At 43.3% G+C, this 288,358-nt stretch overlaps 6 protein-coding genes, 1 long non-coding RNA gene and 1 other non-coding gene across 8 annotated transcripts; 2 read left to right on the forward strand and 6 right to left on the reverse strand.

Moving 5' to 3' along the window:
• Positions 1 to 970: 970 nt before the first annotated feature.
• On the reverse strand, positions 971 to 145,991 carry GUCY1A2 (guanylate cyclase 1 soluble subunit alpha 2). The gene is made up of 8 exons (XM_053385738.1): positions 145,379 to 145,991; positions 126,497 to 126,558; positions 121,415 to 121,536; positions 114,797 to 115,515; positions 69,256 to 69,741; positions 48,778 to 48,921; positions 16,747 to 16,901; positions 971 to 1,519 (listed from the first exon to the last, which is right to left on the reverse strand). The coding sequence occupies exons 1-8, from the start codon at positions 145,688 to 145,690 to the stop codon at positions 1,312 to 1,314; spliced, it is 2,208 nt and encodes a 735-aa protein (XP_053241713.1). The 5' UTR covers positions 145,691 to 145,991; the 3' UTR covers positions 971 to 1,311.
• TRNAI-GAU (transfer RNA isoleucine (anticodon GAU)) lies at positions 123,371 to 123,444 on the forward strand. Its single transcript has one exon. It is a non-coding gene; the product is annotated as a tRNA-Ile (tRNA).
• A 29,363-nt stretch (positions 145,992 to 175,354) lies between the features above and the next one.
• LOC128412343 (uncharacterized) lies at positions 175,355 to 187,817 on the forward strand. The gene is made up of 2 exons (XR_008330050.1): positions 175,355 to 175,442; positions 187,533 to 187,817. It is a non-coding gene; the product is annotated as an uncharacterized LOC128412343 (long non-coding RNA).
• A 36,300-nt stretch (positions 187,818 to 224,117) lies between these two features.
• Positions 224,118 to 228,250, reverse strand: LOC128412344 (vitelline membrane outer layer protein 1-like). The gene is made up of 3 exons (XM_053385251.1): positions 228,067 to 228,250; positions 226,261 to 226,364; positions 224,118 to 224,489 (listed from the first exon to the last, which is right to left on the reverse strand). The coding sequence occupies exons 1-3, from the start codon at positions 228,232 to 228,234 to the stop codon at positions 224,168 to 224,170; spliced, it is 594 nt and encodes a 197-aa protein (XP_053241226.1). The 5' UTR covers positions 228,235 to 228,250; the 3' UTR covers positions 224,118 to 224,167.
• Positions 228,251 to 232,367: 4,117 nt separating this feature from the next.
• On the reverse strand, positions 232,368 to 235,490 carry LOC128412346 (vitelline membrane outer layer protein 1-like). Its single transcript, XM_053385254.1, has 4 exons — positions 235,359 to 235,490; positions 234,519 to 234,710; positions 233,369 to 233,472; positions 232,368 to 232,706 (listed from the first exon to the last, which is right to left on the reverse strand). The coding sequence occupies exons 2-4, from the start codon at positions 234,687 to 234,689 to the stop codon at positions 232,409 to 232,411; spliced, it is 573 nt and encodes a 190-aa protein (XP_053241229.1). The 5' UTR covers positions 234,690 to 234,710; positions 235,359 to 235,490; the 3' UTR covers positions 232,368 to 232,408.
• A 10,291-nt stretch (positions 235,491 to 245,781) lies between these two features.
• LOC128412345 (vitelline membrane outer layer protein 1-like) lies at positions 245,782 to 252,855 on the reverse strand. The gene is made up of 4 exons (XM_053385252.1): positions 252,679 to 252,855; positions 251,901 to 252,092; positions 248,234 to 248,337; positions 245,782 to 246,140 (listed from the first exon to the last, which is right to left on the reverse strand). Exons 2-4 carry the CDS (start codon positions 252,069 to 252,071, stop codon positions 245,852 to 245,854), a joined length of 564 nt encoding a protein of 187 aa, XP_053241227.1. The 5' UTR covers positions 252,072 to 252,092; positions 252,679 to 252,855; the 3' UTR covers positions 245,782 to 245,851.
• Positions 252,856 to 266,276: 13,421 nt separating this feature from the next.
• LOC128412347 (vitelline membrane outer layer protein 1-like) lies at positions 266,277 to 269,480 on the reverse strand. Its single transcript, XM_053385255.1, has 4 exons — positions 269,318 to 269,480; positions 268,534 to 268,725; positions 267,381 to 267,472; positions 266,277 to 266,574 (listed from the first exon to the last, which is right to left on the reverse strand). The coding sequence occupies exons 2-4, from the start codon at positions 268,702 to 268,704 to the stop codon at positions 266,277 to 266,279; spliced, it is 561 nt and encodes a 186-aa protein (XP_053241230.1). The 5' UTR covers positions 268,705 to 268,725; positions 269,318 to 269,480.
• A 12,997-nt stretch (positions 269,481 to 282,477) lies between these two features.
• On the reverse strand, positions 282,478 to 284,768 carry LOC128412325 (vitelline membrane outer layer protein 1-like). The gene is made up of 3 exons (XM_053385232.1): positions 284,571 to 284,768; positions 283,435 to 283,532; positions 282,478 to 282,769 (listed from the first exon to the last, which is right to left on the reverse strand). Exons 1-3 carry the CDS (start codon positions 284,739 to 284,741, stop codon positions 282,478 to 282,480), a joined length of 561 nt encoding a protein of 186 aa, XP_053241207.1. The 5' UTR covers positions 284,742 to 284,768.
• Positions 284,769 to 288,358: the final 3,590 nt, after the last annotated feature.

Genomic DNA, 288,358 nt, shown 5'->3' on the forward strand with positions numbered 1-288,358 from the left:
CCAACATTAATAACTGGATATTCTACCCATGTTAGTAACTGGAAATGCAAAGCCAGTGGCAACAGGTATCTTATGCCCCCCAATGATAGCTGGAAGCTTGGGAGAAGTTCAGAGCACAATGAGGTCATGATGTTGGACCACCCACTTTTAGGCACGTTTTATTACAAAGGACAATTATTTTACTCTGGGGCTTTAGGATTTCCAATAATATACCAATCAATGAGTATGAAAATAACTACTTTGCTTGCATTGTTCTGATGCCAGGACATAACACTACTAGCGGGACAAATATTGAACATCAGTTTAAATATGCAAGACATAAACATCTACTAAACAAAAAATGAAAAGTATAGCTCTTGCAAACCCCCAGCAAAATGGCATTTCTTATAATCTGAAGAAGAAGAAGAAGAAGAAGAAGAAGAAGAAGAAGAAGAAGAAGAAGAAGAAGAAGCAGCAGCAGCAGCAGCAGCAGCAGCTTTGACAGATAGATGGCAGAAAATATACAGGAGTAGCCTAGCCTCACATCTGATACAGCATGTGAAATATAGTCCAGATAATGAAATGTATAAAAAGTAGCCCAAATCCCTATGATATTATATGCAGAATTACAATACTTCCTGCTAAGATGATTATAAATGATCTCTACAGTATTTGTATGAAGTGTTGTTTTTTTAAAAATAAAAAAATACCAAGAAGCATATTTAGGTAACCTTCCTTTCAACGCAGGAATGAATCATAATCAGTTTAGCTGGTGCAACTTCTGAGAGCAATTCAGCAAGGACCGCTACCGTGACTCTTACATGCATTTCACAGATGCATGTGAAGGGGGCCTACCCCAATTCTGTTGGCGTGAATGCTGGATGTTTAAAGAAGTAGCAGGGGTACTACATCTTCAGATAAAAGGAAATGCCCACCTGTTTCGGAACAGAACAAAACAATATACCAAATGCTCCATTTATTGAGAAAGAGGCCCAATGCTTTGTGGAATGCCTCCCCCATTAATAGCAACTCAATCTGGATTCTTCTTTTTACCACATTGATATTTATGGCCAACAGTAGCTCTGGCAACAGGAAGGTATTTTGTTTTAATTTGATTAAAAAATAAAAACCCCTGCTCCCTCCCTTGACCCTTTCCAGTTTGTTTATGGACTGCAGTCACCCACCTTTAAAAAGAATTATTGCCTGACATTTCACGGAGCTTTTACTGCTTGCTTGGAACAATGCAGTGAAACAGAAAGAATCTCCTCTCTCCTGTCATGACCCAGTTCTGGGTTTGTGCTTTTTTGATGAGTCTTTGATCTGCAGCAGGCCTCATAGGCTCGTTTCCCGGAGGAACATGGTGCCAATGTTGTAGGAAATCTTTCTCACTCTGGCAGATGTGACAGAGGACTTTGGCTGCTTCTGACCAGTTCTGACCTCCAGGAAATAACAAATCCCAGGGATTTCCTTTGGAAAGTTGTCTGGAAGCTCTTCACGGGATCGAGGAATGAAGATAAAATTTTCTTCCTTTTTCAGAAGCCTGGAGATGGATGGGGAGGGAGGGAGGAGAGATTAAACAAAAAATCAGTGTTGAATTGCAGTTTTCAAACTACAATGCAGACCAACTTTACAAGGCTCAGAAGATTAAAGATTTTCATAATTTCTGCACAAAATGTAGCATCAGTTGGCCACTTGGTAACAATTGGCAACGCGAGATTGAGCAATCCATGTTCATATATTTATTCATTCATTGAATACTGCTCTTCAGATCTCCTAATGACTATCTCCAATGGCTTCATATAGATGTCAAGTAGCACTGGGGGCAGAATACTGCCCTGCAGAACCCCACAGCTCAGTTAGAAGGGGACCCAAAGGCAATGTTATTCACTGAAATTGACTATGAAGGTAGGAGCAGAAACACAGTGCCTCCAACTCCTAACATGGAGGTGATCCAAGAGTATACCATGGCCTAGCCAATGGTATCCAAATCCTCTATTAGATCAAGGAGAAACAATGATGTCGCACACTCTGTTTCTCTCCTAATAAAGGTCATCCAGCAGGGCCAATTTGATCCTCCAACCAGTTTGGGGGACCCAGACTGAAATGGGTCTACATAATCAGTCTCACCCAAGAGTGTGAGTAGCTGCACCATTATACCCTTAGTTATAAGAGAACATAGCTAAATCTGGAAATCTCAGCATCCAGCACCTCCCCTTTCCCTGCCAAAGTATGGAACTACCGTAAATTAGAAAAGATTGCCTAAAAGCTAACACATTAAATAACGTGGAATTGTGCTATGTGTGCTTTGGATTCAGAATAGTTCCATTTGCCACCTGTTCTTTACAAATAGAAATTTAGGAGCCATGCCTGAGCCAATGGCCCAACTCTGTTTTGGTGAGAGATGACCAATATGGCTAATTGAACTGAAGAGACACACCTCCCCAATCTTTCTGACTCACAACTTGTCTGTATTTGCCAATACAATATTGGTAAAGTATTCTTTTTGTTCAAAGGTTTTGAGCAGGGTTTATTCCTATGGCAAGAAATATAGGAGCTTACGGCACAGTTTCCACTGCTGGTAGAGGATTCTGTGCTACCGTAAAGCACAGTCAATACGTTATCCATACAGAGGCCAGACAGATCCTTTAAGGGTATGAGAGGCAATGCAAAGACTGTGCCAAAAGTAGAAATGCACACACACTCTATCTCAAGAGGAGCTGTGTGGGATGAATAAGTATCTGCTTGGGGATTAAGTGTTTTGGAAACAGCCGTCCCTGCCAGGGACCTTGCAAGTCTCAGACCATTATACTGAGCCCAAGCAGGTCCCTTGAGCTTGATAGCAAAATCCATTCTTTCAGCTGTAAAAATTATATGGAAGCTTACATTTCTGCAAAAAGCCAGTATAATCCCCGAATGTTTTCTGTAGGAGTCATACGGCTTCAGCTGATGATATATACCCTCAGCAAACAAGAACTGCATTCACAAAATATTCAGATACTAGCCAAATCCATTTCTTGCTGCTTTCCCCCATTTTCAGAAAAAAATAGACCTAATAACTGTTTATACAAAATGGACCTAAAAGCTGTTAGCATTCATATATATAGGTGATATATTCTAACTGAAAGATTACAGCAAGTAGAACATGTTTCTATGGGAAAGAAAATTCAGTTAATATACAATTTAGCCTTAGATTCAGATATTGGGGTATCAAGCTTATGAGATATCTACCATAACAGGTGAACATCAGTAAATACAGAAATACATTTGACAGTAGATGTGTTTGCATTTGGCCTGTTTTGAACAATTAATTTACCTGCTAGTCCAACACTCTTTTATTCATGACACTACCATTCTTAGTGGCATAATACAACTATTACATTACTCAAGTCCATCAAGAATAGAATAGATCAGTGGTCACCAACTTTTCTGGGCTCAGGGGCCCATTTAGAATTTTGAGAGGATGTTGTGAGCACCAGCCACAAAATGGCTGCTGCAAGGATTGACCCATAATGGTTGCCATGAGGTTGTGGGTTGAAGCAAAAATAGGAATATTGCTATTCTTATATTTAAAAAGCATGAACTGATTGGTTGACCTGAGAGACCAGGGTTCAAAACCCCAGTTGCTCACTTTGTCTTCTGCTGATAAGTGTAGATCAGAGGTTTCCAAACTTTTCATGTTGGTGACACACTTTTGAGACATGCATCACTTCGCAACACACCAATTCAGTTTTACTAGCAAACCACAGGTTAAATTAACCCCTTTCCAGCCCCGGGAGGAGCACAGGGAGCATTCGCACGACACACCTACACACTGCAGCTGACTCACTAATGTGTGGCGACACACAGTTTGGAAAGCTCTGGTGTACATTTTTGGGGCAGATGGTTTACTGTTTATAAAGCTGGATAAATCAACCACACTAGAGAGAGTACCAAATATGCCATTGGTTAATGCAACCTCCTTGAATTCCCAAGTCCTGTTTATCAAGAACAATAGAAACAGCTTTAATTTTAGTGCTAGCAATACGGACTAAATATGCCCCCTTAAAGCTTTCTACAGAAAATCTGCTGTATACGCTACTGTTAGATATGTTGAATTAAACACGGCTTCTGTAGTTTTGCTTTATTTTCAGGCCAAGTAGCAAATTTCTTTCTGCTTCAGGCCTTGGCTACTACCAGTTAACACTGGTCTGACTCAATATATGATAGGACTATTGACCAAGAAGTTATTTAATAGTCCTCATTAACCAGTTCTCTTCCACCAAGGCTCCTTTTCTCAGTCTTGCTAGCGCAGGCTATAAATTCTGCTATGAAGTTTTTATTTCTTCATTTGATGGGCTTCCACAGCCACAACTGTGTTACCCATGACCCTTTCAACAACTTAAGTAGTTTAAAGTGAATCTTCCACTTGTAACAAATACTTCCTTCCCTAATCCTATTACTGGTAAGAAACTCTGGATGCCCTTTGTATAGAAAGGGGATGGTGTCCCAAGTGCTTCTTTTAAGTCCTCCCAAGGGATTAGCACAGTCAGTTGGGTTTCCTCCCCCTTGAGCAGCATACCACTATGTCCTATATCCTTTCGATACTCTCCTCAGTTTCCAGAGCAACATGATATGGAAAGCTAGTATTTGAGACATGGAAGGTAAAAAAAAACACCCCTCTGTAAATCGGGCCCAATGGGACCTACTTCAAAGTAGACCAACAAAGGATTGCTCTGCATATCCCATTCACAACTCTTTCACAGGCTGCAAGCTGCAAAAGAGGGCTGGGATCCTGCATTTTAGTTATTCAGCAGGAATTGGTCTTTTTCACAGGTGCTGCACTCTGGGCCAACATCTTCCTCAAGCGGTCATCCATTACGACCCCAAGTTTTCATTCCCAGCCACTTACTGCCAGTTCAAATCCCACGACCATATATGTGAAATCAAGGTTCTTGGGCCCTGAATTGCATCACTTTACCCTTTTTAAATATTGAATTGCATATGCAATTTAATTGCCCATTCACTTAGTCTGGAGAGGTCCTCCTGGAGCTCTAGTCATGCCAAGCCCTGGCTTGGTGCCAGGCAATGAGTCCTTAAAGGCCACACTGGACATCCCAAAAGACAAAGTCCTTGAGGAGCACAGGGACCCATGAGTCCAATGTGAGGATCCCCTGATGAGGAACTCCTCGGACTATTGGATGAGGTGAATCAGCCCCCTGGTCCTTGAGAATGGAGCCACCAAAAAGCTTTGGATCCAGGTCAAAGAGTGATAACATAACACTAGTGTCAAAACCTGACTGTCAGGGAACTGCCATCGGAACTAGAGGAGGAGGCGAGGCTCCACAGCGATGCTGGAGAGGAGCCAAGCAGGGAGAGAGGCAGGTCTCCTGTTGGGGAAGAAAATCAGCGCAACACCAGGGATAGAGGGGGGCCAATGGGGGAAGCAGAGAGCAGGCTCCGGGACTCTTCACTGGACACCAGCGGGGAGAGCACAGGTCCTCCGCTACCCACGCCCTCCCTGTGCAGTAGACTTCCGCGCAGGGAGAGTAGGAGGAGACTGGGCATCAAACAACTTTTATGTTGGAAAAGGTTTAAGAAACGCCCACTGACGGATTCTGCCAGCGACTGAACAGCCACGGAGTGGATGGCTGTCCAGCGAGAAATGGTTTAACCAGCCAACCTAGCTCAGAGCGGCGGCTATTTACGCACAAGCAACCCCTAAAGCCATTACACTGACATATCAGAGAGAAGATGATTCCACACATTAAAAAGACCCTTGTGTGGGTTTTTTGTGTTTTTTTGCAGGGGGAGCACAGCCCCCATATACTCAAACTGAAAAATCACATTTGCTCTTTAGATTTTACGTAGATTTCCCCATTGCCTACATGCCACACTAAGCCGCAGAACAGTTTTAAGAAGCCCAACGTAATTGGAAGGGTGAGAGAACTTCTAGCTTTCTATCATGCTTAATCACTTTTGTTGCCTATGGCCAACAAAGGTTATTAAGAGATCTTCAGTATATACCCCTAGCAAATGGAATTGGGGAGGGAGGAGTCCATTCTGTTGCCAGACATGAGCACTGTCCCACCTTGATTTTGCCTTGTGCAGCATTTAGAATGGGAAGAAGATTGTAATCCACTGTGAAAATCATGCACACACTGTATATCTCTGTGTATTATTAATTGGCCAAAACATCGCATTTTGTTACAAGCAAAGGTTGTTATACTCATTATTGTTATGCTGATAATTTGAGATCAAAAGTTAGTTCCCAAATTGCAAGTAAAAGCAAGCTAAGCCAGCCAAAGTTATTTGTATGATAATAAAGTACCCATTATGATTGCTCATGTATTTTTAAAATGTTTTATATCTCATTAGATTTCTCATGCAACTGAACAATTCATGCACTATTGCCCCTGAATAATACATAAATGTGGATTATAAAATGCAATACGATAGAGTAATTACTGGCTGGTCGGTTATACAATACAGATATCATAGCTAGCCACTAATTGCCAGGACAAGGGGCAGAGGAAGCTGTCTTGATTTCTCTGCAAGGTTTTTTCTGCAGTGAATTCCTGGAGCTTTTGTTTTTCCATTACGGTATATCTATCTGTCTATGCATGCAAGTGTGCAAGTATGTATATAGATGTAAACAGTGCTTTTTTCTGGGGGTACGCATACCCCTAAACATTTTGTGAATCTAAGTTTGGTCTCATTGAGGGGCAGTATTTCAATATTGGGAAAATGAGAGTACCCCTAAACATTTTTTTTTAGAAAAAAGCACTGCATATACAGTGGTGCCTCGCAAGACGAAAAGAATCCGTTCCGCGATTCTCTTCGTCTAGCGGTTTTTTTGTCTTGCGAAGCAAGCCCATTGACAGCTTAGCGGATTAGCGCTACAGCGGTCTAGCGGCTTTCAGCAATCAGCTGTTAAGCGGCTTATCAGCGGAACAGCTGATAAGCGGCTTAGCGGCTTAGGAAAAGGGGGGGGGAAAGCGGAAAAAAACCGCGGGGACTCGCAAGATTTTTTCGTCTTGCGAAGCAACCCCATAGGGAAATTCGTTTTGCGAAGCGCCTCCAAAACGGAAAACCCTTTCGTCTAGCGGGTTTTCCGTCTTGCGAGGCATTCGTCTTGCGGGGCACCACTGTATATAGATAGAAATATAATAATGTTTATATAGATGCAGCTGTCTATATACACTCAAGACCATATTTATGGTTTATATAATAAATAAATAATAGATAAAATTCATTCTGACACTGTTTTTCTCTCTCCTTTTTATATATTAGATATATTTGTGTTATAACTTGTGGGGGGGATCAGAACGTAACCTCAGTGTATGCCTATGGTATAGGGTAGTACACAAATCTAATAAATTGTTGTCGTCATCATCACCATCACAAAGTGTATTCTGAATCTGAGTTGTTCACATTGGGTTTCACTCAAGTGCACGATTTCCCCCAAGGGGTCTAGACTGAGTAGAACTTAGTTGGCTACAATCTAATAATGATGATGTGCGTAGATCTTGGCACGCTGAAGTTCTTCTTTGTTTGTCTCAAACAAATACATGAACACTTGGGTGACAACATTGGGGAGGGGCCAGCAGGCATGGACTAAGCTCCCCACTCTCCATGTAAACTAAATGTGTGGAGGCAACTATATGAAGCATCTTAATGAGGTCTAAGATGAATGAAGTCTAACGAAGTGTGACTGCCATTCCTCATGGGTTTTTAAAATATATATATATATATATAATATTTTACTGATTTTTTCCAATATATCTTAACAAATAAAACAGAAGCAATACTGAACACAAAAGATAACTTGCAATGTGCAATGACTAAGATGTGAAGTTTTACCAGTGGGAGACATTAAAGACAAAATAGCATACGAGAGGCAGCCCAATCCGGCACTTCTCTATGAGACAGGCAGACAGACTCCTGCCAAAATGAAAAGCAAGTGCTAGGACGTGCATCTCCCGTTTCTGCCTGTATATTGCAGGATTCAATAATAATAACCATAGCCATAACCACCACCACCACCACCACAATAATATTTATACCCCATCCATCTGGCTGGGTTTCCCCAGCCACTCTGGGCGGCTCCCAACAGAATACTAAAAACACGATAAAACATCAAACATTAAAAACTTCCCTAAACAGGGCTGCCTTCAGATGTCTTCTAAATGTCAGGTAGTTGTTTATCTCTTTGTCATCTGATGGGAGGGCGTTCCACAGGGTGGGTGCCACTACTGAGAAGGCCCTCTGCCTGGTTTCCTGTAGCTTTGCTTCTCACAGTGAGGGAACCACCAGAAAGCCCTCTGAGCTGGACATCAGTGTCTGGGCAGAACAATGGGAGCAGAGATGCTCCTTCAGGTATACTGGGCTGAGGCCGTTTAGGGCTTTAAAGGTCAGCACCAACACTTTGAATTGTGCTCAGAAATGTACTGGGAGCCAATGTAGGTCTTTTAGGACCAGTGTTATATGGTCTTGGTGGCCGCCCCCAGACACCAGTCTAGCTGCTGCATTCTGGTTTAGTTGTAGTTTCCGAGTCACCTTCAAAGGTAGTCCCACGTAGAGTACATTGCAGTAGTCCAAGCAGGAGATAACTAGAGCATATACCACTCTGGTGAGACAGTCTGTGGGCAGGTAGGGCCTGCATACCAGATGGAGCTGGGAGACAGCTGCCCTGTACACAGAATTGACCTGTGCCTCCATGGACACAGTTACCCCATTCAGGACCAGGGAGTCATCCACACCTGCCCGCGCCCTGTCCCCCCAAAACAGTACTTCTGTCTTGTCAGGATTCAACCTCAACCTGTTAGCCACCATTCTATGGACAGAGATGTATCTTTTTTAATGTTGCTGCTGTAAAGCAGCCTTCCCCAACCCTACAGATGAGCTCCCATCTGCCATCAGAACCAGCCACCATAGCTAATGGCCAAAGGATGATGGGAGTTGTGGTCCAGCAACTTCTGGGGGGGGCATAAGATATGGAGAACCCATCTAGTTCAAGATCCTGTTCTCCCAGTGGCCAACCAGCTGCCTGTGGGAAAACTGCAAGCACAAGAGCACTCTCTTCTCTTGCTTGAGGGACTGCTATGAAGTGCAATGTACACTGAGGGTGCTATATAAATAACAATGTGCTGTGTGGGGAAAATCCATGGCAAAGGCAGCATTGATTGCAGCCAACGCACACAACTGCATGAACTTTTAATCCCTCAAGGAGCCACAATTATGGCCCCAAAGTGGTAGTGGTATGAATTAGCCCGTAGGAAATCAAGCTCTTTTTTAACCTTGGCAGTCTGCAAAAATTATACTTTGTGTTGTTCTCCTAGGTTTGTCTTTTTTACCAGAAGCTCACATAAAAAAACCTGTTTTCTTCCTGTACAAAGCTCTATAATTCCACAAGATAAAAAGAGAAACGTAGGTATATTGTGGATATGCTTGCAGTGCTCCTAGGTAAGTAAACACAATATGTTTGTACTTGGTACAATTAACAAAAAGCTGGTAAATATTTAGAAGAATTGCTGGCATTGGCCTATAGCTCCACACACGCCCACACCCTTTGTTCTTTCTTGGAATTTAACCTCAGCAGAGATAAAGAAAATGGAGGTCAATACCCATTTTTCTACCCACTTCATTCTGCTCATTCAGCCTGGTTTTTTTTCCTGCACAATGTACAAAAGAGCCAAGAAGGAGCATTATCTGTCAAGAAGTAAAGTGCATTCTGAAACATGCAAAGCACCCAAGGGAGCCTCATTTGAATGTCTGCTACCTCCTCCCACGTTCCATCTTTACGACTGTGATCAGATGCAGTCTCCGTGAGTTCACCATCAGCCAACGTTTTCTTCCTCCCCCTGCTTGCTCTATTTCCCATCTAGCCCAAGGGTAGCTGACATGGTGCCTTCCAAAAGATGCTGGACTCCAACTCCCATCAGCCCTAGCCACCAGGGCCCTTCATCAAGCAGGATGAGAGTTATAGTCCAACCCCATCGGGAGGGCATCATGTTGGTGACTCCTAACAATGAGATGTTGGTCACTTTTTTGTTGCATTTTCTTGACCGAATACAGATCGTTTTCTTAAGGGTCAGTGTGGCTACTCTTACTTTTTGTGTGTTGAGTTGTCCTCTATTAAAAGCAAGGAAAATCTTGCTGAGGTGTTAAAGTCAACATGAAAAAAAAGGGTGCAATGTTCTACTTGCTATAAGAAACAAGGACTGCTACAAAAAAACACAGTCAATCCATATCAAATTCCCTTCCCTTCCTCCGTAATGTGCAGTGCAAAGTACCCCGAGTCCTGATTTTGTGAGGCAACAAGTGATCAGCGCAACAGCACCTGAAGTCCTTCTTTGTGTGCCTCCTCCAGGAGAGGTCTGGAGGGTGGCAATTTGAGAACAGGCCTTTTCTGCTGTGGTTCCCCATTTGTGGTGTAGTGGTTAAGAGCGGTGGACTCGTAATCTGGGGAACCGGGTTCGCTTCCCCGCTCCTCCACATGCAGCTGCTGGGTGACCTTGGGCTAGTCACACTTCTCTGAAGTCTCTCAGCCCCACTCACCCCACAGAGTGTTTGCTGTGGGGGAGGAAGGGAAAGGAGAATGTTAGCCACTTTGAGACTCCTGAAAGGGAGTGAAAGGCAGGATATCAAATCCAAACTCTTCTTTTTCTCCTTAAGGAGCTTTGGCTGGCACCTCCATTATACACCTTTAAGTGCCAGGTGAAAATGTTCCTCTTCAACCAGGCCTTTGGCCGATTGACACCCGATGCCCTTTTAAAATGTGTTGTAGGTCTGTTTTTGTTCTCATTTTTACTATGCATGTTTTTTATATTGTAATTTTATGTTGCGAACCGCCCCAAGATCTACGGATGAAGGACGGTATGCAAATTTAATTAAATGAAGATGCACTCCTCCATGGTCTCAAGACAGACAGATCCAAATAGTAGCAGTAGTTGTAGTAGTAGTAGTAATGAGACAAGGTAAAGTGCATTACATGATTCAGAGAGGGAGGAGGAACGCAACACATGTTTCTTATCACACGTGGTTCCGCCACTCCAGAAGGAATGATCCTGGTGTCGATTTTCTGAATCAACTTAAGTGCAGGTGGGTGGATATCTTAAATTTCTTTTAAACTAGTGCTAGTCTAGTAAATTGGAGGTGGTGCAGAGACAGTATGGGTGAGTGCATGAGCCCTGCCCTGTTCATTGCATTGTCATCTTCCACAAGTTGGAAGGTGTCCAAAATTATGAGTGTGTTGTATCTGCAGCAGCTTCCCACATGTTCTACATACCGTCCATCCCCACCCCCATTTGTTTAAATTTCCATAAAACCTGAAGGGGGCCAGCGTTGTGCATGTATCTGCTGAGCTGGACATAGAGATTGTGCAAACAAGAAAACAGGTGTGAGACACACAGATGTTTCCAGAATAAATAGGACCTTTTTTTATTCTGAAAAGATTACAAAAAAACACAACAACAACTAATGCGAATCCTCCTATCTTTACATCTTGACTTTCTTTCCAGACAGGTGTAGATAGGAGCAGGCCGACCCAAAGTTCAGCACTGTTGCTAGGTGACAGCAAATCTTATATTTAGATTTGTAAACTCTTACTTCTATCACAGGCAGGCTATGGGTGCCGAAAGCTCACAAAGATCATTCCAAAATGCGATTACCATGTGAAAGCTGATGGGATGACTGCTCACAATGCACATTTGTAAGGCAGCTTCTCGTCTGGAAAAAAATAGTATCTCTGGCTTTGTATAATGTAACATTTATAATCCGAATGGTGGTTATGGTTAGAAATAAACATCCATGCTTTTATAGCATCAGCCTGCTTGAGTCATAGGTGGGACTGGAAAAATAACAGATCATCCAGAAATATGATTGTGATTTTTCCAGCCCTGCACACAGGCATAAATTGCAAGAAGATAATAAGATCCCTCCTGCACCAGACCAAAAGTACATTGAAACCAGCATCTTGCTTCCTACAGTGGCCAACTAGGTGCCTCTGGGAAGGCCAACAAATAGGATATGAAGGCAAGAGCTCTCTCCCATTGTTGCTTGCCACAAAAGTCCACAATTAACAACACTTTGGAGGTTCCAAGTCGCAAGCTGGTTAGATTGGTCTCAACTAGGGCCAGGGCCTTTTCAGTACTGGCCCCGGCATGGTGGAACGCTCTGTCACAAGAGACTAGGGCCCTGCGGGACTTGACACCTTTCCTCAGGGCCTGCAAGACAGAGCTGTTCCGCCTGGCCTTTGGTTTGGGCTCAGTCTGATCCTTATGTTTTCCCTCCCCTTATGTTTTTGATCTACGGGCTACTTTTAAAATGAGGCTGCATTTTAAATTGCATTTTAACCTGTATTTTAAATTGGTTTTTTCCCCTATTATGTTTTTACTGTAATTTTACTGGTGTATATGGGCTGTTGATATGGGCTGTTTGCATGAACTCTGCTTTTATAGACTTGTGTATTATATGGGAATGCTAATCTTTTATGTCTGCTTGTTGGAGGGTTATAGGTCATCTGCCCCAGCTGCAACAAAACATGTCTCTCCTGTATTGGTCATAAACTATGCTACTTGGAGAAGCTTCAGGGTGACCCAAGGGAAGCTTTTAGACTGACTGATAAAGGGCAGCCTTGTTGAAATAAAGTTCCCTTTATCTAGTGGCAGAGAGCTCTTACATGGGGAAAGGGTGGACTGAACTACAACTCCCATCATCCATGGTCATAGGCGATGCTTGCTGGGGCTGATGGGAGTTGTAGTTCAGCAACATCTGGGCAGCCAAAGCATCCCCAGCCTTGGAAGTGGGAACCATTTAACAATCTCTGTCTAACCAGCTTCACATGTTCAAATGTCCTTCTGAGCAGAATACAAAACAAATCCTAACTAATCTAACTAACTAATCTAACTAACTAACCATTTGCTCTCCCCTCCCCCCAAAAGTTGGTTATTTAGATTTTGTAAATGTCACAGTAATCATGGATTACACCTGTTTGTTCTCTCCACCGCCTCCCCCAACCACATTATAAGGAGAAAAGTCTTTACTTTCCATTGGACAAATTCATTATTCATGCAGTTTTCAAAAACCAGAGAAATTATCTCTAAAATAAGCAATTACTTCAGTTTCACAGCTCGCTGGCTGGGCATTTAGTAAAGCTGTTCCTTGCATCATGTCTTCCTTTTTCCCCTTTTTAATGTGCACAGGAATGGGTTGTTTACAAAGGTAGCCAGAGTATTGCACAGATATTGTACACATATTAGTGAAGAGGAGGCATTTCAACATCAAGTCTTCCAGTGTATCCGCCTTAATGAGCTCTCCTCCCTTTGCTTTACCGCAAAATGCATTATTTTCTGTGAAACAAACACTTGAAACAGTTGCAGCAACCCAGGCACAGAAGCAAGTCCTTCCTGCTGAATGGTAGCATCAGATTGCACCTCTTAAGAACACAGGATCCTGACTTATGCAGGCCACACTATTTAATCAGCTAGCCCAGAATAATCTAACACAGTGTTCCCCAAATTTGGGTCTCCAGCTCTTTTTGGACTACAACTCCCATCATCCCTAGCTAGCAGGACCAGTGGTCAGGGTTGCGCTCCAAGGCCCCAGGACCCACCCCCGAAAATAACTTCACACGGACACTTATTTTAGCTTTAAGTTTTTGGGCAAATTTTGGCCACAACTTTATTGAAATACAATCACGTGAGCAGTATTGGCTTAGGCATTGACTCCCAACTATAGCTGACTCCACCTCTCTGGGTGATAGCCCAATGGGGTAAACCAAACGAGGAAGCAAGGTCGATGAGGACCAACCGAAGCTCACCCCGGGGTTCCTGTGGTCCTGGCATGGCCCTAGCCCCTCAAGCGGGCTTCGGACGAGATCCAGGACCCCCAGATTCCTTTACCAGAATACCCAGTTCCTGGAGGGGCAGGTGATGGCCGCACCTCCCCTCCCCACAATCCAACTGAGCCAATGCCTAACTGCTACCTTACAAGTTGTGACGATTGCTAGGTAAAGGTAAAGGGACCCCTGACCATTAGGTCCAGTCGTGGCCGACTCTGGGGTTGCGGCGCTCATCTTGCTTTATTGGCCGAGGGAGCCGGCGTACAGCTTCCGGGTCATGTGGCTAGCATGACTAAGCCGCTTCTGGCGAAGCAGAGCAGTGCACGGAAACGCCGTTTACCTTCCTGCTGGAGCGGTACCTATTTATCTACTTGCACTTTGACATGCTTTCGAACTGCTAGGTTGGCAGGAGCAGGGACCGAGCAACGGGAGCTCACCCCGTTGCAGGGATTCAAACCGCCGACCTTCTGATCGGCAAGCCCTAGGCTCTGTGGTTTAAGCCACAGCACCACCCACAACCCATTTTCAACCCTTGGGATACTGTTAAAATGTGTCCTGACAATTGCTAAGGGGTAGGCAAAAACCAAGTGGCTAAAGCCAATCTGCCAAATGGAAAAAAATCCTACCCAGCCCCTGTTCTAAAACAGGCAACCCAAACCAAAGCAAGGCCAAGTGACTCTGCCTAAATCTAGGGAGGGAGGGTGGGTGTTCAGCAGCGCGAAGCAAGTGCCCCTACTTGCATCACGTTGCTGGTTTTAAAGCCCCTGGGATCACGCCACCCTCCGGCGATTGGCTAAAACAGCCTGGCGTGATCCCAGGGCAATGGCCGGGACTTCTGGCTACTCCCCCACCAATTAGCCCTGTAGGGGGAGAGCCCTGGGGCCTGCGTGCAACCAGGACCCTCTGTTAGGAGGATCCCATTTGTAGTCCAAAAACAGCTGGAGACCCAAGTTTGGGAAACCCTGAACTAGATCATTGGTGAGCCTCTGGGATTGTAGGGAGTGATAATTCCCCATCAGCTACTACCAAATCCTTAAAAAAACGAACACGAAAAACCCCTGGAGATGCCAGGTGTTTAACCTGGGGCCCTCTCTGCATCTAAACCATGGGCTCAGGAATGCTAAATAGTACCACGATGAAAAACTAAACTGTTGTACAGACCTTGGAGTCTGTCAGTGCTGACCCTGCTTCATGAGACCACATCTTCTGCCATCGTCACCTTGATGGTGTTTGTCTGTTGGATGAGGTGGTCCAAATGGCTCTTTCCTCTTTTCCAGCTGACTAACATTTCTTCGTTTAAACTATTTCTATACTGTTCAATTTCCACCGAGGTCAGGTTCAGAGTCTCGCCGTTTAAGGGATTAAAGCTGCCGCACAATGTGTCAAAAGTCAAAATCTGCATTTCAGGTTTTGCCAGGGGATTGTTAATGCCAACAGATGGTGAAAGCATGCCAGAATCCGCCAGATGGCTCATGCCACGTGAGTCATGGGTACTGTACAGAAATAACGAAGGCATCCTGGCTGGGTTGTTGGGTCTCGGTTGGCTAATGATCTTGCATGCTGGCAAGAATGTTCTTGCCCTATCGTTGGAGGACAGTGGGGACGGGTGAAGGAAGGGTCATAGCTCAGGAGGAGAACATGCAATCCTGGCACCTCCAGTCAAAGGATCTCAGGTGGCTTCTGATTAACTGACAGTTTCTTCAACCAGGTAACAAGCTACAGTTTAAATAATTGTTTTCACATTGTAAGCCACATTCCAATATCCTAAATCACATTCTGATTTCTAGGGACCAGCTGTCGAATACCAATTTACACAGGGAGTTTTGAGTATCAAAGCAACAATTAAAAAAAACAAAGCAAAAGCAGAACAAAAGCAGCCTGTACAAGAATTGCATTAGGGAAATTAGACCCCGATTATTCTCCTTCAGATATATTGTCAAGTCAGTGCTGCAGTGGATTCTGACAACAGCATTTGCAGAGATGGGCTTCGCTTTCTCCTGACCATGTCCAGAACTACTTTGTATTCCCAAGTCTCTGCTCGGCCGCTCTTCATCCATCACGATCCGTCCCTGCCTATTTTGCCGTGAAAAGTCTGCTCAACATGCCTGCCTTTTGTACAAGCAACCGCGCTTCCTCCCCAGTTGCATGATTTTTATCTGAAGTGAGCTTGCTTCATTTCTTCCGCCTGTTTTTAATGAGTTTTTAAAAACACCAGTCTCTAGCTGCTTTGTATTCTAGCGTGGCGAATGCCTCATGCTCTGAGTGCAGACAATTACATAAAATTTCCTTTACGTAGAGACTAACGGGGAAGTATAAATACAGCGTAAGCCCTGGTGCTGCTTAAAAGGAGAAATCATACGAGCAGCCAAACAATGCTGAAGGCTGAGAAAGCCGCATGCCTCCAAATTGCTGTCAATTTTTTTTAAAAAAATAGAGAAGAAAATGCCAATGTCCTCACCTGAAAGCAAGTGCATAAATCAGAACCGTTGGTGCTCTAGATGTTGCTGAACAACGTTTCCCAGCATTCCTGGCCGTCAGGCATGTTGGCTGGGGCTGATGGGAGCTGTAGTTCAACAACATCTGGAAGGCCTCAGATTTCTACACTCAAAGGTAGAAATCTTTATAATTAAATCAATAAAAATCTAAACAGAAACACCTGGAAGTTACGGATTGCCTGCCAACTCCCTGTCTATACCATCCACCTACAAATCCTCTGTTGGTTAATTTAACATCTTCTTAATTTATCATTCAGCTAACCTTCTATCCTTCAGAAATATGCAATATTTTCTCTCTTTTTTTGCTATTTTGGGACATACTGTTTTATTTCCAGATGTTCATGTATTTCTCTCATAATAATACATTTAGGAATAAAAGCACGAAGGTTCAAAGAAGATCATGGGATGCATAGTTAGAGCAGAGTACGCAAAGAAAGGCTGTTGAGTACTTACTGGTATGTTGTCGGGCTGACGTTGATGCGACGAGGATGACTTCCCGACTCAAATTTGCTTGCTAGGGTGACATTATTGCCAAAGAGACAGTATCTTGGCATTCTCACACCAACAACTCCAGCCAGAACAGATCCTGAGTGAATCCCTATCCTCATCTGTTAAGGGAAAGGGGAAAAACAATAAAAAATGAAACCTCTTACGTCGAATCTTCTGTTATTTCCCTTAGCGAATGAATGGATGCTCAGAATCCAGTATGATGTTAATTTAAACTGGTATCAATAGCCGCAGATCCAGATGGTCAGGAATACTCTGGTTTGCATTTCTGAAGAAGTCAGATAAAAATGTGAAAGAGTGTTGTGTGCGTGCGCATGAGCATAGGCATGAGCCCACATGTTTCACTGTAGTAAAACACATCTCATTTCATTTGGGTTAACCCCAGAATATTTCATGTTGCTAACTTTCATAATCATAAAAAACCACACCAACAGATGAAATGGTATGCAACTTTGTGGCCACTGACAGAGTATACGAAAACATGGCCAATTAATACACGCTCATGCCATTTTTGGGACGCGGGTGGCGCTGTGGGTTAAACCACAGAGCCTAGGACTTGCCAATCAGAAGGTCAGTGGTTCGAATCCCTGTGACTGAGTGAGCTCCCATTGCTCGGTCCCTGCTCCTGCCAACCTAGTAGTTTGAAAGCACACAAGTGCAAGTAGATAAATAGGTACCGCTGTGGCAGGAAGGTAAACAGCGTTTCTGTGCGCTGCTCTGGTTCGCCAGAAGCGGCTTAGTCATGCTGGCCACATGACCCGGAAGCTGTATGCCAGCTCCCTCGGCCAATAAAGCGAGATGAGCACCGTAACCCCAGAGTCGGCCACGACTGGACCTAATGGTCAGGGGTCTCTTTACCTTTACCATGCCATTTTCAAAATCAGTAGTATGAGATAGTTATGTACATATTGACTACATCAATGAGGTTTTTGTCTACCGCAGCAATGGGGAACCTGTGGCCCTCTAAATGGCATTGGACTCTAACTCCCATCAGCCTCAGGCTGCAGGACCAACTGTCAGGGATTATGAGAGCTGTAGTCCAGTAACATCTGGAAGAGCACAAAATTCCCCACTCTTGGTCTACAGTCTCCTCAACCAGTTGTGTGAATTAATGGGGAAAAGCACCATGTATATAAAAAAATCCACTAAGATATACCTTTGGAAATCACCTGCCAACAGATTCAAACCAACCAAGCAATTTACTATCAAACTATGGATATTTTCACAAAAGCTCACCGCAGTCAGAGCTGGAGTGACTACAAAACAGTGTGACCTTGATGAGATGTGATGAGATTTTTTTATCAGGAGTTTCAGCCCAATGGCCTGCTGGTTTTAATGGCTGCATCTTCCCTAGTCTGTTTAATGTGGGAGTGCAAATTAAGTATGGCTGAAAGGGTAAGAAAAATTATATAACCAATGCCTCCTTGCATCTAATCAATTAAATCAGAGATGGGAGAGCCTGAATGATGGCTATGCCTGCTCTAGAGATCCCCCCCCCACATCGGATCGGGTCCTTTTTGGAAATATTCCATAGCACTTGTGGCTTCCTGGATTCACAATGAGATGAGCCTTCATCTCATCTGCGCTGTGATCAGGCTCAGGAACAAGGCTGCGGGACCAGCTTGTTGCTTTCCATGTCACTCCTGTTTAAAAGAGAAACCATTCATCTCCCTGCGATTCTTCCGGCCTGAGTTGAAACAAAAGTCTGGCAACCTTCAGTCTGCATATATTCTCAAAACTGTCAGGCATGAAAGCATATTACATTGGACTGGGAAAGCTGGAACGCCACCAGAAGTCTTTTTTTTTTTTTTTGGCACAAATGCTTATAAAGAGGAATTATACTTTGGTTTTGCTTCGTTTGCCCAGGAAAGAGTGTTCAGGTTTGGGAAATAGATTCCTTACTGGAAGAGCAGCCATCCATGTTTGCCTTCTTGGTTTGGTTCGTCCACTCGTGTCATTTGGAACGATCTGCTTTGTCAACTCCCTGGAGAATATGCTCCAGCTCAGTGGTTTGGATTGCACAGCATCCTGCTTTGGGGCAGGGAACCAGGCCTTTCAGGTCTTTGAACATTAAATCGCAACACCTGGTATTTAAACTGCAGCACTTAGCATTCCCATCGTTCAAAGCCCTGTATACCTGGAGGAGCTTCTCTACCCCCATTGTTCAGCCCAGACACTGAACTCAAGCTCTGAGGGCCTTCTGGTGGTTTCTTCACTGTGAGAAGTGAGGGTACAGGGAACCAGGTAGAGGGCCTTCTTCGTAGTGGCGCCCACCCTGTGGAACGCCCTCCCATCAGATATCAAGGAAATAACTATCTGGCTTTTGAAAGATATCTGAAGGCAGCCCTGTATAGGGAAGCTTTTAATGTTTGATGTTTTACTATGTCTGATGTTTTAATTTTCTGGAAGCTGCCCAGAGTGGCTGGGGCAACCCAGTCAGATGGACATCATCATCAACATCATCATTACATTCAAACACAGTTTCAATTCTCTTCACAACAGACCTGTATTCTCCTTTTCAAAACTTCCCACCAATATTTTTGTGGGAGGTTTGAGCAAAAGAAGGGGGACAATGCATTACTTGGGGCATTCTGGGGAAACCAAGTGAAGGCTGCCAGCAGGGGCTATGGAAATCAGCTCTGCTTTTGCTACTGGCATTAAAGGAACAAAGAAAAAAACAACAATGCAGATGAAAACAAATGTAATTAGATGAACGAGAACTGAACAAATAGAGAATGCAACTAATATGAATCACCAAATGAATAACGAAACAAATCAGGTGTTTAGTCATGGAAACAAATAGAAACATGGAAATCTTGCCCGTCACTACCGAAATGCTCAACTGTGCGTGAACAGAAGGAAGTTGCTCTATATCTGAGAAACTCCCTTTTTAGTTGTGGTTTTATGGGGTGAGATAGGACAGAGGGTCGAAAGCAGTCCTATGACCAAATCTCCTAGTAGGTCAGAGCAGCCACCATGCTTGACCTGGAAGTTTTTACAGGGGTCAAGGAATATGGTCTCTGGAATATTTGAGGCATGGAGGCATCCTTGGCTGGTGTGGGGCCAGGCAGTTCCGTCCTTTGGCCAGAGCTGGACGGTGGTACAACAGCTGCATCCCCACTTGCCCTCCTTCAGGCCACTAGTCTTCCTTCTGCAACACTATTTAAACTTTGCCTCTGTTAAGGAATACAGTAATGTTTAGCGCATCTTGAACCTGGTTTCCTTCAGCAAGACATTTCTTAGCTAATTAACATGAGTAGGATACACGCTCAGCTGAAGGAGACCACATGGCTTAAACCAAATAAGAATCTAAATCAGTCAGGTTAAATTTGGTCGCCAAATCAAATCAGCTCTCCGCAAAAGGTCTGCTCAGTGTCCAACCTGAAGGCAGTGCTCGGCAATAAATTTTTATTATTAGTTTGCTACTGTAAGCGGAATGAAAAGGTTTCTTTCTTTCCTCATAGTTTTTTTTTTTAAGATCATGGTTGGTTGACTCCTGTTTTCCTCTATTTCTTCTCCTTCCTTGGCATATACATGATCCATTCTAGACATGTTCCCTGCGAACAGTCCTTGCTTTACAATTTGGCTACTAATACATTTCAGGTTTAAATCCTTGCGCATTGTCTTGGGCTCCGCATAACTGTAAATGAAGGGAAGTCTGTAATGGACAGTGCTATTTTTCAAAAGAGAGTTAACAAAATGTACTTCAGGTTGTTAGCCAAGCATGAAGGGAAGAAAGCCAAAGCCTATTTTTATAAAAGACAGGATTTGTGAGAGAAAATATGAGAATATTACTTCACTATCTTTTACGTGAATGTTTTCCAGCTCTCTGAAATATCCTTTTCTCTAGTATTATGAGGTCTTTGGGGACAGAGAATTGAATCAATATTATAGAAACAGCAAAAATAAGAAGCTCTCTGTAAGGAGAAAGGAGGGTGAAAAACAAGTACATAGTATAAAGAAGAAATATATAAATTTTTGCATGATTATTCATAGGTCTTTCAAAGAGGAGAAAATATCCCAGGGAACTGGGTCTCTGTGGGTTTGTGACATATCTTCAAGCATTGGGGGACTTTGCTGCAGGTCTTATGGTGTCACTGCACAGAGAGAAATTTGGACACACAGACAACTCCTCTAACAGAGAGTTTCTCATGGGTGAGTTGTTCCGTGAAAACTGGTTTATTCTCAGCAACCTTCAAAATAAAAGCATCCATTTCATTCCAGTGTTTTCAGAAAGAGATTTTTTTAACTGCTGTGTGAAAATAAAATCCAAAGCCATTCGCTTTCAGAGGATTTCATCATGCGTTGAGTCAAGATTCTTCCATATGTTCAGGCAAAACAGGCCTGCTTCATAGAGTCTATGGAATTAAGTTGCACAATTCAGCTCATATATCTCAGCACACCCATGACATACACGTCAACAGCCCCGGACAAACTGGGACATCCCATGAGAGTACGGCAGCCATTTTGGGCACCTTGCTCTCACGTGATTTCAAGCTGAGATCTCGCCCCCCCCCCAAAAAAGTGCTTTTTCAAGGTTTGTGATCTCGCGCAGGATTTCAGATCCAACAGATGGTGTCCCAGATTTGGCCTGCATCATGTTGGAGGGTATGCCACGACGAGATACCCAGTCTTTTTACAGTTCTTTCTGAAGTGCTCACGGAACTTCACATTTCTCTGTAATTGTTACCATAGCGCTGTACAATATGCCAGAATTTATCCATATTAAAGACTGGGGAAATGTATAATATTTTACTTTTCCAGACTTAGCAAAAAGAAACTTAAGTCACATGGTTTACAAACGAGGAAGAAGCCTAGGGCTTGCTGGGCCAGACATAGGTCTACTGATTGCTTCAGTAAGCCAGGTAGGATATAACAGTATTAGATTCAGCAAACATCAACAACCACCAGTGTATCACTTTGAAGGTCAACAAACATATATAGCACAAGCTTTCATGGACTAATCTGTTTGTCTTTCAGGTGTCACAGGACCCTTGTTGGCAATGTATTTTATTGAGCTTTACATATGGAAAGGTGCGCTATACCTTCAACAATCAAACGAAAAGCCGCAATATTGAATGTCTACTTGAATGTCCCATTCATCATATTGTCTCCACAACCTTTTCCTCAGCTAAAGGGAATACAACAAGATGAGAGGTAGAACTGAAGGCCATTCAATGAAGATGAATGATGGAAGATTCGGGACAGTTAAAGAAAGTGTTTATTCACACAACCCATATATGGTTCAGCAGTAAAATTATCTACCAGATTATGTAATGATGGCTACTAGTTTGCATAGAAAAAGAAGAAGAAGAGTTTGGATTTGATATCCCGCTTTATCACTACCCGAAGGAGTCTCAAAGCGGCTAACATTCTCCTTTCCCTTCCTCCCCGACAACAAACACTCTGTGAGGTGAGTGGGGCTGAGAGACTTCAAAGAAGTGTGACTGGCCCAAGGTCACCCAGCAGCTGCATGTGGAGGAGCGGAGACACGAACCCGGTTCCCCAGACTACGAATCTACCGCTCTTAACCACTACACCACACTGGATCTCTGGCAGTGCTGGCATAGGTGCAAAAGAGGATTAGACAAGTGTATGTATTGCAAGGCTACTAGCCGTGATGGTTATGTTCTGACTTCACTAGCAGAGGGAGCGTGTCCCTGAATACCAGCTGTTGAGGAAGACAAGCGGAAGAATGCTACGGCCTTCATGACCTGTAGGGGATTTTGCATTTCAGTTAATAAGAGGACACAGCTAAGCTTTGGATGAGAAAGAGCTGCACAGTCTCTCTCTCTCTTAAGCAGTTATGAAAGAAATTGTCAATACTTGCAAATACTGAGTGCATGCACTTTCATAGCCCAAGCATGACCAATTAGTACTGGCATCTCTTCATTTCAAATTTGAATATTTTTAATCATTTCCTTACTTACAATATGCATATTTAAATGTCAGATAATGTTTTATTCATCGCTTACTCAATGCTTCAAAAATAAATATATGAAGGATTTCCTCTCCCAGTCTAACAGAATTATTTTATTAAATCAGAAATCTGTGTTATGTCCTTTGCAGTCTATTAACATTTCCTGTGTGTTGTTCTTTTTTTCCTTTCTCTCTCTCCTTCTTAGTGTGTCTTTTGTCAAAATAAAGATTATGTCCACTTATTGAAAGGAAAATGCAATGGGAAAAGATTAAATCACAGATCATTACACCCTTTTTTCTTTACTACTACTAGTCATAGCTTTGCTCATGAAAAGAATTGTTAGTACTTTCAAGAAAGCAGTTGATCTAAAATAGGATTTATTTTCCAGCTTGGTTCGTAAGATTTCCAAACCTTTACTAGATTCTAAAGTAATACCAGAATGGACTAGGCTTCAATTTATGTTCCATCTTGCTGTCAATGGTATTCAAAGTGGTTAACAGGACAGTAAAAATACAATAAAAATAATGGTTAAAATGTATACGCATAAAAGAGCAGGGGGGAATCCAAATGTTAAAACATGAAAAAAAATAAGGCATAAACAGCAGGCAGTTAAGAATAAAAACCAGAGCCGAGCTAGATCAGGCCAATGGCCTGTCTAGACCAGCATCCTGTTCTCACAGTGGCCAACCAGATCGGTGGCTATAAATGATAAAATTATGATGATGATGATGATGATCCACCCCTCAGGTGGAATCAAACGGCTGCTCTGAATCACACTGGGCAGTCTACAGAGTCCAGGAGACTTCAGAGGGTAGCCCCCACCATTTTCTCCCAAGGAGTGGGAGGAGACCAGCAGTAGGGCTGGGCGATATTATCAATATATCGTCCAAAACTGGCTTGAAATCCATATCATGATATCGGTTTCATAATTTTTGACCTGACAATACATTGCAAATCATGATGTGTGTTAGGGCTGGGCGGTATATCATCCAAAACCTGCCTGAAGTCCATATCGTGATATCAGTTTTAAACTTTTTGGCCTGGTAATACATTGCAAATCATGATATGTGTTAGGGCTGGGCGGTATATCATCCAAAACCTGCTTGAAGTCCATATCGTGATATCAGTTTTAAACTTTTTGGCCTGGTAATACATTGCAAATCATGATGTGTGTGTGCGCGCTATGCAAAAATCACACTGTGGGGAAAACTGTGAAGCCAGCCAATGCCTCTATACAGCTCTATCCTTATTTCAGACCTTGTGATATATCAGTATATCACGATGTATCGTGATGCTGAAAACCAGATAACACCCAGCCCTAACCAGTAGCATCTCCTAATCGCTAAGAGGGCGCTGTAGAGGCAGCAATGGTGGGGCTGCTGAGGAGTGTGCCCAAGCCGTTTCTGCTACCACAGCAGCAGCAGGAGCACAACCCATGCATTCCTTGGAGGCTGGATCTGCTGTCCTGTGAATCCTGCCCCCTGAGGCAGTCGCCTCACCTTGCCTCATGGGTGGGCCAACAATAACCATACGTCTGTGTTCAAATGAAGAATGTTGCACCCACTTCGGGGGGGGGGACACACCATCTTATGAACATTCCCTTGTAAAATCTTCACCTGTACCATTTTTTAAAGTCACAAATATTTCATTAAAGCACCTGCATACTAAATTAAAGCAGCTGAGGGTGCAATAACTTAAATTCCACCATTACTAATGGATTCCCTAACAGCTAGCTTGCTAATCAATGTTTTTTTCATGCCAGATACCATCCAGTTAATTGCTGAAAATTCAAAGCTCATGAAAACTTGTGTTTCAGACCCCTGCTGGGGAGGGGGGAGTCTCCTGATGCAAACAAGCCACTCTCTGTAGAGTGGGGGAGGGGAGATCCTGCCTATACAAAAATATAAAAGGAAGAGGGAAATAAAACAGATATGATAATTTCTGCAATTCTGATTTCTCAAACTGTGTGGAGTATTGCAGCACGGTAGGTTTATGCTCAAAGTTTTGCATTATTGCTTCCTTTCCTTTTCGTTCTGATTGTAAGCTACTTTGGAGGGATATGAACCCAGAAAAGCAAGCTGAAATATTTCAAATAATTAAATGAACCATTGTGGCCTGAACCAAGTGTTAGAAGTGTGGTAAATAGGCAAGTCAAGCATGGTTCCCAAGATAACAGTGAAAACCAGGAAGGAAAATGCGGGAGAATGGAAGTATCTATTCATATTCCAACTAGCATTTAAACTGGGGGAAACGCCCCAGCTTCAGCGGTGCTCTGTTTAGCACCTTGAAAACAAACTTGAGAGAAATACCTAGCTATGTCTATGGTCCTCCTTATATGCTTTGTTGATGAATGACAAATTAACTAGTAAAAGCTCCATTCATAAGTGAAATATACTCAGAGTCGCAAAGTGATTTCATGCTCTTTATTCAGCTCATAGTGGTGAGGAGGAATGAATGAAAGTCCCCTCAAAGTATCTGCTTTATATACATTATTTACACAATGGGCTGCACATGATTGGCTAATTCCGGAATTCTACTGTAAGCCAATCAGGTTGTGGATTCACTTCTATCTGGAGCATGATTGGGTAGTTCCTGCCAACCAATCATACTGCTGCATTGTTCTAGGACCAATCAGACTGCTGCATTCTGAATCCTATTGTTCTAGGACCAATCAGACTGCTGCCTTTTGGATCCTATTGTTCTAGGACCAATCAGACTGCTGCAGTTTGGATCCTATTCAACTCAGTACATAACAATAAGTCTTTCATGGGTTCGGCCAGCCAGTAGGCACACAGTGATCTGCGTAGAACAAAAAGCCCAGAAGTAGGGCCTGCCCACCCATGAAGCAAGGGGAGGGGAGCAAGCTCAGGGGAGTTGGGAGGGGCGGCAGATCTGTGCCCACAGCCACCCACTGCTCATTGCTGCCTCCCCCTCCCCTCTGGGAAGTGGGAGATGCAGCAGTGAGAGAGGTGGCTGATGGGGAAAGCACTCAAACCAGTCCCTCTCTCTCTTTGTTGCATCTCCCTCCTCCCTGAGAGAAACGCGGCTGCTGTGAACCAACCCGCGCCCCTCTCTTCTACTCAAGGGAGTTAGTAATAAATAATAATAATAATAATAATAATAATAATAATAATAATTTATTTATACCCCGCCCATCTGGCTGAGTTTCCCCAGCCACTCTGGGCGGCTTCCAGCAGAATATTTAAATACAATAACCTATTAAACATTAAAAGCTTCCCTAAACAGGGCTGCGTATCTTCACTTTCCCCCTTTATTTCTGATGCTGATACCCACTCCTCCCCCACCCCCACCCCCCATGGGCAGCTAGACTGGTGCCTGGGAGTGGCTGCCTCGATCATATAACACCGGCCCTGAAAGACCTACATTGGCTGCCAGTACGTCTCCGAGCACAATTCAAAGTGTTGGCGCTGACCTTTAAAGCCCTAAACGGCCTCAGCCCAGTATACCTGAAGGAGCGTCTCCACCCCCCATTGTTCAGCCTGGACACTGAGGTCCAGCTCCGAGGGTCTTCTGCTGGTTCCCTCACTGCGAGAAGGGAACCAGGCGGAGGGTCTTCTTGGTAGTGGTGCCTGCCCTGTGGAACGCCCTCCCATCAGATGTCAAGGAAATAAGTTAAGGTAAAGGGACCCCTGGACGGTTAAGTCCAGTCAAAGGTGACAATGGGGTTGTGGCACTCATCTCGCTTTCAGACCGAGGGAGCTGGCATTTGTCCACAGACAGCTTTCTGGGTCATGTGGCCAGCATGACTAAACTGCTACTGGCGCAACGGAACACCGTGACGGAAACCAGAGCACACGGAAACGCCGTTTACCTTCCTGCCACAGTGATACCTATTTATCTACTTGCACTGGCATGCTTTTGAACTGATAGGTTGGCAGGAGCTGGGACAGAGCAACGGGAGCTCACCCTGTTGCTGGGATTTGAACTGCCGACCTTCTGATAGGCAGGCTCGGTGGTTTAGACCACAGCGCCACTTGCGTCCCCTGTCAAGGAAATAAAAAAACTATCTGACTTTTAGAAGACATCTGAAGGCAGCCTTGCTTTGGGAAGTTTTTAATGGTTGATGTTTCATCGCTTTTGAAGAATTATTATTAATAATTTCTTGGGAGCCGCTCAGAGTGGCTGGGGAAACCCAGCCAGATTCCAAAGCTGATTTTTCACCTCCCCTCCCCCCATTTCCAATATTCCCCAAGTGAAAACCAGTATGGGGAAGAAGCTGGGAGCAAAGATCAGCATTGGGAGCGAGGCAGGGGCATGAGGAGCCAACTGGAAGCGAGTCCCGGTTTGAAGATGATCTTAGCAAGTGTGTGGTCCACGAAGAACCACAAGAGGGGAGTTGCTAATGACAATGCCTTATGCAAAGCATGAATAGTTTAAATTAATTAAATAAGTAAATGCTTGCTTGGATACTTCTGTGGTTATATAGCCACTCCACAAAAGTAACTGGGTTGAAATCGAGGAAACACTGTGAGCCAAACAAAGACAGGTGCGGTTTGGAAAATTATTAAGGCTTGCACATGCGTTGGCAGAAGGGTCCCCTGCAGTCCTATTATAGGTACATTCTACAGAAGTTCTCGTAACATCTTTGGATTTAGTTTCATTTTTCTCACGCACAGCACTACTACGTCACACAAAACGGCCTTTCCGGGAGCCGAAGGGTACTTTAGGCTCTGTCCGACTGTGTACAAACAATCCAGCCTTTTCCAACTGGTTTCCTAAGAGGGTACAGAAAAATTGGGCCTGAGGAACCATTCTAAGATCCATCCTCACTCCAGGCCCAATCTAACAACTTTAATAAACTGAAAGACTCCCACCGGCTTCAGTGAGCCCTGTATCAAGTGAAAATAGGAAGCTCACACCAGGCTTGGTTGCAATTCACACCTAAGCTGGTTTCGTTCCAGATGACAGAGGAAAGAAATATGAGCCCCTGTCGGGAAATTCGTATTATCTTGTTATATGAATTTTAAGGTCTTATATATATATATAAAGTAAATGTTCATAAATGTACCAAGCAAGCACATACATAAATGTATAGACCACATGTCTGAGACCCACAGAAAAAGTCCTGAAACCATTTGTCTCTCCCAAATGATCTCAAATGTTTCTCTACAAGGTCGAAGGAAATGGGGAGCCTCCCCATTGTCTCTTTGCTCACAAATCCTGTCTTAAGGGCATATTTAAGATATGAATAGGGTGAGCCTGTGACCTGGATTCAGGAACGGAATAATTATCATAACAAAAGAGTGGCCAGGATGCCCAGGTAATCCAATCAGGTAACCTGGCAGACAGGATAAAAACAACACTCAGATAAAAACACACTCAAATTTCTGTTGTAGTCCACCCCTTCTCTGATGTATGTATGATGTATTGGGGGTGGTCTTAGGCCACACCCCTTCTGTGATGTATGTATGATGTACGGAGGGGTGGTCTTGGGCTACAGGGTGGGCAAATTTCAAGGTCTATAGAAGGACTTGCACACCTTTGTCCTGGGTCCTCCTCCTCTCTCCTGCGTGTGGGGGAAGCACCCTGTTGCAACAGCTTTAATAAAGATCAGGCTTATAGCTACTTTGCTTTCGTATATCCTGGTCTGGTCTCTGTTCATTTCCCGACCGGTTTGAGCTTTAAAAGGTATGCTTTCTCCAAAGGTCCAGTCTTCCTTAAGAAGCTGAACCCCTTGAAGGGACCTCTCAATATTCTTGTTTCAATCTTCATGATGGTACTTAAGACACCTTTCCATCAACAGAAGTGCTTTCAACTTTCCATTAACATAAAAGTAAATAATTTTAAAACACTTTATTTTATGCTGAAGTTGAATCCTTCATAGTTAAGGTATGTAAGTCAAGCTGTATAAAACAATTCAAATAAGCAGAAAGAAGTTGTGGGCCAGGCCACGGCATCCCCAATCCCTGCGCGAAGGCAATAGCCATGGTGTAAGGGAACAGTGGCGCTGTGGGTAAAAGCCTCAGCGCCTAGGGCTTGCCGATCGAAAGGTCGGCGGTTCGAATCCCCGCGGCGGGGTGCGCTCCCGCTGCTCGGTCCCAGCGCCTGCCAACCTAGCAGTTCGAAAGCACCCCCGGGTGCAAGTAGATAAATAGGGACCGCTTACTAGCGGGAAGGTAAACGGCGTTCTGTGTGCTGCGCTGGCTCGCCAGATGTGACTTTGTCACGCTGGCCACGTGACCCGGAAGTGTCTGCGGACAGCGCTGGCCCCCCGGCCTCTTGAGTGAGATGGGCGCACAACCCTAGAGTCTGTCAAGACTGGCCCGTACGGACAGGGGTACCTTTACCTTTACCTTAAGGGAACAAATATGACAAGACAACAATCTGGGATAAAAATTGCCCACAACTTTATCAGTTACGGATGTAGGTGGACTGTGGCTCAGGCATTGAGCATATATCCATTTCAGCCTGAAGCTGGATGGCTGAAATTTGAAGTGGGTCGTGCCAAGGATTGTGGCCTTCTCAAAATGCTAATCTGCCAAGGCAGTCGGCCCCAGAAAGCCACTGGAAGCTGCCCCACACTTGGGCTTCTGGACAGAGACTTCCACTTTGACCCCTTCAAACATTTGCTTCCAGTGTTTGGTTTTGAGATGGGGTACTTCTTTTTAATGTTGAGGATTGCATCATCAGGAAGAGGAGAGTTTAATCTGCATGCCAGCAGTGAGCAGGGCCAGAGCCAAATAAGTGCAAGTCATCCCTTCTCTCTTTACTAGGACAAAGCTGAAAAGATGGTGTGAACTATGTGTTTTTAGAAATGCGTATCTTTGTAATGTGTTTCAGTTTGTATTGCACATTTGAGCTGATGTCATATGCTCCTACACTTTGAAGTCAAAATCTGGGGAGCCATCTTCCCGGACACCATCTTCCTGTTTTTTTACCACAAGAGCATGGCGCGCACTTTGGTCGCTGTCATCTTGCGCAATTTTGCACCACAGTTTCTCCTCAAAAAAGCGCCTTGGAAGGGGGGCCATGGTGCCCAAAAATGAACATTTTGGGGCACCACATGAGGTCAAGCACTGCAAAAAAGCACTTATTGCAGGGAGGAATCATGCTGTGAAATTGTGCGAGATCATGGCAATAAAAATGGCCATAGCTCTCTTGCGATAAAAAAAAGGGATGTCCCAGTTTTTCCAGGACAGTTGCAGGGTATGTGATATAAGTGCTCTTGAAGCAGAAAAGGAGGGCATAACTATTGAAAAAGAAAAAGAAACACTGATTGTTTGTTTGTTTGTTTGCTTGCTTAAAAAATTAAAACAATAATCAGGAAACCTAAGCCTTTGAATAGGAGAGCTGGACTGGGGGGACGAAGTAGGAGCTTTATCCACCCAGCTTTTTAAAAGAAAATTGTTCAAAATTTGTACCAAGTTCCTCTCCCACATCCAGAATACCCCCCCCCAAATATGCATTTTTATTTTATTTTTTACTTTTTGGAACCATGCAAAAGGGGATAGCAAATTTAAACAGAAAAGTGGTCTGCTATGAAAGGGCTAAGCACCATCACCAGAAACGATTTTCTTGCTTTAATTTCTAGCCACCAAATTCTTTTTTTTTTTTAACCACCTTTGGGGTTTCCTTACATGCAATCGCATATATTAAAAAATGTAATTTGCCCCACAAATAACCCTTCCCCCTCCCAAAAGGCACAAAGGGAAGACGCACAAAGTTAATATACTTGGGCTTCGCCCAAAACTATCTTGACCTGATTTCCCAGGCCTTTGATCAGCTACCTTGTTCATCTGTACTCCAGAAGCAGAAAATAAATATAGAGATTAGACTGAAGTTAACACAGCATGCTCTCTGGGGGGATGGGGGGTGGGAAAAGCAAGATGAATGAAAACGCCGATTTGGCAGCGGATACACTGACAGATGATGGTGTGGCATGTCTCTAACTTACTTGTTTGTTATTGCTCTGCAGCCACCCTTTAATGCCACTAATTGGGCACAATTGGTAGCTTAAAGGACCCAGATGCCTCTCTCTCCAGTGTGCTGCACTGCCATGATCATTATTAACGTTTATTGCCTGCCTGGGCTCTTGTCTGGGCTTTGCTTTATTTGGAACACTGCCTGGCGATTTCTGCTCCTAGAAGTCATTTCCTTCTCATTCTGGGTTGGTTTCAAGAAGATACGCGTTTATTTTTAGGAGGAACAAATTGAGGTTTGCCAAGGCAATAACAGGCCCGCTTTCCATGAGCAGCGTAGGACGCTTCTCAGGGAGCTTCCAGACCAGCTGTGCACGGAGCATCCAAGCAGATGTGTTTGCACAAAGCTTGCACCAAAGTTATACAGTGTGCCTGATCATCCTAATAGGCTTGCATGGAGGCTATAACCAATGTGTCCAGCATTTGCAGACCCTCCAAGTGTCCCTATTTTCCAGGGACAGTCCTGGATTTGCAGAAGCTGTCCCAGTTTCTGATATAATAAATAATAATAATATTTTTTTATTTATACCCTGCCCTTCCCGGTTCAGAAAACCAGGCTCAGGGCGGCTAAAAACAAATTTAAAACACTTAATTGATGCAACAAAAAACAGCTTAAAAAACAGTATAAAACATGAATAACAATAAATTCAGAATTCAAAAATCAATTTAGGGAGAAAATTCATCCAATAAACATTACATGATCACCAGGGCTTGCTGGCTAAATTAGTCCTATTTGGGTCAGCGAAGAGACCAGGGGAGAATTAGCTGTGGGATCCCAGAGTGGGTAATCTTCATAAAAAGGGGAGGGGGATGGAAGGAAGGGGAATAAAAGATCAGGCTAAGTTCAAATTGAAAGCCAGGCGGAATAGCTCTGTCTTACAGGCCCTGCAGAAGGAAGTTAAATCCTGCAGGGCCCTGGTCTCATGGGACAGAGCATTCCACAAGGTTGGAGCCATCACTGAGAAGGCCCTGGCCCTGGTGGAGGATAATCTGACTTCCTTAGGGCCCTGGACCTCTAAACTATGATTATTCATGGACCTTAAGGTCCTCTGTGGGGCATACCAGGGGAGCCGGTCCCATAAATATGATATGATCCCAGAATATCCTGTTTTTCCTTAGGACATCCCTGTTTTCATTAAAGAAAAGTTGGAGGGTATGGTCGGACATCCCTATTTTCTTCAGAGATATGTTGGAAGGTTATGGAGTTATGCGCCCTCCGAGCCAAGAGATAAGTAACTATACAACCTTTAGAAGCCATCTAAAGGCAGCCCTCTATAGGGAAGTTTTCAATGTTTAATGTTTTATTATGTTTTTATATATGTTGGAAGCTGCCCAGAGTGGCTGTGGCAACCCAGTCAGATAGGCAGGGTAATAATAATAATAATGGAATTGGATGCCCCTATTTTCATTGGATAAATGTTGGGGCATTTTACTAATTGGAGTTAGCTCCCAAAATAAAAATCCTAAGGCCTGCATTTTAAAAGGATTCAAATAAAGGTGTGCTACAATACATAGCTAGATGATGGCCAGCAATGAGAAGCGTCTTAGTTGGTTATCAATCATAAGAAACGAGCATATATTAACAACTGGCAAACAGATACAAAGGTGTTAATTTGCTGATTAAAAGGTCCAGCGACAGAGTGCGATTCAGCTCCATTAAAGCCAGTGGGAGCTTTGCTGTTGAGCTCAGCAGAACGCAGCTCGTACACTCAAACTGATACTTCTTTTCACAATTCAACTAAAAGTGTGCAAATATCATTCTTAGCAGAGGAAACATTTATGACTAATGATGAGTGAACTCCACTCAATTTTATTCAAAATCTGAGAAGTGTTGCTGGAAAACTCTGGGGAAGAATACTTTTGTTCTTAGACCTCTCTCTCTCTCAAAAAAAAAAAATGTTTTGCAATTCATGGCACTACATGAAATTGGATTAAAATCTTATCGGTACTGCAATTTGCATTGAGCATCAAGGCAAGGAAGTAATTTTTTATTTTATTTTTTGCTCTAAAGCTTCTAAAGAGGTCATAAAAACATATGCTGGAGAGAGCTAGCTAAGTCAGTAATAACAAGCTTACTGGCTGACTGGGTATAGAAGCTTATCTGAGCTAGTTAAACAAGCTTTGAGGACTCCAGCTTCGTTATTATTTTTCTGAAGACTTCAGTATGCCCCCTGATCTCTAGAGAATAGTTAGCCAATATGAAACCATTCAGAACTACTGAATGTGAACCATTCAGAACTACCATAGCCTGCATGGACGATGGGTGTTGCAGTCCAACAACTTCCAGAGGGCCTCGTATTGGCATCCCCTGCTCTAGAGCCTTTAAACACTGCCCCTTTTGGCGGAGAGGATTTGTTCTCTTGCTTAGCTCTGTGTGAGCAGAGCAGAACACAACAACCTCAGAACTCCAGCTGTGCTATGGAAATGGCAGACATGGGAAGGGTTTTAAAGTACCGTATTTTTTGCTCTATAAGACTCACTTTTTCCCTCCTAAAAAGTAAGGGGAAATGTGTGTGCGTCTTATGGAGCAAATTCAGGCTGCGCAGCTATCCCAGAAGCCAGAACAGCAAGAGGGATTAATGCTTTCACTGCACAGCGATCCCTCTTGCTGTTCTGGCTTTTGAGATTCAGAATATTTTTTTTCTTGTTTTCCTCCTCCAAAAACTAGGTGCGTCATGTGGTCTGGTGCGTCTTATAGAGTGAAAAATACGGTACTTCTCCCTACCCTTCACCCACTTCAGACTGCTTCCTCCTTTCCTTGATATTTTAGAAATTAAAAGCAGCTGTTTAATGAGGCTCCAAAATGGTATGCAACAGGTATCAATTCAACAGAGGCCCACTTTGTTCAGGAAGGTGAGCGCAGAAGCGGCAGAGAAAATGATTCAACCCCAGGACGGAAAAGTTTCTACCCCAACGTTACAAGTCCTCTCGTTTTCTTAACAGCTTTAAATTATGGAAACAGGCAGATGAATCCTAACTTGGGGCCATGGAAGAGCAGAGGAACTTATCTACTGCTGTATTCAAATTCTTATTTATATTTGTCACTATGAAAAATGGGTCTCAAAGCGACGTATGGTTTTGTTTTTTAAAAAACGTACAATAACAAATTAAAATATATCCAAAGATTTAAAGAAAACATTAGCTGAAAGTGCCCGTCCTGAAAGAGCACCCTACCCTACCATACTAAAATATCAACACCAATCAAGAACAAAATGGCTGGGTGAATATGGACATCTTCACCTGGCACCCAAAGGTTGATAGTGATGGCATTAGGCACATATTCTGGGGAGATGCTGTCCAAAGCCCAGCCTGGCTGCACTCTCTCTCTCTCTCTTGTATAATCATACACAAAATCAGTTCCAGGTCGCTGAGCCTGAGTACTGGGCCCCGTGGGGATCTATTGGGGTTTGGATCCTGCCAAGCCAAAGCTACTGTCCTCTGGTCCTGTTTGGGGGCCTTCTTAACAGTGGAGTACCCCCCAACCCCCGCCCTGCACTCTCCCATCTGCCAACAAATGCTAACTGAGAGGCCAGTCTGCACAATCCTATCGCCCCCTCCTCAGCCATCAACATGCGAGAGAGTAGGACTGCACTCTTAGAACTTCTTGAAGCATGTAACTTTACTCCTTTTTTGATTAAGAGGAAAGGCTTGAGAACTGCGATATCTCTAGCTGTGCTCCCAGTGGTTGAGATCATCTCTCTCCTCCCTATCCCCAATCTCTCAAGAAGAGAAGCTGAGGCATTTCAATATTCTGCCCGTGTCTTTATTTATAGCAGGGAACGCATTCAACCCTCAGGTTACTAAATCATTCTGAAACAGATGGATGTTTTTCATCTTGTCAGCTTCAAACCCAAGGCCGAGTGGCACCCACCGCTCTCCCAAGCCCCCGCTGAACTCCCAGCTAATTCTCAGAACTTGTAAAATTAATGAATGCTAGAATGATGTCGGATAGAAATTAAGGGGTTTCCAGCTGTAATGTTTTGAGTGATATGGAAAAAAAGGTGCAGAAATAGGCTAAAAATTACTGATAAGGATTTGCTGAATTAACAATTTGAACTGGAATACAAAAAAGGGAGGTATGAGGAGGTCGGGGAAATATGTTAATGAAAAATAACTATTGTGAACTTTATGTGTTTTTAAACTTTTTTGTATTTTTCTATTTTTTTGTTATTTTTTCTTTTTTCTTTTTGATTCTTTTTTTATTGTATTAACTTTGAAAACTTTAATAAATATCTTTATAAAAAAAAAAATTCTCAGAACTTGTGCCGACCTGCGTTCTTAAAGCGGCGAATTTATTTATGGCGCTGTATTAGAAAGGCATATTCCTTCTAGCATGAGAGATGATAGCTTGGAAGGCAGAGGATCCTAAAACCCTCCTGTGAAAACAAACTGCACCTCAAGAAAGATGAGAATGGACAAACTTCCTTTGGTGCACTGGGGACCCTGGTTTGGAACATCTAATACACTTGACAGGGTATTATTACCAGGATTTATTGCTGCTCAGACCTGGAACCTGGCTGCACTCACTTCCACCGAGAAGTTATCTGCACCACCAGCAACCCTGAGGAGTTGTTGTATCTGTACATTCCTGCCCCAGGAATGGTAGCCTCAACAAGTTGCCTGGGCTCTTGTCAGCTTGACACACACACACACACCCAACATTGCTGTTGTCACCTTTAGGGCCGCAACACCAGAGAAGATCACAAGCAACCTATAAGCTTTGAGGCACCAGAGAAGTTCCTAGAGGCTACTTGAGAGGAGGTGGAAGCATGTACAAGTGTGGATTAACCTGACGGAGAGCCAGAAACGAGTGGCACCTCCAGCTCCTAGAAATGTAGGAAGCTGCCTTATACCAAGTCAGACAATTGGCCAATCTAGCTGAGCACTCAGCTACACTGATTGGCAGAAGCTCTCCAGGATTTCAGACAGGAGTCTCTCCCTGAAGTAGCTGGAGATGCTGAGGATTGAACCTTTCGGATGAATCATGCCTACTTGCCCTACACCTAATGTCAGCGGATTTGCTGCACTAGAAAAGTACCACGCATACTTCCCCTCCTCCATGACAGTGTCATGATTTCACACTGTGCAGCCACCTGATGTCATTGTAATTGTCAGGTGGGCAGCCTTGACCGCTTGTCACAATGGGCGGAAGGTGTGTGTGTGGAGATAGCCACTTCCGCCCTGCAGAGGAGGTGGGATTGCGAGCGTCACGGCCCAGCCCCCACGCGATTGGGGGAATCCCCAGCCATGTCACCCCCTGGCCAGCCAAACGGCTGGCTTTGGGGGCATGGCCCGCCCGATTTAAACACAGGCATGCCAGGAATCTCCCTCTTTTCCCACATACCAGCTGTTCATATTGAAGGGTAGTCCGATAAAGGATTCCAGGGGGCGTGGCCCTGTCCGAAGCCTATGAAGGTGAGGGCCTAAGGCACGCCCCCGAGAGGTGACCTCGGGGGAGTTCCTAGTTGATGTGCATCAGCAGGACTCCCCCTACTGGTGGTTAACCCTTCCCAGACTTCAAGCAAGCAGGCTGAAGCCGGATAGTCGGTTAGGACCAATGCCTAAGCCAATACCACTCATCACCTGTAACCTATAAAGTTGTGGCCATATTTAGCCCATTAACCTTAAATAATTGTGTCATGTGTTTTTATTTCCACTGGAGGGGGACACGAACTCGCCACGCAACAGGATCTGCCCCGCTGTTTTAAAAAGTATTCTTATCTCGTCATTTCTAACTAGCCTCCTTCGAATCAAAACGTCACGGACAGGTTGGAGGAACCAGCTGGGCAACACCTGAGAGAAGAAGGCTCCGAGCCCGGGGATTGGTGGTGCGATGCCGATAAGTGGCCAGAGGGAGGAGAGAGAGACTAGGAAGAGGAGGAGGTGTTGGAAGCTGAAGAGGTATCAGGGCTTAGTGAGCTGGGAGAGGCTGTGGCAGAGAGAAGTCCAGAATCAGAGGCAGAAGCAGAAGCAGGAGAGTGGGAAGAGGCCAAGAGGCAGAGATGAGCCAGGCTGGTGAAGAGCCACGGGTGTCTCCCCTTCTTGCTGTGACAAGCTCCCGTCCCCTCTCCCAGAACCAGAAGAGGCATAAAAAGGGCAGGGGAGAGGTTGGGTTCATGCAGGCACAGTCTCTGACTGCTTGGGAAAAGATGAGAGAACTGAAGACGGCTGTGGAGAGGCAGGGACTTTCAGTCTCGACAACTGACCCATGGGGCGAGACCTACTGGGTCTGTGCAGAGTGTGTTCTTGCTAATAAAGAATTAGCTCCAACTTGAACGATGTGATTTACTGCTGGCTCGCTCCCTGCCACGAAAGTGCTTCGTAGGAAGGTGCCACAAGCCGCGAAAAGTAGGCATTAATGGGGGCTGAACTCTGATTTGTGCATTTCGGCAAAGTGTGAAGATGCTTTGCAACATCAGCAGAGCACTGCGGTGTGAACCCATGGGAATTCCACTCCGGCAATGCTGGATCAATAGGTGAAGGTCATCTCCCTCTAGCTGCATCAGTTACAGGAGTATGCGCACACTGTATAACTGCAAAAGGATGAAGTAGGTGTGCTCTCTCTTGGCCCTAAAGCCAAGACATCATCTTCTGCTTCCATAGGGATTGTACATTTCAGCACCTTCTCCCACACAGTGCTATGATTTAATAGCATCTCTGGCCTTGAGTAAATAAATGCCTTTGCTCCTGAATGCAGACAGGACTGTTATTTGTTTTCCCCCATGTTCTCTCCCCCCCCCCGGCTCTTACTCATGAAATGTCAAAGATGAATAGGGAACTCCTCCTTCCAATACTAACATTGCTGGAGAGAGGACTCTGCAAAGCTCTTTCAAAATAGAAAGCAAATCAAAAGACAGTTGCAAACAGTGCGCCCCTGGAACAGTAATATGATTCTTCTGGGCCCTTTGGGAAGGACCATGATTCAGGGGTAGAACATGGGACAGCTGCATATTCCTGCCTTGCAAGGGGTTGGACTAGATCAGGCATCCCCAACCTTCACCCCTCCAGATGTTTTGGACTACCATTCCCATCATCCCTGACCACTGGTCCTGTTAGCTAGGGATCATGGGAGTTGTAGGCCAAAACATCTGGAAGGCCGAAGGTTGGGGATGCCTGGACTAGATGATCCTCAGCGTCCCTTCCAACTCTACAATAATATGATTCTATGTGCTTTGCATGCAGAAGTGAGAATTCTGAAAGATGGCTGTGTTTTGGTTCTCATACTGTTTTGGGAATAATAATAATAATAATAATAATTTATTATTTATACCCCGCCCATCTGGCTGAGTTTCCCCAGCCACTCTGGGCGGCTCCCAATCAGTGTTAAAAACAGTACAGCGTTACATATTAAAAACTTCCCTGAACAGGGCTGCCTTAAGATGTCTTCTGAATGTCAGGTAATTATTTATCTCTTTGACATCTGATGGGAGGGCGTTCCACAGGGCGGGCGCCACTACCGAGAAGGCCCTCTCCCTGGTTCCCTGTAGCCTCACTTCTCGCAATGAGGGAACCGCCAGAAGGCCCTCGGCGCTGGATCTCAGTGTCCGGGCTGAACGATGGGGGTGGAGACGCTCCTTCAGGTATACAGGACCGAGGCCGTTTAGGGCTTTAAAGGTCAGCACCAACACTTTGAATCGTGCTCGGAAACGTACTGGGAGCCAATGCAGATCTCTCAGAACCGGTGTTATGTGGTCCCGGCGGCCACTCCCAGTCACCAGTCTAGCTGCCGCATTCTGGATTAATTGCAGTTTCCGGGTCACCTTCAAAGGTAGCCCCACGTAGAGCGCGTTGCAGTAGTCCAAGCGTGAGATAACTAGAGCATGCACCACTCTGGCGAGACAGTTCGCGGGCAGGTAGGGTCTTAGCCTGCGTACCAGGTGGAGCTGGTAGACAGCTGCCCTGGACACAGAGTTAACCTGCGCCTCCATGGACAGCTGTGAGTCCAAAATGACTCCCAGGCTGCGCACCTGGTCCTTCAGGGGCACAGTTACCCCATTCAAGACCAGGGAATCCCCCACACCAACCCGCTCCCTGTCCCCCAAAAACAGTACTTCTGTCTTGTCAGGATTCAACCTCAATCTGTTAGCCGCCATCCATCCTCCAACCGCGTCCAGGCACTCACACAGGACCTTCACCGCCTTCACTGGTTCTGATTTAAAGGAGAGGTAGAGCTGGGTGTCATCTGCATACTGATGAACACCCAGTCCAAACCCCCTGATGATCTCTCCCAGCGGCTTCATATAGATATTAAAAAGCATGGGGGAGAGGACAGAACCCTGAGGCACCCCACAAGTGAGAGCCCAGGGGTCTGAACACTCATCCCCCACCACCACTTTCTGGACACGGCCCAGGAGGAAGGAGCGGAACCACTGTATGACAGTGCCCCCAGCTCCCAGCCCCTCTAGACGGTCCAGAAGGATGTTATGGTCGATGGTGTCAAAGGCCGCTGAGAGATCCAGCAGAACTAGGAAACAGCTCTCACCTTTGTCCCTAGCCCGCCGGAGATCATCAACCAGCGCGACCAAGGCAGTTTCAGTCCCATGGTGAGGCCTGAATCCTGATTGGAAGGGATCCAAATGGTCCGTTTCCTCCAGGCGTGCTTGGAGTTGTTCAGCAACCACCCGCTCAATCACCTTGCCCAAGAATGGCAGATTTGAGACTGGGCGATAGTTGGCCAAATTGGCCGGGTCTAAAGATGTTTTTTTAAGAAGCGGTTTAATCACCGCCTCTTTCAGCGGGCCTGGGAAGGCTCCCTCACAGAGGGAAGCATTCACCACCCCGCAGAGCCCATCACCCAGCCCTTCCCGGCTTGCTTTTATCAGCCAGGATGGGCAAGGATCAAGGAGACAGGTGGTCGGTTTCACTTGTCCAAGCAGCCTGTCCACATCCTCGGAGGTAACAGATTGGAATTGATCCCATGTAACAGGACCAGACAGAACTCTAGCACTCTCCCGCCCTGGCTCTGCTCCCACGGTGGAGTCTACCTCCTTCTGAATCTGAGCGATTTTATCTGCAAAAAACTTTGCAAAAGCATTGCAGGAGATCTTGGGGTCCCTACCAGGCCCCGGTGGTACAGGTGGTTCCGATAGATTGCGAACCACTTGAAAAAGTCTCCTGCTGCTGTTTTCTGCAGATGCAATGGAGGCGGCGAAGAAGCCCCTCTTCGCCGTCGCCATTGCCACTTGGTAGGCTCGACGTTGAGCTCTAACCCGTGTCCGGTCTGATTCAGAATGAGTTTTCCGCCACCGGCGCTCTAGCCGTCTCAACGATTGTTTCATCACCCTCAGCTCCGGGGAAAACCACGGGGCTCTCCGGGCTCCATGCAATCGGAGAGGGCGCTTCGGAGCCAGACAGACAGTCAATAGCCCTGGTTAACTCCGCATTCCAGCGTGCCACCAGGGAATCAGCTGAAAGGCCATCAGCTTGGGATAAAGCATCCCCTACCACTCTCTGGAAGCCAATTGGATCCATTAAGTGGCGGGGGCGGACCATCCGAATCGGTCCCACCTCCCTGCAGAGGGGAAGGGTTGCGGAGAAGTCCAGTTGCACCAGTTGCAAGTTCGCCTTTAAAGGTGGACGGAATCAAATCTCCCCCCACCCCCGTATCTAGGGCTGGCTTGCCACATTTTGAAGTCCATCAGGTAAAACACACTGCCTTCTAAATAGAGGGGCCTTCTTAAGTCCAGAGTCTAAAATTAGTTTGAAAGGGTCTCAGAATGGCTCAAAATGAGACGCAGAGGAGTATTTGCGAAGCCAGTTTAAGCTTCCCGCCATCAATAAAAAGAGCAGAGACAGTATTTTTGAAAAATAGCTCGCTCATCACAACCAGTCTGTACTGGTTCTCAGTTCACGAGAATCATAGAATTGTAGAGTTGGAATCTCAAAGATCATCTAGTCCAACCCCCTGTGATGAAGGAATCTTTTGCCCAACGTGGGGCTCAAACCCACAACCTTGAGAGTAAGAGTCCCATGCTCTACTGACTGAGCTATCCAGGAGTGAAGCAGCATTCTGTCTGTAGCATTCTAGAGTTCAGTTGATTCCAGGGTGGTTTGTTGTTGTTGGTTTGGTATAGCGTGCCCCAGAATCCCTTGCAACACACACCATTCCCTCGGCAGTCACATGGCAAATGATTCCTGAAAGTTAGACACTTAAAAAACCACTATGAACTATGTTATGTAAGCATTTATGCCAGGGTTTTTTATATAGGGGAGAGAAAGCAATACTCTAGTTTTATCTGAAGAAGAGTTATGTGTGAATGGAAAACTTGCATCTTTGAACGGTGTTACACAGAACTAATTCTGTGAGCTTGTTTCTGTGGAGAGGAAAAATGTTGCCACCAACTCTTGGATCGCTAACACCAAGAAAGGAAGCTCCAGAGCGGGGGGGGGGGGGCACAAATCTGGTTATATAACCACATTGCTGAGGCATTAAAAACATGATTAGTTGTTCCATATGCAAATGTACTCTTTTGCTGTAATGTTATTGCGCAAAATGACAAATAATTTCTCATTTCAGGCGAGCCACCCTGAAATAGGTTATTTTGTAGCTTTTGGGGAATGATTTACACATTAGAAAGGAGAAAAAAGAAAGGAGAAAGAAAAAGAGAAGTTGCTAGGATACTGGAAGGAAGATTTCCACATACTAGTGATGGAATTATCAGCAGAAACGCAGGGCTCTGCTTTTCTGGAGGAGAGTTATGTTTGGCATAACTGTACACAGCTCAAGTGATTTAAGCACCCTCATGTCAAGTCGACCACCTGCAACCCTAGCAGGCGGGAATAAACATTCAAAGAAAGGTACAAGATTATGAAGGATGGTGCTCCGACATAAAAACGTACCTGCGTCTTTTTCTTTTTATATCTTAAAATGTACCTGCAGGCATCTAACCCAGAAGTTCCATCAACCATCTGAGGAAATATGGCTCCACAAGATTAAAGAGAGGAGCCATCAAAATTTGAGTAATGTAAAATTCAAGGCAAATTTGGAAGGGTTCACTGAGACAAGACAGAGGTAAAATTTTTCAGGAAAGCCGAATATATATATATGTATGTATGTATATGGGACGCGGGTGGCACTGTGGGTTAAACCACAGAGCCTAGGACTTGCAGATCAGAAGGTTGGCGGTTCGAATCCCCGCGACGGGGTGAGCTCTCATTGCTTGGTCCCTGCTCCTGCCAACCTAGCAGTTCGAAAGCACGTCAAAGTGCAGGGAGATAAATAGCTACCACTCTGGCGGGAAGGTAAATGGCGTTTCCGTGTGCTGCTCTGATTTGCCAGAAGCGGCTTACATGACCCAGAAGCTGTATACCAGCTCCCTCAGCCAATAAAGCGAGATGAGCGCCGCAACCTCAGAGTCGTCCGTGACTGGACCTAATGGTCAGGGGTCCCTTTACCCTTTACATGTATGTATATATGTATGTATAGTTATGCGCATTGAATTCCACAAGGCAGAGGGTTCTAGGTTGGTGGTTTTCAAACTATTTTCTGATTAACTCTGAGTTCCTTAGGGGCTCCTCAACGAAAGCCCAGATCAGTAATAGCGAACCAGCTTCCCTGTATCTACCATTTCCCTGCACTGTGCATTTACAGAGAACTGGAATGTATGAGGTCACTTCCTTAATTCATATGGAAAACTATTGTTGCACATAACCTGTACACTATTCCTATGAGACCTGAGTGTGCATACCGAAACATGCTATAATCCACAGGTGGGAAACCTTTTTTTGGCTTGAGCATCACACTAGCTCTCAGGACTGGGATGAGCAAAGCCTTTTTCAGCCTTGCTGGATATAGGACCATATTCTCCCCAGTCCATTTGATAAGGGCCCCGTACATTTTCAAGAGCCCTTTACTGAGTGCTCCAGACATCCACAGTGTATCTGGAGGACGATGGTGCAATTCAACATCACTCTACGCCAACACAACACCAGTTTTCTACAGCACAGAAGAACTAATTGCTGAATGGAAAACTCTATATTGTGCCTTGTAAAGTCAGCAGGTCTACAGGTATCTGGGATTAATGACAGTCTCAGAGTAGACCTTCTGAAGTTAATCAGATGCAAGTCAGTCCTTAAGTTTGGATCCAACACATTCTATACTGCAATTATTTCCAGTTTTAGACTAGTCTTTTAAATATTAAACTTCATTTATTTGGTAGATTTCTTTGGTGCAAAAGTACTTTTAAAAGTAAAAGAAGAAGAAGGACTAATAGTTTGACGATTCATACAGAATCTTCATATACATTTCCCTGTTCATTCTGATCGCCGGTCCCCATACTATTCAATGTGAACTTCTCCCACATTAAGCAGCACATTTTAAAGGAGGTTTGGGAGAGGTCTGGTTTCTCTTTCACCCACTCCATGCCCTGCAAGCTTTCAACAAGGAAGACTGCACACAACAAATCTGCATAATTGCAGAGTTAATTTTAGAAGCACATGCAAATTGACGTTTGCTTTTCCTCTGCGCCTGCTTAGTTCTTCGCCTCGCTCCTCAGACCCATTAGTGCCACCTTAACTCACTTAAAAAAAAATGCAAATAATTATTGAGACTTAAAGGGAAAACTCTCTTTAGTCAAGAATCTCACTGACGTAGCCAGCATGACTAGAAACCTCAAGCATAAGCTTCATATGTCAAATGCTCAGTGTCTCCCAGCAAACGGAGGAGGCGACTCGCAAATAGCGTATTTAATATAAAAACTATCACAACAAGTCCTCGTTTTTTTAATTTTTCATAGCACTGTATGCAGCAAGAATATTAAGACAATGACAAAAAAAACTTTACAAAGAGAGTTAAAAAACAAAATCCCCAAGCTGCAGAAAGTCCCGCGAATGTCACATACAGGTAAGTTGTGTAATGATGCTACATTATGCAGAACCCATTAATGAAACATTCCTTTCTTTTGCCTATTCTTCAGAGACCCCTCCACAAATTTCCAGGAGTGGCTGGCAGATTCGCCACTAGTTCACTCGTTTTCGTATAGTGCCCCCACCCCACCCCAGTCCCAACTTGGAACCTGGGGCGGTTCAGGAAAACAACACGGCGCCTGCAGTATATTGATATGTTTTGCTGTGCCGCTGCTACAGGTAGCAGAGAAGAGTTAAAAACAGGTGCCTATGCATTTGATGTTGCGGCTACTTTTGAAAGTAGGCAGCAGCTACTTTTAAAATTAAATAAAGAGCCAGAAGACCACCAAAGAAAGGTGGGCAGACCTCTGTTGCTGGGCAGGGAAAAGTGAAATGATGCCACTAGGGGCACGAGTGGCGCTGTGGTCTAAACCACTGAGCCTTGGGCTTGCCGATCAAAAGGTTGGCGGTTCGAATCTCCGTGACGGGGTGAACTCCCGTTGCTCAGTCTCTGTTCCTGCCAACCTAGCAGTTCGAAAGCACGCCAAAAAGTGCAAGTAGATTAATAGGTACCGCTCCGGCGGGAAGGTAAATGGCGTTTCCGTGTGCTGCTCTGGTGTCAGTGTTCCATTGCTCCAGAAGCAGCTTAGTCATGCTGGCCACATGACTTGGAAAAACTGTCTGCGGAGCAGACAAACACCGGCTCCCTCGGCCTTTAAAGTGAGATGAGCGCCGCAAGCCCAGAGTCTTTCACGACTGGACTTAACTGTCAGGGGTCCCTTTATCTTTACCTTTAGGGTGAGGTCTAAATTTAATCCTCCTCAACAGCCATTGATCCCATTTGTATAGTTCCCACCTGTCAATAACATGTGGTTATTGAAGTTATCCATCTAGCAAGATTGGAAGATTAGAGCTATGCAGAATTAAAGAAACACCTCCCTCCCTCCCTATTTTTTGTTTCACCAGAGCATGAGTTAATTGGGCAATAGTTTAAGCGTGCTTTTAAAAATGTACATCCCAAAATTACCTTTAATTCCAATGGATTAAATATGCTAAATGTGGCAGAGGCAACAATATCTCTCTCTTTCACTCTGAAGGTCAACATTCTAGAGAATTCCTATTAGCTCTGCCTATTAACATTTAGCTTCTGCTAGAGTACAGGGAATAAAATTGGGGAGAAATAGAGGGTATGGTCGTGCCAAAGTTAAGCACTTTAAAAGCCACTGAGTTCAGTTTGATCATCCCTGAACTCTCCTATTGAAATCAATTTAAAACTGCTTTCCTTAGCCTCAGTGGTGTTCCAATTTGCTGTTTGAGGATGTACAGGGAAGCTTAAAATCAATACTTTCAAGAAACTACAGCTACCTTGTATTTTAGCACAAGGTCAATCTAATGAAGGCTTCTCCCCAAAATAATAAACACCAATTTTATAGACAGGGACAAATCTCAGAGTTCTTAACTTGGTTTTTCAGTCAATCCCCAGTCAAAACCAGCCAACGATGTGATAATAATGGAATTACTTTTATTCCAACAAACACAACTCCATTACTAGATGTTACAGGCAGGCATTTTCAGCTTACAGTTATGAAAAACCAGGTCCCTGGATAACCAACAAAGGAGATTGTGGATGTGTATGTCTGTACAGACAATGGAGATGCAAATCTGGGCATGCATCCCTTTCCATATTGCAGTGTTCATCAGGAGCCACTGAACTGGCTGGACACAGAACCACACAGTTGCAGATGGAGATGTCTGTGCACATGTCATTATGCCCACTATTTCATCTGTTTGTCCTGATGTAGGAAGGTACAAAGCTAGGGAAGAGAACTGCATTTACAGTTTTTATCAATATCTCACACTTTTTTCTGAAATTCATTACATACCCTTCAAGTCTCCAGGGACAGTTCTGGGATTACAGAATCCATAACGGTTTCTGATTAGATCCTGAAATGCCCAGGTTTTCCTGTTTCCTCCCCTCCTCATCTCAGAGGGGAGAACAATTAAAAGTGTTGTGTGTGTGTGTAGGTGCGAAAATGGAGTCTTGTTTATACTGAAAATATAATACCGGCACAAAATGAAGGAAATAGTGAAGCTTAATAGTGAATTTCTCCCCCATTCCTAGAGAGTGGTAAACACACACACACATGCAACTCAAGTCCAGAGGGAAAAGGCGAGATATTGGCACTCTTCTGAAGTGTTTCCATACATTTATCGTTCTAGCAGAGGAAGTGGAACAGAGAATGTGAGAAGCTCTTGTCTGCATTCCTTGCACTTATTCAGCAACAGCTTAGCACCATGTTTCTAGTTAAAAAAAGAAGAACTGGAGGCAAAACTAGGAACCACTTCATCTATATGGTATCTCTTTTTCTGAAAGCCAGCACATCGGGTGCACCACTGCATTGTAAGTGGTTGGTTCTTAGCTTTTCAGTCTCCCATCATGACCCCCACAAGAGTCAGTGAAGAGTTACATCTCTGGAGAAGATGACTCCATTAGTGTCAAGATCATGCAATTATGTCTGTTCTACTGAGTGTTGGGGAAATTTAAAAGGGGGGGGGAGCTGGAAAATTATTTTACCATCTGTATTGCAAGCTCCTTAATGAATTCAAACTTTAATGATCTGTAGTTTATTATATCTCATGAAACGTCTTGCTAGCAAGTGCTTGCTGTTAAATTAGGTGCTATCATTACCCAAGAAAGGTGCACAAAACATTGCAGCAATTAGCAACTGGGGATGCCAAAGTACCACAGGAAAAGAAAACTAGCTACACCTACGCAATTGAGTTCTCTCAAGGGGAACTTGACCCTGTAGCTGATCCAGCCATGGCTCTACCTGAACGACATCAGATGACACATACAATGCCTAATGAAAGGCTTTAAATGTATCTCCAAGACAGTTCAGCATCCAGAAACTTCCCCCCCCCCCCGGCTTAGTGAAAGATATTGCAAACAAAGCACATTGTGTATTTATTTTCCCAAGAAACGGATAAGCTAATTTCAGTGCAGATAAGCTCTGTGTTGTCATGCTCCAACATAACTGGGAATGAAGCATCTGCCTGGGGGACGAATGTAACCAGCAATACATCATGTTGGGCTTATCAGAAAATCATGCTCTACTCAGTGGATGCAAAGGGACGCCGCAGCTCAACATTTGGACTGACGCAGTTCAAAGCAAGAAGAGGATATACTATGTCTTTTCCATGCTATCTTTATGGCTTGTACTTCAGGTAGGGAGAATGGAAAATGGATCACTTGCTTGACATGATAGCCAGTCGCTGAGCAGTGGAGATTTCAAAGGGAAAAACTTTGTGCCATATTCCTCTCTCATGTTTTAACCAACAATGCCCCTGGAAATGACACCACATTGTGATGTAATGTTGTTCCCACTGGACCATTCTCTATGAAGAATGCCACATTGATTGACCTAAGAGCAAAGCTTTTCTTTTTTTAAAAAAAAAATGTATGTGAGAAATTTATTCCAAACCCTGAAGAGCATTAACATCTAAGGGAGTGCTTTTGCTTAACCTCCACACCCCAAATGCAAAAAATTAAGAAAAGATGGGGGGAAGAAATGGGGGGGGGGAGAAAAGCCTGTCCCCAATGCTATATAAAAACATTAGGGGGGTGTATATCCTTACCTCAGCACCATAATTCAATTATTATGAATTATTATGAAATATTATTCAATTCAATTATTTGAATTATGGTGCTGGAGGAGACTCTTGAGAGTCCCATGGACTGCAAGAAGATCAAACCTCTCTATTCTTAAGGAAATTAGCCCTGAGTGCTCACTGGAAGGACAGATCGTGAAGCTGAGGCTCCAATACTTTGGCCACCTCATGAGAAGAGAAGACTCCCTGGAAAAGACTCTGGTGTTGGGAAAGATGGAGGGCACAAGGAGAAGGGGACGACAGAGGACGAGATGGTTGGACAGTATTCTCGAAGCAAACATCTCGAAGCAAACATGAGTCTGACCAAACTGCGGGAGGCAGTGGAAGACAGGAGTGCCTGGCGTGCTCTGGTCCCTGGGGTCACGAAGAGTCGGACACGACTAAACGACTAAACAACAACATATCCTTACCCCCTAACAGGAGTGCTCCTGTTCAGGGTTATATAAGCTATAAGCTTTCAGTAACTCAAGTAGGCTTCCTTATCCTTTCTATTTCATGCCTTTCCTTCCCAAATGACACAGCATTACAGCATTCTCTGGCACCTCATGTCCACTGAGCATGCTCAGTCTGCACTGGGCTGTTCAGGCGACAGGCAAATGCTGATACAGTATCATTTCCCATTGGCTCCATGTTTGTCTGCTTTCTTGTTAGTACAGGGACACTGAGTTTGCCATGAGAGGGAATGTGGGGTTGTTACCAGCTGGTCAGATGGAAAGCAGATGGAAAATTGATCTTTCACTCACAGAGTAATAAAGTGAACAGTCATGGATGCTTTAGCTGACATTCCTGCATTGCAGGGGGCTGGTCGAGATCACCCTTGGGGTCCCTTCCAACAATTCTATGATTCTGTGTGGGGCTTGAACCCACAATCTTGAGATTAAGAGTCTCATGCTCTACCGACTGAGCTATATAAAAATATGGAGGGTCCATCCTATTCTCTTGATTGCAATCTGTTTTACCTCCTCTTAATACAGTGGTACCTCGGGTTATATACGCTTCAGGTTACATACGCTCCAGGTTACAGACTCTGCTAACCCAGAAACAGTGCTTCAGGTTAAGAATTTTGCTTCAGGATAAGAAGAGAAATCGTGCTCCGGCGGCGCGGCGGCAGCTGGAGGCCCCATTAGCTAAAGTGGTGCTTCAGGTTAAGAACAGTTTCAGGTTAAGAACAGACCTCTGGAACGAATTAAGTACTTAACCCGAGGTACCACTGTATTGTATTTTTAAATTGTCGTAATTTGCCCTGGCACCTTATGGTAAAGGGTGGGTAATAAATTATTATTCTTATTTATTAAAAGATAAGTTCGCAGGTTCCTAAAACCAGGAACCATTGAATCCTGAATCTCATTTCCCACAGTAGCCAGCCAGATGACTCCAGAAGCAAGGCATGAAAGCAACATCCTGTGGCTTTGCTCCCCAGCAAGTGGTATTTAGTGGTATACTGCTCTTGGGGATGGAGGTTCCAATCAGCTATCATGCTTTGCCTAACACCTTGCTGACCTACACTCTGTAAGGGCTATAAGTTGCACCCAGGGCAATTCAACTGTGCCTGTGCTACAGCTGCTTTCCTTTCGATTGCTCAGGATGCAGAGCAAGTAAGTTTACCTTAATAGGTCTTCCATCTGGTGTAAGCACCTCCTCTGACAGCTCCATCATCTTCAGGGCCATCAGCGCGATGGGTTTTGCGTGATTTAGGTTCTGTCTGTGGAGCCCTGCTGCAACACAGTAGGCATCACCTATTGTTTCCACCTGCAGCAATCAGACAAATCAAATGCAAAAAAAAATATGATAATGAGCCAGGAACTGGTACCATTAAGTCTCTGCAATCACTGAATGTTGCTTAAAAACATGTCAGCACAACATCAATAAGATAAGCTATTAGACAACGGAGTATAATTACCCCCAAGTTTGCAAACAGCCACCATCAAATCCTGACACCTCATTGCACAGTTGTTCATCATTAGTGAGCGCAAAATCATTAGAATTGAGGACAACTTATGCCACCAAGTGGGTTGTAACAACACTGAACCATAAGAAAGTGGGGGGTTTTCTGGATCAGGGAGCCTAATGCAAATGTGCAGGTGGGGGGAGAAGGTGCCACTGTAGTTTGTCCTCTTGTAGGATAAGAATTGTAGATTAATACCTATACAATCTGTACATCTTCTACACTAAAGCAATCTGACACTTACAGACTGAACATAGAATTTCTTCTACCTCTCTCAGAGCACTAAAATTCAGAGTCTCTAGTTAACAAAAACTCACAAATGCAGTTGCCATGAATGCCAGAGCAGCTGCCCCACTGAACTCTGGTGAGTTCATCTCTAGCAACAGCAAATGATCTGGCAAAAATAATGCTCTGGTAGCCTTCAATGTTTCCTATTGTTTGGCTCATTGATACCAATTCTAAACATATGGAGATCCACGAAGCAGGAGACATCACTCTGAAGTAATATTTGGGGTGGGTGAGTGGGACCAATTATCTTATCTTTGATAGTGAAGGATTGCAGACAAGAAAGAAAGAAAGAGAGAGAGAGAGAGAGAGAGAGAGAGAGAGAGAGAGAGAGAGAGAAAGAAAGAAAGAAAGAAAGAGGAGTACCCTGGATTGAACACACATCATATTGATGTTGTGGACTGGCTGGACCAACTGGGGAACCCCCAAGGGATGAAGCCTGGGGAGTGGTAGTGAGATGATGATGAGTTGGTGAGAGGGAGAAGAGGGAGGAGGCGGTGTCGGAAGCTGAAGAGGTAACAGGGTTTAGTGAGCAAGGAGACTCTGTGGCAGAGAGAAATCCAGAATCAGAAGCGGAAGTAGGAGAGGAGGGAAACCAAGAGACAAAGATGAGTCAGGCTGGTGAAGAATCGACAGTGTCTCCCCCTCCTTCTGCTACCAGCTCCCCTCTCCCCTGGTCTCGCAGAACCAGAAGAGGCATGAAGAGGGAGGAGCAAAGACAGTCATCCTGGCAGAGTCTCAAATTGCTTGGGAAGGACCCGGGAGAAGAAGCTGTGGGAAAGCAAGGATCTTCAGTCTCAACTGCCTCATAGGGGCATGGCCTACCAAGAAGAGTTGCTGTGCTCATTCGGCATGGCACTCCTGAGCAGATCTTCTAATAAAAAGTTTACTTCACTTACTCTGTGTGATTTAGTGCTGACCCGCTCCTGACACCCCCTTTTAACATCTGAGGGCTTGCCGATTAGAGAGAAGAGGGAGGAAAAGAACCATGTAGATGGAGACTAGATATTTCTTTTCATATTTTTAAAAATCTATTTTATATTAATGATTTCTTGGTTTACAAAAGTATGTGCAAAGTCTCTTTTTTCAAGTTACATTTTCTACAGATCAGTTTCATTTGTTGGGACATTAGTGTTACATTTATGAGTGCCTAACTCAGGGCAGTCACGAAATTAAAAGACGCCTGCTTCTTGGGAGGAAAGCAATGACAAACCTAGACAGCATCTTAAAAAGCAGAGACATCACCTTGCCAACAAAGGTCCATATAGTAAAGCTATGGTTTTCCCAGTAGTGATGTATGGAAGTGAGAGCTGGACTGATCGCCAAAGAATGGATGCTTTTGAATTCTGGTGCTGGAGGAGACTCTTGAGAGTCCCATGGACTGCAAGAAGATCAAACCTATCCATTCTGAAGGAAATCAGCCCTGAGTGCTCACTGGAAGGACAGATCGTGAAGCTGAGACTCCAATACTTTGGCCACCTCATGAGAAGAGAAGACTCCTTGGAAAAGACCCTGATGTTGGGAAAGATGGAGGGCACAAGGAGAAGGGGACGACAGAGGACGAGATTGTTGGATAGTGTTCTTGAAGCTACCAGCATAAGTTTGACTAAACTGTGGGAGGCAGTGGAAGACAGAAGTGCCTGGCGTGCTCTGGTCCATGGGGTCACGAAGAGGCGGACACGACTAAACGACTAAACGACAACAACAAACTCAGGGCTCTCCAGATTGCTGCTTTTACTGCAGGTGTATTCAGCAACATATCATTGGCACAATATCAGTGCATTGGTGGTAGATATAGTGGAGCATCCTTACATCATTCTCCTTTATTAGTTTTGCCATAATGCACTCCCACTGTTAACATATTATTGCTGTCTTGAGAGGGAACTCTTGCACAGCAGTGGGACAGAACAACAACATCACTAGAACTTTTGATGTACACAAAATTTCAGGATGCCAGCGGGAATCCACGAGACACATGCTGACTAGAAATGAAACAGGGTTCACTTCTGCAGGCACAAACAGTACTGAAAGCAGGTTTGCTTATAAGCACCCTGATACCATCACCAGCGCAAATCCTCATGATGCACAAGGGACGGGTTTTCTGGAAAGGTTTAAAACTGCAGACGAAGAGAGGAAATGTTTTGTGAAATGCTAACAATAACATTTGAAAGATCATCCTGCTTGTTCTCAGAGAAAAGCAAAGCATACATGACAGCTGGCAGAAGAACCACCTTTGTCAAGTTTTACAGCCTGGGTTTTACATGGGTTTTACAGCCTGATCTGCAAGTTTTGTCCCACTGAGTTCAGTGAAGCCGATGCTCAGGTAACAGCCTTAGAGGAAAAGAATGAGGAGTTGACGTTTGTAGGCAGGAACAGAGGATGTTGCTTTAGGGAGTTGTCATGAGACATTCACATAGTTGCCTATGTACCGGTATGCCCTAAGCAGGGTTGCCATATCTTGGAGAGAAAAAAAGAGGACAACCTGAGCCACTCACTGCCAGCCCAAGACAGGGAAAGAGTTGTGCAGGCATCTGGGACCACTGCCACCAAGCCTGCATGACTGTTCCCCCAGCTTGGACTGGCAGCAGCTATGGTGTGCAGAGCAGCCCAAGCCCAAGCCCACCCCCCAAGCCCCTCCAAATAACCCCCCCCAAAAAAAAACCAGACTTCCTTTAAAATATAAAAATCTGCCTGGGTAAGCATGTTGGCCCCGCAAAAGAGGACATGTCCAGGTTTTCCTGGACATATGGCAACGCTAGTCCTAAGTCTATGTCCCACTGACAGCACAACTTACTCAGCACAGACTGCAAACTGGGTAGTTGATCCCCAATGAATTTTAAAGGACCATCAGTTGTCGACCACAGATATATTTGGTGCCCAAGAAAATGAATAAAGGAATTTGTTTCAGAATGAAGGATACAGTGGTACCTCAGGTTACAGACGCTTCAGGTTACAGACTCCGCTAACCCAGAAATAGTACCTCGGGTTAAGAACTTTGCTTCAGGATGAGAACAGAAATCGCACAACAGCGGCGCGGTGGCAGTGGGAGGCCCCATTAGCTAAAGTGGTGCTTCAGGTTAGGAACCGTTTCAGGTTAAGAACGGACCTCCAGAACGAATTAAGTTCTTAACCCGAGGTACCACTGTAAATCGTTATTTTTTTTAATGTTGATGCATAAAACAAAGATAAAAACAGAAACCTCAGGCATGAGCTAGTGTTATATTAGAGGTGGAAGATCGGAAAATATCTTATAACAAGCCATACCAACTGGCTATCTGGCTTAATACTGTCCACACTGATTGGCAGCCGCTCTCCAGGGTTTCAGACAGGAGTCTCTTGCAACCATCCTGGAAATGCTGGGGACTGAACCAGGGACCTTGTGCATCATGAACAGCAAATGCTCCTCCACTCAGCTATGATCCTTCCACTTGTGGAAGAGATGTCTTGTGTCAAATAGCAGCATTTCGAATTGTTGCTCTCTGGACTCTCTCCTCCGCTTCCTCCCCTCCTCTTTTGCTTTAAAATACTGGTTTGAAATAAGCCTCAAAATGTAATCACAGGGGGTCACACTTACGGCTTGTCTGATGCATGCCTTTCGCGGCAAAAATCAGACAAGCCCGGTGCACTGAAAAGAGCAGCTGCAGAGGGAATATGCTGCTATTTCGGCCTGGCTTCTCGCAGCAGGATCCCTGTAAAAGCTTAATAGACAATTTGGATTATAACTGTTGCAGCTGAGGACTCGTCACTACTCTCCACCCCACCCCACCCCCCACAAAATGAACAAGCTTGCAACGTCTCTCTCTTAATCCAAGCTTAAATCCCACCAATGCTATAAAATTCAACAATGTAAAAGAGGAAAAAATGCATTTTACTGGAGGAGGGGTAGAGCAGACACACTGCCCACTTCACAATTCAGTATCTAAGCTTCTTCCGATTACAGGACAAAGATTTGAGGTTGATACTAGAACAGCATGGACGTTTGACTCCAGGTTGCAAATTTAAGAAATGCTGCATTTTACATTTGTCAACTTTCCAGTTCATCTTGAATTATTTTAATTATTGCACCATCATTGTGAAGGGACGCGGGTGGCGCTGTGGGTAAAACCTCAGTGCCTAGGACTTGCCAATCGCATGGTCGGCGGTTCGAATCCCCGCGGTGGGGTGAGCTCCCGTCGTTTGGTCCCAGCTCCTGCCCACCTAGCAGTTCGAAAGCACCCCTAAGTGCAAGTAGATAAATAGGTACCGCTTTATAGCGGGAAGGTAAATGGCGTTTCCGTGTGCGGCGCTGGTGCTGGCTCGCCAGAGCAGCTTCGTCACACTGGCCACGTGACCCGGAAGTGTCCTTGGACAGCGCTGGCCCCCGGCCTCTTAAGTGAGATGGGCGCACAACCCTAGAGTCGGACACGACTGGCCCATACGGGCAGGGGTACCTTTACATTTACCTTTTTTACCATCATTGTACATGCTGCTTTACAAAGTAATGTAACCAAAAAGCTTAGCTGGCTCCATAGGGGAGGAAATGCAAAAAGCCATAGTAGGACAATCCCACTATTAGGATCAACCAAAACGATCTCCCTAGTGTGTGGTGTGATACCTAACCAGGCTGCCCCTTAATACCAGCTGTGCCTGTCAGAGGACCTGGAATGGTGGAAGCAAAGAAAGTGAGGAAGCTTAAGGGACTTCAGGTGAGTCTGCAGTCCAAGGTAGGGAAGGCTAGGTTGAGCTGAATAATTCCTGGCTGTAACTCAAGATGATTCAGTTGCCTAATGGGCTCTTCTAAGCTCAATGCGCACCCAGACAAGTGCTGTACACATATGCAAGAGTTAGGGACTAGAAAGCTAAAGAAAGGTGGGGAAGGCAAAGCTGATTTGATACCAGGGAGCTGTTCACAGTGCTGAAGAAGGTTTGCTGACACTTAGAGCTCTAGTGGCGCTGTGGTCTAAACCACAGAGCCTAGGGCTTGCCAATCAGAAGGTCAGCGGTTCAAATCCCCGCGACAGGGTGAGCTCCCGTTGCTCGGTCCCAGCTCCTGCCAACCTAGCAGTTTGAAAGCACGTCAAAGTGCAAGTAGATAAATAGGTACTACTCCGGCGGGAAGATAAACGGCGTTTCAATGCGCTGTTCTGGTTCGCCAGAAGTGGCTTAGTCATGCTGGCCACATGACCCAAAAGCTGTAAGCCAGCTCCCTTGGCCAGTAAAGCGAGATGAGCGCCGCAAGCGCCGCAACCCCAGAGTCGTCCATGACAGACCTAACAGTCAGGGGTCCCTTTACCTTTACTACTGCATACACCTTGGGTAGCATTTGTTCCATCCTGTGACATCTCCTTGTAGGTAGCTTCTGGGGAGGATGACAAACCACAGGGTTTGCAAACCACATTAAAGACAACCTTTTTCGCCTGCCCTCCCCCCCCCCACTCACCTCCATTTCCCTCCTGACATGCCTACGGTAAAAACCATTCAACCTCTACTCTGGCTCACACCAGATGTTTTGGAAGGCAATGGGATATTTGCAAAACTACTATTTGAGGCTGTTAGCCATGATGACTATGTTCTGTGTCTATGGGCAAAGACACTGCTGCTTCTGAATACCAGTTGCTGGAAACTACAGGAGGGCAGAGGGCTCTTGTGCTTGGGTCCCCGCTTGGGGGTTTCCAACAGGCTGCTGTGAGGACAGGATGCTGAACTAGGTGGGCCATTGGCTTGATCCAGCGGGCCCTTCTTATGTTCTTAATGGAGTGAACATGAGAACTGCACCACTAACAGTTATTTTAGTTGCAAACACAGCCTGTGGTTTATTGGTTAATCACAAGTGCATATATTGATTCCTCCCACCCATCAACCCCAGTTTGTTTCCAAGATGGTTGTTGCTATCTACAGTTGTTGCCTAGTGCTGACTTACAACCCATGGAAGACAATCTCACTCGGCTACGAATGATCACCAAAGGAGAAGAAGAGGAACCCATGAACCCATCGCCCCCGAACACAGCTTCTGAAAGGCCATTTCTTAACATAATGGGAGCTCCTCTCTTTAATAACACAATCACAGAAGTACCCTTATAAGAGTCTTTGGTGTCTTTGTGGGGATGTTAGCAGAATCAACTCAATGAATTAGCCAAACCTACTTACTGTTGCAAAATTCTTGACAAGTGCACATCTTTTTTTATTCCTCTTCAATAACCTTTGATTAAAATGGATTGGGCAGTGGGAGTGGAGAGAAAGCATTTGTTCTAGTTCACTCTGAGCTGATCAACAAGTTCTATAGTTTCATGAATATCTGCTAAAGTAAATTCACTCGCTGCATTTCAGCTTATGTATGCATGTATGTATGCATGTATTATTGTATTATTTATATGTTAACCACTCTGAGCCTGGCTCTGGCCAGGGAGGGCGGGATACAAATAAAAATTATATTATTATTATTATTATTATTATTATTATTATTATTACATACAAACCATATATACAAACCATGTAATTCTACACACACACACACACACACACACACACACACACACGGAAATGAAGTTTGCATTTATAGATCAGTATTTATTGCTGCAACTGAGAGTGCTCTGCTCTCCCAAATAAAAATATTCAAGAAGCAAAGCAAATCCCACACCTCAATAGTCCTCCCTCCAGTTAATGCTGAGAGAAATTGTCCACCCGTGTGCTATGTCATTTGCAAGCTGTAAAAGAGCCCAACTTTTAGCCAGCTTTTCCAGGCAGGGCCTGAATGTGCAGAATTGGTGTGAAACTCAATATACAGTATCCCAGAGTTGCCATTTCCCTTTCCCCACAAGCCCTTTGAAGCAACACTTTCATGCGTTGCATCCATTATTAGTTCTACTCATGGTAGACCCATTGGAACTGATGGATGCAGCTAATTTAGAGCCATTAATTTCCATGGGTCTACTCAGAGTAAGACTTAGTTGGCTACAATCCATTGTTCTTAGGCATTCCCTAAGCCATATCTCAAACCCAGGTAATATACATTTTTTACCCCTCCTCTATCTGTATTTTATTTTTCTATTCTCACATTTATTTTTATTCACCATATCCATTATTTTTATTGTACCTTGTATGTGTTTATGCCAATAAACCTTTGATTAAAAAAAAAAAAGAAAGTCACAAGCAGGACCCTGCATTTAGCCAAAAAACAATCTGGAAGCCAGCGAAACTCACAAAAGACCAGTTTCACATGTTCCTGGCAGCTAGCTAGTGATTGACAGAAGACATGCTGCTGAATTCTGGGCCAACTGTATGTTAGTCTTCTAGACTGTCACTACAAAGCACATTGCAGCAATAGTCAAGCCAAGATGTTACCATAGCATCCATGACAACTGCCACATTAATTTTAAGGCGAAACAGATGGATGGCAACAACAAAGTTAGTATGAAATCTGACAGATCTTCCTTTTCCCTCCTGCACATTCCTTTACGTGGCATACAGAACAGACCGAGTAGGGGGCTTCTTCTCCCTTACATCATTGGTTCAAAACTATGCTTAGCCATACCATGGTTTGGCTTAGCATGAGAGTAGATTGCGGTTTCTTTGCTACCTCCTGGTTGTTTAGTTGCTGTGCCAAACTGAGCTAAGTCATGATTTGGCTTAGCGTGCAGTCTGAACCTGAGCTTGTGATTTTGTTCCCTCCAGACTAAACACAAGCTGTAAAACCAAGAGCAAAATTCTTCCCCCAGAGCCTGCATGCTCACACTAAGCAATGGTTTGTGTTCACATGATGTGTGAACCAGACCTATAGCAATAGTAACATTTAGCACGTGAATGTAGAGGAATACACACATGTTTTCCATTGAAAAAGAAGAGAGAGAATGAACCTCAAAAAGAAAAAGAAAAAGTTCTACATGTTGTGATCTTGTATCTTAGGACAACCTTGCCGCCTGATAGTTTTATAGACAGGACTGCTCTTTGACGCTGCTGTACCTCTGCTTGCCTGCCAATCAAACTGCAGGATGCTCTCTGCCTTGATTTCAGAGATTTCTTTAGCCTTTGCTGGAGACTGCCAATAAAATAACCCCTCCCTGCCTTCCTCCTGTTGTATCCCTTTTATCTATTTTGTCTAAAAGCAAAGTACAGGGGACTGACAGAAAAGCAAAAGTGACTCAGAACATGAGGACTTGTGCTGGCTTTGTGTTGGTGCAGCAATTATTATTTTTTAGCCTGGGGTACTTATCATCCACCTTCCTCCAACCCAGGGGCGGAGGAAGTGGGGGCAGGCCGCCCCGGGTGTCACCACTGAGGGGGGTGACAAAATGTCAGGCAGCACTCAACGCAGGGCCTGCAGCGCACCTGAGCCACACGTCTCTCCTGGGAGTGACGCGGTGGCTTGGGTGCCCGCAGGCTCCGTGCTGCCCCAAATGGTCTGCCCACTGCCTCCCCCTCAGCTGTAGGGCGGCTGAGTGGGAGAAGGCAGGCAGACTCATCAGAGGCCCCACGGAGCGTCCTGCGCTGGCTCACCCCGCCTCTGGCCCCAGGCGCCCGATCAGCTTGCTCCATCGCTGTTCCAACCACAACGAAGAAAAGGCCTCACTAGCCAGAGATTAACTTACCCCAGTGAGTCCTGAAAATGAGATGAATAGGGCTGGTTTGCAGTTCATATCGTGATAACAGTTTCATAGTTTTTGACCTGGCAATATAATGCAAATCATGATGTGTGTGTGTGTGTGTGTGTGGTAAACGCTATGAAAAAAATCACAATGTGGGGAAAACCGTGAAGCCATCCAATGTCTAATAAATAACAACAATTTATTTATACCCCACAGCCACTTTGGGTGCTCCCAACAGAATATTAAAAACAAGATAAAACATCAAACATTAAAAACTTCCCTAAACAGGGGCTGCCTTCATATGTCTTCTAAAAGTCAGGTAGTTATTTATTTCCTTGACATCTGATGGGAGGGTGTTCCACAGGGCGGGTGCCACTACCGAGAAGGCCCTGTGCCTGCTTCCCTGTAACCTTACTTCTCGCAGTGAGGAAACCGCCAGAAGGCCCTCGGAGCTGGACCTCAGTGTCCAGGCTGAACAATGGGGGTGGAGACACTCCTTCGGGTATCCTGTTCCATCCTTATTTCAGACATTGTGATATATCAGTATATATCACGAAGCTAAAAACCAGATATCACCCAGCCTTACTATCCACCTCTACGTATGTAGTTCCATCTTTATTTCAGATATTGGTGTATTGCAAGGTTTAGCTGGTAATATCCTGATGTTGGAAACCAGGTATTGCCCAGCCCTAGAGAAGAGTTCTCAGAAGATGTGCTATGAAAATTCACTCAGCAGGAGAGCCAATGTGGTGTAGTGGTTAAGAGCGGTGGACTCGTAATCTGGTGAACCAGGTTCACTTCCCTGCTCCTCCACATGCAGCTGCTGGGTGACCATGGGCCAGTCACACTTTTTGAAGTCTCTCAGCCCCACTCACCTCACAGAGTGTTTGTTGTGGGGGAGGAAGGGAAAGGAGAATGTTAGCCACGTTGAGACTCCTTCGGGTAGTGATAAAGCGGGATATCAAATCCAAACTCTTCTTCTCAGCAAGGGGAATATGAACCTGAGCTTGCTGGATCAGACCAGTGGCCCTAGCACTCTGTTCGGCCTGCAATTCCTCAACAGCTCCCAGTGTAGCAACCTCTATCCTTGATCGTCTTCCGCTTGTTCACAGCCTAAGTTGCTGTTCTTCCTTTTAAAAAAGAAGAAGCTATCAAGAGACTTTCACACATCTCCCGCATTGCTGCCTACTTTGGCACTAAAAGGATGTAATCTTTAACATACTTAATTGGAAGGAAGTCCCACAAAAATAAATGGGACCTGCCTTCAAGCAAATGTGCTTAAGACTTGCGTTTAAGTGCTCCTCTGTATTCTGCTTTCATTTAAAATGGATGACAACTGTTACATTCCTTTTAATATGTGCCATTTTTATCTTCTCTCCCAAAATGCTTTATGAATTAAATATAGGGAAGAAGATTAAAGGGGGAGAAATAAAGAGGCAGAATTAAAAAAAAATGGTTGCACAAGCAAGGGTGAAAAGAAAGAATTTTCAGGAAGAACTCAGAATAGATTGAGAGTTGATTAGATACAAGAAAGCTGTTCCTGGAGAAGATGAGAAAGATACATTTCTGATTGAGAGTCTGTCTGGGATTACCTAAAACAGATTAGATAAGAGCACAGCCAGGCTAAAGCTCCATCGATCCTCAGAGCTAAATTTAAAATAAAGAATCGCATTTGAAGCACCTTGAAAATATCTCATTCAAGACAGTCCTATGATTTTAACAACAACTTGACAACTTGATTTGGTAAAGATATTTGTGCACGATCCCTTGCCCATTTGCAAGGCAAAGCTCTGCACCATGTGACCCAGGAAGCCAAACCAGGGATACTGGCGTCTTAACAGACCATGAGCTTGAATGTCTTGTGATAGGAAGCCAAAGTTCAATAGCTCCATTTCCATATGTGAAAAATGCTTTTAGGGCTTTCGGAACATTTTAGTGGTTCCACTCGCTGCTTTATCTTTTGTCATTTTTTTGGGGGGGTGTCTTTTTAATTTGATACACTGCTTACCGTGTTCTTTGTTCCCATTTGTTGTGCAATCAGCATTGAGGCACTTCTCAAAAGGCAAATTACAAATCCTGCAGACAGGGAAGAGTGCAGTGCTTCCTCTCCTAACCCCTTGATGTTGATGGCTGGGAAGGGTTTTTTTGTTTTTGTTTTCTTAGCAAACAATAAAACATATATTGGTCTCAACACTAAAGACCCAACCTCCCGTCTATTCCATATTTCAATTTCATATTACTTATTGCCAATACACACTTTTATCATAATTAAACTTATTCTTAATAAATCTAATTTCTTATATCTACCTTGCAATTATTACTGAAGTTCCTTGAATGCTGCAACAGAATTTAAACTACTATATTTATTTTTCAGATATTCTTTGAAAACCTCCCATTCTGAAACAAATTCCTGTTTTGATTTATTCTTTATTTTTTCTGATAGACCATCTAATTCGGCATATTCTGTCAGCTTTTGGATCCAATCTTGTATAGGGGGGATTTCATTATTCTTCCATTTTGCTGCGATCAAAACTCTTGCTGCCGCCGTCGCATATAAAAAGATACCCTTCCTCTTTTGTGGAACATCCAAATCTGTTATTAGGCTGGGAAGGGGTTAAGAGTGTGCTGCAAGTTGAAGGCCAGGGTGGAAGCTCTGAGCTGTACTGCAGCAGAAGCACTGAGCTTTGCCCAAGTGGGCAAGAAGTTATCACTGGTTAGTTCTCTAGTTGGCGGCAGCCAGCAGAAATCAGCCCAAATCAACTGCCATTGGCAGCTTTCCAGTTGACAACAGCCAGGAGAACGCATCAGACCAGGGTGTTTCAGAGTGCCAGAGGATTTGGTATCCACTGTCTCCAAAGCCTCGTGCATCCCTTGGGGGCCCTGATCCTCTAGTCCCTCCACTGTGCTTTCCTGGAGCAGTGAAACCAGAAAGCACTCCACACTTTTCACCACAGGCACTGCAAGTGGCAGCCTAGGCTTCCTACTCCCGCGTCACAGCGCAATCCTAAGCACGTCTCCCCAGAAGCTAGTCCTACTGGGTTCTATAGGGCCTACTTCCAGGAAAACGGGTGCAGAATTGCAGCCTTTATAAGTACGTCAGTAAATGTATAAGCCACATCCACATGTTTTTCTACATGCCAAGAAAATCCAATCGTGGCCACTACTTGCAAGAGTCATCATAGCATGCACACCAGTGGCTAATCGCATCTATTCAACTCTTTGAAAGTTTATAATGGTTTACGTACATTCTCCTTTATTCACACTCAATTATGCCTCATATTCTCATGCTCAGGGAGCTCTAATTATATTCTTTGCCATACTCAGCTTATGCTTCTAATAATACTCAGGCCCAGGAAAGTAGATTAATACTCATATTCAACCATACAAAGAGAAACCTCCATCACTTTTACTTCTGTGTTGCAGCAGGATTTGGCTGCTGATTCAAACCTTAAATCTTCTGCAGACCTTCATTTCCCTGCAGTTTCTTTCTCCGTGCAAAGCTGAGGCTCCTTCTTCCAGCAGCGCAGCAATGCTGCATCCACAAGGGAGCCAGGCTTTTGAAAACCAGCCTACGTGAGCGGCACACAGTCCACTGGTTGGTGGGAAACCATTCCCAAGTGAACGGGAAGAGATTCCAAATGGCAACCCATCCATCTGCTTAAAAGTGTGCTCTTCTGAGGGCTGCCTCCCCTCTGCAAATCCCAGTTCCTTCCCCAAGAGTCTAATTATGAAGCAATTGCTTTCGTGAGCCCTACAGGCATTTAAACACTCCCTCCCTCCCTCTCTCTCTCTTAATGATCTTTCACACTGGCAAGTCCAGGAAAGCACTGGTTCTAACACCTCTGCTTAGCAGTCAGGGCAGGAAGCCTCGAGAACCCAGGATAAAGGGAAATTCTGATGAGAACAATGTGTTGAGCCATAGACAGCTATTTTCAAGGGAATGGAAAGAAGCAATCAATTCTTGACATGTACTCTCTCTACCTGATATTAAATGACATTTTGTCATTTTTTTCCCCTCCGAGTAAAAAAAACCAAACACAAGACTTTACAGCAACTGGCAATCTAAAACCTCAACTATATAAAAAACAAAACACATGGGAGCAATTTTTCAAAAGTGCACAGGAATCACGATTTTATCTTAAGCATTTTTTTTTTCTACTCGGAAGTAAGTCGTACGGAGCTCAATAAAACTCTTCTGAACGAGGGCTTGCATAGCAGCAAGCACCTTTGGATTTGATTGGACTTGCTTCTGAGTAGGCATACATACGATCGGGCTGCTAGGCTCAGTAGGTTCAACTGAAATCAGAGGGATTTAGTTCAGTGCATATGATGAGGCCGTGTAAGCCACAGTTTTGTCAGTCATAAATGGAATATGGATCACCCTGTCATCAGAGAGAGAATCATCAGAGAATCATAGAGTTGGAAGGGACCCTGGAGTCATCTAATCCAAACCCCTGCAATGCAGGAATCTCAACATGTGGGGCCTCATCCAATCTGAAACCACACCGGCCCCTGCTTAGCTTCGCAAACATACTAGCAGTTTTATTGCTGCACCAGTAGGGTTCATCATACATAAACTCCTTTTAAAACCAAGGAGGCTGCAAACCTTCCCCCTGGTGCTTCTGTCAACTTCAGATTCTCAATTTTCCAACAGTAAATTCAGTTCTACACATTTCTGAATCAGTTTATGATAAATGTCCTTCTGGAAATTCATTGGCCTTTTTTGGTGACCAATTCTCCTAGTATACAGCAGACAATGTTGTATGTAATTTCCCGTTATATACATGCTTTTAAAAGCAATCTTCCCCTAGCATATTTTGTATGTTATTTGCACCAACATATGCATTTTTATGCACATTGCTTGGCCAGAGAACCAACTGCGTTGCAAAATTCAGAACTGCCTCTTTTCTTAGTAAAGCTTCTAGGTGAATCCCTTTTTTAATCTTTGCAGCAACATGCCGGCTGCTTTGGTGGCATTTCTGCCGATCAAAGGGCTCGCAAAAGCACATAAGCCTTGATGAATATAAAGTAAAACAACTTAAGTTGTCAAGCCTATTTATTTAATCAGATTTGGTTATCAGATTTATATCGTGCCCATTCGCTAAGCGGTTTAGAGTGGTATACATGGGATCATATTACTGTATTCTCAGAAAAGACTGCTTGGGGAAAGATAACCTGAAAGAAAGGGTGATTTGCTCAAAGTCAATCAGTGAATGTCATTGCTGAGCAGGGGTTTGGACTCTCTCATGGGTAGGCAAACTAAGGCCCGGGGGCCGGATCCGGCCCAATCGCCTTCTAAATCCGGTCCACGGATGGTCCGGAAATCAGCATGTTTTTACATGAGTAGAATGTGTGCTTTTATTTAAAATGCATCTCTGGGTTATTTGTGGGGCATTGGAATGCGTTCATTCCCCCCCCCCCACTGCAATATAGTCCGGCCCCCCACAAGGTCTGAAAGACAGTCGACCAGCCCCCTGCTGAACAAGTTTGCTGACCCCTGCTCTAGCTGAAACCCAGGTCTTTTAATTTCCAAGTACAAAATTTGTAATTTTGGTGGGATATAACCCACCTAAGATTGTGCAAATATTCATCTTTTACAATCCAGCTCAGGTCATTGTCTCCTTGGCTTTGTCTGCTTCTGTACTGACCCACCCCATCAGGTTGTGAAGACGATGCTCAAACTAGCCAGGAATAGAGATATTTTTCTGAGGGCTTATCAACACTTCCTGCTTTCTCCTGGGGAAAACTGCTCTTTAGAGCTCAATTGGAGCAAATAGCAATTCAAATTTTCTCTGGATCGACATTTGCTCCGATTTAGAGCTGAAGTGTGTGTGGGTTTTCCCTGGGAAAGGAACGTGGCAAGGGAAAAACCGCTTGGGTGCCAAGCAGAAAACCTCTCAGACCTGTACTTTCTAGGCATAGGACAAGTGAAAATGTGGACCAGCCCTCAGTCAGCACAAAAGGAGGAATGATTTCTCTCCCCCACCCCATCCAGCCCAGCTGCTTACCTGCCACTTTTGTGGTCTAGGAGAGCTGCCGTCACCTTGCTACCGCAGCAAAGCCATTCGCGGCACTCCTACAGGGCTCTCTGGCAGTGGGTCAGCCACACCCTGGGAGGGTCCTTCTTCAGAGTGGCGCATATTGAGAGGGGCAGCCCCAAGGAGTGCCTCTGCTGCTGCCACTTTGCAAATGAGCAAATATTGCTGTTAAACTTTACAAGATTGATACCTCCTACCTCGCCATGGCATGGGAAGACACTATGTTCCCCTGGGTTCTTCATCAGAGCAAAACATGGTTGTATGTAGTGCTCTTGAGAGCCTCAGCATGACCACAGCTGCTGCATCAACTCTCCCTCAAATAGCATCACTACTTGTGCCAGCACTTTTCTGCTCTATTCCTGCCCATCTAAACATTGTTGCTGCTTCCTCTGCCTTCTTGGCTTAACCATAAAAAGGTAAAGGGACCCCTGACCATTAGGTCCAGTAGTGGCCGGATCTGGGGTTGCGGCGCTCATCTCGCTCTATAGGCCGAGGGAGCCAGCATACAGTTTCTGGGTCTTGTGGCCAGCATGACTAAGCCGCTTCTGGCGAACCAGAGCAGTGGACGGAAATGCCGTTTACCTTCCCGCCTACTTATCTACTTGCACTTTGACGTGCTTTCGAACTGCTAAGTGGGCAGGAGCAGGGACCGAGGAATGGGAGCTCACCCCATTGCGGGGATTCAAACCACTGACCTTCTGATCGGCAAGTCCTAGGCTCTGTTGTTTAACTGACAGCGCCACCCACGTCCCTGGCTTTGCAAAAACATGGCTTAACCATATGGACGATCAAATCAGGTTTCATGTAGTGAATGGGACAGTATTCCTCTCAATCAGCTTTAGCTATGCGATGACCTCACTGAGGACACAGCGGTAAATGAATAAGCAAACAGTTCCGTAAGGGATGCTGAGAAGGAATGACTAAAGGGAATCCTTTCTTTGGCAGAAAACGTGAAGAAGAAAAAAGTTAAGAGGAGCTTCTGCTCAACTCTGGGGCAAGTTAACACAGTAATTCAAAATGTTCTGTGAAAATGTGAAGCTCTCCATTTCAAGTTGCTTCTAGCAACAGTGAATTAAGCAGCAATTCTATGATCATTTACGTAGCAAGTTCCACTGCACTCAACATGGCTGTATCCTGAGTAGACCTGTACAGGACTGCATTGCACACGTAATGTTCTACTTGCCTACATGCATTTTTGTAAAAAGAGAGTGAGAAGAGCGTAGATTATGGCTCATACATGATCTCTCCTCCCCTTTGCTATCACGTAAGCCATCTCCTTTGTGATAATCTAATATCTCTATAGCAACTACACCAATTACTTACATAGGAGAATAACATCAGGGAAGTATATTTTTAGATGTCGTTTAATGTGTAATTTAGCAGCAGGAAACAAAAAGGCGAGCCACCTCCATGCCAGCAAGTGCTTTAAGACCTACAAACCAGAATCTGAAGATGTCTGATTTAACCTTTGTTTCACACTTGCGCCAATCTCTTTTAATCATTATTTTCAACGCCACACATTTTCTTGACGCAATGTTTGATTTGCTTTTTCGATGCAATAACCGCTCTAAATGAGTTCTGATTTCCCTCCCCCATCCTGAGATCAATCTGATATAAGCCAGGTTACAAATATTTCAATTAATAAATAAAATAAATATACGAAACCTGCTCTGCTTCAGCACATTTGAAAAGCTGTACATAATGCTCATCTATGCAACTATACGTCTGGTGGTTTGTAGGGTCGTTTCACGTATTTTAAGCTACTTATGCAAGATGATGATCCTGTTTTATGAAAAAATAAAAAAAATGTGACTTTACTGACATGGGCCCGTTTACAGCCCTGCAGCTACATTGGTGCATGGGAGCTCTATGCATGCAACACAAATTACTATTCGTCTCCTATCCCCTCCAGACCCCCATTCAACTTCAAAATTAGCTCCACAGGGTTGGGGAATCCTCAAGAGCAGATGAGGGCATGGGGGGGGGGACCAGGAGGGCCATTGTGCCAATGGAATCCCCTTGGTACAGCATTGGACCCAACCTCCGGGGACTCTAATGGATAGTCAACATTCATAATTCATTTCATTATAGCTGTGACATAAAAATAGGCAAACTGGGGTAAAGTGTCCCTGGTTCAGTTAGAGAGAGAAAGAGAGAGAGAGAACCATTCCATGTTTTCTAGTAAGGTAAAAAAGGTAAAGGACCCCTGGACAGTTAAGTCCAGTCAAAGGCAACTATGGGGTTGCGGTGCTCATCTCGCTTTCAGGCCGAGGGAGCCGGCGTTTGACCACAGACAGTTTTCTGGGTCATGTGGCCAGCATGACTAAACCGCTATTGGTGCACAGAGGACCATGACAAGTGCCATAGTACAGGGAAACGCCGTTTACCATCTCACCTCAGTGGTACCTATTTATCTACTTGCACTGGTGTGCTTTTGAACTGCTAGGTCGGCAGGAACTGCTAGGTCGGCGGGAAGGTAAACGGTGTTTCCGTGTGCTGCTCTGGTTCGCCAGAAGCGACTTAGTCATGCTGGCCACATGACCTGGAAGCTGTCTGTGGACAAACGCTAGCTCCCTCGGCCTATAAAGCGAGATGACTGGACTTAATGGTCAGGGGTCCCTTTACCTTTTTAAAATGAGGTAAAGTCAAGTAAAAGCTAATTTAAAAATGGCATGCAAGACAGAAATGCTAAAATTATCATCTAGTGATATTGTAAGAATAACAGGTCCTACCACACCCTAGCATTCATCACAGTAGTAGCAGCTGGCACCCCAGTTCATGACTGGGAATGAAATAGCAGAGCCCTCTGGGCCACATCAATGACTGTTTTTGAAAATTCCCTCTGTTTCAGAAGTGGCCTGTCAGGCAGCGCAGAGTTGCTAATTTTTGAGAAATGCAACCCCACCTAATTCTCTACATGCTTTTCTTGGATCCCATCCACTTTCTGCCATAAACCATTGGCCCTTCTGGAAGAAACTTTCCTGCAATCTCTTCATCAGAGACCAAAGAGTTGATCCCACAAGTGAACCCAAGCTGTGAAAAGGATCAAAGAGGCGGTGTGTCAGGCAAATGTCTGTTTCTATGCCATCCCTCTCCCCCCCCCCCCCCCGTTTTGAAGTGAAATGCAGCAATTTCAAGCTCACAGTCCTTTCATTCGTTCACATGACTGGCACCAGGAACTCCCTATGGGAACTCATGAGATTGCTGCTTCGCTGGAACCAGAGCCCTGAGTGATCCTAACACAAGCTTAAGACAAGCCTGCTAGATTTAAGCATTACCTTGCACAGCGCCTTAAACAAAGCACATTGCAAAGCAGAAGACACCAAAACCTGAAGGACAGCACAAGTTTTCAAGGTGAGGCTGCAGAGAGTGATGGATAGCAGCAAATGGATTATTTACAGTGATTTGGGGTCCAGTCGGGCAGCCGCTGATAAATGTGGCCATCCATAGCAGAGAGAGAAATGCCAGTGGCCTTCGCTGTTCACAGTCACTAGAACGATAAAACCTTGGTTTTCTGTTCAAGAAACTCCCCGCATGAATATGGATTAGGGAGGCTCAACTACAGCTGTGGGAAATAAAAAACACCATACGGCAAGGATGTAAACAGAATGCAATTAAGCTTCAGTGCGGTTTGGGGATGAAGGCAGCGGATAGCTTGTGATTTATTTATTTTTATGTAGTCTTCAAAGTGTGGCCCTTTGGAGCCAGAAAAAAAGGTTTACCACCTTAAAACAGCCTCCTCAAATCCCTCCGTACTTGTTTATGTTAGACTCGATACTTAGAAGTCAGCATCCAAATATTTTAAATTATAATATCTTAAAATATGGCAAGGCTCATCCTCATTTGGTTTACAATCATTTCCCCCCCCCCATCATGCAAACCTTGAAGGAATTTCCTTGCCTCTTAAGCATGCTGGAACTACGGACAAAGGAAGCTGATTGATGGATAATTATCTACAGCGAGAAATTCTTTGCATCAAGCTGTCAGGTACTTAGAAATAACAATCACCTGGAAAGTTTGGGGGTGGGGTGAAAAACATTTGCCTGCTATGACTTGGATCTTTTTTTCTTTCTTTTTTTTGAGGGATGAGACAAGCTATTTTTTTCTGTACTGAAAGCTGGCTGGATTTTGAGATGGCTGAACAGATGTAGTTACACGATTGTTAAGTACCCCACTACTACTGGCTCAACATATGTATTAAATGAACAGAAGATGGTACAAGTCTCCAGTCCTCTTTCCTCCAAAGAGGACTGCCTTAAGAAAAGTATCTCTTATCAACTCCCATGAGGGCTCCTGCCACTGAAGAACAATGGACTTGGACACTTCCACCTCACATTATATCATAGCTGTCAACTTACAGATTTGAAAATAAGGGACCAGCAGCCTCGAAAATAAGGGATCAGCAGCCAAAATAAGGGATTTTCCAAGCACAGGTATGTTCAACTTCTGAGCCCCTCCAAGCCAAAGGCAGAAAGCCCAGCCAGCAGCCAAACGAAGCCTCAAGCGGTGGTTCCCACAGCGCAGCAACCCGGCAAAGGGGATGCAGCAAGGAAACCCACCGTCACCTCTCCGCTGGGAAGCGCTGAGCAAAGGCGAGTCCCCAGGAAACGCGGCCGATTTGATCGGCACAAGGCATGCAAGCTCCACCCCCCCCAGTCGTTCTTAGACTCCTTATTGGGTGAGCAACGCAGCCAAGCAACCCTGTTGGAGCCTCCCTCCTCCCTGGCCAGCAGGGAAGGAGGGAGAGGAGCTGCTTCCTTTGAAACCCAGGAAATTTAAGGGACATCATCAATAAGGGACATCAGCGGGACACAGCGCTGAGATAAAGGACTTTCCCACCAAATAAGGGGCGGTTGACAGCTATGCATTATATAACCAGCACCCCAAACACAGCCTCTCTCCACATTTCCTTCTTCCATGCCTCCACAACTGATGGTTTTGTAATTCAGTGCCATACAGCTCCACGAATCTTCCCAGCATTTAGCCTATTAATTTCAAAGTTGTCACAATCTCTGACCCCTCATTCCAACCTCAATCTCCAGCGAGAGTGAGTAACAATCCCGTCAGTAGAAATACGATTGCTTATTCCACCAGTTCATACCATACCAAAATTGTCCCGTCTACCCCAAGTCAACTGCCCAGTGATCACCACCAGTCATCTAGACCAACCTTTATTTTACTGAGAAAACGATATCCTTACTAGGCTATTGTCTAGAGGAGTTGAATAGGGCCAGAGGGAGCTGAAGGGTGTTACCTTATAGATATCCAGGAATCCACACTGATGGTCAAATCGTGTGTAGAGCTCGTTGAGCATGCTGATCACCTGCATGGGAGTGCACTGGGCGCAGACCGCCGTGAAGCCAACTATGTCAGAAAAGAGCATGGTGACATCATCGAACTTCCTGGCCTGAACTTGCTGCCCTTGCCACAGCTGCTGAGCCACTTCTTCCGGGAAGATGGAAATAAGGAGATCCACTGTTTTCTTCTTCTCTTCTTCCAGGGCTTGATGCGTTTGTTCCAGCGTTGCCTTCAGTTTGTCCATCCGTTTCTTCAAGCCGTCCTGGGCTTTGGCCTGCTCCCCAACGAGGATGACGTCACGGGTGGCGTCGTGAATTGGTATGTCTGAAAGGTGGAGGCCTCGGCCCATGAGCTCATCCAGCTTGTCCACACAAGGAGAGCCCAAAAACAAAATGGAGTTTGATTCCGGGACGTGAATCATTTGTCCTTTGATTTCCATCACCTGCAAAGTACACAAATGTAGTAATAATATATATATATCAAAGATTATGGGATAATACACACAGTGACTTGCGATCTCGATCACACACAGTCTGTAGTCTGCTGGCAGTAGGAGTACAATATGGGCATGTCTTTAAGTTAACACCTTACATTAAAAACCTGACAGTACCAAATTATCGAAGGTTATTCACCCAAGCCAGACTAAACGTCTTTCCTTCTGCAGTGTTGGATGGCAGGTTGAGAGGAGTTCCCTACCAGGACAGACTTCGCTCGTGTGCTCAAGACATCGATTCTATAAAACATATTTTGCTGCACTGTGCGAAATATGAGCAAGCCAGGGCTGAACTGATATTACCCTTGCTGGTACCTTTCCCGGGAAAATCAGAGGCTCCCTATATCAGGTTCCTATTGGAGTGGCGAAGCTTTTATTGGTGGTTGCAAGAACCAATGATCCCTATCTTTAAGTCTGAACAAAATGCTTGTTTAACCTGGAGGTAGGCTGTCTGAATTGTGCATTGCTTTGTAACGATTTGTTTGTTCTCTGGACTGTAATAAAGATTGATTGATTGATTGATTGATTATACATATTAGCAATTATGCATAGCTAGACATCTCAAAGCAAGCTTTCAAAGGTCCAAAGGAGAATTTTAAGGTACTTCCTAAGATGCACAGAACCACAGTTACAAAGTACCTTGGGAGGTCATCAAATCCCTGCTCAACACAGGATGGAACTGAAGAATCCCTGACAGATGAACATCCAAGCATCTGCTTAAATACCTCCAGAGAAGAAGAGTCCACCACCCAACCAGCCACTGTTTGGGAGGGCTCTATTTCCAAGGTTCATTTTATAACATTAACGCCAGGTAATACATATAAACATCAGCTTACAGGTTCAACTAATTTGCCTAATATACATTCTCTGTATATCTAAAGTCTGTACAGTCGTACCTTGGTTCTCGAACGGAATCCATTCCAGAAGTGTGTTCGACTTCCAAAACGTTCGGAAACCAAGGCACGGCTTGCAACCAATCGGAAGCCGTGGAAGCCATGTGGGACATTCGGGTTCCAAAGAGTGTTCACAAACTGGAACACTCACTTCCTGGTTTGCGGCGTTCAGGGGCAAAAACGTTCGACTCACAAGGCATTCAGGATCCAAGGTAAGACTGTATATAGATCTTCCTGGTAGCTACCGTATTTTTCGCCCTATAGGACGCACTTTTTCCCCTCCAAAAATTAAGGGGAAATGTGTGTGCGTCCTATGGAGCGAATGCAGGCTCCTTGGCTTCAGCGATAGCAACGCGAAGCCTCCGAAGCGCAGAGGGAGTGCTCCCTCTGCACTCTGGAGGCTTCGCATTGCTTTTGCTAAAGCCTGGAGGGCGAGAGGGGTCGGTGTGCACCAACCCCTCTCGCTCTCCAGGGATAGCCACCTGAAGCCTTCGGAGCGCAGCCGGAACTTGCGCTGCGCTCCGAAGGCTTAGGGTCAGCAAAGGAACCCGAAGCCTTCGGAGTGCAGCGCGAGTTCCCACTGTGCCCCAAAGGCTTCAGGCGGCTATTCCTGAAGCCTTTGGAGTGCAGCGGGAACTCGCACTGCGCTCCAAAGGCTTCGGGATCCTTTTGCTGAAGCCGGGAGAGCAAGACTCTCCTGGCTTCAGCAGAGAGGGAGAGCTGCGCAGCGCCCCTTCAGCGAAGCGGGAGGAGAAATAGAAGGGGCTCCGTTTCTCCTGCCGCTTTGCTGAAGGGGCACTGAGCAGAGAGGGGGAGAATTTTTTTTCTTGTTCTCCCCCTCTAAAACAAGGTTCGTCCTATGGTCAGGTGCGTCCTATAGAGCGTAAAATACTGTAATTCTCAGGACAACTGACAAAGCTCAAGAATGCTGATAAATTACACCAGAAGACAACCCCCCCAAAAAAAAATAAACAAAGAAAACACAGAGAAAGAAAATACACAATGAAAATTGCAGATTAAGTAGGTATTCCATCAAAAGTTGCAAGGGAATTAATAAGTTTTCGTAAGTTGTTTTTTTTTTAATGTAAAGATGTAGTTAGAGAGAGATGTGCTAGGCCACAGGGTCACCCCGAAAGCGCAAATGCCTGCTGACTTAAAGTGGGATTCCCAGATGGAGGGCTGATTCACACACTGTCCTCCTAATCCCATCTGCTGGGAGTAAAGAGCATATCCAGCATAACTGCATGTAGGTGGTCCTGGATGTAGCAGCTGTTGGTGCACCAAGATATTAAAATGCTCACCTCATTTTTATTTTAAAAACCATATCGTACTTGATCTGTAAATAAGCTGAAAAGGGCACATCAGGAGGACGTTTAAACTCTGCAGAACAGAAGAATCTTGCTCAGCAGTTTGCAATCTGGGTTTTGATGTCTCTCCCAGGCTTACTCATGTTTTGTTGCTTCATGCAGAAAAACTGCTGCTACTTTAAAAGATTTTTACATTCATTTGGTTTTGGTAACATACATCTAGGATTCAGTTATTGGCATGCCGCTGCAAAGTCCATGGGAGACACTCACTAATAGGATGTTGGAGGAGTAAACATGGCCAGCCCTGTTCATGTGCCAAAGAGTATTAGTATTATACTAATTAGTATTAGTATTATCAGTATTATTTTACTTAATACAGTATTAACATGATTCATGTATTTATTTTTTTAGCTGCCACTCTTCTGCTTATTAATATTATTATTTTTACACCTTCAGTGTGCAAGGTATGGAACAGCGTAAGAGAAACAAGCTGTAAAAAAAGAAGGTAGTGTTCCCCATACACAAACATATTTTTAATAATAAATTTAGTTGTGTCATAAAAGTTGCACTTGCAACATCTTCTGTCAACCTGGAACTAGAGATCTTATTAACTCTGGTAACTGTGAACATTTGCTCCACAAGTTTGTCCTCACAGGGGTTTTTTCTGTTTCTTGACTATAACACTGCAAAATTGTTCCCAGCATGAAATCAAATCCCAAAGGACTGCGAGGCTCACAAAAAGTAATTTAGGGGAAAGGGAATCAAATAGAAAGAGACAAATTTCAAAGTGTGGTGCGGGAATACAATCATTTATATTCTTGAGATGTTCACGAAGTTAACTTGTTCAATTATATTGGGGAGGAACCTCCATATTTAGAAAATACCTTGTTAGGCAGTGCACTATAAACATGTGTAGGACTGCTCTGTCACAATATTCTGGAATTATTATGATTTAAATGTCTTACATCGACTCCTAAACTGCTGGGTAGATATGGAGCCAGTGAATTACCTCTCCTCCTACTCTGAGACCAATGTAAGGTCAAGGAGGAAATGAGTTCGTTCTCTCTCAATAAAGGCAACTGCTTGAATCTCTTAAGTGATGGTGGAGCAACCATTTAAGGCAGGGATGGATAACTGCAACCCCCATGCACTCAATACAGCCTACAAAACTCTTTTGGGGCCTTGGGACTCTCTCTCTCTCCCTCCTCCTTAGCTACACAACTTTTCTCTAGGCCTCAGACCTCACCATTCCCACTTCACAGCCTGGCTGTAATATGCACTTAAACTCTGATAATACCTCTTGCCCTCCTTGCTGGAGGTTACAGAGCTCTGCATGTATCGGAACTAGCCTACAGTTGAAAAAGTAAAATTCATTGCTCCATCCACTTTGGCTGCACCCGGAAGGTTGTCCAACCCAAATGTGGCCACTAGAAGGTTGCCCTGATGGAAACATGGTCCTCAGGCTGAAAAAGGTCCGCCCTAGCTTAAAGTGATTTCATGTGCCTTGTGAGAACAAGCCTTTCATTTGATGCCAACGTGTTTTATCTTCCAGCCTTCTCTAGCATCAGGTCCTGGTTTTCAAACATTTGCAGTCATCATCCTTGCAACCACGTAATAACCTCACACCTAATTTCAGAGTAAGCAATAGCTGACCTTTGGTGTCTGTTAAGGGCCATCTAAACTTATTACTAATAACAGTTGTTAAGATAGCACTACAGAGTATTTTCATCGTGCCCTTTGCACGCATTATATCTGTAAGCACCTGAAACGGGCATCTCTAGCTTGACACATTGGGTCATTTGTATGGAAAATTGCTCTTTGCTTTTAAATTCGTTTTAAACTGTTCTTAATGTATTCTAAATTGTTGTAAATTGTTGTACCCTGCCCTAGCATCTTAGGGTAAAAGGTGGCTAACCAATCAATCATCAGCTTGGACTCAGATACAGCATTGTAATGGTTCTAGGGGTTGCTCGTGCGTAAATCGACGCCACACCTGGCTAGGTTACCTGGGTGAACCCTTTCTGTCCGGACAGCCTCTCACCCGTGGCTGTCTCAATCGCTGGCAGAATCCGTCAGTGGGCGTTTCTTGAACTTCTTCCAGCAAAGAAGCTCTTTGACGCCTAGTCGCCGCCTACTCTCCCTGCGCGGAAGCCTTCTGCGCAGGGAGGGTGTGGGCAGCGGAGGCCCCGTGCTCTCCCCGCTGGTCTCTGGCAAGGAGTCATGGAGCCACCTCGCCGATTCCCCCATCTGCCCCCCTTCTCCACTGGTGCTACGCTGAATTCCTTCCCCAGAAGATGGGCTGCTTCTCTCCCTCCCGGGACGCTCTCCGGAATCCCTCTGGAGCCCTCCCTCTCCCTTGGGTTCCGATGGCAGTTCCCTGACAAGCATGAAGGAGGAATTCGAAGAAGAAGAAGAGGAAGAGGAGGAGGAGGAGGAGGAAGAGTTTGGATTTGATATCCCGCTTTATCACTACCCGGAGGAGTCTCAAAGCGGCTAACATTCTCCTTTCCCTTTCTCCCCCACAACAAACACTATGTGAGGTGAGAGACTTCAGAGATGTGTGACTTGCCCAAGGTCACCCAGCAGCTGCATGTGGAGGAGCAGGGAAGCGAACCTGGTTCATCAGATTACGAGTCTACCGCTCTTAACCACACCACCACACTGGTTTGACAATCCTAGAGCCTTGGGTCTAAATGTAGTCCAAACTCAGGGGACCAGGAACAGGATTCATGATAGGAGTTCATGATAGGAGACTTTCACTTCTACCTCCAAGGATATTACAGACCTATTTTTCAAATATGATAATCACTTAAGAGCCCCACACTACACCATGCGTGATAGAGCTGAATAGGGACTCCCATGAAACCGTACAGCAGATATTGGGAAGCTAGGGAACCTGTAGACCTCCAGAAGTTGTTGGACCACAATTCCCATCATTCCTGACCACTGGCCATCCCGGCTTTGGCTGATGACTGTTCAACAATATCTGTAGGTAGTGATGAACAAATCTGCTAGTGTGGCAGAACTGTTAGAGTAATGGACTAGGACCTGGGAAGCCAGAGTTCAAATCCCCACTCGTCCATTAAGCTCGCTGGGTGACCTTGGGCCAGTCACTGCATCTCAGCCTAACCTACCTCACAGGGTTGTTGCGAGGATTAAATGAAGACACACAGAACCATGCGCACCACCTTAAGGTCCTTAGAGGGAAAAGGTGGGATATAAATGCAATAAATTATAATTTTGGTTTCTCTCAGTTTCTAATTTTTCTCGTCTAAAGTTCAGTTCTCCACATTCCCATGTCAGTTTGCAAGTATTTTCTTGAATCCTCATGAAAACTCCCCAGCTTTTTAGTGTGATTTTCTCCTAATATACACGTTCATGTGTAATTTTGCCCTATATGCACTTTTTTTTTCAATTTCCCTTAAAACAATGCATTTTATTTTCACCAATCTATGCATTTTTGTGTACAATTAATCATAGCGTATGTATTTTTCTAAGCATCCCTTGCCTGGAGAACTACATTATAAAATAAGGAGAAGAGCAAATTAGGAAGGACGGCTATGTTGCCATTCCCTTGCAAACTAGGTAGGCACCCCTTTAAATACAAACTAAATCACATTTCTTCCCATTGCTACCTGGAAGGCATTATGCTATCTTGGCCCTAGAAGACTGTTTATGTGTTAAAACCCAGTAGCATACCTGAACATTGCAATAAACATGGCAACAGAGCTAAGCAGGAGTTTTGATCCTATGATTAGGACCTTGTGCAGTGAGCTTAACAGGGGGGCATAAATATTTTTGGTGGTCTCTCCCCCACCCCACCGTAAAAAGGTGTCACCTTTTGTCTGATCTTCCCCCATTTGAGCTTCCAGCCGAGTGAATTGTCAAGAGACATTATTCCTCGCCGCAGAAAAGCTACCGTTACAAATTTCAAGTTATTTATAGAAGTCTCCAGGGTGTTATGCAATGTGCAACAGCCTTCCAACCCCCAAGACAGCAAATTTAGCCTTTTTGATTTATCTGCGATGCAAGAGAACAGCGTCAGGAAGGCAAGCAGCTGTTATTAAGGGAGAGGGAGGAGACATACGGGATTGATAAACGTCAGCCAATTTGCTGTGAAAAGAAGATAAACGTGGAAGATAAAAGAACACACCCATTAAAGTACCGCAGAGCCAATTAGCCAACAAAGGTTGCCTTCCTGGTGTTGCAGCACCCACAAAACAGAGCCCTGCTTGGCTTTCTGAAAATGGATTTTCAAGCAGGGGTTCTGAAAAGATGCAGGCCCCTTATCGTGTTTCAGAGCACGGAATACGGCATCTAATAAAGAATGCAGCAGCTTGAGCACATTCATGAGAACCTCGAGGCTGAATAAGACATTAGTCCAAATACAGGAGCTATTTCCCAACTCTTCATGTAATAAGGAAAAAAGAACTGCCTGCCTGGATCATATATACTTGGGGGACAATGAAGAGGTGGCGTATCACTTCAGCTAGAAGAGGGATGCTGAAATAAAATTAAATAAAATGAAAATAATAAAATAACAATCTCTCTCAACAACAAAAATAGCACAATAGGAGGGAGGGGGAAAATCTAACCTGACCCCTTCCTTGCTAAGATAGTTTTCCATTTGGAAACTTGGATTTATGGATTTTTTTAAAAAAAAGATTAACTTTTTATATACACAATAATATTTTATTATAAAAATCTGATGGCTGCCTGACTCTTTGTTGATGCCCTAATCTCAGTATGGTTGCATCCGCACCATTCATTTAAAGCACTTATACCACTTTAACAGCCATGGTTTCTCGCAAAGAATTCTGGGAACTGTAGCTCCAGGAGTGTTGCCCTAACAACTAGAGTTCTGTCTGGTCTAGTTGTTTGGGATCAGTTCCCATGACTGTGCCTCGAGGGAGTTTTGTCAACCACCTGTCTTATTGATCCTTGTCTAGAAAGCTAGGAGGACTGGGCCGATGGGGCGACTCCTGGAAGTGGCAAATGCTTTGTTGAAGGAGGCGATGTTCCCATTTTGCTGGGACATTCACTGTGGTTGCTTTCACATTTTTCTAGGGCGGTAACACCACTTGCTCTCTCATTTACCCCTGAGAACCCAATATCTCCCAACCTCTTGCATTCCTGTCCCACCTGCCTCCCGCTTCAGCTGCGAGTCCAGCTTTTCATAGTGGTTGCTTGTAGCAAATTTTGGAGCTTTCCACTCAAAGCCATCCAAGCACAGATCAACAGCACTGTTGTCTCAACAATTCTGGAACTGTGCTGTGGTAGATGATTAGCTGTTCAACCCTCCCATCATTTTTTTAAAAAAAGGTAAAGGACCCCTGGACAGTTAAGTCCAGTCAAAGACAACTATGGGGTTACGGTGCTCATCTCGCTTTCAGGCCGAGGGAGCCGGCGTTTCTCCACAGACAGCCTTCTCCGGTTCATGTAGCCAGCATGACTAAACCACTACTAGTGCTTGGAGGACCGTGACAAGTGCCAGAGCGCCCAGAAACGCCGTTTACCTTCCCACCACAATGGTACCTATTTATCTACTTGCACTGGTATGCTTTCAAACTGCCAGGTTGGCAGGAGCTGGGACAGAGAAACGGGAGCTCACCCCGTCATGGGGATTCAAACCGCCAACCTTCTGATTGGCAAGCCCAAGCGGCTCAGTGGTTTAGACCACAGTGCCACCCGCGTCATTACCACTACAATGAGCCACTTAAGGCCAGATACATAACTGCTCTTCCAAACTTGCCTGGTTTACATCTTCTGTTCTTTCCCTTTGTATGAAGCACTGTGTGCTGCCTTACTCTAACATTGGGCCACACAAGCTGCTTTTTTAGGTGTGGGGGGAGAGAAGCAACCCCCCCTTTTTCCACAGCAACAGCAGCTATGGCAACAAAAGTTTTTACAGTGAACTGGGGTGGGTGGATGAGTGTGTCTCCAACAGCTTCAACCAGCAGGTCTTCCAGTTAACAGGAGAGGAACTTTTCCTTTTGAGGGGTGGGGGGGATGAAAGTACTGTGTGTGCCAGTGCTGCTGTGCATGTATGTTCCTTTTCCCCCCTCTGGGGTGGAGACAGGGCTTTTTTCCAGCCAGAACTCACAGAACTCAGTTCTGGCACCTCTCAGGCAGACGCCATTGCCATTATAAGAGAACAAGGGAGGTGTTCATGGTGAGTTCTGGCACCTCTTTTTCTAGAAAAATAGCACTGGCCGAGGAGGCAGTAAAAACATTCTCCCCACTCTAGAGCAGTAGCAAAAGCAGAAACCCTTTACAGGAAGGAGGAACCAGGAAAAGTCCCTGAGAAGCAGGTTGTCTACTGCCCTGGTCCTCAGTTGGTTATCAGTATCCAAGGTGGGTCATAACAGGAGCGCGACCCCAAAATATATGGTAAAAGGTTTAAAAAATGGGTCCCCAAATGCATATTCGGGATTAAAGTGGGTCCAGGATATGAAAGACAGCTATCTATTGTGTGGAAAGAAGAGGCCTAGTGCTAGCTGCATGTGCTGTGCTGTTATTTTAGACTAGTCCGTTGTTACTGTTGTCTGGAAGCTATGGCCCTCCAAACTACAACTCCCATAATCCCTGCCCACTGGCCATTCTGACCGAGGAAGATGAGAGATGGGAGTCCGATGACAATTGAAGGACCACAGATCTTCCCAACTCCTGTTGTAGAGCAAATTGCCGCTTGTGAAGCAGCTCTTAGATAACAGCTTCACTCAGATGGCTCTCTTATGACATCAGTATGGCTGCTTTAAATACAGTTAACTTTCCCATCATCATTGATATAATCAGATAAATTTTGCTTTTGGGATTTTGCAGGGTGTTTTTTTTTTTAAAAGGAGAATCAACAGTGGCTTATGCTCCATGTGTTTCTTTAACCCACACGCCACCTGTGTTCCTGGTAGCTCCTGCTGTCCTACTCCCCTGGGCCAATACCAGGCCCTGAGGCAAGATCATGTTCCTAATAACTATCTTCCTGAGCTCCCTCCTTTGCAAAGAGATCCTTATGGCAGATATTGCTTCTTCCTGCAAGAGACCGCAGAAAGTTCTCATATATTCTTGCAGCCAAGCCTGCAATACAAACTGGCACACCATTCATCTTAAGTTGGGGAAACCCTTTTATGATTGATTGAAAATTCTAGAAATTGTGTCACGATTCCTTCAGATAAGGAGGATTTTGTAAATTGTCCTGTACGGTGGATAGAGTTATATCTGAAGGAGCGTCTCCATCCCCATCATTCTACTCGGACACTGAAGTCCAGCACTGAGGACCTTCTGGCGGTTCCCTCACTGTGAGAAGTCAAGTTACAGGGAACCAGGCAGAGGGCCTTCTCGGTAGTGGCACCTGCCCTGTGGAACACCCTCCCACCAGATGTCAAAGAGAACAACTACCAGACTTTTAGAAGACATCTGAAGGCAGCCCTGTTTAGGGAAGCTTTTAATGTTTGATGCATTACTGTGTTTTGATATTTTGTTGGGGGCTGCCCAGAGTGGCTGGGGAGGCCCAGCCAGATGGACGGGGTATAAATAATTATTTATGATGATGATGATGATGATGATGATGATGATGTGTCAGACTAGGTTCATGAAGCTCACTAGGTGACCCTGGAGTCAGTCACTGCCTCTCAACCTAGCCTACCCAACAGGGATGTTGTTGGGATTAAATGAGGTAAAGAACCATGTATGCCACCTTGAACTCCTTTGAGAAAAAGCTGGGATACAAAAGCAGTAAATAAATAAGTCAAATAAATAAATCAGAAATACTGAAAGCACAGCAGGGGATTTTTTTATTTTTTTATTTTATATTTCACTTCATTATAGGTATGAAATCTATCTGCAGTAAAAAGAAAAAACCACAACTTCCAATTGCCTTGACACCCCTTGTTGAATTACTGAAATCCCTTGCTATGTGAAAAGGTCTAGCAGTAAATACTGCAGAAGGTTTTCAGAGATGTAGGTATTCTATGAAAAGTGCCATGAGAACCATAGTGAGATTGATTGAACATTTTGTGTGTGTGTATGTGTGTTAGTAAGGTAATCCTTAATGTACGTTTACAACCACATCCAATTTAGAAATCAGGTCAGGACATTCTACCATAGTGAGTGAATTAATATAGTATGCAGCAGTCAGATAAGAGCTTTTAGCAGGGAAGAAACTTAGGGCAGTGATAGGGACCCAGTGGCCCGCCAGATATTGTTGAACTACAACTACAGATGTTGTTGAACTACAACTCCCACCACCATTGACAATTGCCCATACTGACTGGGATTGATGGGAGTTGGGAGTCCAACAAAATCTGGAGGGCCATGGGTTTCCCTTTCCCTGATTTAAGCTGTGTTTGCTGATGTCAGGACAGAGTACAAGTACACAACTAAGTCACCCATTCTCATCTGCAAAACATTGCAGAATGTGGCTTTCCTAAGACCACCTCTTTGCGGCAAGGGCAAGAAACAAAGTAAGGACTTTGTAAGTTTCAGACTGACCACTATGCTTCAACTGTGCTGTCAAATCACATGTTTTGGTGCCAGGTGGACATATTATCTGATATGGTAAAAAAAGCAGATTTTCTCCAAGGTTTTAGTACTGATATGCCTGTGTAGTCTTGAGTTTTCTAGCATGGCATCTTTCCATTCTCCCTACGACAAATAATCAGTATTCAAGGGAAACAGAATACTGCACACCTATTCCTCCAGATTCAATTTCAGAAATATCGGCATACTTCCTGCAAGAGATTATTTTACAATAAATGCCAGGAATGCACTAGTAGGAATAATTCATGCCCAAATCTCAAAAGCTGAGATTTGTGATTTTGTTCAGGCAAACCATTCTATTTTTACTTGTGATTAAATCAGACCCAGGCGGCATCAAAGCCCTTGCAGCTTCTTATGAATTATTTAATAAGAAATCTTTTTTAAAAAGTCCACCCAAAACTGAAGCTTGAAGACTGCAACAGCTTCTCTTTATGACACATAGTAGTCTTCGTGCAGGTCTTTGTGTAAAATTCTTCTTCCTTTCCTTTCCTTGTCAAAAACGGAGCAACCATTTTTGGTGGTATCCCTGAATTTTTCAAAAGTCCCTGAAAGTGTCATTCCACCTCCAGAAAACCCAGAAAAGGAACTTTTGGCAAACTGAAAAGAGAGTTAACTTTTCTTCCTCAGAGAATCAGTGTAGTGTTTCATACAGCAGTATCACACCACTTTAAAAACCATCATGGCTTCTCACAAAGAACCCTGGGAACTGTAGCTTGTTAAGGGTGCAGAGAGTTGTTAAGAAAGCTCTATTCCCTTCTCAGAGCTGCAATTCCCAGAGTTCTCTGGACAGGGGAATTGTTGTACAACTCCGAGAACTGCAACTCTGTTGGGAGAACAAGGATCTCCTAACAACTATCAACACCTTTTAACAAACTGCAGTTCCCAGGAATTTTCCGGCGAAGCCATGACTATTTGACAGAAGTGATAAGTGTATAGTGCAGATGGGATGTGTAACTTGCTGAGGGGGCTGTGAAATCTAGAGACAAGGCAACGAGCAGCAGAAGAGAGAAGTTTCACAGTGATGCAGTACTGCCTCCTCCCAGATATAATGCTGTATCACCTTGCCAACAAAGGTCCGTATAGGTAAAGCTATGGTTTTCCCAGTAGTGATGTATGGAAGTGAGAGCTGGACCATAAAGAAGGCTGATCGCCGAAGAATTGATGCTTTTGAATTATGGTGCTGGAGGAGACTCTTGAGAGTCCCATGGACTGCAAGAAGATCAAACCTCTCTATTCTTAAGGGAATCAGCCCTGAGTGCTCACTGGAAGGACAGATCCTGAAGCTGAGGCTCCAATACTTTGGCCACCTCATGAGAAGAGAAGACTCCCTGGAAAAGACCCTGATGTTGGGAAAGATGGAGGGCACAAGGAGAAGGGGACAACAGAGGACGAGATGGTTGGACAGTATTCTCATAACTACCAGCATGAGTCTGTCCAAACTGCGGGAGGCAGTGGAAGACAGGAGTGCCTGGCGTGCTCTGGTCCATGGGGTCACGAAGAGTCGGACACGACTAAACGACTAAACAACAACAACAATAACTATGCAGGAAAGGTTAAGCAGAATTATTATTATTATTTTAAATGCACACTTAAACTTATTTATTCATGCACAGAGATTTGTGCATTTCCAGTTTTACAACCAAATTAGCCGCAGGATCTTTCCTGGAGCAATGCAGCCTCGCCGTTTGTGAATTAAATACCACAAAGAGATGTAAAGCTCCAAGTGTTGCTCGGAGGAGCGCTTTTATTAGCGCTGCGAATTGAGGAACCTCGGCATTCATTACATCTCAATAAAGGGTCTTCAGCTCAGGTAACATCACATTACTCAGAGAACAGGGTAAACAAATTGGTTTCAAGGTACGCTGGGCAAATGCAAAACGGCGGATGGTTCTTTCATCTCAGGGTCTAAATCCTAAAAGGAGTTCGTCCCTGCCAATCGGAAGCCAGCCATTGTTGACAATGCGTATTGATAAATGTACTGTGCTTATAAATGAGAGGAAGCTCTTAATGAAAATTTGCCACCACCTCCATGGGCTCTTGTACAGGATGAGGAACCTGTGGCCCTCCAGATGTTGGCAGGTTGGATCCCATCAGATCCAACCACTGTTTTCCTGCCCTTTCTCTAGCATCTTGTCCGCTGTGTAGGAAGAGAAAGGTGATTCAGAAACTGAGTTAGTTCAAAGCAACTGTTTTGCATTCTGCACTGGATATGGGACTCTAACCATGTCTTTGTCAAATAAACGTTACCCATGAAAGCATAATATATTCCATTTCATACTGCTAAGTCACCCTTCTGAATGAAGGGTTGAACAAGGCTCCTGCAATTGAATGGCCAAGAAAATTCAAATGCTTTCTTTGTTATCTTTCTCAATGTAAAATTTGTATGCATTTATTTTCTTGCGTAGAGACTGTCCAGTAACCATTTGAACTGCATGCATCTTAAAGTGACCATCCTAAAAGCCGATTTCAAAGACAGGGCCAAGCAGGAGATCACTGAGATACCAGTATAACCATTGGCCAACACCCACTTTTTCCCAGGTCTAGCTCAGCACTCCCCCACCCGACTAAAAATTGGAACACCTCTGTACCAGCCCCAAATTCCTCTCTCATCACCTTGTTAAACTTGTCTCCAGGGATTATATCCACAAAATCATGAGCCCGTTTCATTCATTATGGCAATGCATACCCATCAACTGTCCCAATTTGAGCGGGACATCCTGGAACTACAGAAGTCATCCCAGCTTCTGACTGGATCACAGAATGTCCTGGTTTTGGGTCTAGCATGAGCCTTCTCTCTTCCACCAGAGCACCAGACCAAAAGACACTCATTTTTGGGTCTTGCGCAAATGAACTTGTTTGTACCAGAGCAATGGAGCAAAAAACAAGCATCCCGATTCTGATCAGTGGGATGTTGGAGGGTATGGCAATGTGGTGTGGTGGTGGTGAGTGCTGGACTGGGGAGACCCAAGTTCAGATCCCCATCCAGGTCACTGGATGACCTAACCCTGTCCATCTAACCTACCTTGCAAGGTTGTTGTGAGAAGGTGGAGAGCAGAACCATGTACAGTATGTTGCCCTGAGATCCTTGGAGGAAGCATAGGACACAAACATGTAATAAATAGTCATATGTAGGTGCATGACCTGCTAACTGGCGGCTGAATGTGCAAATTGATTCTGCTGGAAAGCATTGCATTTGTGGTGCGGCGAGCAAATTGGAAAAGTTCTAGTCACACACAGCAGTCTGCAGTGATCAGCAAGCCAGCTCTCAAGGGGCATTTTTGCAAAGATCGTTGCTTTGGAGGAAACCTCAATTTCTCTTTCAGTGCTGATGACAATCACTCCCCACCTAGGCCTGGTGTTTAAATGAGTCTTGATTGCTAATCATATCATTACTGCAGGACATAGCTAGGTCCTGAGAAGGAGACCTCCTGTGGCTCATTTTCAGTGTCTCCACTGCACATAGTATCTTCTTCTCTGGTTGAGGCCACCTGTTAGCACTCCTGCCACAGAGAACATAGTCTTTTCTCATCAGGGAGTGTGCTGGGATCACAGGTCACAGCATCACTTAAGAGAGAGGTACTCTGCATGTCAGTGACTGGTACCCTCTCCCCCTGGCCCTCGGGCAAGGTAAGTGACTCTGCTGGGGAGCGGCTCTGCCACCAGCTCTTGTAGGAGAAAGTTATGCCCATAAATGTATTCCAGTCGTATGAAGCTGAGACTCTGTATATTCACACTTAAGGTTAGCAGTTAGCCAGAGCAAGAAATACAGCTTGCAGTTGGATTGAAACGAAAACGGGGAAAACAAAACAAGCTGGGGAGAAGGAAGAAGGCACTCTGCATATGGCTATGTGCCTTACATGAAGCAGAAATGGGAAGTAGACACCTTGGACTTTGCTGGGACATTTGAATCATAAGCAGTGCATGTGGAGATCTGGGCTTTGCAGGTGCAAGGGACATGAACAGTAAAGGTCATCACAAGGAGGGAAAGGTAGGAAATGTAGACGGATGCACAACTGTAGAAAAATGGATAAAACAAGGGGACTCGGGGGCGCAAGTCCTTGGGCTTGTATCCCTGATCTTGTGGACTGTGCACTGGGATCTGGGATCCAAGCTGACAGGTAACCATCACTATCACTGCTACCTTGGAATGTAATAAATGTCTTTTTTTGTCTTCTTTATAGGTGTGCAATATTTTGTGGCTAGGGATGATGGGAATGGTCGATACCTCAAGAGCCAGGGGTTACTCATCCCCACACCAAGGCCATAGCCCTCTATGTCCAATGGGATTTGGCAACATCAAAACAGAAGCTTAGAACTCTAGTATCAACTGAGAATCTTTCTTCGACTGTGCTGTGGATGGAGTTTAAATCTGCAAAACAAGAAGCAACCAGGCAGGAGTTCTTTATGGCTGTCGTGAAATTCCCTCCCTCCTTGCATCTTGTAGAAATGGAGCAATGTCTTTTTGGTTAAAACAGATCCCAGTGGCTGAAAGGGAGCTACTGTTTGACTGAATAAGGTTGGGATTTTGATCCAGCATATTGGGTTGAATTTTATTGATTTGTAGAGTATATATTTTAATGATGATTTTTATGTATTCGGCCTTCTTAAAAAAATATTTTAAAAGGCTGCTGCAATACACTGGAAGGGATGGGTGGGAATTACCAGGCTCCTGACAGCAAGCAGGCAGTGGGATCTGGCTCTCAGCCGAACAAAACGAAAGGCAGCTTTTCACAGAAACATTTTTAAAAGGTTTGATCCCTCCTTCACCCCTGCAACAAGTAACTTTGGAGCACTGCAATATTCTTATGGATAACCCCAGTTAAATCACTAATTATTACTCTTCCCAAGATCAAACATTCAAAGCAGGTCAGCAGCAAAAAGCAAACGAACGAACAACAAAAAAAGAATTATAACTATCGCCACCAGGGAACAACTGGCGGAGTCAAGCCTCAGGTTCCTGGTTGATCCCAGAAATGTAATTAGAACAGTATTTTAAAAATCCAAAGTTGGTAAAATGTTCCCCTCCGAAATCCCAGCTGAAAGCCTTTCTAAAGCTAGAAACTCACAGCAAGCAGGAAAGACTGTAGGAGCACAATATGCAGCAGTGGTTCAAGCAAAAAAAGGCAGAGGTCAATACCAGGGCAAGAACCAGGGAACCACATTGTGGTCATTGGAAGAATCATGGGATATAATGCCCCGTTCACACGTCAGAGTAAACCACAGTCCAAAATAAACTATGATTTAATGCAGGAGTATGGAACTAGATCCAGACAGCAGGTCAGATTCTTGTTCTGCCCCCCCCCCCCCCGCAACGTTTGACAGGTGCAAAGTCACAAGGTTTTGCAGGTACCACTAAAAAGCTGGTCGGCAATGCCTCCAAACCATAATCCAGGCTGTACCTTTACCTGCCCTACACCTGAGGTCAAACTTGATGTCAAATGTAGGACAGGCAGATGTAGTTTGACCAAAGCAGCCTCATGGGCTAAATGAGGAAGCCTGGTGGGTTTAATTAGGCCCACGGACCAGAGTTTCCCCACTGCTAGTTAAAGGCAAACATGGTGGTTCATGTGGCTCAATTGTTCCTGTTAATCTGCACTGTGTGAACCAAACTCAGGACAGCAAACAGGTCCATGAGCCAGCATCTGCTGGGTCTCCAAGGGCAAAACCATTGGCGAAAACAGTATGTCGCAGTATTCTATCCAGCACCAAGAACAACGCAATAAATGCAATTAGGTGATTCCTATGCAGCTCTATTAGTATGAATTATTCTCTTAGCATTCTGCAATATTGTTATTGGAGCGGCAGGTTTTTCTTTTAATTCCACGTTGAATTCTCCTTCGTCCGAAACCCATATGGCAATGCCAAGGATATCTGTCACCAGCATAAGGTTATTCAGACTAATGAAAACAAGTCAATTTTTCTGCTAGAAAATTAAATGTCACAAAAGTTAAAAGTTCTTTTTAAAAGGCTATTTGCTTTGGACTAGAGCCAAAACACACAGCTCAATAGGACCGTTTAGTCTTTGTTCAAGCTACAGAAAGAGTGGCAGGAGAAAATATATATGAAGGGTGTTTTTAAAAAGCAAGTAAAAGCGTTAATGGGTTCCTTTCTGTAAGCTGTCTCCTGGCACAATAAAAGTAACATACTGAAAGAAGCCTTTCTATATCTCCCAGGGTGTTCAGTGTGAAAGAATAACCTCAAAAGGTCAAGTTACTTCTTAGCTTTGTTCCTACACTACTTCTTGGAAGAGACTCATGTCTAGAAAGGAGAAGAAGAAAAAACCTACAACTCTATGGCTTTGTTCAGACGTACACGGTTTGGCTGTGACAAGGAGACTGGAAGCACCCACTTCCATTTTCATCTAACCACCGTTTCTCGTTTTGTCCAAACCAGGACAAACTGTGGTTAGTTTAAACCATGTTTTGTCCTCAAAAAGCCAAGACCATACCAGGTTTCTGATCCTGCCTTTTCTTGGACAAACTATAGTAAACAGGGCTTCATTCCCTCTGATCTCATTGGAATTTACATCTGATCAGACATGCGTAAGATTGTACCACTCAAATTATAAAATACAGGCATGCAACAGGTTTTGATTTAAAAATAAATGCTTGCCCACTATATGAGGAAGGGCCGTAGCAGAGTGGAAGAGTTTGTTTTCAATGCAGAAAGTCCCAGGTTTGGGACCTCCAAGAGGGCTGAGAGAGACTTCCTGTCTGAAACTCTAGTATAAGGCAGCACCCTAGGTTCCATTTCTAGTTAAAATGTCTCTAGTGCAACTCTCCGACTACCAAGCTGACTAAGCAACAGTTAGCAGAAAAACAGCAACAAAGAAATACAAATGCATCCACAAAAAGGCTTGGATCTACATATGGGACTCTTGAATCCTGGGCAAAGAATCCTACTTGAGGAAGGCGTTAGATTAGATTATGAATGTTGACTAACTCCTAGATTATGTAATTCATCAATATTCTTAAATGAAATCCAGAACATAGAGAGAGAAAAGGTAATAGAAGAAAAGCCCCTGTGTCAGAAAATCCATATTGTTTTGAGTCAGTTAGCACTTTTCACCTGCAACTGCTACATCCAATACTAAAAGCTTTGTGTTGATTTCAGTCCACCTATCCAACCAGTTCCGTGGCACACAATTCATTGGGAAATTAATGGGAGTGTTGATTTGTACAACTGAATGATGTTTTTCAGATAGACTTAAATAGTTTTTACTTCATTTATTGCATAGAGAGCCAGTGTGGTGTAGTGGTTAAGAGCGATAGTCTCGTAATCTGGTGAACCGGGTTCGCTTCCCCGCTCTTCCACCTGCAGCTGCTGGGTGACCTTGGGCCAGTCACACTTCTCTGAAGTCTCTCAGCCCCACTCACCTCACAGAGTGTTTGTTGTGGGGGAGGAAGGGAAAGGAGAATGTTAGTCACTTTGAGACTCCTTCGGGTAGTGATAAAGCGGGATATCAAATCCAAACTCTTCTTCTTCTTCTTCTAATGTAAAATGTAGCATCCCAACCATGGTCCAGTTATATACATTCTTGCAATGACTATTGTATGCTAAATCAATCAATAAGTAATATGGAATTCCCTACTGCATACTCAAAGTGGTGCTTATTTTCCTCCATAAACTTGGGGGCAGTGGCGTAGCGTGGGGGGTGCAGGGGGGGCCGGCCGCACCGGGCGCAACATCTGGGGGTTAGGGTTAGGGGGCGCAAATCCACGGGTTAGGGGGCGCAAATCCACGGGTTAGGGGGCGCAAATCCACGGGTTAGGGGGCGCAAATTACTTGCCTTGCCCCGGGTGCTGACAACCGACGCTATGCCACTGCTTTGGGGAAAAGAAGATTGCTTGTACAGATTCCAGCTCTACTAAAACCATCAATTACAGGGGCAACCTGCTGTATCCACAGTACCTAGCAAATATTCTTTGATTAAACTGGGGAATTGGGTATTATTTTTAAAAAAGTAATTATCAGAGCATTGTCCTAAACAAATAACTATTAAAAGATTAAAAGCCTTCAAAAGGAAAATTACCAAAATGCGCTTTAGCAATAAACAAAGCAAAGTGTTAATGAATGAACCTTCCTCACTCAATTAATTCTCTCCTCCAAACAACAAAATTCTTCTGCGCACACCTTATGGAGAAATCCACTTCTAGCCCAGGCAGATATTTTGTTCCCGTCAAAACGCTTTCTAAAGTCCCCCGCTCCCCGCACTTTTGTCTGCTGAACAGCAAAGTGTAATTCTATTTTCAACATACACAATAAACTGGAAATGAAAAGTCACATTGCTGTTATCATCATTAACCAAGCATTTCCAATTTCATACCAAGTTTCATCACTATAGCAAATCATTGTCCTATAATAAATTAAAGAAAAGTACTTAGATGAGCACACTCTAAATCACCTGCCTTGCACGCACTGAAAAAGATGAAGTGTGGATTCCCCCCCCCCCATGCAGCTAAAGGGAAGGAATTCATAAACTGCTTGGAGGAAGCAGAATAATGCAATTAAAATACATGACCTCTTATCAACACATCTGGGACATCAAAGTAAGACTCGGATATTTAATCTATATAACGGCACCAGGCTCCCAGAAACCATTGATTTGCATTGTTACCATTTTGGATGAACAATGTGTTTGGTTCATGAAACAAATGTTTTCCTAACAAGTGTTCCCAGCACAAATCTTGCTGATGGAAAGTGTTTTAACCTCTGTAAAGATTATTTGGCAGTGGGCGGAATCCACAAGGAAATTCTCTCCTGTAAGTTATTGTAATTAAGGGGGTTGCGAAAGAGCAGGATTCTAATTTACAACAATTAATTGAAATGCAATTTTATATTAACTTTATTTCATGTTTACATGCACCACAATACTGCACATTAAAATGGCAGACCACAAGGGTTTTGATGCAACAGAACGCACACATAACCGCTTAAAAAGATTATCTGTTATTTTGTGGGGAAGGTAGGCCCCGAATTCACTCCTACTCTGTTATCCTCTTTTAAATGGTTGACTGGTGAGATTTTAAAAAGGGAACACTTAATTGTAAGGCCGGCTGCTGGGCCTGGCTAGGGAATCGGACATTCAGTAACTCTTCGTCATCCCACATCTAGCTAGTAACTATGCATGATCAAATCCCAGTCAAAACACAGAAGATACAATCCTGCTAAATAGACATCACAATCCTGTACAAATCTACTCAGAAGTCAGTCCCATTGAGTTCAGTGGGGAATGCTCTCAGCCTAAAGGTGAAGTTTTATTTCAGAGATGGAGAACATGTGGCCCACAAGATGTTGCCGGATTACGGTTCATGAGGCCCCTCGCCATTGATTGCCATGCTAGCCAAAGCTGATGGGATCTGGAGTACAACATCTAGAGAACCACAAGTTTCCCTACCCTGCTACAGTCAGTTGATGCAGCCTAGCCTAGTTGCTTTTTCTGCTGCGGCATCACGCTGTAGACTCATGTTAAGCTTGTGGTCTACCAAGACCCTTAGATCCTTTTTACATGTACTGCTGGCAAGCCAGGTGTTTCCCACCTTATATTTGTGCAGCTGGTTTTTCCTGCCTAAATGTAGAACCTTACATTTGTCCCTATTGAAATTCATTTTGTTAGTTTGGGCCCAGCTCTCCAATTTGTTGAATCCTTCCCAGTTTGGTGTCATTTGCAAGCTGGATGAGCATCCCCTCAATTCCTTCATTCTAGTCATTTATAAAGACGTTGAACAAAAATGGGCCCAGGACAGAACTCTGTGGCACTTGTCACTTTTTTTTCCAGTGAGCACTCTTTGGGTTCAGTTAGTCAACCAGCTACAGATCCACCTAACTGTTACCTCATCCAATAGTCCACATTTTACCAGTTTCCTCAGAAGGAAAAGCCTTACTGAAATAAAAATACTCTACATCCACAGCGTCCCCCTGATCCAAAATACTTGTAGTACTATCAAAAAAAGAAATGAGATTCGTCTGGCATGACTTGTTTTTGATAAACCCATGTTCGGTCTTAGTAATCACAGCATCCTTTTCTAAGTGCTCACAGAATGACTGTTTAATTAAAGCTCTAGGACCTTTCCTGGTATCAACGTCCAGCTGACCGGTCGGTAGTTATCTGGGTCTTCTTTTTTCACATACTAGAAAATGGGGACAACATTTGCCTGCCTCCAATCTACAGGGACCTCAGATGTTCTCCAAGAATTCTCAAATATTATGGGCAGGCTCTGAGATTACATTCACAAGCTCCTTTAGTACCTTTAGTACGTGGGAGCGTCTCCACCCCCATCGTTCAGACCGGACACTGAGATCCAGCGCCGAGGGCCTTTTGGCGGTTCCCTCATTGCGAGAAGTGAGGTTACAGGGAACCAGACAGAGGGCCTTCTCGGTAGTGGCACTCGCCCTGTGGAACGCCCTCCCACCAGAAGTCCAGGAAATAAACAACTATCTGACTTTTTGACGGCATCTGAAGGCAGCCCTGTTTAGGGAAGCTTTTAATGTTTGATGCATTACTGTGTTTTGATATTTTGTTGGGGGCTGCCCAGAGTGGCTGGGGAAACTCAGCCAGATGGACAGGGTATAAATAATAAATTATTATTATTATATTACCCTTGGATGCAGATCATCAGGCCCTGGAGGTTTGATTTCATTTTGTTCCCTCACCACCTCTTTTTCAATCTAGGGCTGCAGCTCTCTCCTTGTATCATTTATTTTGATATCACCAGGTTGAGCACTGTTTTCCTTTTGGCTCAAGACAGAGGCGAGGTAGGTCAAGCAGTTCCATCTTCTCTCTGTCACCCAATAGCATTCATCACCATGCAAGGGACCTACTACTTGCTGGTTATCCCTCTTACCTCAAACATCAACCTTTTTTTATTTTTAACCTCTCTTGCAAGCCTAAGCTCATTCTGAGCTTTAGCCCTCCTGACCTTCTCTCTGCAAATGTTGGCTACTCATGCATACTCTTCCTTCGTGATTTCCCCTTTATTCCATTTCTTATACATGCCCTTCTTAAATCTCTGCTGATCTGTAAGCACCTTATGCAGCCACACCAGTTTCTTCAGATGCCTCTCGTTTTTCTTTCTTGTTGGAATTGTATGCACTTGTGCTTTCAATATTTCACCTTAAGAAACTCCCATCCATCTTGGGCTCCTTTCTCTTTGAGCTGATATCTGTAAACTCAGAGTTTTCAAGCTCTTTTCTCTCTGCACCTCACCTGGGTAACTTCCAATTAAATTTTAACACTAACTCTCAAGAGCTAATCAGGTCATTTGTCAAACTGAGGTATTGCCAGGGGAGAGGAAAAAAAATCACCTGAGTAATAGTGTGTGTATGTGTAGTTTTACGGTACATTGAACAAATGTTGTACACCAACCTCACTTTGGCAGAAAAGAAATATGGTATCCCGACTAACAGCAGAGAGAATTTATTGTGACGTGGACCAGTGGTATTGAGCATAAATGACACTGCGCAGATGCAACACCAACCTCCCAAACCTGTCAGCATTGGCTGTGTAGGTGGGAGAAGTGAAAGATTTTCACATTCTGTGACTCCCACAAAATAGTCATAAGAGGAAAAATGAACAGCCTATCCATGCTCATCTCAAATCTAGCAGACAGAGTGCAGGACTTCCTTTCTTTAAAAAAACAAACGCAAAAACTTTTATTGGGTATATTTGCTAAGTATTGCAGAAAACACAAATGGTCCTTCGCTGAAGGGCTTCCTAGAGAAAGGATAGAATATTCTATCCAGATCTGGTACCTCTGATCCTTAGCAGCTATTTCCAAACCAGGAACAGTGCTGTTTCTGTACATCCCAGTTGAAAATGCATCCTGCACTTTGAGTTTCGATATTGCACTCTTGAGCAAATCTACATGACTGGACAGGCTTCTTTAAGCAACAAAACAGAAAGTTTTCAGCAGGTGACAAAAACAGTACAGCACAGACACCTGCCGAATGTCCAAGGTGGCTGGAATTCCCAAAGTGCAGGTGCTGCCACACTGAAAGATCAATTCCTTGCAAGGAATCTAGAAGCTGTTGGAGTTGTAGCTGCAACAAGTTGTTCCCTTCCATACTGCTGTAGCACAGCGTGGGCAAGCAGGAGTCGGTTCTCCTGCTTAGATGGTGTCTTCAGTGCTAGGAACTCATCGGCTGCCAGGAGAAGGTTCAATCTCAGCTTCAACAGATAGAGAAGGACATCTACATGTACAGGACAATGTTTTCCATTTGGGACACTCACAACAGTCATTTGGGATTGTCAACACTCACACATGAATGCTTTGACATTCAACCACATTGTAGACTGTAAAGCATAGGAACACAGGAAGCTGTCTTACACTGAGTCAATCTATTAGTCCATTTAACTGACTGGCATGTGGCTCTCCAGGGAGTGTTTCAGGCAGTGTTTTTCCCCCAACCCAGCTGGAGATATTGGGGATCGAATCTGAGATCATCTGTATGCAAGGCAGATACTTTATCAGTGAGTCATGGCCCATGCCTAAAACAGACACTGAAGTTGAAAAAACAGATGGAAAGAATTTCATTGTGCTATAAAGAACACAGAAATGAAACCGTCCACACCCAAAGCCACTCTTCACAGATTGGCAAGCTGGTCTCAGGAAATGAAAGCAGGTTTGCCAATTCGGTTTTAGAACTGGAGTAACCACCTCATGTGCGGGACGTGGATGGCCCTGTGGGTTAAACCACAGAGCCTAGGACTTTTTTTATTTTATCTCAAGAAAATAAAATAATATTGAATCATCAAATTACAGAACAAGAAATTGAAGGTGCCATTCAGAACATGCAACTGGGCAAATCTCCAGGACCGGACGGACTAACCTCCAAATATTATAGGACTTGGAAAGACTTTTTAATTCAACCATTAAAGGAGGTTTGCAACGAGATTATGGAAGGGAAGAAGGCGCCTGAATCGTGGAAAGAAGCATACATCACATTGATACCCAAGACAGAAGCTGAAAAGACACAACTAAAGAACTACCGTCCCATCTCCCTTTTAAATGTGGATTACAAAATCTTTGCAGACATTTTAGCTAATAGACTTTAAAAAGTGTTAGCTGAAGTAATACACAAGGACCAGGCAGGCTTTCTTCCAGGCAGACACTTATCTGACAACACAAGGAATATAATTGACATTTTGGAGTTGTTGCAAACGAATATCAATACGAAAGCAGTGTTAGTTTTTATTGATGCGGAGAAAGCCTTTGATAATATTTCTTGGAGCTTTATGAAGAAAAATCTTAAAGGGATGGGAGTGGGACAGGGGTTCAAAAATGGTATAGGAGCAATCTATTCAGAACAAAAAGCAAAATTGATTGTAAATAATGTGGTGACTGAAGATTTTATGATAGAAAAAGGAACACGTCAGGGCTGCCCTATCTCTCCATTATTATGTATTTCGGTCCTGGAGGTGCTGCTGAACATGATCAGAAGGGACCGGTCCATTAAAGGAATACAGGTCGGAGCCAAACAATATAAATTAAAAGCTTTTGCAGATGATTTGGTTTTGACTGTACAGGAGCCGGAATCTAGTATGAAAAGAGCTTTGGAACTGATTAAAGAATTTGGTCAAGTGGCAGGATTTAGATTAAATAAGACAAAAACTAAAGTATTAGAGAAGAATTTAACACCAATTGAAAAAGACAGGTTTCAGAATGAAACAGGTTTAACTGTGGTTAAAAAAGTGAAATACCTAGGGATTAATATGACTGCGAAAAACTTGAACTTATTTAAAGATAATTATGAGAAATGTTGGTCAGAAGTAAAAAAAGATTTAGAAATTTGGTCTAATTTGAAGCTTTCCTTGTTGGGTCGAATTGCAGCTGTAAAGATGAATGTTTTGCCAAAAATGTTATTTTTGTTTCAATCTTTGCAAATTTTGGACAAGATGGATTGTTTCAAGAAGTGGCAGAGAGATATCTCTAGATTTGTCTGGCAGGGCAAGAAACCTAGAATAAAGTTTAAAATTTTAACTGACGTAAAAGAAAGAGGTGGATTTGCCCTGCCAGACCTTAAATTGTACTATGAATCAGCAGCATTTTGCTGGTTAAAAGACTGGCTGCTTCTTGAGGACACAGATATTTTGGATTTAGAAGGTTTCAATAATGTTTTTGGGTGGCATGCATATTTGTGGTACGACAAGGTTAAAGCACATAAGGCATTTAAAAACCATATTGTCAGGAAAGCTCTGTTTAATGTCTGGACAAGATATAAAGACTTGTTGGAAAGTAAAACCCCGAGGTGGTTGTCACCTATGGAAGCTAAGTCTCAGAAAAAGCTCAATATGGAGGCCAAATGGCCAAAATATTGGGAAATTTTGGAGCAAGAAGGTGACAGACTGAAACTGCAGAGTTTTGAGAAATTAAAAGACAAAGTGCGAGATTGGCTTCATTATTATCAAATAAGAGAGGCCTACAATTTGGACAAAAAAAATGGCTTTCAGGTGGAGAAATCAAAATTGGAAACAGAACTATTAGAACCAAAAACTAAGATTTTGTCAAAGATGTATAACTTGCTGTTAAAATGGAATACACAGGATGAAACGGTCAAATCAGCTATGATTAAATGGGCGCAGGACATAGGTCATAACATTATGTTTGCTGACTGGGAGCAGTTGTGGACCACCGGTATGAAGTTTACGGCATGCATTGCCTTAAAGGAGAATATTATGAAAATGATTTACAGGTGGTACATGACCCCAGTTAAGCTTGCAAAAATTTATCACCTGCCTGACAACAAGTGCTGGAAATGTAAAGAAGCTGAGGGAACATTCTTTCACCTTTGGTGGACATGCCCAAGGGTCAAGGCTTACTGGGAAACGATATATAATGAACTGAAGAAGGTATTTAAATTTACCTTTCCCAAGAAACCAGAGGCCTTCCTTTTGGGCATGGTTGGCCAACGGGTGCCAAAGAAAGACAGAACATTTTTTATGTATGCAACAACAGCAGCAAGAATACTTCTCGCTAAGTACTGGAAGACACAAGATCTACCCACCGTGGAAGAATGGCAGATGCAAGTGATCGACTACATGGAGATGGCTGAAATGACTGGCAGAATCTGTGACCAGGGAGAAGAACTGATGGAACAGGACTGGAAAAAGTTTAAGGACTATTTACAAAAACACTGCAAATTGTTTGAATGTTAATATGATGTGGGAAGTGAAGGTAACAGGGCTTGTGGGATTTGGTTAAATGTGAATGAAAAGTAAATTTTTCAAAAAGGAGAAGGGGGTTATGAACAGAATAAAATTATGTCATAGTATATAAGATGAGGAATGGGTTAAAACAACGGAAAATTGGGACATAATAATGAGAAGAATATAATTTAAGCATGGTTTAAATAAGGGTTTGAACTTGCTGAATTTGATTGGAATAAAGAGGAACACAAAAAAGGGAGATGTGAGGAGGTCAGGACAGAGGGGTATGGAATTTTGTAAATTTAAAAAAGTGGATTTTTCTTTTTTCTCTTTTTCTGTTTTCTTTTTTTTTTTGTTATATATTTCTGTTTTTTATATGAGCTATACTTAATGCAACGATCTATCTGAAATGATGAATTTTTTTATTTGTAAAACTTTAATAAACATTTATTTTTTAAAAAAAAAAAAAAAACAGAAGGTCGGCGGTTCGAATCCCTGCAATGGGGTGAGCTCCCATTGCTCGGTCCCTGCTCCTGCCAACCTAGCAGTTCAAAAGCACATCAAAGTGCAAGTAGATAAATAGGTACCGCTTCAGCGGGAAGGTAAACGCCGTTTCCGTGTGCTGCTCTGGTTCGCCAGAAGCGGCTTAGTCATGCTGGCCACATGACCCGGAAGCTGTACGCCGGCTCCCTCGGCCAATAAAGCAAGATGAGCGCCGCAACCCCAGAGTCGGCCACGACTGGACCTAATGATCAGGGGTCCCTTTACCTTTTTAACCACCTCATGGTTCAAAATGTTTCAAGGGTGGCTGAAGGCCAAACCAAGGAGCTGTACTTGCATGCTACTGTTTAGTGAAAACTGTAACTAGGGCCTGATTGATTGACCTACATATTACATAAACTTGAAAACAGGGGAGAAAGAAACCCCTGCAGACAGAAATACAAAGAAGAAACCAGCAGGGTTTGGGAGAAGCTGCTCTTCAGTTTACAGTATCCTCTGAAAGGCGTTCAATTAAACACAGTGGACAAAAGAAAAGGTGATAAAGACAATTTGGCGTTTCAAAAGCATCCAATCACCTCCCATAAGGGGGGTTCAAAAGACGTTAATTAAAAACACTAGGTTGCTGAGCTAGCCAAACCTTTGATCTGACTGTCTATGACAATTCACAGTCTCTTAATTACGCTTCCCTACAACAGCATGCTGAGATACTTTGGTGTTCCTGTAATCATTTTATAGGTGGTAACAGAAACTCTGAAAATCAGAAGGCTATAAAGATATTACTTCACATTTATGCTGCACATTTCAAGTATTCAGAAAGCCTCGTATTCAGTATCTCAGTAATCATTGCAACAGGCAAGTATTAGGGCCAGCATGCTATAGATAGGAAGGCACAGGATTTCAGGCTCAGATCCACAGATCACACTTTTAGGATCACACTAGGATCTTCAGGTATTTGTCTGAGCAAGTGATACTTAAATGCAGAGAGAGGGGCAGGGGGCACATGCAACGTTGCCCCCAACCTATCTGTGTTTAGTGGGGGCGGTCTGCAGGGGACTTTTACTGAAGTTTACTGTGCAACATAATTTCTGTGAAAAATGAACATTTACTACTAAGCCGAGAAACATGGTAGGAAACGATTACTACCATTAAAAATGCACAAAATATAAGAATACTCCTTTAAAAAAAAAAACAACCAGCACTACATGCACCTCTAACTGCAACTCAAAGCTTTATGGAGTGGCACATTGCTCTTGGAGAGAATGAGATGGCTCTTAGGAAACACAAGAACCTGTCTAATCCTCACAATGGTCCTCACATTTTCCCCTGTTGGATCAGGCTAAGAATTGGTGGCTGGCCCAAAGTTAGCCAGTGAGTTTCATGGCCAAATGAGACTTTGAACATGGGGGTGGTATTCAACTAAGTCCTACTCACAGTAGACATATGGAAGTTAATGAACCCAGGTTAGTGTTAGACTAGTGTTGAAGACCAGTCCTGGACCAACAATCTAACCCAGGAGTGGCCAAAATGGTGTCCACTAGTGTCTGTTTATTTCTGGTATTTCTTGCCCATTCTTTCCCCTAAGTTACCAGGGAAGGTTACATAAACTATCATCAAAAAATTATGCATGACCAACAAACCATAAAACAGCAAAAATAAAAGCATAAAACAGATAAACCGTGGAACTGTGTGAACAAACACATCACTAATTTCCAGAACATGCACACACAAAAGTCTTTGCATTCATACAAGCTATTGGAAAGTGGATTTGCTTTTTTCCCTCTTTTCCCTCTGATCGCTTCTTTCGTAGTTAATGTTAGCCTGTTTCCTCATAATCTATGAGCCACAGCTTGAACAGAGTGATCAGGCAAACAAACCACCCAGAAGGAATCCTTACTTGCCTCTGGCAAGAGGCTAACTGCATGGCTGCTCCCCGTTCTGCCCTTAGAAAGCCTTGCTAAGTCCATGCAGCTGGGGATTTGTTTTCTTAATGGGTGTCGCAAGGAAACATATGTGCCAGCCTCAGACTCAAGGGAAGATAACTCTTTCTTGGTAAGGAACCCTTGATCACTTTTCAACACCATGGCTCCAAAAGTATGTTCATGAACCAACTCTAGAAAATATAATTTGTGGTCGTAAACGCCATGGATATTAGAAGTATCTGAAAAAGAGGCAATTGTTTCAGAAACATAGACCAGTTTTATCAGGCTGAGGTGGCAGAGATGCCACTTATAAATTGCATCATCAAAATGAGGGCCTAGGCAACAGACTGTGGCCAGATGACTTAGAATCATAGATTAATAGATTTGTGGAATCATAGCGTTGGAAGGGACCACAAGGGCCATAGAGTTCAGCCCCCTGCAATGCAGGAATCTTTTGGCCCAAGGTGGGGCTGAAACCCACGCCCCTACGTGTCTCATGCTCTACTGACTGAGCTATCTTGTTGAGTATTAATTAACTAACTAAACAATTAATTAATCAAATCATTTCTATGCCACTTAACTACAATAGCCTTTCTGTTTACAAAGGCACACAGAGACAAATAAAAACCATTTAAATCTATAAAATCAAATTTCAATTAAAATGCCTGCTGGAGGGAAAAAGTCTTCAGTAAGTACCAAAAGTTCGGGGTTGGCAGAGCTGGGGGGGGCTGCTGTCTGACCGCCATACATTTGGGCTCACACCATTCTGAAACCACCTGCAACTTCAAGGTCAAGTGCAATGGAAGTTTTACATAGAGTACACTGCAGTATTCCAACAACCTTGAAGGCATCATAATGGTGATAAGAAAGCAAGTGGGTACAGCAGACCTATTTACTCACATAAATGATCACGTTCACCAAATGTGGTGGTGTTGCGCATACCGTATTGGCCCGAATATAATATAATTATATTAATAATAATTTATTATTTATACCTCGCCCATCTGGCTGAGTTTCCCCAGCCACTCTGGGTGGCTCCCAATCGAATGTTAAAAACAAGGCAGCATTAAATATTAAAAATTTCCCTAAACAGGGCTGCCTTCAGATGTCTTTTAAAGATAAGATAGCTGTTTATTTCCTTCACATCTGATGGGAGGGCGTTCCACAGGGTGGGCGCCACTACCAAGAAGGCCCTCTGTCTGGTTCCCTGTAACCTCACTTCTCACAATGAGGGAACCACCAGAAGGCCCTTGGCGCTGGACCTCAGTGTCCGGGCTGAACGATGGGGGTGGAGATGCTCCTTCTGGTATATTGGGTTGATGCCATTTAGGGCTTTAAAGGTCAGCACCAACAGTTTGAATTGTGCTCGGAAACATACTAGGAGCCAATGCAGATCTCTCAGGACCGGTGTTATGTGGTCCCAGTGGCCACTCCCCCCCCCCACTTTCCCTCCTAATTCTGACTGTGAAAAGTTAAAGTGTGGCTTATATACACGACCTTACGGTATGCAACCAGGAGCACGGGGCAAACAGTGCCAGGAATGCGGCAAAGCATCGCCCACCCCTCGCATTGACCCCTGTGTTCTCCCCTTATATTCGGCTTATATTCTCCCGGTTTATATTCGGGTAATTTTTCTTTTTCCCCCTGCAATTTTAAAGGTGCAGCTTATATTCAGGTGTGGCTTATATTCGGGCCAATAAGGTAACTCAGCAGTGGAGCACCCAATGTGGACATAGAAGATCCCAGGCTCTCTGCAGTGATGTCCCACCAGAAAGAATTCAGCTCATAAGGGAGGATGAAGAAGACCTTTCTCCAAGATCCTGAAAGGCTGCTCCCGTTAGAGTAGACCGCAACTTGTGACCCACCAAGCTGCATGTAGGTCACTAGTCACGAAGAGTGGGCCACTGGGAGCTCAAAAATGCAAGCGAGTGTGTCAAGAAGCTGCCAGAACAGCAATACAAGACTTGTACTATTATTTCTTTGTAAAACACTCCCCTTTTCACTGAATCTGGGTCTCAAAGTAGCTTAGATAAAACCAAGCACTATACAAAATTTAAAACATAAACTAAGCAGCAGAGATTAAGCATCAGAACAACATTTGTGGTGCAAATAAAACCGTTTTGACCATTTGTAGACTGTGTTTGGGAACCAAGCACACATCTCAGCCAATTGCATGAGCTACAAAAGAAACACTTCTTTAAAGCCTAATTTCAGCCTGGGAAAGGTGGCAGGCAAGGACTCCGTGCATACGATGCAAGGCTCTATTTTGGTGAACCCTGGTTTGATGGGTTATGTATCAAGCAGGACTGGACTATCCTGGGTTAAGTGAACCAATAGCACAAAGACGAAGCTTTAAAGAGCTAAACGGACTCAACTCCTGACTTATCTCAAAGAGAATGTTTACGCCAGAAATTAAGTGATACTTCTGAGCGCATTCATGAGGCCAGTGCACCATTTATCATACTTGTTATGGGAAAAGCGCAAGAAGCATAGGGGGGGGATGGGGGAGGTTTATCACCATAGGAACAATTTTGTGAGTCTGTACAGAGGGAAAAAATGCACGAAAGAGAAACATTCGGAAGGGAGCAAAGGTTGAAATGAGTAACTCCTGGAATGCAGCTGAATTTGTATGTGGCAAGCGAAGGACCCAAGATAAGAGCAGAACAGGCTGCTTCGGTTCAAAGCACATGCAGCAGAAAAGTCAAGAACACGCCCACCAAAACCCAGTCAAGAGAAAGAACACATCATGGGGGGAAAGCGAGAGTCTTTGAAACACAAAAGTTGTCAGCAAACTATGCTATGCGAACTATCTTAATATATTAACAGAATACAGCCATGCATAAAGGATAATTAAGTGTTCTGTACCTAAAAGGGACACGGGTGGCACTGTGGGTTAAACCACAGAGCCTAGGACTTGCCGATCATAAGGTCGGCGGTTCGAATCCCTGCGACGGGGTGAGCTCCCGTTGCTCGGTCCCAGCTCCTGCCAACCTAGCAGTTCGAAAGGATGTCAAGGTGCAAGTAGATAAATAGTTAGCGCTCCGGCAGGAAGGTGAACGGCGTTTCCATGTGCTGCTCTGGTTCGCCAGAAGCGGCTTAGTCATGCTGGCCACATGACTTGGAAGCTGTACGCTGGCTCCCTCGGCCAATAAAGCGAGATGAGCGGCGCAACCCCAGAATCGGCCACGACTGGACTTAATGGTCAGTGGTCCCTTTACCTTTACCTAAAAGTACTCTTTGCAAATCCAGAGGCTGATAAAGGTTCTACCAAGATGTTGCTTCAATCATGTTTTTATATCCGGTGCTTCGGATTGCCCACATCAGTTTCTTTTCAAAAAGCAGCCAAAGGAGCCGTGAACCAGTTTAGGATTGCAGCACAAGGAAGAGGAGGGGTTTAATCCCTCAGCTGTGCTTTCCCACTATCTCATTTCCCCCCAATGTTAAGTCCACATTTCCACATCAATTTGCAAGTCCTCGTGAAAATTCACCAGCATTTCTGTATTAATCTTTCGCAATATACAAATTTGTATGCAATTTTGCCCAACACACACATTTTTGCAGAGCAATTCCCCATTATATAGCCTTTTTGTGTACTATTTTCACTAACATAACCATTTTTACACACGCTTTGCCCCAGTACATGAATCTTGTACACATTAGTTGGCTGGAGAACTGCACCAGAGAATTTTGAATTTTAAAAGATGGCTGTGTTTTGGTTCTCTTATTGAACTGATAAACCAGCCTCATATAACCAGCATGTTTGAGCCTAATTAATGCATGAAGGGGTTAATGCCAAAGAGTCAGGTGACCTGCCATGTCATTTCCCCTCACCTTCAGAGGAAATAGGTAACTAAACCTTTGTTCTCTCAGTTCAGGCAACAACGCAGGATGAAACTTATGTTTTCCTATACCAATAGTTCATATACCTTTTTAAATGTGTTTGTTAGAGGGTGTGGGTGTGTTGGTTTGGTTTGTTTTGATTATGTATTTTGTGCTTTCATCTTGTATTTTTATGCTGTGAATCGCCCTGAGATCTATGAACGAAAGGCGGTATACAAATTTTAAAAAATAACAATAAAATAGTTTAGAAACATTTACCACCTTGAAACCAAGCAAAATTTTACGGGCTGTGTGATTTTTCTGTCTGCTGTATGGAAATGCATATGAATCTAACCTTTGGAGAGTTTGTAAGTAAACCATTTTATAACTTACCAAACGTGTGGTCTTTTTATGTCAGTGGAAGTGGAAAACTTCGGAATTCACTGAAAAGGCCACATTTTAAGGTTTTACAAACTATATTGCCACACTTTTACTTTGCTGCAAGTTTTGTCATGTTAAATCTCTGCTAGAATTCTCTCGCCAAAGGGTACTTGTCCCAAACTTGGATGCTGGCATCCAGCATCTAGACAGGGCTTGAAAAGACCATGTTTGAAACTTTGGAGAGCTGTAGCCAGTCAGAATGTAAACAATAGAGGTTGATGGACCAATAACTCAGTATAAATCAGTTTCCCCTGGTTTCTGCTGGCACTCAGACATCAGCCACTGCTCTGGGAATCCCAGTCTCATACCTTCAGTCTACAGAGGCCTGTCCTTCATTGTTCTGAGCCTGTTCAGTCCCTGTTCAGTCTCAAACCAGCTCTCTCCAAACAGCTGTCTCCTTCCCTCCCACTCACCTCTAAAAAGCAGAGTCAGGCTTTTATTTTTAATTCTTGACATACTTTTAGGAGAGCTAAAAATAGTTCCTCCCCCGCATCTGTCTCCTCTTTCCTCACCCCTTTTTTTAATGTTTCTGTGCAATTTTATTGGGTTTTATTTTATTATTCATGGGTTAAAGCTCTCCTATTGCCCAGGAAGTGTGGTCCGATCTCTGAGCCATCGACTGGGCCTATGGAAGGGCAGGATGGCATGAAGCAATATTTTCCGCAGTTGCAAGGAGGATGCCTTCCTAGACAGTCTGAAATCCGAACAAGGAAACATAAATGCACCTCCTTGATGGTAAATTTGCAGTGTGCCCATAGTTTTAATCCAGGAAAGAAATAGTGTCTGAGGTATCAAACTTTCGGAAATGCTGTGTTAAAGGATTCTTCAACCGGTTTATCAAAATCCTAAAGGCTCTTCCAGATGTCCTATTTACGGAGCATTCATCCTTATTTGCTTGCACAAACTTTACATAGAGATTAGATTATATCTAGTACTTTCCTGAGCATTCATTCTTTGCGGTGAAGTTATATGACATTGAGTATTCATCCTGACTTGCTTCCGGAGTGTTTGTAAGCCTTCCCTTTTATATTCATCTCACACTTTTCAATGCATCTCCACATCACTTTCCTAACCACAAGGAAGTCTGATTCTTTTAAAGTGGATTTGATTCACTAGGGAAACAGAGCACTTCAATCCACTTTATAGTTAAGCAAACCTAAATTTCCCGGTATGTGCTGAAATCCCTCCCACAAAATGCTGACAAACTGGAGGTGCCCTAAATCTTTATTGATTGGTTGCTCATCCAGCCACTCTTCTTCAAGTGCAAACTATTGGTGCAATCAAGCATTGATTTAAGAACCTGCAGGACCATCTTACCCCATATGAGTCCATTTGGGGACGTTGGGGTCTACAGACCTGGCATGGTTACAGGTGCCACAAAACACTCATTCTGCAGTTGTAATAAACTGATTTTTACCCAGGCCTATGGCTATTAAATAATCTATGACCTGTAAAAATGTGAGGGAGAGGCCTGATATTATGATTATTATTTTTATTAGGCTGTCTGTCAGTATGTTTTTTTGCTGTTTTTATCAGTGATGTTCTGTAATGTGTTTTTAATGTTGTACACCACCCTGGCATCTTTTGATAAAGGGATGTATATAAATTGAATAAGTAATAATAATAATAATATAATAATAATAGCATTTCATTTAGGCAAGCCTTTCCAAACATGTAGCTGTTAATGTGCTTTAATCTTCTAACTGTTCATCTTACTTTTAAATGTTTCAATTACTTGTGTTTAACTGTTTTTATTGATGGTTTTGATGTTTCTTGTAAACAGCTTGGGAGTTTTATTACAATCAAGCGGTATGTCACTTTTGTTAAATAAATAAATAAATATGAATTATCACCGATGATGCTGTGAATTCCACTGTCTTGTAACCTGACTGGTGGCTGTTCCGGCTTTTGTTGGAAGCCCTCTGCGTGCACTCAGTTTTGTGGGATTTCAAAAAATACAGCTTGCTGAGACATATTTATTTAGATGTTTTTATTTCCCCACCCAAATATGTTCCAACAGAACTTCATCAAGAAAGCATTCCCTGGACTTGAAATTGGTACAAAATCTCTGCTGACCATCATTACTGAGAAACAGCCATTTATGGTTCGGACTGCGAAAATTATATCTTCATAGAAGGCTCGGCTTGTGTTGACCTACAACACATTTGGTCATGTCATGTTTTACTTATCCAACTACTCTGTACAAAAATAAAAGCAATGTTGCTTTTGTCAGAGATTCTGGGTACAGTGGCCAAATCAATGATAGCTTGATTTCTAACAACAACAGTTTATATCATTCTAGTTAGAAATAGTCCACTAGCAAGCCAGCAATTAATCACAAGGTTTAAAATCATAGGAGCTTTCGGACAACTTAACAGAAACTTTGGGCGAAGGAATTGCTACAGAATGTTTTTTTTTTTTTTTTGGGCTTTCTCCTTCTTATTATCTGGAAAGACAGCTTACCTCAACTCAGACGGTGGCAGCAATTGCGGCCTGGTGCAGTTGCCAGGGAACGAAGGAGGAGAGGCAATCTGCCTGCGTGGTTGGCCGACATTAGCATCAGCTGACTGCGGGGCTGCTGGGATCACCCACCAAAAATTTAAATTTGATCAGGCCAGTTAGGGCCCCTGGTGGGTGGGTGAAGATCTGGTGACAGACCTGGAAGGGCCAGTCTTCTGTGGGGTCTGTCAGTCAAACATGGAAACCAGCTGTGCTTCCAGCAAACAGCACAATTGGGAAGCAGTTGTCCCACCTGCTCACCACGTTGTGTGGCTGTACTCATGTATAGCCTTGCTGTATTCAGGGCCAGGGAGGAATTTGCCTGTAGACTTACTGGGCCTGTTTGGGCTTTTGCCTTCCTCATACCAACTGCCACATATTTTTTTTTGGGGGGGGAAGGTATTATTTAAACTTACTGTTGGCTCAATACAGTAAATTGTTTTCTCTAGCACACTTCAATGGCTTCCCCTCAACATGTTTAATAAATCTGATAAATAATAATAATGTTTAAGGGGCAGATCTAACCAAAGTCCCCTGATATTGCCCTTGTAATAATAAAGAAGTGAAGTCAGGGCCACGTGTTTTTAAATGTAGTTTTTATCAGGGGGTTGGGATAGATCCCATTACACAGTCCATCAGCAAAGTCTCTGTTGAGCATTGTATTGGAAGGCTCTTATTTTTAAAATATCCCCAAGCAAGTTGCAAAATATCTAAATATTGCAATTTCTCTTACTTAATCTGAATGTTTTCTGATTCCCCTCCCTCTTTTAATGCTTTTATATGCTTTAAGTTCTGTAACTTTTTGTGGTTGGTAGCCAATAACAGCTGTTCGTCAGTAGACTACCTCAGGAAGTGGTGGCCTTTTAGCAGTGGTGGGATGGCCATCTGTCATGGATGCTTTAGTTGAGATTCCTGCATTGCAGGGGCTTGGACTAGATGACCCTCAGGGTTTCTTCCAACTCTACAATTCTATGATAGTATGATTCTGTGATTCTATTTCCTATATATACTTCCTCATCCATTGGCATTCTCTGTCCAGAAAGTCTTGCCCAACGACATCTTTGCTTACTAGTAAAGGCAAGTAAATGTTTACAGTATTTTCAAACTTTCTCACAAAACTGATCCCTTCCCAACTGCCCCATCCCAACCTGCTTCACTGCAGACAATAGTTTTTATTGAGTTTTAAAATTTGCTTTTGTTGGCTTCTTGCTCCAAGAATTTCAACACCGATAAACAAAACCCCATTGCCTTTAGTTCGTGCCTTGGGAAGTTGGTTTTCTTTCTCCCTGATTGCAGCCTTACAAAATGCACACAGAGGCTTCGGTACCCTTAGAATATTGTTAAAACACTATTTTCCTGTACGAACATGAGGCGGGCACGATCACGGTTTCAAACTGCAGGTCTAGGTCAGAGAACTACTATTGATTGCGATGTACTCTGCGCTGCGTCTTGCTGATTTACAGGAAATTTTATTCAACCCCGGCGCATGCTCTCCATGGCAGAGAAACTCTCATCTCTATTAAATTGCATCTCACCTCAGCTATTTGCAACCTCCGGAATACCAGACAGTAGACAATGATTTTAAATATCCTCATTAAAACTACTCATTATGAGCATCGAGCATTGATGAACAATAAATCACCTCATTAAAAAACAACCTCAGGTACAATTATGTCACTAGAACTGGTCTCCATTGCCGATTCCCTCAATGAGGCATATAGGACTCATTAGAGAATAGCACATTACAAGGCAAACTTGGGAAGACCCAACGTCAAATTTGCCTCAGAATATTAATGCGCGAACTGGGTGGGAATTGGGTGGGCAAGAGATAGTGCATAACACTTTCTCACCTGCTATTTCTTCCCTGCAAAAGGGCATTTTCCAACCATGTCGGCTGCTCTTTTAATCCACAGGTGGGCTCCAGAAGTGGAAATGTGTCCCGCAGGCAAAATGTAGTGAGGGAAGGAAGGATTTGCAGAGGGAGGGTCAGTGAATGTGGAGGGTATTAAGGAGCCTCTCTCACATCTGCCAATCATGTTTCCTGATGCCCCAAGGGTGCCTCCAAACTATCATTGTTTTCAGGTAGGGTTCAGTCCTAACCAGGCAAATAACAGGTGTGCAATTAAAGCTAATTTAGGGCTCTTGTGAAACAAAGCCTAAAAAGGTAAAGGGACCCCTGACCATTATTAGATCCAGTCGTGACCAACTCTGGGGTTGCGGCGCTCATCTCGCTTTACTGGCCGAGGGAGCCGACGTTTGTCCGCAGACAGTTTTTCCGGGTCATGTGGCCAGCATGACTAAGCCGCTTCTGGCGAACCAGAGCAGCGCACAGAAATGCTGTTTATCTTCCTGCCGGAGCAGTACCTATTTATCTACTTGCACTTTGATGTGCTTCCGAACTGCTAGGTTGGCAGGAGCAGGGACCGAGCAATGGGAGCTCACCCCGTCGCGGGGATTCGAACCGCCGACCTTCTGATCGACAAGTCTTAGGCTCTGTGGTTTAACCCACAGCGCCACCCGTGTCCCTAGAAACAAAACCTAATTTCCCCCAAAATATTGGACTCCTTGTGATAAGCAGAGTGAAGTTGCCAATGAATGTGCGGGATAACCCTTGCTTCCTGCTACACCATCTAATTCCCACCACGAACAAAGGAGGCTGGATGCTCATTAAATAGCAGACCTGGTCTAATCTCTCTGCAAACAAAGCAGGCTGAACGCTTCTCAAACAGGTCATGGGGAAGCGCCCCCACCGCCGTTCCATCTTCAGCTATCCTCACACTGAATCTTAATACTTCTAACAAGCTCCATTCCTGGAATCTGTCCTCTCTGCTGGACACGCACCTTGAACCTAAACCCACCAACTGTTTAAAAATGAAGTTTGGTGGAACTAAGCCATTGGGCTTTGAACTGTGGCTGTAGTTCTTACTTCTTATGCAATCAAATGTTTGGAAGGGGGAGGCAGAATTTGGCTTGCTATTGTTTTTAAAAAAGCTTGTCAATCTAAATTTCAATATATATTTTTTGGACTAAATGCTCTCCCGGTTGTTAAGCTACATACCGTATTACTTACAGAATGTTTAATGGGAAACAGTAAGTTGGAGTCACTGCTTACTCTTAATTAGATGGCAATTTTATGGGTATTTCCCTAGCGCTACATTGACTACAGGAAAGAAGCTTAAAAATTATACACACAGGAGAAAGATAAAGCTTATAGGATTTTCCAGGTCATGGCTTCAGCTGAATGGCAAATGAATGCACAAGTAAAGCAACCCTACAGAAGCTAAGGACTTCAGGTGTAGCAGTATTTTATTAAGCTCCAGTAAAAATCAGAAAAGGAATCAAAAGCAATTCTTCCAGGGTTTAATCAACCTTGCTTAGTCAAACTCAGTCTGTGTACACACCATACATTTAAAGCAGAAGATTTTCCCCAAGAGGAGCATGGGAACTGTAGTTTAGCCTTCAAAGAGCTACAATTCCAAGCACCCGTAACAGACCTCAGCCTCAGACTTTAAGGATATGTATTGCTCAAGGCACTGTGAGATCAATCAAAGCCAAGTCCCTACGCTGACAGTGTAGATGAGGTTTTATTTATCTATATATAGAAAGATGAAAAATATTTACACTATAGAATGGGATATGACCTGTCACATTTGCAATAAAAAACATTTAAAACAATCATGCTTCTTCAGAGAGGCAGAGAAAAATAAAAGAAATAAGATAAAACAGAGGGTTGAAAAGGGAAGGGGACAAAAGGAGCAGGAATTTCAATTATCTGTGAATATAACTCTGCATCTTAATTGAGGATTGATTGATTGATTGATTGAGGATGCTAATTTATATCCATGAGAAAAGTATAATGGCAATGTATAGATAATCATAGGAACAAAAAAGACTGATCAGTGGCCAACTTCTCCCGCAACTTGTTGGGTTATTTGAAAGTAAGCACCATTGACATCAATAGGAGAAGATGTAAGATTAGATAGATACTTATTCCAGCTCTACGTTCAAACTTAGTTCTAGTGTGGGCATCCAGATCCATTTTTAGAAACTCGCAGTACAGAGAAAATAAAGGCAGAAAGAGAGCAACAGAGTCAGCAATGGAAAAGGAAGTGAGTAATCTCCATATTTCTGCATAATCATCATAGGATTGGGCTGTGCAGCACAAGATAAGCTTTGCAACAGGCTGGCTGTGCTTCAAATGAATTGCAGTCCAGAACTTACAAACAAGGCAAGTCTGAAAGCCCAGTGTTTTGTGAATTCTAATCTTCAGACTTTAGTTGGTGGTTGTTGTTTTACTTCTGAGTAAACATGCACAGGGACGCGGGTGGCGCTGTGGGTAAAACCTCAGCGCCTAGGACTTGCCGATCGCATGGTCGGCGGTTCGAATCCCCGCGGCGGGGTGCGCTCCCGTCGTTCGGTCCCAGCGCCTGCCAACCTAGCAGTTCGAAAGCACCCCCGGGTGCAAGTAGATAAATAGGGACCGCTTACTAGCGGGAAGGTAAATGGCGTTCTGTGTGCTGCGCTGGCTCGCCAGATGCAGCTTGTCACGCTGGCCACGTGACCCGGAAGTGTCTGCGGACAGCGCTGGCTCCCGGCCTCTAGAGTGAGATGAGCGCACAACCCTAGAGTCTGTCAAGACTGGCCCATATGGGCAGGGGTACCTTTACCTTTTAAACATGCACAAGACAGAGTTGCAAAATCTGGAATAATTTGAGTGGCTGCTATAGTCCTATCCAGACTTATTTAAGTGTAAGTTCATTGCTTTTGAGCCACTGTGTTTTGGAGAGCGGCTCGGGCCCACTACCCACCTTCACTGCTTTCGAAAATAATTAAGTAGACTCTGCAAGTTCTGTTCTACAAAAGAGCAGTTGCTATAATTGGTAGTACCCTGATCTTTGTTGCCTTTCTCATATATAAATGCTTTAGATGCTCAACAATTATTTGACCAATTTCAAATCTCTCCCGCTTCTGTTCCTGGTGGAGAAGGACACGCAACAGAGCATTTTGTTTAATTATTTATTTTAATGGTCTGCTTTAGCCAAAAATATGAAACCCCAAAAGGCTGCCAAGCTTTTCTTATTAGTAACAGCCTGAGCTGGACAGCGTGACATTTCTCCCACCGTTTCATCCAACCCCCTGCCATCACTGGACACATCACACTTAATTATCCATAAGTGAACATTTGACACAGTGTGGAGAACTGGGCTCTGAGCAAAGGCCATGCTTATTTTTGAGAGACTGTTTATGGGTCTGAAAGTGTTCTATTCCCAACATACCCAAGGGCCTCTGTAATTTCAACCCATTTCCCAAATGGCCCACAAAGCCCAGAGCAGGGGCCTTTCTCAACTGCCACTGTCGGATCAAAGCAGAAAGATCTCAGATCTTAAGAGTGCTAGTTGGATGGCTAAAGCATCATGTGCCATTTCGTCCCCCATATTCCCAGAGCTCAGTGCCAGAAACTGTGTGTTCAAGTGAGAGAACAGAATGTTGGCCCAATACCGGAGAACTGAATTCTTCGTGATTCACAAACAGAGACTACAAGGATGAAAGACCTGTCGGGTGAGGGAAATCTGAGGCTCTTTTTAATGTTTAGCATTCCAGCCAAGAGACAAGGACACACATTTGAGCGAACGTTAAATGAAATTGTGAGTCTGCTCAACGTCAGTTTTGATGGCAGTGCTTCCACCCTCAGCCCTCCGGCAGTGTAATATTTCTCCCCATCATGACTGTACAACCTTCTACAAATTTTCATGAAGCTTCTCCTGGAAACACTTAACAGTAGAACAAGCGCTTTCCTTTTGGCATTTTTAAAATGAGTAGCAAGGTGTAAAAGCTCTCTCGAATCCCCTTTATGGGCCTCTAATATAATATGTAAGATTATCGCTCCAATGCAACAGTTATTTAAACTCAAGATTCTGCTACTAGGTATGTCAGTGTGCTGTACCAATTGTTTTTATTCATGTATTGCATTAATATCCCATTGCTCTTCAAGGAGATCAAGGCACTGCATGTAGCTCGCTTTCCCCAAGTTTAACTCCCAACAAGATAAATCAGGCAGAGAGACAGAGACAGAGAGAAAAGGGCCCTCAAGTGTTTTCATGCCTGAGTAGGGATTTGGAAAAGAAAAAAGCCTCAAAATAAAATGTGAGGGGTGTGTGTGTGTGTGTGCATATGTGGAACTTAAATAAAATGCAGAAATGCCCAGCGATTCTAAGAAGCCAAAACAACAACAACAACAAAGCAGCGAAGTTTTGAAATCAGTGGTTAAAATCAGTGCCGTTCTTAAAAGATTCAACCTGCCATCTTGATTCAAAATGGAGTCAAATCGTAGCCAGACACAGACAAAACCTTTAGGCGCTAGGCAATAATGTTCCTTTTTAACCAAGCCTTTGTTTGATTTTATTGACATCCTATGCCTTTTTAAAACATGGTGAGGTTTTATTTGGGGGGAGGGGTGTTATTGGGTTGTTGCTTTTATTTTGATTATGCATTTTGTGGTTTTATATTTCGATTTTATTCTGTGAACCACCTTGAGACCTCCGGTATATAATATAAATTCAACAAATAATAAGAGTATCAACAATTCTGGTTGCAATATTGTGAGAACAGAAAGACAAACAACTTTCCAAAATGTATAGCAGATTTCTAGTGAGGAAACACCTCTCAGCTTGTTTTTCATCCAGACAGTCTCCTCTGAGGGCAGGTTATTTCGGCTGTATCATGACGTTGGCACGATCCAATCATGCCCTCATGAAGTATATGCCATTCGGAGTATACTGCATCTCCCCGAGAATCCACAGGCCTGTCACCTTCCAGTCAGGAAGCTGAGCCTGAGCAGAAACCCACACAGCCCAAGGCACGTAACATAAGGAGGTGGCAGAGTCCCTGAACAAACTATCAGAGATGCTCGTGCCAGGAGCCGGAAGAATCATCCTCCCCCAGAGGAGGCCTCTGTGCCTGAGTCTGCAGTACAAGTGCTTCAGAATACAGTGAAGGAATGGCAGACCGGATTGGACTGGCGGCCCCAGGGGTATTGTTAAGGAATAACCTACAAGGCCCTGCTTCTTCTCCCCAGGCCCTAAGCTCTGCAGGCAACAGAATGGGTGGCATTAGGGATGTGTTTCTTTTTTTTTCCTTCTACTTAAATAAAAGCAAGTTGGCAGCTAAGCTGCATTGCCATCGCTACCAGAGACGGACAAATCAGCCCATTTCAATTTCTGTGTGTCATTTCCCCCCAATCTCAAATTCAATTTTCCACACTTCTGCAGCTTTTTGCCATTCTTCTCCTTTTTACAAATGCTCATGAAAACTCACCGCCATTTTACTGCGTGTTTCTCCTAACAAACACATTTTTATATGTAATTTCAGCCAATACACATATTGTTACAAGCTGATTCCCTAATACAATGCTTTTTATATATATGTAATGTTCAATAAATATATGCATTTATTAATATACACTTTCCCCTAATACAATGCAATATTTGCACATTGGTAGTTGTTGTCATTAATAGTCATAATAATATTTACCCACCCTTCACCCTCACGTCCCAAGACATGTTACATTTGTTTGGAGATCTACATTGCACAATTCAGAGACGCTTGAATTCTTCAAAGAATAATTCTGTTTCTGTGTGCATGTTGCTACGGGAAGTGTGAATTAGGTCTACTCATTGAAATGCAAACAAAATCAAATTTCTCCCACATCCCTAACTGCAAGTTTAGGTTCAGTGCTGCTGTGCATAGGGGCGGACTTTGGGCTCTCAAATTTCAGTGACAACCTGTGCGACACTAAAATTGGGCACCTCCTGCCTCTCAATGCTGCCTCTACAGCTTTGTTTTGGTGCCCCCTGCAACCACAGTGGCTGCACCACCCTAAAATTGTCTGCTGCAGCCAACTGAAACCTCAACTGCTCCTGGGAAGGAAAGCAGTGTCATTTCAGTTTCTTTTTGAATATACAACATCCCAGAAAAAGAAAAGGAAATGACATCATATCCCTTCCCAGAAGCCCTAACGGTTTCAGTTTCATAACAAGCTATGCAGAGAAGAGAAGCAGCTATCCTTCTTTGCTGCAATTTCAAGGCAAAGGAACAGCCACAGCACCCAGTAGTTAATAGGAGGAAATATGGCAATAAGTTTCTTCCTCTCCTGTCTTTGCACCTTATTTCTTAGCTTCAGATGGCAAAAGAAAAGAAAAGGCAAACAAAATAGAAATCTATACAAACGAAGGTCTTGGTTTTTTGCTACTTCAAATTTTCGAACCAGGCCATGAGTGAATATATAACTTTTACCAATTCTAAACCCAGGAAGGTAAAGATGTGTTTTGCTCCAAATATACTTCTTTCTGCGTTTCACTTCATTTTTGGGTCCTCGGGTTCTAAGTTGATCAACAAAGAACAGATCAATCTCGTCGATCTGAGGTTGTTGTTATGCACTATTTAATCACAAAAGACTGCAAATAACAATAATGTTTTTATTGACGTACTTGGGGGGGGGGAATGAAAATGGAGATGGAATTTTTTTTTGTGATTTCTGTATTCAGAAGCCGTAACTGCATCTTTGCAGAAAAGTACTGCAGATAAAAAAGAGTTTCTGAACTCTTATTTGTAGATCCTTTAAATAGTAATTGTAGATCCTTTTAATAGTAATTATAAAGTTGCAAAGAAATAATAACTTTCCACTGGATATTTCACAACAGCTTCCAATTACAGGCAACAGAGAAGGGTGTGCAATAGGCATGTCTTTTGTGAAGCAGCTGACACGTTTCTCAAGAGCAAGACATGCAACACATCAATAGGGAATGACAATAAGCAAAGAAAGCAGTTGACATTACACCAGAACATAAGTGAAAGCAAGTCAGTTCTTACTTTGAATGGGGAAACTGTTAATTGCATTATTCTCCCCCCCCCTTTTTCCTCCAATGGGCACTCATGCTAGGATGCAAAGTAACATGCAAACTAACAATTAAAAAAACTTGTTCCCTTGTGAAAAACATATACCTGCTTTCCCAAGTAAATCCAAACAACAGGCAATGTTCAGCATCATTGGAATTAATAGGGAAAGCTTTGCATATCCCTAATTAAAAATGCTAAGTGGCTATCCAAGATGCTATTAAAGTTCAATGAAGCACAACCATTAGTGTGTTGGGTGATTTTTTTATTTTAAAAAAACCACGTTGCCATCTATTCTTTCACTTTTCTCATTTACAGCCACTGACAGCTGTCAAATTAGCGAACGTAATTCATTTTGGAAACCATCAGAGTCTAAACAAGTTTTGACAACTAAGCGTGAGGAATATTGGGGGAGAGAAGGAAGGGACAAAACATCCAGAATTTGAATCTGGGATTTTTATACAAAGTCTGCAGACAACAGCCAAGTGTCAAGTTTGTTGTTGTTGTTGTTGTCGTCGTCATTCAGTGATTGCGAATGATGGAAGAATTAGAGTCCCGAAATTATACCTGGCAGATGTCCCTCATGGTTCAATAACCTTCAGGCCATTCCATTTGAATTTTAAATGGGACAAAACAACAACAAACAACAATTCAGGGCTATGAGTTATGATGTTAAATGACTTGGCTAGCATCAGACCTGTTGATTTCATAAGGTGAAAAAATACATATGGATTTTAAAAGATCTCTTGAGTGAAGCAATTTATTAAAAGCCTTTCATCAGTGAAAATTAATTTAAACTATTTAGGTGAGGAAAAGCAGCTGAAGGAGGGGACTGGGGGAGAAGCAACACTCCGTAAAACGACTCCAGCCATGTAAAGCAGAGAACAGTGCCTATCACCCCAGCGGATCATTGAGAGATCGCCCAATGTTTTGTCTAATTTGGCCTTTATGAAATGTTGTTTCCCCCTCAGTTTTACGGATAGTGCTTGCTAGAAGACTCCTTGATCTGCCAACAAACCTTTTTTTTAAGCAGGCTAAACGTAACAGTATTACCTTGTCTTTATTTTCAGAGCCAGACGCTTCAAGTTTGGTTCGGATCACGAAGGGTGTCGACAGCCTCAGGAGGACTCGCTCAAACGTGGCGCCAATCTTTGGGGAAACGATCTCAAAACAGTCTTGGAACCTCAGCGTCTTGTGAGCATCGCATCTGAGCTGCTTGCGAAGCCCTTCCCCTAACTGCAGCACTAGCATGCTGGGGTCAAACATCAGGTGGAAGGGGAAAGCGCGGCAGAAGTTGCTGATGCTTATCCTCAGGTCCGAGGGGGACTGGGAAGTGCCTAGAGGAAGTGCTTTTGTGATGTTTGCATTTTCGCGCTCTTTGATGACGAAAGTCAGGCAGCTGCAGTTGCCCGGGTTTGAGTCCTCGGGGCACAACTTGTCGTTTGCAATCGGCTCCACTTCAACTTCCAGTTGGTAGATTTTCCTGGCCGCCGCCTTGACCATACCCACCATGGCAAAACCAACAATCTGATGAGGGTGGAAGTAGTGGAGCATCAGGTTGCCTTCGGGGAGCTCTTTGCATAGGAAAGAAGGGGATTCCGAAGTGGCCTGCCTTCCAAACGAAGTCCTGATGTGCTCCAGCAAAGCGTCAAAGCCATTGAAGAAATCTTGCAAGGTGCCACCCACGGCTCGGAGGACCCGCTCATTCTCGTCAAAGCAGATGTTGAAGAATTCGGCCCCAAATTTCTCCTGCAGTTCTTCAAACTTCAAGCCTGCACAGCAACGGATAGCACATATCAGCAAGAGACCACTGTTGCACAGCAGTGGCTTTGGGGGGAGGGAAGTGGGCCAATTCAGGGGCTACTAAGCCAAGTTTGGCAGGAGTGATCAGACCTATGGCCACCTATTGAAGAATATGGTTTTAATGGTTGGTCAGAGACTATGTTCCTTTTAGGTTCCTCAAATGGAAAGGGGCAGAGGACCAAAGCCTGAATTCCTTATCCCTCCAACTGGGCCAGGCCCAGTACATTTTGCTGCCTGAGGTGAAGGACAAGATGGCGCCCTGCCCACATTCCATGTACAGAAGCTGACTGGACTGGCATTTGAATCTGACTTCAATGCTCCGGAGAGCAAGAGGCTAGTTTAAGAGGTGTATGGCAGGCCTGTGGCACACACAGCTAGAGATTTGTGGTACACAGAAACCTATGAGGGCTACCACTGTTGCCCTCTAATTCCTGTCACACAAGGCGACTGACTCACCCTGCTATTTGTAGGGCTGGACCTGACCAGAAAGTAAACTGATTGCACATTTTGTTATCACAGACACAACGCCCTTCACATATCTCTCTCTTTTTACCAGAGCCACAATCCTAAACCCACTTAACCTGGGAATATGCCCCACTGAATTCAATAGGACTGAGTAGACATGGTTAGGATTGCACTGTAAGTTAGCAATTTGGGAAGACAGGCAGTACTCCATAGGAGGCCAGACTTGATGAGCTGACCTCCAGTCTATTGTCTTTGTCTGTGAGGTGGACCTCAGACTGAGCTATGGTTACATACCAACTGCTAGAGGACCAATGAAGGAAATGAAATCTCCTACCCACCACCCTTCTCCTCCTGTAATGCTCAGAGAACTGAGAACAGCGGCTTCCACACTGTCCTCAAGCACTACCCACCTGAAAGACACACCAGGAAGATAGTGATTAGATAGACGACAGTACCAGCAAGCTATAATTTAAAACAAAAATGTATGCAACCTTTTCAAGCTCTTGTCACAGAAGCTCATGCTTATGATTAAGAAAATGTTCGGAATAGCAAGAACTGACACTGTCAAATAAGAGACCACTGAATGACAACGTGCACCAAATGTTGTCTGGCTTGGGTAGGCTATTACCTTAAAAGGTGACTGCTAAAGGACAGCCTGCTTTAAGATGACTGCTTTGTCATTTGCAGTCTGAGGAGTGGCTCTGTTGAGCATTTGACCCTCCGGTCGCTGTTATCTCTTAAGCTGAACAGAGTCTTCTGTGCTCAGAAGCGGCAAGAAGGGGAAAACTGAAGTTTCCTAGGAACCACCAAATATCTTTCTAGCAATGGCTTTGACATTTGCAAGTGTTCTGCAGGCAGCTTCTTGCCTAACAGGGCAAGGAATGTTGAGAAGGGTTTCCAAAGGTCCAGTCTCCATGGAGACCGTCCCTCCCACTCTCTGCTAATGCCAGCCTTCCTTTCACTTAGCAAGGATATGCAGGGGCAGGAAAAAATAAAACTACCTGCCAAACAGCACTGACCTTCAGTGGCCTTGAGGAAGGAGCATAGTCTCAGTGGTAAAGCCTTTCCTTTGCATGCAGAAGGTCTTGGGTTCAATCCCTGGCAGCTCCAGGTAGACCTTAGAAAGATTCCATGTCTGAAACCCTGGAGAGCTGCTGCCAATCAGTGCAGACAGTAATGAGCTCAATGGACCAACAACGTGAACTGCTTCACTTTGGAGGAAAACGTGGGACATTTACATTAACCAAGCCTTACGTTCCCGAGCACAATTCAAAGTGTTGTTGCTGACCTTTAACGCCCTAAACGGCCTCGGCCCAGTATATATGAAGGAACGTCTCCACCCCCATCGTTCTACCTGGACACTGAGGTCCAGCGCCGAGGGCCTTCTGGCTGTTCCTTCACTGCGAGAAGCCAAGTTACAGGGAACCAGGCAGAGGGCCTTCTTGGCAGTGACGCCCGCCCTGTGGAACGCCCTCCCACCAGATGTCAAAGAGAACAACAACTACCAGACTTTTAGAAGACATCTGAAGGCAGCCCTGTTTAGGGAAGCTTTTAATGTTTGATGTACTAAGATTTTAATATTTTGTTGGAAGCCGCCCAGAGTGGCTGGGGAAGCCCAGCCAGATGGGTGGGGTATAAATAATAAATTATTATTATTATTCATAGTCACACAATTATGCACCCATGCATTCAAAGGTGACTGGCACAGGTCTTTCATTGGTAGACTTATTTGCGTAAGTTAGGAACATCCACCAATCTGCTAAGAATGTCTCTCTCTCTTTCTTGTCCTCTGGAAAGCAGGAGGCATTGCATAGGTTTCCTTGCAAGTGCAAATTCCCACAGTTTATACCTGGGGCCTTCTGTATGCAAGATGGATGATCTACCACTGAGCCATGGCCCTTAAGATGATGGAGAAAACACAATTAGTTGGATCTGCCTATCATTGGCTCTGGTCCCATCTGCTGCTAATATCCCAGACTTCCACACAGTACCTGAGAGCATCACTCACCACCAGTCATAACTCTGCCCTGACTTCATGATGTGGATGGGACTTGAGAGGGGTAACAGGCAGAACTATGTCTGGCAATGCATTGGCTCTGATTTAAGAATCCCCTGTGCCACATGTTTACGTAACAGGTTGCAGTTTTCATACGCAACCTGCTGATATTCTCTCCATGCTGAGAGAACACCATGAAGGAAGCTTGCAGAACCAACCACAACTTCTCCACACACACACACCCCTCCAGAATCTCCCTAAATAAAACGTTAACAAATAATTATCCAAGAATGAAAACAACAGCAAAAGACCACGTCATCCGTTTATACCAGAATATTTATTTCCTAAGGGTATGAATTAGCTACTTGGTATAAATATTCAGCAGCCCCAATGATATCAATGGAATCCCAATGGAGAAGTAAGAACAACAATCTGGATGGCACATTGTCTTCTGAACTTGGGAGAGGAGTGCAATTAAAAAGTTTCGTGCCCGCAGGCAAGAAACAATAGGGTAGGGTTGATGTGGGAGGGTGGGAATTATTTGTCCATATCCGCAGGGAGAAAAAGATTATAATCCCAATGCAGTCCCCTAAATGAAGCTCAACACTTACAGCGTTAATGGCTTCATAAGGCCTTACAGCAAAGCTATCCCCCAGTCGTTAAAAAGTGCACTGCCTTCTCCTCTACCAAGGTTTCCCAAACTTGGGTCTCTAGCTGTTTTTGGACTACAACTCCCATCATCCCTAGGTAGCAGGAACAGTGGTCAGGGATGATGGGAACCGTAGTCCAAAAACAGCTGGAGACCCAAGTTTGGGAAACCCTGCCCTATACAAATCAGCCCGTCAAGTGAGGTTATCATATAGTGGGAAGGCCAAAGTGGTCCCCCCTCCAGAAGTTGCTGGACTACAACCTCCATCATCTGTGACAATTGGCCATGCTGGTTAGGGCTGATGGGAGTTGGAGTCCAATGTTATCTGGAGGCTACTACTGCCATAGACCCTTCTATGATTACTGGGTGACTTTTCTGTGGTGGTCTATGAGTTATAGAACTCCCTCCCCCCACAGGCTCCTGAAAACATCCTTTTTTAACTTTAGATGTCAGGTTAAGTCTACCCTATTGAGTAGAACTTTTCGTAATAATAAATCAACCTGCTTTAAAGGAAGCATCTTGCTGGCTTTGGTTTTTAAGGTTGCTTTGCTTTAATCTGTTGTTGTGGGTATTTTTAATTACGCTTTCATACTGTTAAGCCTCGGAGATCATAATGGTGGAAATGATGGGATATAAGTTTCTTAAATAGATTTAAAAACACATGGAAGAAACAAGGTGTCCAAGCCTGAGCACCCCCACTTCAAACATGGCACAAAGAAAGTGAAACCATGCTTAACACTGGGGAGGGAAAGGGTAGAAGCATGCTTTCACAAAGCTGGTTCCTGATTTAACAAAACACCAGATTGCAGGAAGTCAATATTATGTCTCCCCTGGACCAGGAATGCCAGTTACTGCAATTACAGTATATCTCAGCCTGCAACCTGTACTGGAATTGTTTTTAGAAGTTCTATTGTTTTCTCAACATGAGTCTGACCAAACTGCGGGAGGCAGTGGAAGACAGGAGTGCCTGGCGTGCTCTGGTTCCTGGGGTCATGAAGAGTCGGACACAACTAAACAACAACAACAACATTGTTTTCTCGTTCATGTGCTGCTGCCCTAGGGTACTTTTGGAGGAAGTGCAGGATATATATTTAATAAACAAATAATATTTTTTTGTAATTTAACATAGTAGCTTAATATCCCCGTAGTTAAATATTTCTATCTCATCCCCGCCCCTGTTTCCTAATCCAGGACTTGTCCATGGGATTGACTCCAACTGCAAACTATGGAGAAAGAGATCCATACATGTGGAAATGTTGCTGGAGACTTTCCCCCACACCTGTTCCTTTGCACAAGATTTTTTTCCAATAAATCCCATGACTCAGCCCAGCCACAGTGACAACATTCTACACCTATGGGCAGAGTTGGAAAACATGGGCTGTGAAATAGAGCAGACCAGCTCCTAAGGCACAAACACATGATAGAAATCTTCAAGGGTCTTTGCAAGACACAACTTGGGGTGGGGAGCTATTTGGTGGTTAAATTCGCACTCTTAAAAATACGCATGCAAGAGGCAAAGATATTAGTAAACAGTGAGAATTTCCTTGCATAGCTTTCGACACACTATAATGTTAAAGTGTGAGAATCGCAAAGCACAATTGCGGAGGGGGTGGGGAGAGATGTTTTAGCTGCTTGCAAATTCCTGGAAGGCACTAAATGAGCAACCTGCCAGGAATTTCTCCCTCAGAAGCGTAGGGGTGAGGAACCTGTGGCCCTCTAGAGGTCGCTGTGGCATCTAGAGAGCAGAGACTGTGCAGTTTGGGAGAACAAAAGTGTACGCACTGGAGAGGGCAATAAAAGAGGAAGGAAACGGGCCAAGAGACATCCAGGTGAAGAAGGGGCCACACTCAAAGTGAAGCGCAAAAACAGGGTGCCTGGAAGGCAAAAGCAGGAATGCCTGCTTCCAGAACTAGAGAGGGGTCCACTTAAAAAGGCCTTTAATCATGCAGAATGGAAGACAGACAACAAGGACCGACAGAGCACAGTTAGGATGGAGTGGGAGTGAGCTTTCCACACCCACAGTAGCAAAATCCCATAGCTTCTAACTGTGAACATTTCATCAAGGAGAAGCAAAACTCTTCCAGCCCTAGAACGTTTAGAGCACATGTATAAGAATCTGAAGGAGCTTTTTGAGATAAGCTCACCTATTATCTGACCCACAACTTCTTGACAACGAGCAACACCATTTACAAGCACTAGATTGCATCCAAAAAACTAAATAATCTATCCAAGGCTTTGCAGCTTGTCAGCAGGAAAACAAGAGTGGGCAGCTATGCCCTGATCCAGCAATGCAATATAGAGCCCCAAAGCATAAGCTGAGGCTGTTGCATTCTCTGCAAAGCCATGGCATATACACCGTGTACATAGTAGGGAATGCTCAGATAGCATCCTTTACCAATCAAGGGCTCTTACTCCAATGGGGTGTGTCTATATGCATCAGGACCCAGTAGATATTTGGCCATCAGGCTTGGGATTTTATTAGTGGGGTCAAATATGTTGGTATACTTCAAAAAATGGGGAGATGACAACTGAGGAGGGCAGCTACTTTTCTGCCCCAATTCCGAGAGGCATCTAGCTAACCACTAACAGTTGGGACATAATGTTGACTATAAGGCAATGATTATAGCTGCATGGAAGCAACCTCAGCATTACCAAGCTGAACTCTGTAGAATGGGCCTCCATGGAAGGGAAAGCTCAGAAAACAAGAAGGGAAACTCAGAAAAACGTATTCTGCTAATGACACAAATGTACACGGTACCGAGTATATTTGCTGTACACTGGAGGATTCCTGAGACATCTTCAGTTTCGTCATTGCCAGGGCGGTCTGCATAGGAGCACCGGTTGGAGAGGTTGTGGAAGTTCTTTTCAGCATCCCTGTAACTAGAAAGAAACACAAAACTGGTGCATGAAAACAAAACAAAAATAAACTGGCATCTTGAATGACTGAACATAAAGAAGGACAAGCCTTCTCAGGAAGAATCAGCATGGCTTCTTCAAAGGTTAAGTTCTGCCACGTCCACATTTTGAGTTATTACAGCATGCCAGATGGGAGTAATCCAGGAACTTTGGACTTCCAAAATATCCCTCCTCAAAGGCTATGTGTAAACTTAGCAATCAAGGGATAAGAGGAAATGTGCTCTCATTGATTGGCGACTGGCTAAAGGACTGGGAACAGAAAGCAGCAATAAATGATTAGTTAGAGCCACTGCCCAAGGATCTATACCGGGACTGGGGCTATATAAATCTCATAAATGACTAGCAGGACCTGCAACATAATGTTGTGGCGCATCCAGTCCTCTAAGAAGACTCCAAACAACCTGGAACAGTAATCTCAGAGTGCTGTTCAGACCTTTTGGAGGAGTTTGAGGAGGAGGGAGGGTAAAAGGACCACACCCCATGACCTCCCCTTGCTAGGCAATACAGCACTAGGAGGCTTCCAGCTTCAAACGTGAGCCCTATATAGCGAGGACGACTGGGGGAGACATGCAGTTCTGGAGAGTGGGGGAAATGTGTTTTCACGTCCCTCTTCTTGAAACATAACTGTGGAATGAGTGTGTATGAGGGAGCTTCTTAAAGCTCACGACACACATCCTCCCCCAACCTTACTCTCCCACTTTTTAGACTTCTCCCCCTCCTGCTCTCAACCATAAATTTAATCAATAAGACTCCCACAATTTACCTGACCAGGTTTCTTTATACCTTTGTATTCTCTCCCTCCCTCCCACCAAACACTCAATTGCTACCAGCATTCTGTAAGCAAAAGGTTCATGACAGACAGTTTCGGGGGTTTTCAGAAAAACATATACAGCATCTTTTAATTTTACAAGCTTACAGAATTTTTCATAGGTATGGAACCTTTTTGCTCCAAATTTGACCCCCCCTGAACCCATTATTAGATTGAATCACCTACAGTCAGAAGCAAGCAAGTGAGATGGTCAAATTTGTGGGGGAAAAACATACCAAATGGTTCAGGAAGGGGAGAGAGAAAGGGGTGGAGTTCTGCAGGCAACACAGACACACACTCCCTGTCTCAAGCCTTGAGTCTTAGGAACACAAGCTTTAATAGAAGAGCAGCTCTTTTTGCCAGAAGTTTTCCATGCCCAGGTTTCCACTCCCTTTCTCCCACATCTGTTCTATATTCTGCATCGAGCTATGAGTAAGGATACACAGGCGACTCCCCAAGCAATAGCGCTCTCGCTCTCTCTCCCACTCTACCCCAAGGGGTTCTCCAGACGCGCCAGCCTTATTAACACCAAGGACAGCGCTGCAGCTTAGCTTGACAAAAGAGGCTATGCGGTGCACAAGGGCGAATCCCCAAAGCGTAGAGAGTTTCAGATGCCTGGGATGAATTTTTTTGCACCTATGCATACCTGATCTGACTTGTACAGCATGCCAAAGCTGCCAGGGCACCCGGGTAATTACATGAGAGCCCACAGCAGCAGTTGGCATTTGCCCCTTGTCACTGCTGCTTAACCCATCTTGGCAGAGGCTTCATCCAAACTATATAGGAAAGGTACAGTGGCCAATATAAACAAGGCATAGGCAGTTACTCAGGGTTGTTAAGGGTGAATCTCTGGACCATATATAATCTGATGCTGCTACTTGGGTCCATTTTTAAACTGGGGGGGGGGCGGGCGGCAGAGTACTGTTTCTATATATTGGTGCAAACGATCAGCTTTTATGGGCTTGCCAGTCTTATTGTAAAGGCAGTCAAGCCTGGATAGCTCAGTTGGTTAGAGCATGGTGCTGATAATGCCAAGGTTGCAGGTTCGATCCCCGCATGGGACAGCTGCATATTCCTGCATTGTAGAGGGTTGGACTAGATGACCCTCTGGGTCCCTTCCAACTCTACAATTCTATGATTCTAAGGCGATATATGCTCAGCAATTGCTCTAGCATCCCATGGATTTGGTACAATTGTGTCAGCAATGTGTACTTCAGGCCCCTGGGAATAACATTCAGCTTAGAGGGCCAGACAAAGAAGGCAGGTGTCGTCCTCTGATCTGACCTGCAGCACTTGCAGTTTTCAAGGTGCCACACAATATTCATGCTCCTCATTCGTGAGGAGTCACTCCTTTGGTGTGCTCTGGAACTCCGCATCTAATGGCACGAGGCAGTTGCCTTCGCTGTGCTTCTTTAGAGGCTGGCTGAAAACATTCCTATTTCAGCAAGCGTATCCAGACACATGGGGCCGTTAGTCAACAAAACAGATCCACTAGCAAAATAATTTTCCATTTGCGCAACAGAACTTCCCCCTCTCTTCTCTCCGTGTGCCCCCACGCTCTCCCCAGATCTGCTCTGTGTAAGAAGAACGGCCCCTCTTAGTCCAGCATCCTGTTCTCTCAGCAGCCAACCAGATCTATGAGAAGCATGGAAGAAAGGACATGAGGGAAACAGCATTCTTCCCACTGGACTAGACGGACCCAGCTCCTGATGACTCCAAGGGGGTGCAATGCAAAAGGCACTGTGGAGTAGGGCTGGGCGATATCTGGTTTTCAACATTGCTCTGTACCGAATCACCAGCTAAACATCGCAATATATCAATATACCACAATGTCTGAAATAAGGATAGAGCTATGTAAAGGCATTGGCTGGCTTCACTGTTTTCCCCCTCATCGTGATTTTTGCCAGCGCCTGCTCTTGCGATTCGCTGCCCCCCTTGCATGAGCCAGGGGAGAGCTGATCTGGCAGAGTTAAGAGGGACTGCAGGACTCAAGAGAGAAAAATTTGGGCTTCACGGTTTTCCCCACTTTGTGATTTCTGCATAGCACATATCATGATATATTGCCAGGTCAAAAATTATGAAACCGGTATCGCGATGTGGACTTCAAACTGGTTTGATATACCACCCAGCCGTACTGCGGAGAGGGTCAGAAGAAGGTGGAGGGGCTTGTGGCTCTCACCATAGACAAGGGTGAGGTGGGAAAGCAGGCTGAAGGGCCCCACCCCACTCCCCAGGAGCCTCATTATCAGGCATCCCCAAGTCTGGCAAAAATCTCCCCATCTCACTAGAGACCTTTCCCCGGCAAATCATCCATCTGCATCATGCTGACTCGGCCAGCTCATGGCATCCCAGTATCAGAAGCAGTACTGGGAAACACAAGCAGGAGAGTGCTGTGGTCCTGTTTCTGGACTTCCCAGAAGCATTCGCAATTGGCCACTGTGGAAACAGAATGCTGGACGAGAAAGGTCTTTTCCAAAGAAAAAATATTATCATAAACATAGTTTACTGTATTGCTACAACGCCATTCCGCTTCACTCTTTCGGCTATCAACACAGTTTTCCGTTTTCCTTTCCTTTCTAACATTGCAGTGTTACTCACGTATGTAAAGCATTAACTGGAGTAGCACACTCTCTCTAGCAAGGACTAGGTGATGTATTCTTACATTTAGCACAATAGAAAGGCAGTCTGGCCGAGGTCTGAAATCATTTCCACAAGGCAAATATATCTGAACTGTTTATAAATAAACCATTACATGATTCATTCTACAGAAAGGTCATAGGACTGTATTTATGCTCTGCTAAAACAAAATCAGAATCCTGAACTTGGAGGAGCAGGGGGAAATCCGACTACCTTTTCCTTTTCAAAACAAAAAAACCAAAAAAAGTTAATCCTGTCCCCAGAATTAGTTATGTTATTTGGTGCTGATTTCTTTATTGATCACTTCTGCAAATACTCCAAGAAGTGCGCAACATTAGCATTTAGAACAAAACATTACAATACAATACAATACAATACAATACAATTCACAAGCCACATACAGTTTCTTCATAAAATAGTCCCAAAATAATAAAAACTAAATGTTTTTTTCAAAACATGTTAAGAGGCGAATCCATATCTTTCCCTTCCCATGCTGTTGAGTGTACGCACAGCATTTCTTTGAGCCAGTAGTACAAAGCTTTCCTCGACTTCTGAAATAAGCTGAGCTACTTCTCCCAAAAGCGGAAAGTAGCGCCACAAAGGGCTTTTTATTTTTATTTTTTGGCTGGAACTCACCCGAACTCAGTCCAGGCACCTCTCAAGGTGGGCGCCATCACCATTATAAGAGAACAAGGGAGCTGTTCATGGTGTATTCCAGCACCTCATTTTCTAGAAAAATATCTAGTTCCACATATTCCTGAGGGAATCCAAATTCACCCCTAGCTGAGTCCTAAATCCCATTCTGTTTCTTACAATGCATCCCATACTGAGGGCTAATCCATATGTCTGTTTGTCCCGTGATTTCTAGGAACTGCTTTCCCCAGGAAAACCCACTGTCTACTGAATCTAATAGGGTTTTCTGCCCTATTAATTTAAGTTTTATGTTTGTTACGTTAACGTTTGTAGTGATTCAGTGGTAGACAACAGGTTTCCCCAGGGAAAGGGGTGGGACAAAAAAACACACCTCTCGAACCCATTCCTTAGAAATCATGGGACAAAGAGAAGCATGAACGATCCCTAAGAGAAATTCCTTGGCTGTGGACAAAACTGTATCAGTAGCTTATAACAAATAAACGGATCTTTCTGCGTTGAGAAGAAGAAAAAGCTAGCCTAAGCTGAGCAGTTGTGGGCATCCGAATTATATGAACAGCAGCACCACTGCCATTTGAGAATTGGTGTAACAAGCTAGCAATGAAGAACGCAAAGGGGGAAGGGCCATAGCTCAGTGGCAAAGCGTCAGCTTTGTATGTCAAAGGTCCCAGGTTCAATCCCCGAGGTCTCCAAGTAAGGGCAACTTCCTATGCGCCTATGAGGTGTTCATGTTAGCAAACATCATAGAATCATAATGTCACTTGCTTCTTATTGTCACCACCATCTATCTATCCACTCGCCATTTTTTGAGAAATGAGCTCTACTTACCCAATAACTTGATGCTCGTAATGTTGCAGTGTCCTCTGGAGAGTCTGCCTTATGGTCTGAGGCTACAGAATAAACAAAGAAAGAATGGTTTTGGTTTTTTATTAAAAAAAGTTATTAGCAGTTCGTCAGCCAGCCTAGCACTCAGCACGATGTCTGGAGGTGACTACTGATTTTATCGCTTAATCTAATGTATGGTGTCTTTCTTTCCCAATTACACTTTTTCTCTCTCTCCTCACACATCTGCTGTGCTTCCCCCAGAGAAACGGGAAGAAAGCAGCCCAGAAGTAGCAAGCTGTTTTTGTTCTACAAACACATCAATATTTCAAGGCTCTTCCCTGATATTTTAGTCCTCCGTTAAATCAGCAGTGGTTTCTTTAGCCAGCGCTGCTTAATACAAAAAGCAGCAAACAGAAAACACAATGGGCCCATTCACAAGTCGCAGCGCATCATAAACCATAGCTTATTGTGCACAACTGACTCAGGCACACTTCGCTCCTCTCCACTCGTGCCGAGAGCTATAAACACACAATCCTCTGGCTTAGTGTTACATCTTAACCAGAGATCATGGTTTGTTTCATGTACAACAAACCATAATCTGCAGCCCAAATTTGCTCTTGATTATGGCAGAGACATAGCGTTCAAACATAATACTAAGACGGGAATTATGGTTTGTTTTCTCCTGGTGAGGAGAAAAGTAGGCACGGTTCACTCATGAGCAGTATGCCACATGTTAGCTTCCAGCAGCCAATCGGAAGCCACGTCGGACGTTTGGCTTCAAAAAAACTTTCGCAAACTGGAACACTCACTTCCAGGTTTGCAACGTTCAGGAGCCAATTTGTTCAACAACTAAGGAGTTCGACTACCAAGGTACGACTGTACAGTAGTACCTCGGGTTACACACACTTCAGGTTACACACACTTCAGGTTTCATACTCCGCTAACCCAGAAATAATGCTTCAGGTTAAGAACTTTGCTTCAGGATGAGAACAGAATCGTGCTCCGGCGGCGCAGCGGCAGCGGGAGGCCCCATTAGCTAAAGTGGTGCTCCAGGTTAAGAACAGTTTCAGGTTAAGTACAGACCTCCAGAACGAATTAAGTACTTAACCCGAGGTACCACTGTATTTCTTACCCACCCTTCACTGTGAGAGCCCAGCGCAGGTTAGAAAAATGAAATAAAAAATTCTGAAAACAAACTGCTACAATTACTTTTTTTAAAAAAAAAAAAGATTCATAAGGGACCAAAACAGTACAAATGTGAGGACCACAAAACAAAATACCTCAAAGGCCAACTTAAAAAGGTGTATCATCAGATTATGGTAGAAGGCCTCATTAGGGGAAGTGCGCCTCGGTTTAAGAACAGTTTCAGTTTACAAACGGACTTCCAGAATGGATTAAGTTCGTAAACCGAGGTACCACTGTATTATCAAATAGAACAAGCAATACGAAAGTTGTGCCAGCAGAAAGAATGAGTGTAAAAGCAGCATAAAACTACAAAGAAATGCAAGAGCAATAAAGAAACAGCACTAAAAAACAAGGAAAACATAACTATGAGACAGTGACAGACGCAGGCAGGAGAAAAAGGCTGGAATGGATCTGTAGCTTCTGCCTGCATCTGTCACTGGAAGCAGTCTCCTGCTTTCTGCCATTGCTGGAGCCAATCACCCAAGTGTCACTTGCAGATCCATTCCAGCCTTGTTCTTCCGCCTGCATCTCTCTCTGCTTCATTCCTCCTCCCTTTGGCCTTCATCTCTCCCCATCAATGCTTCCCTGAGTCATGGCAGCCGAGGGAGCCAGGGGTGCCGCCTCGTACTGTCATCTCCTCAATGCAATACCTGTAAGAGTTCTTATATGACAGTGATCATTCATCTGGCATGCATCTTGATTTGCTTGCAGGATGTTTCTATGTCCCCCATTTACAAACCTTTCTTCATCCCATACTTTTCAATGCATTTCCCTGTCACTTTCCAAGTTGCAAAGAAGTCCCATTCTTTTTTCAAGTGGATTTGTCGAGCTGGAGCGACAGACCACTTTAACCTACTTTAATTGTGCAAACCTAAATTTCCAGGCATGTGCTTGAATCCCTCCTGCAAAAAAGTGACAGTCTGAAGGCGCTTTAATTTCGCATGGCACAGTTGATATGTGTGTTTGAGCCTGCAAATGCATGGATAAAATGGTTGCTATTTATTGCAAAAACAAAACTGGGAAGATTGCTCACATATTACTTAATTTTGATAAATGTGGCTTTAAAACACACATTAAGAAAATCAGCTTGGCAATAATGATCCCTGCGTGGACTCCAAATTGCAGAGGTGAATATAAATTGCTTTTAATTACGTGTACTTCCATGAGGGACCTTGAACTTCAGCTGTATTTTAGGTCTTGAACGCTGAATTCAGTCATCTTTCTCCTGTCCTGTCAATATGCAAGAAAAGGAAGGTCATCATGCCAAGTCAATTTAATAAAAACTGTGATAAATCACAGTTCAATTATTCTCGCTGCAACGGCAGCACAAACGAAAGATCCATACAATGCCCAATATCGGCCGTAAGTAGAAGGCACAACTTGTAGGAGCCTTATTCTAACAGCAGGAGCTAGCAATTTACCTGGCCTTTTGCATTTAGATGTGCAGCTCAGCATAGACTTGAAAAACAAAGAAGGGAAATAGGGTTAAGCCTTTGAACAGGTTTGGGATTGTTGGGTTTTTTTAAAAAAAAAATCAAGTTGGCAATTACATCTGCTCTCAGCAGGAGTCAAATTTACTGTCTCAGGAAAGCATTTAAAAATCTGATGTGCTCTAGCAAAATAAAATAAAATAAAATAAATCAACAGAAGCTCTATCTAAATGAGACCACACATAAAGAAGCAGCTTCCTCCCATTTGGAGAAGCAGGTGTTTAAAACCTAAGGACCTGATGGAGCAGAAATTCTCTTCAGATGCTGCTTGGGGGGGGGGTCAATTTAGCAGCTCCACAGCACCAATTTTTGCTGAGAAGAAAGGGATAAAAGAAGAACACAGTGTTCATCTCCCAGGAATTAAACTCTTTCTCCATTGACTTTTATCTTGAAACCTGAGGTCAATTTGACCAGTTGCCAGATTTTGCACAATTAGAATGAAACAAAGAAAAACTGGCAACTCTATAAAGACAATACGCAATTAAATTACGCAAACAGTAACCTGTCTCTTTTTTTAAAAGCATTTGTTTTGCTTTGCATTATTCAACAGCGTCAAGTGCTCTTAACCTACCTACGTCCCTATCTTTTTGTTACTATTATTATTCATTGAATTTATCTTCATTTGCATCACTTTCATCATCCGATTCCTATTCACAGATACCTGCAGTTACAGGAAAACAGAAAGCCAGGACAAAAATGTTTTCTGCAGCTGTGAGGTTTCGTGGAATAAAAAGCTGTCCTGTCTGAAGCGAAGCATTTTAGAAACATGTCCTTTCTCACTTGTGGTAAAGACTACAGGCCCTATTTGCCTTAGGCATTTAAAGCAGTGTCATACCACACTGAACACCATGGCTTTCCTCAAAGAATATTGGGGACTGTAGTCTGTTAAGAGGGCCGAGAGTTTTTAGGAGACCCGTGTTCCTCTCATGGTGTTACAACTGCCAGAGTAGCTTAACAATTGCAGGGGTAATCGTAGCTCTGTGAGGGGAATATGGTCATGTACCACAATACATGACTGGTGACCGTGAGCCAAATCCACCCCGGTTGATCGCAATTAGAGCATCAAAATTAGGAAACTACTTTTGGTATCATATATTTTGGACGCCTCATTACACAGAGCGCCTCCGGCAGTGACTTCACAGTCTAACCTCCAAGTTCATTATCTCGTGAGGATATGTGACATTTACACCAAAGTCACAATTATGTGTTATCACTGTGGTAAATGGACAACAGCTAACTGGTAAAATTTAATCCAGATTCTCAGCCACACACATTTAGGAAAGAAAAACAACAAGAAGAATCCCAGGTCTTATTTAAGAAAAGGCATGGCCCTCCCAGTGTTTCAAACCATGCTGATTCTGCCTCAGGAGAACTTTTCTCATGAGCCACAATTAAACATGGAGGACTTCTTGTTCTAAACACTTGCTAATTTTGTAATGATAACATTGGTATAGTTGTTGTGAGGTTATTGTGTGCATTTGTGTTTATTTCTTTTTTTAAAAAAACACCACAATATTTACTGCTGCTTTGCAACTTAACTTAATCTAGAGTGGGCCCTTCGGATCTCTTTCCTACTCCCTAGTAAAATATCTTCCCTGCCCCAGGAGTTATCAGGGGGCAGGCCCAGTCCTACCATTAGGCACAGAAAGGAAACTGCTTCAGGCAGCAGGTGTCCCTCCCAACAGTCTCCCTAAGCCGTTAAACCTGCTCTGCACCTCTTAAGATAGCCTACTGCACTCAGGTAGAGTGCAGGGTGCTGTTCCAAGGATGGTGCTAAAATAAGATTCAACTACCAATCCAGTTTATTGGGGGGTGAAGGAGGAACACCATATTATCCTTTGCTTCAGGCAGCAAAATGTGTTGGGCCCAATAAAGTGAAAGATAGGGGACTCTTAATGAAGCCTACAAGCCTCACCCTTCAATTCCCCCCCTCCCACATTTGCTAAAGTATGCCTCCATGAAGACTTCTAGAGGCAAGGGGATGACGTGCCCTCTGCCCTTTCGGTAATTTGGGCATTTTGCCTCTCCTTCCATAAAATCTGAAACAGCATATCAAGCAAGTATGTTAGAAGGGCTTGCCAATGGGCTTCACCTCCAGGGTCCCCTGCCTGTGGAAATCAAGCACATGAGCCTTATGCCTGAGCTACTCGCTTTCCATAGGCTGCCCTTTATGAAAATGTAGAATGTGAAGCTACTGTTAGAATTCCTGCTCCATGATTGCAGTCATGGGATTTTTGTCTAGCACATGATGGTGTATGTTTTGACTCCACAGAGTGGGAAGTGATGGAGACACGATGTTTGTGTTACTGTGTTCCATGAAGTGGGACTATTGTTCTTTCTCTTTGCTGTCTGATGCTTGAGAGAGAGGGAGCCATGTTGCAGTGCTCCGTGTGTGTTTATTATATGTAAATAAAGTAGATTAGCCAAAATGCTGAGTTGCTGAGGTCTGTCACGAAAAGCTGCAAAAACTCTGCGGATCCCTAAGTGTGCCAGTGTCGGTTGGCATCAGTTGCTGTGATGTTCGGGCAGAAGAAAGCTCTTGAAGCTCCCAAACGAATGGCCAGGAGGGAGAGAAAATGCCAGTCGGGCATGTGTCGCTACCAGGGTCCTACTCGAGTGTAGGCTGAACTCCTGACAGCTACACCTTCCTCTTGAGATTAAAAGCTGTTTAGACATGCAAGTGTATTACCTCTAAAAGCCGGGGGGGGGTGCAGATGAAGATCACTGAATACAAGCAAATATTTAAAAGCAACCAATGTCACAGGTTACATTTGAGCTAAAAGGAAGTCTGTTGAGTTTGGAAATCCAGAGCCTAGACACGCCGCCCATCTCTGACAGAGTCCTACTACTTCTTGGGGAAGAGGTTCCATCTAAACCTAATAGGATCCTCCCCTCACTTCTCAGCGAGAAGCTAAGTGACTTCTAGCAGAGCCATTAAGGCACTTCAACTGTCATGCACTTATGAAGTGCATGCTTAAAACGTCTAAAGCGCACCAAAGTTAAAGATCTGAAGAGCAAAACGATGCCTGCCAGAGGAGCTACTTGGTGAGTATAACTGTCCCAAAATATAAGAAAAGGGAAACTTAAAAGTCCTGAGAATCACTGGCAACCACCAGGAAATGCTTTTCATCTTTAGTTTGGGCTTAAGTGGCCAGGCCCGCAACCCTAGAGAGCAGTGGGGAGGCTGGTCGGTTAGGCTGAATAGCACACTATTGTGTTGCCCTTGTAAAGATAAAGGTAAAGGGACCCCTGACCATTAGGACCAGTCGTGACCGACTCTGGGGTTGCGCGCTTATCTCGCTCTATAGGCCGAGGGTGCCGGCGTTTGTCTGCAGACAGCTTCCGGGTCATGTGGCCAGCATGACTAAGCCACTTCTGGCGAACCAGAGCAGCACATGGAAATGCTGTTTACCTTCCCGCCGGAGCGGTACCTATTTATCTACTTGCACCTATTTATCTACTTGCACTTTGACGTGCTTTCGAACTGCTAGGTTGGCAGGAGCAGGGACCAAACAATGGGAGCTCACCCCGTCACAGGGATTCGAACCTGCCAACCTTCTGATCGGCAAGTCCTAGGCTCTGTGGTTTAACCCACAGCACCACCCGCATCCCTTGTTGCCCCTGCAGAACTCAGCAAAGAGATGGGTGCGGGTAAAATTCAAATCAATGGGTTCAGTCATTGGCTTTTGCTCCATCTCCCTGCCTTCCACCCTCCCTGTACTAGTACATAAAGCCCCAAATGACCTGGTGGTGCAAGTACCTTTAAAGGCACCTTCCCCAATATCAACAATTTCTGATCCTACAATCATTGGCTGAGGCCTTGTTAGTGGTGAAGCCATTGAGGGCTGCCCAACTGCGCCTGATCCATACGGGGCCTTTTCAGTGGTGGCTCCACATTCGTGGGATGCCTTCCCCCATGAGGGATGCCTGACTCCGTCATCATTAACTTTCAGGAGGAATTTGGAAACATTCCTGCTTACCATGAGGCTGGAGAATGCTGTTCCTGGCAACCCAGTGATCACTGGATACAAGAACATTTTTAAACTACAATTGCTTTTAAAACGTTTTAACTGCTTTGGAATGTTTTTACTTTGTTTTTAAACTGTGTGTCTGTCTGCCGCCCTGGCCTCCTTGGGGAAGGAAGGGCAAGGTATAAATTTAAATAATAGTCATACTGAGCACCAGCCACCACTGCTAGAGAACCATAGCTCATGCATAGCTGGAACGGATTCTGAAAATGGAAAGGCATCGAGATGGAAAGAGGATACAGTCCCTAACAGAGAAGAATGGCAAACCAAGCTGATGGGCTATGTTGAAATGGCAAAGCTGACTGGAAAACTCAGGAACCAAGAGGACTAAAACTTTATAAAAGAATGGGAAAAAATTATAAGTTATCTAAGAGACCGCTGTAAGCAGATGGAAACATTGGCAGGATTTTGATTTCACTTGTAGTGCTTCATGGAAAATATAGATTGATAAGAGTTTGAAGAAGATGCAGTTTTAAATGATTAAAATGGGACTCCAGGGAAAGGGGGGGAATCCTCAGATTCAGAGGCATCTCTTTATCTGATATGTAACTGATTTTTTATAATTTTTCATTGCAAAAACCAAATTAAAAACTTTGAAAAATGGAAAGGAGTCTTGGTAGTTTCACCATGCCCTCAGCTGCAGTAAAAACAGTGCCCTGCCTGTCTAGATTGCTGAACATCAGCCATGTTCTGTAAAGAGTGAATAGCCCCAACAGTGCCAATGTTGTTGTTTTTTTAAAAAAACACACACGAAACAACAGATCATAGCAATGTCAAATACTTGTCATAGGACTAAAGTTAAATACAGAAGGACTCTGATGTCATAAGTAACACTAAGTAAAGCTGAAATTCCAAAATGACTTGTGAAGGTTTGAGAAATGGTGCGCTTAATGGTCTCTGCCAACGTATCAAATATAGATACACCACAGTGCAGTGAATGATTCGCACTAGACTAATCTGTTGCAGAAATGTATCCAGCAAGGCTAGATTCTAAGTTCTCTGATACAATTTCTTGAAATTTCAGGCAAGTTATACGCAGTGCTATTTTTCTAGAAAAGGAGGTGTCGGAACTCACCATGACACCTCCCTCATTCTCTTTGAATAGCAATGGCGCTCACCTGAGAGGTGCCAGAACTGAGTTCCTGTGAGTTCCAGGTAAAAAGAAGCCTTGGTTAGAAGAAAGCTAAGAGCAAGGCCTCAGCTTTTAAAAAATAAAATAAAATTTGCATCTTAGGTGAACGTCTGTTAGGTGAACCTTTTGCAGTTGTGACCACTGAGCTCTGTCCCTGTAACTGTCAAAACCTACTAAAGGTTTTCAAAAGGTAAAGGACCCCTGGACAGTTAAGACCAGTCAAAGGCGACTATGGGGTTGCGATGCTCATCTCATTCAGGCCGAGGGAGCCGACGTTTCTCCACAGACAGCTTTCCGGGTCACGTGGCCAGCATGACTAAACCGCTTCTGGCACAATGGAACACCGTGACGGAAGCCAGAGCGCATGGAAACACTGTTTATCTTCCTGCCGCAGCGGTACCTATTTATCTACTTGCACTGGCATGCTTTCAAACTGCTACGTTGGCAGAAGCTGGGACAGAGCAACGGCAGCTCACTCCGTCACAGGGATTCGAAACGCCAACCTTCCGACGGGCAAGCCCAACAGGCTCAGTGATTTAGACCACAGCACTACCCACATCCCAACCTACTGGGCCCCACAGAGCAAATCAACTCCAATGCCACAGATATTTTGGGGAAGTGATTTCCAGATAGTTGAATCGAAGTCAAAAGAAGATAAATGCTTTGTGATTCAGATCATGTGCTGCTTACTGACTAGACAAATATAGTTGGAAATAGCCCTTTACCAGCTCATTGTCCCTTCCTATAACTGCCAGAAATAAAATATACGATACTAACCAAGGAAATATGCGCAAATTAGCATGATTTGCATCACTTATGCCAGTGTGGTTGGGGATGTTGGGGCTTGTTATTATCTTTATTATGATTTGCAGTATTTACAGCACATTCTTCATTAAATATTTTCAACTGCAGAGCAAGTGGGGGAAGCAATAAAAATAAACAGAGAGAAACAGCAATATACAAACATTGCAAAATCATATAAACAGGTCCAAATAAACAACAAATTAACAACTCCATCATAAAGCAAACAAAATCACAGTGGAAAAAAAAATTATTTTTAAAAGCTATGCTCCAACCTGGGGCTGGAAAATACACTAAAATTGTACATACAGTACAAACCTGCTCCAAATTAAGTCCCACTGAGTTGAATGGGACTTGTTTCCCAATAAGCATATATAGCATTACAGCTTCGAACAAATAAATATACTGTAATTATGTTTATTTGGTTATTAAGGCTGCAATCCTAACTCTACTTTCCTCTGAGTAATCCCCAATGAATTCAGTAGATTGTGCTGTTAGTTAATAAGTGAGTTATAATTTTATGCCATCTATCCAGCTATGTTTTCTGTGTCTGGTTTATGCTTAATTATTACAACAACAATTTTATTATTTGTACCCTGCTTATCTGACTAGATTACCCCAGTCTCTTTGCAGAAAATTTGCTTAAAGCATTTTCACAATGGATTTTCTAAGTTTTATAAATCTGTTGTCTCTTGCACCCACAGACTGGTTTTTCACTCGTTTCGTAACCACAAGGCTACATTTCCGATTGGAGTCCATTTTTCACTGCCAGTTATGCCAACGTCTTTGCAGATTTTATTTTATTTTTGCTTAACCGTGTAATTTCTAACTTTTCGCAAGTGCTGACAACAACCAGCAACCTGCATCACTCAGAGGAATAGTTTACAGAACTTTTCTGTGCTCTGTATAATATTCTACATAAGGCTATGGCTCTCCCATATGTTACAGAAAACTCACTTATTTTTCTTTCTTTCTTCAACTTCCTATTTCCAACACCTCCTGCTTTCTTCCATCCATTTCATACCTGCCAATTACCAAGTGGAAGCACAGCATGGGAGAGCTCCCCCCTGTGCTAAGACAGCATTGCAAAGAAATTGCAAGGTAGCAGCTTTCAGCTAAACATCAGGGGAAACTTCCTAAGCCATTCAACAGTGACACAGACTGCCTCAAGAGATGGGGATTTGGTGCCCAATGGGACTGGCAGGGCAGAAGGCAGAGAACTCATTGGAGGAAGAGCCAGGGCCAATGACAGGTGGAGCCATAGAATCATAAAATCACAAAATGGAAAAGATGGAAAGGACCCCGAGGGTCATCTAGCCCAACCCTCCTTCAACGCAATGCAGGAATCTCAAATTGCAATGGTTGAGGTCCAGCTGTTTACAACAACGGGATTCAAAACCGGGGGGATGAGTAGTATGGTGGTTTTCAGCTGCAGTGGAGCAAGAATAAAAAGGTAAAGGTAAAGGGACCCCTGACCATTAGGTCCAGTCATGGCCGACTCTGGGGTTGCGGCGCTCATCTCGCTTTATTGGCCAAGGGAGCCGGCGTACAGCTTCCGGGTCATGTGGCCAGCATGACTAAGCCGCTTCTGGCGAACCAGAGCAGCACACGGAAACGCCGTTTACCTTCCCACCAGAGTGGTACCTATTTATCTACTTGCACTTTGACGTGCTTTCAAACTGCTAGGTTGGCAGGAGCAGGGACCGAGCAACGGGAGCTCACCCCATCGCGGGGATTTGAACCGCTGACCTTCTGATCGGCAAGTCCTAGGCTCTGTGGTTTAACCCAAAGCGCCACCCGCGTCTCGGAGCAAGAATACAGATGGGTCATTGGCAATCTCTCCCCATCGTGAAAATGGCCCATTAGTGAGACTGAAAGAATGAAAATAGAGAGGGGGGATGACGAATCAAACGCTTGTCTGATCCACTGCAGCTGGAAGCCAGGAACACCGCAGTGCTGAGCATAAGAGTCCTGGCATCACAGAACTGTAGAAATGGAAGGGACCGCAAAGGTCATGTCATCCAAACTCCTGCAATACTAAGGAGGAGGAAGCTGATAGGCAATGCTGCCTCTGAGATGAGCTGTAAGTAAGGCAGGCAGGTGCGGGCTGGCTGAGGGTAGATTGCTGTTGCTGGGGCAGTGTCCCATTAGCCCTCATACATCAGCTTCCGCTGGTGGAATCTCCTTCAGTGGAGGGTTCAGACTGGAGCTGGATGCCTACTTTTCAGGGATGCTGTAGTTGCATCCTGCGTTAAGGCTGCACCGAGCGGGAGTTGGACTAGATGACTTTGGAGGAATCTCTCCCGGTTCCAAAATTCAATTATTCCAAAGACTCTCTCATTACTGAAGAGAATAGCGATCATTCGCTTGGAACCAATTCGCGTATAGCTTGTACATCACTTGATTTTTCATCTTTTGCATCACAGCTAAATGCATGAGTCAACTCCTTTGAAAATATTTGCGTTTGAGATGATGTGGAAGTTCTATCTGGGGTGTTTGATCTCCAGTTTCAAGTCACCCACTTGATGCTATAGTCATAAAATGATGGGCATGTGCATTATGTGTGAAATCAGCCCACAAAGAATTGTGTTTGATGGATCCTGCCTTTGAATAAAAAGGCTGGGCCGGATAACCTTCAGTTCCTTTCTAAATTTATCCTGCATACACTCCAGTTATCTCTAAATTTAAGCCCAGAATAAAAGCAATACAACCCAAGCATTGTTAAATGTATATCGGGAGCATCTTTAAGCTCCTGATCCTATGTAGTGTGATAGAAGGTGAAAAAAGTTGTCCCAGGCATACACAATTCATAATCCATCAATCCGAATGTAAACCACCAGTCATTTATGACAACCACCAAGGGTTTGACAAGCGCCCTAGTTTTGCTGCCTGTCTACAACTAAAAAAAAATAATGAAGTGATTGTCACATATCTGGCAGGCCACAATGCGCACTAGGTGGGCTGTGCTTGATTTGGTGGGTCACAGACTTATAATGTGCAAAAGCACGACTTACTCCAAATCTAGGTAATCCATCTAGCAATCACGATTATTAAGATTTAAGAAATAATTTCTTGAATGTTCCAATATGCTGGCATGTACGGTTACTATTCTGGGAGAGAAGACTCAAACAAATGGAACTGCCATTGTGCAATGCAGCCATCTGATCAGAATGAAATATTTTGCATCTGAGATTCAGATCTAAACTCCAGGATAACAACACACCACAACGTGACACTTGCCTCTATTTCCCTTCCTAACACATAGTTTGGAAACGATGATAAATGTCAATGAAGTATCGTAATCTGCAATTTAATCATGATCAAGGATCGCAAACCAGGGTTTGATTCTGGTTTGGGAGGGAGGCGATTGCTAGTTCAGACATGATGATAAAACAGGCATAGGCAAACTCAGCCCTCCAGATATTTTGGGACTACAACTCCTATGATCCCTAGCAAACAGGACCAGTGGTCAGGGATGATGGGAATTGTAGTCCCAAAACATCTGGAGGGCCAAGTTTGCCTATGCCTGTGATAAAACATCGCCTGAGCTAAACAAGAAGAAATTAGTTGGGTCTGCGGAAACTCAGGAACCAGAAGCAGCCCCCCCCCCAATCTTCCAAACCATATTGCCTTGCATATAAACCATCATAGGCGGCCTTTGCTAATTCACTATCAGCCTAAGCCAGACTCCCCTCCCCCAATCTGCAAAATTGGAATAGAAATGCCAGCACAGAGCAGACTTTGGCCTTTCAAATTTAAGTGGCACCCTGCGCATGCCCAAAATTTGGTGCGACCCCTGCCTCTCGCCTGCCGTTCTGCTCTGTTCACTATGTCACAGTTGCAAAGCCCTGCAGCGCCCCAGCAGATCATGCAGGGTTGTGATAAAGGCATGCAATAATTTTGTAAAACAGTTTGAACACTCAGAAGCGCTATATAAATTCTGCTGTTCTTATGGGAAACTGCAGTGTATTTTGGTGCATGGGTTTGTTTTTTTTACATGGAGTCAGTCCATTGGTCCATCTAGCTCGGAATTTTTCAACCTTGGGTCTCCAGCTGTTTTTGGACTACAGTTACCATCATCCCTGGCCACTGGTCCTACTAGCTAAGGATGATGGGAGTTGCAGTACTAAAACAGCTGGCGCCACAAGTTTGGGAAACCCTGATCTAGCTCAATATTGCCAACACAGACTGACAGTAGCTCTTCAGGGTTCTGGTTGGAGTGTCTCTCCCGGTCCCTCCAGGGACTGAATCTGGGACTTTCTGCATGCAAAATAGGTGCTATACCACTGGGCTATAGACCTAGTAAACGCTATCGTGCCAAATTGAGAAGTGATGTGGTGTAGCATCAAAGAGGCTGAGCAAAAAATCGAGACTTCCCCAGCTCATATCTGTGCTCTGCAATAAACACTCTTGTCTTAGACAAGCCACACACTCTCTGCCTCCCCCACCCCCTTTTTAATATGGGGCATAATAATACTGACGTACCTTATGACAATATAAAAACGTTAAATATGAAATATTGTTATTGAATGTACTGTGAAGAAGTAGAGGCAGGGATGTATGCAAAGCACCTTTTCAGCAGCAGAGATCTGCAGTGATAATTACTAAAGTAACTTGAAAACCAAAGCAACAAGTTGTCTGTTGGCTCAGCCATGATCTGGAAAATTAACTTACAAATGTATAATCCTCCAAGTGGCTGGGTGGGAAGACGACCCAGAACGGTCAGAAGGAGCATTCCCCTTAAAATGTGTTTGTTTCCTCATATTAACAGTGGCAAATAAATATTCTTTTATGGTCTGGATGTCTGAACCTACCTTTTAAGCTATCTCATTATGGGAGGGTTAATGATGCATCAAAATGTGAAAATATAACTGCTAAAATCTGAAGCAGTGCCAGCTCTGGATGATCTTGGGATGGAGAGGGGAATATGACAATGTGCTTTATCAGATCACTTTGAAACATACCGTACAAGATTTATGAAAATTATGCCACTATCTTATTAGATAGATAATATATACTGCAGGCTAGCTGGGATGTCTTTGGTTAATTTTGACATCATAGCACCAACTGTTAGGTCTGCTTACTCAAAAAAAAAGAGGGGGGAGTTGGAAGCCAATGAAAGAAAATGCTAGTTAAACAAACTGTACTACAGTTAACCATGTAATATACTGATAAATCTCTTCATCTATATCCAGCAAGGTGCTCGTTTGCTTTATCCACTGTTGTCACGATGAATAAAAAGGATGTCAAAAGCAAGGATGAACCATAGCAATTGACAGACCAATAAATCAAAAGCTCAGATAGAGATCATTTTTACCAAAAATAGGAAGGTGGCACACAGACAATAGATTGCCCAGTGATTCCTATCATTTACCAACTATAATTTGACTAGAACCGATCAAACCACCACAAGTGCAATGATAACTGCAGCATGTTTTATATTGCAATCTCCACCTCCAACAACTAGAGATCATTATCTCTAGCTGTAATAGTATAGGTGGAACTGTTTACCCCTTCTTGGGGGGGGGGGGCAATTCTGTTTCCTAATATCTAGAAATCAGCAATCATCTTTTGCAGGACCACAGTCTACACAGGATTATTCCAGTTCCCTAGCATCAAAATTCTGCATGACCAACTGCCTTGATTTTCCCCCCCTACGCCTGTCGAAACCTATTTATCAAAAATCAGAATTGTACGCTGCAATCCTAAACACTGGGTGCAAATGCCATGAATTGGAGGGAGAAAGGGGAGAGAATAAAGATAATCTAATTTACTGCACTCCTGCCTGACATCAGAAATTATGGTTAAGCTACCAACTTGTTCACTCTGGCTTCTGACACAGTACAAGGATCTCCTACGGCTCCTGTCCAAGGTTAAGACTGAGATTTGAGTGCTTTCAGCATTTCATTAACTCCAAAACAAACTATTTCAGCACAGATAAAAGAGTAAAATTTAGCCGGTGCTTTCAGGACACGGCAATAGCATTTCAACGAACACTTGTCATTTACAGCAAAAATTGTTGTTTATTACATCCAGTAATGTGAAAGCTCTATGCCAGTGGGAATGAGGGAGCAGAGAAGCACACCTGCATTTTTAGACACAACTTATGAACATGCCAAAGTTGTGCTGATTGATGAAGTATACAAAGCAACGACACTGATGAACTCAATTCACTGATTTCAAGATGGTGTCAATTCCACCCTTAATATTTTGCACACTTTGTAAAATGGCACGAAAGAGCTCCCACAAAACAGATCAAAGCAGAGGAAGAAGGTGCTCCGTGGTTTGCTACCATGGCTAAACTGCATTCATCCTAAGCACCTCTTTCCTAATAATCTCTCCACCAATTTTAGCATCTCTCCACAGCGCTGAGAAACAAGAGAGGCATTGCAGTTGCTGTAAAACGACGCTGGTAAGTTCTAGATGTCCATCAAGCCAAACAAACAGGGCTAACAGGTGGAATGCTAAGCATCCCCCCAACTAAAGGCAGATTTCACTTTCACCACAATAGTGACCCGACAGCACCGATTTATTATTCCCCATCAGAGGGAAAGGCATTGATTCACTTCTATGAGAGTGTGTAAAGGGGGAAACGCAGGGATGCAATTAGAGGCTAACTGCACTCCTGTCCCTGCTAATCACAAACACACAGCTCAGTTGGCAGATGACTTGCTTTGAATGAAAATGGTCCCAGGTTCAAGCCGGTGGGGACCATACTGGGCTAGGTGGACTTGGTATAAGGCAAACAAGATTCCATAGCCGGTGACAGAAAGTGACAGTATGTGGGGAATATCTTTTATATGAGAGGCTCTATTCTAGGGCTGAGTTCTAGCACTGAAAACAATTTATGGACCTGAGTGCTGGTGAGCTATTGCAGACATTGACATACAGGTGTCATATGAAAACCTGCTTCCATCATTTTATATTTAGCTATTATTTCAGCATAGATTTGGAGCAGAGGTGCAGCATGAAGATAGGGAGCTTAACCTTTTCCCCTGTTGAGTGTTTCCCCACTTCCAATCACTCCCACAAGCTGTTTTCACCCCTGCAGAGCATATAGAAGTTTCTCGAGATTCTGTCACACTCTAGTGTGACCAAGAAAGAGAACTCTGGTTTGGAGAAGTAAAGCACCGCAACTGGGAACAAGGCTGCGGTGGGGGCAAACTCCACACATGGTGCTTGAGTTATTATCACGGATCACAAACCCAACGAGGGACACAGGGAGCTCCATGCAATATCCTCTCTTCCCAACCACCATGATGATTGGAATTTTGCTAGTCCTATACATAAATGGCAAACTCGTTCTCCACAAGGGTCCTTAACAAGACAAAACAGCACCATCCACATGCAGGAGAGAAGTATCAGTATGCTTGGGGAAACCGTAAAGGTTGCAGCAAGGCATAAGCTCTTTAGAGGAAAAACCCCATGATGGAGGACACCCCAAAACAGCCCAATGCAGACTGAACATGATCAGAAGGTGTGGAAAAGGGGAGAACGGGATGCAAAATCTTGGAACCCTAACAGGAGCATTCCAATACTTTCCTGCAGATACCAGTTGCGTTTTCTAATTCCAAACCATTGATTTGTTATCTCCAGCCTCCCTGGGAAATGCCCCAGTTTCCAGAGCTGCTGAAACACGTGGCTCCTTTCCTTCCTGAAACGCTGTAAACAGGAGATAGGGTTCTTTTTTCCCCTTCAGATTTTTCCTTTCAATGCTCAGGACAATGGGAGCCTTAGAAGGTGTACTGCACCCAAGATAAGTGGTCAGTTCATTGTTCTCTGATTGGATTCTCAGCAGCAGTCTTTGAAACTCAGCACATGGGTCCACCTGACATGCACAGAAGTAACTAGGAGCAACAGCTAATCATAGTAGGAAACTTCGGAGGCTTTTCCACTAAAGGGGCCCAAAATTGTAAGAGCTAAAGTCAAACAGCAAAGCAATCATCGCCGGCAGAAATAAGAGCAGCTTCTCCACACTGATGAGAATCTTCGCAAGGAGCCAGTGCAGATCACTGGAGTGCAAGAGGCTAAGCCGGTGCATTGAGAGCCTGGCTACACCTTACACATTAATCCATGTAACCAAACGACAGCTGCCCGTTTCTTTTTAAAGGAAATGACACTTTGGGAATCCAGTGGGATTCAAGCTGCAAAAGCAGCCTCGTTTGAGGAAGGGGGTATTTGGATCGGAGAAGCGACAGGCACACACATTCTTCTCCTTTGCTCCAAATTGCCCAAAATGACTTTTCCTGGGGTGTGGACCATCAGAATTCTCATGCTCAGGTCCTGCTTGCATTTGCATGCTACATATACATCTAAAACACCCACACAGGAAGCAGCCTCATCCTGAGTCAGACTCAATAATGTCTACTCTGATTGACAGTAGCTCTCCAAGTCTTCAGACAGGTGATATTCCCAGCTCTACCTGAGGATGCCAGGGACTGAACCTGGGAGATCCTACATGCGAGGAAAAGCTCTTAACACTGAGTTACATGGCCCTTTCCTAAGTCCTAAGACATCATCAGCATTTAGGAGCGTAACAGAGGAACCCAGAGCTGGGAAAGTGGGGAAATGTTGGGTTTAGGAGAAACTCTGACCATAGGATCTGGAAATAAAGGGACAGTGCTTTGATGATGGAAGCAAGGGGAATAGTTAAGGATAACCAAAAACTGAAATACAGTAGTGACAGAAAAGGTGTCACAGAGGAAGTGTCCAACAGTTATTGCGATACAGACTGTGTAAGAAGTGTAAAGAAGATCAACAGGGAGCCTGGCAAGTGAACGGATGAGTAGGGGAGAATTCAGAAGAACGATATCTTACCTTCAAATCTCTTCTTTTGAATCATCCCCTAGATCCTGGGAGATGTTAAAAAGAAATTCAGAAGGAGGGGGATGCAAAGTATTATTGGTGGTGGAGATTGCAGGTGAAACATTGCCCACTTGAAACTTTGAAGATAAAAAAAAGGGAACAATTTAAAGTGTGCAGATGCTTGGGCAATAAGACATGTTTGCATCCAAACCACTACATATAGATTCAGGCTACCATAAGCAGCAAGGAAGGTGAGGCAACTGACAAAGGTGGCAAGGCTGACACACTTGACCCGAACGCTCGTCGGAAAGCTCTTATGGCTTGCACACAAGAGAACGTAAAAAGAACCACAGCGGCCAGCCAGGAGCCCAGAGGGAGATAGAAAGCTGCCTTATGTACCAAGTCAGACCCTCACTCCATCTAGCTCACTATTGCCTACACTGACCAGGGTTTCAAGTAGGAATCTCTCCCGGGAGATGACAGGGATTAAACCTGGGAAACTTCTGCATGCAGGATGGATGCTGTACCATTGATCTAAGGTCCTTCCCCTAAGGCCATGAAGACAATAGCAACTGGCATTTATCCAAGGAACCTAGATGTACCAGATGCATGGCTGGGCATCACTCATCCCTTTCAACGGGACTGATGGGAGAACTTCGGCTGGACTGTGTACCACGCTAAGGATAGGGGAGAGAAAGCACCATAGGACGGGGTGCTATCGGAATTTTCTGCCTTAGGCACCTAAATATCATGGGCTGATTCTGTGCATAACGGTAACTCCTCTTGCAGTCCGATTCTCCGTTATGGTGGCTTAGGATACGCTAAACGCAGCGGATTTCCCACGCTTTCAGCACTAGCTGCAGCGAGAGAAGCCAGAAGAGGAGTCCCAGATCCTGGCTGAGGATCTCGAACCAGGATAGCGGAACCAGACAACGACACTCGATTTATGTAGGTGAAGCAAGGAGAGGCGCCGGCTATGGGATGTTACCAGGATGAGACAGGACGACGCGGAGCAGAAACCGGACCGGGAAGGGGGAGGGTGGCTATACAGCCAAGTTGCGCCGAGGCGGGGACCGGGAGCAGAGAGCGACACTCCGGAGCCGACGGCGCCGCGCTTTCAAACCCCGGATCATGGGTTGTGCGCGCGGTTTTCCGCAGCAAGCGCGTAAGGCGGGACCCGAATGCAGGCGAGAGACGGAGGGCCGCTCCGCGCGTCGCGAAAACCTCTCTACCCGGCAAGCAGAACAGAACGCGCAACCCGCGTGCAGAGCGTCGCGTGTGATGGCGGCGACACGCGCGTCTGGTGTCGCCCGGAGGTTCTGCTGGATTTCGACCCCTTCCCTTTCTGCGGCCGCCTTTGCCTGCGCAAACCCTTCCCTTCCCTGCGTTGCATGCATCGAGACCGCGCCTGCACCTGATGGCGGCCCGGGCGCGGCGCAATTACCGTGGGGGCGGTGAGGCGGCTGATGCTCTCGCCCAGCGAGTCCAGGTTGACCCTTCTCCGGCGAGGAGCCCTCCGGGAGCCCGAGGGGGCTGCCGAGACCGCGGCTGGCCCCGCCGCCGCCGCTGCTGCCGCCTCTAACGGGGGGGCTGCGGCGGCGACGGGGGTGGTGGCCCCGGACTGCGAAGGGGGGCTCCGGCTGCCGTTCCACAGCAGCCTGGCCACGGGACATTCGCCTTCCTCCTCCGGGCTGGTCTCCAGGTAGTCCGAGCCGAGCGAGCTGAAGGATTCCGACGAGATCTTGCGCCGGGACATGCTGCGTGGCGTCTGCTCCTGCTGCTTGGCCAGGGGGGCATCAGATGGCGAGCAGCTCCGGCGAGGCGCGGCGGCAGCGGCGGCCAGGGAGTCCCGCAGGGCTGGCGATCGCGCGGGTGGTCATTGCTCGGGAGGGCGCCGAGATCCCTCTCTCGCTGCCCCTGCCTGCCTTCCTCGCTCGCGTCCACATGCGCTGCCTTGCTTGCAGCCGGGAGGATTTAAAGGAGACGCCTCCGTCCGCCGCCCACCTCCTCCTCCTGCGTGGATCTGCCAACCGCCCCCCACTCGCCCGCCCGCCTGCCCGCCCCTCTCCTCTCGCCGCCGCCGCCGCCGCTGCCTTCCCCGCTCGCTCCTCCTTCTCTCGCCTCCGCCGGCGTCACGTGCGCGCAACGCGGAAGGCGCGCCTCGCCCACCGCCAGATTTAAACGAGGACGCGGGGGAAAGCATGCCATGGCAGGACCCTGGCAATCTCAGTTTAGTATTGCCTCCCGTCTGATCCTCGGATCTCCACATTTCCACATCTCTTTGGGTTTTTGATTTTTTGGAAAAAGCAAGAACCCAGCCCCAAAGCAAAGGGGAGCAGGTGGGATACCGAGTCCCTCTAGTTTCAAGATTGTCCGCGCTGGCTGGTAGCGGCTCTCCAAAGCAGCCCGGGGTTTAGGCGCGAGGCAGTCGAGCAGGGCCGGCCCAAGACGTTTTCGCACCTGAGTGGAAAAGCGAAATTGGTGGCGCCGCCGCCCCTTGCCTGGGAAGAAAAGGCGAGTGAAGATCTCCATCAGGAATGAAAGGGGAATAAAGATCTGCATTATGGGGAACACGTGTGGGAGGCAGGGGTGCCAACTTGAGTAATGGTAATGGGGCGTGATCTAAACATTCCATTTCACATGTAAAATCTCAAACTGAAGTCCAGACTGTTTGCCCATCTAGCCCGGTATTGTCTAGGCTGACTGGCAGCAGCTCTCCTGTCTGCTACCTGAGCTTTCATCTTCTCTAGAGATTTCAGGTGTTGGAGATCACATCTTACACATGCAAAGCATATGCGTCTCCACCCCCATCGTTCAGCCCGGACACTGAGGTCCAGCTCCGAGGGCCTTCTGGCGGTTCCCTCTCTGCGAAAAGTGAGGTTACAGGGAACCAGGCAGAGGGCCTTCTCGGTAGTGGTGCCCGCCCTGTGGAACGTCCTCCCATCAGATGTCAAGGAAATGAACAACTATCAGACTTTGAGAAGACATCTGAAGGCAGCCCTGTTTAGGGAAGTTTTAAATGTTTGATGGTTTATTGTGCTTGTAATTCTGTTGGGAGCAGCCCAAAGTGGCTGGGGAAACCCAGCCAGATGGGTGAGGTATAAATATTATTATTATTATTATTATTATTATTATTATTATTATTATTCAGCACCTCTGAAATATATTATCTCCCTAATGTGCCATGTCACATCCAGCAATCTTGATGTTTCAGCTTGTCATACCACCACAGAGAACTTTCACATCACTTCAGACACAGGGCTTTACAATGGATGCAGCCGAGGTTCTCGCATTCAGCTGCCACCAGTCAAGTGATGTCCCTTGGTGACTGGGAGATGGATATGGGAATTGACTTTGCTGTGTTTGTTGTGAGTCAAAGTGATATAAAAAAGCCGTGTGTGTGTGTGTGTGTGTGTGTGTGTGGTTGTTTGTCTGTGACATGATGCAAGTCATCACTTTATGCTGCAGTAAATTAATGAGGAATGTGCATGTGTGAATCGGCCCCTAACCCCAACCTAATCTATCTCTCTCTTATTTTGGGCTGCATTAATCCTTGACTTAAGGAAATCAGCCCTGAGTGCTCACTAGAAGGACAGATCATGAAGCTGAGGCTCCAATACTTTGGCCACCTCATGAGAAGAGAAGAATCCCTGGAAAAGACCCTGATGTTGGGAAAGATGGAGGGCACAAGGAGAAGGGGACGACAGAGGACGAGATGGTTGGACAGTGTTCTCAAAGCTACCAGCATGAGTCTGACCAAACTGCAGGAGGCAGTGGAAGACAGAAGTGCCTGGTGTGCTCTGGTCCATGGGGTCACGAAGAGTCGGACATGACTAAATGACTAAACAACAACAACAATCCTTTACCAATATTCCAGGGGTGGGGGCATATACCAGCAGTGGGTGTGGCCGCTCCACAGTAACTCACATATGCCCTCATGTGACATACACAGGCATTCAACACTTCTCTGCTGATCTGTGTAGATTATGATGGCAATGGTGAATTGTTGAACTTATTGGTTGCTCACTACACAAAAAGGACCCCAAGTAAGTTACAAAAATGTTTAAGAGAATAAAGCATGAATAAAGAATACAAAATAATAATAATAATAATAATAATAATAATAATAATAGCATAATAATAACAGTTTGTGGAAAAAATCCACAGACAACAGCCAACCAAAGGGAGCAAATGTTTTGGCAGCAACAAACAATAAAAGCCAATGACTCATAGTCCTTCAAACACCAAAAGGAAAGAGGAAAGTTGGTGGTGAACGATGTTTGTGATGGCGCCTGGTGGACCTTAGTGGGGAGAGCAGTCCATAGATGCATTGCAAAAGGCCCTCAGGTCAGTTGAAGTTGGGACTTAGGAGCCAACACTGGAGCTACCAGAAAAATTGTTTGGGGGGCCCCCAAATGGGGTCAACCACCGATTGTCTACCTGGTTGGCATGGGCTCTATGTGTTGGTATTGCTAACATGTTCTGAGTAGACAAATCCACACTGATAAGTGGATCTGAGGTCCCTTGCAGTCAATGCACAAGTACAAAAAGCAGAAACACTAAGCAGTGGCATATTCTGTTAAGTTGTGGGTGAACATATCAGACGACACAGCGATTCTTCAAACAGCTCTTGTTTATTCACAGGTCAGAACAGAACAGAACTGAAGGGTTCCGCCAGCCTGCTTATATAGAGCTCCACTAGAACGCAACAGTAACCACTTTCTGTAACTATCCAATCACTTAACGTCACTTTCAATCCCTTATTTGCATATGTGGACCTGAGTGAAAACTATCTACAGTATCCCCCTGCTAGCTCAGGGTGAGAACTTCAGTACATAACATATTCCATAAGGAAAGGTTAGAAAATTTGGGTCTTCCTAATTTGGTGGGAAAAGCAACTAATCATGGCAGGCGTCATGGAGGTTTGTACAATCATGTACGGAGTAGAGAAGGCTAATATACAGCTACATTTTTTCTCTCTCCTTCCCTCATAACATTCAGACCTGTGGGGTTATTCAGAGAAACGTCCTTCCCGTTTTAATTAATGTTTTCTTTCCATATTTTAATATTTTAGTTGTATACCGTTTGAACTTGCTGTGAACTGCCCTGGGGGCTTTGTCAACTGAGTGGCCGACAAATGTTCTGAATAAATAAAATAAAGTTATTGGCAGGAGATTTAAGGCAGGCAAAAGGAAGCAACACATGTAATTAATTTATGGCACTGGCTGTCACAAGATGAGCTGGTGGCCACTAGATTAAATGGCTTTAAAAGGAGACTGGACAAATTTATATACAATAAGTATATGTATGGCTGTTAGTCGTGAGTCTGCTGAATTTGCAAAAATTTGTATTGAATAATTTGTCATCATCATTATTGCATTGATTACCACCTCTTCAGCAGGGTGGGCTACAACAATATAACATTCAGAATGAAAAACAGTTACAGACAATCACATGAATAGGGTGGGACTTGAAAACACACACCTCAGGTGTCAAACGTCAGAGTGAAAAGGTGTGTCTTCAGCATTCTCTGGAAGCTGTATAGTGAAGAAGTCAGAGCATGAGACTCTCAATTTCAGGGTCATGGGTTTGAACTCTACATTGGGCAAAAGATTCCTGCATTGCAGGGGGTTGGACTAGATGACCCTTGTGGTCCCTTCCAATTCTATGAGACACCTTTGTTAACTTTTTGTTGTGGAGCAAATGAATGTATGACAAAAGCAAATGAAATGAAACCACTCTATGCAATTCAGTGCCTCTGAATACCAGTTTGTGGCAAACCCACAAGCCTCTCCCATGACTGCTATCCTGCAGGACAGCAGCCATGGGAGAAGCTTGTGGGTTTCAGAGAAACATCTGGTTGGCCACTATGGGAAATAGGATGCTTGTGTTGGGATACTGCCGGGGAGATGGGGGCATCAGGCAGGCATCAGGCAGGCCCCCAGCTGGCTCCAGCCACTGGCCGGCAGCTGGTCTCCCTTGGAACAGCATCAAACAGCAACACGAGCCTCCGATACGTTTAGAGACCTGTGCACGCTCTGTCAGCAGAGTGTGTAAATCTCCTCACAGCAGAAGAGGCAGACAGAGAAATGTGTAAGCATAATGTACAGCATCTTATTCAGCATAGTTCAGGAACAAAGGAAAACATGTCTGCTTCCCTTCGTCTCTAGCAAAACAGCAGTAACACAAAAGCTATATACAAACGGAAGTTCCCAGCAGATCTGTGCTGGAAGTAAACAGGCATGTGACACCCAACAGTCATGCCTGTACCCTTTTAAGGTGGAACGGAACTATATCCTAACAACTTAGACCAGGAGTGGGGAAACTTTGGCCTTCCGTATGTTGCTCAACTACATCTCCCATTAGCCCTAGCGAGCATGGCTGGTGGACAGGGATCAAAGGCACTGAGGTACCCAATTTTAAGCACTTATATAACACCAGTAGCAGGTTACTGGCAGAGTAGGCACTGGCCTATGGGTCCCACAGCTTTTAGGAGCCCCATGACAACGGATCAAAATAATATTGATTTGATCCTGAAAGAAAATTCCAAAAAAGTATTAGGAAATAATTTGCAAGGCCCCAACCCTGGAGATTTTGACTGCCTAGGGGCCTCCACAGGGTTTAATTGAGAACTGCACAACACCCTGTGGACAGATAATGGTAATAGTCACCGATTCTCTTAACATCCAAAGCCGTCTTAAATATATTTGTGCAGCATCTCCGTTCCCCCACACTATGCATTTCCCAACTGCCGTGGGCATCTTCTTACAAAAGTACATGTGCAAATGGTTTGAGGTTCAGCAAAGCATTAGGACATGACAATCAAATAACACATTTCACAGGAGGGAGCGATGCTAACGGCTCCAGGTATTACTTTACTATTTATAGATTAATAATGTTAGTTAATTAGCAGGACTTAAGTACCGCTGTGGCTAAGGGAAAAAGCTGTGAACCGCAAACCCACCAGCTCCCATCTCACCTTGACCATCAATCTACTAGGAAGCTTTAAGCAAACTGCTCCCACTCAGCTTCATTCTCCCTACCCCAAACTGCAATATGGGGGGGGGGGGACTGACCTACCTTGCAGGATTGTTTAATGATTACTGAGGCAATAGATGTGGAGTTGTCTGAGCACTCCAAAGCATTGCATACATAAATACTGTTATTGCTAATCATATTATTATTGCTGTTGAACACAGTCCAAAGCATTACATAAGCTTAGCTCAGTTGGTTAGAGCATGCTGCTGGTAGCACTAAGGATGCAGGTTCACAAGAACTCCAGTAATAATAATAATTAGTAGCAACAGCTGCTGCAGCAGCAGCAATATTACATTTACGAATCACTTCCTGTTAAGCATCTCAAAGCATATTCACCTTACAATAAAAACCAAGGGTTTTCAAAGCTAGTCATACTCAGAGTAGAGCTATTGCAGTTAATTGACACGAATAGCTTAGGCTCGTTCATTTCAATGGGTCTACTTTGAGTAGGACACAACCCTATATACAAAACAACTGCATATTTAATAAAAGTTAATCCTCAGATAGCTCAGTCAGTAGAGCATGAGACTCTTAATCTCCGGGTCATGGGTTCGAGCCCCATGTTGTGTGAAAGATTCCTGCATCGCAGGGGGTTGGACAAGATCAGGGGTCAGCAAACTTTTTCAGCAGGGGGCCGGTCCACTGTCCCTCAGACCATGTGGTGGACTGGACTATATTTTGGAAAAAAAATATGAACGCATTCCTATGCCCCACAAATAAAAGGACACATTCTACTCATGTAAAAACACGCTGATTCCCAGACCGTCTGCGAGCGGGATCTAGAAGGTGATTGGGCCGCATCCGGCCCCCGGGCCTTAGTTTGCCTACCCATGGACTAGATGATCCTTGTTGACCCTTCCAACACTACAGTTCTCTGATTCTATGATTATTGGACCATATGCAGCGAGAGGACAGGAAGCACAATCCATCAAAATCCCGTGGTAATATATAGAATGACTTTTTGGACTATAATATAGGACCATTATTTGAGCTACAAGAACAGTGTTGTTGTAAGTGTGATATAAAAAAAATTTGTGTGAAGGAATTTTTAAAAAATAGTTAAAGCAATCACAGATATAAAACAATTAAAATGAAAAAATGAAAACAATTACATATATAAAAACAGTCAGGTATATAAAATGATTTTAAAAAAATATATGCCAAGTAGGCTATAAATCTCCGCTTTGAAGTCTTCTTGAAGGTCGTCAACAGGCACCAAAAAGACAATAAAAACAGCACCTGTCTGATATGTAACAGGATTCTGACTCCTCCTAGTTTGACTTACCAGAAGCAAAGGAAAGGGGAGAGAACAGAGGACTGTAACAAAATGCGACTCAGACAGCATGGCAGAAATGCTCCTTTCAAGAAGCGAAAGAATGCTGAGCAGTGCTTTGAAAGAGGATGACACCTTTAAAAACAATGAAAGGCAATCTTTCCAAATCCTCAGCCCTTTTCCTTTTCAACCCAGCCTACGCTTTCCTTTTTCAACCTCTTCCCAGCAGCTCATAGAAGTTGTGCTGACAACATCACATATTCCATCAAAGCCCCCACAGCCCCTAGAACACCTTTGGCTAATGTGATGCTTTAATTAGGGTTGCCAGAGGAAGAAAGGGGAAGGGATGGCAGATGGCGAGAAGCGTCACTTCGACGATTATTTGCTGAGAATAGAAACGAAAGCTCAAAAGCACATCCATTCACTCCAGCGCTGTTGGGGTGGGGGTGGGGGCTTATGGTCAGAAAGCGGCATTAAAAAACCACAACTTTAATGTAAGATTTCTAGCATGCTGGCTAGAAAGACTGTCCACTTTTCATAGATGGAGGGCAAGTAGTTTTGATTTCAGTTTTTTGATTCAGATGGAGACAGAAGCAGCTCGCCAGAGAGCATGGAGCTGCTATACTAGCTTCTCAGAAGGTGGGTCGTTACTCACTAGGAGGCGTAAGGAGAGGGGCAAGGCAACAGGGAGGTTAGCATGGTGCAAACACGGGCAGGAGCTAATCCAGCACACCATGCAAATCCCCCTCTCCCTCTCTCAGCAACCCACCTTTTCGGAAGCTAACACAGTTCTACTGCATTAAGCGAGCTGCTTCTGACAAACATACATTTGTCCTTATTTAAGGGAATCATAGAATTGTAGGGTTAGGAAGGACCCTCTGCAATGCAAGAATCTCAACATGTGGTCTCCCATCCAATTTGAAACCATACCGGGCCCTGCTTAGCTTTGAAAATGTGCTAGCAGTATTATTGTTGCACCACTAGGTGGTGGAAAAACATGGGATCAGTCCATATTTCTAAATTTGCTTCTATCCATGTAAATTAGCACATGCAATTTCTCTCTCACTTTCTCTGTGGTGAGGAATAATTGGCCACCCTAGCAAACCCCATGTTTTGCAGAAGTACCAAAATATTTAAGAAGGGAAAGCCTAGGTTGGGGGGCACCACATAAAATAGCCCAATGGGCATGATTTAGTATGTAGGGTGGCCCCAAAATGCTGCCTGGGGAAAGAAGGAGACAGGAAACCGATTGAGCGGGGAAATAATATGTATTGTTATAAGTATGGAGTATTGGGTGCGGGCCAGCACTATAAAACACTGGTTGCTTTACCATTTTCGTTGCCAACATTCGAGTCTCCCCTCCGACTTACTTAAGGACTCTTATAAATCCAGATGGTTCCAACACTTACACAGCAAAATCAGATCTATTGGTATTGACTTGGAACACTTGTTTAATTCAAGTGAGCAATATATTTATCGCAATATTCAAACCAGATTAAGGGCCATTGAAAAACAAAACATTCCATCAGCTGTAAATAAAATTTGCTTCCCCACGTTCTATGGTTTAAATACAACAGATAACAGGGTCACTTATATCTCAAAATTAATAATTCCAGTCCAATGCTTTATGATAGCCTGACTGAACATTTTCCCTTCAGCTTTTGTCAAGGGCAGATATTTAAACATCCCCAGAAATGACAGATATTGTGGATGTTCTTTGAATGTGCTGGACATTGTCTACTGTCCATTGTACAACCAGCTACACTAACATGTACTTTCCCCTTTTTTGGGTAGTCTAACATCACAACCCACTGAAAATATCAGATTCTATCTGTCTGACATTAACCTGGGAGTAACTGCAAGGGTGGCTGAGTTTTTTGCACAGAAGTGGCGCCTCTAGATACAGACTTTTCGGGGTACGTACAGATCCTTGGAACAAATTAAGTTTGTATCCGGAGGGTCCACTGTATATATTTTACATGGCTGGTTTTTTTTGCATATATTTTAAAATTTTATATATGGATGCTTTATGATCTTTTATGGTGGACACGACTAAACAACAACAACAACATTTATAATGCCTAATAAAGCTTTGGTGAAGTAAGTAAGTATTGTTATGAGTTCGGAGGAGAGGGTAGGCTGTCTGCCAAAACCCTTCTAACTCCTGGATCCACGAAGTGTTAAAACGGGTAGGCAACCAAAGGCCGGGGTCTGGATGCGGCCCAATTGCCTTCTCAATCCAGCCCATGGACGGTCCGGGAATCAGCATGTTTTTACATGAGTAGAATGTGTGCTTTTATTTAAAATGCATCTCTGGGTTATTTGTGGGGCATAGGAATTCGTTCATATTTTTTTCCAAAATGTAGTCCGGCCCACTACATGGTCTGAGGGACAGTGCACTGGCCCATGCCCGAAAAAGGTTGCTGACCCCTGTGTTAAAATATAAGCCAGGCTAGCTTCTTGTTGAGGTGATGGCCTGGGTGATGGGCCATTAAGGGAACAAAGAAGGGGGGCTGTGAAAGACAGCAAATGGTTAGTTAGAATTAAGACAAAACCAGGGTTGAGAATAGAGAATTTGGAGTGATATGAGCTAGAAGTAAAGCAGAAAGCTAGGAAACAAGGGAGGCAGAGGAATGTTTGATTTCTGTTTGAATCCAAGGCTGTGGCTATGGGAGAAGCAAGGCCCTCTTGGGGTGTTCATGTTGTGAACCGCTCAGGCTGTATATGTGTGTGTAAATAAACCATATAGCATAAAGACACCATGGTCTCCCCTGTGCCTCATTCCAAAGGAAACACGAACCCTGGGTAAGTGCCTGAAACCCCTGGAATATCACACCACTTTAAGATTGGGGTGACGTGCAACAGTATAATAACACTTTGTGCAAGTTACTAGATCTCAGGTTGGCCTTATCTCATGGGGTGGTTGAGAGGACCAGAGAGCATTAAGGGGGGGGGGCGGAGACTGAGTTGCAAATGAGATCAGTTACATAAAAATCTTACTCATGCCGAAATTCTCCACAGATGACAAATATGCGACTTGGAGATGTTCTGAATCAGCCTGAATGTTTTCTTCAAAGAATTGAAGAAGAACTGATGCTGTATGAGGCAATCTGGTGCCCTCAGGTGTTTTGGACTACCACTCCCATCAGCCATTGGGAGTAGTAAAAAACACCTGAGGGCAATGGGTTGGCGAAGGCTAGTATAGAGCTCTTTGCTGTTTAAGAGGTTTCCTGCCCAAAGCCTGAGGATACACAAAAGCCGGCAAGAACCAAACGCTCTACCTCAGTTTGCTTCTGCTTGAGCAAACAGGTTACTGAGGGTGCAGCCTGCTTTCTTTTCACAGCCCTCCTTATTATATTCCTGCAGTTGCTCCAGAAGAGGGACCATAATTGCTTCTGTCAGAAAAGGGCTGGTGATAAACACGGATCCATGTCCAGCAGCTTCTGCAAAAGAGCCAAACCCAGAGCATTTCCTTCTCTTCTACATCCCAGATGAACCTCTTTTCCTTGGCCTTTTGACACCTGAGCCATTTAAATATATGTAGGGCCCAGCCTATTCTCTTGACTGTAATCTGTTTTAACTGTGGGATGTAAAAACGTATTGCAGTCAAATACAACATTCCTACAATGCACATGCTGAGGAGAAAACTTGCTAGTTCCTCCTGAGCTGGGACAGACTTCCTTTGCATGTGACTTAATGTGGGTGTGGCCTGTTCTTGGACAGAGGAGCAAACGGCCTCCATGTTCTGCTCTTCTTCTCCTTTTTGTTTTCCTAAGATTTAGGAGAAGTGACTGCTGAGGTCACTTGAGACTATTTCCCTTATGGGATAATTCACATAGTTATATGTTGTTCTGTAAATTAACAAAACAACAAACAAACCTATGGTCACGTAAAGCATCCTCAATATACACACGAGACACAACCGGCTGTGTTCTTAGATAAATAAGGTATACTATTCATTGTATCAAATGTCAACAAAAGTAACTCATGGAAGTGTAACAACATTTCATGTGGATTGTTTGGACTTTATGAAGAGAAAGGTGGAGTAGGCACCATTACATGAATGGACCTTATGCATGAACTGACTAGAGAATGATCTGATCCACTGGGTCTTCTGCTTTGTTCATTTGTTGAACTTTATGAGTTACTTCTGTTGAAATTTGATACAATGAATAGTTTACTGTGTGTTTATTGAGTTCTGTAAATTAAGTCTGCCTTCAGGGATCTTATTGTGAACTGGATGACTGTAAGTAAACTAGTTTTATGTTAACTTTAATCAGATGGTCGTGTCTATTCTTTTAGGAGGGATATAAAAAGGGAAACCAGGAATCCTAAATAGTGAGGCTCAGATGAGCCCGCAACTAGCTAACCACTGTGTAATTTAAAAGGGGGATTGTTTAACAACTCTGCTAAGTTATAGAACTATCTGACGCAAGTTAGGAAGGATATAATAAAATAATATATCCTCTCCTGCCTCCCTAAACACCACCACATTAACTGCTCTTGATAGTGTGTTTTTAAATCGTTGTAATTTGCCCTGAGACCTTATGGCCAGAAAGATTAGGAAGAAGAATCTGGACGAAATTGCAGTAAATTGTATGGGAGATTCAGAGGTCTAAATAGGAAAACATTGTATGCTGTGTGGAGTCCCAAAATTTACACGTGCAGCTGCATTTTTATTATTTTGATGGCTAGGCAGCGGCTCTGCTTTTTATATATAGTTAAATAGGTATTTCTTTTCCTGACAATGCTTGTATAGATTTGCCATGGTCTTTCGCTAGTACAATAAAGCTTATTTACTTACTTATGGAGAAGGGTGGGTAATAAAGTATTATTCTTATTTATTAAAAAATAATAATGCTGCAACACTCCTAAGTTTCCAGGTTCCTTCTACCTTCTTGATGGCATAGATCAGCTATGGGAGACTACAAGTCTATGTGCTGTTGCCATAAAAATTGTTATTATTATTATTATTATTATTATTATTATTAATATTAATAATAATAAAGCATGTTTTATTGAAATACGTTACCTTGAATACTATACCTGTCAGTGAAGGTGTAATCGCTCTTCTGTGATCCCTTTCCAAAGCTAACATACTTATGCCCTTGCTCTTTTTTGCAAGAGTACAGAATGACCTGATGTTTTTACTTCAGTTTTTGAGGTCACCACTCCCTTCTTCAAGCCACATTAAGGCATTCAACAAGCTTCTAAGAGATTGCAAACCACAAGTGCGTTCCTTAAGAATTTAAAGAATTTAGGTAAACTGCCTGCCAAATGTAACTGTGTGCAATGCAAGGTGTTCCACAGGGCAGGCGCCACCAACGAGAAGGCCCTCTGCCTGGTTCCCTGTAACTTGGCTTCTCGCAGGGAGAGATAAGCCAGAAGGCCCTCAGCACTGGACCTCAGTATCCGGGAACGATGGGGGTGGAGATGCTCCTTCAGGTATACTGGGCCGAGGCCATTTAGGGCTTTAAAGGTCAGCACCAACATTTTGAATTGTGCTCGGAAACGTACTGGGAGCCAATGTGATATGGTCTCAGTGGCCCTCCCAGTCACCAGTCTAGCTGCCGCATTCTGGATTAGTTGTAGTTTCTGGGTCACCTTCAAAGGTAGCCCCACGGAGAGCACATGGCAGTAGTCCAAGTGGGAGATAACAATTGGGGAGAGTGCTGTTGTGCTCACGTCTTGATAAACATCAAACATTAAAAACTTCCCTAAACAGGGGCTGCCTTCAGATGTCTTCTCAAAGTCTGATAGTTGTTTATTTCCTTGACATCTGATGGGAGGGCGTTCCACAGGGTGGGCGCCACTACCAAGAAGGCCCTCTGCCTGGTTCCCTGTAACTTTGCTTCTCGCAGTGAGGAAACTGCCAGAAAGCCCTCGGAGCTGGACCTCAGTGTCTGGGCTGAACGATGGGGGTGGAGACTCTCCTTCAGGTATACTGGTTTTAAATGGTGACTGGACCCACAAGTCTTCATCCATCTGTATAGGATGTCATTAAACCTTTGAGATCAGGTTTGAAAGGCCAAAGAGTGAAATTTAAGCTCTGATATATGTACCTTCCTGTTAGGGGTCATGGACTGGGGTCAACTATATGGAATGGGTGTGCTTGGTGAGTCATTAGATGTTTTCTTGTAGGTAGAGTGTTAGAAGTAGCACGAAAACGTATGCTTGAATTAAGGCGACAGCTATTTCTAAGCAGGTTAATAAAATTAATGTAATAAGAGTTATTGATGCAGTTAAGGTTATACTGTTTATAAGGGCCAATACAGCTGTCGAGGTAAGTTGAATTAGTAAATGTCCGGCTGTTAGGTTAGCTGTTAGACGCACGCCTAGTGCGATAGGACGAATAACAGAGGCAAATTATGACTGACAGTGGAGTGAATTGCTGCTTTGCAGACTACCTACTGCCATTCGATCAGAACCCTTTCCCTCATAATGCTAGATAAAGCAGCAAGAATATATAACACTTGCATTCATAAGCGTGGAAGTAAGAAGCAGAGTGGGTTGCACTGGGGAAAGGGACGGTGTTGATCTAAGATATGAACTAGGTTTGTCAGCAGCTGATATATTTTTTTTACACAATATCCGTGCTATGAAATAGTCTGTACTGTGCATTTGAATTATGAATTGGATACCTGGCTATCTCAATTTATTTTTGGTATACAATCTCAAAATCCCTGCAGTGCTTTTCATTACTCTCGCTTGGCTTTTCTTCTTCCTTAGATAGCATCATGTTCCCCCTTCAGATGATGACAGTTGACTACATTTTAGGAGTCAACATGATGAGTGACAACGTATCTGAAATGTTTTCTAAAATGCAGTTTTATTGGATCAATTTTTTTATTATTATTATTCAGCAGAAGGGAGAAGGAACTGGGTAAACCAGGCTGTCAAGTTGGTGGTGTGAAACTCTATAGGGGATTGATGTGATTTGGTTATTTTGTATATTCTCTACACTGCCCTGCGATTCTATGTAATGAAGGGCAGTCTAAAAGTGCCTAAAATATCAATTATTATTTATATCCATTGTATCCAATGGTAATTCTGATCAGAGTAGACCCTTTGAACTTAATGGACATGGGGAACTTAGCTCAACCAATTCCAGCCAGACTCCTCTGAGTATTATTAGTTAGACTTGTCAGTTACTTTTTACCTGGTGCTCTGCAGGCTACTTACAACACCTTTCAAAACATTAACTTAAATATATTATGGCATCAAAACAAACCCCGTGACAGCCACAGAAAGCTTTGGCAGCACACCAGTAGCAAGATACTATCATCTCAATCTATCAAAAGGTCCCAGGTAAAAGGTAAGTCTTTACCTGGTGCCAAAAATGTCAATGAAGCTGCCAAGTGGACCTTACTGAGGAAAGCATTCCACAGAAGAGCAGCAGAACTTAGTTGGAATCATTGTGGATATCTGCAGAATCTTCTTCAGGACAACCATTTCCTGGATTTGACACTTGGTTGATTCTACCCAATCAGTCGGAGATCACACCAAGTGTCTGGGTAAATGTCCACAATGTATACAACCCATCAGATATGGCGGTGTGATGATGTCACTGTGGGCCGAAGAAGCGTGAAGGCAAATTTCGTTAACAAGCAAGCATTTTTTGAATGAGTGCCAAAAATGTTCTGGAAAAAGGTAAGGAATTTCATCTCAACTCTCGAAGCATCTGAAGTATGCTAAATCCGTATCTTCTTCATCCTTCTCTCATTTGAAAAAGGAATAAATGTCCAAATCACAAAATATGTCAAAGTTGTGGTTTCTCTGCCTGGTGTCTGTTTTTTGGGTTTTTTTTTTAATGCAGGCAGCAAATTGACAGAATGCAATTAATCAAACAATATATTTTGCTCCTGGTAAGCTCTCTCATTAGCAGTGTCACCATCCGCTGAGACTGAATCACACATCCAGCATCTGCTGTGCCATAAATTGGGCCCCGCTCTTCCTTCCTCCATGAGAATCAGATGCCCTTGCGATGGTGCCTGCCTGCCAAGTATCAGCAATGAAAGCAACACCTAAAACAGATTGATCTAGGTTTTGCCTGGAGCAGTTAAAGAAAAAATTCCCCTCTAGGAAGATTCTAGAAGCAGGCCCATGAATCACAAAGAACACTCTCTAGCAGTAAAGGAGAGATGAAGTATCTTTCTTGCAGCTGCCTATTTTATTTGCGCTTGCCATATATAGTCTCGTTTCTGATTTTAAAAAATGCCCCTCTTTAGTTAAACAAAGCTTTTAATGAGGTAGGACATGATAAATGCTTGCCATTAAGGAGAAAGCTGTTGTCGTATAGTTCAGTGTGGCACGTTTAAATGAGCCCATCTTCTTTTCTGGGGAAGAGAGGGCCAAATGAAAATAAAGTCCTCTGCTGCCAATGTGGGGCAAACAGTAATGTTGAGAGCGGCTTCATCATGGTTAACAATCTGCTTGGCATTGCTTAAGTTAAGGTAGTTAAAATGGGATGCAGGATGAGCTATGATGGGGTGAGCTCTCGTGGCAAAGAGGTGGCCCTTTAAGGCATTCTCTCTCTGCTAGTGCAGAAAATTGTGAACATAATAGAGCTCAGCCACATGGTTGATTATTTGTTTATTTATTACTGAGCCTTTTAAAGGCTGTTGTCAGTGTAATCTCTGGCATCAGGAATCCTGACTTTTCAAACGTGCTGTCTTACTGGTTCCGCCCAGACACTGAGGTCCAGCGCTGAGGGCCTTCTGGAGGTTCCCTCACTGCGAGAAGCCAAGTTACAGGGAACCAGGCAGAGGGCCTTCTCGGTAGTGGCACCTGCCCTGTGGAACACCTTCCCACGAGATATCATAGAGAAAAACAACTACCAGACTTTTAGAAAACATCTGGAGGCAGCCCTGTTTAAGGAAGCTTTTAATGTTTGATGCACTATTGTATTTTAATATTTTGTTGGGAGCAGCCCAGAGTGGCTGGGGAAACCCAGCCAGATATAAATAAATTATTATTATTATTATTATTATTATTATTATTATTATTATTATTATTATTTTAATTGTTTAATTGACACTGAAATGGAGAATGCCTGAGAATGTGTATTGCTAACTGGGTTTTTTTTTCCCTGTGGCAGCATTCTGAGCTTTAACCGGTCGATAATTAACTGTTGAATGTTCTCTGCTCTAATACTGAAAGTTTACTTTGGAACAAGTGATATTTGGTTGAAAATCTCAATTTGGAAAAGGATTTGCCTTTAGTCTTTGTTCTCAAGATATATGAATGAGTCTCCCGAAGGGAGGAAAAAACAGCTCCAGGCTATTGGACACTGTAGGAAGAGAGAGGCCTTTGCTTCTAGGTCTGCTTGGAAATATATTGTATTTCTTATAAGATGCTGAGCCTGTGCTGGACATGCACAAGATATTGTACGGAATGATTTGGATATTTATATTTGATGCTTTTGTTCTGTTTTGAAGAAAGTTCTGAGAGTAAAGCTTCAATCAAATTTATGGGTCTGGGCAATGTTTTTATTCGGAAAAGAGTCAGTTTTTATTCTTCCAGTTGCTTCAAGCTGTGCAATATTATTATCTGAAGTATTTATTTGCTTTTAAAGCATTTTAATGTTTAAACAATCATATCAAACTACCCTTTCTCCATACAGTGGTACCTCGGGTTGCATACGCTTCAGGTTACAGACTCCGCTAACCCAGAAATAGTACCTTGGGTTAAGAACTTTGCTTCAGGATGAGAACAGAAATCACACAATGGTGGCAGCGGGAGTCCCCATTGGCTAAAATGGTACCTCAGGTTAAGAACAGTTTCAGGTTAAGAACGGGCCTCCAGAACGAACTAAGTTCTTAACCTGAGGTACCACTATATTTCTGACTTTTGCTTTTGCAAGTCATTGATTCCATGTCGCAATGCAATATTTACCAAAGATCTTTCTTGCTAACACTATGGTGAACCGTATCAATGGAATACAAGTGGAAGGGGCCTTAAAGGCCATCCAGCCCAAACCCTTGCTCAGTGCAGGCTCTGCAATGCAGAATGCAACTATGGGATCCCAAAAATATGGTTGCCTGGTTCCTGCTTAAATGCTGCCAACAAAGAAGAGCTCACCACCTCCTGAGGCAATCTATTCTATGGTTGAACAGCTCTCACCTCACAATTTCCTCTTTCACCTCTCAAATTCTGCCCATTGGTGCTAGTGCGTGGAAGCAACAGGTCCTCTCAGGTGTTAAGATCAGCAAAGCGTGTCCTCTTGGTAATTCGACCACCCTCAGAAATTCAGAGGTGGCAGCATTCTTGGGGGAGTTCAGCAAGAGAGGATGTTCATTGTGGTAGCTCGTAAATTGTGGAATTCCCTACAGAGATCCACCTTCACTATGTGGTTTCCATTGTATGCTGAAGAAACACCACTTTGTTCTGGTCTTTGGCACTCTATCTATCTATCTATCTATCTATCTATCTATCATCTATCATCTATCTATCTATCATCATCTCTATCATCTCTCTCTCTCTCTCTCTATCTATCTCTATCATCTATATCTATCTATCATCTATCTATCTATCTATATCTATCTATCTATCATCTATCTATCATCTGTCTATCTATCTATCTATCATCTACGGACCCACCCTATTCTCTTGTTTGTAATTGTTCTAAACTGATTTTAGTATTGTATTTTTAAATTGCTGTGACCCATCATGGGACCTTGGGGAGAAGGGCAAGTGAGAAATCAAAACATTGTCATCATCATCAAAATTTCTATCCTGTTCTTCTTCCCAAAGGACAGCAAACATACAAGTGATAAAAGGCTTGTTGAAAGAGGAAGGTTTTTAGTAAAGGCCGAAAAGAGAACACAGTCTAATATTTAATAGAAGAAGAAAAGGAGGAGGAAGAAGCTGTTCTGCCCTCCAGGGCAACAGAATACACACAGCATTCTGCATATGACCTGACTAAAGTGAAGCAACTCGTGTTCCAAATGCGCAGTGTGAAGTGTTCACTGAATAATCTAGTACAATATTTTAAAACTCTTTTAAACATTTTAACACAGTGAAATATAGATACATACTCCACCACTGGCACTTTGTGAGTGTTTGCGGTGGGTTTTTCCACTGCTTAGTATTGGCAAGTTAATAACTATAATACAAAATTACAGCTATAATTATGCTGAAAAATATGTACTGAACACTGTATGCTTTGCCTTGTCAAGCTTCCTCATAACCTTCAGGTTCTATTGGTGCTAAATATGAACTTAATTAGTAATCAGAGCTTGAGGTCTTCCTTTGTAATTCTACGCCATCAGCTCAAAATATTTTTTAAAAAATACTTTCATTCGCAATAGTGCTTCAATGAGCCATTGAAAAACCAACTTTTTGTACTTCCTTTTAAATACTTGATAGCTGTTCTTGAAAAACCTTCCAAAGCAGCTATAATTATTTAAATTCCAGTTGATAAGTATTTGAACTACAGGCAGAGAAAGGGGAAAGAACCTAATTAATGTTATTTTATGCTAAGAAAGTATTGCAAGCTGACATTCCTGGCATCTTCGTGCAAATGAATGGAGTGATAATTTACAGAGATAAATGGGTAATGATAAATGGCCAATGTAAAAAACAAGCATTGTCATTATTATTGATTTATTGATCATCTTCTACACTACCATGTCAAGGTGATTTCCATAAAGGAAGTTGATTTATACTCAACCAGACCATTGGTTTGTCTGGCTCCATATAGCCTACTCTGGAATGGCATAAACTATCCAAAGTCTCAGGCAGAGAAAGATCCTTCCCATCTCCTGCCACCTGAGCCTTTTAAACTGGAGATCCAGCAAATGGAACATATGCTCTACCACTGAGCTACAGCTAGCTCCTCTCTAAATGTCTGCCATGGTGATGGATAAGAAAGTAGGTTAGGTGGAGTCAAGAGGTACTGGCCTAGATCTTGGAGCTTCCAGCTTTGTTCAAGGATGTTGTGTTCCAACAATATCTGGAGGTAAGATGTTAACCGCAGCAAGAATTCTGTTAGCGAATAATTGTAAAACACAAGAAGTATACCAACAGTGGAAGATTGGCAGATGAAGATGATGGCTTTTTCGGAGCTGGCTGACCTGACTGGAAGAGTCTGCGACCAGAAGGAGGAGGAGTACCAGGAAGAATGGAAGAAATGTAAAGACTATTTAGCTAAATATGTTAGGATAATTTAATTGGGAAAGCTTGCAAAAATTAGATAGGCTTAGGATCTAAATATGTAAGGATAGGATTTAAGATGTCTAAAGCTAAAATAGAATGAATGAAAGATGTTAAGTAATCAAGTTAATCTTTTGAGAAAATAGATTTTGGAAAACTGTTAAAATGATATATAATGAAATTCAACCAAGGGGATTTGAGGAAGTCACTTAATAATGCTACCAAGATTTAAACAGGATGTCTGTCTGTCTGTCTGTTTAATTTTTTTTGGAAAACTAATAAAAAAAAATGGGGGGGGGGACAATATCTGGAGGATACCACATTGGGTAGCCCTGCCCTAAACAGGAAAGCAGGGATGGCGAGCCTGTGGCCTTGCATACATTGCTGGACTACAGCTCCTTGACTGTTGACCATGCTGGCTGGGGCTGATGGTAGTTTTGATCCAAAGTACCTGGAGAGCCATGTCACCTTGTCACCAAGACCCCGCAAGGAGGACACATGATTGGAAGTTTAGTTCTTTATCGGGAAAGGTCTCGATTCCATCAGCTCCAAAGGTGCAAGAATCACACACAGAGCTCCTGCTAAATAGCTAGCTGGGCATCTCCTTCAGATCTCTACTCCATCCCAACAGCTGGAGCAACAGAGCAACAAACCTCCTCCAGCCCATTGAAACCCTGTCTTCTCACGTGGAGTGTGTAAGCAAGCAGTGGCTTCTCCTGCACGGCATCTCCAGCTGCTGCTGTTGCTTTAAGCCCCTCCTTGTCTTTGGAGGTAGTTGAGGAGGGGACAGAAGTGATTCTAATCCATCTCTGCTGTCAGGAGTGAGCCAGCAGTAAATCACACTGTGCAAGTTGGACTTAACTCTTCATTAGCAAGAACACAATCTGCAGAGACTTGGTGGAGTGTCAGCAGTGCTTTCCTCCCTAGAAAAATAGGTGCTGGTACTCACCATGAAGTTGTTACAGTAAGTGCCACACTTTTTAACAACAACAAAAAAGAGGTGCCGGTACTGCATTCCATTGAGTACCTCCTGGGGGGAAAGCACTAAGTGTCAGGCCTAATGAGCACGGCAGCTCATCCCTGATAGGTCTGGCCCCATGAATCAGTTGCCAAGACTGAAAGTCCCATCTTGTCTAGGGTTTTCCCCAAGCAATTGGAGACGGTGTCTGTGTGAAGCCAACTTCTCCTGTACCCTTTTCACACCTCTTCTAGTTCTGGGAAATGAGGGGAAGGGAGCTTGACGCAGCAGGAGGAGGACACACATGTGACTCTTCAACAGCCTGATTCATCTCTTCCTCTTGGCCATTGGTTCTCATGAACAGGAAGGGTGACAAAGGCTTTCTTTTTAGGGTGGGGCTTTAAACTGAGCAACGAAGGTCAATTCTAGCTCTGGCTTGGGCCACTGTTTCACCTGTCATTTGCTACCTGTTATTTTTTGTGCCAATTTTTTAAGATACTAGGATGAAGTGAGATGGGGTGCACTTGAAACGAATGTAAGAATTTGGGAATCACCATTGTATTTTGTTGCAATTCATCCTAACGCATGGATAGTTGAAGCCTGTACAGGTTCCTTCTGATTTTCTTCACCAATGGGGTGTAGTTTAATGAATAGAATTTATTTAAATTTTGTGGAATCCGAACACTTAAATATCTAAAAATCCTTGCAGCAATGTGGAATAGTAACTAATTCTTCTAATTTCAATTGTTCACTTGGGGCTATGTTATAGTATATAATTAAAGATTTATCCAAGTTGGTTCAAAGGCCTATCATTTCAAATTTGGAAAACTCAGCTTCTAAAGCTTGCAGGGCTTCCCTTGGGTTATGTTTCACACTAATAATATAATCCACATAAAGATTTTTAAGGTGCTCTTCACACGCACACTGGTAACATTCCTACTTGTTCCTTTTTGACTGACTGACTGATTGATTGATATCAGTTGTATACTGTTTTTCATTTGGAGAATACCAAAGCAGTTTACAGAACAACAACAAAAACTGCAATAAACTCAATCATAAAACATCCCCATCCCAATAAAACATTTAACACTAAATGCAAAAGTGAAGATTGCTGAACATTACACATGAATAAGTCCCCATATGCACTACACATTTAGCATCATGGAATTGTAGAGTTGCAAATTTTATTTTAATTGCATCACCATTCATGTAGCACCCCATAACATAGCATCGTCTGGGCAGCATATATTAAATACTTTTCTTAAAAACTAAATGTAAAATAACCATAGAAACAAATGCTATGTAGAAGCAGCAGAAGCAAAACCCTGTACAGGGCTGCCTTCAGTTGTCTTCTAAAGGTTGTATAGTTACTTATCTCCTTGGCTTGGGGGTTTGCATAACTCCATACCCTCCAACGTTTCTCCGATGAAAATAGGGATGTCCGAAGGGAAAGCGGGACATTCCAGGATCAAATCAGAAACTGGGACGGCTTCTGCAAATCCAGGACTGTCCCTGGAAAATAGGGTCACTTGGAGGCTTTGCAGTTGTTCAGGTAACCTGCTCCCAGACTTTGGTGCTTAAAAGCAGAACTGTAAACTGGGCCTGGAAATTGGCTAAATAATTGTCCATTTTCTTACCTTTAAATAGTACCTCTCAATCTATTGCTCATTCTGTCTCTTGACAGAGCCCGGCTTTCCATATTAATGAAGAAAATATGTATAAGTTAGAAGAAAGCTATTCTTTCTTCTGTCAAGAAGAAGGGGAGCTGGGCTAATGTGCTGTAATGTGAAAGAACTCTGTGAAATGCCTTTTCCCATTCTCTATTAATAATGTTCAAGGAATATAAGAATGGAGTGGCCTCACTGCCCAGGAGAAGGTCAAACAGCGTGTTTTCATGTTGACTCAGAAGCCAATTGCGTAGACCTTTACGCCAATCAGTAGAACTGCCCCTTTTAACACTGACATGCATAAATACCCAGAACAAATAGCTTGTGATAACCGGGACCTTTAAGACTTGTGTTTTGAGAAAAACCAACACCCATAAAAGCATTGCAAAAAGTAAATTTTAAAAGTGAATAGCTCACAGTGCCTTGTCTGTTTACCTTACTCAGGCTCCCAGCACCAATTTACCGCTTTCAGGAACCACAGCGAAGCTTATTAAATTATACAATCACCACCGCTGCTGCTAGTACTACTATTCTTTTCTACTGCAGCCTGCTATAATAAATATAAAGATCAGAATCTAAAGGGCAACTGCCAAAAATAGAAACATAATTTCTAGCCAGCGAGGCTGGGAGTGTTACCCAATACATTTTATTCTTGTGACAGTTTAATTTTCTAATTTATCACCCATGAGTAATCCAACCTGATGGTGTGCCCTTATATTTCTGCTTGATGCTGGTAAGATGGTATCCATGCTTAATTCTGGGCACCAAAGTTCAAACAGACGCTGGCAAAGCACTGGAAAGGACTCTGATAAGATCACAGATATGATGAATTGGCTAAATTTGAGCAACGGCTGAAGGAACCGGGCATGTTAGATTAGAAAAGGAAGGAAATAGAGTTGGATTAGTAGCAGCCAAGGAAGGTAGCTGAATGGTAAAGAATGAAATATATATTTACTTCTAAGTAAAGATGCTTGATATGTTATGTGTGATATGGGCAGTGCTATTTTTCTAGGGAACTCACCAGGAATACCTCCCTCTTTCTTGTAGAATGGCAATGGTGCCCACCTGAGTGGGCAACTCACCTGAGAGGTTCCAGAACCCACCTAAGAAGTGCTGGAACTGAGTTCCAGTGAGTTCCCTCAGGACAAAAAAGCCCTGGATGGGAAAGATTTCTATCCACAAAAATGGCTAGTTTATACCTAGCCATTCTGGGGAGGACCACAGCATAATGGCAAAGCAGAAGGCAAGGTGTTGCAGAACAGGTTCTTCATCTCACCTCAAAGAAGGCAGACATGACTATAAAATTTAAACTGAATCTTTGCTTAACACCCTAATACATTTCTGGTTACGGCAGCAGGAAAGGTGAAAGGGAAAATAAACTCACATCTCAGGCAGTTCACTTAATGTCTTGTTCCTTATACATCAACTCTCCATTGACTTTTTCATCTCACTACTGTGTTATTGATTAAAGGTTGTTGTTTATTCCAACACCCAATTCAATCTCCAGTAGGACTGGAAGAAACCCCAATCTGAAACCATGCAGAGCTGCTACGAGTCAGTGTAGCTAGATGAACCAATGGCCTTATAAGCCAGCTTCCTCTATTCCTATGTGCCTGCTGCATATGAAAACTGGAGAACACTCCAGTGTTTCTCTCTCCTTAGAGATGTAAAATGTTTGTCTCTAAGAGGCGATCTACCTCAGACAGCCCATCTGTTCCCAAGGTCAACAGAATTTGATCAGTACATAAATTCAGAGCTTCCCCCCTCCTAACTGAATCCACTGCTATATTTCTTCTATTTTCCACTTCTACCAGAAAGAATGGCCTTGTGAGAGTCAAAGGAAAGCTGCTATATTATTCCAGCCGTGGATGTCTGTCCAATAAAAAACAATTACTTTGCTTGCTTGTATTTTCTGGAACCAGCACAGCCACAGTTCACGACGCAAACTGTTCTTTTTGTCATATCTATTACACTGTCAGAGACCCACTTTATAGAAATACAGAATTTGTAAGGGAGGGAAAGCGGGTAATTAATGGAGGCCTTTGCCATTTCTCTGCTGTCTTATTGGCATAGCTGCTTTTGGTAATTAACTATGATATTTTTTGAGAAACACAGTATGACTCAAGAACCCTCCCCCCTGTTCTCTGAGAACCAGTCATTTCCCCTAAAAGAACACAAATGACAAGTTGACTGATGACATACACTTTTCATTTTCTTTTCTTTTCTTAATGCGGAATTACATTTTCTTCAACAATTAATTCTCTTGTTGGAGGGCCTAGAATTGTGTAAAGCAAAGAAGGGGGAAAAAATTGAGATCCAAACCAAAGTCACATGAAATTTTGAGAGAAATTAAGTTTTACCAGAGACAATATATGGATTTGATGAACCAAGAGATAGAATGGAAAATAAAACAAATGAGACAAAGGTCATTTGAATCGGCTGATAAATGTGGGAAACTTCTGGCATGGCAACTGAAGAAGAGACAAAAACAAAATACGGTTACAAATCTAGAAGTGGAAGGAAAGAGCATTTATAAACCAAATGAGATTAGAAACTGTTTTCAGAGTTATTTCAGGAGACTTTATGCACAAGGGCCGGTGAATGAAAAAGAAATAGAAGAATTTCTTAAAAAATATGGATTACAAAAAATTTCTGAACAAAGTAAAGTGACTTTAAACCAGAAGATTACTGATCAAGAAATTGAGGGAGCCATTCAAAGTATGCAATTGGGAAAATCCCCAGGACCTGATGGGCTAACCTCCAGATACTACAAAGCTTTGAAAGAATGGCTTATACAACCATTGAAGGAGGTTTGTAATGAAATTTTAGAGGGGAAAAAGGCACCTGAATCGTGGAAAGAGGCTTATATCACACTTATACCAAAGTCAGAGACTGAGAAGAACCAGGTTAAGAACTACCGCCCTATATCATTACTCAATGTGGATTACAAAATTTTTGCAGACATTTTAGCAAAAAGATTGAAAAGAGTTTTGGTGGGGGAGATTCATAAAGACCAAGTGGGCTTTCTTCCAGGAAGACATTTGTCAGACAATGTGAGAAATATAATAGACATTATGGAGTTACTGGAAGTTAATATTAATACTAAGGCAGTATTAATATTTGTGGATGCGGAGAAAGCCTTTGACAATATTTCTTGGAGTTTTATGAAAAAGAATCTCCAAGGGATGGGGGTAGGCCAAGGTTTTGAGAATGGTATAGGTGCGATTTATTCTGAACAAAAAGCAAAACTGATTGTAAATAATGTGGTTACAGAAGAATTTGCTATTGAAAAAGGGACACGACAGGGATGCCCAATATCCCCACTGCTTTTTATATCTGTCCTGGAGGTTTTATTAAACATGATTAGAGGGGACCAGCTGGTTAAAGGGATTCAGGTCGGAGCTAAACAGTACAAACTGAGAGCATTTGCAAATGATCTAGTTTTAACTTTACAAGAGCCAGACACTAGTACGAGAAGAGTTTTAGAGTTAATACAAGTATTTGGTCAAGTAGCAGGCTTTAAGCTGAACAAACAGAAAACGAAAGTATTGGATAAAAATTTAACAAGTGCAGAAAGAGAGAAATTTCAGAGTGATACTGGTTTATTGGTAGCAAAGAAGGTGAAATACCTGGGGATAAATTTGACATCCAAGAATGTGAATCTATTTAAAGATAACTATGAGAAATGCTGGGCAGAAGTGAAAAAAGATTTAGAAATATGGTCAAGTCTGAGACTTTCCTTGTTAGGCCGAATTGCTGTTATTAAGATGAATGTCTTGCCGAGAATGTTATTTTTGTTTCAAACATTGCAGATTGTGGATAAAATGGATTGTTTCAAGAGGTGGCAAAAAGATATATCTAGATTTGTCTGGCAGGGCAAAAAGCCCAGAATAAAATTTAAGATACTAACTGACGCAAAAGAAAGAGGGGGGTTTGCCCTGCCGGACTTAAAATTGTACTATGAATCAGCGGCTTTTTGCTGGCTGAAAAACTGGCTGCTTCTTGAAAATACAGATATTTTGGATTTGGAAGGGTTCAATAATAGATTTGGCTGGCATGCATATATATGGTATGACAAGGTTAAGATCCACCAAGGTTTCAAAAACCATATTGTTAGAAAAGCCCTATATAATGTATGGATTAGGTATAAAGATTTGTTGGAAAACAAAACACCCAGGTGGTTGTCACCGATGGAAGCTAAGGAAGTGAAAAAATTAAATATGGAATCCAAATGGCCGAAATATTGGGAAATCATAGAGTATGAGGAGGGAAAAGTTAAATTGCAGAGTTATGAGAAATTGAAGTCCAAAGTAAGAGACTGGCTTCATTATTACCAGATAAATGAAGTTTTTAAACAGGACAGGAAAATTGGCTTTCAGGTGGAGAGGTCGAAGTTAGAAACAGAGCTTTTGGAACCCAGTACTAAGAATTTGTCAAGAATGTATAACTTGCTGTTGAAATGGAACACACAGGATGAGATGGTTAAATCAGCTATGATTAAATGGGCACAAGACATTGGACATGACATTATGTTGGCTGACTGGGAACAGTTATGGACCACCAGTATAAAGTTCACGGCATGTAATGCCTTAAGAGAGAATATTATGAAAATGATTTATAGGTGGTACATGACTCCAGTCAAGCTTGCAAAAATTTATCATTTGCCCAATAATAAATGTTGGAAATGTAATGAAACTGAAGGTACCTTTTATCACCTTTGGTGGACATGCCCAAAGATTAAGGCTTTTTGGGAAAGGATTTATAATGAAATGAAAAAGGTGCTTAAATGCACTTTTGTGAAGAAACCAGAAGCCTTCCTCTTGGGCATGGTAGGCCAATTGGTGTCAAAGAAAGATAGGACGTTTTTTATGTATGCGACAACAGCAGCAAGAGTACTTTTAGCAAAGTACTGGAAGACACAAGAATTACCCACACTGGAAGAATGGCAGACGAAGGTGATTGACTACATGGGACTGGCTGAGATGACCGGCAGAATCCGCGACCAAGGGAAAGAGACGGTGGAAGAAGATTGGAAGAAATTTAAAGTTTATCTTAAGAACTGTTGTAAAATTAATGAGTGTTAAAATGTTTTGAGTAATGCAAAATAGAATTGCAGCGATAAACAATTGGACATGAGAAAAAGGATTTAAAGGAAGTGCCATAAGTAATTAAAACTAGGGGTTGCTGGAAAGATTTAAAACAGGGATGCAGAAAAAGGAGGTATGGGGAAGTCGTTGAAAGAAGGCTTAAGGAAAAGAAGGTTAAGAAATTATACGTGTTTATATGTTTGTTTGGTTTTGTAGTGTTTTGTATTGTCTTTTAATATGTGTTGGAAAATTAATAAAAAATTTATTAAAAAAAAAAAAGAATTGTGTAAAGCAGCCTATATTAGCAATCTATGGAACAAGGACTTCTCAATCCTGTTATCAATGTACTTTATGCCACCTTCAGCCAACCCTCCTTAGCTCTCTAGTGCTCGAACAGTTCCCTTTGCATTGTGAGGAACTATATATGTCAGAGAAGAAAACACTGAGTAATGTCATTTTTAAAAAAATATCTTTGCACACTTATACCCTGCCTTTCTTCCATGGTGGAGTTCAAGGAACTGAAACCATGTTTAGAATCTCTAACAAAATGCACACCCTACATGTGGACCTTCTCTTAACATGAAACTGTAAATATGGAAAAATCATGCATTTATTTAAAGCAATAATACAAATGCAATGCGATCAACAAACCATAAGACAAAGTGGAGGCCAGTACATTAAATGGGGCACTGCCTCAGCGGACTCTGATGCAAAGCCACAATAGAGCATTTCCTTTGCATGCAGAAGGTCATAGGTTCAATCTCTGGCATCCTTTCCTGAAACCAGCTTCTGCTGGTCAGCATGGACAGCACTCTGGAGCAATGTTGTGACTCAGTATAAAGGAGCTTCCTACACTCAAGTCCAGCTCCGAGGGCCTTCTGGCGGTTCCCTCACTGTGAGAAGCAAGGTTACAGGGAACCAGGCAGAGGGCCTTCTCAGTAGTGGTGCCCTCCCTGCAGAACGCCCTCCCATCAGATGCCAAGGAGATAAGTAACTATACAACCTTTAGAAGACATCTGAAGGCAGCCCTGTAGAAGGAAGTCTTGAATGCTTGATGCCCATCATTCTGTCCAGACACTGAGGTCCAGCGCCAAGGGCCTTCTGGCAGTTCCCTCACTACGAGAAGCCAAGTTACAGTGAACCAGGCATAGGGCCTTCTCGGTAGTGGCACCCGCCCTGTGGAACGCCCTCCCACCAGATGTCAAAGAGAAAAATAACTACCAAACTTTTAGAAGACATCTGAAGGCAGCCCTGTTTAGGGAAGCTTTTAATGTTTAATAGCTTATTGTATTTTAGTGTTCTGTTGGAAGCCGCCCAGAGTGGCTGGGGAAACCCAGCCAGATGGGTGGGGTATAAATAATAAATAAAGATGATGATGATGATGATGATGATGATGATACTTCAATGTGTTTTTTTATATTTTGTTGGGAGCAGCCCGGAGTGGCTGGGGCAACGCAGTCAGATCAGATGAGCAGCATATAATGATGATGATGATGTTCTGTAGACCTCTCAGAAGACCCTACCTGCATACTTACTTACATACATATAACCAGTCCAAAGGCCTGTAGAGATATTTGGACTGATGGAAAGTTCCCCAGCTGTATTTCCTTTCACACATTCATCTGAACGTAAGGGGCATGAGGTAATGCTGGACTCTAGGGTGTGGCTAGCCAGCACAGCCCCACTCCCCTGTCCATTTGTTCATGATCCTATGAGTGATTCCTCTGAAAAGGGCTAGTTCATTCCTATAATATGCTAGCCCTCCCTCCACACAGACTGTGCCCATCCGAACGATCTTCCTCTAGTAAGAAATAATGAACTGGTGAACATTGTCTGTGTGCTCCAGATCTTGCAGTGGGAAAGTCTCTGTGAATTATTGCAGGAGTGCTTGCCAGTAGCATATATTTTTATTTACTGGAAAAACCTGGCTTAGTTGTGCCTGCTGTAATCCTGGTCTGGCCACATTTCAGTTGTGATAGGAGAGCTGTTAACTTCTGACACCCTCTGCTTTGCAATTTGCAGCTATGTTATCAACTGGAGGGAAGCCAAGGGTAAAACAGCAAAAGGCTGTCTGCAGAAGGCTTTTCTGATCTAAGAGGGTGACCCAGTTAGACCAGGTTTATGCTGTTTCCTCCACGCCTCCCCATCCCCACTCCCTGTAGCATGGAAATCTACAGGCCAGAGGCTACTAACAGAACTTAGGCTTAACAACATCTGGCAAATCCAATTGCTTATTGAAGTTGCTGGAAGAGATGAAGAAGGTTTGACACCTGGGGCAAAGAACCAGCTTGAGCTTCCATCTGTTAGAAACTGCATGCCCACAATTATTATACAAGGAGGTGCACAGTTCACATCTGAGTTGGACTTCAGGTACAGGAGAAGGGAGGGAATGAAAAGGGGGGAGAATCCTTGATGTGCCTTTCAGAAATATTGACAGCAGATGCTGTCAAAAGGAAGGCAAACAATCTACAAGGACTCTGGTAATACTGAATGAGCGATTACTAGCATCTGTATAAACTGAACATAAGAAGAACCTGCTGGATAGGACTAAAGGCTCACCTTACCCAGCATCCTAGTCTCACAGAGGCCAACCAGATATCCATGGTATTGTAGATATTCATATTGTGCGGCTTGAAGCCATTGGATACACAAAAATTGAATCCTTTTAGAATAAAAATTGTCCAGACCCATAAATATTATTCAAAGCTTTACTAACCAGAACTTCTTCAAAAACAGACACCCAATCATTAATGATACACCCAGAAAGTTGTATAAAGCATAGCTCTTGTATATTTTGTCATCTCCCTGCAGCTGTTGTTGACCTGATGGCTGAAGCTAGGTACTCAAGCTGATCCATTTCTACGTTAAATTCATTTATTGTTACCAGGTAACACAAAGCAACAACAAAAGCTCGCTGTTTTGCCAACACTCTTCAACTTCCTTTTCCAAGTATGTAAGATTAATTAATTTCTCAGCCATAGTACATTTCCTGAGACTTTTAAAGTCTGCAAAAGCCAGGCAGTACGCCCCAGGGTTTTTATTGCAGAACTTGTTAAGAAGTGCCCTTCTTTATTTCTGGTCTACCACATTTTTCCTCTATACTTAAACCCTTTCGGGTGAAGTACAAAATGGAACAGATCTTTGAATGTACAGTTGTGTCGTTCTGAGAAGACAAAGCGGAATTCTGTTTACATGTCTCCATCGCTCTCCAGGTTCAGAAGGAAACATAGAGTTCCGGCTGAGAAAGAAAAGCCTTCACTGGGGTCAAGCAAGGTGCACACAGCAAGGGCTGGAAGGGAAAGGAATACTTGAGATGTGGAAGACATCTCTGGGTAGGTCATGACCCCCTCCATGACAGCACTGCAGTCTTGAGAGGCCCTCCAGGTCTGTCTCCTGCATGAGCGTCTTATCTCCTTGACTCAGTAGCATGGTTTTGCTGCTTCAGAAGTGGGAGAATAGCAGCACACTAAATCCTAGAGCATGGGTAGGCAAACTAAGGCCCGGGGACCAGATCCGGCCCAATTGCCTTCTAAATCCAGCCCACAGACGGTCCGAGAATCAGTGTGTTTTTACATGAGTAGAATGTGTCCTTTTTATTTAAAATGCATCTCTGGGTTATTTGTGGGGCATAGGAATTCGCTCATTTTTATTTTTATTTTCAAAATATAGTCCGGCCCCCCACAAGGTCTGAGGGACAGTGGACCGGCCCCCTGCTGAAAAAATTTGCTGACCCCTGTCCTAGAGTATCTTGGACTAGAACAACAAGAAGTTGGCTCCTGAGGGGTGTGTCCTGTCCCACTTTATTTGGCAGGGAATAATTTCCCCCAGCAAAGCTGTTGCCTCTCCTGTTCAGTGGCTGTCTACTGTAGCTGTAATGAGTATTTTTGGCATGCCTTCCCTCTCTTCAGACATGCCAGAATCGAGGAGAGGAGCTGTGCTCCACCATGCCCTCTCTCAGTGAGGTTATTTAGATGTACGCTTCACCAGTTCCACATGCGTAAGACTTGTTTCCAAACAGATCTTTCCAAAGGTTTGCTGCCTTTATGAGGAACCTTATTCACTCCTTGGGCAAAGTAATTTTAAAGAGGGCGACAGCTAATATTTCACATGCTGCTCACTACAATTTTTAATACCCGCTCTTACTTTGCCTGCCTTCAAATTTTAGCAGTGCAGCAATAAAAGTGTGACGATCGACAGGATGCCCTCAGTAGGTACTGGAACAGCTGTTAAGCCCTTTGCTAAGAATGGGCTGTTTGAAAATCTTAAGCAGGAAGCTCTGCATCTCTGCTGGCAGGTGGTAGTTAAACTTCTGTGCATGCTTAGCGTCTCAAGGGCACATTTTCATCCCACACTCTACAAGATGAATGGAAATAATAAAACCCAAAGAGCGAGAGAGAGAATGGGGGAGAAAATATTGTTCCAAGTGTTGTTGGTGCTTAGAGAAATAGCTAACACGGATTCACTTCATTCTTTGTTGGTCATATATTGCAGGTAAAATTGGATGCCGTACCATGCCCAAAGGAGACAGGGGCAACATACAACAGATGTCGTGCAACTTTATTCCATTCCACAAGCAAAATGATGCTCAGTGTGTGTGCATGCAGTACAGTTGTACCTTGTTTTGCGGCCAGGATCCGTTCCGGAGCCCCGGCCGCTAGCCGAAAAGGACACAGGGCAAAGTGCTGCATTTGTGAATGCGTGAGCGGCAAACCCGAAAGTAACCCGTCCCAGTTCTTCCGGGTTTGCCACAGATGTTCACTGGAATGGACGTTAGACAAGGTGGACATTCGCAGAGGTATTACTGTATGTGTGACAAGACATCATCATATTAGTACTTCCACAACCGATGAAGGAAAAAGCAGCTGCTTAGGTTGTAGAAGTGCAAATATGGTGACGTCTGGTCACCTATACCACATGCATGCACACTGAGCATCATTTGAGGGAGAGCCATGGATAAGCACTTGCCTATGTGTCTACCCATAATGTGTTGCCTGGCCAAAGACTGAATGCGGGGAATGTTCATATGTGAGGGACCCAAAAAATCCATTGCATTACTTTGTCCACAACAATGGGAACAAAACAGATACCAGACTGAGGCAGGGGAATTCTGAACTTCAGACTGCTGTTTGGGGAGGGCATTATTTTAGTGCATTGCCGTGTAAAAAACCCCCACCTCACTTCAGGTAGTAAGCTAGCAGTTTAGGAAGAATGGTTCAGAATAGGCCTCTGCCAGATGCACTAGTTTACTGCATGCATGGAATGTTTATGGGAAAGGCCCATTAAAACTAAGACTCTGACTCGGCCACACTGCAATCTGTACAGCGCAGGAAGGTCTTTTTTCAGCCAGAACTCACTGGAACTCAGTTCCAGCACCTGTCAGGTGGGTGCCATTGCCATTATAAGAGGTGTTCATGGGGAGTTCCGGCACCTCTTTTTCTAGAAAAATAGCACTGAGTCCAGGGTTCTCCCACCTCAGTCTGCAAAATGTGAAGATCAGCTCACGAGATGCAAAGTTCCCCCAACTTCTCCATGCAGACTGTTGCTCCTTCCTTCCTTGCCCCATTCAGCTGTCTCCAGGGACTCTTCACAACAGGGTCATGGGTTGTACCTCTGTTGCTGCACCATTCTTGCCTTAGGCTCTATGGAGATTGTTAATATTCTGCATATAGAAGCAATTTTGATGCCTAAAAACTGACTCTTCTTTGAAATGAAAATTTCTTTGCTCCAAAAATATGGATCAAAAGCTTTACTACAGAATGCTACTCCACAACAACTTTAAACAATAAAGCAACATTTGGATACGTGCATAAGATCCTATGCTGATCTCACATAGGTAAACTATCATAGATTATGAATATCTTCCATCCAGATCTAAAAACCAAAGTTCTGTCTCTCTTCCAACAGCCTGAGGCTGTTTTCCTACAGAGAGAATTAGCACGTCCATTCTTTCCAGTAGCTTGAGAACAAAGACTCACTCCAACCAAGACGGAGGTCCACATATGCGCAGACTTGTAACACAATTCACCTTGTCAATGAGGCACAGAAATAGTAACATTAGGCTGTCCACTTCAGCACTCCTTTAGCTTCAATGGGAATTTCCATGCCATGCTTAACAATATACACACAGACATATTACAGAGTTATTTTCCATTTCAATTCGCATTAAACAATTATATTTAACAGGCTCCACCCCGTTCTCTGATCAAATTCTCTTGTGGCTTGGGCAATGTGCCTGACTTTATAACTGAAGTCAGGCAGCTCGTTATTTTTCTCACTTGGATTGGGAATTCAATGCATATTGTATCGGTTGTGTGGCATCAGCTTGCCATGGGAGAGATTTGCCAACAAAACCCACAATGCACTGTGTCAGTGAAATGACAGTGCAGATTTATGCTCAGGGCAGCGTAATATGCATGGCCAATTTGCCACGCACACATCACAGAAGAAGCAACGAGCAAAGAGTAGCAACGTTTGCTGAGCACTGATACCTTGGAGATCTCTCAGAAAGCTAGCTATTTTTTGTATAATGCCAAAACTACAATCCAAAATTAGACAAATCTTTTTCATAGGGTTTGGGTACATTGACAACTTCTCTCTTTGCAACTCCTTTTCTGTGGTTGTTTGGTTATTTACAGGATTTATTCCCTTCACCATAAGGTCTCAGTGTGGGTTCATAAAATGAATATTTAAACAAAAACAAAAATAAAAGCAGATCCTAAACACATATCTCAGCTGTCAAAGACCAGGGTAAAAAGATGCATTTTCAGCCTACAATGAAAAGCTGTACAATGAGGATGTTAGGTGCACCTCTAGGGCGAGGAAATTTTTTTGGGGGGCTGCTTCAGATGAAGACCCATGTACAGCACATTGCAATAATTCTATCCAGAGGTTGTCAGAGCATGGAGCACAGGAAACAAGCAGCACTTTGAGATTGTGCTTCAAAATAAAAGGAAAGCCAGTTCAGGTGAAAGAAAGGATGATGAAACAGTTGGGGGTTAGAGATGGAGAGTGAAATGTGCAGAGATCATCTTTGGGACTCCCCCCCCCCTTTGAGTGACAGCCTCTCGCTGCAGCCACCCCTTTGCCTTTGAAGCAAAGAAGAGAGGCAACCTCTCCTGACATCATTCAATTTGCTGGAAGCCTTGTGTGTGTCACCATTCCGTTTATGCTCCCGACAAATTAATCATCAGTCAACTTGAGCATCTGCACACATGCTGAATGTGTAATGGGCTGTCCTCTGCTTGCTTGACGAACAGGGAGCAAGTTTGATTAACATGTAATTGAAAGAGGAGGAAGAGGAGGAGGAAGAAGAAGGGTGAGCAACACGCTCAGTTACTCAGGCATTCTGCTGCAGTCCAGGGTATGTTGAACCAGGAAAAGTAAGCCGCATTTGAGCTCAGGGGATCTTATTTTTGAATAAAGTTGTTAGGATGGAGCTAGGAGTGGGAGCATCTAACACCTTCGGCTTCTCTCCATTTCTTATTTTTTCAATCTTAAATTTTTTTTTATGGTTGGGGTTGCAAAGCTTTGCTTTTTTATAATATTTTTTAATAATTTTAACATATAAATTATAAAATGTACCACAAAACTTACCACTTATACAATCTTTTTAGACTTCCATCAGCACCTCTGATGATCCACCATTTTAACCACATCTTATGCATTTCTTAACTTTATATTGCCTTTACATCTCTTAACAAATCATCCTCCCCTTGTCCATTTTTACAATACTTCTAATAATACTCCTCACAAAACTTCTTGCAACCCTACAAACGTCGTCTGTTCTTCACAATTACTTTTCAGATAGTCCGTAAATTTATTCCAGTCTTCCGTGAATTTCTGGTCTCACTGGTTTCGAATCCTTCCTGTTAGTTTATCTAATTCTGCATAGTCCATTAACTTCATCCTCCATTCTTCGATTGTCGGTAACTCTTCTTTTTTGGGCCAGTAATTCAATCTTAAATTCAGGTGTGGGTCGAACACCAGAATGTTGAAATGAAGCTGAATGTTGGAAGATTCAGGACAGGTTGAAGAAAGAACTTCTACATACTGCACATAGTGAAACTATGGAAAACACACATACGGCAGTGATGGACATCAACTAGGATGGTTTTCAAAGAAGATGGGCGACAAGACTATCAACAGCCACTTGCCATAATAGCTGTGGCTCCACATTTGGATGCAGAAATTCTTCTGAATTACCTGTTGCCGGAAACCACAGTGGCAGTGGTGGGGAGAGTGCTCTTGTGCTCGAGTCCTGCAGTGGCCACTGTAAAAACAGGATGCTGGACCACGTGGGCCACTGGTCTGACCCAGCTGGACTCGTCTTATGTTCCTATGTTGCCCTCTGCTCTAGCTAAGCCCTGATGCTAGGCGTTCCATATAGAGTTGGAGGAGATATTCAATTCTCAACTAAAGGCAAACCTACATAATTTGCACTTTCCAAAACAATGTGAAAGGTGATACGCAGGCGTCCTTTAAAATCCATGCTCCCTTGGGCTTAGTGATGCAGTTCTCCGACCAAGTAATGTGCACAAAAACGCATGTGCATATCTTAGAGACCACTGTAAGCCGATGAAAACTCTAACAGGATTGCAATAAAACTTGTAATGGAGATAATGGAGTTGTATAAAACATGAACTATTGAAAAAGATGCAGCAGAAAAAGTTTAACAAAAGAAGAAGAAGAGAAGAAGAGTTTGGATTTGATATCCCACTTTATCACTTCCCTAAGGAGTCTCAAAGCGGCTGACATTCTCCTTTTCCCTTCCTCCCCCACAACAAACACTCTGTGAGGTGAGTGGGGCTGAGAGACTTCAGAGAAGTGTGACTGGCCCAAGGTCACCCAGCAGCTGCATGTGGAGGAGCAGAGACATGAACCCGGTTCCCCACATTACGAGTCCACCACTCTTAACCACTACACCACACTGGCTCTCAAAAGGACCCATCAAGGGGAAGGTGGGAAGTCCAGAGATTCGGAGGAATCATTTAACTGTTGATGTGTATGGTTGTACAGTTATAATTTTATATATGTAAAATCAAATAAAAATTATTTCAGAAAAAAGCATATGTGTATGGGAAAGCACACAGAAAACAACATTTTGAAAAATGCATTGTCTTAGGAAGCATTGCTTTAACAATGTATGATGTGTGTATTAGGCAAACATTTCCTGCAAATGTGGCGGGGGGGGGGAGAGAGAAATTCACATTAAACGGCTAATGAATTTCCATGAGGACTTTCATGAGGACTTTAAGAAGACTCCACAAACTTAACATTGGAAAGATGAGAAACTAAGAGAGAACAAAAATGGGCAAATCCCCACTCTGTTGTCATACATTGTCTTTCCGAAGCAATAAAATTGTTTTGATTCTTACTACTATTGCTAATACGATTGCTTGGAGAGGAGGGGAGAAATACCACACAGCACTGCTACAGCTACAGCAGCAGCAGACAACAAGAGTATCTTCAATCCCTGATGTACTTTCAACCGTGGTCTTTCTCAAGGGGAAAATTGCCTCACGAATAAGTAGCCGCCATAACAAGTCCTGAAGTCTATTTGGGCGGTTATAGTGCAGAACAGCACAATTTTGTAAGCATGCCCTCGCAGAAATAGGTCCCACTGAGATCAAGGTCACTTGCTCCCAGGTAAACATGCATCTGACTACAGCCTTATCTCATAATATGTGACAGGAGAACACCCAATAGAGGAACAGATTCAACTGCCTTACCCATTTGTTCAGCAAAATTTCCCTTGAGAAAGACTGGCTTTTAAAACGCATTGGGAACTGAAAGGTACTTTTCTTGTTTACACAGCTGACACTGTTGCCGTTTCCCCCCCAGAATTTCTCACAGCTGTTAGATCCCTCCTCCCCACCCCTTCAGATTCCCTTGACAACCCTTCCCACATTCAATTTCCCATCATTTGCTGTAACTTTCCTAGTGTGTTCTGAACCTTGAAATGGATGAGTCTTCTTCCGATGGGAACTTTCCCTCCAAACAATGTACCCTTCTGCAATTCTCATAAAGTTCAACGGGACTTGAAATAAATGAGTAGGCTTTGTGCTCTGAAGTCCGTGTCGGATTGCGATTTGTGTGTCTAAATTGGGAACTGGAGGCTCTGAAGTCTAATCACTTTTGCAATGCCCACTCGGTGCTTTATTTGTTTTATTTTTCGTTTATTAATATATTCATAAACTTCCTTCCCATGGGAAAATGCTCATGGCAGCTTACACTGAAAGCATTTAAGGCACACATCAAAGATAACAAAATAAATAATAAAATATTGAGGCCACATTAAAGGGATTTCCTCAAAAGCCAACTTATGGTTGTATGCTGCAAAGACTACAGTCCAGTCCTGTGGCTAGTGAATGAAGCACAGATCTTTGTTGGCAGGTTGCCCCTGTCTAGAAACGGTCATATTTTGTGTGCCAGTATGATGCTACTGCAGGCACTTGGGCCTTGAGTGGCAATGATGGTTCAATGAGCAGCCTCAGACTAAAAGGTAAAGGGTCCAGTCGTGGCCGACTCTGGGGTTGCGGCGCTCATCTCGCTTTATTGGCCGAGGGAGCCGGAGTACAGCTTCTGGGTCATGTGGCCAGGATAACTAAGCTGCTTCTGGCGAACCAGAGCATCACATGGAAACGCTGTTTACCTTCCTGCCGGAGCAGTACCTATTTATCTACTTGCACTTTGACGTGCTTTCGAACTGCTAGGTTGGCAGGAACAGGGACCGAGCAACGGGAGCTCACCCCGTCGTGAGGATTCGAACCGCTGACCTTCTGATCGGCAAGTCTTAGGCTCTGTGGTTTAACCCACAGCGCCACCCGTGTCCCTCAGCCTCAAAGTACTCACTCCTTAACAAGAAATGCAACTTACTTGGAATAGGAAAACTGTCTAATTCACAATCATGGGAATAACCTGTTCACCAGGCCCCTGACTTGCCAAGATTCAGATTCAGCTTTATGTAGTGGGATGTCAGGCTTCCACTTAAAGCCTTTATGAGGGCCATTTTAAAACACTGTTGAGTTTGCTTCTGATAACAAATGAAAAACATGGCTTTCTTATTCCTAAAATGGAAGGTGGTGTTTTGCATTCACTACCCATCACCTTGTCCAATTAGATTTCTTTAAATTAATAGGTGAGCAGGTACAACCATATTTGAAGGGAAATGTTAAAAAAAACCTTGACCTCTCTTCCTTTCCTCAGTAGCTCCTGCCATGCAGGTGGACCTCTGAAAGCTTTATGCATTCTATTCCCATCCCGACTCCCCTGACTGGTGAAAGGGAATATAAGCAACAGAGATTTGGCTTGCCTTAACGCCTCTGCGCTTCCTTGAGAAATGTGACATTTCATCTGATGTGCATTACTCCAGCAGCACACTGTCCCCTTGGTACAATGAATGTGTCCAGATTTCTCAGCCAGTCTATTACCTTTGGGCTCAGGAGCAAAAGAGTGGTTGACTGACATCTCTGCAACACCAGCAAAGAAATGCATCCCTTTACTTTAACTCTGGAAATAGCTGTTAAGTCTCTGTGCTGGAAATCCATCCAGCAACTTAATATTTAGTTGTGACTACTGGTGTTTTCTCATAGGCCATTATGCCAAAGACAGAGCTTTTGCCCAGAGAACACTAGACTTAAAAATGTGGGTGTCCATTTCCACGTAGTTGCATCTGCTAACATGTGTATAGATGCAAATTTAGAAATATCGTACTATATTTCTATTGCAAATAGTCATCTCACTACAGCAGGGGAGACTGACCAGTTGACCCTAGATGCCTGATCAACCTGCTCTCCAGACGCTAATTGATGATGGAGAAGTAACAGAAGGTGTGTTCACTGGTGATGGAAAGTGGCAAGCCCTTCCACCACTCTCATTTTTCAGGGTTCTTTATTCCTAAATTGAACATCGGCAGCCCTTCAAATAGAGGACAGTAATGTGGGAGACATGGCCACTATGCAGAAGACACATACATGTCTTGGCGCTGTGGTCTAAACCACTGAGCCTCTTGGGCTTGCTGATCAAAATGTCATTGGTTCAAATCCCTGCAACGAGACGGCTCCCATTGGTCTGTCCCAGCTCCTGCCAACCTAGAAGTTCAAAAGCATGCCGATGCAAGTAGATAAATAGGTACCACTGTGGTGGGAAAGTAAATGGTGTTTCCGTGCACTCTGGTTTCCGTCACGGTGTCCCATTGCACCAGAAGTGATTTAGTCATGCTAGCCACATGACCCAGAAAGCTGTCTGTGGACAAACGCCGGCTCCCTTGGCCTGAAAGTGAGATGAGTTCCACAACCCCATAGTCGCCTTTCACTGGACTTAACCATCCAGGGGTCCTTTTAGCTTACATGTCTATGCAGTAGTCAGCCCCATTGAGAAGCAAGTCCCAATGGGTACTGGGCATGATGACTATACTCTGCTTCAATGATCAGAAGCAGCAATGCTTTTCAATAGCTGTTGCTGGAAACTACAGGAGGCAAGAGTGCTCTTGCACTCAGGTCCTATGTGAGGGTATCCCATAGGCATCTGGTTGGCCATTGGGAGAGCAGAATGCTGGACTAGTTGGGCCATTGGCCTGATCCAACAGGCTTTTCTTGGGTGTATATGAGCTGCATGGGTCTCCTTTGTTATCTTTTCTTCTTTTTAAAGCAGCATTTGTTTATTTGTTTATTATTTAATAAGTTTCTATCTTATCCTTCCTCCAAAAGGAGCCCAGCAGACATCAAGTTAAAACAATGCCATTAAACAATAAGATCAAAAACATATTTAAAACATTTAAAACAAGCTTACAAATCTATAAACATCTGGCACATCTGAAAACACTCGAAAGCATCTAAAAACATTTTAGAGCAATCGCATCACCTTGGAGTGCTCATGTTAAGGTTGTCCTGGCCAGTATCTTTCAGTGATTAAATGCCTGGGTGAGCAGGAATGCTTTTAAATTTCTCCTGGAAGTCAATAATAAAGGGAAATTATGATACGGACAGAGAACTAGCACGGAGTAGGCCAGCTCTTCAAAGAGAAAACCCTATCATACAGAGGACTAATTCATAGAGCGGACTGTCCTCTGAAATAGGACACATGGCCATTCCACTTATAATGGAGCTGGGCCACTGTGGTGTAGTGGTTAAGAGCAGTAGACTTGTCATCTGGTGAACCAGGTTCGTGTCTCCGCTCCTCCACATGCAGATGCTGGGTGACCTTGGGCTAGTCACACTTCTCTGAAGTCTCTCAGCTTCACTCACCTCACAGAGTGTTTGTTGTGGGGGAGGAAGGGAAGGGAGATGGTTAGATTCTTTGAGACTCCTTCGGGTAGTGATAAAGCGGGATATCAAATCCAAACTCTACTTCTTCTTCTACTGAGGTGAAAAAGGGTTAGTCCAGGGTAGCATCTGTGGTGCTCCTAATGCACTTGAACTCCCATCATCCTCAGCCAATATGAATGTTGAGGGAATGATGGTACTTGTAGTCCAACATTGCCTGGAGGGCCACAGGTTCCCAATTCCTGTCATAGAGACAGCAATAACAACTTGGGAGACTGCTATGCGCTCCTATCTTCTTCAGCAAGATTTGAGGTATCCTGTCAAGAAGCACAGGAAATGGGGTATGGCATATATGGGATAGTTTGGTTTGTAATAAAATGGTCGAACCTTTAACAGATAACGTCACAGTTGAGAGCTGTACTGGTTAGATAACCTTTGAACATGCTGCAGATGATTCAGCCATTGGCCTGCCTGGTGGATTCATTTTGTTTGGATTTTTTCCATTCATAAATTCCTTTGTTTCCAAACAGAGCTAGAGTTAAAGTATGCAATCACCAGTCTCACTTATGGGTTTGTTTTTTTTAATAAATATTTATTGAAATTTTACAAAAAACAAAGGTTTACAAAATAAAAAGAGAGCATATAAAAAGAAAGAAATAAAAAAACATATAAAAATACATAAAAAATAAAAATAAAAATACAAAATGCAAAAAACAAATAGGTAAGAAAAAATTAAAAACAAATCCATTTTTTGATATCTGTAAACTCATTTGCTTGTTTCCTTGACCTCCTCACACCTCCCCTTTTTGTATTCCCATTTACATAATCAAATCAGCAAATCCTTACCCTCTTTCATTTATCTTAACTCTATATCTTAACATATTATAACTATATATTTTCATCCATTATCAATCCATTTTTGCATATTCTTATTAACTTTGTTGCTAATGCCACTTATTTTCAATCCAGCATCATTTTAACATTCATTAATTTTACAATGTTTCTGCAGATAGTCTTTAAATTTCTTCCAATCTTCTTCCACCAACTCTTCTCCCAGGTCTCGGATTCTGCCAGTCCTTTCCGCCAATTCCATATAGTCCATCACCTTCATCTGCCACTCTTCCAGGGTGGGTAAATCTTGTGTCTTCCAATACTTTGCAATAAGTATTCTTGCTGCTGTTGTTGCGTACATAAAGAAAGTTCTATCCTTCTTTGGCACCAATTGGCCAACAATGCCCAGGAGAAAGGCCTCTGGTTTCTTCAGAAAGGTATATTTAAATACCTTTTTCAATTCATTATAGATTATCTCCCAGAAAGCCTTAATCTTTGGGCACGTCCACCAAAGGTGAAAGAATGTACCTTCATTTTCTTTACATTTCCAACATTTATTATCGGGCAAATGATGGATTTTTGCAAGCTTGACTGGTGTCATGTACCACCTGTATATCATTTTCATAATATTCTCTCCTCACTTATGGTTTTTTAATGCTGTCTTTCCATTTGCAAAACCACCAGGACAATTTAACATTTAAAAACAGAACAATATACAAGCTAAAATCAGCAATACATTCACTCAAAAGAACAAGGGGAAAAAACCTGCCTTAGAAAACTGTAAAGTCTATACATCCATCAGATCAAAAACAGCTAAATTATGTGTTGGAAAGCCTGAAGTAACCTTCCCCAACCTGGTGCCCTCCAGACATTTTGGACTATAACTCCCACCAGCCCCAGCTAGCAGGATCAAAGGTCAGGGATGGCGAGAGTTGCAGTTCGACAATGGAGCCAATTTCCTCAGGGATGGGGCTCTCCCACCGGAGGTCTTCAGGACAGCCATCTAACACTGGATTTCTTGCATTGATCAAGAAATGGGTTGGAGTATATCAGGGTGGAGAATCTGTGGCCCTCTAGGTACTGTTGGTCACCAACTTCCTCTGCCCCAACCAGCATGACCAATGCCCAGGGATGATGGGACTTATAGTCTATCAACAACTGGAAGACCATAGGCTCCCCATTCCTAGACTAGATGGTCTACAAGGCCCCTTCCACCTTTTGTGGCCCACATCCGCAATGTGAAGTGGTGCTACAGTATCTGGAGTGCTGCTGACACAAGAGACTAGACCTTGGTAATAATTCCTCTGTCCCTGCTTATATCCCCTGCAGTATCTAGGAACCAAAAGGATCAAGAATCTGGAGCAACTATGAGGAAAGATGGAAATAACCTTGCAGAGACTAACCTCTTGCACATCTTTGGAATGGGTAAAGCAGTGCTCACCTTTGCATGGGAATGTGAAGTGAGCATTCAGCAAAGCATGAATGGAGGAACAGTTCTTACTCTCTGGGGTCTTCATTTCTGCAGAAGTGTTTTCAGTTACATGAAAATTAAAAGGCACTATGTTAACTAATGTCTCCACCAGGACAGAGAATTTAAGAGAGAAATTATCCTTTTTCTAAAATAAAATAAAAAATGTATTGGACAAAGTAAAGGTATCTGGAGCAAAAGAAAATGCATTGTCCCAGCAGTGGAACAAAATCAGCACCATGGACAAAGCACTCCTATTACTTTGAGTCAAGAGACAGGGAAGAAAAGAAGGTACTGTATTAGTTGTCACGAACTCTGCAGCAGTGTTGGAACTGGGCATGGATTGGCAAGCCCGAATGGAAGAGGAGGAGGCTGAAGAAACAGAAGCAATGATGGAAACCTAGGTTGGAGGAGAGCAGGTATCCCATTTCCACCCCAACTTCAGTCACTTTGGAAGAGGAAACCTCTCCCCTCTGACTCTCCTGCAGAGAAGAGAGCCTCATGGGTGGAGGGTGAACAGGTGGCAGCAATGACTGAACAAGAGACTGGCAGAAAGCAGCAGACTTTTTGCCTAAAGCCAAGTGTCACTCTTCGTGGATGGGAGGAGGGCTACCTGCCCTGACAGAGCACACACTTGCAAGCTTGATATTCCTGCAAGATGGGAGACTCTTGCGAGTGAGCATGCCATGCCTTATCTTTAAAAGCTTGGCAGGGGGGATGAGGAAATTTGTTGGGACATCTTCGTTGCTGCCGTCCAACTCTGAACTTCTCGAACTGTTCCTGAATCATGACCCTTGAGCACTATTTCTGCTGTTGAGCCTGTGCCATTACTTACCTGAATAAAGATCTCTTACTTACAACTAAGAGCCTCTGTCTGTGTGTTTGGGGCAGGAGCCAAGACAATAGCAGCTTAAGATGTTCATAATCTAGTGTGTGGTACTGTAATGATTAAATAACAGCTCCTGCTTTCTTGAAGTATTCCTCCAAATCTTGCAGTAATACTACCCAACATGGCAGCTCTGACATAGTATAAAGCAGTCAATCCTGATCTTCTAAAACTGGGGTGCAGCTACAGGTCTCTGGATACTGCTGGACTACAATACCCATCATCAATGACCTTTGATCAAGCTAGTCAAAGCTGATGAGAGTTGGAGCTGATGGGAACCCAGAGGACCAATGGTCCATTGAGCTCTGTATTGTCTACTCTGACTGGCCACAGCTCCCCAGGGTTTCAGAACCTGACGCCTTCTGCATGAAATCCTCTATTGAGGATGAGAAAACAGGATGTCCTTTGTTGGTCTAGATCCAGTGGTTACAATAAGGCTGCAATCCTAGACACACATACGAGCGACAAAACCCCACTGGCATAGTGCAACCTACTTCTGAGTAAACATGCACAGAGTCTAAGGATGTATTGATACCACAGACATTAAAAAGGTAAAGTGACCAACTCTGGGGTTGTGGCGCTCATCTCGCTTTATTGGCCAAGGGAGCCAGCGTACAGCTTCCGGGTCATGTGGCCAGCATGACTAAACCACTTCTGGTGAACCAGAGCAGCACACAGAAACGCTGTTTACCTATTTATCTACTTGCACTTTGATGTGCTTTCGAACTGCTAGGTTGGCAGGAGCAGGGACTGAGCAACGGGAGCTCACCCCATTGCGGGGATTCGAACCGCCTACCTTCTTATCAGCAAGTCCTAGGCTCTGTGGTTTAACCCACAGCACCACCCATGTCCCTTACCACAGACATTAAGTCATAAATCCCTCCTTGTTTCAAATGAAAAGACACACACAGTGTGCATTTAAAATGAAAGACACATTTATTTACACATCAAAAAATACTTACACTACATCAAAAAATTTGGATGGGGGCACAGTCCAATTGATCAATATGTTCTGATTCACATATAGGTCCACGACCAGTAAATAACATCCGTTTGCTTTAACATACGGGCTGAACAAAGATCTCTTCCATTCCTTGTTGCAATGTTTTTACTTGATTGTTGTTTGACTAATAAAATTTCTTCTGTCAACATCAGTTGATTCTTTTCGAACTCTAGGTAGGTCTACCCACATATTTTGGCATATGAGGCAAAAATAATAAATAAATAAATAAATGGTGCCCTCCCTAGGGTTAAAAAAATGTAATCATAAATTAAATAACTGTCAACTTGTCATCTTTTGATAGCATTCAGAATCTATTGCCTGTGGCTCTTTGTCTCACAGCAGAACCACCTGAGGTTTAACTATTACTTTCCGGTATATGTTGAAAGTGAGAATGAAAGCTCAGTGAGATCTTCCAGGGACCAAAGATGTTATAAAAAATGCATTGGCATTCTTTTAAATACATTTATTTATACAGTTATGTTTTGACTCATTGTGCAGATAGGTCCAGTTTCGTAAAAATTCCAACACTTCACCACCACCACCAACCTTCACTGAAATATTTTCAGATGTTTAAATCATTCTTAATATATACAGTATATGCATATATATTATTGATTGATCTGCTATCATCATCATTGCTTCTGTTTTTGCTGCCCTTGTCTCCTTTGGGAGAGAGAATGAGATATGAATGTATTAAGTAAATAACCCTAATTGTCGATCCCCCCCTTTCTGTTCTAGGAAGGAAAAGACACCCTTTAAGATATAGATAGGGAACTTGTGGCCCTCCAGATATCAGTGGACTACAATAGCCATCAACCCTGACCATTGGCCTCAGGTGAAGCTGATGGGAGCTGAAGTCCCACAGCACCTGGAGGTTTTATAGGTTCTCTACTGTGCTTTGAAGGAAAAAGGACTGCCCTCAAGCTTTTCAAAATTCCATTACCCATCCGTCTCCTTTGCTTCTTGTGGGCATAATTAAATTCCACTCCCCTTGAAATCCGTGTCATTTCAACGGGTGTTGAACGTGCCAACTCCCTCGGCCATGGCCTGGTCCAGGAGCGCACACAGGTGTCCAGAGACCACCTCCGGTGGAGCTGTGGGCACGCTATTGCATCAGCAGAGTAACAGCAAGACACGAGGCTGTGGAGGCATTGGCACCATGAAAGCATCCTTTATTTACAAATCAAAACAACAAACATGGCTAGTGTGAGCAGCAGCTTCACACATCTGCTCTGTCCGAAAGCAATGAACAAAGAGAAAGAACAAAGGCACGTAGGACGGAAGTACAGTGTCTAGTTCCATTCCCACACTCCTATCACAAAGGAATGTAAACAGTGGATCACGAGATCCAACAGCAATAGAGAATGAAAATACTATCAGGTGTGTCCACATCTTCCTTGGAATTTGATGAAAGAAGGTTCAACTGGGGTATCCAGCCTCAAACACATAAGCAACACCCTGTGGATAGAGAATGGCAAAAGCAAACTTATTTGCACTCGATATCCTGGATAAATGCTCAGAAACCCTGCTGGCCACACCTGTGACATGTAGATTGTCAAGATCACAGGCATTCCCCATACTATCCTGGGGGTGCGCTGAGCTCTGGCGAGATAGATAGATGATAGATGATAGATAGATAGATAGATAGATAGATAGATAGATAGATAGATAGATAGATAGATGATAGATAGATAGATAGATGGAAGCTATGGTTTTCCAGTAGTGATGTATGGAAGTGAGAGCTGGACCATAAAGAAGGCTGATCGCCGAAGAATTGATGCTTTTTGAATTATGGTGCTGGAGGAGACTCTTGAGAGTCCCATGGACTGCAAGAAGATCAAACCTCTCCATTCTTAAGGAAATCAGCCCTGAGTGCTCACTGGAAGGACAGATCCTGAAGCTGAGGCTCCAGTACTTTGGCCACATCATGAGAAGAGAAGATTCCCTGGAAAAGACCCTGATGTTAGGAAAGACTGAGGGCACAAGGAGAAGGGGACGACAGAGGACAAGATGGTTGGACAGTGTTCTCGAAGCTACCAGCATGAGTTTGAGCAAACTGCGGGAGGCAGTAGAAGACAGGAGTGCCTGACGTGCTCTGGTCCATGGGGTCACAAAGAGTCAGACACGACTAAACAACAAGAAGATGATAGATAGATGATAGATAGATAGATAGATAGATAGATAGATAGATAGATGATGGATAGATAGATAGATAGATAGATAGATGATAGATTAGATAGATAGATTGGATAGATGATAGATAGATTAGATATGCATGCACACAAACATACACACAGTTAACAATTCCACCTATGTCAGTGGAGTGCATGCCCCACCCCCATTCCACCATTTTAAAGACCTTTTTGTGACCTTTTTAGTTTCAAGCTGCTAAGGGCTTTATATATTAAATAGTAAAAACCTTGTACCCGTAAAGTTGTGAATACAAAAAGATTCCATCCAACCACTTACGGAGACACAAGTTACATATGTCTGAAAGGTCCTGCTTCGGTCATGATAGGTTACAACAAACTAAAAAACATAATATCATCATAAAACAACAGTATCCCCCACCCCACCCCCCAAAAAAACACAGAGAGGAAGGAGGAACCCAACAAATGTCAGTCACTCATCTTGGCGTCCTGTGATTTGATATAAACTCAGGGGAAGACATAATGAGATAGCTCCTCCTATGAGACTTTTCTAAGTCAGGAATCAGACAGCCAGGAAAAGTTCTGGATAAATCTTTAATGGGAAGAAACATACACACCATCCTTGGCTACCTCACATGGGAAATCTGTCCATTTCAGTTTCTCATTTTTGCATTCTTAAGTTTTGCATTCTCCACATTTGCACATTAGTTCTTTTTTTTTTTTAAGTCATGAAAATTCACCAGACTTTTCATACGAATTTCTCCTAATAAACACATTTGCTTTACAATTCAGAATACACTCTTCCTTAATATAATGCATTTCCCCCCACAAATATATGCATTTGTATGCACACTTTACCCTAGTACGTGCATTCCTGTACACATTACTTGGCTGCCTTGCAAAATTCATTGAAGTTCAAATTTCAAAGGACGGATGTGTTTGGGTTCACATATTGTTTCAGAAAATGTGAAGGGTCACATTGAATGAAAACAGAATCAAATTTCTCCCTCATCCCTACCTTACGTTGCTTGCAGTTCAAAAGAGGCAGAAAATATGAGAAAGAGGCAGGGAAAAAATGAACACTGTGAATAGTTGTATCTGTAGAAATATTCTGTGCCACACACACACACCTCTTTCAAGCAGGTTTGCTATATTATTTCTACAGCCACTTATAAGTATTCACAGTGCTTTTTATCAACTTGTAGAGGCTGGTGTACTTTAATTCCTCATATGGTCAGTGTTCATACAAATAAAAATAAAACGACTTGCCTCCATTTGTCCTTGAGGAGATAACTGGAATGGAGAGATAACATAAAAGTTAATGGAAAACCAGTGTCCCAGATACGCAATATGGCATTCAGTTCAATTTCCTTCTGTAAAGAAATAAAACCCAGTCTTTCTCAGTAATTATTAGAATTGTTCCACTTGCTAGCCGAGAGGACGGATAAGTACGAGAAGGTTAAAAAAGAAAACACAAGTGTTGCCTGCCTAACACTCAATGTGCTGATTCATTATCTGCTGTAAAATATTGCCTGTGGGAAGACACAGGATCTACCCACACTGGAAGAATGGCAGATGAAGGTGATGGACTATATGAATTTGGCGGAGATGACGAGCAGAATCCGAGACCAGGGAAGAGAAGCGGCGGAAGAAGAATGGAAAAAGTTTAAGGAGTATTTAAAGAAACATTATAAAATTGGTGACAGTTAGAATGATGTTGGATTAAAATAAATGGTTACTATCAGTAAGGGTTATGATAAAGAGAATAAGGGTGAATATTATAAATTTATAATAAAATAAGGCAAGATTTCGCTGAATAACTGTAAGAATTTGGAATACAGAAACGGGAAGTAAGGGGAGGTCGAGGAAGTAAGGTTTACAAATTGGGTTATGAAATGGTACTTGTTTTTATGTTTTATTATTGTCTGATGTTTGTTTATGTATGTTTTGTTTTTGTTATATTAAAAATTGTTCAATAAAAATATTATTAAAAAATAAAAAATAAAATATTGCCTGTGTATTGATGCCATAGGTTCAGACTTGTGAAAAAGGACGTTGAGATGCCACACAGCATGAAACCAACACAACATTCACCACATGGTAACACAAACTTTCAAAAATGCATTGTATAAAAGACTAACAATGCAATTTCCCTTAACACAATGCACCTTTGTATGCTATTTTCACTAATTTATGCATTCTTTTAAGCACATGCTAGGCTCCAATACTTTGGCCACCTCATGAGAAGACTCCCTGGAAAAGACCCTGATGTTGGGAAAGATTGAGGGCACAAGGAGAAGGGGACGACAGAGGATGAGATGGTTGGACAGTGTTCTCGAAGCTACCAGCATGAGTTTGACCAAACTACGGGAGGCAGTGGAAGACAGGAGTCTCTGGTCCTCTGGAAGACAGGAGTCTCTGGCATGCTCTGGTCCATGGGGTCATGAAGAGTCGGACACAACTAAACGACTGAACAACAACAATCTAAGTATATGCATTAGAACATGTTACTTGGCTAGAGAACCACACCGCAAAATTTTCCCACATCCCTTGGTGTGAGATGGCATGTGCCCTACAAAATTAAACAATCAATCACCTGCCAGAATTGAGAAACCTTGTGAGACATTGAACGCACCTTCTCTCTCCCAGTAGATGGGTAGTAACATCTTCCCAAGAAGAACCAGTTAAGGATGTATCTGACTGTCCTGATATGCTATAGCTGACAGCTGCTGGGAAATCCCCCAAACATCACCATTGACTGGAAAGCATGGTCCCAGATCTGAGCTGCAATCAGGCAAAAAGAAGGCTGGGACATTTGGAGGATCTACTAAGTGGGTTGTCCTCCCTCTGCAAGGAGCAACCATCATAACTTTGCCTAGACGTTGTTCTGAATGCTGATCAATGAGACCCCCACACATCTTGTTGAGTACACACCATGTGTGCCTTCATTTTTAATCAGGGGGGGGGGAGAATTACACCCCCAGCATTCTTGGGGGTGGGGGTAAACTGCAGGATAGTTGAATCACTCTGTGCTTGCTTTGCTTTTACCCTCCCCTCTCATGCATCTACTGGTGGTGTTGGCTAGGGTTGGAGATATTGTGCAAGTGAGAACGTTGGCTAGCTCAAGAACACAGCACTGATGTTCATTCATCAATGCATTCAGCATCTTTGTTGCCACCATTCAATGCCAGTACCTTTGCAAGGTGAACACAAAGCAGCTGTTCACTTGGCCTCTTTCGTACTAAATCCTCTTTTGAAAGTAAAGCATTTAATTAATAATTCTCCTTTTATTTGGTTATCATGGACAACCAGCTTGAACGTTATGCTGCCAGCGCATTCCCTCAGTGCTAACCATCCTCTGCACCAAAGAAGGCTCTGAAATCCTGCAGACAAAGCCCAGAGGAGATCATGCCATTAATGGCCATATCACAAAAGTCTCTGTACAAATGGGATGAATTAAGGACGTGCTGACTGGCTCAGATCCACAATTTCCCTAACCTGAGTTTGCTGCTGCTGCATTCCCTCCCCCTCCCCCCAGTAAATAAATCCCCATTTAATGTAGACCAGAGACATATTTGAAAGCTTAGATTTCCCCACTGAGTTCACTGAGACATTTCAGATACAGAACTGCATTATAGAAACACACAGTCTGCAACGTACTCTAGCAAGGGGACTTGTGCAAAAACAAAATGACGAGAATGGTGGTAAAATATAATGATCAATGAACTGCATCCACATTATCTAAACTGTATGCCATGTGGTATTCCAGGTGGATCAATCCCCTGATCCTTACAGAGAACTTCAGGTCATGTTTTCAGAGGAACGCATTTGATAATCTATCAAACACCTAAAATGTCCTTGAAGGTACATCTGCCTGCCTTGCCTTTTTTTCTGCCTCTCGTGTTCTTCACTTCTTTGCTCCTGCATTTGCCCAGCCCGTTGAATTTCATTTTGTCACAAGCTCTTGAATATTGTTGTGGTGAATGTTCTGAGCGTTTATCCTCATCATCTAGGAGGTGTGGCCTTCCATATATTGTTGAACTACAACTCCCATCACTGCTGGCCATTGGCAATGCTTATTGGGGCTGATGGGAACAACATCTGGAGGGACAGAGGTTTTCTGCACCTACTCTAGGATGTTTGCAATCCCTTTTTAATCTGTACCCTATTGAAAATGATAAATGAATTGCTCACTGCTTCATTAGTGATGGGGGAGAAATTCACCTTAGTTCACCTTTAAAGATGAATCTACCTAATTCGCACTTTCCTGAACAATATGAGAACTGAAACACAGCCATCCATTGAAATTTGCACATCTCTGAATTTTTCAATGTGCATACTGGGGTAGAATATGTATTAAAATGCACATATTAGTGCCAATGACATACAAAATGGTGTTACTTTGGCAAAACCTGAATACAAATGTGCGTTTATTAGGAGACATTCACACAAAAATGCTGGTGAATTCTCACAATCACTTTTAAAATAAATAATTCATGATATGATGTGGGGGGGAAAGCAGACCTGAGCTTAAGATATGAAAAACAAGCAACTGAGGGAAACCCAGACTGACACCCATCCATATTCTTCATCCGGGATAATTATAATATTATTGATTTGCACCAGTACTGATGTCAGAGGATCTCTCTAAGTAGTGCTGATTCATTCATGCAACATTTTAAAAGCAACTCAATATCCAGTCAGTCTATTGTCCATTTTCTAATCAGTCTGTCACATCATACATCTAGATATTATTCTTTTTATATTATAGTTTTATTACATAATTTTGTACTGTTGGCCACCTTGAGCAGCATATGGAAAGAAGGAAATTAGATAGAAGATAGATGATAGATGATAGATGATAGATAGATAGATAGATAGATAGATGATAGATGATAGATAGATATAGATGATAGATAGATAGATAGATAGATAGATTAGATATAGATAGATAGATAGATAGATAGATAGATAGATAGATAGATGATAGATAGATGATAGATGATTGATAGATAGATAGATAGATAGATAGATGATAGATAGATAGATAGATAGATAGATAGATGATAGATAGATAGATAGATAGATAGATATAGATAGATAGATAGATAGATAGATAGATAGATAGATAGATAGATATAGATAAATAGATGATTGATGATAGATAGATAGATAGATAGATAGATAGATAGATGATATAGATAGATAGATGATAGATAGATGATATAGATAGATAGATGATAGGTGAGATATAGATAGATAGATGATAGATAGATGATAGATAGAAAGATGATAGATAGATGACAGATTTAATATCACATCACAAGGAATTGGGGAAATCAAAGAGATGTGTATCAGCAGCAGCTCATATCTCTTATATCTATTTTCGCCCTTCGCTTCAGTAAGTGCTTCTCTCTGTCACCCCCCTCAAAGCCATTTTATACTGCAGCTGCTTCAAATTAGTAGAGTGGACAGTTGTAGCAGGTGCTGCTCATGAAACAATGAGCCAAAAATAACAATACTAAAATCCAGGGGACTTTGAGAGCACTTGGCACCTTGTCGAATTGAGAGTTGCCTGTTTTCAGAAAGCATCTGAGCCCCCAGTCACTTGTTGCTTCAAAGTCCATTTAAATTATGGATCACCTCCAGTTGCACAGAAAACAGTCCAGCATCTAACCAGGAGCTTCTTAAAACCATCTAGACCTAGTATACATGCATTTACAGTTCAATATCAATGTAAGCCAATAGTGGCTTACATTTTAAGAGTAAAGGGGGGGGGAGCGTTGCAAGGCAGTAGCACCTTAAAGGTAAAGGGACCCTGACCATTAGGTCCAGTCATGACCGACTCTGGGGTTGCAGTGCTCATCTCGCTTTATTGGCCGAGGGAGCCGGCGTACAGTTTCCGGGTCATGTGGCCAGCATGACTAAGCCGCTTCTGGCAAACCAGAGCAGCACACGGAAACGCCGTTTACCTTCCCGCTGGAGCAGTACCTATTTATCTACTTGCACTTTGACGTGCTTTCGAACTGCTAGGTTGGCAGGAGCAGGGACCGAACAACGGGAGCTCACCCCGTCACTGGGATTCGAACCACCGACCTTCTGATCGGCAAGTCCTAGGCTCTGTGGTTTAACCCACAGCGCCACCCACGTCCCTGTGCAGTAGCATTATACTGTCTGTAACCTGAAGCGTCTGTAACCTGAAGTGTCTGTAACCCGAGGTACCACTGTACCATTTTTGGGCCATTGGTCCAGCAAGCTCCGTATTGTCTCCTCTCCCGACTGGCAGTAGCCTTCCAAGCTTTCAGGCAGGATTTTTCTCCAGCCCCAGCCTGTGACCTTCTGCATGCAGAACTTGTGCTCTGTCCCTGAGCTCCAGCCCTTCTCTCACCAGGGATTCACTTTCTCTTGTATTACCATATCTGCCTCCTTTGTTGTTCTCTGTGTCTCCTTGCTCTCTCAGACTCATTAAAAAGAGAAGTTAATTTACCTGCAACGACGACTAATGTTTTCTTATAAAACTCAGCAATGATTCCATCTGGTCCGGGATGCGATTGCATTGGCATTTACATAATTGCTTCTTTAATTTACTTGTGCTTTATTGGCTTCTTTCGTGTTTTTGGACCACTCAGTCCTCAGCTCGTGCTTGTAATCTTGGCTTTTCACAGATCCTGAACACACTGACTCAGAAGTGGGTCCTATTAGTTTGGTGGGAATTATTCCCAAGAAAACATGCTTCAGATCATAGCGGTAGTCTCCACAGCTTTCATGGGAGCCCAGAAGTTTAAATGAGGTTGGGTCCTCATGGGACACAGTCTGCTGGCTGCTTTGTTGTTGTTGTTGTGCTTAGTTTATATTTGGCTTCTTCTGCACCCAAGAAGCCATGATGCCCTATCTAAACTGAAAATAAAGGTAAACAAGTACTGCAGCTCAGTGACAGAGCACATGCCTGGCGTGAAGAAGGTCCCAGATCCAGTCCCAGGCACCTCAAGGAAAAGAGCCCTGTCTGAAACCCTAGAGAGTCACTGCCTTTCTCAATCTGTCATTATTTAATTATTGAATTTATATCCCGTCCTTCCTCCCAAAGGAACCCAGGGAAGCAAGCAAATCCACATTTTAAAAAGAAAAGCACTATAAAACAGTTAAGACATTCTGGAAACAGGTTCAGTTTAAAACATTATAAAATGTTTTAAATTATAAATGTTTTAATAATAAAAAGATGTTTTGAGACCTTTCCCATCAGCCCCAGCCAGCATGGTCTACTTTATTTGAGATTTTTGCATTGCAGGGGGTGGGACTACATGACCCTCTGGTTCCTTCCAACTCTGTTATTCTATGATTCTATGAACTGTCATGGATGATGAGAGTTGTAGTCCAAAACATCTGGTGGGCTTGATATGATAAGCTTAGTCTCCTCCTTACCCACCCCTGGAAAGGCTGGGAGAGGGTGCTAAATTTTGGGCTTCCACATAGCTGTCAACTTTTCCCTTTTCTTGCGAGGAATCCTATTCGGAATAAGGGAATTTCCCTTTAAAAAAGGGAAACGTTGACAGCCATGCATAGTACCCAAGTCTGCCACTGTCCTTGGCCATTTGGAAGACGTATGTCAACAGGAAGAGACTAAACTACCAAGCTTCCTGGTTTTGTTCCTTATATGAAAGGCACCCACACAAAAGCTTCCATGATTAGTTGAAAAGGTGGCACCTCTGAACAAAACACATTGCCCGGCAGTAGCCAAGGCCTTTACCAAAGGTTAGTGTGGGTTGGCTAGGCTTGGGCAGCAACAATATTGAGTTTGCTCTTTTGTACATACTGTTGGTGAGCACTTTAGGTTGTTTTTATTCTTGCTTTCACAAGAATACGATATTTGTAGACCTCTGAAAATGCACATGTAATACACATTGTAAAGGACCATAAAAGCTGAGCTGATATGGAACAATAACTTCTGTTGGTCAAGGTTGCTAAAGTAATGGTGACGTATACTGCATTGTGACAAGCTTCTTTCTGGAGGACCAGCCAAAGGCTTTTAGTGAGAGAAGCTTTTTGAGGAGACACAGAGACAGTACTTTTTCCTTAAAAATTGTTTAGGCATAGTTTCATTTTGACTTAAGAAAAACCACCATTTTATAGTTCAAATCGGGGGAAATAAATACAGTAAATGGACAAAAGTACAAAGAATATGCATTACCTCATATTACACAGCTTACAGCTCACAGTAACTTCCACATTAAATGCTCACTTCCGTGTGAAACTCAGGAAACACCGTGACAGGAAATGAGGCCGCCATCGGGAATAGCAATGGAACTGATGATTCGCTGTGCTAGAGAAGAAACTATAAATTTTAAATATTTTAGTTTCTTCTCCTGTTAGATTCACAAAATGTTTAGGGGTATGTGTACCTCTGCGTCCCCCCAGAAAAAAAGCACTGGACTTAGAACATAGTGAGAGGAAGCAACCAAACTTACAAACTACAGAAACAAAGGAGAAAAGCCTCAGAAGTTGCTTATGAAAATGGAGAGTTGTATTCATAAAGTCTCTCCACTTTCAGTTACTATGTCCAAGCTATGGCTGTAAGCAACAATGTCTTCCTGAGCTCTGGTGTTGCTCTACACCCTTGTTTAGTCTTTGATCCTGACTCTTGGCTTGCTCCTGCATCTTTGCTTGACCTCTGGTCCTGATTGCTCTTCAGTCTTGACTATTTTCTAGTTCTACTGCTGTTGGATCAGCAGACCACAGCCCAGCCCTTTCCTGGTTCCTATGGGGAAATTAATTCTATAAATACTATGACAAGCGTCCTGTCACTGAAAGCATTTCAGTTTACCAGAATGATCCCTCCTCTCCTCTCCCTGCAGGCTATTCTTGGGGGTCCTACTGCCACACACACCCCTGCCAGTTTCAGAGTGGTGGTGGTGAGAGGAGCAGAGAGCGAAAAGCCAAGCCAAAGTCCTTTTGCAGGGCTTTCACTGACAATGATCATTAGGTGAATCTCTCCCCTGTTGTTGTTTAGTCGTTTAGTCGTGTCTGACACTTCGTGACCCCATGGACCAGAGCACGCCAGGCACTCCTGTCTTCCACTGCCTCCCGCAGTTTGGTCAAACTCATGCTGGTAGCTTCGAGAACACTGTCTAACCATCTCGTCCTCTGTCGTCCCCTTCTCCTTGTGCCCTCCATCTTTCCCAACATCAGGGTCTTTTCCAGGGAGTCTTCTCTTCTCATGAGGTGGCCAAAGTATTGGAGCCTCAGCTTCATGATTTGTTCTTCCAGTGAGCACTCAGGGCTGATTTCCTTAAGAATGGATACGTTTGATCTTCTTGCAGTCCATGGGACTCTCAAGAGTCTCCTCCAGCACCATAATTCAAAAAGCATCAATTCTTCGGTGATCAGCCTTCTTTACAGTCCAGCTCTCACTTCCATACATCACTACTGGAAAAACCATAGCTTTAACTATGCGGGCCTTTGTTGGCAAGGTGATGTCTCTGCTTTTTAAGATGCTGTCTAGGTTTGTCATTGCTTTTCTCCCAAGAAGCAGGTGTCTTTTAATTTCATGACTGCTGTCACCATCTGGAGTGATCATGGAGCCCAATAAGGTAAAATCTCTCACTCCCCTTCATGGATCACTGCCTTGCCGTGGCGAAGGGGCTTGAATAACTCAGAGAAGCTATGAGCTATGCCGTGCAGGGCCACCCAAGATGGACAGGTCATTGTGGAGAGTTTTGACCAAACGTGATCCAACCGGAGCAGGAACCGGCAAGCCACTCCAGCATTCCTGCCAAGAAAACTGCATGGACAAAGACAACAGGCAATCTCACCCTTAGCATTGATCAAAGTTCTCCACAAACACGGTCTCCATAATGGCGCTGGGGAGAGCACCATCCCCTTAGCTTTTGCTTAAATTAGTGGGGAAATAAAGAGTACACTATTTTGAAGGCAGAGACTGAGTGGGCAATATTTAAGCAGCGGAGGCTTGAGAGCACATAATTATGATCCATGAATACCTGGCAGGTAACAACAACATGCAGAGAAGAAAAGGAATTATTCATAGGCTTAGTAGCTGGGAGGAATATTCATGGTCTCAAAAGGAGGAGAAAAATCTTGATGTAAAAGTTGGTTGGTGGGGGGGGAGGTTAAGTGTGTTTGGAAAACATTTTGGCAGGTAGCGTAATTAGACAGCAGAGCTGACTCCTATGGGAGATGAATGATGCCATGCCATTTGCATATGCTAAGGAACAGCCAGCCTCGGTGGGAATAAATCAACGTTAATGGGTCTCAAATATCTTAAGGTACTGACACACCGAGAGGAAGGCACCGTCCCCATTTAAACCACAAAACTGGCAATGTCAGTTTGTGAAGGCAGGAACATCCTCTTTGCCCACAAATAAATATCACCTTGCATTTATTAGATAAACAGCAAGCCAACCCTTCTGCTTGTGTGGTAAATAATGAATCGTTCTCAAATTATTCACACCGCTTCAGTCATGTATTGTGTCCTGTCCAGAGACTTCAGTCTGATTTATATGCCAGAGTTTGTAACGTAATGGGACCCTCAGAGTTTACCAGCAGGGCTGTCTTTAGCATATGCGCCGCCGGGATGCAAAGATCCACCCAGTGCCCCCCAATTTAGTTTAGCCCCCAAATTAACTTTTATTATGCTTATGTCAGACACCATGCTTACGCCTTATCTCTTGTATACGAAAGCATTGAGGAAAAAGAAACAAACTTTTTTATTTGCTCATTTATTTACAATACACTTATACTTAAGTACACAACACCACAACACTTAAACTTATAAGTATTGCTTATGCACCTACTTAGGAGAAACATCAGTCGTGTCAAAGGTGCCACTGACCCCGCTGCCACATAGCAGATCAATACAGTATGTCACATAATATTTCAATGTAAGAGTTAATTTCGCTTGCACGGAGCCGTTGTGAATGACAAGTGCCGCTGCTGATCTGGTGTGTCTTTGGTAAATGAGCACACAAAGTCAAGTCCTTCAGTGAAACAGTAGGTATACATTTTGGTAATACCTAGGTATATATGTATTTTGTTTTTCTAGCTTGATCAAAATTATTTATTATTTCATAACCGGTAGATAGTTAAGAGCTTAGGCGGCTTCAGCAGTGAGCGCCGGGTGCCCCCCCAGAATTCAACACCCGGGTGCCCCATACCTTGCACCCCCAGGTAAAGACGGCCCTGTTTAGCAGGTCACTCAGGTATCTTTTCTGTGAAGCCAGGGTTGTGTCTGCACCACTGCAGCTCTCATGAAGCCTTTTAACACTTTCCCCGCCTCCAGGGGTGCTGGGAAATAAGCAACTTGTATTTCATCATGTGAGATTCATCGAGGGCGCTAGGCTTGACTGCAGGTTGGAATGGGCCCTGCTTATTTCAAGGCAATAGATTTCACTAAGGGGCTACATTTCCTTAGGTGCAGCCAAACCAGTTATCCAGCTGTACTTCAGTCATCAGAGCCTCTAGGACACCTTCCACCCACCTTCAGTAGCCATGTATTTCTCTAGTCATAAGGTGCCTGAGCTGCAATTTCTCAGCACTGAGGTAACGGTGGAGACTAATTATCTCCTTGCATTCTTTGCATAAAGCTTCTCTGCTACACACTGGAAATCAATGGAAAATTTATCAATGATGCATTTTGCAAGCGCCTTGCTTCCAAAGTGCTACTGTGTCACAATTTCTCCTGTTAAGCAGGCTTTATTTTACACACACACACACACACACACACACACACTGGTTTCCATAGAAACAAAACTAAATCTTGCCTCTAATATCATTCATAAGGTCTCTGCAGAACCGAGATGGCGGGGGGGAGACCACAAATTGTCAAACCATTTTTATCCTGACATAGAGAGTAACACGCCTCTTACTTAACAGAGTTTGCCACATAGGGATGACGTATGCAGTGTAACCAAGCTAAAAAAGCACATTCTAAAATTATGCTTGCCACAGTGTCCCCCCACCCCTTTTCTGCTCCCTTAGAGTTCTGCATTAGTTACCCAGTACTCAGAATAAATCACAGATCCTACTCACGCAAATGGTCCATTAATTAATTCACTGAAAATGTGGTCTGGTGTATTCTTCTCTTACTGTCCTTAGGATTAAAAATTGGAAAAATTCAGTATGGAAGCTGGCTCAGAAGTATAATACTAACCAAATAAGCATTTTTAAATAACCCATCCACAATAATAACATGTGCTGTGGGAGGGGGGATTATTGGTTGTTTATGTTCTTATTTTTTATGTATTTTGTTTTGTTTTTTAATATTGCAATTTTATGTTGTGAACCACCCTGAGATTTATGGTATACAAGGGTGATATACAAGTTCGATAAATAAGAACCTTCTTATAACAGCTGGGCCTAATACAGGAGCCCGCAATGGGAATCTCCCAGTGAAAATAACACAGAATTTTTAAAATGTCTGACACTCCCGATACTCAATTTCTCCTCATTTTTCAGTATCATGCACAGGCTGCTGGGGAGAAAATAAGTACAGAAACCAGAGGAGAACTTTTGTCAATGTGTAAAGGAAAAGAGAACCAGCACGCCTTGACTTGATGTCTAAGGCTTGGCTCACACCACACAATAAGACAAAATAGATTTACCAAAACTACCCAAACAGGCTGTAGTCAAAAATAAACCTTGGTTACAACCTGTGGTTGGTGAAAAGATAATTTAACCATAAACCATGTAATTCCCTGCATGATTTGATGTCAAACTGCACAGGCAAAAATTATTCATCTGTCATCATTATATCATTATATACCTCAACGGCATCAGCCCAATATACCTGAAGGAGTGTCTCCACCCCCATCGTTCAGCCTGGACACTGAGGTCCAGCTCCAAGGGCCTTCTGGTGGTTCCCTCAATGCAAGAAGTGAGGTTACAAAGGAACCAGACAGAGGGCCTTCTCGGTAGTGGTGCCCACCCTGTGGAACACCCTCCCATCAGATGTCAAGGAAAAACTATCCGACTTTTAGAAGACACCTGAAGGCAGCACTGTTTAGGGAAGTTTTTAATGTTTGATGTTTTGTTGTGCTTTTAATTCTGTTGGGAGCCTCCCAGAGTGGCTGGGGAAACCCAGCCAGATGGGCGAGGTATAAATAAATTATTATTATTCTTATTATCATCATCAGGTGATTGTCAGTTGAACAGATCCACCCACCCGTCAAAGCTGGTCTGTGAGAGACATAAGCTTGATCAAGTTCCCCATCCCTGCCCTGAGCCATAGCTTAGAATTACATCTGAATGCAGCCATTATGTTGCATCCAAATGCTAAGTATAATCTTCCCTGAGAAACCAACAGGCCAACAACCATGATCAAAGCTTGATTTGCAGCAAGCCCAGAAAAATGTGTTTTCACTGGCAAACAGGCAAGGCCTCTGTGGGCGTCTTAATACTAAATATATGAGCTTGGGGATCTGAAGTGTCCTTTTTTTTTCTCCTCCTTCCCGTGAAGAAATAGAAATGAATATTTTGGACTTGAGTTCTTTAAGCATTCTGTGTATGCTTGACGGAGCTATAAAAAGCTGTAACTCACTGAAGCCACAAACATCTTTGTATCTCCAAATGTAGTATCAAGTGGTGGTGTGGTGAAATTAATTAAATAAATAAAGCATTTCCTGTAAAATTGTACATGCTGCACACTTACCATACTTGAGGGGCGAGAGGAGTTAATTAGTAAAATAGCCTTGCAGAATACTGGGAATAGGGGGGCATGGAAAGATAAGCTTCCTCCCCTTTGATATTAAATCACTGTAAGCCATGTATATTACAAAATTAGAGGTATCAAATTATGCTAGTTGAGTATATATAATAAAATACATATTATTGTGTGTGGCCGCGTGGGGGAGTAAATAAACAGCAAAACCCTATGCATGATTATTTAGAAGTAAATCCCGCAACAGTCACTGGGGATTACTCCTGCATAAGGACGGGGAAGGAATTGGATTTTGTTTGCATTTAAGTGAGAAACTACCTCATTCACACGTCTCAGCAATACCAATACTTGAACCAATCACAGCTCATCTGAATTTTGTGATGCAGCTCTCTGAACAAAAATGGGGGGACACTGGGGCACACATACCCCTAAACATTTTGTGAATCTTTGTACAGTGGTACCTCTGGTTACGAACTTAATTCGTTCCTGAGGTCTGTTCTTAACCTGAAACCGTCCTTAACCTGAGGTACCACTTTAGCTAATGGGGCCTCCTGCTACCGCCGCAACGCCACCTGTCAGGATTGTGTGCGGGATCCAGGCCCTGTGACTGGTAGGGCCTCGCAGGACTGGGGCCTTCCTGAGTTTGGCCTGGAAGGGCAAGGCGTGGCTGCACAGGTGAGACTTGACAGAAGACTCGTAGCACCTGGTGGCAAGGGCAGGAAGGGATATATAAGACCAGCATTTCCCTCTGGCTATTTGCCACAGCAACACGCTACCCACCTAGCTGTGCTTTGGCTTCCTGACTCTTGGACCCTTGGTTTCCTGACCCTCGGACTCTTGGTTTCCTGACTCTTGGACCCTTGGCTTCCTGACTCATGGTTTCCTCGCTCTTGGACCCTTGGCTTCCAGGCTCCTGGTTTCCTGACCCTCGGACTCTTGGTTTCCTGACTCTTGGACCCTTGGCTTCCTGACTCATGGTTTCCTCGCTCTTGGACCCTTGGCTTCCTGACTCCTGGCTTCCTGACCCTCAGACTCTTGGTTTACTGACTCTTGGACTCTTGGCTTCCTGACCCCTGGACTGCTGATTCCTGCATCCCGTTCTCTACCCCAGTCCCAACGTACCAAGCCGGGACTCCGACTGCCTGTAACCTGGACAGTGACACCATCGCGCAATTTCTGTTCTCATCCTGAGGTAAAGTTCTTAACCCGAGGTACTACTGCCAGGTTAGCAGAGTCTGTAACCCAAGGTACCACTGTATTTATTTTCCCCGATTTGAACTATAAAATGGTGATTTTCTTGAGTCAAAATGGGAGTACCGCTAAACATTCTTTAGAAAAAAAGCACTGTATTAAGGGGAAGTGTTTAAAATGGATATGTTCATGAAAAGAGCATACACAAATGCATTATGTTGGGGGAGGATTGCTTGCAAACATGCATATATTAGACAGAGTTGTGTGGACCCATCTGAAGCAACCAATCATTGCTGCTTCGTGTATGGCAGAGGGAATAGCATTCCACACCACAGGGGCGATAGAAGAAAATGCCAATTACAATATTAAAATATTCTGTGGGGTGTAGTGCCATGAGTAGAATTTCTCCAGATGATTTCAGTGATCATACATGTCTATACAGGGGCTGTCTGTCTTTCTGATAACCTGGTCCTGAGTTGCTCAGGGGGTCATACGTTAACCACAAGATCTTGAGTGTGGCCTGGCAGTTGATCATCAGCACAGGTGTTAGTGTGTGTGTGTGTGTGTGTGTGTGTGTGTGTGGATGATGATGATGATGATGATGATTGATTGATTGACTGACTGATACCCCACCCATTTGGCTGGGTTTCCCCAGCCACTCTGGGCAGCTCCCAACAGAATATTAAAAACAGAATAAAACATCAAACATGAAAAACTTTCCTAAACAGGGCTGCCTTCAGATGTATCTAAAAGTCAGAGTTGTGTATTTCCTTGACATCTGATGGGAGGGCATTCCATAGGGCAGGTGCCACTACTGAGAAGGCCCTCTGCTTGTTTGCCTGTTAATGCACGGAAGTCCTTTGTGAAAATTCATCAGCAGATTTCTCTTAATATAAACATGTTTGCATGCAATTTTCCCCAGTATACACACTTTTGCAAAACATTTTCCCCTAGTATTTTGCACGTTCATATGCAAGTTTCGCATTATTTGGCTGGGTGCACTTTCCCTGGCTGGGGAACCACACTGCAAAATTCAGAGAAGTGTAAATTTCAAAGGATGGCCGTGTTTCAGTTCTCATATCCTGGGGGAAAGTGCAAACTGGGTAGATTCACCTTTAAATGTGAACTGAATCAAATTCATCCCCAATCCTGAAAAGGTCAAAGATGACCTGAAGATATCACTTGAGAGGAACTTCTCTTTTGAAAGAGGAAAAAAGTCAAGTCTAAGAGAAGAAAGCCTGGTAAGTACAGCAAGAAAGGAGAACACAAAAACTGTATGAACAGCAATGACACAGGAGTGTATTTTTATGCCAGATATTTTGAGAAGCCATTTATTTTGTAAAGCCCAAAGGCTATAAACTGGCAAACACAACCTCTGAAAATCAGGGGGTTTGTTTTATTATTTGCAGCCTGTAAAGCATTGGAGCAAAACAACTGAACAGTAATAACCTATGGGACACTTCTAATATCAAGCTGTTACATTCAGCGATTACACACAGCTGGGGAGGTTCAGCACACAGTTATACTAGGGAAATTCCAGATAATTTGGCAGGGCATGTGGTATAATATAGAATTAAGGAAATTCACATCCTGATTAACTCCTCTTGTTGTGGTTTAGTTCAACTCAGCAGAATAAATGTTCTGTTCAAGTTGAAGAGTTAGGGAGGAATTCTCTCTCTCTCTCTCTCTCTCTCTCACACACACACACACACACACACACACACACACACCTGAAGAAGTGTGCATGAACACGAAAGCTTATACCCAAAAGGTGCTATTAGGGGACGCGGGTGGCGCTGTGGGTTAAACCACAGAGCCTAGGGCTTGCTGATCAGAAGGTCATCTGTTCGAATCCCCGCAACGGGGTGAGCTCCCGTTGCTCTGTCCCAGCTCCTGCCAACCTAGCAGTTCGAAAGCATGTCAAGTGCAAGTAGATAAATAGGTACCTCTCTGGCGGGAAGGTAAACGGCGTTTCCGTGTGCTGCTCTGGTTCGCCAGAAGCGGCTTAGTCATGCTGGCCACATGACCCGGAAGCTGTACGCTGGCTCCCTCTGCTAATAAAATGAGATGAGCGCCACAACCCCAGAGTCGGTCACAACTGGACCTAACAGTCAGGGATCACTTTACCTTTTAAGGTGCTATTGAACAATTCTTTATTTTTTAAATTTATTTCTACAGTGTGTGTGTGTGTGTGTGTGTGTGTGTGTGTGTCATGCACAGCAGCCAGATTTAGAAGATTGCTGGGGCAAGAAATTTGCTGTGCCAGCCTGGAGCCAGTGCAGTCCAGATCTGCCCTGATGCTGTCTTGTGGCAGCAGCAGGGCTGACTTGGGATTCGATGGCTGCTGCTGATAACTTAAAAAGCAACCAAGTAAGGGCTCACCATATCTAATTTGGCCCTTAGTTGAGGAGACCACGGGCCATTCAGCACTTGACACCCCTTCCACCAGGTAAAATTATGCTCAGATGAAAGTGGTGACATTATCATCTTGGCACAATCCTTCAAATGCATGATACGCCATTTGGGTTGGATTCAACACAAATAAGGTGCCCCTTTCAGTGAAGCGCTGTTCCCAGCCCTCTCAAAGCCCTACGCTCTTCTGTGAAGCTGACAACAGACACTTGACAATGACCTCTGGTGGCATCCAAGAGGCTGCTCCTGTGGTTAACAAGGAAAGGCAAGGAAACTATAAAAGGCCAAAAGGCGAGAACATTTAAGTACTTTTCAAAGGAGGAAAATGTGAAAGACCTCAAATTCAGGCGAAAGAAATGCAATACTGTAATAAAGGTAAAGGGACCCCTGACCATTAGGTCCAGTCGTGACCGACTCTGGGGTTGCGGCGCTCATCTCGCTTTATTGGCCGAGGGAGCTGGCGTACAGCTTCCGGGTCATGTGGCCAGCATGACTAAGCCGCTTCTGGCAAACCAGAGCAGCGCACGGAAACGGCGTTTACCTTCCCGCCAGAGCAGTACCTATTTATCTACTTGCACTTTGATGTGCTTTTGAACTGCTAGGTTGGCAGGAGCAGGGACCGAGCAACAGGAGCTCACCCCGTCACGGGGATTCGAACTGCCGACCTTCCAATCAGCAAGTCCTAGGCTCTGTGGTTTAACCCACAGCGCCACCCGCGTCCCCTACATACTGTAATACGATACAATAAAAAGAAAATGAGGAACATATCGCTAAAGATCTTGACGCAAGCTATGAGAACGTTAAGGTATGAAAAGCCTTGCTAGATCAGGCTGAAGGGCAGGGGTGCAGAAACAACATTCTTCCCTTTGGTCTCCTCCCCTTTGCCTGTGTTGACAGGGAGCGCACAGGAAGGCTTGCAAAGTCCACAGACATCGGAGGTTGAAAGGGGCACCACAGGACATCTCTTTCTCCTTTGTGCCGCTGCTGCTGCAGATTATGAGTCTGGCTCTTACCTATGGGTGCAGTAGCAGACCTTGGGGTTTCAAATTTCATTGGCACCCTGTGTGTCGCCAAAATTTCGCCCCACCTCCATTCTAAGTCAAAGTTACTGGCAAACTGCTGGTTTTGACCTTTAAAGCCCTATGCGGCCTAGGACCCACGTACCTACGGGACCTCCTCTCCTGGTATGCCCCGTGGAGGACCTTAAGGTCCACAAATGACAACATTTTGGAAGTCCCAAGTCGCAAGCTGGTTAGATTGGTCTCAGCTAGGGCCAGGGCCTTTTCAGTACTGGCCCCGACTTGGTGGAACGCTCTGTCACAAGAGACTAGGGCCCTGCGGGACTTGATATCTTTCCGCAGGGCCTGCAAGACAGAGCTGTTCCACCTGGCTTTTGGTTTGGACTCAGTCTGACCCTTATGTTTCCCTCCCCTTATGGTTTTGAACCATGGGCTACTGTTAAAATGAGGCTGCATTTTAAATTGTATTTTAACCTGTATTTTAAATTGTATTTTCCCCCCCTCCCCTATTATGTTTTTATTATGACTTTACTGGTGTTAGCCGCCCTGAGCCCGGCTCTGGCCGAGGAGGGCAAAGTATAAATAAATAAAAAAATTTATTTATTTATTTATTTATTTATTTATTTATTTATTTATTTATTTATTATACTTTCTCTTGCGCAACCATATTCCACTGACATAAAACCTTTCCCCTGTGGAACAAGTATACAGATAAGGGACTTCAACTAAGCAACACATTAGATACAACCCTGTTTTTAATATATGTTGCCTTTCCCAGAGATCTGTATTCAAGATCATAGTAATTAGCCCATGTTGTGTTATAATGAGTTTGTTCAAACCATCAACACTTTAAAGAAATTACTTTAATAAAATATTGTGTGGTTGGCAGGGAGAGGAATGATTTTCCTCACTTGCTGATGCTGATAAGTTCTTTTCTTTTCCCCCCTTTTGATGATAGTTTATAATTAACTAAAATGCATCATGGCTTTAATTAGTTAATGAAGCATGAGTGGAAATATGGTATCATTTTTTATCATTTAAATTCAAATGAAGGAGAACTTGTATTAAAGCCTGAATGGTATGTAACAGATATGAATAAAAATTTATAAAAGAAAAAAAAACATATTATTGGGCATTTTGCTAGGTTTACTTAGACTAGATGAATAAGTGTTGAAATTGTAGCAAATTCCAAATATTATTGAAACTGACATCCAGCTGCAATAATATGCTGGAATGCATTTCATGAAAAATAGGCTTTGTTGTTGGGTTATAAAGCTAAAAAATGATGATTTAAGCACAAGCAAAACCTTATTTTCCAGAATATCCTGTATATTACTGTATGTAATGTTAATAAAACGTTATCATTGGAGGTAGACGCTTTGACCTAAAAAAGAAGAATCTTATTTTCAAAACTTCAAAGCTTTTCCCACTTAGAATATTTTTTTCTTATACAGCTACAATTTCATGACACCGCCCTCCTTCCTTGCAACTTCATTTCTTCCCTCCCCAAAATCACTGCTTTTCTAAAGTTCCCTGACCTTTCTTTTAGTTTGGAAGAATTATTTATAAAAATCTTGTGCAATTGCTGGGTTGCAGGCTTTCATGCAGGTTTCTTTTTCCCTTTCCCCTCCCCTTTTGTACTTTTAACCTTTTTTGCACTGTTATAACTTTCTGTTTTTATCAAATAGAGCGCCTACCCGGTAGGCTTTACCTCAGTTGCACGTGACTCACAAGTAAACATCCCTGCATACTGAGGGAAAAGGGCTCCAATTTCACATTGTTAATTATACTAAAAAATAGTGCTTGATTTCCATATTCTGTTCCACCCTGTGTGTGGTCACAGAGCAGATGGCTGTCATGGTGTACGCACAGACTGCTGATGTCATCAGTGATGGCCAACCACTCAGCTTTGGCATCCCCCACATCTCCAGAGCCTAAAGCTCAGGGCAGGTAGGGTCATTCCACCTTCATTACCTTCTATGGCATCCCAAATCCACTTTGTAGTAACAAATAACGCCCATATCTTGTATGCCATGGTGTAGAAGAACAGACATGGGACTGTGTGTGTCAGAAATGCAGCAACAAGTTTACTGTACGGCCACTGGCCAGGTGAAGACGTAATTAGGAGAGTTTGTGCTTTTTATACTGAAGGTTCAGTCCCTGGCATCTCCTTTGCTCTGAATCCCTGGGCAGCTGCTGCCAATTGGCACAGACAATACTCAGCAAGATAGACCAATAGTATGAATCCTTATAAGGCAGCTTCCTGTATTCCTTTATTGCCTCACGCTGCCGGTTACAGGAGACTCCAACTGGGGCAAAAACAGCCCCCGGTTCTTCCTCTGCTGGCACTGGGTCTGTGGCCCTGATCCCTGGGCCCATAACCGTTGTCAGGAGTTCAGCCTACACTCAAGTAGGACCCTGGCAGAGACACATGCCCGACTGGCATGTTCCCTCCCTCCTGGTCGATCGTTTGGGAGCTTCATAAGCTTTCTTCAGCCCAAACATCACAGTGACCGATGCCAACTGACACCAGTAGACTTAGGGATCCGCAGCGCTGCCGGTTCCAGGAGACTCCAACTGGGGCAAAAACAGCCCCTGGTTCTTCCTCTGCTGGCACTGGGTCTGTGGCCCTGATCCCTGGGCCCATAACCGTTGTCAGGAGTTCAGCCTACACTCAAGTAGGACCCTGGCAGAGACACACGCCCGACTGGCATGTTCCCTCCCTCCTGGTCGATCGTTTGGGAGCTTCATAAGCTTTCTTCAGCCCAAACATCACAGTGATCGATGCCAACTGACACCAGTAGACTTAGGGATCCGCAGAGTTTGCACACCATGTGTAACAGACCTCAGCAACTCAGCATTTTGGCTAATCTACTTTATTTACATATAAACACACACGGAGCACTGCAACATGACTCCCTCTCTCTCTAGCATCAGACAGCAAAGAGAAAAAGAACAAGGGACAATAGTCCCACTTCCCAGAACACAGTAACACAAACATCCTGTCTCCGCCAATTCCCACTTTGTGGAGTCAAAACACACCCCGTCATGTGAAAGACAACAATCCCATGACTGCAAGCGTGGAGCAGGAATTCTAACAGGACTGTCCATGGGTCTTTGCCCAGCCATGTTTGACGATTTCATCAGTATTGGTTTCATCCACTATTTCTCATCCTTTGGGAGTCTATCCATTCATAAAAAGGTTTCTGAGATGAGTGTCTCTCAAGTCTCCACTGGTTGTTCATAGATGCACATCCTGGAACTGGGACAGAGGTCTGAAGGGTTTATGAAAACCTCATTTTGAGCCGCTGAATGCTGTGTCCTTGAAAATTCTTTCACATAAAGTGCTTTTTTTCTGTTGGCAATAACCGCTGCACAGTGTATGTCTGATCTTTTGGCACTCTCACTGGCTCAGCATCTCTGTGTTTTCCATAGCGATAGAATGGTTCTAAGAACACTCACCTTGTACTCTCAAGGTATATTCCTTTTCCCACAGGCAGCAGGGGTTGATATTACCCATTTTCTTCCCTTCACCATCACATCCATTGGAAAAGGCCTGTCATTCCCTGGATGTGGAGAGAGTAAGATTATTAGCATAGCAAAGAGAGAGGTGCAGAATAATCCCATTTTTCAAAGAGCCAACCCAAGACGGTCCAGTTTTACTTCCTCTTATTAAAGTTGCTTTAATTGTTGCAAAAACGTATATGATGCCATAACAAGAAATTAAGTAAATTTGAAATAAAACTGCTGATTACAACAGGAGAAAGCAGCACAATATGTGCTTCTCCCAAAAGCACAATTTCAAGAGCAATTTCCAAAGGAAGAAAAAGGGTCTGTATTCTACTTGGATAATTATTTCTTATTCTCACCCTTACGCTAGCACAGCAGCCCTTGTACCAGTAGTCAGAGAATGTTGAATATCTTTCATATCTTCTTTCTTGTTAACATAAAAAGTGTGCTAACTTAGCCATCCTTTTAAAGTTTATGTGTCAAATGCAATTTTAAATATTCTGCATACTGTATTCTAGCTACAACAAGCTTCCAAGAAAGAAGTACCTTGTGTTCTGGCCTAATTATTCCCAGTTTAAGTACCAAAGTAATTATCATAGATATTAATCATTCATATTACAGAGGAGTGCTGTATTTGGAGGGACATTCCTTTACATATGTCGTTATAAAATGGACATACAGTGGTACCTCGGGTTAAGTACTTAATTCATTCCGGAGGTCCGTTCTTAACCTGAAACTGTTCTTAACCTGAAGCACCATTTTAGCTAATGGGGCCTCCTGCTACTGCCGCGCCACTGGAGCACGATTTCTGTTCTCATCCTGAAGCAAAGTTCTTAACCTGAGGTACTATTTCTGGGTTAGCAGAGTCTGTAACCTGAAATGTATGTAACCTGAAGCATATGTAACCTGAGGTACCACTGTATATGCAACTGTCAGACTTCAGGGAATCCAATCCCTCCCACAGTGGGCAGCCAAGAATTAGATAAACAAGAAGAGTTCATACCAAGTCTTTTATTCAATAGTCACAGAGAGAGGCTTTGAAAAGTGCCTGTCTTTTAGTAATGGTGTTGCTCTGATTAAAGCCCACCCCCCTCCATCTCTCCTATTATACGTCATCCCTACTTTGGCTGATCTGTGCATGCTGCCTCTGAGCTTTCTGTTCTCCGACTTTCAATGCCCGCCGGGTTCTGGGAGAGGGGGAGTGGTCTGGAACTCTTTCTAAAGACACTGAGTCTGTCAGCTGTCTCTCTCCTGGTGCTTCCTCTTCTTCCTGCTCCTCTCCCAATATTTCCCAGCTTCTCCCCTCTGCAACCTCTGAGCAGTGACCTTCCGCAAACCACTGTTGTAAATAATAATAATAATAATAATAATAATACCCCGCCCTCCCCGGCCAGAGCCAGGCTCAGGGCAGCTAACACCAGTAAAATTACAGTAAAAACATATTAGGAAAAGAAAAAACCAATTTAAAATACAATTTAAAATGCAGCCTCATTTTAAAAGTAGCCCATAGATCAAAACCAGGGGAGGGAAACATAAGGGTCAGACTGAGTCCAAACCAAAGGCCAGGCAGAACAGCTCTGTCTTGCAGGCCCTGCGGAAAGATGTCAAGTCCCGCAGGGCCCTAGTCTCTTGTGACAGAGCGTTCCACCAAGTCAGAGCCAGTACTGAAAAGGCCCTGGCCCTAGATGAGACCAATCTAACAACCTTGTGACTTGGGACCTCCAAAATGTTGTCATTTGTGGATCTTAAGGTCCTCTGCAGGGCATAATCTATACTGTCTCCCTCTTTTCTGCCAGGTTCAGGCTGAGGAGGCAGTATCCACCATTCCTCCCCCTCTTCCACCCAGTCCCTGACAGCAACCTTTCTGCCAATGCATTTGGGGTGGTTTCCTATTCAAAATAATACCCAGGCAGTCTTAGGAAGTGGTGGCTCATCCCTTACTTTGCCCACCCCCACTTACCATATAGGATTGCTCTGCCTGACAATAGCCTATGTCCTTTCAACCAGCATAATTGAGGACAGGGTGGCATTGCTTGATTTTAGTAATTTCAGTCTGTACTTAAAAAAAACCCAACACTTTTGTGATAGAAATTGTCTGCCAGTCCTATCCAGGTTACGCACGCCAAAAGGGAAAAGGAAAAAAGTCCCATTTCTTTTTAATATGAATATAGACTGGGTAATAATAATAATTAATTTGTACCCCGCCCATCTGGCTGGGTTTCCCCAGCCACTCTGGGCGGCTTCCAACAAAGATTAAAATTACATTAAAATGTCACACATTAAAAACTTCCCTGAACAAGGCTGCCTTCAAATGTCTTCTAAATGTCAGGTAGTTGTTTATCTCTTTGACATCTGATGGGAGGGTGTTCCACAGGGCAGGCGCCACTGCCAAGAAGACCCTCTGCCTGGTTCCCTGTAGCTTTGCTTCTCAAAGTGAGGGAATCGCCAGAAGGCCCTCGGCACTAGACCTCCTTCAGGTAGAATCATAGAATCATAGAGTTGGAAGAGACCACAAGGGCCATCGAGTCCAACCCCCTGCCAAGCAGGAAACACCATCAGAGCACTCCTGACATATGGTTGTCAAGCCTCTGCTTAAAGACCTCAAAAGAAGGAGACTCCACCACACTCCTTGGCAGCAAATTCCACTGTCGAACAGCTCTTACTGTCAGGAAGTTCTTCCTAATGTTTAGGTGGAATCTTTTTTCTTGTAGTTTGGAACCATTGCTCCGTGTCCAGTTCTCTGGAGCAGCAGAAAACAACCTTTCTCCCTCCTCTATGTGACATCCTTTTATATATTTGAACATGGCTATCATATCACCCCTTAACCTCCTCTTCTCCAGGCTAAACATGCGCATCTCCCTTAGCCGTTCCTCATAAGGCATCGTTTCCAGGCCTTTGACCATTTTGGTTGCCCTCCTCTGGACACGTTCCAGTTTGTCAGTGTCCTTCTTGAACTGTGGTGCCCAGAACTGGACACAGTACTCCAGGTGAGGTCTGACCAGAGCAGAATACAGTGGCACTATTACTTCCCTTGATCTAGATGCTATACTCCTATTGATGCAGCCCAGAATTGCATTGGCTTTTTTAGCTGCCGCGTCACACTGTTGGCTCATGTCATGTTTGTGGTCAACCAAGACTCCTAGATCCTTTTCACATGTACTGCTATCAAGCCAGGTGTCACCCATCTTGTATTTGTGCCTCTCATTTTTTTTGCCCAAGTGCAATACTTTACATTTCTCCCTGTTAAAATTCATCTTGTTTGCTTTGGCCCAGTTCTCTAATCTGTCAAGGTCGTTTTGAAGTGTGATCCTGTCCTCTGGGGTGTTAGCCACCCCTCCCAGTTTGGTGTCATCTGCAAATTTGATCAGGATGCCCTTGAGTCCATCATCCAAGTCGTTGATAAAGATGTTGAATAAGACCGGGCCCAAGACAGAACCCTGTGGCACCCCACTAGTCACTCTTCTCCAGGATGAAGAGGAACCATTGATGAGCACACTTTGAGTTCGGTCAGTCAGCCAGTTACAAATCCACTGAGTGGTAGCATAGTCAAGACCGCATTTTACCAGCTTCTTTACAAGAATATCATGGGGCACCTTGTCAAATGCCTTGCTGAAATCAAGGTAGGCTACATCCACTGCGTTCCCTTCATCTACCAGGCTTGTAATTCTGTCAAAAAACGAGATCAGGTTCGTCTGACATGACTTATTTTTCAGAAATCCATGCTGACTATTGGTGATCACAGCATTCCTTTCTAGGTGCTCACAGACTGTTTGCTTAATGATCTGCTCCAGAATCTTCCCTGGTATTGATGTCAGACTGACTGGGCGGTAATTATTTGGGTCCTCTCTTTCCCCCTTTTTGAAAATAGGGACAACATTTGCCCTCCTCCAGTCTGCCGGGACTTCGCCTGTTCTCCAGGAATTCTCAAAGATGACTGCCAGTGGTTCTGAGATCACATCTGCCAGTTCTTTTAATACTCTTGGATGCAGTTCATCTGGCCCTGGAGACTTGAATACATCTAAACTAGCCAAGTATTCTTGTACTATCTCCTTAGTTATTCTGGACTGTGTTTCCTCTGCTGAATCATTTGCTCCAAATTCTTCAGGTCGGGCATTGTTTTCTTTATCGAAGACTGAGGCAAAGAAGGCATTGAGGAGTTCAGCCCTTTCTGTGTCCCCTGTTTGCATTTCACCATCTTCTCCTCTGAGTGACCCCACGGTTTCTTTGTTCTTCCTTTTGCTACGAACATACCCATAAAAGCCTTTTTTGTTGCTTTTAACCTCTCTAGCAAGCCTGAGTTCATTCTGTGCTTTAGCTTTTCTGACTTTGTGTCTACACGTGCTGGCTATTTGTTTGAATTCCTCTTTGGTGGTTTCCCCCCTTTTCCATTTTTTGTACACATCCTTTTTTAATCTTAACTCAGTTAAAAGTTCTTTAGATAGCCACCCTGGCTTCTTTAGGCACCTTCCATGTTTCCGTCTCATTGGTATTGCCTGAAGTTGTGCTTTTACTATCTCCCTCTTAACAAACTCCCAGCCATCATGAACTCCCTTTCCTTTTAGTATTACTGTCCATGGGATCTCACCCAGCACTTCCCTAAGTTTTATGAAGTCGGCTTTCTTAAAGTCAAGAAATTGAGTCCTAGTATGCTTGGCTGCTCCTTTCCACTGTATAGTAAACTTCAGAAGAGCATGATCACTCGCGCCTAATTATCCTTCCACTTCTACCCCACTAACCAGGTCATCAACATTGCTTAGGACCAGATCTAAAATGGCTGTTCCTCTTGTTGCTTCTCCCACTTTTTGGACAATGAAGTTGTCTGCAAGGCCAGTGAGGAATCTGTTTGACCTTATGCTCTTGGCTGAGTTTGACATCCAACAAATATCCGGGTAATTGAAGTCCCCCATTACTACTATCTCCCTTCCTTTTGCATGCTTGGCCATCTGTTCCAGGAAGGCATCATCTATGTCCTCCGTTTAGCTTGGGGATCTATAGTAAACTCCCACAATGAGGTCACTGTTATTCTTCTCTCCCTTAATTTTGACCCAAATGCTCTCACTTTGGCTTTGAGGTTCTAAATCTTGGGTCTCTTCACAGGTATATACATCCCTGACATATAACGCCACTCTTCCTCCTTTCTTGTCTGGTCTGTTTCTCTGAAATAGATTGTATCCCTCCATTATTACATTCCAATCGTGGGACTTATCCCACCAGGTTTCAGTGATGCCTATTATGTCATATTTAGTTTGCTGTACCAAGAGCTCAAGCTCATCTTGTTTATTTCCCATGCTTTGCGCATTAGTGTACAGACATTGAAGTCCATTAATCATTCCCCCGTGTCTCTTATTTAAGGATTTTTTCCTCCCACCACTAGGTCTGCGTGCTGTTTGCTCCATTTGGTCTATGACATTTGGATGATCATCTTCATCAATTGATAGACTCCTACCTTCAGGAGCACTGTCTCCCTCCCCCACATTAGTCAGTTTAAAGCCCTCCTGATGAGGTTTCTGAGATTTTTGGCAAAAAAGGTATACTGGGCCGAGGTCATAATTTTTAGCATGGTTCAAGCTGCTGTTAAGAACTTCAGCCATTTGATGGGGGGGGGGGGCAATTGTGATTCTATCCTGAGCTCTTTGTGTTCTGCTGTACTCCTTTGTATCACACTGTAACATCTTGTTCTGCTTCATGATTAATTTGTAACTTTTCTTAGATTGATTAAGATCGGGGGAGCGGGGGTTATGAATAAGGCACATGCAGAAACTGGTCCTAGGACAACATCCTGTACAAATACAAGACAATGGATGTGCTGTGGGTACAGTGAGAAGGGAACTGGGGAAAGCTCTGTGGTGTTAGTTTTCGGTGTAATCTTCTGTGCTGTACCCATCTCTGTTATTGCTCTTTGTTAAAACTGGTTTATTTGAGGTCAGAAGCAAATGAAATGCAAAAAACCCAAACAGGGTTAATTAACCCACAAAACAGTTGTTGACAACACATACAAGCTGGTGTTGGTTAAAGCTTACGCCGTAGTCAATTAAGCAGACACAATAAAGCATAATGAAGTTGTTTTAGTCTCAGCCTGAGTGGGCTTCCACATGCTTTTTGCAGCAAGAGACTAAGAGGGCTGCCCCTCTGGCAATTATTCAAACATATTTGTAAGCCCCTCTGGAGATCTAAAAGGTGCAGAGGCAGGGTGCAACTTTGTTAAAGAAACACGCAAAAGCCAAACACAGGGATGCTCGAAGCACAATGACAGTTGTGCAAGTCCTGCTCCCAACATGCTCATGTATGTTGCCCCCTCACCCCAGTCCCTGACCTTTACATTGATGGGCAGGAAAAATGTATGCAGTGGGCATCTGCTGATGTTAGCTTTATCAGGCTCCCTGACTGCACAGAGAATTCTCTTCACATGCATGCTAATCTTCTCTGGACAGCACAAAGAAGGTTGGGGACTGAGGGTATGTTGGCCTCAGGGACACTGGGGGCTCGACGAGTGCATGCCCCTGTTGCTGCTTTGAGCTTTTGTGTATTCAGGTGAATGCCTGAACAGTGCCTTGAGGATCTGGAGAATCCTTCAGTCCTTCAGTGCTCTGCATAAATTTGTCTGATTTCATTTTAACTATCTGAACCTTTGGCAGTCTGTTCCACTTGTTATTTGTTGGTGAAGAACTGCTTGCTTTTGATTGCCCCATATCTACTTCCAGTCAAGAGCCTGGACTCCTTATCGACAAATCCTTATCAAGGCAGAGGGAAGAGAATGCACACAGTGCAAAATGTAATAAACTTCTATCATAAACACCCCCGGTCTTCCAGCCTCCGAAGCTAAATGCCTCGGATGAAAAATGCTCCAGGTCTTGATTATTTAAGTTGTTCCTTTCTGCACTTTTCCCTAGTCCTGTGCTGACTGACCAGGGCTGCACACCATGGAGTTATATAAAACCATCATTATATTGGCCATTCCATTTTCAACCCCTCTCCTAATAATACCCAGCATGGAGTTTGCCTTCTTCACTGTCGCAGTACAACTAAGCAGATATTTTCACTGACTGAGCTATACGTCTTGACCCCAAGATCTATTTTGGTCAGTCTGCATCAATTTATATACCCATCAATGTAATGTAAAGTTAATATTTTTGCCCTAATGTGTCATCTCCAGATGACTTATAACTAAACTGAGTATCACTGGTCACAATAGAAATCATTGGGAGTGGGAGTCTCATTATTACTTCTTTCCATTGCAAAAACTATCCATTTATTTTCACTCTGTGTGTTCTGTTCTTGTACTAGTTGTTAATCCATAAGAACAGAAGAAGAACTGGTTGGATCAGGGCAGTGGCCCACCTAGGTCAACATCCTTTTCTCTCAGTGGTCAGTCAGGTGCCTTTGAGAAGCCTGCATGTAGCACCTGGAAGTAACAACACTCTCTCCTCCTGCAGCTTCCAGCAAGTGGCATTCAGAATCTTGGAGCCCTTCTTGGAGCCCCTCCTGGAGGTAGAATGTGTGTCTCAGGGTTAGTAGAAGAGTTTGGATTTGATATCCCGCTTTATCACTACCCGAAGGAGTCTCAAAGCGGCTAACATTCTCCTTTCCCTTCCTCCCCCACAACAAACACTCTGTGAGGTGAGTGGGGCTGAGAGACTGGCCCAAGGTCACCCAGTAGCTGCATGTGGAGGAGCGGGGAAGCGAACCCGGTTCACCAGATTACAAGTCTACTGCTCTTTTTTTTTGTATATAATTTTTATTAATTTTCCAATAGGAACAAATTTATAGCACAATTAAACATTAGGAATTCATCACACGTCTTTTTACTTTTAGACTTCCATCAACATGTCTGATAATTTTCCGTAGTTATTACATATCTTCACATTTCTTCATTTATATTGCACTATGTATATCTTATCTTACCATGTTATTTAAACAATATTTCTACCAAACCTTCTTACAGAGCTTCTTGGAAACTTACAAACGTTATATCATTATCACAAATATTTTTAAGATATTCTGTAAATTTATTCCAGTACTCAGTGAATCTTTGGTCCCGTCGGTTGCAAATCCTCCCTGTTAATCTGTCCAGTTCTGCATAATCCATTAATTTCGTTCTCCATTCTTCAATCGTGGGCATTTTTTCTTGTTTCCATTTCTGGGCCACAAGAGTTCTAGCTGCTGTTACTGCATACAAAAATACTGTCTGATCCTTCCTTTTTATCTCACCACCTAAAATTCCTAATAGGAATGCTTCTGGTTTTTTAACAAATGTATATTTCAATATTTTCTTTATCTCATTATATATCATTTCCCAGAAACACTTCATTTTTTTACATTCCCGCCACATATGATAAAATGTCCCTTCTTTCTCCTTACATTTCCAACATTTATTGCTCACCTTATACATCTTACTTAATTTGACTGGTGTTATATACCATCGATATATCATTTTCATAACATTTTCTTTAATTGTGGTGCATGCTGTAAATCTCATCCCTTCCTTCCATAATTCCATAATTACAAGTCTACTGCTCTTAACCACTACACCACACTGGTGTAGTCTTATCATCCATGAATTATGATAACTTATGAAGACCAGAGTTCATAGAATTAAGAGCTGGAAGTGACCCCAAGCATCATTTAGTCCAGCCCCCTACAATGCAGGAATCTCAGCCAAAGCATCCATGACAGGTGGTCGTCCAACCTCTGCTTAAAAACCTCCAGTAAAGGAGAATCTACCTTCTCTCGAGGGAGTCCGTGACACTGTTGAACAGCTTTTACTGTCAGAAAGTTTTTCCTTGGTTGGAATCTCCTTTCTTGGAAGTTGAAGCCATTGGTTTGAGTCTTGCCCTCCAGAGCAGTAGGAAACATGCTTTTTTGGTTAAAAGCAAGTTGGTTAAATGCTTTTTGATATTCCAAGTACAGTGGTACCTCTGGATACGTTCCGGAGCCCCGTTCGCATCCTGAGGCGAACGCACCCCATGTCTGCGCGTGCGTGGGTCACGATTCGCCACTTCCACGCATGCGCATGACGTAATTTTGAGCGTCTGAGCATGCACAAGCGGCAAAACCCGAAAGTAACGTGCTCCGTTACTTCCGGGTCGCCGCGGAGCGCAACCCAAAAAGGCTTAACATGAAGCGACTTCAACCCGAGGTATGATTGTACAGTGGTACCTCGGGTTACAGACGCTTCAGGTTACAGATTCCGCTAACCCAGAAATAGTACCTTGGGTTAAGAACTTTGCTTCAGGATGAGAACAGAAATCACGTGGCAGCGGCAGCAGCAGCGGGAGGCCCCATTAGCTAAAGTGGCACCTCAGGTTAAGAACAGTTTCAGGTTAAGAACGGACCTCCAGAACGAATTAAGTTCTTAACCCGAGGTACCACTATATACAATATCTGTTGCAGGGTTGGGGAACTAGATGCAGCTGGCAAGCCATGACATTACACACACACACACACACACACACACACACACACACCAATGTGGGCCAAATGTGGCAGGTGGGCAGATTATCTACATGTTAATACTCTCAAAAAATCTAAAAGATAGGTGAAGAAAGACTTCCAATTCTATGATTCCCTTTGCAGAAGTTAGGATTATTCTCCCTCAGCAAGTATTCTCCAATATGTAGCCATTCTAGTTTCAAGTATGCTTTCCACCAATTTACACAGCACAGATGTTAGGCTAATGGACACGCAATTTCCTAGCTCACTTAGATCTCTTATTAGTGATTTGATGTTAGGTTGGCTACTTTCTTGTCTTCCAATACAGGTGCTGGCATTAGTGATGACTTGCATATTTTTCTTAGAATATCAACATTTTTACATTTCGGTAATTTCAGAACTCTCTGTTGCAGATTATCTAGACACAATGATGCCAATTTTTAAATTTGCAATTTCCCCTAAAATTTCAGATTTAACAGAAGTGACTTCATCGTGCCTACTTGATTGGTTTCTTCCAGTCTCCTCCTAGAAACTTAGTGATCAAGGCATAAGAATCTGTCCAACATCTGCTGTGAAGACTGACGCAAATAATTTGTTCCATAGGGTGCAGGGCATTTGTGCCACCCCAGATGCCCGAGCCGCTAGCTACGCCGCTGGAGGTGAGCTCCTGTTGCTCTGTCCCAGCTCCTGCCAACCTGGCAGTTTGAAAGCATGCCAGTGCAAGTAGATAAACAGGTACCACTGCGGTGGGACGGTAAAGGGCGTTTTCATGGGGCCTGGCTTCCGTCACAGTGTCCCGTTGCACCAAAAGTGGTTTAGACAATGCTAGCCACATGAGGCAGACAAACGCTGACTCCCTTGGCCTGAAGCAAGATGAGTGCCGCACCCCATAGTCAAGTTTCACTGGCCTTAACCGTCCAGAGGTCCTTTACCATTACCCTTTTATTGTGACAGTGCTGAGTTTGGACCTTATGATCTGACTAGGACTGTACATCCCTGAGGGGCTAAAGAGCATGACTTCCCCTGCTGTCTCCAAATCTGACAATCAGCGCTTATATATTTCTGCCCCCCTTTTACGTCTCTGCCCTCCTTGGGTTCTCCTCCCATCAGAGGGCTGAAAAATGAGTCTAGTGCATCAGATTTTTTTTATATAAAAAAAGACACAGCTCTCCAGTTAAAGGTAAGGTTTAATAGAGGACAAATTCATAAGCTAGCAAATCTGCAGGAATGTTAATGAAATATGCCAAAATTTCCTTTGCAGCAATAGAACTTAATGTCATTAAGTGCAGTGTCATCTTCAGGCCCTTGTGGAAACTCGACCTTTGTCTGGATGCCACATATATAGGAACCAGCGTGGCAGGGAGAGCTCCATGGGCCAAAGGTTCCCCATTCATGCGAGTTGCCTTTTAGCTTGGAGTCATCGCTACACATGAACATGATGTTGTTGGCTGCAGTGTCATCCCCAAGTCCTTGCGGTACTTCCACTCTCAGGGAGAAGGCCTTAAGCTTGGATGGTACAGGGCAATACTGAATCTCAGACCATGCTCCCCATCTGCCAAAGATGACAAAGCTGGCTTGAGAAATATATTCAGATTTATTTATTTTTTATTTTAAAGTTTGCTAATTGTTTATTTCGAAATGCAAAATTGAAAATTAAAAAAGATATAAAAGAGAAATATATTCAGATTTTTATATCAGCTGTACCCTTCCGTTTCCTCTGTCTATACCCACCTACTCCTCATCCCCTCAGATCTGCTCTAGAGAGTTTGAAGGGGCTGCAGGAGGAGGAAGAAGAAGGGGAGGTCCCATTACTCATGGGATGTTGAATGTTCTCCCAAATGACTGATACCTCAAATGTAATTAATGAGAACATACAATTGATTAACAGCAAATCAAGACCAAGGAAAACTGAAGCAATTTTTTTGGGGGGAGGGTGATATCTCCTTCCTCTTGAGTCAAAGCACAAGGTCAATACCACCACACCAAGTCAGGTGAGAGCCTCCACAAAGTTTCGTGTTCATCTGTTTCTGTACTTTTCTGTATAGCTTTATGTTTTCCAATGTAATATCTCTGTTTCTCTTTGATTAAAAAGGAAAGCGAATCCCTATTACTTGCCCCCCCCAAAGGCCCTGAATCCATTTGTCTGTAATTTGGCAGGCTTAATAAACCCTCTTGTGCCTGCGTATTTCATCCACTTGTCCAAAAGGGGACAAAGCTGTAGCCGTTTTTATATTTCCCATTTCAATGAATGCGGAAACAAAAGAGCTTCATTTTATACAGTTTAGTGGTTCAGCCTAATACATAGGCTGAAGAGAGAGAAAATGGGGGGGGGGGGACAGGGTGACTCAGATACAGATTTTTTTAGTAGTGAAATAATCTAGGTTAGGTTTGCCTGGCTGCATTTTTCCTATATTTTCATTTTCTCCTGGGTTATTTGTCCCTACTTTTCTAAAACAAATGGGGGAGGTTTTTCCTATGAATATCTTCACAATGAATGCTTAAAACTGCTGCTTTACCAAAAAAAACCCCAACAAAACCTTGAGTGAAAGCTAAGTTTTTTTAATTTAACTTTGTCCAAGGCCTTGTTATTTATGCAGTGTCTGTCTGCTTTACCACACTACTGAGTACAAAGAGTTATCTGAGCCACTGCGTACATTCCAGAAATTATGGAGCTGTTTTCATTCTGCCTTTTCGAAGATGTAACTGGAAGCAGCGGAGTCGCAGTGCTTCCTGGTATGGGAGAGAGTTGGGGCAAGGCAGACGGGAAGTTGCCATAGCACAACAGTCTGGGACTCCTGGCAGCCCGACTGCACCATGCCATTGTCCCTGCCTCCTCACCCTTCCTCTCTCCCTCCTGGCATTGTATCTCCATCGCACCAGGCAAGCCACTTCTGGGTATAACTCCCAATAAGAGAGAAATGTGAGGTGAAGTTGTTTCTGGTTTGCTAGGTCCTGGCCAGATCAGTTCTTTTGGACCTAAGAAGAACGGAGGCCAAACTGTCTCTCTGTGGAGTTGATTGGTCCTAAGGCAACTTCCAAACGTTGGTTTTGTCCAGGTATCGTAACCCTGTGGTTGGTGACTTGAATGTAGTCATCCACACAAAGGCAGAGGAAGTGGACTTGTCATCTACTGGCCACAGAATTTATGAACCCTCATTACCACTGCTACTAAAATAAAAAGCGAAGAGGGAGATATATATATATATATATATATATATATATATATATATATATATATATATATATATATATAAAACAAGATTGGCACAGGGGGAAAGCCTAAATTATGGTGACAGCTAAAAAAAAAAGATAGAGATGCTCACTCCCCAACAGCGGACGAAATATATGAATCATCATTGCAGAACAATCGGATGCCATTTAGGGCTGTATCATCGTCTTTCCTTCTACCTCCTTGATATGGTTCCACCTGGTGTCAAAGAGGAAGAGAGACTGTGATAAAGTAAGAGTCCTTTGGCACTCACTTGGGCTACCAACATGGTGGGGAATTGAATATAATCAGGGGGGGGGACTCAGAGTGAACAAAAAGTTCCCTCAAGCACCCTCCAAAGGAAGAGGATTGAGTGAAATAGGCTTGTTAAAGATATAAAGTCAAAATGTGTGCCCTTTCATGTAAGCCTGAAATACTAAGAAACTTAACAGAAACTTTGGGCTCACAAACTGAATTCTGTATTATAGTAGCCTATAGGTCTAGGGCAGCCCTGAACAGGTTAGAGAGACTCCCAGGACTCCCATAGAAAAATGTATTACAAGACAGATAATCAAATAATAATAATAATAATAAATTTATTATTCATACCCCACCCATCTGGCTGGGTTTCCCCAGCCACTCTGGACGGCTTCCAGCAGAATATTAAAATACAATGTTTCATCCAATATTAAAAACTTCCCTAAACAGGGCTGCCTTCAAATGTCTTCTAAAAGTCTGATAGTTGTTTATTTCCTTGACATCTGATGGGAGGGCGTTCCACTCAAAGGCCCTCTGCCTGGTTCCCTGTAGCTTTGCTTCTTGCAGTGAGGGAACCACCAGAAGGCCCTTGGAGTTGGACCTCAGTGTCCGGGCTGAACGATGGGGGTGGAGATGCTCCTTCAGGTATACTGGGCCAAGGCAGTTTAGGTTTTAAAGGTCAGCACCAACACTTTGAATTGTGCCTGGAAACATACTGGGAGCCAATGTAGGTCTTTCAGGACCGGTGTTATGTAAGAAAGGATTGTGAGCAATTCTGCGGGGGAAAGATTCTAAGAAGATTCAGAATTGAGCTGAAGAACAGTGTTGATGCCAGTACATTGAAATAAGGGCATTTTAGTAAATGATCGTTGTAATGCTCCCCACCCCCTTGACTGTTTTATATGCTGTTCTAGGAGCCTGGTATGGACATGGTGAATCGGAAGTGATTTCACCTTGGACTTCCTTGCTAGCTGACGCTTTTTTCCCAAAATCAAGGACTGGCTGGACTGGCAACTGCCTCAATTTGCCTAGTGATAGGGCTGGCCCTGCCTGCCATTCCTAAACGAACACAATTTCACAAAGTTCTTCCTGCCACCACCAGATCGCACCTGGGATGGGCTGTAGCTCAGGGGCAGAGCATATGTTTTGCATGCAAAAGGTCTCAGATTCAGTCATTGGCATCTTAAGCCTGGAAGAGTCTCCTGTCTGACACGCTGGACAGATGTTGCCAGTCACGGGAGAACTGACCTGGGGCAGGTAACATGTGATGGTCTATATTCTCCAGCATTTCTCTGATGAAAATAGGGGCATCCTAAGGAAAAGTGGGACATTCCAGGATCAAGTCAGAAACTGGGACGGCTTCTGTAAATTGAGGACCACCCCTGGAAAATAGGGATACTTGGAGGGTCTACACTGCTAGCTCCTTCACAAACTACAATTCCCAGGATGCACTGACAAAAGCCATGCAGGTTAAAGTGGCATGCAGCCAATGTAAGTTTGCATTGTTGATTAATGTTTTGCCAATTCTGGGCCTGTTTTCTGGTTCACACTAAGACGCTTTCCTAGAGATGAATATAACTTTGTGGGAAGAAAGGAGGGCAGAATCATCAGAGATAACCAGTTGTGAGGTTGTCTGGAAAGCAGGATACAAGTCAAGTTTTACCTTCAGTGAGAAACCAGTAGCAAAACCAGAGCAAAATTCTTTTTTCCCCCAAAGACCCCATGGTGCTCCATTTAGCACGGAAATGACGGAGTCATAACCTCGGGCCTCTACTTCCCAGAGGTAGCAGAAAATGATTGGGAAGACCACAGCAGTGATGGAAACATCCATATTGAGGAGTCCTCCTTTGTCCTAGATGGGGAAACATAGTTGAAGAAAGGTAGCCATGAGAACATGTAGTCTGAAAATTTGGGCAGGGTGTCTTCGTGAATCTAGTATAAAACATGACAGGCAACAATTGGTCTTTACTATCAGTGACATAGTCACCATGTGCACATTAAGGGCATCAGCAGAAGGTAGCATGCTGGGATGCAGAAGCTTCGCTGACTTCCTTGCAGATGGGTCGCTGCTGCTTATCAGGAGGAAGAGGAGTGAGGCAGCAGGGAAGATGGTGCAGTGCAAACACTCCAGCAGAGCTAATCTTGTGCTCCTTGTCAGTCCATTTGACCTGTACCACTCTCCCTCCTCCCTCTTTCCTCTTCCTCCTGCTTCTAAGTAAGCAGCAGTGACTCATCTGCCACTGCAGGGAATTTCTGTTTTATCCTTTAGAACAAGGGTGGGAAACCTTTTCTTCAGCATGAGACCCTGGTCCAAAACTGCCCCACCCTCTGCAGCCCATTTTTGAGAGTTAGGCAGGGTGGTTTATCAGTCTCCAGACATCATGATGTGACAACTTCCTGTTAAAAATGGCCTATGGAGAGTGAGAAAGGTTCCCAGTAGTCAGTCCCTGATGAGGACAATTTCAAAGGGGTTGGCTGTCTGGCACTGGCATTGAACTCCGCTTTGTCCATTAGCGAGTGGCAAAATGTCTTTGGCCATCCATGGATGGGTTGGCTGCCAAAGAGAGAGAAAAAGATTGGCGGAGAGACTTTGTGCTTTGAGCCTCAGGTCCCACCTTGGCCTTCTGCCCAGGTGTCTGAGCAAGCTACCTGTATTTTAGTCTGAATAGTTTGCTTTTCTGCTAAAACAAGTAGCCTGTTGCAAGAGTAACTTTGGTAATTGCCCAGACTATTATTTGGGGGCTTGCCACATCCACCCACCCAGCACCCATTTTGTGAAAGTGCCCATGACACCATCTCCAAATTCCAAATGTGTCCACAAGCCCAAAAAAGTTGTTGAGGGCAGGGGACAATCTGCTCTAGGTACTTCAATTTTCACCAAAGGAGATTCAGAAAGCTCCACCTTAGTCACTAGTGTGCTATGTTCCAGTGCATCCCCCCCTTATGCTTTTATGTTACTGAAATGTTTCATGCTCCTCAGAAGATTTACAATCCCAATTAGTAAAAGTCATATCAGAAAGGGTCACTACGAGTCTCATAACAGAGAACACTGGGTTCTGTTCCTCCTAATCAAAGAAGCACGGTGGCTGTTGTTCATTTTTGCAGCCTTAATTACCAGAAACTGCACTTGTGGCCTCCCCAGATCTGATACTAGGACGATTTTACATCGCTGCTCATCAGGGCATGTTATCACACAAGCAGTGTTAGAAACTGATCTATGAAAGCTAGGAGCTAAATGGCCCCTTAAACCTAGGTTAGGGTGCAATAATGGAATGTGTAGGTGTGCTTTTTTGTAGCAAGAATACAAAGCTGAAAATGAATGAGCTGCAGCTAAAATATTATGTTTTTCACATGGTCTAGTCCTTCCCCTGCCCACCCCCCTTATATTCTTCAGAGGGTCTCTTCTCCAGTCTTCAGAGAGAAGCTGGAAGTGGGGAGGCAGAAAAAGGTCCTCTTTTGTTTCCACTCTGCGCTAATGAAATTCCATCACAAAATGTGCCTAGAACAATGGGAGTTTTTAATACTGCACACAAGTAGGTTGTTAACCACTAGCATGCCTCAGCTGATCATTCTCGGCTATAAACCAGCAATATAGGGATAGCTTGACCACCGAAGTCCATGTGATGCTGGATTACTGCAATGCGCTGTATTGGGCCCAGTTCAGAAATTCCAGACTGCTGATATGGGCATATGACTGACAACATGCGACACCGTTGTTAAAATGATGAATGACTTAATCTCTGTAGCCCTCCTATAGGCACTGTGAATGAAATATATCTTGTGCAGAATGCCTCTGATTCTAAGCAGGTTGGAAATGCCCCTACTCTGAAAGGGCAAACCCTTTGGGATTTACGGCACCTTCTCCCACCCAACTGGGGGGGGGGGGATGAAGCTTCTGATAAAGTCTTTGAAAAGTGCCCCTTACCTTATAAATAAATAGACATAAATAGCTTCATTATGCTAACGTTGCCAACTTGAATACGTTTTTGTTCTGGAAGGCTTTCCTTGAGCAAAGTTATTTATAGAATAGTAATTATACTTTTACATGGGGCTTCCCTTTTGTAGAAACAGGTTCATTTGTTTTGGATTTTGTTTCAAGCACTTTTATGGCTTTTAGAGCTTGCATTGTTTGGGTTTTATCTCATTTTTATCACAATGCAAACCACTCCAATGGCTTCAGGCCATTCTAAATGTGTAGGAGAAAAATAAAGTCAAATAAACATATTGAAAGAACACTGCTGGATTTCCACCACTTGTATAATTCTGGCTGGGTTCCATTTAGTTATCTATTCATCCCCCCCCCCCCAGTTAAAATATAAGATTACTGAACCACCCTTTACCACAGAGATGCGTCTGGAACATTCATTATACCACTTCTCATATGCTGAACTTGAACCTATTTATATTTGTTTTCATCTGATCTTAATGCCGTCATTTCAAATTGCTGTAACCTGCCCTGTGACCTTATGGTAGGTAAGAAATTAAAAATAGATAATATTAATAGCAATGTCCCAGGTCAGGTTGGCTACAGGAATATAATAGATGGTTACAAAACCCAGTTAAACAATTGTCATTGCAGCCCTTGCCCTGCCTTCTCCCCAGAGCAAGCAGAACCATGGGATTCTACTTACCGTCTCACGGCAAAGCAGCCAGAAAGAGAGGGAGCAGGGAAATGTGAATATGGGCCCGGGAGTGAAAAGGGGGCAGGGCAATGGGAAGTACAAGTCATCTGTCCTTCACCTGCCATGCTGTCATGCTCCTTAGCTGAGCAGAGCAGAGCAGATGAAAACCTACCTTTGATCTGTGCCTACTGCACTCCCACTACTAGTTGCCTTTCATAAGTGCATCCAGACCAAGGAGTCCATTGACATTTGGAGTGGGGTGGGCATGGCTGTCTGAATCAAAAGGACATATTTTAAGATGGGATGGTGGTGTTACGTCTAGCACCACAGCCCAGCATTGTCTACCGTGCTTTACAGCAGGGCTCTGGAGCCTTTTTTAGCTGGAGGGCCAGCACTTGCCAAGGTGGGTGGGCAAAAGGAGGTATAGCAAAAACAAGAAAGAAAGGCAAATGTTACCTTTGTATAGTAGGCTAGTTTTTACACACACACACACACACACACACACACACACACACACACACACACCTCCTTGTCCACTGCAGTGGTTTTCAACCTCTTTGAGTCCATGGCTCCCTTGACCAGCCACATTCTTTCTGTGGCTCCTCTGTGGAAGCCACTTACATTGCGGTTCAGGACACATGTAAATGGGAATTTTCCCGTTTCACCCCCTTTTCCCCTCTGAACTAGGGTTGCTATATTTCAAAAAGTGAAAATCTGGACACAAAAGTTGTTGACCTCTTTATGGGGGGGGGGCAAAATTGTTGAGCCCTTTCTGAACACCAGAAATGCATCTGGGTAGTCACCTTTCGTACGATGCAGTGGGCCTCTTCTTACATTCTTCTGTGTCCATTCATCCTTATCTGTCCTCTCTCCAATCCTATGGTTGGCCTCCTATCCAGCAGCCATGATGGAATTGCCACAGCAGATATTGTGCTGTGTGTGACTTTAGCATTCATTCTGTTATTAGTAAGTCAGCAGACCAGGAGGGCTGGCTGAGGTTTTGCTTAACAACCAAGCAAAGTGGCACGACACTCACTGAGGTAGCGAGCGCTCTGACTGGCTGTGTAGATCTGAGGGAGTTTCCCCCTGTTATGTATAGTTGATAGCCTTCCTGCTATGTCCAGTGCCTGACCTAAAAAAGACAAAAGCCTCTCTGTTGCTTTCTCCTCAAGTTATACAATGTTTTGTTCCGCTTCCTCAATAAAGCGTTACCAAGATTTAAATGGCTCTGCCAACAAGCCATTCATGAAGATTTAAGGCACAGTGCATCAAAAAAAGACACCCAGAACTCTTCATTGGGAATACATTTTATTATTAAGTTTCATGTCATGGAGCCATTGGGGCACAGGGAACTGAGCTATTGTCGGGTGAAACCCACATGGTTCAGTCGCAGCAGTAGAACTTCACATCGTTAAGTGCTGTGTTGTCGCCTTTTTCCATCTGAGGTTCCACTTTGGTCCGAATTCCACATATGGCACCTTGAGGACAGATTGCACTCCATGGGCCAAAAGTACCCCAGTCATTTGAATGACCTGTCAGGACAGCCCCATGTTCACAGCTGAACCTGATATTGTCAGCTGATGTGTCATCCAAAAGAATTCCTCGTTCTTCTTGTACTCTCAGAGAAAATGAGATTAGACTGCCCTCAGGACAAGTCTCAGTCTTTGTCCACTTCCCCAACCTGACAAAGATAGTGGTGTTAATACTCTGAAGAAATGTTTGCTCAAGTCATGTCTTCACCATACATTCAATGCCCATTCAGCACATATTTGAAGCGCATGGCTTCATGAAATATGGAGGGTACAGTCATACCTTGGGTTAAATGTGCTTCAGATTGAGCATTTCTCAGGTTACACTCTGCGGCGACCCAGAAGTAACTTCCGGGTTTCGCTGCTCGCTCATGCGCAGATGCTCAAATGTGATTAGATGAGTTATTTTGTCATTTTTTACCCTTGTTCCAAACTAATACGGCCTACATTTTTTTACACAGGTAATGTTACATGTATGCATTCTCTTCACATTTTATTCACCTCATATGGAAATAGATGTGGAATGGAATTCTGTTTTACTTAATTTTGTTAGCTCAATGATTAATTCCTGGGGAAGGAAACTACATCCAAATGTTGAGCAACTGTCTTTTGCTACATTGCATTTCACTATTTTATCACATCCCTCCCTGTTGCGTTGTTGATGCACTCAGGTTTGGCAGCCCATGAATAAGTCACCATAATTCAAGATGTATCCTTCTCAAGAACTCAGGAAAAAGGCAAGAACTTGCCAGATTTGGTTCCATACTTCTTTCTAACAACAAAGCCAAGGAACGGAATATTTAAAGCTACTCACGGTCCAACAGCAGATTGAATTTCTGAGCCATCCGTGCAAATGAGGCGGATGCCATTCAGAGATGTATCATCTTTAAATACTTGAAAACGTTCCCATGGGTCTACCTGGGGGAGAAGAGAAGCTGTGACTGCAATAAGACCACATTAATAGCAAAGCACAGCATTTTCAGGAGGAATTTCACACACACTAGATTGGCAGGCTGAATTTGACAGTATTGTACAGAGCTTGGAAAGTTTGATTCGAAAAGGATCTCATTTGACATGCCCCCAAAAGAACTAATTCCAGTTCATGTTTGCACCTTTACAAAATAAACTATTTCAGTTCACAGTTCAATTCAAGTATGTCCTCGGCAAAAAATATTTCAGCCTCCAGAATGTCACAAGCTGTTATATTGATGCATAAAATTTGCTTAAGAAGACTAAGGAACCACCATCCCACACACAGCAGAATACGAATAGTTTGATTTCTTTCCTCTCAAAAATATGATATTTAAGCTTAAGTGCTCAAAGGGTCTAAGGTGTAAATAACACATGTAAGAGAAGGAACTTGAAGATGAACTAGAAATCATTCAAAGTTCTGCCTCAAAATGAACTGAATTCATGTTACGCTCCCCCAGCAATTATGGGAACTATGTTCAGGTGTAATTGGCATGGTGCAATATCATCATCATGTATTAAATTTCTATACCACCCTTCATCTGAAGATCACAGGGTGGTTTACAATGTAAAAACACAAGAATAGATGCCATGATAACAAATCAAAACAATACCCCCCAACAGTATAATTAGCCAAAGCCCTGGGAGAAGAGGAATGCTTTTGCCAGGCACGTAAAGATATGTAACAGAGGCACCAGGCAAACATCTCTGGGGAGAGCATTCCACAAGTAAGGAGCCACCACATAAAAGACCCATTCTTGTGTTGCTGTCCTCCAGACCTCTCACAGAGAAGGCACATGAAGAAGAACCTCAAATGCTGAAGGGCCCTAGTGTTCCACCAGTACGTTTGCATCATAATGACCTCACCACCAAGCAACTTAGTCAGATGGAGGTCAGCTGAGCAGAGCCGCCCCAGGACTTTGTCCATTCATACTTATTGTCACAGCTACTTGGCACCAAGGTGCCTGAAAAGGAGGACACAAGGAGGTATCTACCTTCAATGTGAATCCATTTGCATACCCTTTGCGACAGAATTCTATGGGTCCCCATTTACCGCATGGCCCTCCATTTGGCACTGAGAGTTCAATTGTATAGTTTCGGGTTTTTGCATCCGAGAGGTAGCTGGAGAAAATCAAGAAGAGCGCAGTACCTATAGAGAGGTCCATCGAAGGTAGCTCACCGCAGATCTAGCAGCAAAAGTATAAGTGGGAAAATAATAGCCATGAGAATTTTGAACCCCAAATTCCTGAATCCCGTTTTTCAGAATATGTGGTTGCTTTTGGCTGATACAACAGATTCACTGGTTGGCTTTTCTAATTCTAGTTTGAGTCCTATGAGCAACCCAGGAGTTAATTGGACTGGGACCAGGGCAAATCTCACCAGGCAACCAGGAAATGCTTTTAGAAAAAGTGAATGGTAGAACAATAATGGATGGATTTTACCTAACTCTGAGCAATTATTGTTGGTTCTCAGGAATTCCTAAGCATTGTTAAGAAAGGTTTGATTCATATTGTTTATTTTAAATTATTTATATGCTGCTTTTCCAGCCAAATCCTGTCCGAAGTAAATCACAGCAATAAAAACCTACAAGTTTATTACTAAAACCTAAAACAGAATAGAGTCACAAAAATAAATAAATCGAAAGACTCAGCAACCCAAAAGCACAACTTCCATCCCGTGAGTGGGAAGGCCAATCAAGCCATATAATTCTTGAATGCCTTTCAAGATGCCTGAAGGTTAGTCACCCTACTAGGAAGAAATTTGAAAGAGGTGGAGCCAGCACAGAAAAGACCCTGTATGATAATAAAAGATGGATTTACTATTTTTTCACTCACCTTTTGTGAATAACAGCACAGCTGGAATTTATTAATTGTTATTCTTTGTTTTCTAGCTTTACCTCATTCGGTTCTGGCCACTGCCCAAGCTTCTATGATTATGAACAGGAGGCAGACCTTGCCCTCCTTTCTCCCTTCAGCAAACTGTTCCATGCAGTGTCTCAATGCAGTTAATTATCCTACGTGGGGAAAACTTTGAGCTGAGCTGCGTATATTAATGTGGGCAGGGCAGCAACCAGGAACAGGAACATGAGATGTGGGAGTTTCCCTCCTGAACAGCACCTGCCATGCTCTGCAGCTCCATGACTGGACAGAACTGGGCAGTGTAAAGCTCATGCCTTTCTCCAAGGCACTAAAATAATTATAACAGCAACCATAAAACCCCTGGCCAAATTTAAAACACAATATTAAACAATCACAAGAATAGGGTGAGTCCTGAAACTACATATCTGGCGTGTTTGGGAGCCTAAATTGACGAGTACCAAGGTACAGCCGTAGCCTGTGGTAGTCACCGAGCCTGCTATTTTAAATTACCCTTAATGTACTGGTAAAGCTCTATGCAATGTATTGATGTCATACGTCGGTGGTCTAAGGCATTACAATTTAGGCAACTTAAGATGGCAGGCTGGGTGGCAACCATGATGGATACCAAGCTTAACTCCCACCTACTGCCCACTTAAGGTCTAGGAGTTTGTTTTAGAGGGTTGTGTGTGTGTGTGTGTTTTATTGGTAGGAGGACTAGGGAATTCTTAGTTGCCTCACCTAATGACATTTCCCAGAATTTTTGGGGGAAAGCCATGACCATTAAGTCTCATGTAAAACTGATGACTTTCTCCAAGGCACTAGGACAGGGGTCAGCAACGTTTTTTGAGGCCAATTCGGTCTACTCCCCGGCAGACCTCTCGGTGGGCCAGAGAGTGTGCGCCCATGCGTGCCCATGCGTAAGCTCAAGCTATTTCCGGAATTCTTCTGGGTTGGAAGAGCACTGGAAATAGCATGTGTGCATGAGCACAGGCGTTCCTCCATCCCGGAAGTGCGCCGTAAATAGCGTATACTCATGCGTACAGGCGTTCCTCCGGGTGAAGAGCGCCCGTGTGCACACGCTCTTTGCAGCGCTCTTCCAACCCAGAAGTCGGTCCCCACAGTGAGGAAAAAAAATTGGTGCCACGGGGAGGAGCTCGGAATCCCCAAACCGATCCACGGAACGGCCATGGGCCGGTTCCAGGAAGTTCATAGGCCGCAACCTGCCCATGGGCCTTAGGTTGTTGACCTCTGCACTGAGATAATAACAACAACCATAAGATCACAGGGCGAAATACAACAATTTGAAATACAATATTAAATCATTTAAAACAAATGACAGTCACAGTAATAGGGTGGGTCCTCTCTCTCTCTCTCTGTGTGTGTGTGTGTGTGTGTGTGTGTGTATGTATGAAGTGTCAAAGACCAGGGTGAAGAGGAGTGTCTTCAGCATATGGGGGGGAGAGAAATCTAAAATGATGGTGCCAAACACGCCTCTCTGGGGACGGAATTTCACAGTCTAGGAGCTGCCAGAGAGAATGCCATCTCCTGGGTCACCACAATCCCAAACATCGGAAGGCAATGGAAGTATCACGGGGAGCGCCTCTGCTGATCTTGACATCTGAGAGCATCTAAAGATAAAGAGGTGCTCTCTTAGATATTTGGAGGCCTAAGTCATTTGGGGATTCATGTGAGCACCTCCAGCTGAGCCTGCAACAAAATAGCAAATATGATTCAATGTAATGTGATACCTATTGGGAGCATATTGGGAGAGGCGATCCTAAGATTCCAAATGATGTCTTAAACACCACAGACTCATGATGGAAAAGATCTTGGGATCATGGTAGATGGCTCAACTAAAATATCAACTCAGAGTGCATCATCCATTAAAAAGGCAAATTCCATGCTGGAGATCATTAGGAAATTGGGCGGGGGGGGGGGGACATATCACAAAGCCTTTGTGGAAATCTATTGTGCTTGGAATACTGTATATAGTTCTGGTTTCCACCAGTGGCGTAGCATGGGTTGTCAGCACCCGGGGCAAGGCAAGTAATTTGCGCCCCCTAACCCGTGGATTTGCACCCCTAACCCGTGGATTTGCGCCCCCTAACCCCCAGATGTTGTGCCCGGTGCGGCCGGCCCCCCCTGCACCCCCCACGCTACGCCACTGGTTTCCACATTTCAAAAAAGGTGGTGTAGAACTGGAAAAGCTGCAGAAATGGGCAATCAAAACGATCACGAGGCTGAAGCAACTTCCCATGAGGAAAAATGTTTTAATATAAAGGGGGGAAATGAGATTTTTTTTAAAAGTATGCATGGTGTGGAGATATGTTATTTTACCTCTCTCGTAATACTGAAACTGGGGGTTGAATCACATGGTTTTAAAGAGTAAGTAGTCGTCACCTAGCCTGCCATTTCCATTTACCCTGAATGTAATGACACAGCACAAAGACCTATGAAATGTATTGCTTTCATAAATCTGTGGGCTAAGGCAATACATTTTAGGTAGCTTAAGATTGCAGGCTGGGTGGCAACCCTGATGGATACCAAGCTTAACTCCCATTCAAAAGCATCACCACTCAATTCTGTCCAGGAGCTCGTTTGAGGGTAGTGTCCCTGGAAACCAATGGAGAAAGCAAATGGTGTCTGCCATGGTTGCCAAAAGCAGAGCTAGTTGGGAGGAGCACATTGACACGATGCCAATGGCCCCTCCAAATCTGGTTCTTACCCTGCTTCAATTGACTCTGGATTCTCTACTCATTTATTGCTGAAACAAATTCTTGAAATTGCCTTTTGAAAGCAACTTCAAGAATGTATCGCTGCTGACACTAGGATCTGAAACCTTCTGGTACCATGACTTTTTGAAACTAACTGGTGAAACTAATGGCGGAAACTAACTACAGACGGTTAATGTCTGGAACTAACTGGCAAAACTAATGGCGGAAACTAGCTACAGACAATTAATGTCTGGAACTTACTGGTGAAATGCATAGCTGGAACGAATAGCTAAAACTAGCTGGTGAAACCACTGACTGAAACTAATTGGTGAAACAGATTTTTATAGTTAACCGCTGAAACTAATTGCTGAAATTCATAGATTTTTCCCCCTAAAATTATTTTTCCATGGAAGGGAATTGATGGATTTATTCATGAGCCTATACAAAGCACTGTTTTCTTAATGAAGATAAAATATTTTTAATTTTATTTGAAAAGTTACTAACCATATTACATGGAACTGTTACCTAAATTTCTTTCACTTTTTGGTCTACCAGGAAATCTAACTTCAAGTTATATACATTTCTAATAAACCATGGCTGCAATTCAAACCCCTTCTGATATAGATGCCGGAGGGTTAGGATGGTGCATAATGTCCTCTCTGTTACTCTCCCTGACCCTTCATTAAGGCTGCTCTGCCTATATCTGATAGTAAGTTATGTAACATTAATGTATAGAAATGTGCATGAAAAACTATTAATGCATTTAGGAATAAAACTCAAATTAGCAAAGTGTGATGTTTAAGTAAAATGATTCCTTCAAAGGAGGAATTGTAGAGGATAAAAATTGTGGGGATAAAATGCAATACCTAATGTGGCCTTCGGAATGAGAGTATTGTGCACCTCCATCAAGCAACTCCTGCAGCCAAGCTGGTACCAGATGTGCTGCTTTCCTTTCCTTTGCATGGCCAAGAGGGGGATTCTTTTCATCTGGGCAGCCCAGGATCTCCGTACACACTGCCCAGCCTTGCTCCCTAGAGAGGTCACTTGGGTGCTGCAAACGCAGGAAAAACAACATTGGAGGCAGCAGATACGAGTTATTTTTTTTTAAAAAAATACTTTTTATTAATTTTCCAACATAGATATACAATTTAATCCAAATTTTTACAAATTTAACATTTTTGGACTTCCTTCTGCTTCTCTGACAATCATCCATTTTTAACTCTTAATTACGCGTTTCTTCTGTTCTATATTGTCATTAGTCCTCCCTCCAATCATCCATTTCCTTTTAACAATATATCTCAGCTTTTACAGTGCTTCTTTAAAACCCACTAGCGTTGTCTGTACTTCACATGTACTTTTCAGATAGTCCGCAAATTTCCCCCAGTCCTCGATGAACTTTTGGTCTTGAAGATATCTGACTTTCCCTGTTAATTTGTCCATTTCTGCATAGTCTGTTAATTTCATCCTCCATTCTTCTTTCGTCGGTATTTCCTCTTGTTTCCACTTCTGGGCCAGTAGAATTCTTGCTGCTGTAACTGCGTATTGGAAAAGTTTATAGTCCTTCTTTCTTATTTCCTTTCCTGTAATCCCTAAAAGTGGGGCCTCTGGTTTCTTAGCAAATGTATACTTCAACATTTTTTTCACTTCGTTATATATCATCTCCCAGAAGCCCTTCACTTTCTTACACTCCCACCACATATGATAGAACGTTCCTTCTTTTTCTTTGCATTTCCAACACTTATTACAGGTCTTATACATTTTTGCTAATTTTACCGGTGTGATATACCATCTGTAAAACATTTTCATAACATTTTCTTTTAACGCCATACAAGCAGTAAATCTTAAATTTTCCTTCCATAATTTTCCCCAGACATCAAATTGTATATTATACCCAAAATCTCTGGCCCATTGTATCATTACCGATTTAACTTCCTCATCTTTCGTATGCCAGTCTAGCAATATCTTATACATTTTTGACAATCATTGTTTATTATATCTGTTTGAAACTTTGAATCTTTTTCTGTGTAGCCACTTTCTTTAATATCTTTTTTAAACATTACATTAACCTGGAAATAATGCAACCAATCATAAACATATTCCTTAACTTGCTTATATGGTTTTATTTTCCATTTGCCTCCTTCTTTGATAGCAGATACAAGTTATAGACTCAACCTGATTGGCATAATGTACGAGTACTACGGATTGCCTTCATCAGTGAGCGAGACACGATGGAAGAGACATGTCTCACTGTCTGCTTCCTTCAATGGGTGCTTGGAGCTCAGAGTATCACTCGACAAGTGGACCAAACTACTACACCAGGTAAAACAGAAAAGAAACAAACCCTCTTGTGGCTAGCAAGTTGAAGCTTCAGGACCATGTGTCCTGGCTTGTTCACCTACCTGCTGGCAAAGGAGGGTATCACGAGAAACCATGTATTCAAGCCTCAGTCTTTGCAGTGAGAAATTCCCTTCTATTTGTGATAGCACTGCTGACCAAAGACTCAGAACACATGCTTTCCCTCCACCTCTCAATCTCCTCCAATCCAGTTAACATACTGAGCCTCTATACTCCCACTATGTGCTCTGACAAACAAACCAAGGGCTGGTTCTCTGAGGAACTAGACCAAGCTGTCAGAAGGGTCCCACCTAGTCCTGCTGGGAGATTTCAGTGCCAGAGTTTGGATTGGTCATCACACGTGGGACCACTGCATAGGCTACTATGATATTGGCAGCATGAACGAGAACAGACAAAGGCTTCTTGAGCTGTGCTCATATCACAGCCTCTGAATCATGAACACATTTTTCTCTACCAAGGCAAAACATACAGTGTCTTGGAAACATCCAAAGTCAGGCGACTGGCACCAGCTGGATTTGATGACATACTACAACTCTTGACTTAAAACAGGATTAAAAATGAGATTATTGTTAGTGTTATGTAATTCTGTTTCAGTTAATAAAACATATTTTTTATAATTCACACTTTCCTCTAATGCATGCATTTTTGTAAACACAGTTTAGCTGGAGAACTGCACCAACAAACTCAGACAAGTGTAAATTTTGATAGTTGTGTGGTAGGCATATTGTTTTAGAAAATGCAGATTTGATAGATTTTCATATCATTTCTCCCCCATTCCTAGTTGCCATAATAAATGCCTCACAACCCGAAGTGTCTACTAGAGGAGTATGATGTTGCTGCTTGAAGAGCAGGCATTGTCATTTAATGTTTTGTTTTATGTGTGTGTGTGTGTGTTTGCATGAGGTCCACCAAGAGGGGGACACAGCAGGTACTTCTATCCTGGGCCTAGACACCGAGCTTCCATTTTAAAGTAACCACAAAGTCTCTAGACCTTGTAGAGTGAGAGTCATGAATGAAAATGTGCAGTCCCCATTCAACACAAAAAGGAAGACATGAGTCTGCTCCTACTATTTAGTGTTTTCAGCTGTCAGGGAACTGACATCAGAGATCAACGGAGAGGGAAGACGCTCCGAGGATGCAGGGGAGGGAACCAGCAAGGAGAGAGGGAGAGCTTCCGCTGGGGAAGGAAACCAAGGTGACACCAGGAAGAAAGGGGAAGCTGAGAGTACTTCGGAGGGAAGGCTCTGAGACTCTGCCAGTGAGACCAGTGGGGAGAGCGCAGGACCTCCGCTTGGCATGCCTACTCTGCGCAGAAGGCTTCCGCGCAGAGAAGCTAGGCGGAGACTGTCTGTCAAGGAATTCTTATGTTGGAAGAAGTTCAGGAAACGCCCACTGACGGATTCTAGCAGTGACTAAGACAGTCGCGTTTGCAAGGCGCTGTCAAACCAGGGAAAGTTTTAGCTATATAACCTGCTTGGAGGCAGTTTGGAGTTTTACGCATGAGCAACACCATTTCCCATTATATCAGCCAATGAGTGAAGTCACAGCTATGATTCACAAATGCCGTGAAGAAGTTAAATACAGTCACACATGCATCAGGAAAGACTTTTTAAAAGGTCCAAAATGACCCAGGAAGTTTCTTATCCACACAATGTAGAAGGAACTCCCAGATTCATTTTAAAGCAATGGCTAATGGGAGTTGTAGGCCAAGTATTTGGATGCCACTAGATGGGCGAAGGCTTCTATGTGGTTATGCACTTGTTGCTCTTCCACATTATTCTTTTGTTGGTCTTCTTTCTAAAATTGAGGAACTGGTCTCAAAAAAAGGACACACACTCATATTTGTTTAGCATTTAATTGTGGTTAAAATCCAGGTCAGCAAACTATTAGAATAAGCTTCATCTACAGCAGTAAAACTTAACATCATTAAGTGCTGTATCATCACCTTCTCCTTGATCAGGCTGTACTTTGTCTGCAGCCCACATATGGCACCAGAAAAGCAGGTGCTAACGCTGACATAATAGCCCTAACATATTCCATTAGCAAACATTTCTCTCCCGTTTTCACATTTGAAGTAGACGTTGGCTGCTGTATTATCCACCCCATCCTTGGGAGGTTCCACACTCAAAGCGAAGGCAACCAGGTGGTCATGGTCACAGTACTGAGACTTGTCCCAGTCTCCCCAACTATGGAAGAAGACCATGGTAGCAATGTTGTGATAAATCAACACACATACTTTCTTGTGTTGGAGGCTCTCCAGAAAAACTAGCAGCTGACATAAAAAGAGAGAGAGTAGATCAATACACAATGTTGCAATAAAATGTTGCAATAAAACTGCAGCTCTTGTTAAGGAATTTTAACCATCTCAGTCACCCTCCACAGTTTTCCATTTTATTTTCAGTCCAGTACTTAACATTTCATGACTACAAACATGGGTAAGCAAATGGTCTGGGGGCCGGATCTGTTACGAAAAAGGAGCAATGCAGCAGCGAGCTCCAGATGGCTGGAAAGCCAAACAGGATGTTGATGTTTGGGACTGTACCGTGGGAACAAAGGAACAGTCTATTCATTGTACTGAGCACCGGATGTTAGCTCAGAGTGTCATCTGACCTGTACTGGAAGTACAGGGGAGGAGTTTTTTCCCTCTCTGCTGTTGGTGTTAACAGAGTGCAGACACGTTTCTCTGTACTGCTGGAAAGACAGAAATAAAGGCATGTAAATACATTTCTGTCTGTCTCTTTCCCCTCCCTGGGGAACAGGGGAGGAGTGGTGTGTTCTTCTCACGTTAGAGGAGGATCGCCGATTGAGATCTCGCCTGATCTTGCCGGGAGTCGCAGACGGGGAGGTCAACAAGGAACTCAAGCCGGGTGCCTGGAGAGTGGCCAATTCCTCTGACTAGGCTTGATTCCTACAGGATCTGCCCCAATCACCGTCTAAATCCGGCCCACGGACAGCCCAGGAATCAGCGTCTTTTTACATGAGTAGAATGTGTGTGCTTTTATTTAAAATTCATCTCTGGGTTATTTGTGGGGTATAGGAATTCATTCATCCTCCCTCCCCCCAAAAAAAAAATAGTCCGGCCCCCCACAAGTTCTGAGGGACAGTGGACCAGCCCCCTGATGAAAAAAATTGCTGACCCCTGCTACAAAGCATCTTCAATTCTCATTTTATTGTTCTTTGCTGGTGAGTTTGATTACCTAAGGGTTATTGTTGGTTTGTTTAAAAGATACTTTTTCCTCCTGGAAATCTCAGCGATTCCCTGAGAGTACAGGTATCTTCCTCCTGATTTTAATATAATTTGAGTGTTAATTAAAAACTCTTGATATCAAACTCAAATGAAGATTTATCATTGGTTGGCTACCATGTAACAATATCACTTCTAAAATGACTAAAATAGATTTTGATATCTAATTTGCTGAATGTGTTAGAAAGGAGATTGTCTGAATGTATGCATACTGATCAGCTTCATTACAGGGAGATTTCTTCAGGATACTAAGGAGAATTGTTGGTATAACTATTACAAAGAAACAAAATTGCTATTCCTTGCTGACACTGAAAAGGCATTTGATGAATTAGAATGGACTTTCATGAAATGAGTGTGTCTGATATGTGTGGGTCTTGGAAGGCAAGGTTTAACTTCGTCAGACCTACTCTAAGAAAACTAACTGCTATTTTTTAAAAAACAAAACAAAACATGTTTTTATTTATATCACAATATGTATATACAGCTTACTAGAACAAATTTCCTCTGGACTGTCAAAATGGTAATCCCTGTTAAATACCTACCATTTTTCCTACAATTCTCATGCTTGATACCAAAATGCATTCTGTGATTGACTCAGGAAACCCTCAAGACCAAGCTGCCACTCTGCGCTGGTGGAATTGTGTTTTGACTCCTCAATAGCTGTGCTTTGTTTTTGTAATAGAAAAATATACTATACTATATATACCAATATACTATATGTTTCTTAACTGTTTCTTGCATGAGACTCGGGTTCCTCCTATGAAGTTGTAATTGAAACCTGAAATCACATAGAGTGGTTACTATAGCTTTTTGGGAGGCAAAAATGATTTCTTAGCCTACATCAACACCAAGCTGCCATTCTGCACTGGTGGAATTGTGTTGTGATTCCTCACTAGCTGTACTTTTTGCAATAGTTTGCTGGAAGATTATACAATATGTTTGCTGAATGAGACTTGGGTTCCTTCTATGAAGCCGGGAATTACCAACAGTGGCTTCCGTAAATGTTTTGGAAGCAAAAATAATTCATAACACATTTCAGGCAGCCCTTCACCTGAAAACTACAAGGTCATAGTAGGAGAGAAATCTAAAGAATACTCATGGTCCCGATGTAGATTCAATTATTGCACCATTAGTGCAATGGAGACGGAAATGGTTGAGAGCTGTATTATCCTCATGTGGTTCAGTACCTTGAGGTTTCTGCAGCTGATGGTGAACAGAAAAAAAGAGGTTGCGAACAACCTGCTGCTGCAAGCTAGAACTCCCATAATGCCAACGTTTGTGTTGGTAAAGCAAGTGTTTTCCGCTAGAATGTTCCATACTCACTGTTTTAAGCCTGAATAAGCAGTGTAAGCATTTTAAAAAGTGACAGTCTGCTTTTAGAAAATCCTGCCCCCTGGATGCCATTTTCAACGGACGAATCCCAGCTAAGTCAGGGAAATTATGGACGTACAGTAAGACAGCCCTGTCAGAACATCAGCTGCCATGGAAGAACAGTGGGACTGTGCACTCACTGCCAGTTTCTGGGCTTCAAATGGCATCTGAGAAGCCACTCTGAGAAACAGGATGCTTGACCAGATAGACTTTTCGTACAATCCAGTGGGCCTCTTCTTACATTCTTCTGTGACCATTCATCCTTCTCTGTCCTCTCTCCAATCCTATGGTTGGCCTCCTATCCAGCAGCCATGATGGAATTGCCACAGCACAGATTGTTCTGTGTGTGACTTTAGCATTCATTCTGTTATTAGTAAGTCAGCAAACCAGGTGGCTGAGGTTTTGCTTAACAACCAAGCAAAGTGGCACGACGCTCACTGAGGTAGCGAGTGCTCTGATTGGCTGTGTAGATCTGAGGGAGTTCCCCCCTGTTATGTATAATTGATAGCCTTCCTGCTATGTCCAGTGCCTGACCTAAGAAAGACAAAAGCCTCTCTGTTGCTTTCTCCTCAAGTTATACAATGTTTTGTTCCGCTTCCTCAATAAAGCGTTACCAAGATTTAAATGGCTCTGCCAACAAGCCATTCATGAAGATTTAAGGCACAGTGCATCAAAAAAAGACACCCAGAACTCTTCATTGGGAATACATTTTATTATTAAGTTTCACATCATGGAGCCACTGGGGCACAGGGAACTGAGCTATTGTTGTGTGAAACCCACATGGTTCAGTCGCAGCAGTAGAACAGCACATCGTTAAGTCCTGTGTTGTCCTCTAATCCCTTGTCAATTCTTGTCACCATTCCACATATGGCACCATTAGTACATTGTTGACTCCATGGACCATACGTACCCCAGTCAGTTGAATAGCCTGTCAGGACACCCCCATTTTCACAGCTGAACCTGATATTGTCAGCTGCTGTGTCATCCATGATTCTTTGATATTCTAGTACTCTCAGAGAATATGAAATTAGACGGCCTCCAGGACAAATCTCAGCCTTTGTCCATGTTCCATACCTGACAAAGATAGTGGTGTTAATACTCTGAAGAAATGTTTGCTCAAGCCACGTCTTCACCATACATTCAATGCCCATTCAACACACATTTGAAGCATATGGCTTCCCCCAAAGTATCCTGGGAGCTTTGACTTTGAGGAAATATAGAAGGTATTGTGGAATTTGTATTGTTATAACAAAAACGGGGTCAAACCATCTCAAGAACTGTTAAGTTTTTGGAAAGTTGGATAATTTTGATAAAGAATAGTCTTGGTGGTGGGGTGCACATTTTTATTTCTATTGTTATTTTGTTTTTGTTTTTTTAAAATTAAGGTTTTAAAAAAGCAAATCCCAATACATGTTATCACCTGGATAAGAAATAAGGAAACAGAGGAGACCTCTCCAAGCTCCCTTGCTAAATACTGATCTGAAATGCATCTTACAATAACTGGCTCTGTGATGGGGGAACCCAGAAGTGTGGGTTGGGGCAGGTGGAAACTGCATGGAAATTAATTCTTTAATCCCTTTTGGCTACTCTATCTAGCTTTCTCTTCTACTGGTTGCCTCTTTGCTGTCCCTTGGGAAAATAGAGAATATCTTAGTGCTCCAAGAGAGAATCATCAAATTGTAGAGTTGGAAGGGATCCGAAGGGTCATCTAGCCTAGCCCCCTGCAATGCAGGAATCTCAGCTATAGCAACCAAGGCAGATGGCCAACCAACCTCTGCTTAAAAACCTCCAAGGAAGGAGAGTCCACAACCTCCCAAGAGAGAGCGTTCCACTGTCAAATAGATCTTACTGTCAGAAAGTTTTTCCATATGCTTAGTCAGAATTTCCTTTTGTGTAACTTGAAACCATTGGCTCAAGAGGTACCCTCCAAATCAGGAAAAAACAAGCTTGCTCCTTCTTCCTTGTAACAGCCCTTGAGATATTTGAAGATGTCTATCATATCTCCTCTAAGCCTCCTCTTTTCCAGGCTAAACATACCTAGCTCCTTCAACTATTGCTCATAAGGCTTGGTTTCCAGATCAAAATGTCAGCTCATCAGTGCTTTAGACCAGCTTCCCTCTACCTGGTGTCTTCCTGATGTGGTGGACTAAAGCTCCTGTTACCTCCATGTGTTGTCCTGTGCTTATGGGAATTGTAGTCCAAAAGATCAGGAGCACACGAGCCCGAAGAAGCCTGCCTTAGAAAAGGTGGACTTCCCAGTTGTCTCATCGTGCCTGCACTCAGGAGCAGGAAGCTTTCACAAATGGAATGGAGGTATATTTATAAACTGAATACACTGGACCCATATGGTTAGAATTCAACAATAGAATTTGCAGGATATATTTAATTGTGTTCAGCTGAGTTTGTGGCTGGTTGGTCCTTACTTTACCTTTATATTTGTGAGGCCTATTCATATTCCTTAAGGAAGGCTAACAAACAGAAGGCAGTGTGCCTCTTTTCTGTTCTTCCTTCAGGAAATATGCACACAGGGACAGGTGCATTTTATAAGACTTTTCATATCAGCAACGGTGGGTGGTATAAATTTTATATCCTTCTGTCATTAGATGAGTTATTTTGTCATTTTTTACCCTTGTTCCAATCTAATACGGCCTACATTTTGTTACACAGGTAGTGTTGCATGTATGCATTCTCTTCACATTTTATTCACCTCATATGGAAACAGATGTAGACTGGAATTTTGTTTTATTTAATTTTGTTAGCTCGATGATTAATTCCTTGGGAAGGAAATGTGATGTATACTGGAACTACATCCGAATGTTGAGCAACTGTTGATTTATGAGTGGATTCTTCTGCTATCAAGATTCCAATATATAAATGTTCATTAAGAACAAAATTAATCCTGTTACTTTCATGGTTGTTTAGATTTCCAGCTGTGTAACAGTTGCCCTAGTAATACTATCATTTGCTACATTGCATTTCGCTATTTTATCACAACCCTCCCTGTTGTGTTGTTGATGCACTCAGGTTTGGCAGCCCATGAATAAGTCACCATAATTCAAGATGTATCCTTCTCAAGAACTCAGGGAAAAGGCAAGAACTTGCCAGATTTGGTTCCATACTTCTTTCTAACAACAAAGCCAAGGAACGGAATATTTAAAGCTACTCACGGTCCAACATCAGATTGAATTTCTGAGCCATCCGTGCAAATGAGGCGGATGCCATTCAGAGATGTATCATCTCGAATGGGTGATTCTGATGTCCATTGTTGTACCTGGGGGAGAAGAAAAGCTGTGGTTGCAATAAGACCACATTTAAGAGCAAAGCACAGCATCTTCAGGAGGAATTTCACACACACTAGATTGGCAGGCTGAATTTGACAGTATTGTACAGAACTTGGATGGTTTGATTTGAAAAGGATCTCGTTTGACATGCCCCAAAAGGAACTAACTCCAGTTCAAGTTTGCCCCTTTACAAAATGAACTATTTCAGTTCACAGTTCGCAGTTCAATTCAAGTTTGTCCAAATGTTCCTTGGCAAATGGGGACTTCCGGGTTGGCGCCTCCGGCAATGGCGGAGCTCCTCCAATCGGGAGGAACTTGCTCCGTGAAAAGCAGGGTCTGACCGCCACGGTGAAGGCGGAGACCCATAGAAATCACAAGCGGGAGAAGCTTGTGAACCGGGGATTCGGCTGGCACCTTTTGCGCCTCCCCTACTCGCGGGGAAACCCGGTTTCGGGGATCTGGAGCGACGTGGGGTGAGTGGCGCAGTGCTTCGAATTGACTGCTTCTTTCACGGAGTGAAGCCGCATTGCTGTTGCCGGAGAGCGCTGACTTTTTCCTGTGGACAATTGGACTTTAAACAACTACCCGTGAGTAGAACGGAAAATTGGATCTTTAAATACCTTAATTTGGCACCGAAACGGGGAAGGTCTTAAACAGGAAGTCCGCCTTCCCCTTTTGTAAATAGATTGAAGCAAAGACGTTACAAGCTAAAGTCTTGGAAAGCCTTTGGCAAAGGATTAAATTTTCATCGGTTAAAACTACAAAACCCCCCTTGGAAGCAGGAGAAGAGGGGGGAAATTTTGGACTTAGCGAGCCTGCAGGAGAGAGTGAAAAACCAAATTACCACTGCTCCGAACCTGGAAAGGGCTGCCAGAAAGAGTGAAGTTTTGGGAGAGTTCATTGACTGCAAACAAAACATTTTTGACAGCTAGTTAAATAAGAGAAAGATACTGTTTCCATTGTCCTCTTCTGCATTTAAAAAGGAGGAAAAGTAACTGGAAATTGAAACTATTTTTATGGCTTGAATTGTGTCTGAAAGGATTGATACAAGTGAAGACTGTTTCCCTCTAGAGGGAGTTTTTGAAACTGTCACAGGAGTGTAACTGGGGAATCACCAGCTGCAAGATAAGTAATTGTGAGAACCAGAGATTGACCTTGAACCACTCAAAATGTTGACAGGAGAAGCCATTGTGACAGTATTATGCAAGATAAGCTACTCGCTGGAACAGCTTCATAAGAAGACGGATGACATGTCTTTTAAAATTGACAACTTGGATCAAAAAGTGACTACGAGCACCAACACAGAAATAATTCAGGACTTGGTACAAGAATCTACTTTGGCAGGACAAATTGTGGAGGAGAAAGAGAAAGCTGTGGTTGTTGAGCCTAAAGTAATACAAGTGGGATCCTCAGTTTTACAGAAGCAAATTGAGGATTACAAGTTGAGGCCTTCTATGATTGAATCTAGAAAAAGACAGATTTTGAGGATTGGATCCCGGCTTGGACGGAAGAAGGAAAGTTGGAAAGATCCCTCTATGCAGGGATTAACTGACTTGTGGGACATGGACTTGGGTCTGGAGGAGATTGGAGTTCTGGGGGCCTTTGGATTTGGAGGAATTTCGAAACATGTCATGAAACATCTTATAGACCTCAGCTTCAACCATGGAAATTTGGCTGACCTGCCTGGAAGGAATAAAAGCATTGTTAGGTTGGAGTCTTCCCAAGATCTGCTCTTTGGCATTAAAGAATATGAAGAAGACCTGCAGAAGGGACCTGGAAAAGAGTTAAGAGCCTCGGACATAAGATCTCCAGGTTGATGGACTATATGGAATTGACGGAAAGGACTGGCAGAATCCGAAACCAGGGAGAGGAGATGGTGGAAGAAGATTAGAGAATTTAAAGTTTATATATAGAAATACTGTAAAATTAATGAATGATAGAAAAATGGTGGAAAGAAATTTTATGGCCTTAGCAGAAATGTTATAAGGAGTTAAGCATATATAAGCATTTTAGTTTTAATGATAAAAAATATGTTAAGATATTTATAATATGACAGAAAATAGAGAAAGATGGAAAGGATTTGCTGAAACAATTAATAGAAGTGGAATACAAAAAGGGAAGTGAGAGGAAGTCGAGGAAACAAGGGAATGAAAGAGGAAACAAGGGAATGAAACAAGGGAATGAAAGGGAATGAAAGAATGAAAGGGTATGGAAAAGGTGTGATGTATGTTTTTAAATGGTTATTGTTTTGTTTTGTTTAGGGTTAAGGTGGGTTAGGGTTTTGTTTAGTTTAGTTTAATGTGTTTAGGTTGTGTTTTGTATTGTTTATATATTGTATTGTATTGTTTTTTTTCCTTTCTTTGTTTTTTCTCTTTTCTCTTTTTTCTTTTTCTTTTCCTTTTCTGTAATCTTTAAAAGTAATAAATATTATTTTTTTAAAAAAAAAAACACAAATGTTCCTTGGCAAATGTTCCTTGGCAAAAAAATATTTCAGCCTCCAGAAAGTCACAAGCTGTTGTGTTGAAGCATAAATTTTACTTAAGAAGACTAAGGAACCATCATTCCACACACAGCAGAATATGAATAGTTTGATTTCTTTCCCCTCAAAATGATGATATTTAAGCTTAAATGCACAAAGGGTCCAAAGTGTAAATAACACATTTAAGAGAATGAACTTGAAGATGAACTAGAAGATCACAGGGTGAATTACAATATAAAAAAACAAAAATACATGCCATAATAAGAAACAAAAACAATTCCCCCAACAGTTTAATTAGCCAAAGGACAGAGAAGAGGAATGCTTTTGCCATGGACCCAAATATATGTAACGGTGGTGCCAGGCAAGCCTCTCTGGGGAGAACATTCCACAAGTGAGGAGCCACCACATAAAAGGCCAGTTTCTCTGGGCCTTTTGCGGAGAAGACACATGAAGAACCACAGAAGCTGAAGGCCTTAGGTGTGCCACCAGTACATTTGCCTCATAATGACCTCACCACCAAGCAACTTAGTCAGATGGTGTCAGCTGCGTCCCATTGCTGAGAGAGGGAGAGAGCATGGAGAGACAGGAGGAGGTAATTAGACAGGAATGCAGAATGAGGGAGGAGCAGCCTCGTTGCAGTAGAAGCCTGAGCTCCGGGAACAAGGAGAAGGAAGGGGGGAGTTCAAGGGAGAAGACACAGTTTAAGTTCGGACTCACAGGGAGGCCCATCCCATGACGCATAGGCTCAGAAGAATTAATGAGAGGCATGAACAGGAAAGGAAGCGAAAGGGGGGCTTGAAATGAGGAAAGAGGAATGGGCAGAACTCAGACTCGGCAACAGCTAATTTGGAAGCAGACGCTGAGTGACTGAGGTCCAGAGTGATTTGTGTGTTTTGGGCAATAAGCCTGAGTTAATTACTGCCAGAGTTGTCTCGCTTCTCTGGAAGAGACCCAACCATTACAGATGGAAGGTCAGGTGAGCAGAGCAGCCCCAGGACTCTGTCTGTTGATGCTTATTGTCACAGCTACGTGGCACCAAGGTGCCTGAAAAGGAGGACACAAGGAGGTATCTACCTTCAATCTGAATCCTTTTGCATGTCCTTGGCGACAGAATTCTATGGGTCCCCATTCACCCCATGGCGATCCATTTGGCACTGAGAGTTCTTTGTTAGCCTTTCGGAGTTGTGCATCCGAGAGGTAGCTGGAGAAGATCAAGAAGAGCGCAGTACCTATAGAGAGGTCCATGGAAGGTAGCTCACCACAGATCTAGCAACAAAAGCACAAGTGGGAAAATAATAGCCATGAGAATGTTGAACCCCAAATCCCTGAATCCTGTTTTTCACAATGTGTGGTTGCTTTTGGCTGATTTTGGCTTTTCTAATCATAGTTTGATTCCTATGAGAAACCCAGGAGTTATTTGCGCTGGGACCAGGACAAAATTCACTAGGCAACCAGGAAACGCTTTTAGAAAAAGTGAATGGTAGAACAATAATGGATGGGTTTTACCTAACCCCTGAGTAATTATTATCGCTTCTCAGGAATTCCTAAACATTGTTAAGAACAGTTTATCCAAAGTGACTCACAACAATAAAAACCTACAAGTTTATTACTAAAACCTAAAACAGAATAGAGTCACAAAAATAAAAATAAAAAGACTCCACAATCCAACTTTCATTGCATGAGTGAGAAGCCCAATCACACCATGTGAGTCTTGAATGCCTTTCAAGATGCCTGAAGGTCAGTCACCCTTGGGTGGAGCCAGCACAGAAAAGACCCTGCAGATGATAATTTTAATATTATTATTATTATTACTGCTGCTGCTGCTGCTGCTACTACTACAACTACTACTCACCTTTTGGGAATAACAGCACAGCTGGAATTTACTTATTGTTGTTGTTGTTGTTTTGTTTTCTTGCTTTACCTCATTCAGTTCTGGCCACTGCCTAAGCTTGTATAATTATGAACAGGAGGCAGCCCTTGTTCTCCTTTCTCCCTTCAGCAAGCTGCTTCATGCAGTGTCTCACTGCAGTCGATTATCCTATGTGGGAAAGAGTTTGAGCTGAGCTGCTTATATTAATGTGGGCAGCAACCAGGAACAGGAACATGAGATGTGGGAGTTTCCCTCCTGAACAGCACCTACCATGCTCTGCAGCTCCATGACTGGACAGAACTGGGCAGTGTAAAGCTCAAGCCTTTCTTCAAGGCACTAAAATAATTATAACAGCAACCATAAAACCCCTGGCCAAATCTAAAATGCAATATTAAACAGTCACAGGAATAGAGTGAGTCCTGAAAATATATATCTGGGGTGTCATAGGTCAGCGTGAAGAGTCTTGTGGCATTCGGGAGCCTAAATGGACGAGTACCAAGGCTTTCAAGAACCAAGGTACAGCCATAGCCTGTGGTAGTCGCCAAGCCTGCTATTTTAAATTACCCTTAATGTAATGGTACAGCTCACAGACCTATGCAGTGTATTGATGTCGTACGTCGGTGGTCTAAGGCATTACAATTTAGGCAACTTAAGATGGCAGGCTGGGTAGCAACCATGATAGATACCAAGCTTATCTCCCACCTTTACTTTCTTGGGCTCCATGATCACTGCAGATGGTGACAGCAGCCACGAAATTAAAAGACGCCTGCTTCTTGGGAGAAAGGCGATGACAAACCTAGACAGCATCTTAAAAAGCAGAGACATCACCTTGCCAACAAAGGTCCGTGTAGTTAAAGCCATGGTTTTCCCAGTAGTGATGTGTGGAAGTGAGAGCTGGACCATAAAGAAGGCTGATCGCCAAAGAATGGATGCTTTTGAATTATGGTGCTGGAGGAGACTCTTGAGAGTCCCATGAACTGCAAGAAGATCAAACCTATCCATTCTTAAGGAAATCAGCCCTGAGTGCTCACTGGAAGGACAGATCGTGAAGCTGAGGCTCCAAAACTTTGGCCACCTCATGAGAAGAGAAGACTACCTGGAAAAGACCCTGATGTTGAAAAAGATTGAGGGCACAAGGAGAAGGGAAAACAGAGGACGAGATGGTTGGACAGTGTTTCGAAGATACAAACATGAGTTTGAGCAAACTGCGGGAGGCAGTGGAAGACAGGAGGGCCTGGCGTGCTCTGGTCCATGGGGTCACGAAGAGTTGGACACGACTAAACGACTAATCAACAACAATTGTCCACTTAAGGTCTAGGAGTTAGTTTTAGATATGATATGACATTGATATGATGCCAATGGCCCCTCCAAAGCTGGTGCTGACTATGCTTCAATTGACTCTGGATTCTCTACTTCTTCATTGCTGAAATGGATCCTTGAAATTGACCTTTTGAAAGCAAGGGACAGTGTATAACTGCTGACATTAATACAGTCGTACCTTGGTTCTCGAACGTAATCTGTTCCGGAAGTCCATTTGACTTCTGAAAACATTCGAAAATCAAGGTGTGGCTTCCAATTGGCTGCAGGAGCTTCCTACACTCAAGCAGGCATTCGGCTTCCAAGAAACGTTTGAAAACTGGAACACTTCCTTCCAGGTTTTTGATGTTCAGGAGCCAAAACGTACGAGTACCAAGGCATTTGAGAACCAAGGTACAACTGTATCTGAAACATCCCAGTGCCATGACTTCTTGAAACTAACTGATGAAATTAATAGCTGAAACTAACTATAGCCACTTAATGGCTGGAACTAACTGGTGAAACTAATGGCTGGAACTAACTGATGAAATGAACTGATGAAACTAATAGTTAAAACAAGCTGGCGAAACTAACTACAGCTGTTTAATGGCTGGATCTAACTGGTGAAACTTATGGGCAAAACAGACTTCTAAAGCTAACTGCTGAAACTAATGACCGAGATAGTCTGATACATTGTTTTTCTAAAAAATAATTTTCCGTGGAAATGAATTGATGGATTTATTGATGATTCTGAATAAATCCCTTTTCTTTTTAATGAAGATAAAATATATTTTATTTTATTTGAAACATTATAAATTATATTATATTTAACTGTTACCTAACTTTATTTAACTTTTTTGCTCTAACATAAAAACCAAACACTGGTATTAAAATTGGGAAAATGCACTGAAGATTATACATTGTTGGTATAAGCATTTCTCTAAGTTGAATAAAATCCTCAAGGGCTAAACAGAAGTTTTAACTTAATCACAGGGAATTACACACTTAAGGACAGGATGGAAGGGAGTTTTATTTCTTGTTAGTGTTATGTAATTTTGTATAAGTTTGAAAAATGAATAAAACATTTTTTTTTACATTTTTTGCCCACTTTCCCCTAATATATGCATTATTGTAAACAAGGTTTGGTTGAAAAACTGCACCAACAAATTCAGACAAGTGTAAGTTTTGATAGATAGTTGTGTGTTTTGCACATTTCAAATGCAGTATTAAACAGACACAGGAATAGGGTGAGTCCTCAAAATATATATCTGGGGTATTACAGGCCACCGTGAAGAGGAGTGTCTTCAGTATGTCGTGAAAACTATAGTGAAGGTGCCAAACACACTTCCCGGGGAGAAAATTCTACAACCCTAGAGCTGTAGAATGGATCAAAAAAATAATATCACAATGCCTTTATAAAACTCTATTGTGCTTGATACGTAGTTCTCCCATAATACTGGAACCCAGGGATGATGATTTATTATTATTAATTAGTATTATTATTACTTACTTACTTACTTACTTACCGGTACTTACTTCCCCAGCCAATCTGGGCGGCTTTCAACAGAACATTAAAAACAGAATAGAACTTTAAACATTAAAAACTTCCCTAAACAGCTCTGCCTTCAGAAGTCTTCTTAAAGTCAGATAGTAGTTCATTTCCTTGACTTCTGATGGGAGGGCGTTCCACAGGGCAGGCGCCACTACCAAGAAGGCCCTCTGCCTGGTTCCCTGCAATCTCACTTCTCTCAGTGAGGGAACCACCAGAAGGTCCTCGGAGCTGGACCTCGGTGTTAAATAATGTTGTTAAATATCCTGTGATGGTCACCCAGCCTGCTGTTTTAAGTTACCCTTAATGTAATGGTACAGTTCACAGGCCTATGCAATGTATTGATGTCATACATCGGTGCTCCAAGGCATTACAATTTAGGCAATTTAAGATGGCAGGCTGGGTGGCAACCATGATGGACACCCAGCTTAACTCCCACCTATTGTCAACTTAAGGTCTAGGAGTTAGTTTTAGAGGGTAATGAGTGACGTCCCTGGAAACCAATAGAGAAAGCAGATGACGCCTGTCATGGTTGCCATAAGCAGGGCTGGTTGGGATGAGCACATTGACATGATGCCAATGGCCCCTCCACAGCTGGTGCTGACTCTGCTTTAACTGATCTGGATTCTCTACTTATTCATTGCTGGAAAGGATCCTTGAAACTGACTTTTTGAAAACAAGGGCCAGAATGTATAAGTGCTGACACTAATACAGTGGCACCTTGGTTTACAAACTTAATCCGTTCCTGAAGTCCGTTCTTAAACCAAAGCGTTCATAAACCAAGGTTTGCTTTCCCACAGGAGTGGGTGACTCAATTTACAAATGGAACACACTCAACAGGAAGCAGAAAATGTTCCGCTTCCAAGGCAAAGTTCACAAACCAAAACACCTACTTCCGGCTTTGCAGTGTTCTTAATCTAAAGCTGTTCTTAAACCAAGGTACCACTGTATCTGAATCCTCATGGTGAAATTAATAGCTGAAACTAACAACAGCCAATTAATGACTAGAACTAACTGGTGAAACTAATTGCTGGAACTAACTACAGCCATTTAACGGCTGGAACTAACTGGTGAAACTAATGGTTGAAACGAACTGATGAAACGAACTGATGAAACTAATAGTTAAAACTAGCTGGTGAAACTAACTGCAGCTACTTAATGGCTGGATCTAACTGGTGAAACTAATGGCTGAAACAGACTTTTGAAGTTAACAGCTGAAAGTAATGTTTGAAATTGTCTGATAATTTTTTTTTGCTAAAAAATAATTTTCTGTGGAAATGAATTGATAGATTTATTGATGAGTCTGAACAAATCCCCTTTCTATTTAATGAAGATGAAATATTTCTAATTTAATCTGAAACATTATAAAACATAAGTTACCTCACTTTATTAAACTTTTTTGCTATAACATAAAAACCAAGCACCGTTTCTACAAGGAACTGGACCAAGCTGTCCGAAGGGTCCCACCTATTCCTGCTGGGAGATTTCAGTGCCAGAGTTGGGAATGGTCATCACAAGTGGGACAACTGCATAGGCTACTGTGGTATTGGCAGAACAGACAAAGACTTCTTGAGCTGTGCTCAGATCACAGCCACTGAATCATGAACATGGTCTTCTCTACCAAGGCAAACCATAAGAGTGTCTTGGAAACATCCAAAGTCAGGCCACTGGCACCAGCTGGATTTGATGACATACTACAGCTTTTTACTTATAACAGCATTGAAAATGAGATTGCTGTTAGTGTTATATAATTCTGTTTCAGTTTGAAAAATCAATAAATCAGGTCCTCTTCATGGAGGGCATGTGTTGTGGTGAGATCACCAAGACTGACCTTACTGTTGTGGGTGGAAACGTTTGGATAGCCACAACTACCCGATTGGGTCCCCCGGTTGCTGGGATGATTCTGGCCAATGGGGTTCTGAGAACGAACAATCGGGGGACCTATATATAACGCTGCACGTTGCGTCGCGCTTCCTCTTAGTGCCTTGTGCATCGGATCACCCAAAGCTGTCAGAGAGCTAAGTATCCAACAAGAAGCCTTTTCAATGGAGAGATCTTCCATTTGTCGGTTTAAATCTAATTTTTACCCTCTTCTTTCTCCTTCCCCCTATTTAGTGTAATTCCCTTAATTTGGCTCCTTTCTCTCCCCTTCCCCCCTCCCGTACCCGACAGGGGTTGCCTCATCGGGGTGCTTTTTTCTAGGATCTCCCTGTAGCTTCCTCTTATGTTTACATTGAAGCTGCAGCGGCCTTATTTGTTGGCTTTATAGCTTTGGCTTACCCGTGGGACTTGCTGCATTCACCCCAGCCAACCTGGGGTTGTTGTGGCGGCTTCTTTCATAGCTTTTATTTTCCTTTTCTCGTTTTAGCATCTGGTTTCCATCCTATGCGGGCAGTCCTGGCAGTATCCTTAATTGCTTCTGCCTTTTGATTGGGCTGATTGCCATTCAGGGCGTGCCCCTCACACCTGGTATAGCAGGAGCGCTCCAGTGGGCCTTGGCTCTTGTTGGTCACCATTTTGTACGGTTTCTCTCCAGCGTTTTGGCACTAGCGCTATTTTGATTGCTGCCTTCTTGCTGGTTGCCATCTTGTGTGTGTGGCCCTTCAGCGTTTAAGCAGGAGCACCATTTTGTTTTATGGCCTAGTCAGTGTTTCCTTATAGCCTTTGTGTAGCCTTTGTGTAGGCTTGGGACCTGGGTGCTTTGTCCTTTTTTACCCCTTTGCTTTAAGGCTTCGGCTGCCTCCTGCAGGCCTATTTCCCACAGTAAAAATAGGCCCCACAGTAGTGGGGGACTCAATTTACAAATGGAACACACTCAACATGAAGCAGAACATGTTCCGCTTCCAAGGCAAAGTTCACAAACCAAAACACCTACTTCCAGGTTTGCAGCGTTCTTAATTTAAAGCTGTTCTTAAACCAAGGTACCACTGTATCTGAATCCTCATGGTGCCATGACTTCTTGAATCTAACTGGTGAAATTAATAGCTGAAACTAGCAACAGCCAATTAATGGCTGGAACTAACTGGTGAAACTAATGGCTGAAACTAACTACAGCCAATTAATGGCTGGAACTAACTGGTGAAACTAATGGTTGAAACGAACTGATGAAATGAACTGATGAAACTAATAGTTAAAACTAGTTGGTGAAACTAACTACAGCTACTTAATGGCTGGATCTAACTGGTGAAACTAATGGCTGAAACAGACTTTTGAAGTTAACAGCTGAAAGTAATGGCTGAAATTGTCTGATATATATATTTTTTGCTAAAAAATAATTTTCTGTCTAAATGAATTGATAGATTTATTGATGAGTCTGAACACATCCTTTTTCTATTTAATGAAGATGAAATATTTCTAATTTAATTTGAAACATTATAAATCATAAGTTACCTCCAAAAAGGAATCCAGGATGTGGTCCTTCCTCCTAAGAGCTTAATAAGAGGGCCACCCCCCTCACTCCGCTCATCACAGCCTCCCTTGATCCCTGAGCAGGCACCGTGAGTCCATCATGTCGGGTCTGGCTGGTGACCCCCACGCCACATCACGCTTCTCAGCTGAACATAATGGCCTTTTGCAGTGTCTTGGTGCCCCTTCTGAGTGTCAACCAGGCCCATCCTCATCTTCAATTGTTGAGGCTCTTGGCCCTTCTGATTCTAGTGGGGAAGGCAAAGGGTTTGATCCTTCTGGGGCCTTGTTTAATGAGTCACAATTTTACAGGATTCCCATCCCTACTTCGACGCAGGGGTGCCCCAGGAGTTTGGACACTTCGGTCCAGCCCTCTCACCAGGGTTGGGAGTCTTGTTCTTTGTCTGGGGGCCCCCATGCCCCCCACACTAGGTCCATTGAGTTGGGGTTTGTGTCCTTTGGTACCACGCGAGGTGTGGGTGAGGCAAGTTTCTCACATATTTCTAGTTCCTCACAGATGATGGCAGTGTCTTCGCACCAGGCTCCTTGTGCGGCCACCTCTGAGGAGGGTGAGCTTCCAGTTCCTCGTGTGCCTTCCAGGGCTGGAAAATGCCACTGGAGGTGCCATTCTCGTCGGAGAGGCAAGAGGAGCAAGGACAGGGGTACCACCTCGTCTTCAGGTACTTCTTCCACAAGCTCCGATGATGATGTGGAGGTCAATATGGCTCTTTATTGGGGCCAGGGCAAATCGCAGGGACAATTTCCCCTTTATAGGGGCCATGTATGGTGCGGCCTTGGAAGTAAAGGATGGTGTTTTGGTTAAGGATATTAAAGTCTCCACCAACTCAACCAGGGATCTTATCCCCGGTTGCCATCTTGTCTTTTTCTCATTGCCTCAGATTGAGTTCCCGCATCCAGATGGACTTGGAGGAGTTGGCTGTTGCCTTCCCAGGACTCAAAAGTTTCAGGTCGCAATTGCTCCAGCGACGTGTATGGTGCGGTAGCCACTGCCCAGCTGCCACCAAGTGGGCAAGAATGTGCATGGAATGCGCTGTGGCCAGGAAGGTTCTGGGCCTGGGAGGCACTCTTATCCGCCATGCAGGCATTACCTTCACGGATGCAGCCTTGTATAGGCCTGATGGTGTGCATCTTTCCAATGCCGGAAATGATGTTTGGCTGACCAGGGTGCCAGAGGGGTTAAAGGGTTGGTTACAGTTGTGAGTGCTTTGGTGGTGAGCGTGGGTATTCATGTGGCAGTTAGGCATTGGTTCAAGGTGTGGTGGAGGGGAGGTTTTCACACCTGCCCCTCCCAGTGTGCATAGGGTATTCCGTTAAAGGAATCCAGGTGTTCACCATGCTTTTGTCCGATCCCGTTTCAGGGGTTAGGACCATGCCAGAGCACCTGCGAGAATGTTGGGGTGAATTTGCATCCGCAGTGGGGCTCTCTCAGGGTGTTTACTTTTACTGACATTTTGTAATCAATAAAGTTGTGGCCAATTTATGCCACAAACCTTAAACTAATATTGGCGTCATTTGTGTCTTTCTTGGGAGGTCTCATGGGTCTTCACAAGCAAAATATATTTTTTAGAATGCACACGTTCCCCTAATATATGCATTTTTGTAAACACTGTTTAGCTGGAGAACTCCACCAACTAATTCAGACATTGTCATTTAATGTTTTCATTTTTTTGCATCAGGTCCACCAAGAGGGGGACACAGCAAGTACTTCTATCCTAGGCCTAGACACCGAGCTTCCACTTTAAAGTAACCACAAAGTCTCTAGACCTTGTAGAATGAGAGTTATGAATGAAAATGTGCAGTCCCCATTCAACACAAAAAGGAAGACATGAGTCTGCTCCTACTATTTAGTGTTTTCAGCCAATGAGTGAAGTCACAGCTATGATTCACAAATGCCGTGAAGAAGTTAAATACAGTCACACATGCATCAGGAAAGACTTTTTAAAAGGTCCAAAATGATCCAGGAAGTTTCTTATCCACACAATGTAGAAGGATCTCCCAGATTCATTTTAAAGCAATGGCTAATGGGAGTTGTAGTCCAAGTATTTGGATGCCACTGGATGGGCGAAGGCTTCTATGTGGTTATGCGCTTGTTGCTCTTCCACATTATTCTTTTGTTGGTCTTCTTTCTAGAATTGAGGAACTGGTCTCAAAAAAAAGGACACACACTCATTTGTTTAGCATTTAATTGTGGTTAAATTTCAGGTCGGCAAACTATTAGAACAAGGTTCATCTACAGCAGTAAAACTTAACATCATTAAGTGCTGCATCATCACCTTCTCCTTGATCAGGCTGTACTTTGTCTGCAGCCCACATATGGCACCAGAAAAGCAGGTGCTAACACTGACATAATAGCCCTAACATATTCCATTAGCAAACATTTCTCTCCTGTTTTCACATTTGAAGTAGACGTTGGCTGCTGTATTATCCACCCCATCCTTGGGAGGTTCCACACTCAAAGCAAAGCAACCAGGCGGTCATGGTCACAGTACTGAGACCATGGTAGCAATGTTGTGATAAATCAACATATACACTTTCTTGTGTTGGAGGCTCTCCAGAAAAACTAGTAGCTGATATACTGAGAGAGAGAGAGAGAGAGAGAGAGAGAGAGAGAGAGAGAGAGTAGATATATAAACAATGTTGCAATAAAACTGTAGCTCTTGCTAAGGAATTTTAACCATCTTAGCCACCCTCCACAGTTTTCCATTTTATTTTCAATCCAGTACTTAACATTTCATGGCTACAGAGAATCTTCAGTTCTCGGACTTCCGGGTTAGCGCCATCGACTAAAGGCGGATTCCCTCTGAGCTCCGGAGGGAATCGGCTCTGTAGGATCGGGTCTGGCCGCTGCAGTGACGCGGGGACCCTTAAAAATCACAGGCGGTGAAGCCTGGTGACTCGGCGGGCACCATTTGCGCCCCCCGACCTGTGAAGAGCCTTTTTAAAGGCTTCGGAACGGGGGACGGGGTGAGCGGCGCGGTGCTGAGAGTCGACTGCTTCTCCTGCAGAGTGAAGCCGCATTGCCATGGTCGGAGAGCGCTGACTTCTTCTTTGGAACAATTGGACTCTAAAAGTAACAACCCATGAGTACTATGGAAATTGGTATCGTAAAGAAAAAATTTTTTTTTTAAGAATTAGGCACGATCAGGGAAGGTGTAAAAAGGAAGTCTGCCTCCTCGTCTTGTAAACAAGTTAAAGCAAAGACCTGCTAACTAAGGTCGAGAGAACCTCTTTTTTCCTTCTTTGGTAAAAGACTTTAATTTCACGGTTTGGCATTATAAGAAATCTTGCTGGAGGATAAAAGAGCTAATTTTGGGAGCTGAAGTGTCACCCTCCCGGACCCGGGAGTGTTCCGCGAGAGAGCCTGTTGATGAGGTACTAAAGAGCTTGACAGCTGTCAAATTAGCTGTCAAGACAGAAAAAGAGAACTTTGTTTATGCTGCTTCTGCTGGTTATATTGGTTACAATTTTTGTTATAATTTGATGAAAACAAGAAAGAACCAATACAAACTAACTGGATTTTTGGATTTGAACTGGAATGAACATTAAGAAACCAAAATCCCTCTAGAGGGGGTTTTGGGACATTACAAGAATGGCTGAGAGTTCAGGCTGAATTGGACAGAGTCTTTGTTCTCTTGGGAAAGTTACTAGGCCAAATTGATGTTTTGGCTATAAATGTTACAACTCTGGACTCAACTGTAAACAATATAATGGAACCTGATAAGGATTTGAATCAGGAAGTTTATCCAACTGAACAGAAAGAGAAACTTGACAACATTGAGAACTTGGAGAAGGAGACATATGTTGTCCCTGAAGAAAAGGAAGGAGGAACTGTAATTCTGCAGATGATGAAAGAGGACTTGAGGTTTGACTTGATGGCAATGAAGGAAAATAAGAACTTGATGTGGAAAATCTGGCCTGAATTGGAGATGGAAAAAAGGAGAGATCTCCTTATGTGGAGATCTGAAGACCTAAGGATTACAAATTTGCTTAAGGTGGAGGTTGGAGCCTTGGGGACATTTGGTTTTGAAAGGAGTAAGAAACAAGATTTGGACCCCACCTTTAAGTATGGAGGACTGGTTGGAAGAAATATGGATCCTGAAGGGCCAGAGCTTTTCCGAGATTTGGTGTTTAATTTTAAGGACTATCAGAAAAACCAGCAGAGAGGAATTGAGAGAGAATTAAGAGCCTCGGATGTGAGGTCTCCAGGCTAATACTAGATTAAGACTGGTGGATATTTGTGGGGGACTGAAACCGGGAAAGGGGGGTGTGGGGCTTGGGAATCCAAAGGGTACATAATTATAATGTGTTTTTACTTTCATTTTGTTTTGGTAATGTGTATGAAATTTGGGAAATTCGTGGAAGGGAACCTGGGTCGACTTTAGAAAGAATGTTTTAAGAATGTGTATTGAGGTACAAGTGTTGATGTTGAAGTTTGGATAAGGTAAAATTGGTTTGTTTTAAAATGGACTAAATTAAAGGAAAATAAGGTTAGCAAAAATAAATTGAGGAAATGAATGAAAGAGAAAAAGTAAAATAATAATATGTTAAATTAAGCATAGAAATAGGTTAAAAATTATGGATAAGGATTTGCTGAATTAACAATTTGAATTGGAATACAAGAAAGGGGGGTATGAGGAGGTCAGGGAAATATGTTATTGAAAAATAGATATTGTGAACTTTATGTGTTTTTAATTTTTTCTGCTTTTTGTTTTTCTTTTTTTTCTTTTTGACTTTTTGTTTTTTTGTATTGTATTAAATTCGAAAATCTTAATAAATATTTTTTTTAAAAAAAAAGAGAATCTTCAGTTCTCATTTTATTGTTCTTTGCTGGTGAGTTTGATTACCTTAGGATTGTTGTTTTTTAGTTTAAAAGATATTTTGTCCTCCTGAAATCTCAGCAATTCCCTGAGAATGCAGGTATCTTCCACCTGATTTTAATAGAGTTTGAGTGTTAACTCAATTAAAAACTCTTGATATCAAACTCAAATAAAGATTTATCATTGGTTGGCTACCATATAACAATATCACTTCTAAATTGACTCTAAGATTTTGACATTCATTTTTGCTGAATGTGTTAGAAAGGGGATTGTCTGAATGTATGCATACTGATCAGCTTCATTAAAGGGAGATTTCTTCAGGATACTAAGGAGAATACTTGGTATAACTATTACAAAGAAACAAAATTTCTATTCCATTCCTTGCTGACACAGAAAAGGCATTTGATAAATTAGAATGGACTTTCATGAAATGAGTGGGTCTTGGAAGGCAAGGTTTAACTTCGTCAGACCTACTCTAAGAAAACTAACTGCTAAATTAAAAAGAAATGTTTTTATTTATAAAGCAACATGTATTTCTAGCTTACTAGAACAAATAACCTCTGAACTGTAAAAACGGTAAACCCTGTTAAATAGCTACTATTTTTCCTACACTTCTCATGCTGGATACCAAAAGGTATTCTGTGATTGACTCAGGAAACCCTCAAGACCAAGCTGCCACTCTGCGCTGGTGGAATTGTGTTGTGACTCCTCACTAGCTGTGCTTTTCACCATAGTTTACTGGAAGATTATACAATATGTTGGTTAACTTTTTGTTGAATGAGACTTGGGTTCCTTCTATGAAGCTGGGAATTACTGGGAGTGGTTTTTGTAGCTGTTCTGGAGGCAAAAATAATTCATAAGACATTTCCGGCAGCCCTTCACCTGAAAGCTACAAGGTCATAGGTAAAGGTAAAGGGACCCCTGACCATTAGGTCCAGTCGTGACCGACTCTGGGGTTGTGGCGCTCATCTCACTTTATAAGCCGAGGGAGCCGGCGTACAGCTTCCGGGTCATGTGGCCAGCATGACTAAACCACTTCTGGCGAACCAGAGCAGCGCACGGAAACACCGTTTACCTTCCCGACGGAGCGGTACCTATTTATCTACTTGCACTTTGACGTCCTTTTGAACTGCTAGGTTGGCAGGAGCAGGGACCGAGCAACGGGAGCTCACCCTGTCGCAGGGATTGGAACCGTCAACCTTCTGATCGGCAAGTCCTAGGCTCTGTGGTTTAACCCACAGTGCCACCCGCATTATAGTAGGAGAGAAATCTAAAGAATACTCATGTTCCTGATGTAGACTCATTTATTGCACCATTAGTGCAATGGAGACGGAAATGATTGAGAGCTGTATTATCCTCATGAGGTTCAGTACCTTGCGGTTTCTGCAGCTGATGGCGAACAGAAAAAAGAGGTTGCGAACAACCTGCTGCTGCAAGCCAGGACTCCGACAATTCCAAAGTTTGTGTTGGTAAAGCAAGTGTTTTCTGTTTGACTGTTCCATACTCACTGGTTTGAGCCTGAATAAGCAGTGTAGGCTTTGTCTACTGCTGTGGTTTTCAACCTTTTTGAATCTATGGCTCCCTTGACCAGCCATATTTTTTCTGTGACTCCTCTGTGGAATCCAGTTACATTGGGGATCAGGACACGTGTGAAAATATCACCTCTAAAAAAAGGGTTGTCCTATTTTTAAAAGTGACAGGCTGCTTTTAGAAAATCCTGCCCCCTGGATGCCATTTTCAATGGACGAATCCCAGCTAAGTCAGGGAAATTATGGACGTACAGTATGACAGCCCTATCAGAACATCAACTGCCATGGAACAACAGTGGGACTGTGCACTCACTGCCAGTTTCTCGGCTTCAAAAGGCATCTGAGAAGTCACTCTGAGTAACAGGATGCTTGACCAGATAGACCTGTCGTACAATGCAGCAGGCTTCTTCTTACATTCTTCTGTGTCCATTCATCCTTCTCTGTCCTCTCTCCAATCCTATGGTTGGCCTCCTATCCAGCAGCCATGATGGAATTGCCACAGCAGAGATTGTTCTGTGTGTGACTTTAGCATTCATTCTGTTATTAGTAAGTCAGCAGACCAGGAGGGCTGGCTGAGGTTTTGCTTAACAACCAAGCAAAGTGGCACGACACTCACTGAGGTAGCGAGCGCTCTAACTGGCTGTGTAGTTCTGCGGGAGTTCCCCCCTGTTATATATAGTTCATAGCCTTCCTACTATGTCCTGTGCCTGACCTAAGAAAGACAAAAGCCTCTCTGTTGCTTTCTCCTCAAGTTATACAATGTTTTGTTACGCTTCCTCAATAAAGCGTTACCAAGATTTAAATAGCTTTGCTAACAAGCCATACATGAAGATTTAAGGCACAGTGCATCAAAAAAAGACACCCAGAACTCTTCATTGGGAATACATTTTATTATTAAGTTTCACGTCATGGAGCCATTGGGGCACAGGGAACTGAGCTATTGTTGGGTGAAACCCACATGGTTCAGTCGCAGCAGTAGAACAGCACATCGTTAAGTCCTGTGATGTCACCTGTTCCCAACTCACTGTCAATTCTTGTCTGAATTCCACATATGGCGCCTTTAGGACAGATTGCACTCCATGGACCATACGTACCCCAGTCAATTGAATGGCCTGGCAGGACAAGCCCATCTTCACAGCGGAACTTGATATTGTTAGCAGATGTATCATCCACCCATTCTCCTTGTGGTTCTAGTACTCTCAGAGAAAATGAGATTAGACGGCCTTTAGGACAAGTCTCCTTCTTTGTCCATCGTCCATACCTGACAAAGATAGTGGTGTTAATACTCTGAAGAAATGTTTGCTCCAATCATGTCTGCACCATACATTCACAGCCATTCAGCACACATTTGAAGCATATGGCTTCTCCCAAAGAATCCTGGGAGCTTTGATTTTGAGGAAATATAAAAGGTATATTTTAACAAAAAAGGGCTCAAACCATCTCAAGAATTGTTAAGTTTTTTGAAAGTTGGATAATAGCTATAAAGAATGGTTTCGGCGGCAGGGTGCACATTTTTTATTTCTATTGTTATTTTGTGTTTTATGTTCTTCAGGCAATATGCACACAGGAACAGGTAAATTTTATAATACTTTTCATATCAGCAACGGTTGGTGATATCAATTTTATATCTTTCTGTGATTAGATGAGTTATTTTGTAATTTTTTACCCTTGTTCTCAACTAATACGGTCTACATTTTATTACACAGGTAATGTTGCATTCTCTTCACATTTTATTCACCTCATATGGAAATAGATGTAGAATGGAATTCTGTTTTATTTAATTTTGTTAGCTTAATGATTAATTCTTGAGGAAGTAAACGTGATGTACTCTGGAACTACATCCGAATGTTGAGCAACTGTCTTTTCTACATTGCATTTCGCTATTTTATCACATCCCTCCCTGTTGCGTTGTTGATGCACTCAGGTTTGGCAGCCCATGAATAAGTCAACATAATCCAAGATGTATCCTCCTCAAGAACTCAGAGAAAGGGCGAGAAGCTGCCACATTTGGTTCCATACTTCTTTCTAACAACAAAACCAAGAAATGGAATATTTAAAGCTACTCACCGTCCAAGAGCAGATTGAATTTCTGAGCCATCCGTGCAAATGAGGCGGATGCCATTCAGAGATGTATCATCTTTTAACTGTAATGGTCTTACCTCTGAGTCTGTCTGGGGGAGAAGAGAAGCTATGACTGCAATAAGACCACATTTAAGAGCAAAGCACAGCATTTTCAGGAGGAATTTCACACACACTAGATTGGCAGGCAGAATTTGACAGTATTGCACAGAACTTGGATGGTTTGATTTGAAAAGGAACTCGTTTGACATGCCCCAAAAGGAACTAACTCCAGTTCAAGTTTGCCCCTTTACAAAATGAACTATTTCAGTTCCCAGTTCAATTCAAGTTTGTCCAAATGTTCCTTGGCAAAAAAATATTTCAGCCTCCAGAAAGTCACAAGCTGTTGTGTTGAAGCATAAAATTTACTTAAGAAGACTAAGGAACCATCATTCCACACAAAGCAGAATATGAATAGTTTGTTTTCTTTCCCCTCAAAATTATGATATTTAAGCTTAAATGCACAAAGGGTCCAAAGTGTAAATAACACATTTAAGAGAATGAACTTGAAGATGAAAACTAGAAATTTGCTTCAAAATGAACTGAATTCATTTTTCGTTCACACAGCCATTACTTTTCAGCTGTTGTTGGCATGGTGCAATATCACCATCATCATCATCATGTATTAAATTTCTATACCACCCTTCATCTGAAGATCACAGGGTGGTTTACAATGTAAAAAAACAAAAATGCATGCCATAATAACAAACAAAAACAATTCTCCCAACAGTTTAATTAGCCAAAGCCCTGGGAGAAGAGGAATGCTTTTGCCAGGCACCTAAGGATATGTAACAGGGGTTCCAGGCAAACCTCTCTGGGGAGAGCATTCCACAAGTGAGGAACCACTACATAAAAGGCCCATTCTTGTGTTGCTGCTCTCTGGACCTCTCACAGAGAAGGCACATGAAGAAGAACCTCAAATGCTAAAGGGCCTTAGGTGTGCAACCAGTACGTTTGCATCATAATGACCTCACCACCAAGCAACTCAGTCAGATGGAGGTCAGGTGAGCAGAGCCGCCCCAGGACACTGTCCATTCATACTTAATGTCACAGCTACTTGGCACCTAGGTGCCTGAAAAGGAGGACACAAGGAGATATCTACCATCAATTTGAATCCATTTGCATGTCCTTCGCGACAGAATTCTATGGGTCCCCAGACACCCCATGGCCCTCCATTTGGCACTGAGAGTACCGTGGTATACTTTCGGGTTTTTGCATCCGAGAGGTAGCTGGAGAAGATCAAGAAGAGCGCAGTACCTATAGAGAGGTCCATCGAAGGCAGCTCACCGCAGATCTAGCAGCAAAAGCATAAGTGGGAAAATAATAGCCATGAGAATTTTGAACCCCAAATCCCTGAATCCCGTTTTTCAGAATATGTGGTTGCTTTTGGCTGATACAACAGATTCACTGGTTGGCTTTTCTAATTCCAGTTTGATTCAGGAATTATTTGGATTACGACCAGGACAAAATTCACTAGGCAAGCAGGAAACGCTTTTAGAAAAAGTGAATGGTAGAACAATAATGGGTGGGTTTTACCTAACCCCTGAGTAATTATTATTGCTTCTCAAGAATTCCTAAACATTGTTAACAAAGGTTTGTCCAAAGTGACTCACAGCAATAAAAACCTACAAGTTTATTACTAAAACTTAAAACAGAATAGTCACAAAAATAAAAATAAAAAGACTCCACAATCCAACTTTCATTGCATGAGTGGGAAGGCCAATCACACCATGTGAGTCTTGAATGCCTTTCAAGATGCCTGAAGGTCAGTCACCCTTGGGTGGAGCCAGCACAGAAAAGACCCTGCAGATGATAATTTTAATATTATTATTATTACTACTGCTGCTGCTGCTGCTGCTGCTACTACTACTACAACTACTACTCACCTTTTGGGAATAACAGCACAGCTGGAATTTATTTATTGTTGTTGTTGTTTTGTTCTCTTGCTTTACCTCATTCAGTTCTGGCCACTGCCTAAGCTTGTATAATTATGAACAGGAGGCAGCCCTTGTCCTCCTTTCTCCCTTCAGCAAGCTGCTTCATGCAGTGTCTCACTGCAGTCAATTATCCTACGTGGGAAAGACTTTGAGCTGAGCTGCTTATATTAATGTGGGCAGCAACCAGGAACAGGAAAAAGGAGATGTGGGAGTTGTCTTCCTGAGAATCAACTGCCATGCTCTGCAGCTCCATGACTGGACAGAACTGGTCAGTATTTAATAGTCACGGGAATAGGGTGAGTCCTCAAAATATATATCTCGGGTGTTACAGGCCAGCATGAAGAGGACTGTATTCAGTATGTGGTGAAAACTATAGTGAAGGTGCCAAACACACTTCCCAGGGAGAAAATTCTACAGCCACAGAGAATGCTATCTCCTGGGTCACCACCATCCCAAACATTGGAAGGCAGTGGAAGTATCAAGGGGAGCCCCTCTGCAGATCTTGACACCTGAGAGCGTCTATAGATAAAGAGGTGCTCTCTGAGATATTTGGGGGCCTAAGTCATTTGGGGATTTACGTGAGCTCCTTCAACTGAGCCTGCAACAAAATAGCAAATATGATTCAATGTAATACATATTGGGAGCATATTGGGAGGGATGATCCTAAGATGCCAAATGATGTCTTAAACAGCACCGACTAATGATGGAAGAGATCTTGGGACCATGGTAGATGGCTCAACTAAAATATCAACTCCGCATGTATCACATGTATGAAAGGCAGATTCCATGCTTTGGGAATGGATCAAAAAATAATATCACAATGCCTTTATAAAACTCTATTGTGCATGGTATGTAGTTCTCCCATAATACTGGAACCCAGGGATGATTATTATTATTATTATTATTATTATTATTATTATTATTATTATACTACCCCACCCATCTGACTGGGTTTCCCCAGCCAATCTGGGCGGCTTTCAACAGAACATTAAAAACAGAATAGAACTTTAAACATTAAAAACTTCCCTAAACAGCTCTGCCTTCAGAAGTCTTCTTAAAGTCAGATAGTTGTTTATTTCCTTGACATCTGATGGGAGGGCGTTCCACAGGGCAGGCGCCACTGCCAAGAAGGCCCTCTGCCTGGTTCCCTGTAATCTCACTTCTTGCAGTGAGGGAACCACCAGAAGGCCCTCGGAGCTGGACCTCGGTGTTAAATAATGTTGTTAAATATCCTGTGATGGTCACCCAGCCTGCTGTTTTAAGTTACCCTTAATGTAATGGTACAGTTCACAGACCTTTGCAATGTATTGATGTCATACATCGGTGGTCTAAAGCATTACAATTTAGGCAACTTAAGATGGCAGGCTGTGTGGCAGCCATGATGGACACCCAGCTTAACTCCCACCTATTGTCCACTTAAGATCTAGGAGTTAGTTTTAGAGGGTAGTGAGTGACGTCCCTGGAAACCAATAGAGGAAGCAGATGATGTCTGCCATGGTTGCCACAAGCAGGGCTGGTTGGGATAAGCACATTGACATGATGCCAATGGCCCCTCCACAACTGGTGCTGACTCTGCTTTAACTGATCTGTATTCTCTACTTATTCATTGCTGGAAAGCATCCTTGAAAATGACTTTTTGAAAACAAGGGCCAGAATGTATAAGTGCTGACACTAATACAGTGGTACCTCAGTTTATGAACTTAATCTGTTCCAGAAGTCTGTTCTTAAACCAAAGTGTTCATAAACCAAGGTTTGCTTTCCCACAGCAGTGGGGGACTCAATTTACTTTTTTTTAAAGAAATATTTATTAAGGTTTTACAAAAAACATAGGTTTACAGAATAGAGAAAAATTAAAACAAAGATTAACAAGCTAAAAAACACACATAGAAGAAAAAAAGAAAAAAGATACAAAAAACAAATAGCTAAAAAGAAAAAAGAAAAATAAATCCATTTTTCAATATCTTGTCGGAATTCAAGCCATCAGAGCCAGTCCCAGCTCTTAGTCCAGAGCAATTTGGCCACCCTCCAGGTGCCCGGCTTGAATCCTTATTGACCTCCCCTGCCAGCGACTCCCGGCAGGATCAAGGGAGGTCTCCCTCGGCGATTCTTCCCAACGTGAAAGAAGAACACACCATTCCTCCCCCTCCTCTCCCAGGGAGGGGGAAAGAGACAGACAGAAATATATTTACATGTCTTTATTCCTGTCTTTCACCAGTACAGAGAAAACATGTCTGTACACTCTGATTCCAACTGCAGAGAGAGAATAACTCCACCCATGTACTTCCAGTACAGGGTCATGTGCTGCTCTGAGCTAACATCCGGCGCTCAGAGCTCTGAACAGACTGTCCCTGGTTCCCACGGTACAATCCAATAACATCAGTTTCCTGTTTACCATTCCAGCCATCTGGAGCTAGCTTCTGCATTGCTCCTTTTTCGTAACATCCTCCCCCAAAAGAATCAATGCGTGTTGCAGCAAGCAAAGCGTGATCCAGAGAAGAAAACAAACAGTTGTTATACACATAACACTCCTCTGTTGTTTCAGTTCCACCCTTGGAACTCCCCGCCACTGGTTTCCCCAGTGTACCTCTCTGGTTGTCTGGTTTCCAAGGAATGAGTGCATCTGCATTACCTTGGCTAGCAACTCTCTGTTGTGTCTTTGTCTCTGACTTAGACACAGCTCCAACCTGTCCTCGGTTGTTTACAACAGCAACACATGCAACAGCTAAGTTAGCAAACTCCTCTGAGTACCTCTTGGGTGGTTGACCCTTTGTAACTCTCTCAGACCTACGTATGAGGTGCTGATCCTCTCTGCTCACTGGTCCAGTCTCAGGACTCTTTGGAGAACCAGTTCCAATGGTAAACAGTGGTTCATCCTTCAGTTGTGAAGGCCTATCCATTGTGTGAGACTTCCTCTCAATGACTGTGACAACTGAGCTCTCCGAGCTATCAGTGTCATCACTTTCAGTACAGCTGTAATCAGTAAAATCATCATCATCTGAACCGTCCTCAGTGGGAAATGTGTGTACTATCACTCTCTCCTGTTCAGGAGCACTCTCTAGAAATTTTGTGAGAATCACCTGACCAGATTCAGACAAAATTACTCTGTAGAGACCCTTTTCATACCTCACAAAAATGCCTCTGGCATTCTTTACTCCACCTGGAGCTTCTGTTCTCACATGAGACCCAAAAACCTTGAAATGGGCAACAGAAGGTTTTCTGTGGAACAGTTTCTCAAAAGGAGAACTTCCCAACTCTTTTGAAACCTTTCTCATCTTCGTATAACAGAACGACATTAGAGACTCGGCCCAGTACTCATGTGGCAGATGTGAACTAAGCAATTGCGCATTCATCCCCTTTTGCAATTCTTTGTTCACTCGTACACAGACACCCCTGTTCCACGCTTCCGCTGAAACAGCAATCTTGTGTCTGATCCCCTTCTTCTGCAGGAACCTCTGGAAATCCTGTAAAAGAAAAATCTGCTTCTCATCTGTGAATAGACAATCAATGTTAGCATCATGCATACTCTTAACTTTGTCACAAAACTCCTGAAACCTCTCCAAGGCTTCCTGTGGCTTTCTCAACACATAAACCCAGACATAGTTAGAGAAATGATCCACACACATAAGATAAAATCTTGTATTGCCTCTAGATGGTTCTAGAGGACCAATCACATCAGCATACACCTGCTGAAATGCTCTGTTGACTCCGGTCTTCTTCTTGGTAACACCTGCAAGAGAAACTAGGTTAGACACAGATGAATTACATTCCATGTAATCACTTTGTGCAAAAGTCAACAAATATAGTCCATCCTTCTCTCTGGCCGAAAGAAATAACTCTCCATCTTTGTAGATCTTGCAGCTCTCAGCATCGTAGGACAATCTCAGTCCTCTCTTTGCAATCTGCGAAACACTTAGCAGATTGAACTTCAATTCAGGAACCAAGTAAACATTGTTTATTGTCAAGTTCAGACTCTTAAGATAGACAGTCCCCACGCCGGCCGCTTCCAGCTCCTGACCGTTGGCCTGTTTCACAGCGAAGCTTTGCTTCTTAAACGATGAAAAGAGTCCTCTGTGTGGGGACATATGAACCGTCGCTGCAGTGTCGATAATAAACGCGTTCCCAACATCCGGCGTGGTTCCTGTCGCCATCAAAGCCTTTCCAGGTTTCACCGAAGTCTTGGTGTGACCTTTGCCTGACGCCTCAGGCTTTGCTGAGCGGCCCTTCGCTCCTTTTGGCTGACGTGGCTTCTTGCAGTTCCGCTGAAGATGCCCAGCCTGTCCACAACTGTAACACTGGACAACGTTCAAAGCTACAGCTTCCTTTCCAGTAGCTTCTTCTGCGGGGGAATTAGAACTCCGTTCCTCCCTCCCCCTGTCCTTTACTTCCAGTGCAGCATGCCGGCTGTGTTCATCTAGAACCACGGCACTCAGGGGCACTCCCCCCTTCTTGGCATCCATGCTGAATCCAAGTCTGTGCTTTCTCTCTCAAGCCTGCTTTCACTTTCTAGTCAGTAAAAACCAAAAGTTCTCTTCTGGGTGTTTACTGTTTCACTGGCAGGCAAACCTTTGGGCGGTTTTCAAAATCCTTGCACATTCTGCGCAGATATCAAAATACTTCCCAGGCTTTTTACAGGCAGGCAAACTCCTGGGCTGTTTTTCTGCTTTCTCAGGCAGGCAATCTGCACGCTGTTTTCCACAGCTGCAAAGGTAGTCAAAACATTCTTTGACATCTTATTCTCTTTCTGAGCCAATCCCATTTGTCAGTAACTTTCTAAGCCCTGACGGTCGTTGCCTAGCAACCTTTCTCGGGACGGGAATCCTTATCTACCACAGGAATTCCTGGTATGCCAGCTTGCCCTCAGAGCTTGTTTTTCTTTAAAATGCAGCTCTTTCGTGAACAGAGAATAATCCTTTCTGTGTTCACTCTCTTTTGCCCAAAATGCAGCCTACCTTTTTAGCTCCGTTGCCTTTCGGTGTCCAGCTGTCTGTTCAGCTTTCTGGCTGCAGGCAGACGCTTTCTTTATCTCCTTAGGTGCAGAGGATGGCAACGATTCATCGACCTCTCACCTCTCATGCAGATTCTCATAGATCAGATATCCATCGGTCTGCTACCAGATGTCGGAATTCAAGCCATCAGAGCCAGTCCCAGCTCTTAGTCCAGAGGAATTTGGCCACCCTCCAGGTGCCCGGCTTGAATCCTTATTGACCTCCCCTGCCAGCGACTCCCGGCAGGATCAAGGGAGGTCTCCCTCGGCGATTCTTCCCAACGTGAAAGAAGAACACACCATTCCTCCCCCTCCTCTCCCAGGGAGGGGGAAAGAGACAGACAGAAATATATTTACATGTCTTTATTCCTGTCTTTCACCAGTACAGAGAAAACATGTCTGTACACTCTGATTCCAACTGCAGAGAGAGAATAACTCCACCCATGTACTTCCAGTACAGGGTCATGTGCTGCTCTGAGCTAACATCCAGCGCTCAGAGCTCTGAACAGACTGTCCCTGGTTCCCACGGTACAATCCAATAACATCAGTTTCCTGTTTACCATTCCAGCCATCTGGAGCTAGCTTCTGCATTGCTCCTTTTTCGTAACAGTTTCCATGACCTCCTCACACCTCCCCTTTTTGTATTCCCATTTAGAAATACATTTCAGCAAATCCTTACCCTCTTTCATTTATCTTTACTCTATATCTTAACCTATTATAACTATATATTTTCATCCATTATCAATCCGTATTTACATATTCTTATTAATCTTGTTACCAATACCACTTATTTTCAATCCAACATCATTTTAACATTCATAAATTTTACAGTATTTCTGCAAGTAATCTTTAAATTTCTTCCAATCTTCTTCCACCAACTCTTCTCCCTGGTCTCGGATTCTGCCAGTCATTTCTGCCAATTCCATATAGTCCATCACCTTCATCTGCCACTCTTCCAGTGTGAGTAAATCTTGTGTCTTCCAATACTTTTCAATCAGTATTCTTGCTGCTGTTGTTGCATACATAAAAAAAGTTCTATCCTTCTTTGGCACCAGTTGGCCGACTATGCCCAAGAGGAAGGCCTCTGGTTTCTTCAGGAAGGTATATTTAAATACCTTTTTCATTTCATTATAGATCATCTCCCAGAAAGCCTTAATCCTTGGGCATGTCCACCAAAGGTGAAAGAATGTACCTTCAGTTTCTTTACATTTCCAACAGTTATTATCGGGCAAATGATGGATTTTTGCAAGCTTGACTGGTGTCATGTACCACCTGTATATCATTTTCATAATATTCTCTCTTAAGGCATTACATACCGTAAATTTCATACCTGTGGTCCACAACTGTTCCCAGTCAGCAAACATAATGTTATGTCCAACATCTTGTGCCCATTTAATCATAGCAGATTTAACCGTTTCATCCTGAGTATTCCATTTTAATAGCAAGTTATACATTCTTGAAAGTATCTTAGTTTTGGGATCTAACAGTTCTGTTTCCAGCTTTGATTTTTCCACCTGGAAGCCAATTTTTTTGTCCAAATTATATACCTCTCTTATTTGATAATAATGAAGCCAGTCTCGCACTTTGTCTTTTAATTTCTCAAAACTCTGCAATTTCAGTTTGTCTCCTTCTTGCTCCAAAATTTCCCAATATTTTGGCCACTTGGCCTCCATATTGAGCTTTTTCTGAGCCTTAGCCTCCATTGGTGACAGCCACCTTGGGGTTTTATTTTCAAGTAAGTCTTTATATCTTATCCAGACATTAAACAATGCTTTCCTGACAATATGGTTCTTAAATGCTTTATGTGCTTTAACCTTGCCGTACCACAAATATGCATGCCACCCAAAAACATTATTGAAACCTTCTAAATCCAAAATGTCTGTGTTCTCAAGAAGCAGCCATTCTTTCAACCAGCAAAATGCTGCTGATTCATAATAAAGTTTAAGGTCTGGCAGGGCAAATCCACCTCTTTCCTTTGCGTCAGTTAGTATTTTAAATTTTATTCTGGGCTTCTTGCCCTGCCAGACAAATCTAGAAATGTCTCTCTGCCACTTCTTGAAACAGTCCATTTTGTCCAGAATTTGTAATGATTGAAACAAAAACAACATTCTTGGCAATACAGTCATCTTTATCGCAGCAATTCAACCCAACAAGGAAAGCTTCAAATTTGACCATATTTCTAAGTCCTTCTTCACTTCTGACCAACATTTTTCATAGTTGTCTTTAAATAAATTCCCATTTTTAGCTGTCATGTTAATCCCCAGGTATTTCACTTTCTTAACCACTGTTAAACCTGTCTCATTCTGAAACCTCTCTTTCTCCATCAGTGTTAAATTTTTCTCAAGGACTTTAGTTTTTAACTTATTCAACTTAAATCCTGCCACTTGACCAAATTCTTGAATCAGTTCTAATACACTTTTAGTACTAGATTCTGGCTCCTGTAAAGTCAATACTAAGTCATCTGCAAAAGCTTTCAATTTATATTGTTTAGCTCCGACCTTTATACCTTTAATCAGATGGTCCCTTCTAATCATATTTAACAAAACCTCCAGGACCGAAATAAAGAGCAATGGGGAAATTGGGCAGCCTTGTCGTGTCCCTTTCTCTATCTTGAATTCCTCTGTCACCACATTGTTAACTATTAATTTCGCCTTTTGTTCTGAATAAATTGCACTTATACCATTTTCAAACCCTTGACCAACCCCCATGCCCTGAAGATTTTTCTTCATAAAGCTCCAAGAAATATTATCAAAAGCTTTCTCCGCATCCACAAAAATTAAAACTGCTTTAGTGTTGATGTCCACTTGCAACTTCTCCAAAATATTGATTATATTCCTCGTATTGTCAGACAAGTGTCTGCCTGGGAGAAAGCCAGCTTGGTCCTTATGTATCTCTTCCACTAATACTTTTTTTAATCTTTTGGCCAAAATGTCGGCAAATATTTTGTAATCCACATTAAGCAGGGATATGGGTCGGTAATTCTTGAGTTGTGTCTTTTCAGACTCAGTTTCCGTATAAGTGTAATATATGCTTCTTTCCACGACTCTGGCGCCTTTTCCCCCTCCAAAATTTCATTGCAAACCTCCTTTAGTGGTTGAATTATCCCGTCCTTCAAAGTTCTATAATATTTTGAGGTTAAACCATCCAGCCCAATTTACAAATGGAACACACTCAACAGGAAGCGGAACATGTTCCGCTTCCAAGGCAAAGTTCACAAACCAAAACACCTACTTCCGGCTTTGCAGTGTTCTTAATCTAAAGCTGTTCTTAAACCAAGGTACCACTGTATCTGAATCCTCATGGTGCCATGACTTCTTGAAACTAACTGGTGAAATTAATAGCTGAAACGAACAACAGCCAATTAATGGCTGGAACTAACTGGTGAAACTAATGGTTGAAACGAACTGATGAAACGAACTGATGAAACTAATAGTTAAAACTAGTTGGTGAAACTAACTACAGCTACTTAATGGCTGGATCTAACTGGTGAAACTAATGGCTGAAACGAACTGATGAAACGAACTGATGAAACTAATAGGTAAAACTAGCTGGTGAAACTAACTACAGCTACTTAATGGCTGGATCTAACTGGTGAAACTAATGGCTGAAACAAACTGATGAAACTAATAGTTAAAACTAGCTGGTGAAACTAACTACAGCTACTTAATGGCTAGAACTAACTGGTGAAACTAATGGCTGAAACGAACTGATGAAACGAACTGATGAAACTAATGGGTAAAACTAGCTGGTGAAACTAACTACAGCTACTTAATGGCTGGATCTAACTGTTGAAACTAATGGCTGAAACGAACTGATGAAACTAATAGTTAAAACTAGCTGGTGAAACTAACTACAGCTACTTAATGGCTAGAACTAACTGGTGAAACTAATGGTTGAAACGAACTGATGAAACGAACTGATGAAACTAATAGTTAAAACTAGCTAGTGAAACTAACTACAGCTACTTAATGGCTGGATCTAACTGGTGAAACTAATGGCTGAAACAGACTTTTGAAGTTCACAGCTGAAAGTAATGTATGAAATTGTCTGATAATTTTTTTTTGCTAAAAAATAATTTTCTGTAGAAATGAATTGATAGATTTATTGATGAGTCTGAACAAATCCCCTTTCTATTTAATGAAGATGAAATATTTCTAATTTAATTTGAAACATTATAAATCATAAGTTACCTCACTTTATTAAACTTTTTTGCTGTAACATAAAAACCAAGCACCGTTTCTACAAGGAACAGGACCAAGCTGTCCGAAGGGTCCCACCTATTCCTGCTGGGAGATTTCAGTGCCAGAGTTGGGAATGGTCATCACAAGTGGGACAACTGCATAGGCTACTGTGGTATTGGCAGAACAGACAAAGACTTCTTGAGCTGTGCTCAGATCACAGCCTCTGAATCATGAACATGGTTTTCTCTACCAAGGCAAACCATAAGAGTGTCTTGGAAACATCCAAATTCAGTTTACCTTCCCATTGGAGCGGTACTTATTTATCTACTTGCACTTTGATGTGCTTTCAAACTGCAAGGTTGGCAGGAGCAGGGACCGAGCAACGGGAGCTCACCCAGTCTCGGGGATTCGAACCGCCGACCTCCTGATCGGCAAGTCCTAGACTCTGTGGTTTAACCCACAGCGCCACCCACGTCCCAGCGCCACCCACCCAGTTAGGCTTCTTAAAAAGAAATAGAACATTATTAATACTGTTTTATTTCCATGGCCCTTTGCCCCCCCCAAATGGTCCCCAGTTGCTACAGCAGTTTGTTTTCTCTCTCTATCCATGGGAGTTGTGGCAAATCACAGGACAGGCTGCTGACTCTCATTCCAGGTCCTTGTCCTTGTGCATATTTGCAAGGCACACAAGTCTATCTCTTGGCTAAGGCATTTCCCCTTCTGTTCTGACTTGTATCAAAACTGCTTGCAGAGGAAGGAAATGCAATTGCATGCTTTGCAAAACATCTACGCCCTTTTCCCTCTTAACAGCTCCCGTGCTAAACAGTTCATGGGCTGGGAGAGTCAGAGGAAATATGGCTGTGGGCCACATCTGGCCTGCAAGTCATGGATTCCTCATAAAAACAATTTTCTCGGAAGGCAAAGCCTAGTCTTCACAAAGGACTCAGCCTTCACTTATATTTTTATGCGTGGAACAGGAGTCTCACTCCACAGCTAGATAAAGCAGATCATCTCATTTTCATCATTTTCTTCAAGACAGCAAGATTTTGCTTGGCCCCTTGCTTTTCTTTCTTTCTTTCTTTCTTTCTTTCTTTCTTTCTTTCTTTCTCTCTTTCTCTCTTTCTCTCTTTCTCTCTTTCTCTCTTTCTCTCTTTCTCTCTCTCTCTCTCTCTCTCTTTCTCTCTCTCTCTTTCTTTCTTTCTTTCTTTCTTTCTTCTCCCTCCCTCTGTTGTCTTCCCTTTCTGCATCTGTATCTCTTCCTGCTTGTCCTCTTTCAGTTTTTTAAAGAAATATTTGCATGGTTTCCCCATGAGACCTGGATGAAGCATTCCAGTCTAACACGATGCTTTGATCTGAGTGCTTGGGTCTGTGGGTAGGTTTGATCATGCACTCAGTTTTCATGATCAAAATGCAAATGTCTGAATTTAAAACTGACATTTAAAAAACACACAACATTTTAAAATTCCTTCTCTACTTAGAAAAATCCAGAGATGGATCCAGTTCAGTGGCATCATAAATGAAAGAGCAATGCTAACTCCTGATATTTGCTGTTTGGAGGAGTAAAGGTGTCCAGTAGTAGGAAGCAGGAAGTCCAAGATGTTACAGGAATGGGGTTGGGGTGGAGCAGAGCAGGCGATGATCTACTAGATTCAAAGCTACTACATTCTGCCAAGAGGGTGGCAGTCTGGGTCACTCAGCTACAACAGCTGTTTACGGAAGAGGGGGAAACTTCTATTCTGGCCACCTGAGCATTTGGGACCACAGATGTGATCATGGATCCACTATTTGAATTTGAATTCCTGCAATGGAATGAGCTCCCGTTGCTCTGTTCCGGCTCCTGCCAACCTAGCAGTTTGAAAGCACACCAGTGCAAGTAGATAAACAGGTACCGCTGTGGCAGGAAGTTAAACAGTGTTTCCGCAGGCTCTGGTTTCCATCATGGTATTCCATTGCGCCAGAAGTGGTTGAGTCATGCTCGCCACATGACCCGTAAAGCTATCTGTGGACAAACAGTGGCTCCCTCAGCCTAAAAGCAAGATGAGTGTCGCAACCCCAGAGTCGCCTTTGACTGGACTTAACCATCCAGGGGTCATTTACCTTTTACCATTACTACTCCACTGCTCTCTAACCATGGTTTTGATTGCTGTGCTTCGGGACTCAGAAGAAAATAACATATCCATTCGTCAACCCCTATATGAGAGGAGCAGGGAAGCAATTTTGCCCCAAGAGGTATATTGGAATGTGGCCAATCTTCCATGGGTGGATGGGGCCAAAAGCAGAATAAAAATCCAAATAAATAAATAGAAATAGAAAATAAATAAAATCCACAGGCACACACATAGAGAGAGAAAGAGGCAGGCAGACAAGTATACATACACACATTCAGAAAGCCAGAGATCCCTTTCCTTAACCTTTAAGAATAAAAAACAGCTTTTTACTGCCTTATTTGTTTCACCATACAAATGGAAATGACTCTCTGATGAGATTGGTTTTTAAGCTTTCTATTTTTACCTGCATTATATTGTAACAACTTCAAAAAGCCTTCTCGTCAGCCAGAGAACTTTTGATCATGGATGGTTCTTAACATATGTATTTGTTCTTGTATTATAATTTATAGAATTGTGCAATCAGGCTTGAATGAGTACAGTCAGGGTGACTGTAGTGTTTCGTGATCATGTAATTAAAAAACAAACATCCCTTGTCAACAAAAAACAAAAAACCAGCTTTTTACTTTCCAAGAGCAAGCAGAGTCTTTTCTCTGGTTTCAGCACTAGAGTTTCATTGTGCATAGATTGAAGGTAAGCGAAATGCTGCCTGCACTTTAAGAGTAAAGGCATTTGCATGCTCTTCCACTACACTCCTAGAGTAGGAATATGTGCAAATATTGCCTTCTACCCTCAAATAACAGCCTGAGGATTATTTCTGAGCTGAGCACTGTTGGGCAGAGTGCTAAAATTTGGGATAAGACTCTGCTTGCACTTTGAGCTCTTGGTGGTGCTTAGTGACAGGGGTACCAACCATATGGAGGGAGGCAGGTAAGCTCCACCCCACATATTTGATCACATGATGCACACCATTAGAATGGCAGTGCCCATCAACTTGGGGGGAGGAGTGACCCCCTTAAATAGCTTATGGGGGAGGCGAAGGGACCTTGGCTCATAGGAGCTGACTGCTATGCTTGGTGGTCAGATTCCTTCAAATCCTCAAATCTTACCGCATGGTACTTAGATCAGACATAAGAGATCTCTGTGCCTGAGATGGCTGGTGATTGGCAAGTGGGTGCAATTTGTTCAAAGCAACCTCATGGGACAAACTGAGAGGCTGGTGGGCCTGGCAAGATCAATGGGCTGAAGATATCACACTACGGCTCTAGGATGGTACCCTCTTTAACATTGCACTGGCCTCCCTGTTAGGATACAGTTCCGTTCCACCTTAAATGGTCAGGCATGATTGTTGTGTGTCATATGCCTGTTTACTCCCAGCACTGTTCTCTCTGGGAACTTCTGTTTTGTATATAGCTTTTGTTCCGGCTGTTTTCCTGGACACGAATGCAAGCAGTCATGTTTTTCCTTTGTTCTGATCTACGTTGAATAAAGCTGTAAATATGCTCTCCTGGCTGAAACTTCCGTTGTGGAAACTCTGCAGAAAGGGTGTGCACTAGTCTTGGAATGTGTCTGAGGCTCGTGTCGCCAATTGACTGGTGCTGTTCTACGGGAGACGGGGACATCGCCCGGAGATGACGTGGAGGCCTGCCTGATGGCTTCGTCTCCCTGGCAGTATCCCAACACTCCCATCCAAAACCAATTCATGCAGTCTTAAGGAACTGAGATCAGGAAGGGACAAAGCTCCAAAAGGTACACACAACTCTTTGGTTAAGATTTATTGTTGGTGAAGTTTCATGACAACAAACCATTAGAACACAGGCAGGATGAAGCCCAAGTGATTCAGTAACAGCAGAAGAACCTGACATCATTAAGTGCTGTGCTATCACCTCGAGCTGGAGCCTCCACCTTTGTTTGGATCCCACAGATGGCACCAGCGGTGCAGCGCTTGCTCCACTGGCCATAAGTACCAAAGGTGGGGGACTCGCCCTCCAGTATAGCACCATCTCCACAGCTGAACCGGATGTTGTTGGCTGCTGTATCATCAGATGGCCCTTTTGGGGCTTCAACATTCAGAGCGAAGGCAACCAGGTAGCCCCTGGGGCATTCCTTAACCTCTGTCCACTCTCCCCACCTGCAAAAAAAGAAGACAATATGATAATGTCTGCCTCTCTGGAAATATGGCCCAAATTGGAATGATTTGCTTTCCACCACAAAAGTCAAGAGGGCAGTTGCCTCCTTAGATTTTTAAAAGGCGTCTTTTGTAGACCTCATCAGGTATAGTGTGTCTACCAAACCTCAACTTCTAAGTAGGGCTGTGTGTTGTAATGCCTGGAGTCGGTGGATCTCCCCTGTGCCACCCGGGGTCCACCCACACCACACCCTCCCAATCTGCCCCTGGAAGATGGAGCTAGAGAATCTTTAAAGGGGTTCTGAACCCAAATCTTCTGTTAAGAATGGGACTGTTTTTTAAGGTCAGGCCATGTAGCGTGGCTGCCCCTGCCTAACAGATGTTAAGCAGAACAACCTCATTCTGTGTGCTGCTGCTGCTGCTTCATGCTTTTCCTTTCCTTTGTACTCTGTTGTTGCAGCCTCCTTTCTCTTTCTTATGTGGGGCTTGGGTTCCTCTGAAATTTGGAAGGCAACCTAGAGTTGGTATCCTTAGAGTCTGAGAGCTAAGAATGAGGATGATAGACCCTGACATTATCCTGCCCTGGTGCTGAAACATAATAGATTTCACCCAGCCCCTCACATCATCACTTTCCAAGCAACAAAGAGAAAAATCAAGAAGCTGCTTACGGCCCGACAGTGGATTGTACAACTCCACCACTACTGCAATAGAGACGGATGCCATTGAGGGAAGTATCATCACCAGTCACTCCTTGTTCTCTCTCTGTCTGGTGGAAAAGAGAGAAAGATGCAATAAAGCTGTTTTTGCAAGCTAGGACTCTGTTTTATATTCTTTATTGAAAAATAAAAAGGACAAAATTACAAGTGCACAGAGTAAGACCAGGCACAAAAAGGAAGAAACAAGAAATAGTACCCATGCAGAAAACAAAATGGAAAAAAGATATTGTGTATGTTACAAGGGGGGGGGGTGTTATTGTAGTTAATCAAACTAGTCTGAATTTTCCAAAGTAGTAGCTTGCAACATGAATAAGCAGTTATCTGTTCATAATTACATGTCCCTAATTGTGTACAAGTATTACTGGTTCTGGATTGAGATTTACATTCTGAGCTGCATCAAAAGACAGTAGCTTTTTGATGCAACCAGTCCTATGGGCCCCAAGTAAGCAAACTTAATAGGAAAAAAATGATCTTGCTAATGGCTGCCTAAGGCATCCTCAAGCCCTCTCTTATGTCTGCATATGCTACAGCGGGTTTTCTCCAGTTTGTGAAGTTAGGGTTGCCACATTATTTCAAGAAGTAAGAATCCAAACACAAAAAGTTGTTGAGCTTTTTGGAGGAAAGTTGTTGAAATCCTGGACATGTCAGCGAAAATCTGGATTTATGGCAACCCTTCTAGAAAGCATCAGAACTGACCTGGGTTGCTTCCACACTAACAGTTTAGTCTGTATTTTCCAGTTGAGCGCTCACTTTTCAGGAAGATAAACCTGACCACAATATTGCCAGCTCATTGCACTCCAAACTTTTCTGTATCCTTGTCCCTTTTTCCTCCAGTCCATCCAGTTTTCTTTTATGTAAAATGCAATTCACTCTAAGCCTCTCCAGTATGGATTGACAAATTGGCATGGAGACTTTTTAGAGCTATTAAATCTTTAAGCATGGCAGTCAAAGCACCTAGCAGGCAGCAATATACAGGTAATGGGTTCAGAAAGAAAGATGGGAAGCAATTTAAAATATATATATATTACATTATTGTGACTATTCCTTGGGATCAGGATATCAAAAAGAAGATATAGATAAGCCTTTACCTTCAGTGAGAATCCGTGTGCATGTCCTTTGGGACAGGATTCAATTTTTCCCCATTCTCCCCACTTCCCGCCATTGGGCACAAGGAGGATTGAATTATAGTTTCGATGTCCTGCCTCACAGAGGTGGTAGGTGAGGAACAGGAAGACCACAGCACTGGTAGAGAGATCCATGGCAGGTGGACTGCACCAGATCGAGCTGCAAAAACTGAATGGAAGAATAACAGCCTTGAGAATTTATTCCGCAGAAAGTGTGGTTCTCTCTCCTCTGCTCAAAATCTTCCTGAATCTTGTGTTTCCCCCTGGAGAGAAGTGTGATTACTTCAGCTTGGACAAAGTGCCTCCAACATCAGAGATACACACTTTAGCAGGGGCTTCGCTCTAGGAACACAGGAAATTGCCTTATTCTAAGTCAGGCCATTGGTTATCTAGCTTAGTTCTGTCTACACCAGAGCTACTCTCCAAAGTTTCAGACAGGGGACTTCCCAGCCCTACTAGGAGATGCTGGGACCTCCTGCAACACTGATCTACAAATTTTTACATGGAAAGGGCATAGGCGTGCAGCGCCCCTTAGGCCAACCTTCCCCACCCTGGTATATTCCATATGATCCGGACTGCAACTCCCATCATCCCCAGCCAGCAAACACGGTGCTGGTTCCAGCTGATGGGAATTGTAGTCCAGAACATCTAGAGATCACAAGGTCGGGGGATGCTGCCATAGATGTGCAACACTTCCAAAGGAATGCATCGTTAAATACCCTGAAATCTTTTGTGAAAAGCGGGGTACACTTTTCACAAAACATAGGGCCTATTAACACTAACAAGAATGCTTGACTGGATCCCCACTGGTTACTGCCTACTGATCAGACCTCTGTAATTCTGGCCATGTTGCAAGCCTTGTCTTCCCTTACCAAACTTCTCAGAGCAGAGCAAGGTAGTTCTACTTACTGTCTCTCAGCTGCCAGGCAGAATGAGAGCGTCCTTAAGCCGAGTGAGGAAATATGAATGTGAGCAGGGGATTTAAAGGGGGCAGGACAATGAAGTGTAGGAACTCTCTGTCCTGAGCAACACCTCCTCTGAGCCATCACAAAGCAGAGCATTGGGAAGGCTATGAAATCTTCTTTGTCCTGCCCCCAACCCCATTACCAGTGCCTTTAGGAAATGCCTCCAAAACCAGAACCCATTTGCCTGTGAGAGTGGGGAGGGCTGTCAGAAGGGTGAGGACATCATGTCAGAGGTGGTAGGTGAGGAACAGGAAGACCACAGCACTGGTAGAGAGATCCATGGCAGGTGGACTGCACCAGATTGAGTTGCAAAAACTGAGTGGAAGAATAACAGCCTTGAGAATTTATTTCTCAGAAAGTGTGGTTCTCTCCCCTCTGTTCAAAATGTTCCTGAATCTTGTGTCCCCCCCCCCCCCGGAGGGAAGTGTGATTACTTCTGGTTGATGAGTAAAACCAATTAATGGCTTTTCTGACTACACTTCTGATTTCAAAAGACAACTCAGAGTTGCTGGACATTGGGGCTAGATCAATTCCTCAAACAGAAAGGCAAGGCAGTATGGCAGGAATTGGCTGATGTAAGCTAACTAACTAATATGTGCAGCTTCCAGTTCCGTTCTGCCTTTCTGGAAGCAGACCCCATGGCAGTGGGAGACTGTTGGCAAAGGAAAAACAAAGATGGTTGAGGGTAATTATCTTTGCAAATTCCCCCCAGGGACAGAGGGGAATAGGCTTTACTCGCCTATTCCCCTCTCCAATGCCTCCATTAAGAAGCAGAGGTTCTCCTGTTAATTAGAGCTTAATTGGACTAAAGTTACAGGCGCACGCTAGAAGAGATGAGATCACAAACTGTAGAACAAAACCAACTACAACGACTTTAAGGTTAATACTTGAGAGAAGACTTCATCTGGTGCAAAAGATGGTGTGGGGGGAGGGGGGCCTACGGCTTCTTTATTTAAAGTTTTCTTCTCTACATTTATGATTCATCAACCCTCCTCTGAGTGTTAGTTCAAATTATATTTGTTCAAGCGAGGATGGAAGAAATTGGATTATAGATATGGAATATAACATTAGATGGAACTGGGGTGGGGGAGGAGAAAGGGAGGGAAGCTCTATTTTGCAAAAGGTTTACGATGGAAACATAGAGCTAACTCTTCCCCATCCTTTATTATTTACAAAGTGAAGTGAATAACTGAAGGACTTGGAGTTTAATTTAATTGGAAGTGTAATTGCTCATATATCTTCAGTTGGAAGGGAGGATGAAAGGAGTCTGTGAACTGGCCAAGGAACTGATAAGGTTCATTACTGAGTCATCTGCAGTTCAACAGACCACTCTTCTACCCAGGCTGAGAGGAAAAATGGTAAAGATGGGTTATTTATTGGGACAGAGTGACTTTTGCAGCTGTTGTTAAAGTTGCAAAACAATGAAGTATGGGACAGAGCAACAGAGAAATTTCTAGAACAACAATGAGATATCAGTTCTGCCCAAGGCATGATGGATAACAGCAACAACCGGGGGAAAGAAAGACATAATATCTTACAAGGACAGGAAGAAAAACCATGGACAGAATAATTGCCACACACAGGAAGAACAAAGATATAGTTTAAGTTTTTCACTTGTACATTTATGAATCATTTAATGTGTCAACACAAATAGAAATTATTAATACTTCAGTTGTTATATAAGGGATTATTATTATTATGACCGGAATGCAATTAAAATTAATAAGATTTTGGAATGGAGAAATAAAGCAAACAATCAAGCCATCAATTCTAGCATGTGTGGGGCCACTTTAACCAAATTACAATCATACCTCGGGTTACAGACGCTTCACGCTGCGTGATTTCGGGATACAGACGCGCCAAAACCCGGAAGTACCAGAAACACTAGATTGTGCTTTGCACGAGCTCAGAAGCACCTAATCGCAACTCGCGCGTGCGGAGACGAGGCACTGCGGGTTGCGGATGCTGCGGGTTGCAAACATTCCTCCCACACAGATCACATTCACAACCCAAGAGTCCACTGTATATAATTCAATATTTAAATTATTGATATCAATAATTGTATTATAAACTGGTATTGTTATAATGAGGCTATTATTGGATTGTAAATGAAAACTAATAAAAATATTATGGGGGGGGACTTTTCACAATAGGGCCTAATGCCAAGAGCAAGAATACTTGGCTGAATCCCCCACCCAGCTCTACTTCACTCAAGTCTGACAGTTGACTAGGCCTACATCATTCTGGCTACATTGCAACCCTTGCCTTTCTTTGCCCTCACTTGGAGTTCTGCTTACCGTCTCTCAGCTGACAATTACTCTGCGGACAGAAAGAGAGAGTCCATAAACTGAGTAATGAAACATGGACGTGAGCAGGGAATTTAAAGGGTTCAGGACAATGAAATGTAGGCACTCTCTGTCCTGAGCAACACCTCCCATGCTCCACTGATCCATCATGGAGCAGAGCAGGCGGAGAGGACTATGAAGTCTTCCTGGTCCAGTGCTTACCTCACCCCCATTACCAGTGGCTTTTAGGAAGTGCCTGCACAAGCAGAAGCCATTTGCCAGGAGGAGTGGAGAGAGCTATCGAAAGGGTGAGGACATCATTTCAAGACCAAAGACCAGGACCGTACAATTGGCTTTAGAACAGAGTTGGGCAAACTGCTACTCTTGAGCCACATGCGTTCCTCAGCCTAATTGCCACAAGTCCTCAAGCAGGGAGTTCAGACTTCCAGCAAAAGTGATGTTTCCTTCTCATGGGAAACCACTAGGCTTGGAGAAATGGGGA

This window comes from Podarcis raffonei, chromosome 4 (genome assembly GCF_027172205.1).
Source record: "Podarcis raffonei isolate rPodRaf1 chromosome 4, rPodRaf1.pri, whole genome shotgun sequence".
NCBI lineage: Eukaryota > Metazoa > Chordata > Lepidosauria > Squamata > Lacertidae > Podarcis > Podarcis raffonei.

Coding starts and splice junctions, on each gene's coding strand:
- GUCY1A2 (XM_053385738.1), bottom strand. CDS start 145,690: ATGTCCCGGCGCAAGATCTCGTCGGAATCCTTCAGCTCGCTCGGCTCG. Junction 126,559..145,378: donor GCCGCCTCACCGCCCCCACG/GTAATTGCGCCG, acceptor TTTATTCTGTAG/CCTCAGACCATAAGGCAGAC. Junction 1,520..16,746: donor GTCAGCCCGACAACATACCA/GTAAGTACTCAA, acceptor ATCCATCTCCAG/GCTTCTGAAAAAGGAAGAAA.
- LOC128412344 (XM_053385251.1), bottom strand. CDS start 228,234: ATGGATGTTTCCATCACTGCTGTGGTCTTCCCAATCATTTTCTGCTAC. Junction 226,365..228,066: donor CTACTGGTTTCTCACTGAAG/GTAAAACTTGAC, acceptor CTTTGACACCAG/GTGGAACCATATCAAGGAGG. Junction 224,490..226,260: donor ATTTCGTCCGCTGTTGGGGA/GTGAGCATCTCT, acceptor CATCTTTGGCAG/ATGGGGAGCATGGTCTGAGA.
- LOC128412346 (XM_053385254.1), bottom strand. CDS start 234,689: ATGGACCTCTCTATAGGTACTGCGCTCTTCTTGATTTTCTCCAGCTAC. Junction 233,473..234,518: donor CAAATGGATTCACATTGAAG/GTAGATACCTCC, acceptor CTTCTCCCCCAG/GTAGACCCATGGGAACGTTT. Junction 232,707..233,368: donor ATTCAATCTGCTGTTGGACC/GTGAGTAGCTTT, acceptor TATCTTTGTCAG/GTTGGGGAAGTGGACAAAGA.
- LOC128412345 (XM_053385252.1), bottom strand. CDS start 252,071: ATGGACCTCTCTATAGGTACTGCGCTCTTCTTGATCTTCTCCAGCTAC. Junction 248,338..251,900: donor CAAAAGGATTCAGATTGAAG/GTAGATACCTCC, acceptor CTTCTCCCCCAG/GTACAACAATGGACATCAGA. Junction 246,141..248,233: donor ATTCAATCTGATGTTGGACC/GTGAGTAGCTTT, acceptor TATCTTTGTCAG/GTATGGAACATGGACAAAGG.
- LOC128412347 (XM_053385255.1), bottom strand. CDS start 268,704: ATGGACCTCTCTATAGGTACTGCGCTCTTCTTGATCTTCTCCAGCTAC. Junction 267,473..268,533: donor CAAATGGATTCAAATTGATG/GTAGATATCTCC, acceptor ACAGACTCAGAG/GTAAGACCATTACAGTTAAA. Junction 266,575..267,380: donor ATTCAATCTGCTCTTGGACG/GTGAGTAGCTTT, acceptor TATCTTTGTCAG/GTATGGACGATGGACAAAGA.
- LOC128412325 (XM_053385232.1), bottom strand. CDS start 284,741: ATGGATCTCTCTACCAGTGCTGTGGTCTTCCTGTTCCTCACCTACCAC. Junction 283,533..284,570: donor CACACGGATTCTCACTGAAG/GTAAAGGCTTAT, acceptor CTTTTCCACCAG/ACAGAGAGAGAACAAGGAGT. Junction 282,770..283,434: donor GTACAATCCACTGTCGGGCC/GTAAGCAGCTTC, acceptor CTTTTTTTGCAG/GTGGGGAGAGTGGACAGAGG.